Below are 288,358 nucleotides of genomic sequence, written 5' to 3' on the forward strand. Positions count from 1 at the left end.
TTATTTTGGTACAGAGCCTTCTGGAAATAGTTTGTTGTTTGTCCGTCTGTTTGTGTGATAACTCTCATATACAGGTCCTAGAGACTTGAATCGTTACATGATTCCTCTTGGGTATAGGAAAATGTTATTAATTTTGTGGTCAAAAGGTCAAAGGGCTGCCTATCTGTCTGTGTGATAACTTTTTATAGTAAGGTCCTAAAGACTTGAAATTTGGTACATGGTTGGTGGTTCACATTAGGTTGTCAAGCCGATTGAATGATATATGAAAATAACTACAGGATAGTGCTAACTGTCCGTTCCTATCCACTCCATTCTGATACAAGTCGGTCGGTCACATTAGTATGTTAAGCACGTTGTCAAGCCGATTGAATGATGTATGAAAATAACTACAGGATAGTGCTAACTGTCCGTTCCTATCCACTCCATTCTGATACAAGTCGGTCGGTCACATTAATATGTCAAGCACGTTGTCAAGCCGATTGAATGATGTATGAAAATAACTACAGGATAGTGCTAACTGTCCGTTCCTATCCACTCCATTCTGATACAAGTCGGTCGGTCGGTCACATTAGTATGTTCAAGCACGTTGTCAAGCCGATTGAATGATGTATGAAAATAACTACAGGATAGTGCTAACTGTCCGTTCCTATCCACTCCATTCTGATACAAGTCGGTCGGTCACATTAGTATGTCAAGCACGTTGTCAAGCCGATTGAATGATGTATGAAAATAACTACAGGATAGTGCTAACTGTCCGTTCCTATCCACTCCATTCTGATACAAGTCGGTCTGTCACATTAGTATGTCAAGCACGTTGTCAAGCCGGTTGAAAAGCACACCGACTTCGTAGGAAATCCCTCACCTACATTGCACTACATCGCTTATTTTCAGGACCTTATTACAGAACTATTTTAATTTTATACCTGTCTTTTTTTAAGTTTGTTATCAGTTTATTTTAATATTAAAACATGTAATAACAATGTTCCAGTGAAGTTATTTATCAAAAGCTTTGTGACTCCTAAGTCTGTCAATGTTAAATAAATCATATAGCCCATATAAAACAATCCAGCTACAAACGTATTTTATAATAATTAAGTCTTAATTCTAAACATTCACTTTAACAAAAAACTTCATTGATATAATTAAATTCATAAAATTGCTAATGATTCTTACAATTTTAACAAATCAAAGGAAGTTCATAAAAGTAAGTATTGCCAAATACAGAGGTTTAAATATAAAGAAGTTTGTTATTTCTAAATATTTTTAAATTTTATTATTGTTATTAGTATTAATTCTGGTATTAGTTGATATTTCATTTTTGTAAACTAATTACACAATTCTTTATAACTATGCATAACTTTTGGAACCTACCTAATTTTTATTATAGTTCCTTACATTATATTACAATCTACATTATTAACATAAAATATTAAATACAAAATACTTATTACGTATTTTATTAGAACACATTAAAATTATTTTAAATTACATTCAAAATAACTATGTTAAAATTAAAACTAAAAGCTTAATTATTTTCTTATGTCTGTGTATTTATGTACATTATTTAACTTTTTGCAGACTGGAATTATATTGCCTTGATTTAAAAATATAAGAATTCACTTTAAAAATAAACTGTTCTTTTATTAGTGTATATTCAACTCTAAGACTGATTTTTTAGTGTACATGGATTTAATCAAAGATAACTCGTTGTGATCATGTATAAGATAATGACTTCTCAAATTTCCTCCGTGGGTTTGCTTCTCAGCAAAAAATAGTTGTTGTTTACAAGGCTATAATTTTTCATGGTAGTAATTGTAAAGGGCTTACCATATTTTCCCCCCATTAGTTCAATATTTAAATTTTATTAATAATTTTAAATTAGTAGTGGTATACAAGTGTATTACATTTACAGCAACTAAATTATTTGTGTAGTTAGCGCACGTTACTTAGTGAGTATTAGTTCCACTTTTCAAGTTTAGCCCATAGTTAAAGTCAGTTCTGTGAATTTATTATCATTACATACATCTCCATCGAAAGGAGCCCCTTTCTTGTAGATTATTAAGTGTTTAAAATGCTTAGCATCAATTTGGTCTTCATAATATTGTAAATTAATTTATATGCTTGGCTTCTTCACAGATATTGGGTTTAAAATTTAAAAAAATGTATTTTTAACAAAACTTGAATACCAAAATTGCAACACTTCACCTTTTATTAAAAGAATTTTTATTTCTTAACCTTTTTGAATACTATAATAGATTCATTTTTGTATTGCATTTTCTAGTGAAACATAAGTTATAAATAAAATGTTTTATACTCCTAATGCTGGACAGTTTTTATCTCTTGAAAAGTTTAATTTCATTATAATTGGTGTTAGAGTTTAGAAGATTCTATCCAAAATCATTGTTGTTTAATTATTAAATCAAAGTATAATGATTTCACTATTCTGTAATAAGCTTGCTTCATTTACAAACATCAATTTAATTCTTAAGTTGCATAAATGTTCCGTTAAAAAAATAATCTTTTTAATTGTATATCTCTGTCTCATGTTTTTGACCATTTAATATGGTAATAACAATAGAGATATCTAAGAGTTACTTTTTTAGCTTATATGAATCTACATGATTTTAGTTATAATACTAAAAATTTAATCAACTCTGATCACAACGCAATACAGAAAGAAAGAGTGCAGGGGCAAATGTTTGGGTGGTTAAAAAACACTAACACATTATTATGTGTATTATCTTAGTACTGTATTCAGTACTAAGATATCCATCACAGAACAAACAATCACAGCAGAAATATCAGTTTAGAAGTCCAATGAAATAAAATTAGCTAAAAACATATTTTATATAATGAAAGTGGTAACATTTTCGGAAAATTCTTAATTTTATCACATAATAAGCTCCTGACCTGTTATTTCATTTGAATTAACTGTGGATTAATTATGTTTTATCAGATTTTACATTAGGACTTGAGAAAAGGTTAAAAATTTGAACTTAGTATTTTGTATATTCCTTGTTGAAGTAAAATTAATTTAGCTTTAGTGCAAAACTCTTCTTATTGTAATATTTGTATATTTTTCTTGCTTATTGTCAGTTTTGTTGTGAAAAAGTATTTCTACAGATCATTAAAAAATATATACTCTTTTAGGACAGAATGAAATATCTATGTCCACTAAATCTGTGGATTAAAGACCAAGCATCTTGTCTCTTGTTTTTGTTTATTTTTGTGACAGTAAACTCTTAATAAACATGTCTTTAGCACATGAAATATTTATTACTAGTAGTTTGTTATAATAGGGTTTAATATAAACTGGTAATAATGTTTCACAACAAACAATGAAATAATGTTTATTACCCATTGTTTTGCCAGCTTACTAAGTGAGTTTAAAATATTATGAATAAAAATGTCTTTATTTTTTTAGCATTTCCGTATATATTGTTTTCCAGAATAACTTATGTCACATTCATGTATATTTTCAGAAAGAAGATCGCTTTTAAAAATACTAATCGCAATCAATTTTTAATAATCAATTATATATGTACTTTAAAGATTAAGCTTGATTATTAAAATAAAAATTAATAAAAGTAAAATACAAGTAGAGTGTAAATAATTGTCCCCTCATTTTCAGCATTTTTAATCTTCCAATAAAATTAAATGAGCCTCAAACACAATATCTGTAATTTAATAAGGTAAGGTATTTATAATTTAATTAGTACAAAATGTGTACAAATAATGGTGTCATAATATTAGACTAAATTTAAATATTAAATAAAACTTAAAACTTTTTTTATAAATTTATGTTTAACAAGCTGTAGGTTCAACTGTATATGAATGGTTGAAATGCAAAGTAAATCAACGCAACAATTTTCAGTTTGAGATTATTCAATACCTTTTGAAGAAAAAAGGATCTATGTAATAGTAAATAGGACCAACCAGCTATACTTTTTTATATATTTGAAAAACTGTTGGTTCAAAACAGATTATTCATTTCTTTTGTAATAAAGACTGGACCAACCCTATCAATTAAGTGTCAAAATGGAGTAACCCATATATAATATAAAATACAAAGTGGGCCAACTATACTACTTAAACGGACCAGTTGTCATTTATGAAAACAATTTTTTTTTTATTAATATGCAATTTTACAGTGAAAAACTGCAATAACATTTACAAGCAAACTTTATTTGCATATAAAGTTTCTAGCAAAATTTATGATTTTGTAACTTTATCCTTAAATATCTGAAAACTTGGATTTTGGGATTGGTCCACTTTCCATTTCGACCATTCATATTAAACATAACTTTACTATTGTTATTTCTGTTATGAGTCAAACATTAAAATTAATAAAATCAATATTGATATCAACAGTAAGTTAAAGAAATATGTTTAAAAGTATTATTTTACAATTGCTCTATCATTATAATACATTACCAATCAATAAAGACCAACATATTGTTAATATATATATAGTACTTACAATGTTTTCTCAAAATGGTTGTGAAAATTACCATAAACATTTTTAGAACCAGTGTTTTTTTGTTTGAAGTGAAAACTTCTTTAGGCGCGTTGAGCGTTTTGGTAGAGGGTAAAATCCTTGGTTCGCGTCACCGACATGCTAATGATACTAACCTGCATGAAAAAGTCAGTCTCGCTGTGTTTTTTAACCGTAGACTTGGCCGCGGACTACTAACCTGCATGAAAAAGTCAGTCTCGCTGTGTTTAAAACTGTCCCGGCGGAGTATGAAAACAGACTGCGAAAATCAGTGACCTTTACGGCTTCCTCTCGCGATTTAAAAGTGAAGCAAATGTCGTAAAATTCTGTAAGATGCGTCAAATTAAAGCTCTTAATATTGGCAATCTATTGGTTACATTTTTAAATATTAAAAAAATTTCGAAATAATTTTGATTATTGTTTACATTTTACATAGCGTTTACAATGACAAGAAAAAAGTAGTAAGCGAGGATTTTTTTTATTTTTTGGTCAGACAAAAATTTGTCAGCGAGAAAGTTGTGTGAAAATAGATGAATATTTTTTTTGTAATTTATCATTTTTTTATTGGAAGTTTAGTTTAGCCTGTAGTAGCGTATGAAGTGATGAGTGAACGTTTCTGCCGGAACTGTAGTTGGCGCATTGGCTCACTGATACCGTATTAACTCAATAAATTAGTTTATTGTGCAATAAAAATACCTTTACGAAAGAACCAAGTTAATTTAACTAATTTATTAGTTTTTAAAAATATTGTGGGTTTAATTGTTATTGCAATTATATACTTTATCCGTAGCAATAACTGTATTATTTACAACGGTGTTCAACACACTGTTGTTCACTCGGTGTTTACTCACTTGTATTCTATGTTTAAACTAACTATTAATATTGAGCAATTACAACAAGTATAATGATTGCATTGAACTTTTTTTCATTAAAATAATATTCTTTAATACTTACAGTACTTTTTTACAATGGAGCGGCGAGTTCCTCCACATCACTGGCGTCACTATCCTCTTCACTATCGCTGGTCTCAGAAATCACCGATGTTTATTATAAAACTTTCACTAATACATCGACTATTTCTGACTGTATTATGTGCGCGTTGGACGCTTTTTGGATAAGTATAATTTTGTGAGTCACGTCAACAATACGTTATAGTAGCAGTACATCTGTAATTGTAAATGTGACGCGTTTGTACATTAAGTATTAGAGTGTAGAATACATAAGTAAAGTTAAATTGACCACGTGGGAAGTTCAAAAGTGAGTATGAAACATATTAATATTTTTATACAGATAAATGAATAATGAAAACAACGAATATATTTTTAAACATTTTTAATATTTGTACGAATATTTGTATTTAAAATTTAGCATTGTTCATTTTAATTATGTTTTTAATATTTAACCTCTTCATCATGAAATGAGTATTATTACGGTATAAGATTTATCTTACTAGCGTGGTAAAATAGATTTCTAGTTATTTGATAATATTTTTTGGTGGATTTTAAAATTGGAAAATTAAAAACGCGTCACATTTACAATTACAGATGTACTGCTACTATAACGTATTGTTAATTACTCTCAACTTAATAGTTCCGTTTTCACTTCTATCGGTAGTCCCACGACTGCTACTGTTTTTTTTTTTTTTTTTTTTTTGCTGAATTGATGTAGATTGTAGAACATTATTTTTCAATGTATCACATCAAACAAAATTGTTTAAACATCTACTTAAGGTACCAAAATTAGCTTTTTATCGGTCCATTCCAGAAAATCAGGTGATTAGACAATAGTGTAAAGTTTGGGTTTTACCACCAGTCGCGCTGAACAGTTAAGTTCAAGAAAAGCAAATTAATTTTTATGTACATCAAATTCTCTCTATCAACTATTTTGTGATGTCTAAAACACAGATAATACTAAAACATGAGCTAAATCACGACTTGCCCATGGTAACATTAAATGGTAAACTCAGTAAAGTTTTAGGAAAAATTATACATGTGTTTGCAATGTGTGTTTAAATTTCCTTGGTGAGATTTTCCTCCCAGGACACACTTCACAAAATGCAATCACAAATTAATAAAGCCAATATTTAGTAATTATTGTTATATAATATAATTTTAATAGCATAAAACAATTAAGGATATTTTTACTAAGTGGAAAAATAGTATATTTAAGGATTTAAAATAACATTTTGGGATAGAATAACAATCCTCTTTGAACACTGATATATTTCATTAAATTTGTCTGCTCAGAGAAATTTGGTGCCCAAATAAGAAAAGAACCCATGTATTTCCTGCTAGTTTGATCTAGTTTCAATTCATAATTATTTATTATAACATTATTGTGTTATTTGTTTTTATAATATGGTATTACTTAATTGATAATTTATCATAAAATAAAGTGCATTTTTCTCTGTGAGAAAAAAACAAAGCCAGTTTAAAAAGTTTAATTTGAAAAAAGTTAAACAGAAATTTCAATAATTTCATTTTACAATTTTAGTAGACTATATGGGACTAATTTAATATGATAATAAATTATCTAAAAATACAGTAAGATTATCTTTGAAGTTTCACAAACAAATTTCAGTGTAAGTAAAAGTGAAAATCGTTAAAATAATGTAGGAAGTTACTATAGATTATATATTAGTTACAAGTGTTAATTATTTTAATTTTTAACTGACGCATGATTGTGTTATAGTGACTAATTTATGTATTTCCTTGATGTTTTGGCTTATTTACTTCATTGGACAAATGGTTTATGTGCTGCTTACTGTTTATTATAGTGTTCCTTATGTGTATTTTTCTTACCATTATTGTTTAGTGTCATCAACAACTTAAGTTACGAAAATAAAAAGTAAGTGTTATTGTAGTTAACCAAAGGTAGTAGTGTTAAGTTAAATATATGTGATTTTATATTTATTGTCATTGTATGGAGATAAATTATTATTTGAATACAATGCCTAATTATTTCTCCATTTTAGTTATAATTTGTTGTAATACTTGGGAGATGATGATTTTATAATTATCTACAGTGGTGAGATTCTACATGGTGGTATCATGGATTTAGTGGGCCAGTGACTAAGCAAACCTATGAGGATGTGGATAGTTATCAATGTTTCTGGGGCTTTTCCAGAAGATTTTAATATTTTAAATTGGTAACTAACAGTCATTTGATTTCTATTGTGCAGGGCATTCTTTACTTATACAGACCGTCCGCTACCATAGCTCAATCTGTACTGAATCTTTTTAACCCGAAATGACTAATTCTAAGTGTCTGATATTTTTTTAGTAGCCCTCATATTGTCTAAAAAACCATGTCATATCATTTCTTGGGTTATCTATGTACAAGTTTTCATACCTAATGTCCAGAATATTGCTTAAGCAGTTATAAGAAGTTGTTTAAATAAAATAAAGGTATTATTATTTTTATGCAAAGATGTTAGCCATACTGGCTTTTCCTTGGATGTAAGAATATTTGTTGTATTGTTTTGCTTATACATATTATCATTAAGCCTTTTGCTTGGAAAAGTAGGTTAGATGCTAAAATTAGGGTAGGATAATATTGCTTATCAACTTTCAGTTTTTATGGTGGTTTATTTTTGAGGTATTTCCATGGAATAAAAAAAACTAAATTAAATAATATAAATAACTGTTTAACTTTAAACAAAACCAGCAACAATGGAAGTTGCTCTGAGGTCACTAAATAAAGTCAATGGTGAATTACTGAAATGTGATATAAAAAGTGACGAAACATGGGTTTACAAATATGATGTTAAAACTAAGGTTCAGTCACCACAGCGGAGGCATTCTGGATAACTAAAATCAAAAAAGGCTTGACAAGTGCAATCGAACCTGAAGATTATACTCACTGTGTTCTTTAATTTTAATGGCATAGTAGCCTATATCACGAGTTCTTACCACAAGGTCAAACAGTCAATAAGGAGTACTACCTGCAAGTTTAACGCTATTTACGTGAAGCAATTAGACAAAAATGCCCAGATTTGTAACAAAACAATTTATGGCTTTGCACCATGACAATGCACCTCCTCACATTTGATTGCTTGTTTGTGAATTTTTTGTCAAAAACCATAACGATGCCCCAGCCTCCATATTCTCCAGAGATGGCTCTATGTAGCTTTTTTATTTCCAAAAATTAAGGGGATCTTAAAGGGCCGTCATTTTACAAACATAGATGACATTAAAAGTGCATCACTGAAAGAACTAAAGGCTATCCTAAAGATCAAGTTTGAAAAGTGTTCTGAGGATTGGAATAAACGCTGGCACAAGTGCATAATATCTAATGGGAACTATTTTGAAGGTAACAATATTAATGTGGACAATTTTTTTGTCAAAAAATGAAAATTCCCGTTACTTTTTGGACATACCTTGTTCAGCTCTTGACACATCTTATTAATATTACCCCACATTAGTATGTTTAGTAACATTGAACTTTTTCAAAACTGGCTTTTACAGAAAGTTTTACTAATGCAAAGAGATACATTACATTTTAGGAAGAGAACACAATCAAGAATCAATATTTTTATTTTCTATTAAGTAAGCAAGTTACAGTAGGCATTGTCATACATAAAACAAAGTTAGATTACAAGATCCAACATATCACAGTCCATATACCCTTCAATAGTATAATATGCCTTACTCTTAAGCTTCTTAGCTACAGTAGAACTGTTTTTTACTTGGAAGTGATGTAACAGAAATTGGCAGATTATTACACATTAAAACCCATTGATATTTAAAACTATTGAAATATTTATTCAATCTAATTTTTCATTGATTCATTCATTAACACATTCAGCGCCATGTGTATCATAAATGATACACACCAGCACTAACGTTGTGGGCCATGTGTATCATTTATGATACACAAAGCTGTTTAGGCAGGGGCCGAGTTAAAATTTTCATTTTTACCGTCAGGGGCCAAGTGCGATTTAAAATCAATAGTGCTTTTAGAAACACAGTACTATAATTCTTTTTGAAATAAGACGAACGGTATTGGCAGTACGTTAATTTTTCATGTCTGTGCAAAAATGATACACGTGGCCCAGACTGTGACAATCAACTAAATTTTGTTGGTAGGGGCCATGTGTATCATTTTTGCATACTTGATAATTTTTGTATTATTATACTACATATTATATATACTTATATTATATAATTTTACAAAAACAAATTGTACGATATACCACTTGCCAGAAACACAATGAGCAGAAACCGCTTTGAACTACTGTTAAAAATGTGGCATTTTTCTGACAACACATTATTAGCTGGTACAAACCGTCTGTTCAAAACTAAAAACATGTTGAACATGTTTATTGCACACTTCCAGCACGCATATACACCGGATGAAACTATATGCATCGATGAAAGTGTGATCCCATGTAGGGGAAGGTTAGTCTTTCGCCAGTATAACCCACGAAAACGCCACCGTTATGGTATAAAGATGTACAAAGTTTGTGCTAGTAAGGGTTATACGTGGAACTTCTCCGTGTATGTAGGACAAGATCTCTCTCCCGATTGGTGCGCTACTGAAAATGTTGTATACAAAATTTTAGGTGGCTTGATCGACAAAGGACAGTCTGTAGCACCTGGTGGGCTTCTTGGGGAAGGCCGAGTACTGATAACTGACAACTGGTACACAAGTGTGCCCCTAGCACTTGGTCTGTTAGATCATTCGACTCACTTGATTGGGACAATGCGTAACAATAGAAAATACCTCCCACCAGACACAACAACACCTTTGAAAAATTGAGAAATCTTAACCAAAGAAATAGGAGAAGGGGTCACATTCCTGAAATGGAGAGACAAACGTGAGGTTTGTTTACTCTCGACTGTGCACACAAATGAGACAGTGCAGATCACAACCAAAACTAACCGAGTTGTAAAAAAACCTAAAGATGTTGTCCTTTACAACAGCTGAAAATTCTCCATCTACATGAGCGACCAAATGGCCACCTATGGCAAAGCTCTCAGAAGATGTACCAAATGGTACAGAAAACTGGTAATTGAAGTTATTTGGGGCATGGTTCTTGTCAACAATCACTTCCTCTACAATTTGAATTCTGGCAAAGAATTAATGCCAATTAAGATCTTCAGAGAAAAATAATAACCTCTCCTCTTCTAGATGACACTGTACCTGTTACACCTAGAAGGTCAAGAGCAGTGCACCACTTGATTGAAAACATCCAAGGTGATCCACCAAAGAAAAAAAGAGGTCAATGCAAAATTTGCTATCAAGAATGTGGCAAAAGTGGGAAAGCTGAAAACCTGGGTGAAAAAAAGACAGGGAAACAAGTTTACACGGTATGTGACACTTGCGAAGGAAATCCCTACATGTGCCGTACGTGTTTCAACAACAAACACTAGTTTTCTAATTCACGAAAACTTACAGCTTTTATTTTAGCAGCTCAACTAATGATCTTTTATTTTATAGGTACCCATTTTATATTCATTTTATATTTTACTAGTCGTATATAGACATTTGTATAATAAAACATGTTTAGAAATAGAGTGTATGTACTTCATTAGAAACCTGTGATCTAAACAGTAATCTGACGTCCTGGGCCGGAACTGGCCGGGTTCTGTGGTAGGCCTGGGCCATGAGATTCAGTCTATAGTGTTAAAAGCATTGTAGAAGAGCTCAGTTTTGATACATATGGCTCAAACTAGAAACTGACGTATGTATCAGAAATGATACACGCGGCCCACTTGGTAACATGGGGCGTGTATCATTTTTGATACACATAGACAATAGACAATAGACAATAGACAATAGACAATAGACAATAGACTTTATTTACATAATCTTGGAGATTAGCATTAGCGTCAAGTTACAAATCATTAAAAAATGTTACAGATTTTTCTGAAAGTTATCAGTTTTGAGATCGACCTGTTTTATTCAGATATTCTTCTAGTGAGTAGAAAGGATTCTTCAGTAGCCAGTTTGTTAATTGTTTCTTTAGCTTCTGGGGTGGCACATTCTTCAGGTTCTCTGGTAGAAGATTAAAAAGTTTTGCACCAATGTATGATGGTTTCTTGCTGTATAGAGTGCGGTGGTGAGGAGGTAGGGCAAAGTTTTGCGGCATGCCTGGTGTAGTGATGGTGGATATCTCTGTGTCTTTGTTGTTCTGTAGAGACTGTGTGCAGGATGACCTCTTGTATGTATAGTGACACCACTGTGAGAATGTTTTGCTCGACAAATGCCGCTCGGCAGCTCTCTCTTTGCTCGAGCCCTGTCAGAGATCTTATAGCTTTCTTTTGTTGAATGAGGACTCTATCCAGGTTTGTTGCAGATGTTTCCTCCCCAGGTTGCTATGCCGAACCTTAAATGGGTTTCAAGGAAGGCATAGTAGGCGGTCTTTGCTGCCTCTGGCGTGCTTATTTGACGGAGTCCTACGGATCAGAAAAGCTCCTGAGCTGATCTTCCTACATAGTAGATCTATGTGTGTCTTCCATGAGAGGTCGGAGTCGATTGTGACGCCCAGGTACTTTGTGTTGGTTTTATACTCATGTAATCTGCCTACTGATGTTTCTGTGTTTTTTAATCTAGTGTTAAAAATTATTTGTACAGTTTTATCAACATTAAGGACTAGGTTTTTTGGAGCGCAGTACTCTTTGGTCCGGTTTAAGAGCTCTTTCGGTATTTGTGGTGAGTGACTCACTGTCGTTTTCTGCGAGTGTGATAACTGTGTCATCTGCGTACATTACAGTGTGACAGGGCCCTTGTAGGTACGTTGGTAGGTCCATTTGTCAATAGGATGAATAATATTGGCCCCAGGACAGATCCTTGTGGTACTCCTCGTTTTACTTCCAGCAGATCAGATTGGACCTTTTCTGATGAGTTATTAACAGTATGTCGCAGCTCTACGAGTTGTTTTCTATCACTCAGATAGCTAAGAAACCATTTTGCTGATTGTCCATTTATTCCCAGTGCTTTTAATTTTTCTATCAGGCAGGTATGACTTATGCAGTCCGAACGCCTTGCTGAAATCTAGAAAAAGACTGGTGACCATATGGCCTTCCTCTAACATGTCTATAATGTGCTCGACGAGTTTGTATTATGGCCGTGCTGTTTGATTTGCCCTTTAGGAAGCCATGCTGCTGGATTTGTGAGTAGTTTATTTTGGTTCAGATAGTGTAGAAGTTGTTTCCAGTACAACTTTTTCTATGACTTTAGAAAAAGTTGGTATGAGAGAGATAGGGCGGTAGCTATTAGTTTCTGTTCTTGGTCCTTTTTTGTACTTGGGATATATCTTGGAGATTTTTAATTTGTCTGGAAAAATGCCTTGCTGTGTAGGGATTTATTTATAATGTTGGTTAGCGGCATGGTTAGTTCGTTTTTGCAGTCTTTGGTCAGCTTGGCAGATATATCATCAATGCCGGCGGAGGTTTTTGGCTTAAGGGTATCTATAGTTTTTCTGCACCTGTGTTTCTGTTATTTGTTTGAAATTTGAAACTATTGTTCGTTTTATTGGGGTTTTGTAGTTGGTAGTACTATTTGGGTTGATGTTGTTGTTTTCGAGTGTCTTCTCTGCTATGGTTGTGAAGTAGTTGTTAAAACAGTTTGCCACATCCACTGTGTCCTTTATGATATTTCCGTTGACTTGTAGTTCAATGTGATTTTTTGTTTCAGCTGAGGCTTTCTTTGCTGCATTTATTACTTGCCACAAGGCTTTTGATTTGTTGTGGGACTTGCCTATGTGGTTAGAATTTTGTAGCTTCCGTAATGTCTTTTAGCTTGAGGTCATATTCCTTTTTCTTTGCGGCTGTGGATCTTTTATCTTCCTCTTTCCCTGTGCAGAGTTCATGTTCCAGTGCTTTTAATATACTCTCCTTTCAATCTGTTACATTCACCATCCCAGTATGGTCTTGTTGAGCGGCGTTTCTGTACTGATTTGGTGAGAGGACAGGCTGTGTTGAGGTGGGTTTGGATTGCATTTTGAAAAAAGGTTGTAGGTTGAATTGATGTCTTTGGGCCAGGAGAACTTTTTCCCAGTCTTGACTGGCTAACAATGATTTGAAGAGTTCAGTGGTTAGTTGAATTGAATATTCTCTATGGCCCTGACCGTTAATAATACATGGAAAAACCTAATGGCCCGTGCTAAATGGATTGTGTCATATGCCCTGGCGCTGAATGTGTTAATAAGGTTTGTATTTGTCTTATATTTTAGTTATGTATAGCAAGCAGACTTAAATATATCTACCTCCAGTCCCTCTGGAAAATGAAGTGAGAAGTGGTGTACTGGCAGACAAGGAAATTACAGCACAAGCAAAGAAAGAATATGACCTTAGACTGAAGCACTCAAGAAAGGAAGCCACATCTAACTTCATTCAGAATGCAGAAAACAAACAAAAAGCCGTCTGGAGTATAATCAATTATGAGAGATGCAAGAACAGTGAGTCTACAAAACCGATTGAATTGACAGTTGATAACAGGTTGATTAAAGATCCACTCCTGGTGGCCGAGCATCTTAACAATCATTTTAGCACAGTTGCAGAAAAAGCCATTAGTAACCACCAAATGCCTAACCTGGAAAAAGAACCACCTGTACTCGCAAATACACCAGCACTGATACTAAATCCAACCACAGTGTCAGAAATATCAAAAATTATCTCTGACCTTAAGGCGAAGCCATCATCAGGATTAGATGAGATCTCCTCAAAATTACTAAAACATTGCAAAGAGGAGACTATCATCCCTCTAAACATACATAGTTAACCTATCTTTCAAGGAAGGCGTTTTTTTTCCAAATGCCCTGAAAAAATCTAAGGTAATTCCAAAATTCAAAAAAGGGGACACTACATTAGTAGGAAAACTATAGACCAATATCTATTCTATCAACTATATCCAAGGTAATTGAAAAGGCAATGCTTGTCCGACTCATGAGTCATTTGATCAATAACAACATCCTCAGCACTCAACAACACGGCTTTCATAAAAGGGAGATCAACTAACACAGCCCTACTACAAACCTAGTTTGAGCATATCATTGACCAATTAGAGGAAGGGGCATCAGTCCACTGTTTTCCTCTTGGATTATAGCAAAGCTTTTGACACATTAGACCACTCCCTCTTACTGAATAAAAATGAAGACAATGGGAATAAAAGGTAATGCTGCAAAGTGGTTCTCAAGCTATCTGACCGACAGAACACAGATAGTTTGAACTAATGTACACTATGAAAAACACCACCAGCATAGCAAAGATCTTCTTCACTCCCAATCACAAGAGGTGTTTCCTTAAGGCTCGGTAATGGGACCAATTCTTTTTTATCCTGTTTACAAACGACCTGCCAAAATATCTGCATGAATATGGCCAAACAATGATGTACGCAGATGACACGGCACTCCTGGTTTACTGAAAAACAGACAAACAGACTGTAAATCTCATTCCTTCGTAACATTCAACATGGCCAGGCAGTACTGTCATCAAAATTACATGATCCTGAATGAGAACAAAACTCAACAACTAAACTTTTGGAAATAGAACTGCAGAGCTACCTGGGCTTCCAGATCTCGAACTTAAAAGCGAAGCAAAATATCTTGGCGTTAACAATAGACAATACACTCACCTGGACATCACACGTAGACCAGCTTTGCGGAAAGTTAAACACCAGCCTATATGCACTCAAAAGAAATAAAGAGCTCTAGTGATCTAGAAACAGCTAAAATAGCATATTACTCGCTATTTGAGTCGCATATTAGGTATGGGCTGATAGTGTGGGGAAACTCCTCTGCCAGAAACGTCCAAAGAATATTGGTAACTACAAAAGAAAGCAGTAAGAACATTATTAGGTCTTAACCCATATGACACTTGTCGGGGCGCCTTTGAAGAACTAAAAATCCTTACTGTAGTATCACTCTACATCCTAGAAGTGGTCAAACATGCCACAGAGAAATTCCATCAGAAACTAGGAGATAATCACCAATACAACACCAGGAACACCACAAACTTTGCCATGCCAATTCACCACCTGACTCTCTATGAGAAGAAGCCGTGCTATGCAGGAGCAAGGCTGTTCAAAACCTCTTGCCTGAGCAGTTAAAAAAGGATCCACCAAGAGAAAAACTTCAAGAAACATCTCAACAAATGGTTGCTAGAACACTCCTTCTACACCTTAGAAGAGTTTGTCACCTGGAGGAACACCTAACCACATGAACAAAGAAAAATAAAGTCCTTGATTCACATCATGTATAACTGTATGACGCAAAATTCCTGTACTCTAAGTCCAAGAATAAAGATTATTGATTTCTGATTTATGATCATTAAAGTTATCAATATTTTCTTTTACATAGATTAAATTTAAATTAATATAAATACAAGTGAGAGTCATAATATTACGTTGTTGAAAAATAGTTTTACATGAGTTAGATTTGGATAGTCCACTTATTATTCTCTGAGCTTTCTTTTTCCAAATAAAGGCCCTTTTGGCTGAACTGGAATTACCCCAAAGTAATATTTTATATATAATATGGCTGTAAAAATGCCAAAATATACCATAATAAATACTTCCTGGTTCACACGACCCTTCAGTTTTCTTAAAAGATAACATAGTTTGTTATCCAGACGGATACCAAGTAATTTAATAGGTTTAAACTTAGGCTTAATGAAATGGTTCTTCAAATAAATGTTATGTATTCTGTTTTATTTAATTTATTATTAAATCACTTTCTGTAAACCAGTGTATTGCTTGTTCCATTGAACTTTTAAGTTTACCTTTAACGTCCAAGATCTGAGTTAATGATGGTTGTATCATCTGCTTAAAGGACAGATAAAAATGAAACCTTGTGATCAAATTAATTCACAAAACTCAAATGAGAAAGGGTACTGAGCCCTGTGGTACTCCTGCTGTAACGTTTCAAATGACAAATTATAATTTTCTAAACTAACCATTTACTTTTTATCTTTAAAATAACAGATTGAAATTTTGTTTCATCAATCAATTTCCATTTAAAGCTATATCTAAGATGTGACTGAGGAGAGTTTGCCAATAAATCAGAGCAGACTTTATTGTTTGGATTTAAACTAACATTTACAAAAATATTATTTAAGTATCAGGACTAATAGATCTTTCTAGCCTCTAGCTGGTACTGACTACATTTAGTTTTTCCAATCTTCCAAGCAGTTTTAGATAGATTTTTAAAATTTGAAATAAGTTTACTATTTGATTCAATTTTTGTCTCTGTAATAGCTTGGTCGTTTTTTAAATTCTGAAAATGTTCCTTATCCATTAAACTTGAGGTAATCTTCCATCTGCCCTATAAAGCTAAAAGTTGATTTCTTATATTATTCAATACCTTTAGTGTGTTGAAACTACCAACTCATATATTTATGTTTTTTCTGAAACCAAGGGTATATTTGAATTTGAAACCATTAATTAATTTGGTACTTCATCTGGTATGTTTCAACAAAACATTACATTGTTTCATATTTTTATATTTAATATTCCATTTTTCGGGGTTGTTTAGCCACAAATTTAGATTTTTTCCATGAATTCTAGGAGAAATTCATTAAATTCCTTTAACCCTTCAATGGGTAATTGCCTAAAGAAGGTTGATCTAAGCCATGCATGCTTGGACATTTATTATACTGTATTAGAAGTCAACACAACAATCATGATTCATATAACATTGCAACTAGAAAGAGTTGCTGATTTCAATGGTGTATTTTATTTTATTGTAATTAAAATGATGTTGTGTGTTCAAAGAGAAAATTAATGAAAGTGCAACAATTGATTGGACATCTTATTTGTTTTGATCATGTTTTGGTGCTGTTTTGTTTCTAGTGTACAGATAATTATTTGATAAAACAGTGCTTTTTCATCAGTGGTTGTATTTTACATTAAATTTATATTAATTTGTAGGTAGTGTTTTACTAGTAAATTCAATTTTATATAAAAAAGTTGTGTAGTAATCTAGGCTAGGATAGGCTTATAGTTATTTTAGCCAGTTTTAGGCAATAATTATAAGTATACTTTTTATTTACAGTGAACATTTTGTTCTAAATTTTGTTATAACCTGGACAAGTGCAGTATAAAAATAAAGCCCTTGTGAATTTTAAAAACAAATATATCCAAGGTATGAAATTTAGCCTTTTTGTACTAATTTTTACTACTGGTAAGAGTTAAATTTCTCTTACATAAAACATGTGCATTACATATATTCTAAATCTAAATCAAATTTAAAATATTTTGGCTATTAAAAAACCTTACAATTAAAATACATTGTTCTATTATTATTCGTTATCAAATGTAATCCAATCCTACTACTTTTTGTAAAACAAAAAAAATGTTTTAAACGCCTGGATGGGGGAACATTCTTTTTCTTTAAATGCGAATGTTTTTATGCACCATAATTTTGTATAGATTCTCATGGATAGATTCTATTACATATAGCTTACTAGAACATAACTTAAGTATTTGTAAGGTATGGCTTGCCTCTTAAGATATTTCAGTTGCCAGTTGCAGGGTTATTTAAGAAACCCAACCACTTGAATTTTTTAATTTTTAATTTGGCCTAAAGATTTTATGATTGTGGCCACTGTGCGTGTAAATTATGACTTTTAATGTTAGAAACAACATTTTGTGTTTAGTGAGTGGATACTTTTAATATAATATCCTACTATATTTTATATTTCAAAATATTCAATTTTCCAAAAAATTAATACTGATAATTATTTTGGCACAGAGGCCAATTTATAAACTTTTTACATGAGCTCAATAGCGATAATATAAGATTTTATAATTTTAAAACCGAAATGGTCTAAAGAGACAATTCAATTGAATATTTTTGTTATTTCTCTTTTTTTGTCATATATACAATTCTGATCACATTTACATGAAAAATAATTACAAATGATAAATGCTTCTTACAGTCCTATTTCTTAAAACTTACAATTCATATGTAATGGACACACAAACAAAGAATTCAGACTGAAGAATTGATTAATAATTTTGTAAATAACACAAATGTTGAATATTGTGAATCAAGTATTGTGTGACTGAACTGTATCCAGAGCTAATTGGACCATTGGCACTGTGGCGGGCCACAGGGCGCTGCACGCTCGGGTTGCTATCTGGGACCAATTTTGGCCACGAGAGCTGAACCTGTCAAGTGTCAGACAGCTCGCCAACAATGACTCGTAAATAGGCTTAGCTGTGACTCATTCCAAGCCTATCACTCTCGCACTAGTACTTTAGCCTCCTCAAATGCTGCCCTTTACAGCTTGAGGGCAGAAGCTGTTTGGCTCGTGGCTCTCTAGAGAAAGAGCAGGAGTTGTAGGTAATCTCAGAAACCCTGACTATATTTTAATCTGACCCTTTTTGTTGATGTCATGTTAAAAATTGTTGTTTTTTATTAGCACAATTTTGATACTTCTGTACAGATAAAAATTAGGAACTTGTTATATGTTTATGAATAACCACTAAATTATAACAAATAAAATAAATTATTGGTTTTAATTAGAAAGTGGACATGCATTGTAAACATAGATTTAACATTTTATAATCCTCCATTAATTTTCTGTAGATTAACTACAGTTTTAATATAAAGTTTTAGTTTTGTGATATCAAAGAATATCCATTATGAAGAAAACCAAATTAGTAATTTTGAGTGTATTTTAATGCTCTGATAGATTAAAAATATAATAGCATAAAATATATCATAGCAATATAGACAATATCATAGCATAAAAATGTACTCCAAATAACTAAAAATGAAATTTAGTTCCAACCATCGTTGATACTTACAGTAAACATAACATAACACATAAATCTTCTTTCATACTTCTAGTCACAGTTTGAAAAGGTATATTTATTAACCGAAGACCAAGGCCAGTGCTGCACTTCATATTAATTAAATTGATATCAATATTATCACGGCCAGATAATAATATTGATAGGGGAGAGCTGATGGCCGAGTGGTCTAAGACGTCAGACTTTGTGTCTGAGTTAGAGACAGCACAGTTAAAATCCTTTCTGTGATCACAGCACTTTTTATCAGCACCAACAATCTTGTACTGTATCGACTCTCCTCCATATTATGTTTGATAAGATCCTCACACAGGCCAGTGGTCCATAAGGACAGAGAGAATAAGGCTTAATATGAGATCTTCCTCTCATTTTTATTAAAAAAATATCAGAAAGAAGTTTTAAATAGGATTTTTGAAGGAGCATCTATTCTGCATGATTGAGAAAGATATTAAATTTGTCTTTTTGCTGAATCAGGGTTGAGTAAATTTAACACTGCTTAATACACAAAATAATCACATAAAACTGATCTGATTAAACATTTTGGTATTGTGCTGTATTATAATAATATAAATGTTTTCTATTTCGTGGTCATATTCAAATTCAAATGGTTTATTGTCAGAATACAAAATATGTATATAACAACGTCATATTATAAATAATCTATAGCTTACTTTAAATAGCCTTACTTCTTATCACAGTTAAAAATTCATCAACAGTGTACAAACGTGAATCTACTAACATTTTCTTTACAACATTTTTAAAATTTGATCTGTTTAATACCTTAATATGATGGGCAAAGCATTGTAATATTTGATTCCCTGATATCTAAAACTGACTTGAGTGCTAGCAAAGTTACATTTTGGTACAACTACATTATTTCTATTACGAGTACTATAACTATGAACATCACATTGATTAATAAGTAATGATAAATTATCTCTGACATATAACAAAACATTTAATACATAAATAGACGGCAATGTTAATACAACCTAATTTTACAAACAGTGGTTTACAGTGCTCACGACTCTGGACATTACATATAAGCCTGACTGCTCTTTTTTGTAACACAAACAGTTTTATTCGCACTATGAGATTGGCCCCACAAAGTTACTCCATATGTTAAGAAACTATGAATATAGGCATAGTACATAAAAAGCAAGTGTTTAGCAGAAATAGTTCCATTAAGGGATCTTATAAGAAAAATACCTCGGGAAATTCGAGAAGCTACATAATCAATATGAGTTTGCCATTTAAGATTGGGTTGTATAAAAATGCCAAGAAACTTAAGACTTAAGTCCTCATTATCACTAGGCCTATTAGATAAGGTAATATGCAAATCTTGAATTTTTTTATCATTTACACAGAGCTTATTTGCTGCACACGAATCATCTACAATTACGGTCTTAACACTAAGTAGCTCATTACATTCGTTCCTCGTTTTTGCGCAGACCTTGAGACCCAAGTCATCAGCAAACAAATATGTACTAACATAATTGTCATTGAGATTAAAAGGCAAGTCATTTATATACAAAATAAATAGAGTAGGTCCTAAAATGGATCCCTGAGGAACACCTAGCTTAACAGGCCTAGTTTCTGACATAGAGCCATTTAAATATACATATTGACACCTATTTGAGAGATATGAGTTAAAGAACACTGACAGCAAGTTGACTAAAACCATAAGACCTAAGTTTATTTAATAGAATATGATGATTTACAGTATCAAAGGCTCTGGATAAGTCATAAGATCTGAACTTGACAGATTTTTTTAGTTCCAAACCATCAAAGCAATCATTTATTGAAGGACTGGACTGCGCCAACGGTACACCGCTCAGCTCGAAACCCAAATTGACAAGTGCTGAGTAAATTATTGGTTTCGAGATAGCAAACCAACTGCTTATGAACTAGCCGCTCCAACACCTTTGACACTGCTGTAAACAATAGTTATAGGCCTATAATTACAAGTTTGGTCCTTTGGACCCCTCTTATGTACTGGAATCACTTTGTTTATCTTTAGTACATCAGGAAAAAATACCTGTCCTAACACTTTCATTATATAAATAAGTTAGAATTTCACAGATTGAGTTGGCAGCCATTTTCAGAATAGGAGCACTTATACCATAACAATCGAGACATGTGCTATTACTTAACAACTAAGGATAGCTGCATGAACATCTTCCACTTTAAATTCATTCAGGCAAAAGCTTACTGTAGAGTTCCACTGAGCACAGTGCTTACCAAGGTAGAAAGAATAGTCATTATTGCTAGGTGGAATACTTTTGCAAGTCTCCAAAACTGAGCCAACAAAATATGAATTAAAACTATCAGGCTCCAGTACATGAGATGAGTTAGATGATATACTATTAGCCCTGACTGATTTATTAATAATGCTCCAAGCAGCTTTACTTTTGTTAGTTGCTTTATCAAGTAAAGTGTTATTAAAGTCAAGCTTTGCTTTTTTTTATTTCATTTCTGTAAACATTTTTAAGATTTCTATATTTATTTCTAATATCAATATTTTTCTCATTGCTTGTGTTTTTTATAATATAATAAAGTCTATCAAGCTCCTGCTTTGTCTTAATTTAGACCTTCATTGATACCAGGCAACATTTACTTGTTTAGATTTTAGATTTCTTATATTTTTAAAGGCATAGCACAGTTCAGAGCCAATAAGAACTTTTCTAAAAATAACTTAAACTTAAGGTTAACATTTGACTTAATAACATAAATATCATTCCAATTAGTGAGACCTAGGTAAGACGCAAAAAGTGAGGAGCCCAAAGTAGAAATGGGTTTCTAACAATAAACATTTGTGGTATAATCCTAGACATTACATTGTCTAAAGTAGCTTTGAGAAGAGGATGGCCATATGGTCTGAAGCACCAGTGTGAATGACTGAAGATTTTCCCTTATCTTAATGAATAGTCGTCAGCAGATTATCAATACAACTACCCTTTGTTGCATCTCCTCCAAGGGTAGGTCTTGTAACTTCAGCAACAGTAATATTTAGTCCAAAACTGTCCAATGAGGTTGAATAGTACTTTGGCCTCTGAGTCATTTTTGTTAAGAAAATTGACATTGAAGTCACCCACAAAGACTATATTACATTTATTATAATGCAGGAAGAACAGAATGTCATATAACTTATCATAGAATAGTGATAAGTTACCTGCTGGAGATCTATAGAAAGTTACCACTAGAGTTTTCCAAGTTGGCAGCATTATTGCTGCTAATTCACAAACAAGTTCCTCCGAGAAACAAGACAATTTATCATAAGAAACAAATTCAGTTCCTTCCTTAACACAGATAAAGCACACCCCCATGAATATGTTTTTTCTCTTGCGAAAAAAGTCAGTGATAACATAGCCAGGTATCACTAAATTGTTTTTATATCAGTTGAGGACAACCAGTGTTCTGCAATACACAGTACATCTGTCTTATATTGACTATTTAAAATATCGATGAGAGGGAGTTTGTTTGTCATATATGATGCATTGATTTGTCTATTCTACTGTACATATTTCAAAATCAAAACTCATTACAAACCATGTGTGTATCATAAAATATTTATATTTTTAAGGGAGGGGGTATTTGTAGTATACACTGATATCATTTAACTAACGAATATGTGTTTTGAAAAAAAAAATAGACAGTATGAGATGATGAGCAGCAATAAACAATAGTATTGTCAACTTTAATGCTCTGAAAATATAATAATAACAGAAGACTCATAATGCAATGCAAGCTCAGTGTACTTGGTTTTTGTTCTATCTTCAATATTGCAATGTCCTTGAATTACGAATTTAAAAATCACTTACTGATCAGATTTAAATTCCAAGTTTGATGATCACATGAGATAACACTTTAAATAATTCATAGGCTTGTGACAAACAATAAAAATGTGCATGTTTAAAAGTTGTTTGAATAAATATCAATTTTAAAATTCATTTCATTAACTGTAATAGTGATATTTTCAGACACCTTGAAGTTATAACAAATGTAATGATTCCGTCGAGGTGTGTGTAGTAATATGTGTCCTAACTACCTCAAATTAAGTTTCAGAAATTTTCCACCTAATTACTTGTATTCATTAGCTAGTAACAGCTAGGGTTTTCTTGAAATCAATAGAAAACCTTTCTCTAAGAAAGAAATCAATCATCAGATGTCCTAATTTTGGTAGAAGTTGAATATGTGGATATTACTAGGGATAAAAATATCAAACAATAATTTTTCTTCAGTTTATAGTTTTCTTATCTTGCTTGACTTATATAGTTCCTTTATTGACCAGGCTGTGTTATTTTACAATATAAGTTTCCTCTCATCTCCTAGACTATAAAAGATGCCTTCACTCATATCAGTAACCACAAGGAACAGAATTCACTAGTATTGCGCTAGTTCTCATAAATAGCAATTCCTAAATCCGACCAAACTGTGTTCCTGTGATACTTTTGTGTTTTAGTTTTTTCTGTCGTCATACAGGGTATAAATACAGAACTAAACAGACTTTAAAAAGTTTTTAATACTAAAAATAAAATAAAAATCTTATTTTTTACAGGTGTGGTAATTGTTCTTCATATTTGCAAAAGTTGGTTAAAAGTTTTTTATTCTTATTTTGCGTCTTTTTCTAAACTATAGGTGAAGTGTAGGAACAACTCAAAATGGTTAAATGAGAAAATGTAATTGTGTTTTACGATTGCGTCTTGTGTGTAAAGTGTGTGAGATTCAATAATTGTCATATAAATATTTGACAAAAGGCCATTGTGGAAATCCATAATTTCAATCAGTTGCATGTATTTTCAATTATCGTTACAGTTCCACCAATTCTAGTTCTGGAAATCAAGCCCTGTGTACCAATAAAATGATTTTCAAATAAATAATTCAAATTCAAAATATTTTTTATTTTCAGTTTAATCAAGAAATAACGTGTTAAGTAAAAACATAATTTTCAAATTTGATTTAGTTCTAAATTACAAGCATGGGGTAAGATACAGAAGATAGTTAAAAATACATGTTTCAAACTTGCTTATAATATTTAAATACTGTAAAATTTTATAAATTTGATATAATGTATAATTTGTTAAACTTACAAAAACTTCTCTGTACCTTGCATGATCCTTATATATGAGACGACTGCTACAAGAGTGTACTTCTAAACCCCTTGGAGAACTCTAGGTTACATAAGTACTTCTGTTATACTTTCCAGTGATCTGCCCACTCGGGTTCATCTCCCACCAAGCCCCAGCTGGCTGATTCCACTGGTTCCTCATTTGTATCATTGGTATTTATTGGTTTGATTAATTTTTCATGAATTCTCAGTTTTCCAATCGTCACATAGAGAATTTTTTCAACGCTACATAAGGCTTGGGTACGTTCTTCTCAATTATTTGTCTCAACATATTTTGTGACAATTAGATACAATAAAAAGAGCAACTGTCAGAAATAAATTGTGGCCAAATCCAGTTAAGTAACTGATTTATTTATATTTTTTAGGAAATATTGAAACCTACACAAAATCTCATTTTGCTTTGGTTGAATTTTAAGGAAAACTAAACATTAAGCATAAATGATAAAAAAAAATTGCTTGGAAAGTGAGTGTTTAACAAGATTTTAATAGAGAAATCTATTGCACCACAAATTTTATTATGTAAGACTTACATAAGTGTTCACGTAATGTGGAACTCTTAGAATCCAAGTGAAAATAGTGAGCTTATCATCCAACTAATTAAAAATCTACTTGTTTCATTATACTAAGATATAAAAAAAAGTAAATTAGGCTTGAAACATTCCATAGCTTGTATACACAAAGAGGTACCTTAAATGAGCCAAAAACAGCTATTTTGTTTTGGAAAAAATAATGAAGTATTTCAGTAAAACAACAGGTGTAGGGGAGTCTCAGACCATCAAACAAGGAGTGAGAGGTTGGCCAGGTGCCATGCAGCAGAGAGATTAATGGGTCGCCCCGCCACCACAAGGCGGTGTACTATATAAAGTGGACTCTCACAATTAGCAGATTCCCCAACAATGGTGTCAATGGTGAGTAATTTTAAGCAATTTGTCTTGTACCGGAGCTACAATAGGAGGTTTGGCGGTTGCCAACCATTGTCATCTGTTGAACACTGTATGTATAACTTGTTGAATGGAATATAATTGGTCAGAGAGATGAGAGTGATGGTGGTACACAGTAAGATATTGTTATTTCAGAGTTGTCAAGGAAAAATATTGGTTACATGATCCTTACTGTGATATTAAAAATATGATATAGTTCTTAAATAAGGGTAGCTTCATTCCTGACCCGAACGTTTTTTATATTTTAGGAATAGTATTACTACTGGAAATGTGTAAATAATATTTTCAAAATTAAATACATCAATAAAGAATCTTAAAAAAGCTAGTGTTTTTTTTTTCCCAGATAATCCTTACCAAACATGACATTGAAAATAATCTCTAGTAAGCAGAAACAAATTCCTTATATAAAAAAATTTAGATCCTAAGGAGGATTATGTGAAATATTTTTTGTTTGGTATTGCAAAAGAAAATTATACCTAACATTTAATGTACCGTTAAGTAAATGGAAAAGAAACTGTTCCTAAAACTTTTATCAAAAACTCTTTTTTCCTTACAAAGAAGGAAAACAAAACCCAAACATTTTGAAAATGTATACACAAGTAAATTTATATGAAAAACTAAAACAATTTGTATGTTTGTGCACAAAAGTATTAAAAAATTAAAATTAAAATAGTTTTGTTTTTTGACAATGAAAAAAATGTTAATTCACCATCAGCGTATTCTGCTGTTAAGTGGGACTCACACCCACTAAAAGGTCTATCAACCTAGGCATCACTCCCTTTCAGGACTATTCTCTGCATTACTTCGAGAGAGTACCTACTTAAGTTTATGGAGAGAGGCCTATAGGTTAAGTCCATTGGTTGAGCCAACACCTGGTGTGAGTCCCAGCCTATGGTAGTTTCGAGCACCCTTTTTTTGTCATATTTTGCATCCCCATAAGGACACTCTGAGCTTTCAAACTTCACCATCTTGGACAGGTAGGCTCAAGACTTCATGGCTGGTGGGAAACTGGGATAGATAGAAATTTACCTCCCTGTGTTTCTGCTCTATCCATTCTCTCAAGTCTCTGATCAGCCTGTCTATCCAATGTCCTCTACTCTTGACACAGCACCCATCATCATTCCTGCCAGTCCCTCATGATGCACAATTGGTCTTTGGTGCATATTACCGCTCCATTCCCTTGTATACCAGTTTCTTTTCGAAAGTGAGCAGGTCGATAGGAATGGTCCCTGACACCACAAGGCCGGCGGATTTGAAGACAGTTTGGTAAGCACTCGCTATCTGAGGTGCCCCTTTTTTCTGTACTGCCACCATCTTGTACCTTTAGGGCTCTTGAGCATCCACCCATATCTCGCACACATAGAGGAGCATGGAGTCCATGACTGACAAGCAGCCGCTGCTTTATCGCCACAGTTTCGCCGATATTGTTCCATCAGTTGCTGTAACAACCACCGACTCTATTGTTATCCCAGAGTTGATCCCCAGAATGTGAGACTTGATATCAAGTGAAAATCACCACACCAAAAGTGAGTATCACACCAAAATACTTCAAAGCGCTCTACATCTCGATTATCTCCCGGACCTGGACAACAGCGTTTATCCTCCGTCTGGTGAAAGGTATGAACGTCTCCTCCGACTATTTAAAAATTTAAATAGTTTAATATTGTTAAAAAGATTACAATATTATAAATGGAAATTATTTTTTAGAAACCTATTTTAGTAAATATCACCAGTGAAATTAAGTAAAATATTAACAAATTAAAAACTTCAAAATTAAATATATTAAATCAAAATTTACAAAAAGCTAACTACAAAATTAAAGAATGACAGTAACTTTACTATGTGGTAAGTAGTCACATAAGTTTTGTTATTATTTTACTTACAATAATAAATCACCGCTCCATTCCCTTGTATACCAGTTTCTTTTCGAAAGTGAGCAGGTCGATAGGAATGGTCCCTGACACCACAAGGCCGGCGGATTTGAAGACAGTTTGGTAAGCACTTGCTATCTGAGGTGCCCCTTTCTTCTGTACTGCCACCATCTTGTACCTCTAGGGCTCTTGAGCATCCACCCATATCTCGCACACATAGAGGAGCATGGAGTCCATGACTGACAAGCAGCCGCTGCTTTATCGCCACAGTTTCGCCGATATTGTTCCATCAGTTGCTGTAACAACCACCGACTCTATTGTTATCCCAGAGTTGATCCCCAGAATGTGAGACTTGATATCAAGTGAAAATTACCACATCAAAAGTGAGTATCACACCAAAATACTTCAAAGCGCTCTACATCTTGATTATCTCCCGGACCTGGACAACAGCGTTTATCCTCCGTCTGGTGAAAGGTATGAACGTCTCCTCCAACTATTTAAAAATTTAAATAGTTTACTATTGTTAAAAAGATTACAATATTATAAATGGAAATTATTTTTTACAAACCTATTTTAGTAAATATCACCAGTGAAATTAAGTAAAATATTAACAAATTAAAAACTTCAAAATTAAATATATTAAATTAAAATTTACAAAAAGCTAACTACAAAATTAAAGAATGACAGTAACTTTACTATGTGGTAAGTAGTCACATAAGTTTTGTTATTATTTTACTTACAATAATAAATCAATACACTTGTCTAGAATTTTGTTTTGATAAACTCCTAAGAGAGGATGTAATTTCAATGTAATATGTCATATTATTACACTAATAGTCAGTAATTAAGAATAGTGCTCTATTTGTGTTTTTTTTCATTCATAAATTCTTCCTCTGAGTAGAAGGATCCCTTCATCAACCAGTCAGTCCAGTTGTTTTTTGAACTGTTGTGTAAGAAATTTTCTTTGAATTATCTGTCTCCGAAAAAGTATAAGAGAGAGAGTGGATTGGCATGAGATGGCAAAAAAACTACCAGGCCTGATAAAGTCTGAGACAATGTCAGCACACGGAGTGCACACAGTGTTAACAACACCAATGGTTAATGCCTTCATTTGGCAAGGCTTATCTCAGCCAGTTATTTTACTCCTACACATTGGCATTGGAAAGTACATTTATTCCCGAGAAAGCTGCTTCTGAGAAATAATGAAATCTCACAGTTTGCTTCAAAGCCGAGTAGAGTAAAAATATATGAGTATAATTACTTGTATTTTGATAATGATTGCCTCCTAGAAACTCCATCAGTGATTGATGATTTTGCATTTATTTCCCCCTTCTTTGTCTTTATTACTTTACCAGTTTTACTAAAGTAATGTTAGGAAATTAGAAATGATATTTTCGCACTATTACTTCAGCTCTCCTTAGTATAAAAAAGCCTTACTTGTGGAGCCTATAGAACAAATGGTGGTCCAGAGCATTTCATAGTTCAATGGACAGTATTAAACTGAGATGCAGTATGTCACTGCATCGTCTGAATAGATGAACGCTACTTCCCTTAGACTCCTGAATTAAAATTATGCTCAATGTGTACTCAATCATGCTGCCTGACAAGAATACATACAATAAGAGGAAAATCATTTTAGACCTTAAATTTTGGCCAGTTGCTATATATACCAAAGTTGTGATTGAGATCAAGATCGTCACTCATCGAAGTGATGCTATGTGTGACATGGTTGCCGCAGCTCTATATGTTGGCACAGCAATACTGTTAAAGGAAATTGTTAGCCTAATATCATCTATAAAATAATGAACAAACTGTGTGGCACTGAAGTGTCTATGCTAAGTGTGATTTGCATGTTAAGAACATAGCCAAGTATCAAGAGAATCAGTCATTTAGGCTGTTTCTATCTTAAAAGTACAATATTGAGACCAGTAATATTGTCTTCTAGACGTAATAATTGTAGAAGTAGTTGTGGATGTTATCTCTGCTGAGACACTCATGAATTTCAGGAGTTGGAATAAAATGACCACTAGAGCTATGATGGCTGTGTGGGATCAGATAGTTCATACACTTTCTCATGATATGAAATTCAATTAACAGGTGTCGTAGTATGGATATCAACCCCAGCATATAATTCTTTTCGTAAAAGAACGAAAGAAACTCTCTCCCCATAAAATGTGTTGATTAAACAACAAAATCCTGTCCAAGTACAGGTTTAATAACTTCATAAATCTATACAGGTCTAAAAGAGGTTATTAGGAGAGAAAATTCAATATTAGCCAAATTCATATTCAATGTAGCAAAAAGTTTTATACATGCCTATTTTAAAATTTGGAATATGCCTTTCATTTATAGATAACTTTTTCCCCGAAATAACTAAGTAATTGAGATCTCTTGATTTAGCTTTGAAAGCTATGTAAATTTTGGATCCATAAAGTTTGTTTACTACATTTTATTCTTTAATGTTTTGACTATAGAAATTTGTTTGAAACATAAATTATTTCATTAAATATTAAAAGATTTACCCAAGTTTTAAGGTCCACAAATAATAATTTTAATTGTTTTCACTATGTTAATAAATTGTATAAGTCAAGTTTGAATTGTACAAATTTTGAAAAAAATAGTTGGTTCTTAAAAAAAATTTAGTATGTTTAATGTAAATTCTAGTTCACTACTAAAACATGTATAGAATATCAGTGCTCAGCCTCAATTTGCAAAATATCTGATATTCTTAATACAATAATTAAAAACGACTTGGTTTTTTACAATTAACTGTATTTGCATATTGTACTTACATTTTACTATACCAAGAGAAAAAGAACTGTGGGCAATTTAGTAATTTGAAAAAAAGCAACTGAGATATACAAAATCCTATCAAGTGTCATAGAAATTCTCGTTTTTGTATGGTATGAGAACAATACGTTTGAAAAACTCAGCAACGCTTGCTTGCTTATTTCAACTAAGAGACAATCTCTTAATTGATGTTCGTGCTGTTAATATAACATTGTAATAAATATTTGTAAATGTATAGGCCTCGCTGTTTACATTTAAAACAATAATGTATTCTTGTTTTTGTTTTCAACTTTGCTGTTGAGAGAACTCCAAGGGCAATTTCCATTTTATACGTACTCAACCTATTTTTCTCATGAAATTGGATAAAGGAATTTTCCCTAAGAAACCAATTGACTGTCAGTCACATTACTTTTTGGTGGGGTTGAAGTAGAAGGGCATCATCAACAGCGTTAAAAATATCAAACAATAATATTTCTTCAAATCACATTTTTGTTACTTTGACACAGTTCAAACCAACTGTCAGACAAATAAATAATAAACATATCAGTATCAGGCTATGAGGCAAGATACTAAAAGTCACCCCGATGAGTGAAAAAGTTTATCTTTATGGAGTTGTTTGATAAAGCATTCAACCCTTTTGATGCCCCGCCATATCAACCCACCATAGCTAGTGTGACTGACAACTGATTTCTTTCTTAGAGAAAATATATATTTCACAAAAGCGATATTTTGTGTTTATGCAATGAAAATTAGTTCTTAACTCCTTGACAGTAGTTAGAAGTAATAATACCAATGATTTTATATCTTATAAGTCCCAACAACGTTATCAGTTACAGTTAGTTTGTAGCTAATTGGTGGTTTTATAAGTGCTAAAGGTCCTGTTAACTAATAAAAATGCTATGGTTGATTGTCTCTGTTTGATTTTAAGAGTTCATTGGTTTTATTATTATTTTTAACAATAATGTTATTTTGTTTGCATAGTGGTATTGAATAGATGTAAAATAAACTATAGCTCTTACTGTTAGTTATAATCAATTAGCATTGACTAATATGTTCTACTAATTTTAAAACACAATAGCACTTAAGAATCAGAAAGAAAGAGAAGCTCTTAAAGCTCTATATTTTACCCCGCATGCTTTATGTTGTCATTCGACGCAATGTGTGCGACTGAAATATTGCTCTGTCACTGCTTTTAGACTATCCCGGTAAGTGTTTAACTGCTAACAAGACACAAAACATACCTGAATAGATTTAGTGGATGACCTAGAGACTGAAGTGGGCACGCATCACTCCTCCGTCTATATTTAAGTGCCAACTATTGTTGTAACAAGATTGAGCAACCAAGTCCCAAGCCATGTGATTTGCTGGGATGTTCGAATCACTACAGAGTCTGTTTGGCAAGTTCCACTGAACAGTACTTTTGCACAAAGGAATTCTCATTATAAATCGTACAGGCTTTGGATTCACTAAGATGTAACTTGTACAGCTGACTTATCAAAGATCTGCGTTTCAGTAAACTAAACATAAAAGCAACTGCAAGAGCTTGACAAATTAGTATCCTTGAGATGCTGTTTTAGTTTGTTCACCCTCTGTTTTTTTAATTGACTTTTAAATAAAAACAATTAAGTATAACATTCTTTTGTTTTAGTATTTTTGTATATTTATGTTTCATTAAAGAAAATAACAATTTATGACTAAAGAATTGTGTTTAATGGTATTTTAATAAGCGGACTTCCAAAAGAGAAGTATTGAAATTCAAGTGTATTGGAGTTTTATATTATTTTTTTATATTGTAATTTTATTTTGTTTTTATTGTTTATTTTCTCTCAAACAGAGTTAGCAAAAATAGAACTACAGCAAAAACTATAAATCAAATCAAACACATTTATTCTCCATTGAAATTTACATAATGAATTACACAATGTCTTCAGGAATTACTCACTGCATATACCAATTGCATATGTGCAAAGAGGACATACAGATCATATACCGAATTATTTTAGTTGACTTTTTAAGCTTCACTGAAATAAGTATTGTTTGTTTATAATTAAAAATAAACCATTATATGAAATAATATTATATGTAGATAAATTGTAAACTAACTATTAAATATTAGTAAACAAGTGTAAAAGAAGTTAAGAATATGAGCAAAAAAAGTAAACTGTTGTGTTAAAAAATTTAATAAATAATAATAAACATAAGTTAATTAGTAGAAGTGGAGGAATTATAAAGATGTAGAGCTATCATAAAGTTGTAAATTTGTTTACCCAAAAAAATGGAAAAACAGAAAAATCATAAAAAAAGAAATAATATATTGAAGGGAGAACAGTTAAAACAAAAAAATGAATAAGTTAATCTTAATTGTATGGAGATGTGTCATCATCTCTGCAGCAGCAGCACTGATAAGCAACAACCACTCACAGACCCTCCACCTGTACATAGCGATGCTGTCACTCTCTGCTTCAATTATTACTATAGGCTATTTGCGGTACACCTGACGTGCAATGTAAAATGAACTTAAGCTTTCTAAATTGCGGCTTACTCTAGGTAAATGAATATTAATATGTTCTCTGGCTTGCGTGTGATAATGATGAGGAACATTAGAAAATATTTCATTTGACTGTTGTTACAAATGAAAATTAAGAGGGTTTAGCCATTAATATTCATGTCTATAAATTCTAAAAAGAGTACATGCATGGGGTATCTACTATCCTTTTTAATATGGCTTTAATTATGCTTCTTTGCTCAACATATAGTGGCTCTAATACATACGCAGAGAGATAATCCTGTAATGATCCACAGTCAGCAACCGACTGAGCTGCAAAATAGCATGTATAAGGTTTTTAAAGCGATTTTTAAAATATTGAACATGTGGAATCCATGTCAATTTGTTATTGATAACGACACCTAAATATTTATACTGGTCCATGCACTCGACAATGTCACAGACGCATGCATCTGACTGCGGATCGCTGCAGGATTGCCCGGATTATGGTCCCTAGAAGTAAATTTGGGTAAACATTTGGTTTTATCAATGTTTACCGAAAGAATGTTTTTGTCAAACCATCTTTTAAATTGAATTAAATCTTAGGATGCACAGAGGTAAACCTCGTTCCACATGCAGCCCCTAGAAACAAGAGCTGTGTCATCTGCAAATAAAAATAACCTACAACTAATGCCTAACTTTGCAATATTGTTAGTATAAACTAAAAAGAGAAGCGGCCCAAGACAACTGTTTCAACAAGCCCATATCTAAATTAATATAATCACTTTCTACCCTGTTTATTGCGACTTTTTGTAATCTATTTTGAAAGTAACTACGGAACCAACGTAATGCTTTGTTCTTAACACACACAGCACAAGCATAAGCTTTTGCTAAATCCAAGAAGTTTAGTAATATGTGTTCTTTCTTGCTAATGTTTGTAAAGACGAATTTGGTAATAATAGAGAATGCATTTTCCATATTTATCTTTTTTCATAAAGCCATATTGCATTTCAGAAATTTTACTGTTTCTCTGAGGATAGTCTGAAAGCTATAATTTTATGTATTTCTCTAGATTTTAGTCATGGCTGTTAATAAAGATATCGGGCAGAAATTATTTAAAGTATTTTTTGGGCCAGATTTGTGGAGAGGAATTACCTTAGCTATTTTAAAAGCATCAGGAAATTCTCCTGTTCGAATGCTTAAATTGCTTATGTGCAGGAGAGATTCCATCAACACGTGAATATTGTCCTTGATGAACTTAGCTGGCATTCTGTCCCAGCACAGGGCCAAGCATCCCTGCTGTCACACTGGTAACAATTTCAGAATTCCTCTGGAGCTATAGAGCACATCACAAATTCTAAAACTCAACGGCAAAATCTAAAACTACAACTTCTGAGGGTCCATTAGGCCTAATAGCACTTGCTAAGCGCTCACTGACTAAAGCGAAGAATTTATTAAAACTGTTGCTAATTTCTTTAATTTTAACTGGAGAAGCAGCATCACCCTGTTCACAAAACCCCTCTACTGGGAACAATCCTTCGGCCCGGCCAGCGATATCATTTATCACCCTCCAAAATTTCCTATAATCATGACCAGCCTTATTGATTTGTCCTTGATAATAGCTGGGTTTTACACACTTTATACTCAAATGTAATACATTTCTAAATTGAGTATATCTGGTAAGTAAATCTAAGTTAAAGGGCCGGTTTTTTTTTTTTTTTTTTTTTTTTTTTTTTTTGCTGAATTTATCCCAGGTTCTTATGGAATTAACTAAACCAGGGGTGACCCATAGCTTAATTTTGGTATTCTTTGCTGAAATTAGGAAAGAGTGTGAATTAGATTGTAAAATGTGTTGTAATGACTTATTAAAATTAATTGTTAACACTTGAATTTAGGGTTTCTGATTAATTTACATTTTTCCAATCTTGTATGGCTTTAATGTTTGCCTAGTTATGGTTAATAAGTGTTTTACATTTTGGAAAAATGGAACTAATCTCTTTGCTAAAAATTTGCAAACAGGTAGCAAAGTAATCTGTGACAGAAGTCTGCAATATCATGGTATTAACATCCAATGCTGTTGGTAAATTAAAAAATGTCATGATCAATACAAGAGTCACTTGCAAGCTGTATAACCTTATCTATTCAAGAAATAAATGACTTGTATAAAACATCTAAGTACTTCTCTGCTTGCAAATTAGTTCTTGGATTTAAAATATCACAATTCATGTCACCTGAAAATATCCTTAGGCCGAAAACATTAGTACCAATGGAGAAGTATTCTTGAATACCATTTATAAATAAAGATTAGAGTTAGAAATGCGATATACAGCAAGCAAATCGCATGATAGGCCGGCGTAGGTAAAGGTCAGTGAGAAGCTGGTGGCCACACCATTATTTATAAAATATACTATTCATAAATAAACAAAATTCTTAAAACATAGGTTAAAATTATTTACATGTTACAAATAGAACAAGACTAGTTTGTGATTGAAGAAATATTGATGAGTCTTATTTGGATATTTAATCATGGGGTGCAGGTATATTGTGTACAATACATTTAACTCTTCACTACAAAGTTCTTATGTACTTTTGTGTAGGATTAGTTATTGTCTATAAAAAAATCAAAAGGCTCAAATAGCAAGAAAATGCCTTAAAATATTTTCAGGATAGCACACTGCATTGGACCAGAAGAGTGGTAAGTTAAAAGATCCACAAAATCAATTGAGTTAAGAATCTTGAGGATTGAGGAACTAAAAGAGAACCCAGGACAATCTGGGCTCATAAATCTGAAGATCTAGTTAGTATCCAGCGGTCCTGGAACCTCAAAATCTAAGGAGCTAAATTTCGACATTCTGAGGAGCAGAAATTACAGAGAGTTTAAGCTCTCAGATTTGAAGTTTCAGTTTTGTAGAACAGGAATTTAGGAAGGTGAACTCAAACTAATGGAAAACTATGGGTGCAGCAGATGTTGGAGAATCTCAGAGGAAACCACAAATCAAAAAACTTTACAGAAATTTAGAAAACAACACTTCAATATTCAAGCTAAGCAGAATCAAGTAACTATAGCTTGTATGACTGTCTTATTTTTCAATACTAGTTACAATTTTAATTTGATCCTACTATATAAATCAAATGTTTTCCATTTTGTTTTCAACATTCCAAAGGTTACACTCACATCTTGCAGTCCCTGAAAACATATACAAGTAATTTTCCTGTTCAGTTCCTTGAAAACCTTTTTTTAGCAAGAAGAATAAACTTAACTTAATATGGTTTCCTTGGAAACTCATATTTTGTTATTAATATTTTTTTAAATTCATTTTATAACTTTTATCATAAAAAAATCTAATAAAAACTTTGAGCAATGTTGTATTATCTTTTACTATACAGTCCAAATAAGTTATAATAAACTTTACTTACTCTCCTAAGCAATTCACTTTAGCAAATCTATGTTTCGTCTAGTCAGTTATTTATTAAACAGTTTTAACAATTATTTTTAAGAAGTTGAAAGACAAAAATAGCAGATGAGATTTTTGATCAAATGGTGAGTTGATTATCACATGGCAAATACACAATTTTAAAATCTAACAGAAGACTAACACTGGGGAAAAGCATCACAGAATACAGCTGAGTAATATATTTAAAACTTGTGTTACTTGGTATTTCAAAACCTGAAATTACACGTGCCTTCCAGGTGTCGTTTATAATTCTAACAATAGTATAGGCATCCCCTTCTTAAGACCAGAACCATCATAAATTGAATTAATGTTTTGGCAAGCAGCTGACAATGCTCATACCACCACTGAGACCTCATGGACCATAGCTCTATAAATCAACACGATTACCAGGGTTGCCAAATGTGCAGAGCAGGCTCTGAGCATGAGCGTGATACCGTGAGTGTCTGGTTGGCCCCTACTTCTGTCCTTTATGTGCTATTGTTTTGAACATCCTTTAACTCTTTCATTCTACAATTCATGAGAAGTAAACACATTTTATAAATGTTGTTATATTATTACTACTTTATATTATTTTCCACACAAATTTATGAATATACTAGAACATTTCTCATGTCCGATCAAAATTCACTCTTGTGGATTTTTGGTTAAAAATAAAAATTATTTACAAACTTTATTGATATTTAGCCATTAATATTTTAGTTGTAACTGATCACTATACATTAAATAATAAATTTATCATTTAAAAAACTAAAATTTTGATTTAATCAGCTATATTAAGGATGTGTTATGAATTGCTGTTTATATAAAAACAAAACAGAAATCAACAATATATAACTATTTTGTATGGATACAAATATCAAGCAATATTATAAGAATTTCATTAACATATAAAATTATAATTTAAATTTAAATAATTTTATTAACAATAATAATTGGTAAAGTTCAGTATTAACAACTAGAGAAGGAGTCATCTATTTTTTATGTTGAACAAAGGTATTTGAAAAGTCTCAAGCTAAGAAATTAGTATTTTGTTGACAAGCTGCAGTGTTATGAATGATATAAATACAATTGTTTTTATTTCTGTTCTTTTTATGCTGTATAACAGTTTTATACCAATCATTCATTTTATAAAATGAAGAGCTCAAAGCTAAAAGGATGAGGGTCCATTAATTGTCGTTTTGGAGCTAACACTGATTTCTTGTATTTTATTTCTTATAAAATATTGCATGGTATCTAACTAAGCTGAAAAGATGAAGGTGTACAAGCTATAGAGGTTTGAAAAAATACGTGTTCTAGGCTAAAAGGATGAAGGTGCTATAAATGCTGGTTAAAAGGATGAGAGTCCACCTAGTTCAGATTGCTGACCACAGAGGTCTCTGCTCTTAGTGCTGTTGTTTGTTGCCCATCTGCTGATTGTTTGTGTTTTGGAAATTTGCATTCCAGTGTTTATTTACAGCTTCAGGTTAATTGTAGTGTAGATTAGTGTTGTTTTGTGCAGTTTAAAATGTCTGACAACGAAAATTCTGTAACAATTGAAAACTGTGCAAAAACCACCTTGACTTGCAGGTAAAAGAACTTAAAATTTTCTGTGATTCCTTCGCAGGACAAAACAAAAAATGTGTTGTTTTCCGTATGCTTCACTACATTGTACACTATACTAAGAGGCTTGAAAAAATAACAATGATTTTTCCAATCAGGGGCCACTCATACCTGGAGTGTGACAGGAATATGGCATTGATTGATCAAAAATCTGTGGTCGAAACTCCTTCCGAGTGGAACGGAGTTATCGAAAACTCCAGATCCAAAACAACTCCATTTAGAGTGATTTCTTGCGACAACCAGGAAATTTTTAAGTCTTGGACTAAATTTCTTTCTCCTTTATATGCAAAAAGTTGTCCTTTCAAAACACGACCTGTACGGCAACTAAGCATAGTTTCCCATCACCCACGAATGATGTTACATCGTCAGTCTTTTAATGGCATAAATGAAGAAAGTGTTGTTACTAAGTCTAAAAGGAAACACGTTTCCCTGCCAGAAGGCTGTTTTCACCTGCCAGAGCTTGCATATTGTGGACTTTTGCCTTTAAAAAAAAGCAAAATACGATGATATTCAACATTTAAAAAGATTTTGCTCTGTAAAGTCTCAATCATATTTTGACACACTGCCATATGCTTAAACTGTTAAATGTATCCATTACAAACAATCTTGTTATTGAACTTGTAGGTAATCAACATAAGCAGATCTGTAAACAATTTTTGAAAATATAGTCTATCTTATCAGTATTTGTTTGTTTCATTTCAAGACTTGTTAGTGGACCCTCATCCATTTAGCCTAAGATTTAGTGGCATTAAAAAATAAAATTACTATATTTAATTTTAAAATTTATAATTATAACCCAAATACATAACATATACGTTCCCAGTAAGGTACTGCATGAATTAGTAACCAAAATGAAGAGCTCTTTATTTTAATTATTTTTCAATTTAGTTTTAAATCTTAAAGTCTTGATTTCTCAAAACTTGTTATTTTGGATCCTCATCCTTTTAGCTTTGAGCTCTTCAAATATAAATTGAAGGAGAGTTAAGAGTGCTCTCCTATTGAATGTTAACTTACTTAATTATGTAAATTTAAGGGAGTAAATAATTCTGTGATTATGCTTTTTGATTTAAAAATTTTATGTTTTTTATGTGAACAGCCCTAGAAGTAAGCATCATTTGCCATTATTATTAAGAAGAATATCTTTACTCATAAGTGTTATGTACATATTTGTAAAAAAAGTTATAAGAATAAGTGTTTCCATCAATAAATTATGATAGATTCAGAATCACAAAATAAGTTAAATTAGTTTATTAAATGTTTAAAAATGAGATCTTTAATTCAATTTATTCATGATAAAAACAAATATAAGAATTTAATATTTTCAGTGTTATGGAATATCACTATCATTGTAAATTAACGCATATTGTTTGGAATAGTAGCTTTAAATTTCACAATGATTCATATACTTTTAGGAATCAAGCTTCAATCATCTTTGTTCTATACGAATTAAAATTGTTCAGAACATCGTAAGAAATAAAACAACTAAAAAAATTAATTAATTAATGCTTCAGCTTGGAATTATACTGAGTTTTAACTCCTGTGATTAAAGGATATGCTCAAATCAAAATTTAATTTTTGTAAATATATGCACACACACACACATTTATTTAAAAACTCATACACATTAATGAAATAATTAATACAAGAAAAAAAGGAAATAAGCAAGTGAAAAAAACAGTTTCAGCTTGGGAGTAGTTATATAAAACTGTAATTAAAACACTAAGTAGGAGAGACTCAGCTTGTCATTGCTGACTTATTCACAGCCAGGTAGTAATCGGACAATTAAATGAACTAGTCGGTTCAGGCCACAAAGCAGGTACCTCGTCATTGGAGACAACCATCTATATAGTGTGCTTTAGATTTGTTCAATGTATAGTATATTAGATTTTAAAATTGTAAATTTGCTACTTGATACTCACCTTGTCTCAGCTTGGGTTTTGTTTCCATAGTCAAATGTATCATTGATGTTTTCATGTTTTCACCTAAAAATAAAAATTTTGCTAGGAAATAAACCAAAGGATTGATTTTTTTCTTAAAAAGAGGAGATCCGTTGCTCCTTTTTATAAAAAAAATGGACTGGATAAAATTATTGATTTGCTGAAGTTAATATGAGTAGTATTAGAATATAAATCAAACTATTGTGACTTATTTCAACTGCAGCATTATTTAATGATTGGATTAAATTTAGTTTTATTGTCATTACTGTACACTATAAATACAGATTTAAACATAAAAATGATTGCTAAATGGTTGTTCTTACGAGACATGGAGTGACTGATTAGATATATATATATCTAATCTTTTACTTCACAAAAGTATATTACTTTACATACGGTATGTAAAATATATGCTCAAATCAAGTATTATGTTACATATATGTAAAGTAATATACTTTTGTGAAGTAAAAGATTAGACAAGTATATGGTACTTTACCTTGTCAACAGTTCAAAAATTTGCCTTTGCAGAGTTGTCACTACATGTTTTATGATGAAAGTCCCATCTTAGGTGTAAAAAAACCTGGAAGTCAACTAAAGTTAAAAACACATAATAAAATACTCAATTCTATAAATAAAACATATCAACAATAAATAAATAATGAAACACTAGATGGTAGGCCTGCTGCACACACACAAAACCACGGATATATATATTAAAGATGAAATGAAATTGATAACGTTGCATAGCCTTCATCAAGTCAATACGTGGTATTGATGGTCAAATATGTGATTGGATAAGGGCTTTACTCCAGATAAGATGGTTACTACCACTCTTATGGGAGCAAGCATCAGTGCAAGGTCCTATCTCCTCTCCTGTGGAACCTAGTTGCGGATGACCTGGTCGTGTCTTTGCACAGAGGTATGCAGATGACATTGTGATTCCTGTGAGTTGCAAGTTCATCACAACAGTCTCGGAACTGACCAATGCTTTTTGAACATGGTGGGGAACTGGTGTGATGGGAGTCAACTTCACCAAGGCTGCCTTTACTAGGAGGCATCAGTGTTGGTCCATTTTTACTGAAAGGCTCTTTCATTGAGTTAAAGTCCAAGATTAAGTACCAGGGCGTAATCCTTGATAGAGTTCTTAACTGGGGACCCCATCTGGAAAGGGTCATCACCAGAGGGAAATGGACTTTAATGCAGTGCAGACGTGTGATAGGTGGGTCTTGTGGAGGCTAATCCGAGGCTTTTGTATGGTCAGACCTGCACTAATGTTTGGGACTGTTGTCTGGTGGCCAAAAACAGAGGCCAAGATGGCGGTAGCTGGTTTGGCTGGCATCCAAAGAATGTCTTGCCTTGCTATCACTGGGGCTTTTCCATGTGCACCGGGCGCAGTTCTAGACTGTTGCTGCAACCTTGCCCTCATGGATATTGTTATTTGGGGTATGGCCAGGAGGAGTGCCTACTGTCTTCAGCAGGCGTGACTTTGGTCAACTTCAGGCTGCAGCAGGGGGCACTGCAGAATCGGCAACCTGATTCAGGAGAATGCTCTGCACATGATCTCTGATCAGATGCTACATAATTTTTCTTTTGACAAAACCTAGGATTATTATACCTTCTAGAGAGGATTGATCAATGGGAAACAAACCTTTTCCACCAGCGGAGATTGAATGGTTTATAGATGGCTGTTAAACAAAAAGTGGCACAGGTGCTGGAATTGTGGGGGTGGGCTCCTGTAGGGAGCTGGTGGTCCTTAATAAGGCCTATGGGTCCTTATCCCATAGTCTTTCAGGCAAAAGTCGCAGCCATTATGGAATGTGCTTGTGAGAATCTTTGCCTGCAGTATAGGAGTAAGACGATTAGAATTTTCAAAACCACTACTCCAAACATTTAATTTTTAACACAGATTAAATTGAGCAGGTTTTTGAAATTTTCTGTAACCAGCAACTTCTCATCTTAACGTGCAATTCGCCAGGCTGTCCAGGGTGGTGTTGGCTTGTAGTGACAACAAACTAACAATACAGAACTGCTCGGAGCTCGGCAACTCACTCGCTAGTGTTACAATGATCACGTCGGGACTACTGCAATGACGTACCGGGTATTTTTCTGCCCCAAGAATATAAGTAACTGTAAACCAAAAGTACCTAGTTCGAGTATATGTTACTGTTACAGATATTTTACATGTTTACTGCCAATCCTAATACAAAGTATTTGGACTCGTTTAGCATCAACAGTATCTGGAACATTTAACTGTACTATTTTAGGTGTAGTCTGTAATGTATGATTCTAAATCAATACTAGCACATTTTTTACTCGGTTACTGAAAGTACTGGGTACAGTAGGAATTCACAAGAACTAGGCTCACTTTCGTAGATGCTATGTGACGTTGAAGTTCAAGTATTTATTATTGAAACAAATTGAATTAATGTTATTGTAGTGCAGTACAGTGTATTTCATAAATTAAAATATTTATAAAGTTTTATATATATAGATAGATCTTGTTTATCCACCCTCCCTCGTCGGTGCACAGATAACTCCCTCGCAGTGAAGGGATAACTTGATTTATAGGTCTAATTTACTACTGAAGATGATTCTTGGGGTGAGTAATTTCTCATAGTTCTTTTACAAAGTCTAAACATGAAAGAGAACTCTCCCCAGCCCACTTTGATTTATAGGGGTTGGACAGAGCCCTTCTTTTTGGATAACAGGGGAACTTGGCAGGAGAAAGCCCCAGTTCCCATCCTTATCTATCCTTAATATCCTCTCTCTCCGGATGTATGGAAGACTTTATACGTTAAGTGCAGTAGAAGTTTCCTCAGCTTTTCCTAGTGAAAAAAGTATATCTAATTAGTCAGTCTTCATCCCCAGTCCTAGAAACAAAAATAAAAATGTATTGACAAAAATGTACTAGTACAAAATAAAAAAAATTATTACCATAAATGTTGCATTGCAAACTATCTGTTTCGAGAGGGAGTAAAAAGCGTGAAGAGTTGAGTGACGATATGTTTAGCTTGCTCAGGCAGGCAGACGGACAGACAGACAGCTGCTGTCAGAGGTACTGGCAAGACTACAGACATGAGACAATCATGGCTACCTGCTCTCTCCCACTGTACTGGCTACAGACACTATTCTGGCTCCCTATATATAGACACTCTGGCATCCACACCTGTGCAGAAGTGTTACTACTAGATTATCTCCTGTCATGTTAATATAAAAGATTTGATCTTATATGTTTTTATATAGATTTACATTTTTATTTTGTTTAACTTGACCAAGTTTATTTCTGAAAAGTAAATATTTTGAGAGTAATTAAAATATTGTAAATTGTTTTTGCTTTAATGTATTACCTCTTAAAAGCTGACATGTTTTAGTAGAAGATTTCTTTATATTAACAAAGAATAATGATGTAAATCACTGTGGGATAATGAAAATAATAAAAATATTTGAAGTCTTGAAAAACTGGACAACTATAATTAAAATAAAACTCTGAGAAAATACCATACTGAATATTACTTGCTTCATTGAGCTTAATTTATTTATTAATTTCAAAATACTCTTACAACAGATTTTTTATTTGATGACTAAATTTCTTCCAAAAATGATACAAGTATAAAGTGTCTTGATCCTAATGAATTTTATCATTAAAAAAGTTATCATTAGGGACAGAAAAAAAAAACAAATTATATTTCTTACATAAAATGTCCAGTCATTTTTTATCATATCTTCAAAGGTTAAATGACAAAACGTCCTCAAAGTTAAAAGTTTGGTTAACTAAACTGAAAAGAAAATGAAAGGATGGCAAGGCTAGGATAAAGCTACTGTCTACCCATAACTCAAAACATTTTGGATAGGCCTTGGTAAAAGTAATAAAGGTCATTCATTAATTGGTTCTCTTAAGCCGCATTTACACCAGATAATGCAGAGAATTTGTGTGCAATTTTCTGTTTATGACATTTTGTTGACGACTTTATGTTACAGACAAAATACAGCGTTTCTTCTGTGTTTTAAAACTTTTGTTTGCTACACAAACGCGAAACACTTAGTCAAGATAGTGGAAGTGGAGGTTGTTGTGCTTGCAGCAGCATCCTGTGTGAATTTAGCTAAACAACAAGCACCCTGCAGGTACTGGGTAAGGCCGGCTTTAAAAGCAATCTGTATACAGTGGAAGTAATTTATTAAAAGATTTAAAGAAAGATGGCTGGAACCCGTTGGCAGATGAACTGGTTTTAGTTTTTTTAGATACTCCTGAAGCATTTTTTGGTTCCTAATTTCCCTGTACAATTGTTTGGTTATGTTCCGTAATTTGTTTTGTACTTCTGCTTTGTTAATTTTTAACTCCTCACCAATTCCACTCCATGCACTGTTCCTTTTGTTCTTGTCTTTTTACTCAGATATGGTTTGATTCTATAGCACCTGTCTTCCTCGATATTTTTCTAATAACATTATGATTTGCTCTTTCGACCACTTCATATCAGTTGCAAACACAGATCATTCACTGACAAACAGGGTAGTTTGTAAAAACAAGCGATGTGCGTAGCGTAGGGTTGATTCACACACTGGCACCAGGATAGTGAACTGCGTGGCAGCCACGTGGTTCTGTATGAACGGAGAGAACGGGGAGATGTCTGAAACACCGAATCAGCGCAAATGTTGTTGACATAAGTCGAAATTCTTTGTTTGATTTTTACCGACTCTCGTCGGAAAATAAAAATTGTGTTGCAGACATGCCAAATCTGTCTGCAACACATATTGTTGCAGTCAAAATAAAAGTTGTTTAGTGAAAAGTCGTCAAAAACTGTTGTAAACATGTGTCTGCAACTCCCGGTGAAAACACGGCTTTAGGAAACATATCACATAATAAACCACTTGTTTACAGACATATTTGATGTATTATTCAGATTACAATACCTCATACAAAATAGTAGCAATAATTATCATTTTGATCCTTGCATCTTCCTACAATTGATTTGTTTACTTTCTGAGGAGGATGAACCAGTTCTCAGATCATTTACGAAATTAATTTGTTATTTTATCCACTCTTCTTTTTAAAGGCACATAAAGGATGGCGTGCTGTGACGACACAGTTTCTGAGGACGGGAACAATGAGAGGGTAAAGGTGCGAGGCTGCACAGATCTGTTCTGGCTACTTATCTACATCCTCTTTTGGGTTCTGATGATCCTGATAGCAGGTTTTGCACTGGTGTATGGGAACCCTCTGAGACTTATACATGGTTATGACAGTTTTGGCAACACTTGTGGCTCCTCGTACAATGATCAGCTCCTCACCAATGGCAACTTGTCTGGTATCAATACCGTTAACAAAAGGTACCTGTTCTTCATGGATGTCCACAACATCCGCAACTCATTGCAGATCTGTGTGGAGAAGTGTCCAGACAATACATTGGATGAAACAATAGTTTTTATTATTAAAATCAAAAGTTATTTTTCTGGTGTGAAATTGTGTTTTATGAGCATGGCAAATCCAAGCTCTAAGGGACATTTGCTTCATATTATGAACAAAGTTTTTTTTACCATGGTTTGTTCAATATAGTTTCAAGTGACTTAGTGTTAATTAGTGAATAAAGTTGAGAAACAACCACTTTTCAATTGTACTTCAGTTATTGTAATAAGGAACAGTTGGTTTAGAGACCAAAACGATAAATAGAAAGCAGGTTTTTGTGCAGTACCATAATACCAGATACTATCTCACATTTTTCTTACTCAATATTTTTATTTTGTTTCTTTATGATCTTCATGTACAAGCTAAATCAATAAACATCAAATGTTTGAGAAAATATAAAAATGGTTAGAAATTGTAGCAAAAGTTTCTTTTCTACTCAGTTTGTTAAATGAAGAAGCTTAAAATGAACTCTTTACATTGTTTCGACATCAGATATACCTAACCTACAAAATATAGTATAATGTAGGTGTATTTTCATTATCTCACCAAGTACACAAATTAGGCTTCTTCGTTGCTGACTTTTTTTGGATCTCTTCAGTCGAACATGACTCCAGATTCTAGGAGTCAAGTCTGTGACAGTGTCAGATTCCAGATGCTGCATTAAGAAGAAGGTGAACTAGAGTTAAACTTAATATTCACAATATCTAATATATTTAGGAGGAATTGAAGCCTATCATGTTGATTACGGCATGTGTCACTTGCCTACTGTTCTTGTTGTTGATAAGTGATGGGCAACACAGAGCCACAATTCTTGATTTAAAAAAACCTGTGAAGGCAGAGCATTAAATAAAGATGTACATATGATAAATTTATTCTTGTTACTGAATAAGATGCAGGTTGTTTTAATAAAATTTGTTTCTATTAATATAGCTCAAGCAGGAACTCAATACAAATGCAAATTAAAGTCAAAGTGAAGATTAACTAGTTTGGAAAATCAACTGGCACGATAACAAAATGTTTATAGTATATGATATTGTTCTATTGTTTTGATGTTCACAGAAATGTGTAAGGTCATTAACTGCGTAATTTCTCACTCTGTTTAAACTTCCGCGGTTAAAGGGGTTAAGTGAAGGTTGCAAACAAGAATTAGCTGGCCATTATGTCACAAAGGCAGTGAAACAGTGGTGCAGATTGGCCGTATAGTGATGTACAGAGGCCGACATGCCAGCATTGGTTACGGATCTGTAACCTGTGCCAGTATCACTTGCATCGTGCCAACAAAGACGCATTGGTGCAATATCCTTATGGCTAGCACCGCCTAATAACTACGAGAATAGGTTCGATATTGCTAAAGTGTTGCTTTGTCGACAGAAGCAAAAAACCGTAAATTGTTTAATTATGTTCTAAATGTACCATATAAACTGATTTAGCATAAACATTTCTGGTGTCAAATCCCAATTTTGTAGATTTGCTCATTTTCTTCAGTAAAAACTTCACATTCTTTTTGAAGGAATCCTACTTTCTCCAAATATACTCTTGATAACTCTATGGGAAAGTGATTTCTAAAATAAAAAATTATTTTATAGATTATTAATTTCTTTATTCATAACTATTTTTGATACTATGTTGTACTCCTTATTAATGTTATTTATTGTAGCATCAGAAATGTTATTATAATCATAACATATAAGTGGCACTTTACAAATGGAGGCTGTTATGACTGATTTTATAAAATCATCACTGTTCTCTAAAATTCATTGTTATTTGGCACAAATTTCTCCCCAAAATTGTCAGAATTCTAAGGAGGCTCAGGAGGACATAGTTGGCTGGAGTCACTGTAAAGCAGCCACTTTGGCACTTGACGTTAGAACCATTCGACGTCTATATTTAAACAGAATCCCCTACTGACATTGGTATGTACTTTCACAGAGACAAGAGGGCCAAGGATCTGCAATCAAATTTCAGGGATGTCATGGACTTTTATTTTCTAAGAATTGATAACATATTGAGCATAGGTATAAAATAAATTTTACTAGGTTCAAAGTCACATAACTCAAAATATCTGTGAAATTGTTCATATTCTGCATTACTTACCCTTTGTTAATATAATATAAGTAGTATAACAGATTTCTATATTCCCAAAAGCTTTCTTTCTTGAGAGGAACAACTGCTGCCTTGCTCTGCAATCTGCTTATGAGTGGCTGAAGTACTGTTGAAGACTTTCAGCATCATTTTGAAGAGTTTGCCAAATGTAAGTTTGCTCTTGCAGAATGCTGCTGATGTGGTATCACATCCTGTAAAGACTTGGACAGATGAATGCTTGGACTTGGAAGCTTTTATATATATTTACCCACTTAAGAATGAGCTATTACTTACACATTTGAAGGGGAGTACTTCTTTGAGGAAGACTGAATACACATATTTTTTTCAGAAACACTGGCTACAGTAAATAGAAAGAATTTGGCAATACATGGAAATATGAATAAAAAAGTATGAAGAGGGTTTATATCTATAATCATAATCTCTTTTAATTCATCAACCAAAAATGGAGCTATGCGGCCTCAGGTAGTTCCAGCGATTCTGGTGGTTCCTTTATTTCACCTACAGAAAATACAGGTGACTAACCCTAGCCATAACTTACTTATTCCTGAATCAGCCAAAATGTAAAGCTTACCATAAAATAATCGAACATGATTAAAAATCCATGTCATTACATAAACATTTTAATTCTGAGACACAGCTAATCATAATGATGGTTTATTCTTCTTGTTTGAATAGTCACCTCTTGTGAACTATTCAGCACAGATAGGTACTATTCTCACCAATCTGTCAATAACACAATAGCTTTGCCTTTTACTCGGCTTGTAAATAGTCATATGTCTCAAGGTGAGTATCCTGACATCGAAAAAATTATACCCACCAAAACAGGTATAACAGAAAGGTAAAACAGACCAACTATGCTACTAATGGCTAATAGTTATTATTCATGTTCTGTCCAAAATACAGTAAACTATTATTGAAAGTCATATAACTTGAGATGAATGCACTTCTTTAGCTAATATGGATTTAGCGAAGGTAGCACACATAGCTGAGCTGGGTTAGCTGATGTAATAATATTTTTTTTAGTATATGATATTGTTCTATTGTTTTGATGTTCACAGAAATGTGTAAGGTCATTAACTGCGTAATTTCTCACTCTGTTTAAACTTCCGCGGTTAAAGGGGAACAAGAAACATGTTTGGATCACATTCTGCTATCTGAAAGCATTTGAGTCTGATTTCTCATGATACCTTAAAAAAAATGAAAAATAATTTATAGATTATGTTAAATTTCTTAACCTTACATTAAGTGTCCTATATATAACGTAACTGAAGGAGGTGATTTCAAGATGGCTGACTGTGACTAGTAACTTGTTAATTGGTGGTCATTGGAGAGATATTTTAAGTGGTTTGATGATATTTTTAATAAGTTAATTGTACAGAAAATTATTTTATTTTTACATACCTTAGATATTTAGTCATTGGAGTGAAGTATTGTTTTGGTTGAAGGAAAGTATTTAGTGATAAGTAAGGGACAGTCTAAGGTTATCTGCAACTGGTGTTTTAAAACCAGTCCTGCAAATTCTTGTCAAGGTCGAATTCCAAACAAGGAAACATTCTTATTCCAGACAAGCATTCTGAAGCCTATCTTAGCTTAATATGGAATCGCTAGATTGGAAAGAAATAACTAGTTCTCTTACTGATTTCAAAGCTACTATCTTTGGATTGTTATATCCTAAACATTGTTCTACTTTAACTATCCTGCTACAAGTAAATACATTTTAAAGTAAATATTTGTTAGAGAATCTGAAAACCTGACAGTATTCTGTTAGAGTTTATAATGGATATATCTGGGATAAATGACTGTGGAGTATGTGGTAGAAATGCTAGGAGTGCAGCCATATTTTGTACTGGTTCGTATAAGAAATGGATCCATTTTAAATGTGCTGGTTTCGTGAACTCAAAAATAAAAATATTTCAGACAAAGAAATTCAAGTCTGAATATGTGTTTGAAAATTCAAGTCATGCAATGAAAAATATGATGCGAGCTCATTAAACCCTACTTCTGGTAATGAAGGCAATTTCTGTAACCAGTCATTGGCAAAAGAACTAGGCAGTGCCATTCTATGAAAAAATGAAACCTTAAAGTAGGAGTTGTATGAAATGAAAAATCAAAAGTCTGTACTTGAGCTTAAATTGAGGACACAATTCAACAACAAAAAGAAGAGATGGAAATTATGGTAAAGACACATAGCAACAAGGAAAGCCAACTTAATTCAATAATAACCTCTCTTGAGGAAATATTAAAAACTGAAAAACAACTAACAGATGAAATAATAACTGAAGTGGAACAAGAAAGTAACACTGACCTTGTGAATAATATAGACTCTGAGCATTGAAGGTTTTTTTAATTCTAAACACAACACGAAAGTGCAGGACACCCTTAATGCAGCCCCACATAGTGACTTTCAAACAAATATTATCCTTGGGAGCTGAGGTCCTGTAAAGAGGAAATAAAGAACTTGAACCTGTCGTAACAGTACTGGAACAAGACAAAGAAACTTTACAATACAACGTAGCTGATTTACAAGCTCAAAGTTCCAGATGCTTAAACTGTTATCCAGTCTTAAAAAATATTGCAGGTAACAAATGGCAGAAAGTGCCTAAAACCCAATATCATAAGTCAAGCAATGTACAATAGGGTGGAACGAAAAATATAGTTTTTTATTTCGATATATAATAGTGATAAAAAGTTGCCTGTTGCTATTATTTAATCAAATATAAAGTTTAAAGATGATTGGAGTAGGGTAAGAGGTGCCGCAAAGGGTTAGAAATTGTGATTTTTTCATGACATTTATCGAATTTAAATACATTTTTATCTGTAAAAATTATTGTTGTATTTTTCCATTTCTGCATAAGAAAGGCAATATGAATTTGTTATAGGTGAATATGATACACTAGATAACACATGACCACAGTTGGTGACATAGCATGTACGGTTAGAGTGGAAGGGGAGGTGTGATACTGCTTGTCTGTAGGAAGTTGATGGGAGAGGGCTAGAGCTAGAGCCAGTAATTGAAAAAAGGCAATTGCAACCACTGTCAACAATAAAGCTGGAGAGTACAAAGGTTTGTTTTTTTATGGCAGAAAGGATTGTTAAAGAGAAAAAGAGGAACAAATCTTACATGAATACTGTCGTTAAAGAACACATTTCGTTAGTTGAAGAACCTGGTTCTTTATTTCTGGCACATGTTACTCCTTGCCTACGGTACAGGTGAGGGCATCAAAGACAGTATTATTGAGTATATGATTAGTAATCTGTGATTTGAACTTGCACCGTGTAACTTCAATTGGATGTGATGGCACTGCTACAATCACTGGAGCTAATAATGGTGTTATCGCTCTATTAGAAAAAAACATTCATAAGTTTTTGCAGTGGCTAATATGTTTGTTTCATTGCAACGAATTTGTATTGCGCTACCTGTTTTGTGCATTAGAGGGAAAAACAAAAGGATCTAATGAGTTCATGAGCTTCCAGTAGTTACGGACTCACCAATTGAGGACAACCTTCCGGACCTAGAAGTGAAACAAGATCCAAGTACCGATCAAAAGTATGTACTTGAAATGTGTAAATCAATCTCAAGTGGAATCTGCCTCCCTGATCTAGCTATGAAGAAACCAGGAAAGTTAGCACATTAACGATGGCTGACGTTGGCTAGTCGCATTCTCCAGTTGTACTGTCACATTAAGCCCTGTTTTGTAAATGGAGCCAAACACTTATGGAGACTGATTTCGTTTTCACGTTACCTTTCTGTCCAGCACCTCAAAGTAATCGAGCCAGATATTCAAAGAAACGGCTACTATGTTCACCCTGAAAACATGCTGCTCTGCATGTTAAGTGATGAGAGAAAACACATTAGAGAGTTAGGCTTCCGGTGACTTTTGAAGGCAAAGTCAGAACAGAGAATGAGGTACGGAAGTTTGTGATACCTAAACTAAACTTCAAAGCTGAAGATTACATCGACATTATCAATTGGGCTGACTTAACAATCCCAGAACCACCAATGACAAAGCACGTGACTGATGAGGACTTAGCCAAGTACATAAGCGAATCAAGAGAAGATGGCCTGATGCATTCTATTTATTTTCCACGTTTTCCCTGCCATACTCAAGCTGTGGACAGAGTAATCAAGCTTGTAACAGGATCATCAATCTGCGTTTCAAGGAATTGCTCTGAAAGTCATCCCTCTGCCGTCTCGATGAAAGAAATGGATTTGTCAAAGCCAGAATTGCTTCATACAAGATGATACCAAAATTTGAAACAAAGAGACACTTTACCTAAAATGTATAATTGAGAACATTGAATATTGATTTAGCTTTGTTACAGTGTTTCATTAGTCTATTATTTGTATTATATAGATATAAGCGTGTTTAATGAATAGAATGCGACTTTATTGCATAGGTTAATCCTTTTTCTACTCTTTCATTTGGTTTAATACTATCACTGTACTATAAAAAGAAATGGAGAAATTCTTTTATGAATGTTAGGCAAAGACAAATCATCACAATAATATATCTATCAATATCTTACTACAGTAAAGCCAAAACAGTAAAATCTTTAAAAAAAACCTTTGTTTTTTCAAGTTTTAATACATACTAAGTGGGCCTATAAAAGGATGATGGCAACAAATTAAATTTAAGGTTTACTTTTAATTAAATTTATATAATAAACTTAAAATACCATCAAAAAATAAATAAATAAAATTTAAGAAAATTTGAAAATTTATAAAAAAAAAAATTTCTAGGCTTTTGCGGCACCTCAAGATGTGTTTCTAGCAAAATAAGACTTTGAAGAATTACTTTTCACATAAAAAGACAAATTAATTTCACTATTAGAATGTGACAAACAGAAAACTATTTTTTGCACTGTACCAACGTTCCACCCTAATGTACAAATAATAGACAAGGTAATAAGAGAACCTGATCTCATCTCTGAGAATTGTTACAAGCTGTTGCAAAATGACTCTGTACCTGACGACTCTGAAATAGAGGATCTTATTGTTAAACCTACTACCCCACTTAACTCTAAATTGAGACAAGCTTCCAACTTAGGGAAGCAAAAAACTAAAAAAATCACTGAACAAAAGGAAAAAACAGTCTTTAGTGATAAAAGGACATACACTAAAAAAACCAAAATGCTCATATGCGCTGACAGTCATGGTCATGACTTAGCTTTTCATTTGAGCAAATGTCAAAATTCATTTAAAGCAGTCGGTTTTGTGAGGCCTGGAGGTTAAGCTGGGCAAGTATTAAACTTCAAAAACATTGACGGAGAAGACCTGGGTTCTGAGGATGTTCTTGTTATTGTATGTGGGTCTAACAACATAGCTCATAATGAAGCTGAGAATTCAATAACTTTGATCAATAATACTTGAAATAAATATAATAAAAAAAAACAGTCTTAATTGATTTTCTTATTAAATATGACTTAATAGATTGGTCATGCATACATCAGGATATTAGATCATCTAACGAATCACTAGAGGCTTTGAGTAAAAAATGTTCTAATGTGTCTTTGGTGAAAATTACTACAGCTAACACACTTATACTCTTAGCACGGTTTAAATTTAAATTACAAGGGGGAAACAATGGCTTACTAGAAGTATTTACACAATACTACATTAAAGCACTGAGCCTCAAGTCCTGTTGACCAGACGTGCAACACAACACCTTGGTGATAGAATTAACTTCAATACAAAATGAAGATAAAGGTTATGTAGAGCATCCGCTACTGCACAATGTTTCTGACTCCACAGAGATGCCCTGCATCACTGTCCTTACTCCAAGCTCAGAGTCATTGGCAGGTGTAGTGGTGAAACAAAAATCTCAGAGAGAATTTTCCAGTGTTGATATTGATGGTGAATCCAATTCTTTAAACCCGGAGATTTAGATCCCTTTGATCCAGAAGTGACTCAACAGGTTAGTTTTGTAGCTGTTGATAATGTAGCTCCAGCCAGTACAAACACAATTAGAGATCAAATTCAACACAATCTACCTAGCTTACCTAGTAACATTACAAATTACAAGCCTAATTTTAAACTATTATTTGGAATGTTTGCTATATTTCCAACAAGCTTCCTTTTAATGACATTATAAATAACCAATGCAGGACTGAAGTAATTTGTATTACGGAACACTGGTTATCCTCATCGGACATGAAGAACTTGGTGTTAATATGTAAGTGCTGATTTCTTTGCCACGGAGAAACGTTCTTACAATGGAGTTTTTTGTATGTTAAAAGTGGTACTGAAATTTGACAACTGTCAAATTTGGCAAATTATCTCGTTTCTCAGAAGAACCTACTTGTGAGTTAGCAGGGATTGTCTTGCCTACTTTCAACACAATAGTGGTAGCTTTTTATAGATCTCCAGCAAGTAACTTTTGTCATTTTTAGGATAAACTCCATGATATTTTATCCTTTCTGAATGAATGAACCTAATTACTGCTGGTGATTTTAATGTAAACTTTCTCAGTAACCATGTGGAAACCAGAGAACTCCTCAACTTGATCAATAGCTTTGAACTTAATATTACTGTCTCAGAAGTAACTAGACCTTGGAACTATTGCAACCATGGGTAGCTGTATTGACAATCTACTGACTACTGTTCACCCAGACAGAGTACACTCTTCAGTAATTCACACGGGTATTTCCGATCATCTAGCCATCCTCTTCGAAGCGTTTTTGGAGTATAAAATACCACAGACTGTCTCAGAAAAGTCAATAGTTAGACCCATTTGTTATTTTAATCACAAACCTCAAAAAGTGCAGTTATCAAATTCAGCAATAGTTTTTTTAGTCTGATTGGGAAGTAAGCCATACAGGATGCCCCCTCAAGGCTCAATACTTGGCCCTTTAATGTTTCTTGTGTTTTTAGCCGACTTACCTAAAAGTATTAATGCTGATAACATAAGAACCATTCAATGTGCTGATGACACATCAGTGATTGCCAGGGAGAGGGATTCTCAATTGCTGAACACCAAAATTACAAATTTGGGTGAAACAACCTTAGTAAGTTTTAATACAATATTCTTAATACAAAAAAGAGCTGTAAGAATTATTAATAAAAAACCCACTGATCCTTGCAGGAAGCTTTTTCAGGATTAAAAAATCATGACTTTATAGAGTTTATAATTGTGAGTCATGTAAATATTACACAAAACATAAAAATAATTTTTCTTTGATACAAACACCAATAAACATAATACCAGATATAATTTTATACAGATAAAACAACATAGCTCTTCCAAATTTGAAAAATCCATAAATTGTATAATTTGTAAAATTTAATAATAAAAAAAATATTGAAATGCAACAAAGAATTAATGTCCAGCAAAAGGTTTTTAAAGGAAATAAAAATAGTTAATGAAAGTATACTATTCAGTAAATGCATTTTTTATGACTCTTTCATATAAAATAGGGTTTTTTAATATTTTAAATTGTAATAATAGTTTTAGATTATGATAGTTTATAATCAACAATGTTTCAAATTTCTTACTGAATCTTTATATTAAGAACTGGTTAATTTTGTATTATTTAAACAAATTTTTAGTAATGACCTTATTAATTTATATTGAACTCTATGACACTATATACACTATGTATTGCCTGAGAAATAAAAATCTATTGTCTATTTGGTACCTCCCTTTTTTGTATCATATCTTAAACCTTATACATTGGAATGACGTATACAGTTTAAAATCTTATATAAATTGTAAGTTAAAGCTATTTCTGGATCTGTTTATGTGGGCACTAAACTGTTCTATGCCTCTTAAGGCTCAAAAACTTAAAATTATGAATGTTAATGTTTCCTGGTATCATGATGGCCTTGCTAAAATAAAATCTGGATTAGATAAGCTACATTATATAACTAAAAACACCAACTCTGAGAGTAACACTGAATTCAAAATTAGGTACAATAAACTTAAAATAGTGTATAAGAATGTAACTCGAAAGGCTAAACTTAACTTAAATAATGGTGTAATTGACAAAGCTGTAAATAAGAGCAAAGCTACTTGGGGTTTAATAAATCAAGCAGCCAGACCTAATAGTAAATCAGTAAATTCTTCTGTGACACTGGAACCCGATAGTTTTAATGAATATTTTGTTTGTTCAGTTGAAGATACGTATAATAATATCCACGGTACTAATAATATATATTTTCTTTTTATCTTAACAGGTTTTCCAACCTGATCCTCCTGTCTGTTGACTTTAATTTTATTGAGTTTAAAGTCGAAGATGTCTATGCAGCTATGATTACTTTAAATAACAGTACATACTTACACTGTTTTGGTGTCAATGCTCCAATCTTGAAATTATGTGCTGGCTATATTTGTGAAGTGTTAACTTACGGTACCTATTTAATGTATTAAGTCTGGCATTTTCCCTGATGTATTGAAATTTAATAAAGTTATTCCTGTACACTAGAAGGGACCTAGAGATCAAATCTGTAACTATAGATCAATATTGATAATTCTAGTTGTGTCAAAGGTTTTGTAACGTTTAGTTCACAAGTAGATAGTTTATTATCTGGACTTTAATGAGTTAATTAATAAGTGTTAGTTTGGCTTTCGGGCCAAACGGAGTACTACTGATGCAGTTCAGTCTTTTGTAAATGATTGTTTTGAGGGTTTAGAACTGAAGAATGCTGTTAATTGTAGATCATATGACCTTTCCAAGGCCATTGGCATGGTCGGCCATAGGATCCTAATAAGTAAGTTGAGCTATTCTGATTTCAGTTAACTTGCTGTAAATTTCTTCAAGTCATACCTTTCCAATAGGAGTCAATATGTTTATTTAAATGTTTCTATTTCTGAAACTCACACTGTTAATTATGGAGTTCCACAAGGCTCCATTTTAGGTCCAACTCTATATATTACATATATAAATGATTTACCTTCTAATCTAAGAGCGGTGTAAGCACATATTTATTTGCTGATGACCTGGGGATCATAGTCAGCTCTAAATCAGACATTGAATGTAAAAGTACTGTTGGTTCTAAGACCTTGATTATAAACAATTGGTGTGCAGCTAACAACAATTATGTGTTAATAACGAGAAATTCAGGATATACAAATAACACTAGCTTAGTGGCCCAGTGAAATGATTTCATCTCAAGTTTCTTGGAGTATACAAAATTCAATCTAATCTTAAATGGCAAGCTCACATAGATTATGCTGCTTCTAAGATTGCTCGGGCATTCTCTTAATTACATCTCTAAAGAGTGTTATTTCCTTGGACCTTCTGCTGCATATGTACTATGCTTATGTCCACAGTTTTCTAACCTATGGGATTGTTTTGTGGGGTTACTCACAAGCTGCAAGCAAGCTATTCATTCTACAAAAAAGACAGTTTGGCTGCTATATAATGTTCCTAACCGTGAACACTGTAAACCTCTTTTACTAAAACTTAATATTTTAACACTGCCTTCTATTTATGTATTATAATGTGCTCTTGCAAGTAAAGGATGATTTGAAAAACCTCTCTAACTAAAGTAATAGTCATAGTTACTACACAGTAACAGAAATAATCTAATATTAACAAAATGTAATTTTTCAAGTAACCAATCCAGTTTAAAATATCTAAGCTAAGGAATTAAGCTGTACAATGAATTGCCTTCAGATATAAAATAATTAAGTAGAACTAATTTTAAGAACTGTGAAAAAAACGTATTACAGTGGAACTTGGATAATTCGAATCTCAAGGGACCAATAATAAAATTCGAACTATCCAAAAATTCGAATTAAAAAAAGTTAAGAATTAAAGGCTTAAAATAATGACACTTCACATCTTTGCTGAAAACCTTTATTGAAAATAACAATGTGTGGTTGTAAATTTTGGTTTTCTGTGCAATTCTACTAAGCAAAGTATGGTAAAACAATGCAAAATTGAACCATGAATTATCTAAAAAAATACACACAATTACAGTATATGTTTATCAATAAAAGAAAATAAGTTGAATGGTGATAAGGAACATTATACAGTACAATATTATTTTTTCGAAAGAAGTCGGAAATCTTTACTTGTTTTCTAAAGTTAAGTCTTTCAAAGATTCTGCCATATTCAATTATTGAAAATAGACTCATTTACGTCATTTTTACTTTAAAAAAAGTGCTCAGTTCCATGATGTGATGTGGTGCTCCGGCCCGCACTCGGAACGTTTATTTCCACCCCAACTGATGAGTCGCCTTCTTCGTCACCCGAATGCCATGTCGCCATCATGTTTGTTGTTGAGCACTTCAGCGATGATCTCCGCGTCTGTTATCTCACCACATACTGCAACATCTTCATCCACGTTGACAAAATCTTCAAAACGAGATGGCAGGGTCACTAATGACGTCCTCCCAGCCGTCAACTGAAGGTACCGCTTCCGCTATAATGTTCGTTGGCTTTTTCAGCGTCGTCCTCCTTTTTTACAAAACCAGCTTTTTTTAAAGCAATGTTTGATCGTTTCGGGCGCTACTTTGTCCAAGCTTTCTTGCACATGCGAGAGGCTTGAAGAATGTCTAACTTGATTTTTTATGGCGTCACAATCTTCAGTCAGTATGTACTCAACCAATAAACGTCTGTAAAACGGTTTTAGATTTTTTATGATCCCCTGGTCCATAGGGCTGGACAACCGAAGTCCATATTGGCAGGGAAAAATCACTTTAACATTTTCCATTACTGGAATAGTGTTGTGCGCAGTACAGTTGTCTATAAACAAGATAACTTTTCGTTTTTCTTTTATGAACTTTTTGTCTAAGTTCAACAACCATTTCTCAAAAAGGTGACGGGTCATCCCAGCTCTTGCGCTGTTCACATACTCCACAGGTTTTGATTTGACGTTCCTTCAAACAACGGGGACTAGCCGACTTGCAATCATTAGTAAAGGCAGCTTTTCTGATCCATCCATGTTTGCACCAACCAGGAGAGTAATTCTCTTTACTCAGTTTTTCCTCCGTGTGCATTTTTTTCTTTAAATGCGAGTGTTTTGTCAGGGGTGCATTAAAAACAAAGTCCTGTTTCATCAACATATGAAGATGTCCCTTTCGTCATGATCCTGAAGCATCTCCTCCAAATCTGTTTTCCATTGGTTGGCTTCTTGTTGATTAACGCTTCCACTTTCACCACCACAAAATTTTGTTGCGATCTTTGAAGCCGTCAAGCCACCCTAAACTAGCCTTAAAATCTTGTTTCCCCAATTCAGTAGCAAATTGTTCAGCTTTGTTTCTTACGAGAGGACCACTCACTGGAATCTTGTGATCCCTAGTTTGTTTTTGAACCACTTTAAAACAAACACAATTGTCCAAATCTGGATTTTCTGGCTCCCTTTAACCTTTTCCGGTCTTTAATGTTCTCACTTTCACTCCCGAGAATTTTTTATTTATTGACGTGACAACGTCTTAAATTAGGTTTGCGGCTCGGAGTCACTCATGAAAAAGTGTAACGCCCGGTAAACGTTACGATGCCCGTCCAGTGGGTCCGCCCGCACGGGATAAAGCAGATAACTGTGGGTGCGCCGCACGGGATAAAGCAGATAACTATGTTTTATTCGTGAAAATGTGGAGTGCTTAGATTCGTCATTTACAACAACTACAACAATAAAGGTAAATAATTGTACACTGATATTTCATTATCGTAAACTATGATTGATTGATTAATTGTTAGATTGACACAAAAGTTGAGAAACTGAGTTTATAGGTTATGTCATACTATTGACAAATGTTGATAGTGTTAAGTAAATTATTAGTTTAAATCACTCTGCCAATCAAATCGTAATTCCAGTCGATGAGAAGAAACAGCGCGTATTGCTGGTCGAACATTTAAAATAACAAATTTAATAACCTCTAACCTGTCATAACAGTGCGACCAAACAAACGAACTAAACCGACCAATCACCACGCGCGGAGTTAGAATTTAACTGTGTTTAGCAAGAATTTCAAATTCCAATTTTTAGTAAATGTTTTATTCAACTTTACCATTTACAATAACAAATTTTAATTAATTTCAAATTATGTACAATGTTTTAGTAAACAAAATATATTTCTATAGTTAAAATTTGTGCATTTCTTATTTTCATTCAATTCCTTGTTCCTATTGTGCAATTTAATAATATTCATATCAATAAATATTTCTACCGAGAAAAAGACGTTGTCACGTAAAATCTTCGCCGTAAAACCGACTTTACAGGCAACCATAATTTTTTTTTAAGTAGGTTGATTGCTGCTATTTTCTGAGCCAAAGACAGTTTTGTATGTTCGAGGATTACGAGGCGACGACATGGGAGTGGAGTGGTCTTGCAGGCAGCGCAGCTTGTGTCAATCGTGATGAGTCACGTCTACAAAACAATAGAGGCGCAGAAGCATAGGGCCGAGCCGGCCGGCCGGGCGGGAGTGTGGCTAGATCTGTGTCCAATGCCCCCTTGAAGCAAGTGCCTTGTGATTAGAAAGAGTGCAGCGTCTTTTCCCCCCCCGCGAATCTTTCCACTTTTAAATCGGCATCGGGTTCGAATAAAAAGTTCGAATTATCCAAAATAAACTTCGAATTAACCAACGATATTTTTGCATTATTTATATAGAAAATGCTAGGGCCAATATAAATATTCGAAATTAAAGAAGATTTCGAATTATAGAAGTTCGAATTAGCCAGGTTCCACTGTACTTAAATCTTGCCTGTACAGTGTTAATGATTTTTATACTATATTAAGAGATAATGTGGAATGGGCTATTTTAGTCTACTAGTTATTTAGTTGTTATATGCATGTACATTACATATTGACAATAAATGATTTGATAAAATATACTTATTAAAATATGAAAAAATTAATTTTTTGAAGATGAATATATTATCAGACTCCAATAGAAAACTCCAATAGAACTGACAGGTCAATTTCAAACTTTGAAACCACGGCGGATTCAGTGGAGGAGCCATGGCCCTCTCCGTAATTTAAAAAGTATAAAAAATTGTAACTATAAAAAATAAAATTAACTTAATGAAGTAATCTTGGGGTATGATTAAATTTCTTTCTAAACTTTTATTTTGTTATATATAAATGCAAAATCACCCATTACAGTAAAAGAGAATAGTAACATAAAGCTCCCTCAGAAAATCTGTGCTGGATCCCCTCTAGCTTTGAAACAATTCAGCTGATAATTTTTCTCAGTATTACAGTGTTTATTTCCAAACTTGACCTTGACAGCCAGTTCTATTTAAATTTACTATACCATACTAACAATAATTAGAATAGAAAATATAAATAATTTAATCACAGTTTATGAGATTTTTATGTGTGTAAATAATGATTTTTAAACTGAACATCTCAGGACTAAAACTATGGAAGTAGGTAATGTGGTTTTAGCAAGAAGATGGCTGCTAGCTGAACCTTTATAAACAACTGCCACAGATTCAAGGAGGATGTCATATGATACAATATGCTTGCAGCATAGTGAATGCAGCTTTATCTGCTTGAGTTGTTGCACATATGGAGTTGTTTAATACTGACATTGGAACATCATAAGCTGATAATGATCTCTAAAGTGTGATTGAATTATACCATAAATGTTACATACTCATTCAACTAGCAGCTGTTTATTTTTTACCCATAAACTTACCCATAATCAATCCAATTTTAAGAGAAAGTCTCAGTAGTGATGTGTTTATCCCCTTTTAAGTTTGTTTTATTTTTAAACTTCACAAAATGTTGCAGTGGATAGTTGTTGTGGTATGGTGAGCAGTCTACTATGGCACACAAGCATATGTAAAATATTAAAATTATCATAATTTTTACAAGGTAAAAGAGTCAAATTGACTGGTTTATTAAATATTCTATTAAATCAGTTTGACAATTCACTTTCTCGCTTCACCTTTTCATCAACCTTCACTCTCCCCTGGAACTTCAGATGTTGCATCAGGAGTACTGGGAAAATCATCTTTATTTCAGTTTATTGCTCATAATCCGTATACCAAAACAATGAAGTCAAGCTCTGCACCATCTTAATTAATTTGACTTGTACCAAAGCAAATCGCTAAAGACAGACACGTTTGTTGGCACAGTAGGGCTACAACCACATTCCACAGCCAATCTGAATCACTAGTGACATTGTAGGCAGTGCCGCATTTCCCTATAGGCCCACTAGGCCCAGGCCTAGGGCGCAAAATTTTAGGGGGCGCATAAATTTTATAGTACACAAAAGAAAAAAGTTGCGGCGGCGGGTGGTGTTGGCGCTCGGCGGGGCGGGTGGCCAAGGACAACTAGGTCCGGGGTGCGACGTTGACTCATTCATTGGTTCTATATATATATATATATATATATATATATATATATATATATATATATATATATATATATATATATATATATATATATATATATATATATATATACTATTGTAATTATCTTTCATCAAAATTACGTAATTAAGAAATTTACTGGATTTCTACGTCAGTGTAATCAGAGTCCTCTGGGGGGGGGGGGGGGGCGCTCTTTGGTCTGTAGGCCTAGGGGCGCCAAATTTGTAAATGCGGCCCTGATTGTAGGTTATGATTTAACGACTTCACACTAGTAATTAAGTAAACAGGACATGCACTTTATCACAGTAGCCAAAACATTAACATTTCTATTAACAACTTCACTATTTCAAAACTGACAAGAAAATCATTTGTGCTACTTGTCAAAACCTTTGCCAGAACGGTAGTAACATATTCTAGACAGACAGTTAATTTCATAACAGTGTTTAATAATTCCTTAATGATATTTAAACCAAACCACATAATCTTTCTGGTTTCAGCATAAGTTATACTGTCTTAGTACACTAACAGTTCTATTTTGTTTCACATGTATTAATATTCCAATTGCATTTATCCATTCTAAAAATAATTCAAAGTTTATAATTTTTTTAGTTTACTTGTTTTTTTAAACAATTTTTCATACAAAAAAGTACAATAAAATTGTAATTATTTGAAGTTTATTTTTGACAATAGAGGGTTTGTGTAGCTAACAATTTTTTCAAACATTTGCCATCATAAGGTGTAAAAAAGCCTGTAACAACACTATGTTATTACTTTTTTTGATACTTATACTGTACAATCTGATCTTTTCATGAGGTGGAAAATTTAACTAACTCATAGACTACAATAGAGTAAAATGAATAAATCATACTAATGTGTTATACACCGGATGGATTAAGGTACCATTTGGGGGGGAAGAGTGGCTTGATGTACCGGGGAAGGGTTTAGAAAGTATATGTCGAACAGGGAATTGGAGAGACTTCCCCAGGAAAACTTTGAAATTTATATTTCAAAACAGAGGGTTTTAAAGACTTTAAACTATGATTTCAGAAAATGTATTAGTTTATTTTTGCTGCTTCAATGTATAGCCTATACATGTATTTATTAATAAATTAAACCTTTATCCTTATTAAATTATTACTTTACCGAGATGTAGCTTGCTGACATTATATAAGATCAACCAAACTATACATTAAAAGAAAGTTGTTCAAAGTGTGACAGCTGCATGAGTAGGCTTAATAGGAACACAACATGTAGTAACATTCTTATCTACTGTTTATCATTCCAAAAGTTTTTGGGTAAGGGAAAATATATCTATGTTTACCCATCTACCAACATAGATATATTATATCTCAAAATTTGTTTGTATATATTTCAATATCTCTGTTGTATGTACTCCAATGTACATAAGAAATCATTTTTAAATGGTTGAAATCACTAACTCTATAACTATTTCAAAAGCCTGAGATGTGGAAGGCCCAATTAAGAGAGAAGACGTATAGGCTTAAGTCACTACACAGGGTAGCCACACGACTAACATAATTACACATAGTTGGCTCCTTCAAAAAAGTTCTAAATTTTACATAAAAAACTTACAGTGAAATAAAATACAAGCGTAATGTGTTGTTATTGATTCACAAAAACAAGTACATTCGTTATTTAAAGATTTCCATATTTAATAAATATGACAGTATTATACAATAAAGTAAAAGAAAACAAAAGCCCATCATTTTTTTATAAAAACAGCATTCATGGCCATTATTAACTAAATTTCTTATTTTATATGGGTTATACAGTGTGATTCTGAAACTCAGATATGGATTAGACCTATCACAGACTAAAGATCATGGATCAAAGAATAAGTTTGCAGCTAACAATAATACATTACACAAAAGGCTTGTAAAATAAACTGTGACATAAAGTGAAGCTGGAAAAGAAACTTTGTTCAACTTAATCTTAGAATTAATTGAACCTCAAAGACAAAATAAACGGGTATGAAAAGTAAAACTACTGCTTATGTAATCAAAACAACACTCCTATTACATAACTCTGTAGTCTGTACAGTTGTAATGTATTTTTGAAGAAGTTGAATGGGAGGGAGGAAACGCTCTGTCACTTGTAGGGTTGCCAACAGCTTTTTCAGAGCCAAATAGGCCCTTTACTGGCTTAGTGTCATGTTGGCGCTACCAGGATAAATAAGTCAACTTTCAGATTGAAGAACATTATTACATAACGTAAAGATGCAGACTCTTAAGACTATAAGGAATCATTTCTTTTGCATTTACAGAATTTGCTGTTAATTTAATTATTATTAAACAAAACTATGTTTCAAAAACTCTATTATTTGGTAGTTCATGATTTCAGACAAAACATTGACAGTAAATCATTCTTGATAACTTTGCACTTGAATCAAATTGAGATATGTATCAGCATGAGCCCAAGCATTGATATTGTGAGAATTAAATATACCACCTTACGTAAAATATAATTTGTTAAAAAATAAAGCATTTTCTAAACTTTATTGAAAGACAATTGAGAAAATTCTACTCTCCGTGGGTAATCCTGCTTGTGGTATACACAGAAATTTTGAAAGTGATACGGTTACAGACCATGATCACTACTACCACTCTTCATACAAATGAAACATTCATGCCATTTCACTAGCCTCGGAGTAAATGCTAAGTCTAGGGTTATTTTCAAACATATGCAGAAATTATCTCTACAGAAACTTTTTTTAAAATTATTATACTTGAATTTGATACCAACGCAAATTTAGTGTAAACAAAAAAAAATACATTCCAAATACTTTGTTAGCTGTTATTAGTTTGATTGTCAAACTGTTGTGTTATTGTGAAGAAGCAGAACATATATGATGGGACTAAACTTCCAATACGTTAGTTATTTGTTTTGAAACTAAAAATACTATTAGATTTGTTAGAAGATTTCTACAAAAAGGTATTGTTGTATCCGTTATGTAACAATAATATAGCCTATATATTAAATATTTACTTTGAATATTTACAAATTTTCTCCTCCTCCTTTTTAAAATTGTATTGGCAAATTTGACCAAACTTTGTTTAATAGTAAATCCTATCTATGTAAAGAAACTATCAAAGTTTGGTTTGAAGTCGGTTGATTGGTTTTAAGACTATGATTTCTTTATTAAGAAACAGATGGAAAGACTATAAAAGCAACATTTAATATACAATTTTTTTCAGCTCCTTTTCGAACAATAATGTCTTGTTTTGAAGAGAGAGTTCTGAAACACCCATTATAAGGGCCATTTTCAAATTGAGAGCAAGTATTATGTAGTAAAAAATAAAAAAATAAGTGAACTAAAACTGTTTTAAAACACACCGGCAGTGTTCCTTAGTCATAGTGGTAACAGCTCCTGGAGTTGCAGAGCTTAATGTATACAGTTTATAATTATTTTCATATTTGAAGTTGAAGACGTCTGAAATTAAGTCCCCTCACTGACAGCATTGTAGACATTTATTTTATGGTTTAATTACAAAGTTAAACCTCCAAATGTGTATTATTTTATTAGTCACCATCATTAATAAGATGAACATGCAAGGAAAACTTCATAATTTGTAAGAATTAAAGGTATTTTATTTGAAAACGTATACTCAAACGGGAAAAATAAAAATAAAACCAGAAAGATTTGAAAAAATAATAAAATAAAATATAGGCCTAAGCAATAATAAAAATTACGTAACTTTGTTTATTAGATATGTTGTATCATCAAAATGAAAAACACGATTCTTTGTCTCCATTATTTACGTTTCAATGTGCAAAAAAGTAATCGTCTGTGAAGAGACAAGTGTCGGCGAGGAGACCATTGCCATATGCGAAAAGATGAAAATCGTCAACAATCACTGACAATATGATGGCTTTCTTCAATCTAAATTACAGTTTATAAATAAAAGTATACTAACAGCTGTTCCTAATCGTGTGTTAACTTTTCGTGCATTATTATAAAAATATAACAATGTATATAACAGTGTGGTATTGACAAAATGTGTGTCCACACTGAGCGGCGCGACCAACAAGAGTGACGGACGCTGCTGTCGGCGGCGAAACTTGTGTCCACACTGAGCGGCGCGACCAACAACAGCGACGGACGCTGCTGTCGGCGGCGGCGAAACGTGTGTCCACACTGAGCGGTGCGACCAACAAGAGTGACGGACGCTGCTGTCGGCGGCGAAATGTGTGTTCACACTGTGCGGTGCGACCAACAACAGCGACGGACGCTGCTGACGGCGGCGAATCGTGTGTCTACAATGAGCGGCGAGTCAACACGGTGCATCATGAGCTCCATATTACTTTTAATATACGGAAGCTTTGTGGAGCCGCAAACTCATATCCTGGATCCAGGTCTACCCAACTTCGAACCGGAAGGAAACCCTTCAGATTGTTGCATCCATAGAAAAGAAAATCCAAACCCAGACCTCTCACTAATACTAATAATCCTTAGGATAGGTCAGCTGAATTCACCAGAGAGATGTAATGCAGTGGCTTAGCTACCTTGGGTGGCACCCGGTGCGGAAGTTGGTGGTGTTACCCTATCGAAAGTAAAAAGCAATAATTTTTATATGATAAAGGTCATGGATATAATATATTTTTTTTCTCTTTTATTATCTATCACTATAGAATAATACATGTTTAACAATTCACGCCAACCAAAAACAACACACTTCACGAAACAAATGAGAAATGTTGCACCTGAAATGTCAAAGATCGCGAGTATGGGACGGGGAATCCCCCACGACAGCGTCAAGCTATTTTGCGGGAATCCCCGAATTATTCATATAGCTGAGCTAGTGCTAGTGGAGAAATCCCCGAAAACGGAATTTTTGTGCTAGGGTTTTTTTTTAATTCTTCTTAAAGATGAGAGACCGGGTAAGTGTCACCCCCAAAAAGGTGACACCCGATGCGGCCCGCCTCCGCCGCCCCCCTTTGCTACGCCACTTTTTTACCTGCTTATAATAAAATAAGTACTCAAAGTTTTGACTCCAAATTAAAGTACACTAAGAGGATTTTTAAAAATTTGTAATTCTTACCATATTAAGACCACACAGTCATGACACAGTACACTTCATTCAGTCTTATATAGCCAGTCATTCGTGACGTTTAATATAAAGTGCAACGAAATATACTAACAAATACAACTAAAATAAACAAATATTTATTGAAACTCCTTAATGGTAAATAATTGTTATGTTTAATTTATACCTTCGTACTTTTTAATATCAGTTAAAAAACAAAATCTTTAAATTTAATAATATAATTAAAGCTGGCACTTCTATAAATCTAAAATAGTTTATTTTAAATAAGATTTGTTTTTACTTGTACTTTGTACCTGAGGCTAGTATACCGAGATTGTTAGCTCTGTGACATAGAATATCCATACATCAAGGGCTCTCAGAGATCAGTTCTTGGTCTATGTAATTTAACTTAGAACATTGACTCCAGATGGAAAGATTACAAAAAACACAATCCTATAACAAAGACAGCGTTAGAAATGAAAACCTAAATTGAGTGAAGTGTGTGTACGCTGTAGCATATTTTTCAAACACGAATCTTCAGACAAATATGAAAAAATTTAGGTACTGTATATTACATTAATATTTTACTTTGACAAAAACAAAAATGAGTCCGACATTTGTTGTGTATGTAATGCGTAGTGTTTTTAAGCAATAAAATATAATTATTTATTATTATCAATACCTCATCATCAAATAAACTTCACTTCTGAATTTTTCATCCTCTTAATCTCTATGCTCACTTTTCACTTTACACCCATGGCTTCTACCCATTTGGAGTTTCATTCTTCATATCGTATTGACAGAGCATAGATACATAATTACTCCTGCAGCTGACAGTTGTGGAAGTCTCATTTTAATTCCACACTTTATTTGTGTAAATTAATACAAATGCTTACAATTTTTCAATTAGAGATAGGTAATACGTTTTATGCTATTTGTGAAAAGTGTTTTTTTTTTTTGAAAAAATTCAGAATCATAGATTAACGCTTTTAACCAACACGGCTATCAAATGTTCAACAGAATAGTACAAAGTAACTGAAGGACCATTGATCAGTATCTCCTCTTTGGTCGCTCTCAAAGGGCGAGTTCAGTAATAGCCGCAATAAGGTAAACAGAGGTATGTATGAGGTGGAAGCGCTCTGGGAGGTTGCTAAATTTAGAGTGCACGAGGAGGGAGAGGCGTCGGTCGTCACGTGAGGGATCCCGTGATATTCCCGACGCGACGCTACGACCACATGATTAGTTACGTAACTGGCCGCAGCGCTAGTAACGCGCTATCCTATGTTAGAAATTTTGGCGCCAAGAGCCGTCTGTGTTAGTACCTCCGCATTCATGTGACTCAACGAATCATATGGTCGGCAACATTACGTAAAGTGGAATGATGCAAACCGCACCAGGTTTGGATCAGAACACTGTGCACCTATTATGACATGACGTTTGCACGTGAATTGCGTGTTTTATAGATTTAATTTCCATATTTAGAACTTAGGTTTTATGAACATCCTTTAGATATGTAAGTAAAAATAGGAGGGGTAATAGTTCCCAGTTTTCTTAGGACAGAAATGAGCACGAGCAGTCAGCTGTTGGGTCACAATAATAACTTTTCAGATATAAATGTTGGAAAATGTGTTAAAAACAAAATTATATGCTAAAAGTTAGTATTTGTAAAAACGCTAGTTTATTATCTATAATCCTTGTGAAGTATTAGTTAGTGACTAAAACTAATGCATTACTGGAGCCCTACGTTAGCATATTATCAGCTGTTTTTATCTCGGGTCTTCTATTATATTCTGAGGTCATTGTTTACGCTCTTTCGGCCTTTATCATTCTAACCTCGACCTTGCCCCCCCTCCCCTTTAAGTCTCTGCTCTTCACAACGTCTATACTCTACTGATAACATTATTTCCCGTTTGATCCTAGTTCCTCACAGTACTATAACATCCGGACATTTTATGAAATAATTTCTAAACAACCAGACAATTTCAAACAACATTCATGTTAAAGTTTCAATTTGTTTGACGGAAATATAATTATCACTCCTTATATGGTAAGAGATGGAGTTTGACGCAGACAGAGTAATCAGGTACATATCTCGAGTACAAGTGTACACACCCACCATCATATCTCACGTCAAGATAAATATCCATCTGATAAACCTTACTTCAAGTTTGTTCTGTTGAGATTTATTTCATCATACCGTAGGTAATTAAAACATTCGAGTGTTTTTAGTTCTTTACAAGACGTGGATAGCCTCGTGATCAATTCATTGTGTCGACTGACAGTGGATAGTTACGTAATAGGGATTTTACATAACCTGTTAGGTTCAACATTTTATCTAAATCCAAAGTCACCATTGTTTAAGAACCAACATGCACTTATAAATTTCTCCATTAAAACAAAGGTTGAAGTAATTGCATAAAGGTAAATGATTAGTTTGTATGTCGTTCAATATTTAGATTTGTGTGTCAGAACAACCTCTTCATATCTTAAATTATAAATCCTGTATTGTCCGTTCCATCCCGCTGATTTGCAATAAAACTCCCAAGATTTGTCTATTTAAATGGTAAAACTTTAGTAACATAATACTCATATTATTACGATAGTGATTAAAACAATATTTAACTATAAAAAAGAGTAAATGAACACACACAGTTAAAAATAGCCACGGGAGGAGCCGATAGAAAACTACACATCCTCTTTTCTCAGACAGAGTTAGATAAGTCAAGGTACGCTAAATGTATAACGAACAATTAGAATAAAGAAACAAAATGAATCCCAGTTTGGTGTCATGTTTTCGATATTACACCCATCCTTAAATAATCACTTACTGTTTTGGAACAAGCACTGCGACAATGTTGGGAAACTCGCCTTCAAAACTCTGAAAATCCTCTAGTGAAATAATACTAGATTGAATTATACCGATATAAAGTTATCTAAATGAAAAAAGTTGAGTAATTTATCCTTTCCAGCAGGGCATTTGGAATTTGGAGTAAGGTGTTGGTGGTACTTACAAAAGACAACAATGTTTCCCGAAAACGTTTTACTGAGAGTTTCTTAGAAATGCAATATATGTCAACTTTTCGGGAAAAGTACTTCGCTGAATAAAGAAAAGTTAACTAATTCGGACACCTTTTCCTAGAACAAATAGTTCAAGTTTCTTAGTAACAATTTTGAAAAATCAATATAAAAACTGTCTTATAATATGCATACTCTGCAAGGCTAGACATTGATAACTGTCATCTTATCGGTATCGTTTATATCTCAATGTCGTCACTCATTCATCTTCTTCGTGGCCTTGCTCTGTATCACTCACTGATAACAACAATCTTCTAGTTGTGCCGTCGCTATGTTGTTCACACAAAGTCATACTTGTTATCTTGTTCAAACAAGTCTCATTGCTTTCCTTGCCTTGCTCATTTCTCGCTGTACCAACATGACCTTTGAAATGATCACTCAAACAACACGACGGCTGCAGCAGTTCCAATAATCCTGTGACGTTAGACTTAAGAAATCAGTAGAGGAAACTATTTATATAATCTGATAAGTATGAAACAAAGTAATCGGATAAGTGATTATTTTTAGCGTTGATGTAAGAATTCAGTATCATTACAAAAACAGAGGTCCATACTATATCCCGTATAAAACTTCGCAGCATTTTAATGTTTAGAATTTGCTAGTATTCTGAATCCTTGAATCAGGGCCACGAATTTTGTAAACCGTCTCCAAATACATAAAAAAGGAGTACAATATTTGGCACTATATTCGTTACTTTCCGCGCAAATTTCTTTTCAACGTATTTCTTAAAGTATCACATTTTAGTTTCGTCACAGTAAATCCATAAAACCAATAATTTATAGATTGCTTTTGCGTCTGCAGATTGAGAACATGGTACATTTCACATATCTCAAAATGTTTCAGTGAAACTCAAATGTCTAATGAATCCAACATAATGATGCTTATAGCGTATATAAATAGCTTATTAAAATAACATAATGCATGTGTAATTTATTACCACGCCATATTGCATGCGACAATTATTGCGAGCGTTCAGGGTAATCAAATTTTTTGTTTGTTGTTTCAATAACTTAAAATCCATTACTATCTAATAAGTGTAAAAAAGATAGCGTATTTAAAAAACAAAGCTATATGCTTTCGTATGGGTTAGGGAGATTTGTTAAAAATTAAATTGTTTAAGGAAAAGTACATAAATACAAGCAACGGGCACAGACAGTTCTGTTTCCAATGCAGATTTTTTCAACACAATTGAATGAAATGAAATCTGCAAGGTAGGTTGCGTAAGAGGATAAGTAAGAAAATAAGGATGTAAATGTATTATATTCAGCAGCTGAGAATGGTGTTGAAAGAGCGCGCCAATATCTGAGAGTTCCGAAATTTCTCTCAGTAATGTTACGATGTTAAATTTTCTCTCTCTTCAATATACCTCATTCTCGTGGGAAATTTACTCATAGAAATCTTTTCCTGTTACGTAATTGTTTTATTTTTTCAATATAGTAATTTTATTTATAATTTTTAGTTTTTAAAGCATAGGCTACAAGTTTTAAAGTTCGCATTTTACACAAATCAAAGTATTCAAATTAGTCTCAGTAAAGACAGGAACCCAACAATATATGAATTTATTCTGCTTGGATACGGTGATTAAACAGTTATTAAAAAAGAAATATGTCACAGTGAAACAGTAAGTTGGTGTCAAATTACGGCTGCAGCAGTTCCAATAATCCTGTGACGTTAGACTTAAGAAATCAGTAGAGGACGAGTATATCATTCATCTCAAGAACATTAGAAATAGTCTATTTTAAGTTTTATGATTTTTTTTCTATCGAATGCCATTTAATGTACACTAGGCTAGAAGAGTAAACTTTTATATACAAGAATTGAGAAAAAGGTATTCACTCTCTTCTCGATCTAAAAAATACTATTCGGAGTCGATTGATTATTTTAATTTTCAAGTTTCTTTCTGTTTCCACTCATTGGATATACAATTACAATAAACTCACAAGCCAAATTTGTATGGTGTTGTTTTCTGGGTTACCGGTTCAGTAAGTATTTTACTAGTATGGGAATTTCTTGGACTATAAGTATATGTTTTTATGTTCCGCGTAAACACTAGTCTATTGCTCAATATGTTTACCAAAACAGCACATTAGTCTTTTTGTTTACTTTTTTTAAACGTCTCTAGTATATATGGAAACAAATGGAAAAGGCATAATACCAAGGTTACACTCACGTCAGACTTCAGATCAGCGCGAAAGCTTCGCATTCGCCCCACAATGGAGAACATCCTGGCCTGGAGAGCGACTCCCGATAGACTGATGTTTACCAATTTCAATTTTTATATAAAGCTATTAGATGTAGAGTTTTCACATAAAATTACAGACAAAACTATGAATCAAATTTAGTTTTTAACTGGCGAGAGACAATTTGCTGGACGCTCGGTCAATAATAGGAGAGGAAAGAATTGATAGGAAGGACGCTGGTATCGTTCTTAATACTGATTACTGTCAATATAACCACCACTCCTCCCCCACCAAACACGGATAGACCACCTCACTCCTTCAAACACCCACAATTGTGGTGAACATCTTGTACCACCTGAAAATGCACACAGCTTCACCCGAGGAGGCTTCACGACGATCGTGCGTCATGGAATCGAGAACGACAAAATTACGATGCTATTGGTATATAGATGTCAAGGCTGTAACACACTGCGATTTACTACAGGGATACAATAACAGTGAAAAACACTTTGGGTCGTGGACTTGTTCAGTGCATTTGCATATCAAAATTATACTGTTTGCTATTATTGATATTAGTAACATGGCTAATCTTAGTTAGAGAAACATCCACCAATCAGCAAATTCAACATGATTCAATTGGATTGACTTATACTCTTGTTCTTAAATGGCAAAATTATTATGAAAGTAGTAATTTAAACTCTCAAAAAATTAATGAATGCGGTCTCTTTTCTCTAACAAATTCTATACAGTTAATACAAAGAAACGGGTGACATAAATTATCACAATACTGTACTTTTTTCTATTAGAACTGTTTTAGAACTATACACTGTAAATATATTAAATAGTACATACATAAATCATTATTATATTCAAAAAGCTACCAAGCTGCCTTATATAAAATATTATATAAATTTCATTAAAACATCTTCTACTGTACAATAACCACTTCCTGAAACTCCAATTCTCGTAACAGTATATGTAAATGCTCTATGCATAAAAGAAGAAAGTCTGAAGGTAATTTTCTATGCTAAATATTAGAAAAAACAATGTTATTCCATCAACAATCTTTTTGAATCAATTTCTTCTAAAAATGACCAATTTTAAAATAAGCGACACGAACTATCTTCAATTTTTTGTACAGCTATAGGCTCCAGGGTACCTTCAAATGCTAATCTATTAGGTGAATTCGAGCAGACATTTGTAGTCTTATAAAATCCATAACCACTTAAATGGGTAATTTGCATCACTGAAATATTTTTCGTACGGAAAAAAGTGGATACAATTTTTGCAAAAGTTTACCAGTGTTTCTCCTGCTAAATTTACATACAATATTCTGATGTAATGGTGACTTTTCAGGTTAGACGTTTAACCGAATCAGGATACATAAAAACAAAACATAAAAGCGATACAATGTAATATTCTTTATCGGTTTACTATCAGTACTAATAGAATATTACTAAAATATAACAATTTGATTTTTAAAATGAAAACAAGTTACGGAAGGATGTTATATAATAGATCAATTGGAAAAATAAAGCAGGTATGATTTAACCAATAAGGGGTGACGTAGTGAGTCGCCTTGTACCAGCGCCAGGAGTATTAGAATAGCTTGTAGAAGACAATTTTAAATCAAGGCTCAGGGTGGACGACCGACCAGTGAACTTTGCAGGATGGGGACGCAGCCTAATAGTAGTAAAGTATAGCAGCTACATCTACAGTGGCCTATTGCTACTATCAACGCTAGAACGACACTGTCACTACTAACGTTGGTCACGGAAAAGTAGTTAACTGAAGTTGTAGGAACAGTACAATAACTAATAATGCCAGGTAAAATTCAGAAGTAAGATTTTAAAGTAGAAACCTTTTTGGCAATATGGCTGATAGGTCTGAACAATTCATTCAATTCTCCAGGTTATTGCAATATTTTAAATATATATTATTTTTTACAAAAAGTTCTTTTGTATGTATACTTGATTATACACAAGTTTTCGTAACCCCTGAGAATTCTATTGGTGGCTACAGATATGTACAGATAAACGTGTTCACAAGACAACTGTCTATGCCCTACAACACCAGAAATTGACATTTTCACCAAAAAAAAGTCTATGCATGAATTTTCACATCACTATCAATAATACTATTTCCAGAAAAGTTACAATTGAAAATACTATAGCCCGTCAGAACAACAAAAAGCGCCACTCGCAATAAACTGTAATTTAAGCAAACACAAATCTTTACAAACAATCAAATGTATAGACATTGTGAACAATACATGAAATGTAACTAAACCCGATTCTGGAACCATCAGATAATTTTAATTCCAAAGAAGTTATGGTTGTGAAAAAATGTATGCAATAAAAATATAACAAGAATCAACTTTTCGTTTCAACTTCTTGTTACAACTCATATTAAAGGATTATATTGCGTCAGGATAATACGTCAGTGCATAAATGTCAACGGTTTAAAAGTTTTAAAAATCAAATTACCCAAAACTACGTCAATTAATTACTTAACGCAAAGATTTATTAAAACAATCCAAGACGTAATTTTAGCGATTTAATCTATATTACAAAGATTTGTAGATTCCAAATTTTGAGTACTTTTTAGGGAGTCTGCACTTTTTAAACAATTATCAATAGTACCTCATTTATTTCACATGCCATTTGAAATCTTTAAAATGGTGCTTTGACTGAAAACTCCAAGATGGATATTTCTAATTTCTCTGTTAATACAATTTAAAGTTCTGTTAAAGTCCAATTAACTGAGTGCAAATCTGCATGGAAAGTATAGATAATTAGGTCATTGCCCTACCGTTAAAATATTCAGGCTGTGAAATATCTGAGTTGCAATATTTCTGCTCTAATTTTGTAATTGGAAGCTTCACAATCTGGCAACACTCATGAGCGACATTTTTCATAAAAGAAAGTGCTCAACAAATAATAAACCAGAGGTATTGCGAACTGGCAGCCGTTCCTTAATCATAGAAGAATACTGTCACTAAGTAATAACATACACTTAGGCCTAATGTGGTAGGAAATCTGTGAAGCCAATTTTTGAAACCGTTCCATAAATCACAAAATAGTTAGTTTTTGATTTATTAAAATAGAGAACTGTACGTGCGTATTAATGCTTAAATTATAGGACTATATTCATTGATATATTTGTTACATTAGCTAACCTATTCACATTTTCAGCAACATTATGGGGACTTTTCAGGAAAAGGCCTTTTTCAATCCGAGATCTGCGACGCCCATTGTCGTGCCAATTCAAACTGAATGTGCTTGTGGATGAATACAGTGTATCATCTTCCCACCTATTTTTCGTAGTTGCATCAGGTAACATAGACTGCGATTCGTCCACCCAAGTCCTCCCAGATGACCGTTCTGCGAGCACCCAAGACGTCCGTGGAAGTCCATGTATGTCAGTGTAAATATGCCCATCATTACACATTTTAAACAATGTTTCCATTTCTATACAGTTGTAAACCTAGGTTTATTATTATTTATTAATAATTTATACTACTTAATTAGTTTGATTGTATTAATTAGTTGTACACTTGTTCAATTGATTTTAGTTAAATTCTCAGATTTAATTTAAACATGATTATTACTAGATGTCAAGCTTGATTAATAACAAGCTTAAAAATCCTTTTTAAAACATCAATATTTTTGTTGTATAGGAATTCTATTATATATTTTAAAGATGAATGGATATTTTGCCACATTTCCCATTGTCGAGTCTCAAACTGCTTAAAAAATAATGTGCACAACTTTGTACTTTCTCTACAGAAAGTGGCAAAAACTAAATATGTTTTAGAAAGTATTTTTAAAAGTTACAATCAGTCAGGCTGTATGTACCAGTCAGGTTGATCACTCAAACCAAGATTTGTTATCATCATATCTTTTGAAGTTTAGACATAAAAATGTTGTAAAACTTTGTACTCCCTCATATTTTCAGGTCTTCTTTTCATTATCGGCCGGATTTTGAACCCCTAAATTAACTAACTACACCAATTTAAATAAGCTGCAATTTTGTACTGGCTTGAGGTATAAAGCTCTAGTTTCCACCTTTCAAATGAGGTGTAACTTAATGGGTCTTTACATTTAAACATTTTGAACCCATTCAAAATCCCATTTTGGGGAAATTTGTAAAGTGTAACAGTTACTAAAAAGCTCACTTCTATTTCGTAAAAAGCTATCTCGAGTACCATATATATATATATATATATATATATATCTGTGCCTTGGTGCAAAAAAGGCCGAAGTCCAAAAACCTGATTTTTCACTGCGGGCTTGCACAAAATTTCTTCATTTGTTGAAACATTTACTGTGAAGTCAAATTTAAATATATTTCAATGAAATGTTTCTACCTTAATATTAGTTTTATAACTGATATTTTTGATAATAACTAAATCCTTGTAATATTTTTTAAAACATTTTTTGTTTTAGGACATTGGCCTTTTTTCTTAATTTTGGTAATTATAAATGTTTACAAAATTTGTGGAGATTGGCCCTGTAATTTTATATGGTGTTTAAATTTAGTTACTCAATAACAGTAGTTTCTGATGAAAATTAACTATTTTGTTATTAGCACAAAGGAAATTAATTCAGGCATATAAAAAAATCAATGATCTATTCATGTCATATTTATTGTTTTTCACACATATTGTTTGAACATTTTTAATATAGGCTAAGCGTGTCTTAGAATATGAAATGAATCTTATCTACAGTATAAACAATGTTATTCAATATGGTTTCATACACCTTCACTATTATAGTTTTCTTCCCCAACATCGTCAGAAAAAGTCTTCAAATGGATTTATATCTTCAACCTCGGAACAGTACAGTTTGCTATTAGTACTAATATATGGCATTAAAGATGTAAGATCTTCTACTTTTTCTTTTGACAAAGTAACTGGCGTATTATTGCGATGGGGACAACCATACACCTTTGGGTATGGCCGTAGCGTTTTTTTTTTCTGCTTATGTCCAACACCTTGAACTCTTCAGATTCCTTAAACGATAAATTGTACAAAATTTGGGGAAGATTTTTCTTTGTTGTACTCATATTTTAACCAATGAATAGAGTTCCAGTACACACCCTTTCATTCACCATCAATTTTTAGTTTCTGTGCACAAATTCAGTTTTAAACAATGACTTGAAATTTAAAAATTCAGTTTGTTCCATCTGAAATACTTCAATCTTTGGGGTGCATTCAATACATCTTATGAAATTGGACCAGTCCCTTGTATCTCTATACAAGTTACTGTTCTTTTCCTAGATATTTCAATGAGCGCATGCACACCGTCAGCTTCCATGTGTTGTATGTGGCCCGGTACAAGAAACTTATGGTGGATCACAAGAGGATTGTTTTCGTGCTTGTCGTTCCCTAACCAGAAGCAAAAATATTGAGCTCATAATGGTTTCTAGTTTGGCCAGGGCAACAATCACTGTAAAAGATTATCTTTTTTACGTCATCTCCTAAAATCTCTTTTACATATTTGTAAATGCACGATCCAAGTTCCTGCTGCCACGCATTGCTACAGTTTCATCCCACAAAAAACACATAGGTCTGGAAGGATTCGGGTGTCCTATTTCTGGTCTCATATAAAGTCAAATTATAGGTCCATAGTTGTCTTTTATAAAACGATACACCATTGACAAGACAAAGTGTCGGTAAACATTGTTCTAAGTCAAAAGATACCACTACAGTGTCAGAGTTTGTCTTTGATCTGTCTTTATCAATCTTCTTTTGGTTATAAGCAGAATCAGCCATTTCTAAATGTTCATCTTTTAACTTCCTGTGTATTTATGCTTTCTTCCTCTATGACCGATGATTTTATAATCGTGTCATATTTGTCACATTTCGCACAAGTATCATTTTTTGGGATTTAAAAATGCAAATTAAAATTCTTTAACGAAAATATTTCTGTACGTATGATCTTTTTCTGGTATAATATTATTGTCTGTACAATATTTTAAACCATTCTGTACATTTTTGATATAGAAAGGTCTGGAGAGATATTTCTTTTGTGTATGTGAGCGAGAGTAATGAGACTCATATGCTGGGAACAATTTAATGTGGTCCCGAATCACATTTTTTAGCATCTTCAGATATTTTTGGATGGTTTTCCGTGCTTTCCTCTTTTGTGTTCTAGACAAAGACCTGATGTTGAAGATCTTTTCTTCTCCACAATAACTCTCACCACCTTTTTCAGAGTCAAATCAAGAGTTTTGCAAGTACATCTTTTGACATACCTCAATTCTTTTTCCATCTAGAGGAAGAAAGTAGTGGCGAGTAAACTGACGCCTACTGCTACGCCCATCTTCTTCTCTTAATCTCTCTCATTGCTTTTTTACTTCGTCAATAGAGCCAGCAATGAAAAGGGATTTTTGCTTCACTTGGCAATGTATAGTAATCAGAGAAGATGACATTTCTTTCAATGTCTGAAAACTGTTCAAAACATTTACGACTGTAACCACTTTACCCTTTTCAGTATTGTCTTGCAGTCCTTCATTTTTAATTTTCTTTTTTACATTGCGAATCCCAAGAACTCAGGGTTTCTTATCCGCTTTCTGGTCCCACATCCTTCGACTTTTTTTCGGCCTCTACTTTTACGCCCAGAAGTGCTAGAAACATCAATTGCTTCATTGATGACATTCAAACAGTCATTATTTGACCTGGGAGTATTATCACTACTTATCATACTTACAGGTGGTTGAATCTCTACAACACTTGATTTCTTGTGTCGTTTTTTTCCTTTTAACTAATGTCTCGTCTTCACTACTAGAACAATCATCTTCGTCTGGTGGTTGATATTCATCTGATGATGGATCAAAAGGGTCGCCAAAGTCAAGTCTTACTGGACTCTCATCTCCAACATAGTCGTTTCTATGTTCCAACTGAGTAGACTGGCTCTTGCACTTGTCTTCATTTGAAGATCCAGGGACAGGTCCATTGATCTCATCTGAAATTAAAACAAAATTTAGTATTACAAAAATTAATCTGTACAAATGCTGTACAATATTAATTAAACTCATCGGTGCAGTTTAGTGTAGCCTATAAGGTTAAGTTAAATTAAATGAATTGAAATTGTTAAGATCCATCAATATGTAAACACAAGATACAACACAAGATACAACAATAATATATTACAGGTTAGCAATAAGGTAGGCTATAGAGTTGAGGGAAGACCCAACTCTGCATTTTAAAATATATCCTTTCATTTCACCTGAAAAGCACAAAGAAACCAATAAAGTTTATATCTATTAATAATCTTTAAACATAATATTTATCAGGTGTTTTTTTATGGCTAAGTTGATTATAGCCTAACATTTCATAACCTCACTAACCTGAAAGAAACCAAAACATAATTAATGTATAATAGATATAAAATGCATTCTTACCTTGAGAGTTTGTACTTCCAACAATGCTATGTTTACTAATTTTCTTCCTCTTGAATTCATTTTAAAACTCAATAACAATAATAAAGAGAGCAGTGGTTACTATGATTATATTTGTGGAAAGAAAGCATGAATGAAATTGGAAACACTGTAATGTATCAGCTGTAATAAGGCCAATGTCCATTCCATTGAGTATTAAGAGTTATTACCTTGAAAGAGAAGTAAAAGGGCCAATGTTGACTTTGGCCTTTCTAGCATCAAGATTCGGTAACCATGCTTGGGCCAATGTATACTTTGGCCTTTTCTTTAATAAAAATGACTGGAAGAAACTATTATGGGACATTGGACCACATAGAGTCTGAATCTTCTTTATTTTTGTAATTGGACATTGGCCGTTTTGGCACTAGGTAGAACAGGTCAGTAAATGTTATATGGCACCTTAACCTGAAAATAGCACATTTTGGACATTGGCCCTTTTTTCAGCCACCAAGCCACAGATATATATATATATATATATATATATATATATATATATTATATATATATATATATATATAATTTAAATAAGATAGAGAAACCGAAAATTTAGCGTTCAGTAAGATTTTGTACTGATTGCAATATTTTTCTCCGACCAAACTATTCCGTAAAATTTTTAGGATTCTGTCTTTTTTTTAAATTACTTTATTTATAGTAAGTAACTGGGGTTACATAAAGGATTTGCTGAATTTTAGATACCAGCACTATGTAAATAAAACTATATGAAAATAATTCAGAAAGATTTGAGTAGAGATCGGCATAGTCGGTGTCTTATAACTCTGTTATTCTTAAGCTACAGTAAACAGAAATGTTGTTTGAATTTTTTGAGTACCATGGTTTTTAAAATACTATATACCTATTTGGCGTAAATACAAACATTTCTTTCTATTTTAGTTATGACAAAATTGTAAAGGCATATGCTTAGACAACTAATTTATTCGAACCTCCTGGTCACTGTATAAATAATTATTGTATACAATATGTATTTAATTCTTACAAAAAAGAGATTTATATGGTCCAGTAGAAACACCTCACACTTTTAAAAACAAAATAATACTAATAAAAGAATCAGCTGTTCATTTATTAACTGCGTTCTTGTTGTTTGCTGAATAGCTTTTTACCGTGATAATTTAACTGTGTTTAAGATGTACACAAATACATCAATTGTTTTATTCAATTTGCAATTTTCCCTTGTTCGTTCGAAATATCTGTCTACTCAATGTTGCATTAACAAAAGATTGAATTGTAAAGCGTTAATAATATCCATTGAAACATTCGGTATAAGCTAGGTTATAAAGACAGAGTGAGAAGTTAGTGTCTATTGGCAGTAAAAGAGTGCAAGTGCTCAGTAGTTCCAGCGGTGCCCCATAGAGAGCTCTAGTGTCGTATATATCGCGCGCTGCCGCGGCTCGTCTTCAGTCAGATCCAGATGTTGTATGGTGTGCGATCCGTAAGTGTCCGTGTGTGCGCATGACTCTGACTCGGCCGCCCTTCCATTCATAGATGGGGAAGAAGGGCAAGAAAACACGATGGAGGCGATTACCGATCGGGGGTAAGTTTATCAATAAAATTATATTTTATTTATGCAATATTGATTATAGTACCTTTATTATAAAATGTGTAATGTTCAGATTAAATTAGAGATGCAGTTTTAAATGTATTTAGAGGGTGACATGTAGTAACTGGAATTTCATTAAGCTAATTCGTTTTGCCAAAATAATTCATTTACGCAATTCCTGTAAAAGTTTCAAATTTTTAGTTATTATATATTACTAAATATTTACTATCATTTAGATTTTGACATATTATTGTTACTGAGTAAGTTCAGATTCATTCAATCATTTTTAAGTTAAATTAAAGGTTAAATAGGCTATTACTTCCACGTACCACGAAGTAAGTTGCTTTAATACTTTTGCCAGATAACTTTATTCAGGATTAGGCAGTTTATAAGATTGGTCAAGACTACAAGTTATTTTATTTGTGCCTATTTTAAAGAGTTTGGTGGTATTAATAACCCAGAAAATAGTAGCCTATAGTTAATAGTAATTAACTGCCTATAATTGTATATTATATATAAAATTAAATTACTTCTATTGTACAGAAATGTTATCAGGGAGCATGATACTATCATTATACAATTTTATAAATTTGTGAAAGATTAGTTTACATGGTAGAGTTGCATTGGTGTTCGATTTAAAACAACATAAAATAAACACACTTTACCCTCTATAGGTAGGCTACTGAATGTTGAGTAAGCCTACAATTAATGAAATATACTAGGAAAGGTACAACTTAGTTACTATATACAAAATGTATAGGAACAAAACAAAATGTATCTTTCTATACAAGGCCAATATTATGGTTAATAATCATTCAGGCCAATATTGTGGCAATAATCATTCATCTTATTCCTAAAATAAGAATTCTGAACGCCCAAACCCATGAAAGAACTAATTGCTGAGACCAGATCACATAATATTGTTTATTGGCACACTTTTAGGCCATTACACTGATGTAAGTTTAAATTAAGCCCCATGAAAGAGGCCGATAGTTGAACGACTGTATCGGCCAACAGTTTGACTTATCTCAATTACAGCCCGATAACCCCCCAGGCTGCTTGGCTAGGGTGACATCGGAGAGCGCCATTAAATCTAATTTAAGTGAAGTGCAACGCAACCATGTTCATGCGATCAAATAGCGGTGTAACTTAGAAGGCCGCTACAGCGACAAGTATCTTACTAAGCTAAGAGGGCTGACTGGAGAGTCGGTTGCTAAACCTCTCTACCCGGACCCGGCAGCGCCGCCCGGGGCAGAATACCGCACCGGCCTGAACACGCGCGGCACCTCTCTACTTGATTGTCTTGTTATATCAATAATTACTAATTAATTCATTTATCGTGACAATTATTGTGGGAATTCTTCTACACCAACCATCTGATAGGGTGAACATAGATGGAAATAATTGTGAGGCCTATTGAATGTCCGTTCACATCAATTCCATAACGAAAAACAAAGCAATAAATTAGTACCTGTACATAAATAATAAGGATAAATCTAATAAAAAATAACAGTAAAATTGTTCTGGTAGTTTTATCGTGAACCATTTAATAAATATGATAGATTTTAAAATTACTTACTACAGGAGAATATAAATTAAAACTTTACAATATATGTTACCCGTTTACTAACGGTTGAATATTTATCTAATTATAGAATCAAAAAAGCACACTCAATATTAAATCATTTATACTGAATTAATGAATACCGAACGTGTTATTTATTTTAACGTCAAATGCTAAATATGTAGGCTATTTAAAATTATAAAATTCTTTTTGATTATTAGGCCTATTCGAAAGAGGTTGAAAAACGCACGTGATGTATATCATAGAAAAGGGTTCTTGGTAAATTTGTTCAATTGTTAATTACTATCCAAATAAGAAAAATTGGCAGCAGTATTATTATTAGCAGCCACCACGACAGTCGAATCATAGATATTTCTGATTATCTAAATTACCGAACAATAAAGAACTAATATCGAACCGAGTTACGTCATAAGTATTTCAAATTCTATTATAGTTAGCTATGATTTTATATCTGAAAAAGTTATAATGTAATGATGAATTAAAAACTACCCATGTCTATTTATTAAATGTAACAAACAAAGCAGCGTAAAACTTTGTTACTTCTGTCTATTCTGAAGGATAAACATGTCTGCAGCTTGTGACTCAGATGACTCGTTCGTCGACATAGTACTTGCCGCCATTACTTACTTCTGTCTATTCTGAAGGATAAACATGTCTGGCAGCTTGTGACTCAGATGACGCGTTCATTGACATAGTACTTGCCGCCATTACTTACTTCTGTCTATTCTGAAGGATAAACATGTCTGGCAGCTTGTGACTCAGATGACGTGTTCATCGACATAGTACTTGCCGCCATTACTTACTTCTGTCTATTCTGAAGGATAAACATGTCTGGCAGCTTGTGACTCAGATGACGCGTTCATCGACATAGTACTTGCCGCCATTACTTACTTCTGTCTATTCTGAAGGATAAACATGTCTGGCAGCTTGTGACTCAGATGACGCGTTCATCGACATAGTACTTGCCGCCATTACTTACTTCTGTCTATTCTGAAGGATAAACATGTCTGGCAGCTTGTGACTCAGATGACGCGTTCATCGACATAGTACTTGCCGCCATTACTTACTTCTGTCTATTCTGAAGGATAAACATGTCTGGCAGCTTGTGACTCAGATGACGCGTTCATCGACATAGTACTTGCCGCCATTACTTACTTCTGTCTATTCTGAAGGATAAACATGTCTGTCAGCTTGTGACTCAGATGACGCGTTCATCGACATAGTACTTGCCGCCATTACTTACTTCTGTCTATTCTGAAGGATAAACATGTCTGTCAGCTTGTGACTCAGATGACGCGTTCATCGACATAGTACTTGCCGCCATTACTTACTTCTGTCTATTCTGAAGGATAAACATGTCTGGCAGCTTGTGACTCAGATGACGCGTTCATCGACATAGTACTTGCCGCCATTACTTACTTCTGTCTATTCTGAAGGATAAACATGTCTGGCAGCTTGTGACTCAGATGACGTGTTCATCGACATAGTACTTGCCGCCATTACTTACTTCTGTCTATTCTGAAGGATAAACATATCTGGCAGCTTGTGACTCAGATGACGCGTTCATCGACATAGTACTTGCCGCCATTACTTACTTCAGTCTATTCCGAAGGATAAACATGTCTGGCAGCTTGTGACTCAGATGACGCGTTCATTGACATAGTACTTGCCGCCATTACTTACTTCTGTCTATTCTGGAGGATTTACCATAACAACGATTTTACTTCCTTTGAATTAATTTTAAGTAAATGTACAAAACCAAACCACTGGTAATAAAAAAATGCAAATAAAATCTCCTCATAGCGTATATTATTCTATATTACTACTTTATATTCCTCATCGAACTAATAAGTGGCATCTTTTCCGTATCTGTCTACCCATATTGGAGTGGTTATAATATCTTCTTGAACTTCTAGATTGTTTCTTAAGGTAATTGTAATAGCGATACCTGTCTAGTTGTGAAGGCTTCGATTTATTAGGAATAACAATAACTTATTATCTTTAGCCGTATTCGAATAACACTTACACTACACCACAATTAACGATGTAAAGATTAAGTTTCGTATGCAATTTTAAGTCTCTATAGAGTCTAGATAATTGTATTCTCTAACTATTGTGCTGAAAGATAAATCACATTTAGCCAGTACACATGTGACAAGCTGAGCGTTAAGAGTTTTTAAAAACTATTACCAGAACGCCTATTGTAAACTGTGCTTTCCAATAGCAGAATAACTCATAATAGAGTAGTTTACAGTTATTTTAAACGCATTTCTTATGGCAATTTTGGGAAGTTTCAACCCAATCCCTCCTCACGCCAAGAACTAACCTCCAATTTTGTATATCTACAATGCCTAGACTACAATGCCTAGACTACAATACCTATAGTACTACAATATTTAGTTTATTTTGAAATGTCGATAGCCGATTTTGGTTTAATTTCTAGGGCACTGGATTGTTCACAGAAATTGCCTTCATGTATTATAATCATTATAACTATATTATCACGCCTTACCTTTGCTAATATCGATGTCAATTGGATTAAATGTAAATACTTTTTGAATTAATTAAGAAATTAAAATAATCTTAACATTTAACCTGGCTATTTATTTTCGTTATGTAGTAAGGAATAAGAAATACTAGGGATACTATGTGCTAATAGGGTTATTAATACAATTCCTAATAGACCACTTAGTAATATGTATCACACATCACACTGCAAATCAGTTAATAGTACGGTACTGTTTAATTTAATTTAATAGGATATATAAGTAATTATTATTTCACGTAATGAGTAAACCCAGTAGCTAGTAGCCATTTCTAATAAACAAGAATTTAAAATTTAACGGTATAGGTCAAAATTTTACTGCCTTTCGTCAAAACCCGAATTAAAATACCGGATGATTTATTTTATATCTTAAGGTGCGAAATTAATAAAATAAAAAGTTTGGAATAACCTAAAATTTATAGTTATATGTAGCCAAAATAGAGACTAACATAATTAGGAGTGTACGCGCACATGTATACAGATACAGCACATGTATTCCCTTGAAAGTTCTAGCAGTTATATTTTCGGTGCCGAAGTTTATAGCGATAAAATAATTTGCAGCACGTAACAATACAGTCCGGTTACCACTCGACTGTGAGACCGCGAGTGATTGCACTGCCTCAACTATTGCGTCATGCCGTACTTCATTGATTGTTCCGCACAACACCTCTGATTGCAGCGTGCATCTTTTTTGTATCACACTGTCTTGCACGAGTACTTTTCCTGTTGTGTGTTTTCACGCTATTGACAATTACTGTATTGTGCCAGCATATACTATTTTACTGACCAATTACGTAGGCCTAATAATAATATTAATAAATCTTTGTTGTTTATAAATACTGCACTGATATACAACATTAGACCTATTATATCATATCAATTAAAATAAACTTAAATCTACCTAAAAACGTTTTGTGACGTCTTCTATGTACGTAAGAGAGAGTACGTAATAGTAAATAGGGACAGAGTGGCATCCTTTTCGCCGAAGTCGCTTCCTTTTGGGAGGAAAAACAAAAGAACCGACTCTCATAACGACATGTAATTTTCAAAGTAAATAAGATAAAGTGTGTTCTTTCTAATAATGTAGTTTTACGTCTCCGGCAAAAAACTCTTCCTAAAATAGTGGTCTTCAGATAATACAAAAGTACCCAGACTGTATTGAATTTTTAATATGAGATTTTGTACTACTAGGTGCATTATGTGTTTTTAGGAGTTATAATTGGTATAGCCAAGATAAACATGATGCGAGTAAATCACAAGTCTAGGATAAAATCAGGAGACCCTAACGTGTTGTCTAGTCCTGAGCCGAAAGCCAGTTTGCCTTTTATAATCAAACGTACAAACACGCTTTTCGTGAAATGTGCTTTTCAGTCGAAGAATGTCCATCAAGGAAGAAATCGATTGTCAGCAGTCTAAACAGTTAATAATATGAAACAAACAATTTTTGTCGATGATTTATTTACTTTAACAGAATTAAAACCAACCGTAGATATGTTAATAATCAGCGTCAGCCAAGATGAAGAGTGTATATTTGGACAATAGAAGCGGTTTTAAGTTTATGTCATGGAATGACGATAATGTAACTTTTATTAAGTTTTCTCTCAGTTTATTTTTGGCCCTACAGGTAGGCCTACTTCATTTCGATCCCCATCAAACTAGCGGCTGACGATCAGTTGCTTTCAAAGGGGAACTTCCTCTATCGCTTTCATGAAAACTAGTTTGTGTCCCTACAGCATGCAAACTGGCTCTCGTCTGGCGGCAGAGTGGGAAACTGGTGACGCCTGGGCGAAGACGTTGGCCCATCTGACGACAGTCGAGATGCTGATAGCGAGATAACACGCCAGTTCGCCTTGTTAACAAAGGGTTATCAGGTTGCAGTGACTGTGGGCAAACAGCGGTCACGTTTACAAAACGCGATTATCCGTATCATTATTGTTTTGGGTGTGACCTGACCTATATTTTTACAATCGCAACGGATTCTAACCTAAAGTGATCCTTTCATTGGAGGAAATATGTACATTTATTTGATTTGGACATTAAAGGTTAATTGTGGACGTCAATGCAATTATAATTTGGTTTATTGAGAGGTTTAATTGGACCCCTCGGTTATTATCAAATGTTTTGTGGGTCGCCGGTTCAACGTCTAACTTAGACGCACTTTGTCTTCCAACGAGTTTGGACCAACGATTCGTTATTTTTCTTTAGTTACAGTTATTAATATTAAACACTCAAATATTTTCTAGACATTCGTCGTCTGTTTGCTAACTCATTGAAATGTCGTACAATCTGCAATCATTAAATAGTACTAAAGTTGTGCGTTTAGTCGAAAAACTGTTCAAATTATTATGATGTTTACTAGTTATTGTAAAAAATATGGTCAGTTTTAATTTCATGGATAAACAAATACCATTAAACTTTTATTATTGTAGTAACAACATTTGGTAAACTACATTATAATAAATAGAAAAATAAAAATTTTAAAGACATGAGTCGTAGTACAGTACGGTCGATTCAGTAATAAAAGTGAATTATATAGATGGATTTGAACAAAACCAAAGTTTTAAAGAGTCAAGGAGTCAGCTGGCCTAGCTCGAGAGTATATTTAAACTTGTTTCTATCATTCTGACAATATTGAATCCCTCCATTCTTTGCGCCACTAGTTTCGACAATATTGTCTTGTCTTAGTCATTGTACCACTTCTAACCTCAATTCGGATCAAAATTATTTAAATAATTTTAATTGCTTTATTCTGTGACTGTAGGATCGCTTATTGGACCAAAGCATTGTAATTGTATTTATATCAAATTACCAATCACAATTTTATAAAACTAGTAAGTTGTAATTATTGGAAGTAATACTTTGAAGATGTCATTTTGTAAACCGATTACAGTTCTTTACTAACACAAAGAGTTCGTACATTGTCATATCCATATAGTCCCGTCTAAAAATGTTTTTGGAAATATATAGATGTGTTAACAATCAGCTAATCATGTTAGAATGATTATCTAATTATGAATAACTTTGAAAAAATACATTTTTCCTTCTTCTAGACCATTCCTGTACATATATGTTCTTATGTTAAATTAATTATCATGTATTGCAATAATATCCAATATGGTGTTCAATTATTTTCAATATTCAAATTGTATTTTTTTATATGATTTTTTAATAGATTGCAAAATTACTTTCCTATCTAAAGGTACAGGATGTTATCGAACAGGGTGTTATCGAAAGGAGGTAGAGGGGCAAAAGGGCAAAGGCTAAGGGGACTATTCCGGGTCCCATGCCCCACTCTCAACGGCACAATCTAAGATTTCCTCAATATCAATGGACTGACTAAATCAGGATCCCTTAGTTTCCTAGGTACTATAGTATTGGTTCGTGTGAGTCAGTCAAGATCGTGTGTTGCAGCGTATATGCAAATCTGTCATAATGTTGTGAGTAAGGGTCAAACAATAATAATCACGCGTTAAAGAGATAGGGTGTAAGGAAATTTAGTGTCCTATATTACACATTATAAAGGATTGTCGAGATATTCTTCTCACTGGAAAAGGTGGAAAAACGGGTTTAGAGTTTTTATTCGTTGATTAATCAAAGTTCATGTTTGATGCGTGTATTCAAATAAAAAATACAATTCTAAATGCTAAAAACATTAGTTTAGAGACATAATATTGACAACATTACAGTGGGCTGCAGTATAAAGTTCTCATATAGCTGTAATCTGTAATAACCTGCTCACAAGACTTCAACTACTACCTTACACGTATCACGAGTCCAATTTAATATAGGAATGCAATTTTGAGAACCATTGCAAATAAACTCAGATATAGAAATATGCTTCTATAAAATAGTGTTTTCAGTTTATAATAGGAAATAGAAAAAGACAAATAAAAAAAATATATTTATTTTTGAGTAGTGTAAAAAGCTTTGAGTCTGACATTTTCAAACTGTAATACAAGTGTGATGCAATAAAATAAACAAATACAACAACGTAAAATAAAGTATTAAGTTGGCAAAAATAATGAAATAAAAGCTCACCAAGCTTGGTGCTTGTAATTAGAGTAACGAAAGAAGAAACATTAATGTTTTCCAATAGCTGTAACGTAGCAGCCATGTAACTGTATAGACACGAAAACTGCCAGCTCCCTTCTCGTGTATTGATCACCTCCGCTTCTACCTTACAATCTCTTGGGGCTGCAACCGCCTCCCTGGAGCTACCACTTACAGCAGACTAACAGTACGCATTGGGTCTTGAGAGTTTATTTATTGTTTTAGAAATGTATCCAACCATTGGACACTTTGACGCTCACCTGTCGAATAGGTTGAAATACCGGAAGGACGTCGTAGTTTGATTGCCGGGCAGACATTACAGATGTGTGTATAACGTTTCTTTAACGTTCTTCTTTGGACTAATTTTACCTAAAATTAAAATGCCTATAACGTGTAAAGAACTCAATACTTACAATAGAAATAGGTCTTGCCTAAGAATTGTCAAAATTATTTTCAGCAAAAGTTAAATGAATTATTTTTGCCATCTTGAATAGATTTTCTAGGTACAAAATTAGTCAAAGAAACATGATTTTAAAATGTTACACTGCTTACAATCAATTACAAATTCGATAACGGGAATTAAACGGGTTATTATATTTAGGAAATTAGTGGTTTTTATTACGAAGTTTGGATTATTTACAAGAACACGAGTATATTTGCTGTTTGGACTTAAATTTCTAGATTTCGGCATTTGATGTAAATTGTTTGTATATGGTTTAATATGGGAACTTTTTTTTCTAATTCCAAATTTTTCAGATTTTTCATTTTCATTTGAGCTTGAGCTTGTAAAAATACTGTTTACATTTATCGTTGTTTGGTTGAGTTACTTTATTAGAACCTTTGGAACAAAGTATTCATATTACACTTTTAATGGAGGGAAGTACTCAACATCAAAAAGTCGTTAAATCTACTTCTTGAATAACTAGGCATGAGCAGATTTTTGTATTATTGGGAGACATCAATAGTTCTACCAATTCAGGGGAAATTAGTTTAAAAGGCAGCATTTTTCCAGTGACGTAAATGCACAAAATGTACAAACAACGTACGACGAGCCCCCAATTATATTCTTAGAAGATGTCAAAACAGCAGTCGTTATCAGAAGGATATATGATCATTAAAAGTCGAATGTCTTTTGGGGGCGGGGAGGGAGAGCAATATCCAAGCGCCAAAGATGTGTGTTAACGTTAGCATGCATTTATACGAGAATGGAAGATAAACATTTTTAAAGTTACGATATCATACTATTAGACGCGCTTCAAATGTTATATTTCTTCACTTCCGAATCGTAGTTACTATTAATTATGACTCTTGTGCTCCTAAGCATGGTAATACTTGAATGTTTATGTTGGGAAGTAAGTGACTTGTGGCTTCTCATATTTGATTCCCTAGTTTATTTTAGAGATGTTTATTCAGCTCGTCAGCATCAAGCCGGTGGAACAAAGTGGACCACGGCTACTAATCGTAGTTACTATTAATTATGACTCTTGTGCTCCTAAGCATGGTAATACTTGAATGTTTATGTTGGGAAGTAAGTGACTTGTGGCTGCTCATATTTGATTCCCTAGTTTATTTTAGAGATGTTTATTCAGCTCGTCAGCATCAAGCCGGTGGAACAAAGTGGACCACGGCTACTAATCGTAGTTACTATTAATTATGACTCTTGTGCTCCTAAGCATGGTAATACTTGAATGTTTATGTTGGGAAGTAAGTGACTTGTGGCTTCTCATATTTGATTCCCTAGTTTATTTTAGAGATGTTTATTCAGCTCGTCAGCATCAAGCCGGTGGAACAAAGTGGACCACGGCTACTAATCGTAGTTACTATTAATTATGACTCTTGTGCTCCTAAGCATGGTAATACTTGAATGTTTATGTTGGGAAGTAAGTGACTTGTGGCTGCTCATATTTGATTCCCTAGTTTATTTTAGAGATGTTTATTCAGCTCGTCAGCATCAAGCCGGTGGAACAAAGTGGACCACGGCTACTAATCGTAGTTACTATTAATTATGACTCTTGTGCTCCTAAGCATGGTAATACTTGAATGTTTATGTTGGGAAGTAAGTGACTTGTGGCTGCTCATATTTGATTCCCTAGTTTATTTTAGAGATGTTTATTCAGCTCGTCAGCATCAAGCCGGTGGAACAAAGTGGACCACGGCTACTAATCGTAGTTACTATTAATTATGACTCTTGTGCTCCTAAGCATGGTAATACTTGTAATACTTGAATGTTTATGGGAAGTGAGTGATTGATGTGCTGCTCATATTTGATTCCCTAGTTTATTTTAGAGATGTTTATTCAGCTCGTCAGCATCAAGCCGGTGGAACAAAGTGGACCACGGCTACTAATCGTGGCTTACACCGTGCTTGTACGCTAGAGTGACCGGGGTGGGGAGCGGAGAGCTAATTGACGTCCTGTCTGAATGTGTACCCGCCGCCCTGCTGTGTGAGTAAACAGCCGCTCGGCCACCTCGATAACTTGATCCGAGGCGACAGATACGTCGGCACTAACAAATTACTAAACGTATATTTTCTTTCCTAGTAACTGCATACGACATGTTGTGGAACTGACGATTATTGCCATCTCATTTATTAAGGACCCGACATGTCGTTGTCTCTCTGTCTGTCTGTCTGTCCGTGCGATAGACAGTTCCTAGATATTTGAAACTTGGGACATAGCTTCCTCTTAGTTTAAATAAAATCTCTATTCACTTTAGGGTGAAAAGTAAAAATAAAATTCTAACATATTTAGCATAATTGATTTTATGGGTAACTATGATGGAGCATGGGGGGTTCGACCCGTTCTTAGAGTTGCCAAGGTCCAGTTACATATAAATATGCATTATTTATTGATACTTGGCATGTAGTACTTTATGCCACACATTATTAATCATTTATGAGATTTTTGAGTGAAAAATAATTTTACCAAATGTACTGGCCCTGCATCGACTGTACGTTTCAAGTGGCCGCAGGAAACTTACATATATAAAATTGGTAGTTACGTCTAGTATCAGTGATTACGTGATTTATCAATCACCAGCTGAACGGGAGCTATTGCGTGGTAAGGAAGAGTGTGAGTTTACAAACAGAAAATGTGTAGCATAAATAAATACTGGGATAGCCTGTTCTGTCCGGCATTATAACATGCTAAATTTTAACTTCGAACCGTCAAACCTTTTAAACTTTTTTCAAGTGTCCTCATTTTTATGATTTGAATTTAAATAAAAAGGAAAAATTTTAACTCGTTATATATAGAGTGTACTAGGTAGAAAATGTTTACCAGTGTTGTGTAATGTACAGTATTTATAATTACTCTCTCTGTAGTTCGCCGGCAGATAGTGCGCCGCGCCGCCAAGACGTTACCGAGTGACAACAGATTTCAGCATTGTGTGGCTTATCTGCTCGTAGAATCCTATATTATATACAGCCGCATGTGAAACTGACTCACTGACTGACAGATCATACAAATTCTAACATAGTTCTAGAAGTGCTGGAAACTTGAGATTTGGCACGCGGGTACCTTTTGCCGTGTAACCGACAGGAAAAGTCTGAAAACCGGAATTTTTTACTTTTAAACCCCTCAAAAAAAATTCCCAAAAAATCGCGCATTCTTCACCCCTGCAGGCATTTTTTGTAAGCCTGATAGCGGGCGAACCGTTGGAGCTAGCTCGGATCTGATGAAAAAATTCATGGTCAGAAATGAAGTGAACTACAAAAAAGGTCAAGTGACTTTTTGCTGTATCTTCCATGGTTAAGCGACAAAACGCTCGAACATTTGAAATTCCAGAGATTTTTTCGATAAAAATAATGTTTCGAGCCCGATAGCGGCCGAAACGTTGGTCGTAGCTCAAATCTGATTGACCCATCAAATTAGCAAATTGCGCGATCTACAGAAAAGGTCCAGTGACCTTTTGCCCTATCTCCATTGGTTTGGCCGAAAAACGTGAATATGTGCAATTTTTTTGTAATATTTACGTGAAAAGTTTGTTTTTTTTGAGGTCGATAGCGGCGAAACCATTGGTCGGAGGTCAAAATAAATCAAAGGTTAGATTTAGGAAATAATGTGATCTAAAAAAAAGGTCTAATAACATTTTACTCTATCTCCATTGGTTTGTCCGCAAAATGCTATTAAGTGAAAATATTTGGAAATTAATTTCGCCTACAAATTTACATTCCGGGCTTGATAACGGCTAAACGGTTGGTCGTAGCTCAAAACAAATCTTCATCGGGAATTAGAAAATGACGTGATCTACAAAAAAGGTTCAGTAACATTTTGCCCTATCCTCAACGGTCTGGCCGCATAACGCGTTTTAAAGTTTTGATTTTTTGAGTTTTACCTGAGATTTTGTATTCTGGGCTATATTTTTAGATAAAATCTTAGTTAGTTATAGGCCAGATAAAACATATGATTTGAATACAAAATAATGCAGTCTACACAAAAGGTTCAGTGACTTTTTACTCTTATCTTCCATGGTTTAGCCGTAAAAACGTGATTATATTTAAAATTTCACTTAAAAACTTACTTTTCGTGCTCGATAGTGGCCGAACCGTTGGCCCTAGCTTATATGTTAAACTTTTTGTAAGTAGCTATTAATAGGATCTACAAAAAAGGTCCAGCAGCTTTCTGTCGTTTAGCTTTCCGTAAGCCTGATAAATGCTCTAAATGGCTAATTCTTTGTCGTCACTTTTAGGTGTTTTAAATTTTGCAACTATAATTGGTGCGATTCATGCTGGTTCCAGATTGACCTTGTATTACTAAGTTAACGAGTGAATAAAACCCCCCTCCACATCGGGAGTTGGCTGAGCGTTATTGAAGCTTCAATAGTAGATAGGGACAGAGTGTTTTTCTATTTAATTTTATGAAATATTAGTTCATTGTCAAAACTCTGGCGTGGGAATTATAATTTCCGAAGTAATTTAAACCCTCTGATCAACGTTAATTTTGATAAAAATTCCTCGTGCCCAGACACAAATTTACTAGAAAAGTACCACGCCTTCTTTAACAACCCCCTCCCGGGAATTTCCTGGTTGATGAACTCCTGATTAAATTAAACCCCCCTGATCAACTTAATAATCTGATAAAGGTAGTTTTAAATTGATTTACACTATATCTGTTTACACAACAACTGACCTGTGCAGACTTTTATCCTAAGCGTTGTACCGACTAAACCAGAGATCGTAGCTCAAATCCGAGGGTAAAATCGAAAGACAAAATTAAATTTCCGACAAGAAAGGTCCAGTCACTTTTTTTCACGTATCTCTAACGGTTAAGCCGCAAAAACGCCCTCAAAGTCAAAAGTTTTGGGTAAATCCGGAAAATTAAACTATGGTATACATACGTCCTCTGACTTTTGGTTAAAACCAAAATTCTTCTTGTCTCCAAATTTCACGAACACATAACTTAACTCTTCTACCACATCAATTGATTAATATTATACACCACACATCTTTTGGCTGAGCGTTAGCGAAGCATTACGACCCGTAAGATTCTCGAGAACGGATACATAAAATTTGGAAACTTCACGTCTGAATTTAACCAATCACCGAACTACGCGCTTATCCCCGAATTTAGCCAACACCCAAATGGGGGCCTGGGGGCGTAGCCCCCAGCGAGCCGAAGGCGAGTCCTATATTATATACAGCCGCATGTGAAACCACTCTCACTCACTCACTCACTCACTGATGGATGTATACAAATTCTAACATAGTTCTAGAAGTGCTGGAAACTTGAAATTTGGCACGCGGGTACCTTTTGTCGTGTCACCAACAGGAAAAGTCTGAAAACCGGACTTTTTTACTTTTTAAACCCCTCAAAAAAATTCGAGAAAATTTGCGCATTTTTTCGCCCCTGCAGGCCTTTTTTTGTAAGTCCGATAGCGGGCGAACCGTTTGAGCTAGCTCGGATCTGACGAAAAATTCATGGTCAGGAATGAAGTGAACTACAAAAAAAGTCCAGTGACTTTTTGCTGTATCTTCCATGGTTAAGCGACAAAACGCTCGAACATTTGAAATTCCAGAGATTTTTTCGATAAAATTAATGTTTCGAGCCCGATAGCGGCCGAACCGTTGGTCGTAGCTCAAATCTGATTGACCCATCAAATTAGCAAATTGCGCGATCTACAGAAAAGGTCTAGTGACCTTTTGCCCTATCTCCATTGGTTTGGCCGAAAAACGTGATTATGTGCAATTTTTTTTGTAATATTTACGTGAAAAGTTTGTTTTTTGAGGTCGATAGCGGCGAAACCATTGGTCGGAGGTCAAAATAAATCAAAGGTTGGATTTAGGAAATAATGTGATCTACAAAAAAGGTCAAGTGACATTTTACTCTATCTCCATTGGTTTGTCCACAAAACGCTAGTAAGTGAAAATATTTGGAAATTTTCGTCTACAAATTTACATTCCGGGCTTGATAGCGGCTAAACGGTTTGGTCGTAGCTCAAAACATGTCCATTTAATAAGTTTTAGTAAACGATGTGTTCTACAAAAAACGTCCAGTAACTTTTGGCCCTATCCTAAATGGTCTGGCCAAAAAACCTGTTTAAAAGGAAATATTTTATACTTTTTAGGTGAAAACTATTGTTTTCTGGAGGCGGTAGCAACCGAACCATTGGTCATAACTTAAATCCAATAACTAGACAATCTAGAGATCTAAAAAAAGGTTCAGTAGCATTCTGTCGTTTTATCTATCCGTAAAGCCTGATAAATGCACTAAATGACAAATTCTTTGTCATCATTTTTAGGTGTTTTAGATGTATGCAACTATAATTAGTGCGATTCATGTTGGTTTAGAGATTGACCTTGTATTTCTACGTTAACGAGTGACTAAAAACCCCCTTCCACATCGGCAGTTGGCTGAGCGTTAGTGAAGCTTCAATAATAGATAGGGACAGAGTGTATTTTTTATTATGTTCACATACACAACACTCTCTAAAATAGGCCCACGTGTGTCATTAACCCCTTGTAACATTAACCCCTCCCCCGGGAATTTATTCATATGACCAGAAAATATCCTGACTAAATTAAACCCCCTGATATCTTAACCCCCTTTAACATTAATCTCCCCCCCCGGGAATTTCCTGGCATGACAAGATAAACCTCTGAGCAAATTAAACCCCCTAAACAACTTAAAAATAATGACTCAGGGTTGGGTTTTTTGTTATATTTACACTAAACAATTCACAAAAGCCCACCAGTGCAGTCCTTTCTCCACAGCTCCGTACTGGCTAAACCAGACGTCGTAGCTAAAATCGGACACCAGAATCGAAAGAGAAAATTAAATTTCCGACAAGAAAGGTCCAATCACTTTTTGTCGTATCTCTAACGGTTAAGCCGCAAAACACCCTCAAAGTCAAAAGTTTGGACGAATCCAGAAAAAAATCAATGAAAAAGGTCAATTTTTAAATCCCTTGTCCTTTACCTAATGTCCGGACTTAACCAATCACCGAATTCCGCTTATCCCCGAATTTGCAAGCGTACATCATGGGGGCCTGGGGGCGTAGCCCCCAGCGAGCCGAAGGCGAGTCTAATATATATACAACCGCATGTGTAACTGACTGACTGACTCACGTATACTAATTCTAACCTACTTCCAGATGAGTTAGAGACTTGAAATTTGGTACACAGATAGCTTTCCACGTGTAACCACCAGGAAAATCCCGAAAAGTGAGAATTTTTCATTTTCAACCCCTCAAAAAAATTCCCAAAAAATCGCGCATTCTTCACACCCTGCAGGCAATTTTTGTAAGCCCGATAGCGGGCGAACCGTTGGAGCTAGCTCGGATCTGACGGAAAATTCATGGTCAGGAATGAAGTGAACTCCAAAAAAGGTCTAATGACTTTTTGCTCTATCTTCCATGGTTTAAGCGACAAAACGCTCGAACATTTGAAATTCCAGAGATTTTTTCGATAAAAATAATGTTTCAAGCCCGATAGCGGCCGAACCGTTGGTCGTAGCTCAAATCTGATTGACCCATCAAATTAGCAAATTGCGCGATCTACAGAAAAGGTCCAGTAATCTTTTGCCCTATCTCGATTGGTTTGGCCGAAAAACGTGATTATGTACAATTTTGTTGTAACTTTTACGCGAAACTTTTGTTTTTGGGGTCGATAGCGGCGAAACCATTGGGTCGAGGTCAAAATAAGACTAACGTTTTTATTTAGGAAATAAGATGACCTACAAAAAAGGTCCAGTGACTTTTTACTATATTTCCCTTAGTTTGACCGCAAAACGCGATTAAGTGAAAATATTGGACATTTTCGCCTAAAAATTTACATTCCGGGCTTGATAGCGGCTAAACGGTTTGGTCCGTAACTCAAAACAAATTTTAAACGGGATTTAGGAAATCACGTGATCTACAGAAAAGGTTCAGTGACTTCGGGAGTTGGCTGAGCGTTAGCTAAGCGTCAATAGTAGATAGGGACAGAGGAATATTTATTATGTTCACAGACACAATACCCTCTAAAAAAGTGCCCAAGTGTGTCATTAACCCCCGGTAATATTAACCCCCCCCGGGGATTTCCTGGTATGACCTGATAACCTCCTGTACATTCAACCCCCTGATGTGTTAACCCCCCTGGTAACATTAAACCCCCCCAGGGAATTTCCTGCCATGACCTCATGTCCGAATTTTACCAGTCACCAAATCTCTTAACCCCCCCCCCTGGGAAGATCCTGGTATGACCAGATAACCCCCTGGAGACTTATCCCCCGTAACGTTAACCCCCCCTGGGAATTTGTTCATATGACCAGACAATATCCTGACGAAATTAAACCCCCTCTTGTCTTAACCTCCTTAACATTAATCACCCACCCAGGGAATTTCTCGCCTTGACTAGATAGTCTCCTGGTGATATTAAACCCCCTGTTCGACTTAAAATACTGCCTTGAGGTCGGTTTTTATTATGTTTATAACTAAACAATTCAAGATAGCTGACCCGTGCAGACTTTTCTCCCGAGCTCATTTCTGGCTAAACCATAGGTCGTAGATCAGATCTGAGGGCACAATCGAAAGACAAAATTAAATTTCCAACAAGAAAGGTCCAGTCACTTTTTGTCGTATCTCTAACGGTTTTAACCGCAAAATGGCCCTCAAAGTCAAAAGTTTTTACGAATCCGGAAAAAAATCTATGAAAAAGGTCAATTTTTAAATCCCTTGTCATTTACTTAATGTCCGGACTTAACCAGTCACCGAATTCCGCTTATCCCCGAATTTGCAAGCGTTTACTTTGGGGCCTGGGGCGTAGCCCCCAGCGAGCCGAAGGCGAGTATCACCTATAGAGCTGAAGGCCGCACGGTGGCCGAGTCGACACCACCCACTCCACTCTCTAAAGTGGCCGCTGTCATCGCGTAGTGAACACGTGTGTGCTCGCGTCATTCATTATGTTGTCCAGAACATGTAATAGCTTTCGCCGGACCAAAACGGGTTAATAGATTCAAAATTTGCGGTTCTTGAAGTGTGAGTAATGCGATTACCGTGTATTTATCTTACTTGCCACTTAACCGTGAAACTTAACAATAATTAATTACCGAACGCTAAAAACAGGAAGCGGTGACTAGGAGTTTGCTTCAATGAAACAACCTTTAGGTTCTCTCTGTAAGAAGATTGTTAAACGTCAATCACCTTCTTTTTGTCCTATTATTATCATTAATAATAGTAAGTCATTAACATATAATTATTATATGATTTATACGACTCAATTCATTATCGCGCGTGATTTTTTATAACGAGACAGTTCAAAAACTTTTATAATTTTTATTCTGTTACCAGCAATGATATAAACAATAAATCATTAAAAGCGTACAGCTGGCTCTTAAAAATGTATTAGGTGAATTTAGTAATAGGATTTTTTCCGTACCCACAAGCTACCGAACGTCTTAAAAAACATGTTTTGCGTTCAGAACAACATTGGTAACTCTTTTGAAAGTTCATGTAATAGTTATAGTCTCTGATATTCTTGTTTATATACTCGTACTTCTCTTAAGTTTAAACCTAAAATTATCGGAATTCACATTGGTGACGAAATTGTGACATGACGGGTATAAACCAGATGTCTTAAATATTGATATTTCATAGATAACTAATCTTTCGTTTATTAGAACCAATAAGTCTTAAATACTGATTTCAAAATATTTTACCCAATACATTTGCACAAAAGAAAATTTTGTCTTAAAAACATATTAAAGGGCACAACAAGGCAAAGAGAAAAGATTGGAAAGATTCGCGAGAGACGTATGTCGGCGAGAGAGATCGGAAGGTGACAATATTGCAGTGTGCTAGTTCTACAAAGATAGATTATTGACTTTGGAATTCCGGAACGATGGTTCATCCTACATTGATGTTACTTTAGTCCTGACAGCTGTAGACCTAGTTTTCTGAATGCATTCAATGTAATTGGGTTTAAGATATTGTTTTCATAACAGGTAAGTGTTGGCTACTATCTATACTTAACAAAACATTTACGTGCATTTAATAAACAATTTGTGTTGTATACACATAGGCTAATATTAAACTAAAAGTGTTCAAATTTGTGTAGTAATGTAGGTAGATTTAAAACTGTAAGTATTTTAATATCCTGAATTAATATTTTAAATGTTTTAAACACCATCTCGCTATGCAATGTTCAAGAGAAAATTACATACATGTTAATTTAAAATTGCATTGAAAAATATAATCATTTTCGTACTGGTCGGAAACTGTACACCCTTGGTATGATAGTATTTGTATGGTGACGTTTCATAATGAATTGTTTGCAGTATAATTAAGTAGTGGAGTATCATTGAAATAAAGAAGAGCGAAAGTTTTACTATTTAATTGTCTAATACACGAGGGATCCTGAAAAACATTTAGCCTAGTATATTCCATTTACAACGTAAATAGCAAAATAAAGTCTCTTTTTTTCCTGATTGCAGTAGTCGAATATTCTTCTTATTTCAACTGTATGATAAGAATTGGTTAGGATTCCACATCCACATTTACCTTGTAAGTAGATACATAAAGATTATTTCTTTAGTGGTTCAGAACATATTGTGAACGTTGACACTTTATCTTCTGAAAACGGTCTTCCCCCGTTCCGTACTCAATATATTAATTGCATCTTAAACCGTGGGCCATACTGATGTCATCTTATGTTACTATCCTATAACAATGCAAACATCACCTTCTTCCCATATTAGGCCTAATTTCAGAGAGGCATCTCAATTCTGTGCTCGCTAAATCTTGTCATGGTAGTGAAAAATTTGTCCTCGCTGGTAGAGGGCTGTTAGCATTATCGAAACCAAACTGGGACGAAACCACCAAAATTGTATAGTAGTATATACAGTAATAGGAACGGCTACTTTCCTTACATCTTTTTTTTTAAAGTTATTTTCACAATCAAGTGCAAAATTGATCAAAACTCTTTCAATTTTCAACGAGTCTGACATTATTAAACTAGCATAATCGGTAACAACAAATTAAGCCTGTTAGGAAATTGTCAGGCAAGTTACAGGTCAAGAGTCCACTGATATCTTATCATCATGAGGTTTTTCCCCGGCGATTACGAGTAAGTCTGGCTGGGAGCATGTCAGAAGAGCCCCTCTGTAAAGTTCTATTCATACAAACATGTATTTTATTGTGTCGCCAAATTCTTCTTTGTATCAAAACTTGAAAATCATTTATTAAGCACTTTACTACTTGTTTTCATAAGAGGCATTTAACAAAAAGGGCCGGGGATCTGTAGTCTATTGATCTGATGGTTTTAAGCGATTGATGGTTGTTGTTGTCAATGATTGACAGTTGATGTCAGCAGATGGTGTAAAACATCAAAGTTGGACATGAGGTTTCAATCGACGGACCGCCAGTGTTGCCACTATTACAACATTGATAATTGATTGAATACGATCCCACCCGGTCAATGCCACGGGGTTTGAATATTAATGGCTCAGTTTCTTCCCATTTGATTATCATATTAAAATATAGAGAGTTTAGTTTAAATCGCTCAAACGCACATCGAAATAGCACAACTCAGTTGTGCTAACTGTCCAGACGCGAATTTTGTTAAAACCAATTCAGAAAATTTAATTGCAATACAATCTGAATTGTTATATTAATGCACATGAAAATTATTCGAGGAAGTACAAAAAATCAATGTGCACTGGGCGTCTACCCTTTCCCCTTTATCTTTGACGTGAGCAGAGAGAAATGCTAATGCTGCATAGGGCGTGATCAATAGCTGGCCATCGCCTGATCGTGCTGATACTGTCGTTCAGACTGCATCTTGAGCTGCACGTCTACAGTGCAGGACACCTATGTGGGTGTCTTTTAGCATATTACTTAAATAATCTATTTTATTGTTTGGTCGCATTAAAATAGTATAAAAAACTAAATATGGACTTTAGTTTTTTGTACTATTATTTACTTTAAAATAAAAGAGCCCTGGAGATTGACGGATGAGTTTTAGATAGGTTATGTTTATGAGGTATATACAGTGCTAAACTACTTTGTTAACTTGTGAACTATTCGAAAGACGGGAGCCACAAGCTCGTATGGAAATTGGCCAGAGGTAATAGAATTACAAGTGGTGTGGCGCTACAGTAGAGTTTACAAAGTGCCGCAGTAGTCTGCCACTGTGAGGATCATCAAACAAATTACACGAAGGCAGACGAAATCCCTTCTTGTGTAATGATAGTCCAGAGTTAGGTGATTATAACAAACTCGATGGCCGAAGATGGCCGTCTGCTGCATAGGGAACTTTAATTTCTCTCTTTACGTGCCATTAAGCTGTAAAGTTTTCTTAAACAACAAATTTGAATAAATTGACGGCATTTTATAAAAAAAGTTGTTGGTTCAAACATGCCACTAATGTTATAAGCCGATTAGAACTATCAGTGACTATAGATTATTGTTATTAAACAGACTGGTCACAATAACCAAACATTTCAGCATGTTTACTCTTGCGTATCTTTTGAGATTCCTTGCTTTGTTTTCACAAGACGCAAATGGTACAGGGCCCCATCGAAGTATCAAATGGTAAAGCAATAGTCATCTTTTTGTTCCTTAAAAAGTTAATATTTCCATTCGAAGTGTAAATGCCATTGATGGTCTTGGAAGTTTATCAGTCTAAACCAATAGCTTAGGATGGGAATGCGTGTGTTCACTGCGAACCACTAGGAATGTAACCCCTTCCAAATTATAACACTGCCTTTCACACAATAATTGAGAAATACAAACAGCGTCACTGTTCGACACTAACTTTGGCATGATCGACCAGGCAATCAAGAGCTGAAATTGACAGGAAAACTTGTAATTAATTACGTTCGGAATGAGGAAGAATCGGCTGCGAGTTGAGCACACGTCTCTGTGCTTCACACATCGTGTTGGTGAGGCAATCAAGAGCTGAAATTGACAGGAAAACTTGTAATTAATTACGTTCGGAATGAGGAAGGATCGGCTGCGAGTTGAGCACACGTCTCTGTGCTTCACACATCGTGTTGGTGAGGCAATCAAGAGCTGAAATTGACAGGAAAACTTGTAATTAATTACGTTCGGAATGAGGAAGGATCGGCTGCGAGTTGAGCACACGTCTCTGTGCTTCACACATCGTGTTGGTGAGGCAATCAAGAGCTGAAATTGACAGGAAAACTTGTAATTAATTACGTTCGGAATGAGGAAGGATCGGCCTGCGAGTTGAGCACACGTCTCTGTGCTTCACACATCGTGTTGGTGAGGCAATCAAGAGCTGAAATTGACAGGAAAACTTGTAATTAATTACGTTCGGAATGAGGAAGGATCGGCTGCGAGTTGAGCACACGTCTCTGTGCTTCACACATCGTGTTGGTGAGGCAATCAAGAGCTGAAATTGACAGGAAAACTTGTAATTAATTACGTTCGGAATGAGGAAGGATCGGCTGCGAGTTGAGCACACGTCTCTGTGCTTCACACATCGTGTTGGTGAGGCAATCAAGAGCTGAAATTGACAGGAAAACTTGTAATTAATTACGTTCGGAATGAGGAAGGATCGGCTGCGAGTTGAGCACACGTCTCTGTGCTTCACACATCGTGTTGGTGCCGCGCCGTCGGTTTAATGCTTTAAAATTGACAGGAAAACTTGTAATTAATTACGTTCGGAATGAGGAAGGATCGGCTGCGAGTTGAGCACACGTCTCTGTGCTTCACACATCGTGTTGGTGCTTTACTGGGAAGCTTTAACAGCTCTTTAAACATTTCATAAATTTTGCTTAGTCTTGACGAGTACTTTATAATAACAGTACTGATAAATTCGTTCACTTGTTAAAATGTATGTGTAAAACAACGTTGGTTTTCAGTGGTTATATAAGAAATGAAGTATGTTTATGTGTATTTTCAATTAATTAACGCTTTGTACAGAGGATGTCTTGAAAACATACAATTTTTGCGCTGATAAATACAAAACAAAGAACCAATGTCCATTTAGAAAAATTTTACAGCTATAAAAGTTGTATTGATATTATCTGATAAATCATCAATTTTAACTGTCGAACACAAAATGTAAACTTCCTCTAGGTATCTTCAAAACTCAAACCTTTTTCTACAAAATACATTAATGTATATTAGTTTATAATATTTTATAGCTCTCGTAGCCATTACTGATCCAACCCTTTAGAATGTTATTCTGTTACGCACAATCTCGGGATGTTAATTGTTCGTCGCCTTGGGTACAGGGCAGACCGTATGCGCTGTCAAAGCCCGAAAAAATTTTGAAAGTTTAAATATCTTTTAACCTTGTTATCAGAAATACTGTTTTATAGGTACGTATTATTATTTCCGTTGTTAAGGTATCGTATGAAAAAATGTTTTTTGTTTTTTGTGGGCTACTAATTAATGTGACCATACAAAGATATATTTTACAGTATTTGATGTTTTCAACAGATAGTGTGAGGATAGGGTGCACGAGTAGACAGAGAGAAACGGTAACAGCACAGTTGAGAGGAAGAGAGAGAGAGAGAGATGTAAGGAATCAAGAGTAAAATTAATCTGTGGCGTAACTACGAGACTATAGCTTTTTAGAATAAAGAGTCGGAAAGAGTTGTAAAATTGTACCCGCGGCTACATGATGAACGTACTTGCGGCTATAGAATGGACCTAACAGCGGCCTACATGGACGTAGAGATACAAAGTACGATGGTCTTGCCCGCGACAACGAATCAAACTCTTAGGAAGGCGCTTGAGAGGCTCATCTTAGTGTGCATCGCAATCATCTCATTGTTTGTTATTCTAATGAGCGACAATCAGTGACATTAGTGAGATGTCGACACCGGCTCGGCACGGCGCGGCACTTACCCGTGCTTATTATCTCACGATTAATAAACGTTGACAATTGTCTCTCTTAAACCCCTTTCAGGCAGAGCAAGCGCTATCAGGGGTCGCGTCCATACAATCCTTACATGTGAGATGCTCCCTTGTAGCAGTCATCCTGATGAGTTCTGAGTCCAGAGGTGGGTGATAAGTCGCACGGCTATAGTAAACATATGTTTTTAAATATATCATCAATTAAACATTGATGTTTGTTAAACTAAGGATCAACACCGTTATAATAATGATGCTATAAACCTTCTGGACCGCACACTGGAGTGTCCTCACAGTCAGCACAAGGTGCAATGACAGCACGCGGCCAGGAGGGTGCTCACTGCTCAGATCGACACTTGTCTTTGCGTAGTTCTGTCACGTTCCGTGCGGTACATTTTGTCCTAAACCACGTTTGTTGATTCAGGGCTATTTTATTGAGATCGTGTGCTGGGCGAGAATCCACACAGCTGGGTACAGATTTGCTGTGTTGTTATAATGTTACAATACCATTGTTTATTCTCTGAACACCAGTTAACGCCGAAGAACATTTTTAGCCATCTCTAGCATTTCTCGTCACTCTCTTATGTCGTCACTCATGAAATTATGGAACCTATTTCGTTTTGTAATGATGCCAAGTATAAAGTAATTAATCCTTGTTAATTATACTAATTTTTATTCGTGGAGTAATGCATTCCATCAGTAACTAATTTAAAACTAGCAAAAACTAGTTTTTATTTTCCACGGTTTTTTAATTAATATAGGCTAGTAACTAACGTTAATATCACGATTCGAGAAGAGGCAAACTAAAATCGTGGATGGCTCCTATTCTTAAGAGAAAGAAAATTCTTATGTACGAGTATACGAAAGTACTGTGGATATGTAAATTCAGTGCACTACGAAGTTTCTATATTATCCCACTTTAGAATTCGGCAAGAGTTGAAAACGTCTTGCACAAGTATGCCATTAATATTTTGACATTTCAATGGAAGCTGGCAAGAGGCCCATTAATACAGCGGCGGCAGTCGAGGCTGCAGCCCCAAGCTTGAGATTACCGACAGATATGTGGTTATATAAAGCCGGTACTGGCACTGTCACTGGCTCTGGCTCGGCTTAATCGATACAGAAGGCTGAGTCTGTCCGAGACCGACGCGGTAATAAGTTTAACAGTCTCTGTTGTGGGGTTTCCGCTGAGGCCTAACTGTTGAATAGGTAAATGTTGGCGATTTTAGTAAACCTTGAGGCCGTTTTTTTCACTGAGTGCACACTAAATTTTTAATTTATTTATAAACCAACACAAAGAAAAATACAGTTAAAGTGGCGAAATGACAGAAGTACTAGGATGAGCAAAATTCCCACAACACTGATGACTGAAATTCACAAATACAAACGAGAAGTTGACGGAGGACCTGTTTCTGTACAGTCCCTGCTGCCTCTTGTACAATTTTAAAAATAGGCATAGCCTATAGTTGATTTAGACAACTATTGTGATTTCCTGTGCATCCAAGATTGATGTGAAACACAGGCGTTATCGTTCGAAGGTGATCAGATCCTACGATTAACGTGCCGATTACTGACGTTAATGGTGTCCTTTTGAAACAGCGACTTTCTCTATGCTTGTTTCGTAGAATATGAACCACATAACACAAGTATTTCACTTGTGACTATGACATAAATCTCATCGTTTTTCATATAATATACATCGTGCTTGCGTCGTTCGTCGTGCTTGGTATTAACGCCATTGTTCATACTCAGCCAAGTTCTCTCCATTTAGTTTGTTGGGTGTTTTTTTTTATCAAAGTCCTGCTGTTGATATTGTTTTCTTTTGGGAGATTTTACTCGCGCAATCAGTTGCTGTATATAATAGATTGTTGCATATAATGATCAACAAACACTAGAGATAAATCGTGGAATGACATTTGTGTTCTTGCCCGGGCTGCGCGATATTTTACGGTTACCATAAATACTAATGGTCGCTCGCGCTGCTGTCTGGGAGACACTGTTGGCTGGCACGGACACTGCCTTGTTAGTAGGCCTACTAATTTGATTGGTACTGTTTGTTTTACGCTTTAGTCAAAATTTATAGGACACCTTCTTTAACGCGTTTGCCTATCAGTAGTTGCAATATATTGTGAAGGTTGCATCGGATATTTCTCCTTTACGATTACTATTCAACCTAGAGCTTACCAAAAGAATCTATTTATATACATATTTATTCGTATAAAGGTTTAATGAATAAATAATTTAAGAAACTTTATGTTTATTGAGTTTTGATTAATGACGTTTTTCAGCAATGCCTCAAATTGTTCAATATGTATAAAATTAAAACTAGTTTTGTATGTACAAAAGTAACAAGTGCAGTGAAAGTAGTATAAATTTATAATTGGTTAGAAACATACATTGTTTGAAACTTAGAGAGAAGTCTTTTTAGACTGCCCGCCGTTCAATATGTGCATTTTACAAACAGACATTTTTGCATGAAGTGAATTCTATTCTTCCTCAGGAAAACTTGTAATTTGTATCTTAATACAATAGATACATGAGTTAATTTGTTTGTCAAGGTATATAGTCTATCTTAAAATTTCCTTAATCCTATTCGTAACTTTTGTTAAATTAATTTTTAATTACATTTACCGACATGCTTTAAAGGTTCACTTATCCCAACTATAAGGAGTCGTAACTACTTTACAGTAATAAGTTATCTATCATTCGTAAAGCCCAAAATCATCGTGGAAATTCAAATGAAGAGGAGTTACTATAAAATAACAATACTGAATGTTGGGCGCAGGCCAGGAAGCTGTAGATGTCATCAGAAAAGACTGTCTCTGAGAAAATAGAAAAAGTAACAAATATGATCGCCAAATGAGCAGTCATAGAAGAATAGTCTAGACTGGAACGTCACACAAGATTATGTGACATATTGTTGCCTATTAGTAGCGTAGGCGCGGACGCGGTCGCGGCGAGTAGATAATGATTATTGCTAACAGCGGCTGGTTGTGAAACTCTTCTAGAATGTCAATTAGGGCAAGAGTGATACACCTTACACCGCTGCCTTGTGTACCGAGAATATCTCGGCTTGGCTTACCTTGGCTGTGCACCAGGCCCACTGGGTTATACGAATTGTACGTTTTTACTTTTATATATCCAAAATTGTTACACTTTAGTTAATAAAAAAATGTAATATTATGATTATTTTTTGCCACAACGAAATTGCAAATCTATAGGCTACACGTTGTAATGAAGTGGGTGTAGCGGACATGTCAATGTTTAGTCATAAATAAATTTACTATTGAAATTGACTTAGTAGGTACTAACCACTTTAGGATTCCGATATGCCGCTACAAATTTATATACTAGGAACGTTTTCAAGGTGAAAATGAATGATGAAGTCTGTGAGTGTGAATGGGGTTGTAAGATTTAGCGTAATTACTGGTTATACTGTTTTAGCAAGTACCATTAATTATTGTACCAATAAATGAACACAACGAATTATCGAAGAATCCAACAGAACGTAGTGTGTTACTAAAATAATAAAATAAATAAAATTTCATATGATTTGTACTCAGTTTTTTAATGGTTTATTCCGCAATTTTCGGGTTTGATTTTTGTTTAGCTTGATTTTAGGAGTCAATAGAATCCTTTTGGGATTAATATAAATCTATATACTAAGTTTGTCTGTAGGTACCTTTCTTTCAAGAGTTTTCGCAAAGATGGACAGAAATCGACACAATTTTAAGAAAACGCTACCGGTTACTTAATTACCAATGGTGTTCTAATGTTTCACGTGGAGATCGAACGTAACTATTCTCAAAATTTACATTGAGGTCGGACCCGCACAGTCCCAGGGGAACCGCTGCCTAAGCCTCTGGTAAATTATTCCCCAGTTCAGTGTCGGCGACTTGTTGTCACGGGTTGACTGCCAGTTCACTAGAAACTGTAAAACGCCCCGTTAACCAGGTAATGGTATGTTTAGCTATCGGGCGCCTTGAGTTGTGCTAATTTCTCGCTTCATTATCAACGTTGAAACAAATATGTCGACACACATTGCTTGGGACATAACCCCGTTGTGCTGTCGCTATAGCTATATCTCGTACAATCTGTTCACAAAACTAGTAATGATTGAAAGGAAAACTCTTTTCCTCGGAATTATAAAAATTGATGATCGATACCTCAAAATGTTTTAGTCGTGCTTCTTAATCGTGAAAAATTTCAGGTTGTTCCCATGAAAGGAACAAAAAGGTTTTGAGGCTGACTTGCTGTGTCAGTTACATGTTAATCTTTGACCTTTTGACCCTCAAACCATTAAAATTCTTCTTTGAACCAAGATAAACCTATGTACCAAGTTTCAGGATTCTAGGATCTCCCTGTAAAGAGTTATCTCACAGGAAGACAGAGAATGACATGATTTTTAGGACCTGCTGGGTAATAATAACTTCTATCGTTATAATAATCTATATTACATGATAGCTGAAATTGAATTATATGGGCTAAAAGTTAAAATAACTTTGGAAGATCGGAAAGAAACCTTTTCTTTGAACTGCAAGAAAAGGTAGTAAACTATATTTGTCAGAAGGATGTCTAGGATTTCTTGAGTAATGTTTCTGTATAATTTTTTGGGGACTTATCAGATCAGTTCCATATTTGATTTAAAATCATTCTGCCTACACATGATATGAATGGTATTGTAAACGTTGTAAATTCAAAACAGGTGAATGGCTAACAGACAATCCTGTGCAGGTAATGAAGAAAATTCTCAATGAATTTGTCTAATGTTTGCTATATTTATTCAAGATTTTGTGCCTGCGGTCTCAGCTTAAAGAGATGTTGCGGTATGGCGTAAACATATTGAGCAAACAATAAATATTCTTTGTTAAATCCGAGCCCACTTAAATGGTACCATTCTGCTGGTACTCAAACAGTTTAGACGATTATTATTTAGCCGAGAGTCAGTGGAGTGACCCGTGACGCTGATGGATGAGACCCGAACGATAAAGCAGGTGACGCCGCCAACACTCGACCGTCGCTCGTGTTCTAGCTCGAGTGTTGATACTGCTGACGTAGGCAGACTTTCCCTGAACACTTGATGTCCAATAAACAACGAACGTGACGAGGATTTAATAATTTGTTAATATTCGATAAGTAACTTGGGATCTATTCTGCAAAGCCAGAACAATTGCTCTTAACCGAATCAAACTGTCATTCCGTCAAATTATTTGGCAGTAACACTGATAGTGTCAGATATGAAGTGACCAGACTAAAAACTGAAGTAAACACAGTTTGTTTTATTGAAGTCCGTCAATCTTTTGCTCGTTAGTTTGATTGACCGTGTTGCCTCTCATTACTTCTTCAGTCTTCCAATTGTTTGTCGTTTTTATAAAAGACTGTATAAAAAAATTACAAAGTGTCGAATTTACGATTTGGAATCGTGGAAATTGTTTATTTTGTGCTAAGCAACTAAGTATAAAATTTAATAAATCACTTCTTATTTATTTCTCTTTGAGGTTGCAACAATATTCAAAACTGATTGCACAGAACTCGAAAAGACAGATTGTCATTCTCAGTAACGACATTCACATTGATCGTACACTACACGGAGTTCTAACCTCGGCAAGCAAGATGATGATCTACAATATCCAGTATCTGCACTGGTCTTCAGTGTTAACTAGTGCACGTGTGTACAAATTCGGCTGTTTCCCGAATAATGAGACTGAACAAAATTTTGGGGCGTTAACTTAATGTTCCCTTTCGTGCGATAAATAGAGAGTATCCATTAGGTTCACAGCTGTAAACCTATTTAACGGAGGACTATTTAACGTAACGTAATTTTTCCCTGGATTACTGTAACTTTCCTTACTTTGACCTTTTGACCCTAAAATCAAATATAGGCTATTTCTTCCTTGGGACAAGAGGAAAGACACTATGAACTCAATTTCAAGTCTCTACGATCTTCCATCAAGAGTTGTCGTACAAACAAAGACACGGTTGTAAGAGACTTGGCGAGTCCTTAAAGTGGTTTTTAGATTGTGTGGATAAACATACAGTAATTTTACTTAATCTTCTTTAACTAGTGCAATGTAGAGTTTATAAACTGTCAAGGTTAGATTTTACTGTATAATCACGAAATTCCCTTGACAACATTGATTGCTGCGAAATACTAGTAGATACAACAATTTCTCTTTGTTGTAATATCCAAAATCATTGTATTTTATCTTGTGCTCTGACGTTGTACTACATCTATACACACAAGTGACATCGCAGTAAGTAAATGTTTGTTTATACACATACAGCTGCTGCACAAGCGATATGTGACGTTCGCAGTTGGCAAATACAAACAGATTGATAACAGATCGGGCACAGAGCGTTTCTTTGCTTGTATAGAGTATCGTCATAAAGTAATATTATATATATAATACGTTACTCTATGATATTGTGACTGATATTGTGTTAAAACTTCCCTCAAATGTCCGCCATAAAATCGATTTACGGAAGATTATACGTATGTAGCATTTGGTAATATGTACTTGCTGTAACATGACTTTTTGTTACAGTATGAACTCTAATCCCATAGATTAATTACGTCACTGACTTTGTATCTCATCTTAAAAACACTATAGTAGGGCGCGGTGTTCCTCCTGTTTTAACAATAAAAACCTCGGAATTATTTATTTTTAAAGACGAATTAACAAAACTTTATTACTTTCAAATTAATTAAACGCAATTAAATGCAAAGAGGTTTGCATGTATACAATTTTGAAAATAGTACTTATTTTTTAAATATATTTATCCAATCCAAATTAGTTACCTCTTTCTTGTATTTATTGTACTCGTTCATCCATTGTATAAAGTGTAAGATGGAAGTTTGGAAGTAAGCATAGCGGGTAACCTAGTATTTCAGAGAAATCAGGGAGAGTTCCCAACATTTGGAGCAAATCCCGGCCTACCGTTAGTAATGTTCGTCAATGAAGACATGTACCAAGATACTCGGACCCCACCTGGCCTGTTGGAGCCTGACCAAACATGCCGCAGACCCGGTCATCTGCGACTGAGGCCGGCACGCGACGTTGGAAGCGTATTGCGCGAAACGTACCGTCACTGCGCGGCGCAGACGTACATTGTGTACTTGGGGGGACGATAAGTGCTGAGCATCATTTAAGCATTATAAACCTTGAGTATCAGCGGCATTGCAGTATTTACTGTAATAAATCGCACTAGACTACAATTTATTGTGCGCTAGGTAAACTTACAACAGAAATTAGACGACAGTAATTTTATCGTTACTGGTGGAGTGTTGCTAATTGGAGGTCAGTGGTTTGAGCCAAGAGTTTGTTGCCTATGACCGCTTAACTCTATGGATAGGTTGGTCTCTTGTAAGCGTGTCCAGGTTTCTCCTCAAGCGGTTGAAGAGAAGGAATCTGAGGCTGAAACTGCGTTACTAGCTTGATAAGTGACATTTGTTGCCGGGATTTTAATCAGTGACACATGTTAGACAGTCAACCTCAGTGTACTCTACAGTCTGCACTCATGTTCCATTCATGTTCGGCCGAATTAACATTAATAATTCGGTTTAGTACGATATTATTCAGGTATTTAGAAATGTAAATGATTAGATTGTATCTGGTATGTACATAATGGGATACTTTGTCTATGTGGGATCATTGTGGTATACTATTAATACAATTATCCAAACATGTATTAATAGACAAAGTTATTGTAATAAAATGTAAGGACATATACAAAATTGAATAGCTGTTCGGTTGTTTGGTAACTTCATTGAATCATAAACAAAAATAAGACGAACTTTCAGAATGCGATGAAAATAGTCAAGAATAGCATACGTAGTCGTCAATTTGCGTGTTCACAGTATAAGTTTTTAGTTTAAATGTGAAACACACGTACAAATCCTTTGTAACACATGTCAAGAAAAGACAAAGCAATTATTTTAAAATTCTTGAATTGATTAACACTTTCATTGCGACTCTGTGCTGGGTGAGACCAAACTACTCGTACTGTGAGTGTGCGTCATAAGGTGTCTGCCGCAGTCAACGTGTTAGAGCACCTGTTGCATTTAATTACACAATGGAACAAAAAGCTAATTGTTCTCCACTAGTGAGAACGTCATATCCACTAGCAGTATACACGTTAAGGAAACATGTAATATCCTGGTAGCAAACCTTTCATATTCTTGCTAGAGTGTGATAAACATATAATCAGTTAACTAGTTTAAAGTCAAATAGTAAGATGAAAATAAGGCGAGTTTTACGAGTTACACTAACGTGCTGATATAACAATTCATACGATCGCGTGTTATAGTATCAATTATGATTTGTATATATTTTGAACAATATTTTAAAGAGTTATGTTCCATTTTTTTACACATCTAACAAGTTGTTATTAATATGATTAGAAAACGGTACATTTTGAATAAAAATACTGGATTCTGATTTTATTTTTTTTATTTGTTAATAAGGATTATTGTTTTATGTTTTTTTAATTTAACACACACACACATATATATACATGCATATATAAATATATGTAATATTATATATATATATATATATATATATGTAATATATTATATATATTATTTTTAAGAATTCAATAACAATCACCATTTTATCAGTACTATACAAATCTTTAGGGATCACATTTAGACGTTCATTTTAATTTGAGTTTGTCTAGTACTTGATTAGTTAAAGTATTTAATACGTGTTTAAGTATAAGAGTTTTTGCAGTTGATACTCTGCTCGAAGGTATAGGAACACTATTCACACAAGACTAGAGAAAGTAGACACTGAGCTAGCCTACAATATTCATCTCAATGCCACTCTAGTTAGTGCCGACCCACTGCCTTCAAACACATTACTAAGTAGATGATGAGATGTACTATGATTAACGAACTTGTTTGTTTACTCGAATACATTTAACTACTCCTCGACGACTAGGCCCATAATTTCCACACACTCTGTACTAAAATATGTAACATTGAAAGTACGGCCGTTATCCTCCTAGAGACAAATCGAGAACATGTCAGTACAAGGCGTGGAAGTGATTACGAAACGTATGACAGCGGCGGCGCGGCGCTACGATCCTACTGTGCTGTGCATGTTAAGCGTATATAAAATAACCGCTTGTTTAACCAGCGCGATAAGACGGTCGGAGGTGACATTATTTGTCTAGCCGGGCCGAGGACCGAGCGTAACTAGCTTAGATAAGTACGACGTTATCACCGGTTTCACAAGTGTTTCACAAGGCGATAACCCCGGCCCCGGCCCCGGCTGGAGCGGGTACCGACTACAGCACGCCTGTTTTTGCACATTAGACGGTCTTTGTTCTTATCACGGCGTGTTAGTGGTGTGTACCGAGTCTTATCTGGCTGCGTTTTTGTTTCTTGCAGTTAAACACAGGAAGAGTCGTACAAATTCAAACTGTTGGTTGCTCATAGAGCGAAAATTGAAGAATGTTTGACGTTATCTTGTGTGTAAATAAAGTACTGCTTCCCCCCAGTTTTATTTTTATTTTTTTTTAGTTAATTCATCACATATTTTTGTACTTGGCGGTTTTTTTTAAGTATCTTGTATTGTTAGCCTCTTTTTCTCCGAAAATAGAGAAGTTTCCAATAGTTTGGATGTCGTGTAAATTATAAATAATTATTTTAATTACAAAAACATATTTAAATGTCTTGACGCGGAAACATAAATGAAGCAACAATATCGGTGTAGCAAAGGAGGAGCTCGCATAAGGCGAGTGAAAAATCACGTGAATGTTTTGTACGGGTCAAGTTTCTTTTTGGAGGAAGGCCAGGTTAAAAGCAGCTGTCTGGAATTGTCTGTGGTTGCGGTGGGGGAGGCACGCCGGGGGGCGATGTAGAGCTGCGGCGAGCAGAAGGTCTAGATAAGACTGATAACCAAGACCTGACGGGCGGGCGTGGCCCGCTGACCCGGTGCCCACGTGAGCGGACTCGTGTCACTGGTGTCAAGATCGAGTAACTTAAGTTATCAAGTTGGCATTGGTCGATTCTGGTAGCTATCGTCAGATAAGGTGTCGTGAAGTAATCAATAAAATACTATCAAATTGTTCAAGGCAGTTCAAAGGTTTAGTTTGGATTGTAGTTTAAATAGCTGTTTGGGTAGTTTATAGATCGATGGGATCAGTTACGCAAATCGCAAGTAATACCTAGAAAAAATAAGTCATTTCATTCCTGCAAAGGTAAAAATTCAGTGGTGCTGAATTAGTAAAACCTGGTGACAGTCTTAGAGGAGATCTGCTGTATTTCGTTAGAGATTCGTGTAAGTTTAAATAAAGAAAATATTCTGCGAAAGCAAGTTCAGTTTAGACTTGTGTCCATGAGTCCTATTGTATGCTAAATATTATTATCACTGTTATACATGCTTATTCGAAAGCAAGTTCAGTTTAGACTTGTGTCCATGAGTCCTATTTTATGCTAAATATTATTATCACTGTTATACGTCCTTATTCGAAAGCAAGTTCAGTTTAGACTTGTGTCCATGAGTCCTATTGTATGCTAAATATTATTATCACTGTTATACATCCTTATTCGAAAGCAAGTTCAGTTTAGACTTGTGTCCATGAGTCCTATTGTATGCTAAATATTATTATCACTGTTATACATGCTTATTCGAAAGCAAGTTCAGTTTAGACTTGTGTCCATGAGTCCTATTTTATGCTAAATATTATTATCACTGTTATACATGCTTATTCGAAAGCAAGTTCAGTTTAGACTTGTGTCCATGAGTCCTATTTTATGCTAAATATTATTATCACTGTTATACATGCTTATTCGAAAGCAAGTTCAGTTTAGACTTGTGTCCATGAGTCCTATTGTATGCTAAATATTATTATCACTGTTATACATGCTTATTCGAAAGCAAGTTCAGTTTAGACTTGTGTCCATGAGTCCTATTTTATGCTAAATATTATTATCACTGTTATACATGCTTATTCGAAAGCAAGTTCAGTTTAGACTTGTGTCCATGAGTCCTATTTTATGCTAAATATTATTATCACTGTTATACATGCTTATTCGAAAGCAAGTTCAGTTTAGACTTGTGTCCATGAGTCCTATTGTATGCTAAATATTATTATCACTGTTATACATGCTTATTCGAAAGCAAGTTCAGTTTAGACTTGTGTCCATGAGTCCTATTGTATGCTAAATATTATTATCACTGTTATTATTCGAAAGCAAGTTCAGTTTAGACTTGTGTCCATGAGTCCTATTTTATGCTAAATATTATTATCACTGTTATACATGCTTATTCGAAAGCAAGTTCAGTTTAGACTTGTGTCCATGAGTCCTATTTTATGCTTAATATTATTATCACTGTTATACATCCTTATTGTTCAGTTTAGACTTGTGTCCATGAGTCCTATTGTATGCTAAATATTATTATCACTGTTATACATCCTTATTGTTCATTTCTGTTCGAAAGCAAGTTCAGTTTAGACTTGTGTCCATGAGTCCTATTTTATGCTAAATATTATTATCACTGTTATACGTCCTTATTCGAAAGCAAGTTCAGTTTAGACTTGTGTCCATGAGTCCTATTGTATGCTAAATATTATTATCACTGTTATACATCCTTATTCGAAAGCAAGGTCAGTTTAGACTTGTGTCCTTGAGTCCTATTTTATGCTAAATATTATTATCACTGTTATATATCGTTATTCGAAAGCAAGTTAAAACATACCATAGTTAATTATAGAGAATGTGTGTTGTGATAATGTGATAATGTAATTACATAATGTTGTTTTTTTTCGTAGAATATAATTAGATTCGCGTTATTTTACACTCGGGTCGATTCGCAGATTATAGGATATCACTTACAACAAGTAGTTTGATATGGATTTTGGTCATTCTCATATTAAAGTGTGTCATTTAAAATTTAAATTGTTTACGTTTTGCACGCATAGATATTTTGTTATATAAACTGTGCCGTATTTAAATCATTTGATACATTCGCCCACAACTAGAGGCGGTCGGTGTGAGTGCATATTGTTTACACGAGTACGCAGTTCATCCTTATAGAGCTTTGACTACCGGCTCTAATAGAGTGTACTGACTGTGTTATACTCGTATGTGTATAATATGTCTTCTATGATGTATAAATAATCAATTATCACTTCTAACTTCAATATTCTATCAAATAATTAGTTAGTGTCATGCACGACTTGGATGATCCAAGTGTGTAGTGGTTGGTTTAAACCTGCGGCCACTCTGGACAAACATTCGCGACAAACATGCTCACTAAACATATTTTTTGCAAAACAGTTTGCCGAACATTTAGTTATACATGTGTCAAACAAATTATGGTGTTCGCTTGTGAATTCGGTGTTTGTTGGAGTGTTTATAGCAAAGAACCTTCTTTAGCTTTAATAAAATCCCATGGGTGAAAACCTGTGATACGTTACGTTGTCCCTTTAGTTTTCGTCGTGTGAGGTTGGCTTTCATTCTACTAGTAGTGGAGTACAGCGATAACTTACTTCTCTCATGGGTAGGAGAACGAAGAAAACCATCGTCTATTCTCTTATAGGAGTAGTCACAATCCCCGGTGGCAGTTATTACTACATGCACTTCGTAAAGTACTCGTGGGAAGATTAACTACTAGTGATCATTAAATTAGAACTATATTCCATTGTGTCTAGAACTCTCCGGACTTTCAAGTGTACAGACTGAAAGGTGTTTTCTTACTTCCCAGTTCGTTAAAAAATGTTAACGTAATTTTCGTCTGAGTTTTAATCATAAAAAGTGGAAGAGATTATCTGCTTGCCACTTGGCCTGCGTCTAGCACAGCGCCGTGAAGTTGTGATGACCTGATTACATTATCTGAAAGTCAGGTCAATGGTGCGTGTTCGCTGCTCTCAGATACAGGCCCGCGTGTCGACGCACACTGACAGCCGCGTCGGGTTATCCGTTATCAGAGGGTAATACGGGAGAGCGCCACACGAGCAGCCCTGCAGGCCCGGCTCGTGTTCCTATTGTAACCACTTTCGTGTTAAAAGAGTGCTCCGAATTCTTCTCCAGACCGCATCCGTCTCGGTTCTCATACGTATTTATAGAGCACCCTGCCGGCGCCTTTTATGGGGCTGGGTATAACTCGTTATAAATTATTGTTCAACATTCTTCCGCATTTGAGAACAGAAGAGGAGGCTAGAGACATTGCGTGCAATTCTTTCCTTCATGGACTACTTCTCTTCATCTTCACTCATAGAGACATATTATAAGGACAAACTTAATTAAAATGCCAGTACTATAATCTTTGTATTGCAGAACTATAACTATATAGTTCGTCTGCAGCTACCCTCCCATGAGGCTCTAGGCGGAAATGTAGATTGGAAAGGGATGTTTTTATTCCCCCACCCCCTCCCCTTGTAATGGCCTCGGGGACTTTGTTATGTTGTGGGGTTTATTCCTACACGTGTTACTGACGGCTAGCATTTTCCATGCACAATTAATGTTTTAATGATTTTTTAAGGTTAACATATATCCACTGTTTTTATCCTCGTCTTTCATTGTTGATGTGGTACCGGTGATGCAGAAGAAAATATCTAGCATCTAATAATAAATGATTGAAAATTTGATTTTATTTTAAATAACATTCTACGTTGTCTTTTGAGAACTCGCCAAACCCGTGCTGCTGCTGTTATTACAGATTATTGTTTAACAGTAATTGAGATTAATTTGAAAAGTTAGTCGCACACATTCAGTACGAGGTCCATAGACTGTTTATCTGAATAGGATACAATATTGATTCTTGTTATCAGTTGAATTTAGAAATAACCTCAATTAAGTCATGTATTGTCAATAATATTGGTTTAACAGACTCAATTAATTCAATTGAGAGGAGTTCAGAATTGACCGAAACAGACGTTCAAACAGCGTCATAACTTTAATAGTTGGATTAACGATAACGTTCTTGCTCTCTGGACGAGAAAATGATTCTTTATAACACGTGTTTATAACAATTTCAGGTTATTTTTTAATTTACGCTTCAAGATACATGATTGGATTAGACTAAATTTTAATCAAAATATTATTTTCTCTTTTAGTATGAATGAGACAATTGTAATATAGAACCTAAAACTCACAGTACTGACCTCTTGTACTGTCATGTGACGGATACAGATAGTTGACGACTGACGACTGAAGTGATACACCCAACCTTTAGTGCTGTGAGTGCGCAGATACTGCAGCTCTGCTGGTTGTCTTGTTCTATAAGTTCATATAGCTGTCTCAGAGAACCCATGTGATATCTAACCTCAGAGCTCTACAACGAAATCACTTACGATATTTACATTAAAACTACTTCCAGGATAAAAAACATCAGAATTATTTTCAAAAGATCCATTTTTATTTGATTGATTGTGTGTGCCGAGATCACTACCGCCCTCGCCTATTGTACTGGCACTAATCGTCTATTGACCCCCTCGCTAGTCACAGCTGCTGGCTAGTTTGTTACTGATTGGCCCGAACTTGCCTCCACTTATTGTCGTTCAAACTGATCCTGGATTGTAACATAGATACTCCAAGTTTTATTTCATATTTCAAAACGTTTGTAACATATACCAAAACAGCTGTTTCCTTTACAATAAAGTAATATTTCAAACAAAATCTCTTTATTTCGCTTTTTCATTGGAATACAAATTTAATTTAAGATTTGCCTCTTGGAAGATTGTGTAGAGTTGGAGAGAGATAGAGCTGTCTTTCTTCACTTAAATAGGCAAAAGTTAAATGATTCCCCTCGGAGTGAATGGCATTATCCGAAGTAGTGATAAAAGTTGAAGTGTAAGCGGCGACAGTAATCTCCTTCACATCGCTGGCTCAGTTGGGACTCAAGTTTATTAAGGCTTCGTTTTTATTTGGTGCATATTAAACTTGTGTTCTTCTCAATTCATTTTTGTGGTGTTCATTAAATTAGCAATTTGGGTACGCTGAATACGAACCGCAGTTACGTGTTGTTTTCGGCCACTCCACCAGTGCTGGACTTCTTTTTAACTTTCGAGCGTACCACTTGAACTAAGCTTCTACTGTGAGTTTTTTTTTTTTAATTATAAGCCGACTTTACTGTGCAACCATCTCGATCGTAGTCCTTTAAAGATTAGTATAAACCTCATTCAATTTTACGACCTATTTTAGTTGTAGAATTAAGGGGAAATGTCTAATTTTAAAATAATTAGTACGTCTCCAAACGCTTTGTACCCTCTGACATTTCATGAAAGTGTACCCAAGCACGCTCGCGTTTAAGCCATTGAATAATTCAGTGTTTACCCAACTTGTCGTAGTCGTGGTATGCCTGACATCAGAGTTGGTTGGATGGCATCGACCAGCTAAACACTAAACGATGTTTCATATGATATTAATGAACGTGTACCCAAGCACGCTCGCGTTTAAGCCATTGAATAATTGGGGTTGTTTACCCAACTTGTCGTAGTCGTGGTATGCCTGACATCAGAGTTGGTTGGATGGCATCGACCAGCTAAACACTAAACGATGTTTCATATGATATTAATGAACGTGTACCCAAGCACGCTCGCGTTTAAGCCATTGAATAATTAGGGTTGTTTTACCCAACTTGTCGTAGTCGTGGTATGCCTGACATCAGAGTTGGTTGGATGGCATCGACCAGCTAAACACTAAACGATGTTTCATATGATATTAATGAACGTGTACCCAAGCACGCTCGCGTTTAAGCCATTGAATAATTAGGGTTGTTTACCCAACTTGTCGTAGTCGTGGTATGCCTGACATCAGAGTTGGTTGGATGGCATCGACCAGCTAAACACTAAACGATGTTTCATATGATATTAATGAACGTGTACCCAAGCACGCTCGCGTTTAAGCCATTGAATAATTAGGGTTGTTTGTCCAACTTGTCGTAGCGTTTCATGTCGAGGCAGAATTAAACCTTGTTGATTTTGTTATACATGTCCTGGCTGGTAGATCTTTGTCGACATAAATCTCTAGAAATACAACATAATTATTCGTTGCGTGACATTTTAGTTTTGGCTAGAGAAATTGTCCAAGTTGTCTTTCGATGTAAATGCGAAACAAAACGCGTGTGCCGACATATTTCCCGTAAAGTAGTTTAATGGATTTATTTACAATAACGTACGCGGATAATTGTGCAGTCTAGAAGCTATGATTAGAACCAGGCCAGAGTTTCAAAATATACAAATCGGACTGTGTACGCTCTCCATCGTCAGCAAGTCTGTTTTTACAGACGGTTAAAAAACACACTCGGTGAAATGTAAATTTGTATAATATTTCGAGATACAACCTAATTCGCTTCACTTTCTCTTTAAATAAATCTTGTATAAAATAAGAGATGTGGCTTACATTAAAATCAAGTAAAAAAATTATTTGTAATTGTGTTGGTTGGTGAAATCAGTTACGTAGATTATTTCTTAACGAATTTCTTGCCAGAAACCTTTCTACGTCATTTCCTGTTGGACTTAGTTATCCTGTATATACAGTTTGTTACTGTGTTAATAAAATAATGTAACAACGAAACGACCTCCAGACCTATTTTTAAATTACGTATATTTTTATTAGAACAAATAGGGGAGGTGAACAGCAAACCCGGCCGACCATTTATGGAAATCAGGGTTGAAGCATCGGACTCTGGGTCAAGTTAAGAGATAACGCGGTTCATATCTTATCTATGGTGGGAGCATATCTTATCACTGATAAGATCCTTACACTATAAGGCTAGTAAGGCGTCAAGCTCTGGGCTAATTGATGTCCCGACAGTTTTTCTCAGTGCTACTGATCTTGATTACCATGGCCCGCTCGTGCTGAGGTGGGGGCGGCGAGTCCTCTGTAGTCTCAGCACCCTTCGCCCACACATCGATTACACTTTCACAATCTCGCCTCCCCCTCCCAATTAGTAGAAGGACAGACTCTTTAATTGCCGCTCTTTTCTCGCCTCTATTATGTTCAAGCCGTTACCTCGATGATCCTAATTAGATTGTGATGGTTTTATTGTAATAAACAGTATGTTATATCAAGATATCACTTTACTTACTGGGGAGAGTGTACATTTTAGAGTTCACAATTTCGATTGATAAATGGAAATTGTTAGAGACGAGGACTAACCCAAATGCTCAGATAAACCGATTACATAAATAATACAATTGTTTCTTATTCGTGTTTTTAAAACATGTTTTATTCAACGATACCATCCTGGTAAAGTAAATAAATCGATCTGCGATAGTAAACAAGTTTATTTTTCAGTAAAACTAAATGGCCCGTTAGAGAATCAAGGAATCTCCCACACTGAGTAACAAGTTTTATGCGTGCTTAATAGGTTTTACGAGTTCAGCAAGCCACGTACAACTAAATGTAACTGAATTAAAAGTCTAACCATTAGTGTTAATGGCTCTTAAAACCCCCAAAGTTTGTGTTTTAATTTATAAAAACGACTGTGTGTACTATCTGAGATAGATGTTCTTATAAAGTGACATGCATTACGTTTCCTTGAATTTTGTATTATTGGTCCACACTAAAGTTTCCCAATGTACAGACGTTGGTGCCAAGACAACGTTGTTTACAAGTCGCCAGGACTTTTAACACGAATCACTCGCTCCCAACTGGGCGATGACCTTTTGTGCGAGAGAGCATAAACGTATTGTAGTAGTAAAGGAGAATAATGCAAATGTGTTGGACAGAACAACGGTTGCCAAGTTATTGAGAGGTTGCTAATGGCCCATTGACCCTCTTAGTGGCCCAACGATGTGGGGTTACTCAAACCGCCGGCTTGATGAGGACTCAGTTTTGATTTTATTTAGTCGGAGTACATGTAATGCTAAGTACCGATATTATTATCAACTATGGGTATTTATTTCACCTATACATTATAGGAAAGATAAATTAATTACCGTATGTGGAAAAATTAGGAATTGAATTAATCCACCACTCCCCCAATACAGCAGGGGCATTTATAAATATGAGATGCCAGAAAAATCACTGGCTGATTTTTCTGCAATATATTTTCAGTTCAGAATAAGCTCCAGATTGCGAAATGTAATATGAATAATAGTGCTTGGTAGTTGTATGTATGGCCTCTGTACTGGAAATAAGAATTGTATAACATATTGTACATTGTATAACACGCATATTCTCAACACCTGATAAAAAAAGGAAATGATTACAACAAAAAGTTTGGCTACTAAATAACCTCAATATCCCGCAGTGAAGTGGCGGGTCGATTGAAGACATGATCAATGAAGTTCAAGAGTGACAAGAGGTCTGAAGGGTAGGAAGAAGGGAGGGGAGTGGCGATAATTACGAATCTACAAAGGGCGAACTTAATAAAAACCGCTATCCTCCATCCTTCTGGCGCCACCCAATGTATCAACGGTGGGCTGAGTAAAAGAGATATATTTTGTTCAGCGCACATCTTTCAGAATATTCTAATATGTATTTAAAACACAAATGTAGGCAACCTTTCTACCGCCACATATTCACAGTTAAATAGTTAGTACAACCTCTGAGCAATCACAAGAAACAGTAACGTTAGTCCGTGTTCTCGGAAAGTTAGGGGATCGCACGAAGTCCACTATTGTACCTAACTTATTAAATATGATTCAAATGGTAAGATGTACAATAATTAATAATAATTGTACTTAACCCTTTCACTACCACGTAGTAATCACACGTGCTCTACCTATTATAGGCCACATAAGTCGTACTTGATTTTTAAACCAGTAATAAAACCTTAGCAAATTAATTCAATGCGAGGTTTTATGTACAAAGTAATCTTAACCCTTTGTGTATAGAAATTCACAAATTATTTGCTTAACTTTGTGTTCAAAATAAATCTAATGTTGTACCGACAAATTTTATTCGGAACAGTAGGTTGTACATTCCTTTACAACCTTTCTACCGCCACACACTCACAGTTAAATAGAGTTAGTACAACCTCTGAGAAGTAACAAGAAACAGTAACGTTAGTCCATGTTCTCGGAAAGTTTTACATTCCTTTATAACCTTTCTACCGCCTCATACTCACAGTTAAATAGAGTTAGTACAACCTCTGAGAAGTAACAAGAAACAGTAACGTTAGTCCATGTTCTCGGAAAGTTTTACATTCCTTTACAACCTTTCTACCGCCACACACTCACAGTTAAATAGAGTTAGTACAACCTCTGAGAAGTAACAAGAAACAGTAACGTTAGTCCATGTTCTCGGAAAGTTTTACATTCCTTTACAACCTTTCTACCGCCACATACTCACAGTTAAATAGAGTTAGTACAACCTCTGAGAAGTAACAAGAAACAGTAACGTTAGTCCATGTTCTCGGAAAGTTTTACATTCCTTTATAACCTTTCTACCGCCTCATACTCACAGTTAAATAGAATTAGTACAACCACTGAGAAGTAACAAGAAACAGTAACGTTAGTCCATGTTCTCGGAAAGTTTTACATTCCTTTACAACCTTTCTACCGCCACACACTCACTGTTAAATAGAAGTTAGTACAACCACTGAGAAGTAACAAGAAACAGTAACGTTAGTCCATGTTCTCGGAAAGTTTTACATTCCTTTATAACCTTTCTACCGCCACACACTCACAGTTAAATAGAGTTAGTACAACCACTGAGAAGTAACAAGAAACAGTAACGTTAGTCCATGTTCTCGGAAAGTTTTACATTCCGTTATAACCTTTCTACCGCCACACACTCACAGTTAAATAGAGTTAGTACAACCACTGAGAAGTAACAAGAAACAGTAACGTTAGTCCATGTTCTCGGAAAGTTTTACATTCCTTTATAACCTTTCTACCGCCACACACTCACAGTTAAATAGAGTTAGTACAACCACTGAGAAGTAACAAGAAACAGTAACGTTAGTCCATGTTCTCGGAAAGTTTTACATTCCTTTATAACCTTTCTACCGCCACATACTCACAGTTAAATAGAAGTTAGTACAACCACTGAGAAGTAACAAGAAACAGTAACGTTAGTCCATGTTCTCGGAAAGTTTTACATTCCTTTATAACCTTTATACCGCCACATACTCACAGTTAAATAGAAGTAGTACAACCACTGAGAAGTAACAAGAAACAGTAACGTTAGTCATGTTCTCGGAAAGTTTTACATTCCGTTATAACCTTTCTACCGCCACACACTCACAGTTAAATAGAGTTAGTACAACCACTGAGAAGTAACAAGAAACAGTAACGTTAGTCCATGTTCTCGGAAAGTTTTACATTCCGTTATAACCTTTCTACCGCCACATACTCACAGTTAAATAGAGTTAGTACAACCACTGAGAAGTAACAAGAAACAGTAACGTTAGTCCATGTTCTCGGAAAGTTTTACATTCCGTTATAACCTTTCTACCGCCACACACTCACAGTTAAATAGAGTTAGTACAACCACTGAGAAGTAACAAGAAACAGTAACGTTAGTCCATGTTCTCGGAAAGTTTTACATTCCGTTATAACCTTTCTACCGCCACATACTCACAGTTAAATAGAAGTAGTACAACCGCTGAGAAGTAACAAGAAACAGTAACGTTAGTCCATGTTCTCGGAAAGTTTTACATTCCTTTACAACCTTTCTACCGCCACACACTCACAGTTAAATAGAGTTAGTACAACCTCTGAGCAATTACAAGAAACAGTAACGTTAGTCCGTGTTCTCGGAAAGTTTTACATTCCTTTACAACCTTTCTACCGCCACACACTCACAGTTAAATAGAGTTAGTACAATCTCTGAGCAATCACAAGAAACAGTAACGTTAGTCCGTGTTCTCGGAAAGTTTTACATTCCTTTACAACCTTTCTACCGCCACACACTCACAGTTAAATAGAGTTAGTACAACCTCTGAGCAATTACAAGAAACAGTAACGTTAGTCCGTGTTCTCGGAAAGTTAGGGGATCGCACGAAGTCCACTATTGTACCTAACTTATTAAATATGATTCAAATGGTAAGATGTACAATAATTAATAATAATTGTACTTAACCCTTTCACTACCACGTAGTAATCACACGTGCTCTACCTATTATAGGCCACATAAGTCGTACTTGATTTTTAAACCAGTAATAAAACCTTAGCAAATTAATTCAATGCGAGGTTTTATGTACAAAGTAATCTTAACCCTTTGTGTATAGAAATTCACAAATTATTTGCTTAACTTTGTGTTCAAAATAAATCTAATGTTGTACCGACAAATTTTATTCGGAACAGTAGTGTGTTATCTAAAGTGTCTGGAGTTGATTGATGTTGTGTTATCTCTAGTAAAAGAAACATATCCACGGCTAAGCCCGTTCTTAAGATAACATATATTTGTTCATGTTACAGTGACAAAGTTGATTAATAGCTCTCTAAGTATTCAGTACTGGACAAATTAAACAAGTAGGTAAAAACTACGTACGTTTCATATCTCCTTGGTGTATATGAATATTACGGGACGAACATATATTTTGAAAATCTGTTCATATAATAAGAGATTGCCGTATGAAACATTGGTTTTATGATTTACAATCTAAACATCAGTTTCCATTCCGTCGCCTGCCTGTACAATTTATTCACGACATTCATCCATGATTTAGGTTAGGGCTATTGAGTAATGTTTTCTTCGTGTTATTCCGAACTCAGGCTAAAACAAGTAATTTTTTCTATAATTAACTCTTGTAAACATGTGATGACAGTTTTACACATTGTAAAGTATTAATAAAGTAATTGCTTTAAGTTACTAAGATATTCGACAAATTTTCAAAGAATTTGCATGGAAAGTAATTTAAAAGATTAAGCAAATGTACTGTTCAATAATGTTTTCACCCCATCCTTATTTGTAAGAAACTCATATATTTCCGTTTTTATATTTCTTGAGTATTTTCTATGTTGTGTCGGTCTTTGTAGTATTTGGTATACAAGTGAAATGGCAACTATTTAAAATAGCTTGAAATATTCTTGTTGCAGCCATATTGTTTTTCGCAATGTAGAATTAGAAACGTGCTTTACATGGGTTGTGAGTGTTTAATTAAGCCCCTTTAGCGGGCCAATCCCAGCTACATGTGCCCGCTGTATTGGCGGTCTCTGCACCCAGAACGTATATTACTTGTCAGTCTAATACAGCCAATATCGTGTTCCTGTTTTATGGGTTATTTCTCTTGTTTCATGAGTTTTAGCATTAGAAATGTGCCCGTGGCACTGTGATGCACTATTGAACGTTTACTGGTACATTCTGATTCACGTAGAAAATCTTTAATTTAAGATAAAAACGCGTATGTTTTAACATATAAAGTTCCCCAAAATATTATAAAAAAATAATAGATTAAATTTGTAGTTTATTTTTATAGTAAGAGAGGGGCTTAAATTGGGATTTTAATTTCAAAACTCAGTGAGTTCTATTAAATGTAGAAATTATGTTATCAAAACAAGTTGCACTCGTAATACAGTTTTCGTCAAACTTTGAACTATATTTATGCTTTTTTGTCAAGTTGAAGTACACTTTTTAACTTTAAACAATTTTCTAGATCTATTTACAAAGTGTGATGTCTTTAATAATTAAATACTTAATAATTATTAAATTATATTAAATTATTTAATACTTAATTTAAGTTTTTTAAGTATGCGGTTTTTTAAACGCTAATATTTTTCGGTATTTAAGGGTTGGAAAAACTAGAGCCACAAAAAAAAATTACTTCAATTTTAAACCCGTACTGGATTAAGTTTTGAAACAATTAATGTTTTCATAACTGTGGGTATGAGTATTCATTTTGAGTCCTGGTTATACACAAAATCCTGGGTTATATTCGGATTGAGCAGTAAAATACCTTTTATTATAATCAAACCAATATCAACAATTCTTATTTTTTAAATGTTTCTCTTATAACTCTAGCTGTATCAAATCTATTACTTGAGGTCCCCAAAATCAAGGAATTGTGGCCATGCCTGCCGTAACCGACAGGAAAGTCTGCTGCACACGGCGAGTGATGGGCGTTCTATTTAATTATGCTTGGCGCAATCCTCTACAGGATCATACTAACTGTATTTCTTGCCGTGTTCCAAAATTCGCAATAAAAAAGTGGATAATGTAGAATCCTCTTGGTGATTAGAGCCTCTGACCAACTTACATATTTTAAAACATTCAAGTTTTTAGCTTGTATTTGAACCAATCAAATAAAATAGCCTAATAGATTTCCAAATCTTACAGAACACTGTGCATTAACTTTCTGTGTCCTTTCTTTTTAAATTAAGTCTCATTCCTTTCCTTTTTTATTAACGCAATTTGAAATACTAGTTAACTCATATAATTTGCATTTTTCATACATACAATTTAATGTTACATTCATCAGTATGCCTAGCACTTTCGCAATGGTATTATTATCACGAAATGTTACACAGCGCCCTCTATGTACGAGTATTTTTGTAGCATCACTGTACAATATAGAGATGAGGCCGGAGCTGTTTATCGCGGCTTACTGGACCGCCTTTATCCAAAAGAACGAAAGCCCTGATTGAAACCGTGATCGTTGGGGTGACTTTATTCCTTCTCTCCCCACCACGTGATCCGGAGTGGAATCCACTTTCATCTCTCTCAATTCCAGGCGTCCCCTACCCTCAACCCATTCTACCAACTCCATCATCCCTTCAGGCAGTTGTGCTGTTTGTGAAAGTGCCATTGCTGGCTGCTATTTATGTGATTGGATTGTATAGTGTTAACTCAATGTACATATATTCATTATCCTAAGTCACTGTTACTATCACAATATGCAATCCTCAGTTCAAACAGCGATAGAAATATATGTAGAACTAATAATATTTTACATTTGCAATCTCACAATATTCTTATTTAATGTTTATTAACGAAAACTAACGACTTATTAAACTGAAAAGGTGACGTAAAGAAATATTATAATAATAACTAAAACTTAGTAGGTGAACACTGTAAAATTAATGCATTCTTTGGGTTAAATGAATGTTATGATGTTATCCTGATTAAACCACACGGACACATTGTTAGTATGTGATACAGTGATTGTGATGGTATCAAGTACTGAAATAAAAATATATACCTAATATCCCAAACAAAAACTGTACTACCATCTTAAATTAAAGTCTTATCGTGATTCGAGTTTAACATGTAAAGTTTAAAATTCGAATAAATAAATAGCCTACACATCTACAAAAATCGCCAGCCTGGAGTCCAGTGGACGTGAGGAGAATACATTGCCTTATCGCGGCTTGCTCAGGCAGTTGATAATAATTAGCGATAGAGCGTAAATTACTGATCTAGCTTGTAGTGTTTCCGAGGATAGGTGGGCAGGTTTATGGTTGTGGTCGTAGATTCTTCACCTTTACTCGAGGTGCAACTGGGGGTATTGGACGTCCAAGGATTCGTCGATGAATTTACTCGTTCATGATAAGTTTATCAATGTGAGTTATTTAAAAGTTTTGAACAATTATCCTAGGAGAATCAGAAATTATAATTGTACGGCGGTAGGTCCACCCTCTTGAGGTTTATTTGTGAGGGATGTGTAAGTGGTAACACAGCAAGATAAAATCGTTTAATTAAATTGACTGTGTCTGAAACAAAGTGTTTAGATGAGGCACATGGGATCATGCTTGATGCCTTGACATGAGATTTTATCACATCAAAGTGAGAAGTTCTTAGACTCTGATCTCGGTTACTCAGGGGATTGACGACTGGGATTCTCTTAGACAGCCATCTAACTTTATTAGATGGGAGTGGATGACTGCTAGAACTGCTAACATAAGGAGTCGGAGTTGTAGAGAGTAATACAAGTTACTAGTTCACTATCCGTATGACTGGTGATTTGTAAAAGTGTATATTGACGTGTTTTTGTTAAGCCACGGATGAAATTAAACCAGCAAAATAGAGTTTCGGAAGAACATACAGAACGTAATTAAAATGCGTCTTTTGTCGTTCAGCTTACTACGGAGGTGACATTGCATGTTAAGTTTAAATGTTCCACCTTTCTGTGGCTTCATCCCAAGTGTTGGTAATTTACTAAAAAATGTAATATGATTAACTGTCATATTGTACTCAGTTTGTTTGCAAATTCGTTTATTCTGCTTACCATCATGATTACACATAAGACTAAACGTTAGTTACTTGCAACTCTGCCAACTTTTGACCCAAAGTCAATGGATTTATTCTTTAAACCAAGAGAAATCTATGTACCATGCCCTCAACAACACGATTTAAGAAGAACCTTTCGGGTGCTTAATAAAAGTAGATCAACTCATATTTATTATACTACAGTATAATTTAGTTTGACTGTGAACATCTATTAAAAGTAATTATTATATTAGACCTACACCAATGTGGTTTTACTCTTTTCTTTAAACGGTATCTTGCATATGTCTTTAGTAAATAAATGTCTGATATTGTTTTTCGGAAGCTTCATTATCTTTTAATAGTTCTCGTATACTTTCTTCTCTTAAGTATGTTTTAACATATTTCTAGAACCAACGGGAATTCGCTAAATATTGTGATAAGTAATAAGGAATGTCATATCTGTAACGCACAGAGTACAGTTGGATAAGTGGATTAGATCTGGTTAAGTTGAAGACATCCACTCTCGTCTGACTCCAGAACCAACGGGAATTCACTAAATATTGTGATAAGTAATAAGGAATGTCATATCTGTAACGCACAGAGTACAGTTGGATAAGTGGATTAGATCTGGTTAAGTTGAAGACATCCACTCTCGTCTGACTCCAGAACCAACGGGAATTCACTAAATATTGTGATAAGTAATAAGGAATGTCATATCTGTAACGCACAGAGTACAGTTGGATAAGTGGATTAGATCTGGTTAAGTTGAAGACATCCACTCTCGTCTGACTCCAGAACCAACGGGAATTCACTAAATATTGTGATAAGTAATAAGGAATGTCATATCTGTAACGCACAGAGTACAGTTGGATAAGTGGATTAGATCTGGTTAAGTTGAAGACATCCACTCTCGTCTGACTCCAGAACCAACGGGAATTCACTAAATATTGTGATAAGTAATAAGGAATGTCATATCTGTAACGCACAGAGTACAGTTGGATAAGTGGATTAGATCTGGTTAAGTTGAAGACATCCACTCTCGTCTGACTCCAGAACCAACGGGAATTCACTAAATATTGTGATAAGTAATAAGGAATGTCATATCTGTAACGCACAGAGTACAGTTGGATAAGTGGATTAGATCTGGTTAAGTTGAAGACATCCACTCTCGTCTGACTCCAGAACCAACGGGAATTCACTAAATATTGTGATAAGTAATAAGGAATGTCATATCTGTAACGCACAGAGTACAGTTGGATAAGTGGATTAGATCTGGTTAAGTTGAAGACATCCACTCTCGTCTGACTCCAGAACCAACGGGAATTCACTAAATATTGTGATAAGTAATAAGGAATGTCATATCTGTAACGCACAGAGTACAGTCGGATAAGTGGATTAGATCTGGTTAAGTTGAAGACATCCACTCTTGTCTGACTCCAGAACCAACGGGAATTCACTAAATATTGTGATAAGTAATAAGGAATGTCATATCTGTAACGCACAGAGTACAGTTCGGATAAGTGGATTAGATCTGGTTAAGTTGAAGACATCCACTCTCGTCTGACTCCAGAACCATCGGGAATTCACTAAATATTGTGATAAGTAATAAGGAATGTCATATCTGTAACGCACAGAGTACAGTCGGATAAGTGGATTAGATCTGGTTAAGTTGAAGACATCCACTCTTGTCTGACTCCAGAACCAACGGGAATTCACTAAATATTGTGATAAGTAATAAGGAATGTCATATCTGTAACGCACAGAGTACAGTTGGATAAGTGGATTAGATCTGGTTAAGTTGAAGACATCCACTCTTGTCTGACTCCAGAACCAACGGGAATTCACTAAATATTGTGATAAGTAATAAGGAATGTCATATCTGTAACGCACAGAGTACAGTTGGATAAGTGGATTAGATCTGGTTAAGTTGAAGACATCCACTCTTGTCTGACTCCAGAACCAACGGGAATTCACTAAATATTGTGATAAGTAATAAGGAATGTCATATCTGTAACGCACAGAGTACAGTTGGATAAGTGGATTAGATCTGGTTAAGTTGAAGACATCCACTCTCGTCTGACTCCAGAACCATCGGGAATTCACTAAATATTGTGATAAGTAATAAGGAATGTCATATCTGTAACGCACAGAGTACAGTCGGATAAGTGGATTAGATCTGGTTAAGTTGAAGACATCCACTCTCGTCTGACTCCAGAACCATCGGGAATTCACTAAATATTGTGATAAGTAATAAGGAATGTCATATCTGTAACGCACAGAGTACAGTTGGATAAGTGGATTAGATCTGGTTAAGTTGAAGACATCCACTCTCGTCTGACTCCAGAACCAGATCAATTACCGGCATTGTTCTGTTTAGCTGTCGCTCCACTCTCTACAGTCTGTGAGCCTGGCAGGCTTGATGAGGAGACAGCACTTGGTTCCTTTGTAGATCCACAGTTATTATTACCCTCCCTTTCCACCGACTCCTCACACCGCCCTCCCCGCCCACCGTCTACTCTTGTTCTGCATTGATTATGATTGCCCCAACTTCCCAATTAATTATGAACAGCTCTTCAACTCTGTAATTGTCGCCGACACCTCTGTTAAGTGCTCTCATCGAATGTACTCGTTTCCAAGCTTCTCTATTAATTGTGTGTATTTTTTAGCCGAGTTGAGTAATCTTGTTTTTTACAATGCATGGTGCAAAATGAGTGTAGTAGTAGTAATAGTAGTACCTTCTAATTTGTTATCAATATGGAAGAATCTTTTTTATGATGAGTGAGTGTATGTATCTTCATCTTCGAAATGTATCCAAGAATATATAAGGAAATTATCTTCAATGTGAACATTTTTTTGCATTCTTGCAAACGTTAAATGTTCATTAGATCTTCAAATATCATTTTAATAGGAGAAAACAATGTATGACTAACATCTTTAGATGACACAAAAATCTGTGATTATTTGCGTAGCTTTGATCAAAATACGGATTCAACAAGTATGTTTAAATCTGTAAAAACTGTTTATTGAAATAAGGATAATAAATATTTTGTTCGTTTTATTAGTGCATCTTAAGCATTCGAATGTAACAAAAAGATGTAGGAAATTAGAGAATCCTACTTGTAAAACATGATATTGTATGTTGAATAAATGGTTTGATATATTTTCCATAAATTCTATGCACGGTATTGTACAGTTTATTCAGTTACCATATAGAGGTATAATTAACGCTGTTGTAAGTAAAGGTCGTTCTGATGCTATTTTGAAATGATGTAAATTGACCTACATTTACATTCAATACTTTAACCGGCATCCTGGCGTGACACTTTGTGGGTTAGTCAGAAACCTATGAATATTATGAAATTTTCTCACACGTATTGCAAAAGTTGAATAATCATGGTAATGAGCTTGTAAGTTGCAAGCAAACATACGTATCTGGTAAATTTTAATTTTGTGTAAAACTTTAAGCCATAGGTATTTTAGTTAGCTATCGGAATGCACTGTTGTTATTAATATAGTGCCACAGGGTATGGTGTGCTACGAAATATATGTTGCCTGCTCAACTCCTTCCAGTGTGCAGTCCATCACAGTAATTTATAACTAGTGGTTCAATATTTTCCATTTCGTCCTGGGGGAGCTGGATACACTACACTATTGGCTCCTACGCTAGTCGAGTCTAGTTATGTTAACAGACTGACAGTTTATATTACGTATAAGTTACCTGGCTTTGGAGTTATTAGACATTTTTGGAAAGCAACGTCGCCTATTTTGGAAGCGATTGAATGAATAAATGTTTCGAAAGACAGTGTCTTCAATGTGTCTTATTAAATAAATACAATAGTACGTTGCTTACCGTGCTGGTCTTAATTCTCAGTTGAGTGATTGCGTTTATTGTGAATGTGTTTGTCAAATGACCCGGCTCAGTCGCCCAAGGGAAGGAGACGGGGCAAGCGAGCAGGATAACCCCGAGTTTAGAGGCCCGGCGACCCTGTGTTCTAGGGCCACGCTCACTCGTTTATCAGATTTATGTGACCAGTGGCTTCCTTGCCGGTCAGCGCTATGTCGGTCATATCAAGTCCTTTTTACAACATTTACTATTACACTGACATGGCCGAATTTTAATATGGAATTAATTAATGATTACTTTTAGTTTTCAAAATACGACAATCGCGTAATGTTGACAGGCAAGACTTTACAGACAACACGAGAGATGTCAGTTTCTATACACTACAGGCATCAATCTAGCTTCATTAGTTGATCTCTAGTTAGAACAAACACACTAATATATACTCAAATTGTACTAAAAAATTTGAATAATTTTATAATTTAAATCTAGACTTTTAAGATTTAAATTTGAAATTGTTGTTAGAGATACTAGATCACATTTAACTCGCAAGAGTGATGGGGTAGTTAGTATGGGATTCTAATGTAAAACTAATAGTGTTAAAATGAGCGTAAATATTTGTTTATAGGTTTAAAAATATGTATCCATGCAACTTAAATTGTTATTTTTTCCAACACTAAAGTGGACAGATGTATATTTTACAACAATATTAATGATAGAAACTCAGATAGCCGATGTTTTTACAATCCCCAGAATGTATTGTTTGTTTAATATGAGGGGACATATTGTGTAGTAGCGGGTAGTGGACTGACATGGAAAGCGGGTCGAGGGTTGACGAGTCGGGGTTAGTTTTCAGTTCACTCAAGATTTGTATACAATTCAAAAGACAAATGTAATTTTTAGAGATTTTTAAGCAATATTATCGAGAGTCAGCAAACTGTGAGACATTAATTTACCACATTTGGTAAAACCCTGATGGCAACTATAGTGACAAACGTATTATTTTGATGAAGTTCGGCACAGGCGTGTAATTTAGGAATACATCGAAATAAAAGTTTATTTTGTAAGCTTTGGAGATTTTTTAAAACTTAATAAGTATTATAATTTCATCCCATCCATCTTGATTTTGGTCCAAATGAAGTTTTTTTTACTAACTATTGCAATTAAATGTTCAATCTATTTATAACACGTGTATAATGATAATAAAACGGCATAACCCACATTTACCTTAGAGTTTTTTTTTTATTGAAGAACGATTTTTCTCTAATTTTGTAAAACGCCATAATTTATACTATCTGTTGTGAACTAAGGACATATCGAAGTACATTTTTTTAGAAAATATGGTGGTATAGAAACGACGGAATACAACGTATATAATATAAAGAAAAAAGTGTGTGCTGTGTTTTCAAGGTTAGTTTTGATTAACCTAAGCATTTAATTTGCATATGTACTTGGTACGAATGCTTTGTGTATTACAAAATAAATATGTTTAAGTGAATAAATAACTTTAAGCAAATGTAATAGAGCGGTAAATCGATATTATCGAATCTGCCTGTACATGGCTAAAACATGTATTCGTTCTTATTTATTCGAGAAAAATTATGTAATTCATCTGTGGGTGAAAGAAAATGATCTGATAAAATAAATTAACGCGAACAATTTGATATCGCAAAGAAAGGGAGTCATCAGCGGATGACTTGCAGTTAATTAAACGGCTGTCACTGTAGAGAGTGGCGAGCTGCAGATATTAATAGCGGCTCAGGCTCAGACAGAATGCGGGCGGACAGGTGCAGCTGACGGACTGAGGAGGCCCTCTCCCGCATAGGATGTACAGCTCACAATCGTTACACGTGTATATTTGATCTTTTGTGAGCTGTGTTCGACTGACATACGAGAAAATATGTTGTAATGTCAAGGAAAAAAATACGTTCCCAAGCTTTTTCATATGGATTACATTGGCTCACTTTACTCAAGAAAACTAGAGATAAGAACGAGTTAACGAGGGAGAAGGGAGTGTTTGTCATAGTTATACCGCAGATAACAGACCAACATTCCGGGCAAGCAGTTGTGACTTGACATGTCTCAAGCTTCAGAGCTCTCGAGTACTGCGAGATTAATAATTGTGGGAGAGCGAATTACAAAGTTTGACATTGGATTATCGTGAGTTGATTGTTTCAAATGGTACGCTCTTAGTTTAACCATGGGTTTTAATTCCTTTTAAACTTGATAGCGACGAAATTATGAAACAATCTATTAGTTAATTAATAGTATTGCAATATTTAATATAAAATCGAAACACCGCCGTATTATGTTATTGCAAATTACTAAATAAGTTAGTTCCCTAATTAACCATTGGTGGATTCAGGATTGCATAAGGAAATAACAACCGTAGAAGCTCGACCGGCCCTAGTGATATAATATGACCAAAGTACTTACTGCGCAAAACGCATAAAATAAGCGTAAGCATGGTTATGTAAAGATTATTTTAACGTATAATAAATAGTATTATTAACTATGGAAGAACCTAATTACGTGACTCTATTAAGATTTCGACATGAAAGTTACTCTGACAATATGAACTACGACTTCAGGTTTTCCAAATACATTAAATAGCATGTGACAGATGCCTGAAGTGTGACCGCAGAAGAGCACAATCTCTACCACCGCCGCGCCGGTGCTTTATAATTTAGTAGTCGCTATCAGGAACTTTACAGAAGCCATAAATGCAGCATTATTGTCAAGCTGGTGCTACCGCCACTTGTGCAATATTATCTACCCACGGTAAGAATTTAATTAACGGAACCCAATTTGTATGTGTTTGTTTTATAATTACTCATACATTAGAACTTTCGTCTGTCAAATATGATAGTTACACGTGTATTATTTATTAATGTAACAAAATACATCATTAACATTGTTTCTTGCGAAAGATCTCATTTTAGAAGATAATATAAGAGTGTTTGTTTACACATGTGTGTAGTATAACTATTAATTAATAAAGAGCATACGCCTTCACAACATACGAGAGCTTAATTATGTTTATTCATTATATGTTCAGTAAAATTTTAGAAAGTAAGGCTGGACTAATAAAACACGCAAATAATTTTGAACAGTTTTATACTTGAGCTGGTTGTCAAAATCGATGTCGTATGCAGATATTTCTCATTTAATGATTATAAGAATTATCTTGCAATATTGAAATTGATCCGATAATCAATAAAATAAGTATCCGAAAAATGTTAATGGACTACATATTTTTGATAGATCATTACCGTGTGCGTTTCCAGAACATTTATCTATACATCGACGTTGTTGTTTGTCGTGGCTCGACATAAACCCACCAACATTAAGCCGTACAACACAAAGCCTGCCCGTTTGGTCGTAACATTTTTCCACGTTATCAGTCGTCCATCTTGGGTCACGAAGAATTTGACAGCCAACGTGGGTCTGAAATATATGTCCGTATCGGTTGAGTGATACAAGTGTGACGGGCCACCTGCGACTCTGGGGCCGAGTGAGGGGAGTTCGGGGTCAAATGACACTCCAGCTTGACTGTCTAATTATATATATTTGTAGTTGTATATAATTATTGAGTATACTCATATGTTAAGGTAGGCCGAATAAAATTAACAAATTTGAAAATCACAAAAATATCTAAAATTCAAAATTACCTTGGAAGTTACAGATGTGAGCGGTAAATGTTTTCTCATTTCACTTACTTTGGTAACATTTTGAAAATTACATGACCAGCACCTAAAGTTACAAAGTAATGTTTAAGGTATTTGAGTCTTATTTGAGCAGCCGGAAACGGCTGTTCAGAAGTTACGTGTAAAATATGCCTCGCCGTGGTCTAGAAATTATTTGGGCTCCTCTAAATTGTCGAGCAATCAGTGAACGTGTGTGCCTTGCCATTGGTCAGTGTAATATTGTAATTGGTTGGATTCTTCAAAATTTCCGAATGTGCTGGTGTCAAGTCGGTACTACTGGGCATGCATGTATTGCTAATGTTTGGCGGAACATGATTATATGTGAAGGAGAAGTCGAGTGACACGTGTGAGCCCAGGAGAAGATCGTGCCAGAATTGCCGTAGTTCAGGTCGACCTCGATGGCCAGTAGCTAACGAGCCAAACCATGTTTCCAGCAGTTGTAGCGGCCCGGCTAACTGATACCGTCACGTGGTCTCCTGTTCCATTCACACCTTACACCTACAGTCACACGGCGCGCGTCATTAGCGCTTACAGCTTTCAATATTTGTACAGAGCCACGGTTCTTGGTTACTCCGGACAATGATCGCAGGATCACCTAGTCAATATAGAATCAGTAGTTTCCAGCAGTTGTAGCGGCCCGGCTAACTGATACCGTCACGTGGTCTCCTGTTCCATTCACACCTTACACCTACAGTCACACGGCGCGCGTCATTAGCGCTTACAGCTTTCAATATTTGTACAGAGCCACGGTTCTTGGTTACTCCGGACAATGATCGCAGGATCACCTAGTCAATATAGAATCAGTAGTTTCCAGCAGTTGTAGCGGCCCGGCTAACTGATACCGTCACGTGGTCTCCTGTTCCATTCACACCTTACACCTACAGTCACACGGCGCGCGTCATTAGCGCTTACAGCTTTCAATATTTGTACAGAGCCACGGTTCTTGGTTACTCCGGACAATGATCGCAGGATCACCTAGTCAATATAGAATCAGTAGTTTCCAGCAGTTGTAGCGGCCCGGCTAACTGATACCGTCACGTGGTCTCCTGTTCCATTCACACCTTACACCTACAGTCACACGGCGCGCGTCATTAGCGCTTACAGCTTTCAATATTTGTACAGAGCCACGGTTCTTGGTTACTCCGGACAATGATCGCAGGATCACCTAGTCAATATAGAATCAGTAGTTTCCAGCAGTTGTAGCGGCCCGGCTAACTGATACCGTCACGTGGTCTCCTGTTCCATTCACACCTTACACCTACAGTCACACGGCGCGCGTCATTAGCGCTTACAGCTTTCAATATTTGTACAGAGCCACGGTTCTTGGTTACTCCGGACAATGATCGCAGGATCACCTAGTCAATATAGAATCAGTAGTTTCCAGCAGTTGTAGCGGCCCGGCTAACTGATACCGTCACGTGGTCTCCTGTTCCATTCACACCTTACACCTACAGTCACACGGCGCGCGTCATTAGCGCTTACAGCTTTCAATATTTGTACAGAGCCACGGTTCTTGGTTACTCCGGACAATGATCGCAGGATCACCTAGTCAATATAGAATCAGTAGTTTTCAGCAGTAAATGTTCTGTTATCTGGTCGCATCGTAGATAAATTACCTTGTGACTGAATCGGTATAAAAGATTTGACAATCCAACAATACAATGATGACTTCTTCCTATCTCTACTTCGAGAGGTGGGTTGGAATTGGAAGAGTGACGTGTCACACGAATAGGTTAAAATAAGATAATCGATTACTATGAACTCAAACGTGGTTATTTATGTTACCTTCCAATTTATACGTTTCAAAGTAGTGGCTACAATTTTTGCACATGAAGTATGATGGGAGCTTGGTGAAATACCAAAGTGCAAGAGTGGCCGGCGCCGGCGCGGCAGCGTCTCGGCGCCGCTGTGTCTAGCCCAGCTCCACGCTAGCGTGCACACGCTAGTTTGTAGTTGCATCATCGTGCTCCCACACCGCTCTTTCATTAGGTTATTGTTCTGCCACGCGATCTTCTTCCCCCCCTCCCTCACCAGTCCTTCATTGACCACTTATGTATGATCCCCACTAGTGACCAAAACACTCATCTTGAATTTAAATGTTATTGTATTGTAAAACCCGCTCTTTCGGTGACACTTAGAACATGAATACTTAAGGTGAGATTACAGCGTCAATTAGCAAAAAAAGCCGGGAATTAAGCATTTTTCAGTTCACTTGTTAAAAATGTACAACTTGAAATCAAATCTTATTTTTTATGTAACATATGGATTTATATACAAGGTTTTAAAAAAAGTCCCGCACGGGCTTGATAGTTACCGATAGATTACAGACAAAGCAATAACACTTGGTAGGTAATTACTGCACATATAAATCTACTTTTTGAAGTTACTACCATTTTTTTGTCATGCCAGGAAGATGGTCCGCAAGGAGTGTGAAGGAAATCTTAAAATAGAGCTTATGTCGAGTAGTACATAAAATGAAAGGTCTCTTTTAGTAGAGTATAATGCCACAAATCCTACCTGAAAAGGTTCACTCTTTAATTTGATGTACTACTCGACATATGCTCTAATTTAAGATTTCCTTTTAACTCCTTGCAGGCCATCCCTATGACATGACAAAAAAGTGGTAGTAACTTCAAAAAGTAGATTATATGAATAATAAGTGCAGTTAACTTTTCAGGAGGTGTAAAAGGCAATGAAAAAAACAAACTTTAATAAGAAATATTGGCGTAGTAAAAAATAATATGAAGTCAAACTTGCAACAAATTTAAAGCTTCCAAATACAAAGTTAATTAGTTGATTTTTCCGTGGTTTATCAAGTCTTGGGTCCTTATCATGGCAATTATTAAAGTATAAACTGTTTCCTGCTGTACAATATCAAGTGTTAACATTATGTTTCTTATGTTGTACTTTATTTCTACTGGCATCAAGTACAGGTGTAGTATGATGAAAAAGATTTAAGCTACATATATTTCTTAAATTATAATTTGCAAATGGCGAATTACTGTAGCCTCCTAACGTTTCGATCAGTTACTCTGTAACTCTGTGAGCATTAGATTAAGAATCGGTAACTATTTAAAATTTATTGCAAGAGGGAAACAACTTCCTTAAACACTCGTTTTACACTACTTTTCGGCAAGTTACATCGTAAACACATCTTAAAAGTCAAATTTGAACTATATTCACCTCCTTTCAATATCTCGTGATTGTGTAAGAGCTACAAATATTAACAGTTATAACAGCAAGTACAGTTTACAGGGAATATTTCCGTATTGTCCGCTGTGAAGTGGAATGACGACCACAATTCCGGACAGATTTGAACTATATTCACCTCCTTTCAATATCTCGTGATTGTGTAAGAGCTCTTCATTGCTCTACAAATATTAACAGTTATAACAGCAAGTACAGTTTACAGGGAATATTTCCGTATTGTCCGCTGTGAAGTGGAATGACGACCACAATTCCAGACAGATTTGAACTATATTCACCTCCTTTCAATATCTCGTGATTGTGTAAGAGCTCTTCATTGCTCTACAAATATTAACAGTTATAACAGCAAGTACAGTTTACAGGGAATATTTCCGTATTGTCCGCTGTGAAGTGGAATGACGACCACAATTCCAGACAGATTTGAGGGTCGTGGCCCATCGTGTTCGACCGCTGATCTTGTTTGTCGACAATAAACCGTGGTTGGCTTCTGTCGTTGTAACTGGCTGACTGAGCTTTACTTCTGTCACGTTGTAATCGCTAGAGTAACATTAATGTTGTGATAGTGAGTGTTAAAACACATTTAGTGTAACAAAGAGGTGACAATTAAGAGAGACAGATTCAGCTGTGAAAGGGCTGACGCAGTAATTGCACTTGGTTTAACAAAGTTTGCTCGCCTTTGTCTACACTGGTGCTACCAAAGAATATGGACATTTTTCTATTGCGCGCTAACTGATAATTACGAACTCCAGATGTCTTCATATCAATCGTGTTTCAATGTGGTGTGATCGGTTTTTGTTTGGTCCTTATAAACAACCCTTTCAAGTAACTTCGCTGAATGGAGAGACATATGTGTGGTTCATCATTCCGTGTGAAACTTCAAGCTTATAATCTACTAATGTGTGGCAATTTTTTGGCTACGACCGATGACAAAACTGCTAAAGATAATTTTTTACAGTATGGATATTAGTTTTAATTTCAGCGAATAGCATATTTTTGAATGGGAAATGAATGAAAGAAATTGAATTATTGAAATGAAATATGACTTAATAATTAAATGATATATTTAATAATATAAATTTCTTATATGCAAAAATAGTTTGTTTACTTTAGTCTCATTTCATGTACATACTGCAAAAAATCCATGTCTTAAGTCGTCTTTTCTTAGCTTTGATATTAAATATATATCTAATAAAAAAAATTATGATGCCTTATTAAGATAAATAAATATGATATTTTTTTGGAGTTATTATTTTTTCTGGGGCTCAAACATTAACCAAAAACTAATTGTTGCGCTTGCGTAAGGTGAATGCGAAGGAAAGATGAGGTGTATATAACTATCTTTTATTGATTATAATAGTGTATGTCAATCGTTGTATCCCATGCACTTTGAGTTTACACTTATTATTGTGATCAGTATCAGAGCTTTCCCCTGTCGTCTGAGCTCGTGAACTGCACACAGCAGCAATGAACAACAAATCCCGCAAGACCCAACAATCGAGCTGTTAACGAGTCACTAAACGTCTGAGCTCGTGAACTGCACACAGCAGCACTGACTAAAAAATCCCGCAAGACCCAACAATCGAGCTGTTAACGAGTCACTAAACGTCTGAGCTCGTGAACTGCACACAGCAGCAATAAACTAAAAAATCCCGCAAGACCCGACAATCGAGCTGTTAACGAGTCACTAAACGTCTGAGCTCGTGAACTGCACACATCAGCACTGACTAAAAAAATCCCGCAAGACCCGACAATCGAGCTGTTAACGAGTCACTAAACGTCTGAGCTCGTGAACTGCACACAGCAGCACTGACTAAAAAATCCCGCAAGACCCGACAATCGAGCTGTTAACGAGTCACTAAACGTCTGAGCTCGTGAACTGCACACATCAGCACTGACTAACAAATCCCGCAAGACCCGACAATCGAGCTGTTAACGAGTCACTAAACGTCTGAGCTTGTGAACTGCACACAGCAGCACTGACTAAAAAATCCCGCAAGACCCGACAATCGAGCTGTTAACGAGTCACTAAACGTCTGAGCTTGTGAACTGCACACAGCAGCACTGACTAACAAATCCCGCAAGACCCGACAATCGAGCTGTTAACGAGTCACTAAACGAAGTCGTGAAGCAATGAAGGAGTTTCCAATTAAGTGTGAACTCTGCGCCCAAAACCGAACATAAAGGAATCCCGGTGGTCTGATCTGAATCGCAAATATCTCCCGCTCACCCTTTAACCTCAGTGTAAGAATGGTTTTTACATTCTTCCTCGGAACATGCATTTAAAAGTAATTACAATTCTTTCTAATATAGACCTACGATGACTATTGAGTTGAAGTTGTTACACGTATATTACTTTAATGGTTAATTCTAAATCCACAGGTAGGAAGTGTATTTAGCCCAATTTATATTTATAGGATTCAGTATTATGTTGGGAACAGTTTCGTCTCAGTCATTGTGTAAACATGTTTGTGTATAAAAGGGCCTAAAAATAACTTAAAATACCAGTATACAATATTTTATACACTATTATATTTTAAATAACACGATAAATATAAAGATTCGAGGTTATTATTTGAAGATGATAGTTTTGATTTTCATGCAGCGTAAGTACTTGATTAGATATGAATTGTAACTTGTAGCTAGATATACCTAATCTAAAAATACGATCCCCTCAATTGTTGAGAACTCTCAAAACAGTTTTTTATCAAATTTTAATTTGAGTATATCTCTGGAAGTGGTAGGAGGTGGAGCGCCAGGAGTGTAACGAATTGTGACACTGACAACGACAGGTGTTCGCTCTCGACTGGAAAGAGGCCTTGTCTTATCAGACAAGATTCTTATAAATCAAACATGAGGAGCTCTTATCAGCTGGGAGCCAAGCCGTTAAGCGTCTTATCAGCCGAGATAGCTCCGAGGTAACTACAGAGTTATCTCGTCTTCGCCCGAGCCAAGGCGCTGCTACTGCGAGGTGAAGATTTACTAGGCCAGGCGTTGTTGGGCCCGTCCAGAATTAGTCAGGAGCCGGAGGGTGCAATAATATGTGTGTTATATGGGAGGGAGTTGGGAGTTATGTGTAGAGGCCATAAAACGTCGGGCATCGAGACTGCCAATGAGCCCCGACTATAGATAGTGAAGTTGGAAACAGTAAGGTAGCTGACTCTCTCAGTTCCTGGGTATTAATTAACGCGTTAAACAACTAGATAAGTGGATTATTTCTGTACAACACTTGTCGGTGAAACATTGTAAACGTACAGGAGAACCAGTTTCCGCACGGTCCGAGATTCTAAGTAAGAGATAAAGTGACCGGACCACCAGTCTATCACTATCGATGTTTCTGCTTATTCGGTTTGAGAAAACAGATATTTTTCAGTCATATCTTTGAGCAATGGGCACGGCTAGAATAAGTATCGAATATCAAGGTCTGGTAGACTATTAAGAATGATATATGTAATCGAACGTAATAATATTATAGCAAGAATAGTTTAACCATGACAATTGAAGAAGAAGATATTAATAATTATACTTTTTTAATTAATAGGACTAAAAATGGTCTATTTTATTGTTCCTAATATGATAGTTAGTATTGAATTGCTGTACACTTAAACACATTTCGTTAGGAAGATACGAAATCCAATGCATTTTTTATCAATTCTAATGTTCTATACGTCTAATACTAGCAGTTCAATTCCTGTTCGGAATTGCGCCAGTCCAATGCTCTATACCTCATGACTCATGACTACTCTAACCTTGCTGGGGTTGTAAATACAAGGAAGACAAGATCAGATGCTTGGGCAAAAGTGATACTTGATCCAAACTTCAGAAACAAATATACTTCCATCTATGCCGCCATTAAATAATGATGGAGTCTATCACGAATTCAATTTACTTTCCATTATATTTGGTACAATTAAAATCGTCTTCAAAACGAAGGCTTAATATTTGTCTAGCAAGTTGGACTTGATGGAAAGTAATGGTTTTTTAAATTAAATACGTTGAGACAAATGGGGAGAACATAAATATCAGATTATGAAGTTTTGTAACCATTTAATTGTGGATGAAAACATTTTATAAATGCCACATTAAGTGTATTGTATTCTAATGTCGGGTGCTAACAGTCAGTAAACTTTTATCTCGACAGTAAAAAGAAATATTGACGAGAATCAACTGCAATACCTTTACGTTTTCAATAACCACGAGCTAAGGATCTTGGCGTCCCGTCGCTTCAATACACTATTGTATAAACGTCCATTCCTTAACATATCTCAAATAACCTTTTCCCCATTGAAGCCTTATACAGCGAAATAATTATATTGTATGCTTGTTGTCGTCTTAAATAGATTAAAATAAATTGTATTCCGCAACATCTCCTGTACACTTTAGCAGAGAATAAAGTTCTTAAGTTGTTGAACTGTTTGATTGAACTATGTTTATGTTCATGACGTTATTCTGTTTTGTATGTACTTCAGTTCGTCTCTCACAAATTCACTTGTCCAAATTGTTTTGTCACATGAGAAAAGCGACTTTCGATACATAATCAGGTTATTAGTCATGTAACATTGTGTCTTAGTAGGTTCATTCACGCAGGATTAAGTATAAGTGCGACTTATGATTTAGTGAGCATTTTATTGATAATACATTTTTAATATAATATGATTTAATATTAAATATGAAGTTGAAAAAGTATTAGAGTAGGTAAGCTTAGTAGTAATGGCAGGGCAGACATGCCAAACCTCTTTTGTATGTTCCACTTCCTCTCGTCGCTCAACGCCGTGTATTATTTTAGAATAATAATGAGATAAACATTTGAGTAAAATTATTATTTACTTGTGCATACCAGCGGCTTCGCCCGCAATTACTATGCATGTGTACTTGTTTGAATAGCTTCCATGATTTTAGTAACAATTAAACTGTTTGGATTAATATAGAAGAACTCCAAAGTCGAAGTTCATACTTTTCTTAGTGAAAGCAGTTATGATATAATATGAAGGGTCCTATGATAATTTTAAAGTGGAATTAGTCATATATCGTGCACCAGGTACCCTTTTTATAGTGTTCATGATTAAGAGGACTAGGCCTAGAAGTTAAGCAGAAGTGTGAGTAGTTCTTATTTCCGGTTTTGCACATCTAACTCAAATGAACTATACTTCCAACACATAATTGGAGTTTGGTATTTTAACCCGAGAAACAATCTAAATAGACCTATATTTAATTTTATAATGAGGTTCGATTCAAAACAGTATAGTTTTCTAAATTGTATGGATATAGATATTGTTATTGAACATATCAATGTAAATGAACATCAATATTACTAACACGTTTCAATACTTACATTAAGACAGTTGTCATACATATGTAAAGATAATACATGATACAGTTAAGATCTTGCTTCCCAATCCATATTCGCTATATCTACTATTAATTTTCTTCGGTCCAGCAGTTGTACTGTTGTAATACAGTTAAGATGTTGCTTCCCAATCCATATTCGCTATATCTACTATTAATTTTCTTCGGTCCAGCAGTTGTACTGTTGTAATACAGTTAAGATGTTGCTTCCCAATCCATATTCGCTATATCTACTATTAATTTTCTTCGGTCCAGCAGTTGTACTGTTGTAATACAGTTAAGATGTTGCTTCCCAATCCATATTCGCTATATCTACTATTAATTTTCTTCGGTCCAGCAGTTGTACTGTTGTAATACAGTTAAGATGTTGCTTCCAATCCATATTCGCTATATCTACTATTAATTTTCTTCGGTCCAGCAGTTGTACTGTTGTAATACAGTTAAGATGTTGCTTCCCAATCCATATTCGCTATATCTACTATTAATTTTCTTCGGTCCAGCAGTTGTACTGTTGTAATACAGTTAAGATGTTGCTTCCCAATCCATATTCGCTATATCTACTATTAATTTTCTTCGGTCCAGCAGTTGTACTGTTGTAATACAGTTAAGATGTTGCTTCCCAATCCATATTCGCTATATCTACTATTAATTTTCTTCGGTCCAGCAGTTGTACTGTTGTAATACAGTTAAGATGTTGCTTCCCAATCCATATTCGCTATATCTACTATTAATTTTCTTCGGTCCAGCAGTTGTACTGTTGTAATACAATGTTTACACATAAAAGTTGAATACATTTTACTAGCTCTTTGAATAAGCATTACACAACTTTAGAGACCAAGATGGGATTTTTTGCTTCTGTAAAGATGGTTCGTCCTAGGGACCCTAGGAATGTTCATGTAAAATTTCAGTACAATCGGTTAAATAGTTTATACGTGAAACAAAAACAAACAAACTAAAGTACTTTGGTAATATTATTAGGATTTTTCTACTAGCAGATAACAACAAATATTTCAACCGTTGTAACAAACCATTGTTCTTCTCTATTCTAGTATAGTTCGTTTATTTATTTCCATTTCTTGTACAGTTATCTCCTTAAAAGTTGCGTGCCATTAAATTTTTATGTTTTGGAAGTTGGCACTTCTACTCTGCGAGTAGACGTTACAAATTCCAAAGACAACCCCAAGCCGGGGTTCGCGCGTTGGCGGGAGTATCAGTGGTGTGTGAAACCGGGAGTTCACTGCGCATGTGCGGCCGCCACTCGGATCTATTCCGGCACGTGACGTCACAGACATCGCGATCGGCCTGCAGTCTCGCGGAGAAAACTACAACAACCTTACCTACACTGTATTACTGTTATATTGTTTTTAAAGTTTCTTTTTTGTGGTGTTTGTGTTTTTTCTAGTTTTGCTCAGTGTTCGGAAAAAATTCGGAACAGTGGTTTGTCGGTGTACCTCAACTCGGTTGGTGTCAGTGTACAGGTTCTCACTCCTCTATGCGTACTTCGCCGGTCGGCGAGTTGTGCTGTGGTGCGGTCAATTCTCGCCCGATTGTTTATTTTCGTTCTCCCCGTTGTGTTTAATTCGGTACCGCTTCGGATGGCTAACAAGCAGATTTAGAAGACATTCGGTGTTCTGTTGTAGGTGTAATCGTCCCTGCCCGCGCTTCCCAGCCCCCTCGCTTGCCAACAGGAGCTTCCTTCATCTGCCCCCCCCACCCCTTCTCATCATCACGAATAGCGCGCCAGTTTGAATATTCTTGAAAGTCGTAAAGATAGTATTGATGTCGTGACCATAAGTTTTTATTTCATTATGTAAATTAAGCCCATATATGTATGTATTGTTACTGTGGTAAGAAATCGTTTTTAACAATATAAATGCAATGTTTATAACAAATGTGCCCTAAAACTTGTGGATACTTTGGTTGTTGAAAATGGTATATTTGACCCTTTAGTTTCTCTTCGAATATACTGTCGGAACAGTAAAATTATGTTTATCCCAGTGGTCACCAAACAAAATAAATATACAATTGTTAGCAAGTCAATAAGTAGCCTAAACTACTAAAAAGTTGTAAAACTATAGCAACCAACAAGTTTTCTATTCAATTTGGTGCACTTTATCAGGGTTGCAATAAGAATAATAATACATCGCTCATTGATTATGGCTTTATATGAAGAGTATATAATTAGTTTATTTGATTAAATATTTGAAAGAAATATTTGATTAGAACACTCACTCTACCTAAAACGTTAATAAGATAGTTCCGAACTTTTGCGTCTGAAAATAATTTTTTTAAATTGTATTCAACCATGTTTGTTTTTTCAGCTGGACATATAAGAAGCTAATTTCCTAAAAACATTTGATCAAATAATAACCTTATGGTTATGCATTTTTGGGATTTTAATTTTTTTATTTGAGTAATTGAAGACGTGCTGACTAGACGCAATTATCTTAGCTTCTGCTTATAAGTTTTACCTTTGAATCAAATTCAGACATAGCTTGTCAAAATTGTATGAAAAAAATCAACACTAAAATCAATTCAGGGGGCAGGTATACCGGAAACATGAAATCTTTTCATTACTTTATTTTTGTTTATTACTGTATTGTTGTTTATATCGTTTCTGTTTTTAGGTAAAACGATACCAAATACATAAATTTTAATGTAAATAGTTTTCCAGTACAATTCAAGCAAGTGTGGTTCAGAGTATCATTAGAACATAATAACCGTATTTGTAATAATTGTTATTACTGCTTTAATTTCTTCTGTCTTACCTGGGTAAAAGATGGATTAGCTAATTATATTTAATTGTAATTTAATAGATATATCTGTTCTATGAAGTGAGTAAAGAATTATTAGTTATGGACTTTGGTGCACTCTTCTTCACAACTACTAGGGTAAATCCAATTAAATCTGTACTGTATGTTTCAAAAATGACACTACATAATAATGATATTTTATATAAAAAATAAATAGAAAATTGCATTATTATAAAAATAACATGAGAATAATTTAACATGTCGAATGAAAATATAATTAAAACCACAAACTAATAATTTAAAAACTTATTTTTGCTACGCACACATAAAAATAAAATCCTCAAGTTTGCCCAGTATTCTCTTAATTGACGGTACCGGAGAGTGGCTTTCACAATTACACATGGATATGTGCATAGAATACTCTTATACTTAATCAATACAAATTGATCGACCACATAATCAATACAATTATGTGGTGTAGATATTATGTGCTTTAAACTATTCTGTCTATTCTCTAAAATTACATTCGTGTGTGCATTGTGTATATACCCCAGCCATAGTCGCAGATTAATAATCACTCCTGTTCCTAATTTCGTGTTGTCGACTCATATCGTATTTAATTATTTGACAGATTTGATCGATTGTATACGACAGTAAAGTAAGTCGGCCCAGTAAAGGATCCTTAAACACGTGGTCTGTGTGACATACAACGGCTTACAATGAAGCGGTGACCTTGTGTGATATCGAGTGACCTTGACCTTTAAATGCCACCCCGCCCTCTCGTGACGTCACAGTCCAGGGTCTTGCGTCAGCCAGTTTCCTCCCCGTACCCCCGCAGACCTGGCCAACTTGTCTGCCATGTCGTATACGCTAATCAAATGGAAGCAACTTTCAGATGATGTAAGAATTGTACAGCTTTCAAATACGGACTCAATTATTTGAAACAATGTCGAAGCTGTTATTTCAGTTACACTTTAAAATGAATTTCAATAAAGTTAAATGATTATTTAAATCGCCAGTATTTAAATTTGTGCTCAGTTTGTTTCTCTAAAGGGTTTACACATTTTTTATAATATTATTCCTCGATGTAAATGAGTCACAGATTAAATGTTTTAATAATAAAAAAGGATATTGTGAACATAATTAAAAATAATATAGACTGAACCGTAAACATCTGCCCTTGAAGTGATTTTACTCAAAATAATAAAATATTGTTTTTGGCTACATGCGTTCTGTTTGAAGCGTAAGATAATATTTCAATAACAGTTTATTACTATTATCCCCAAGTCTATGAAAAATAGATTTTTAATCTAATATCCAATCGTACCTGAGCTTAATATGTTACATTTATCATTTTTAATCAATGTTTGCCTTAATTGTTAGGTTTAAGCACCCGGTGTCATAAAAATCGTGTAAGTTAACATTTCTTAAACCGAAATTAACAGCAGGGTAACACGGCAATCTTTGATGTCAAACGTTTATCGTGTTAACTTGACGGCTTTATTTAATTTATGAATTAACCGATCTGACTGTACGATGGACTCAGGATTATTATATTTGTTACTTTTATTATTCTATTCCGACATACCTGACAGCAATCGTTGTGGATAATTAATTGTTTGTATTACACTCAAAGGCGATTGTAGATATATTGTGCGTTTTAGCCAGAGATATTTTAACTCGTATAATTTCTGTACCCGACGCAGTAGAGGAGTGAGCCTCGACACCGGTGGGTTTATTTACCAGAGGAGAGAGAGACAGAATGCAGTGGAGACGGAAGCGACGAGTCCTGTGTGTGATCGGATCCGCCAACCACGCTCTGTTGGTGCGGCACATTACCCTGATATTACCCTACAGTGATGGTGGTGGTCTGTTGACAGGGACGGACGAGGAGAGTGGCCTGAGCCTGGAGCCGGCGCCCCCCTCCACGGACTCCTCCAGGATCACGTTCAACGAGGGTGAGTACTCCTACAGATTTTATAATCTTTGGATTTATATTCTTGATCTATAAAAAGACGTGGTTAAGAGGGTTTGAAGTGGGATGCGGCCCATTCGACGGCCGGGGCTGTTCAATACATCATACGTCAACAGTTTGTATCCTAATGACCAACATCGTGTTTAAAGTGGTACTGTAGTTTTGTTTTGGTACGTCTGATACATATAGAGTGACGTAGTTTTAACAATATTTATTTACTCATAATACCGCACATAAAATTGTAAATAAATGTTATTTCCCACATACTGGTATGTTTACACTGACAAGAAGTTGAACAGGTTTTGTGTCCGACATATAAAAAACTGTTGCGAGCGGTGTCGCGACTACGGTGTTCCGCAGCGATCAGCGATGCAGCGGGTATAATTGCGTAAGTTCACATTATGAGGCAGTAGTTGCACAAGTTATTTCGCACTTCCTTGTAACTGTAAACGCAGCTTAAGATAACCGCAGATCTTACAAACCCTAAGATACAATTAAAAATTTTGAAAACACTTGTTTTTCGAATTAACACAATTTTAAATATTCCTATAAAAGCAAAGGATCGTGATGACAGAAACCCGCCGTAATAACGACTATAAATTCCTGAAAGCCGCTGTGTGAGCTTGTTAGTGAGCCAACCGATTTTATGTGGTACGCAATAAAATGCGGAACCTAGCTGACTTCCGTCACCTGTTACGTTATATCATTCTAATTGCGGTAGCGTAACACTCAAAATCGTTTCTGTGTAATATTTAATAGTACCAGTTAAAGATTTTAACGATAATTCCTGGACAAGACTACTTTTCAGTTGTTTCAAAACTAAATTCATTTTGTAAACCTAGGACTTCCTTGTATTATAATGGATTACATATACCAACCGAGTAGTCTTGTCTCATATGTCTAAAAGTCCTAATAGGAAACTGGAAAGGCCTAAAAGCATCAAATAAATCTGAATCTGTACTCGTATGAGACAAATCACATAATTCTGGATACGAACGATCTGAACACTTACGCTTGTTGTTTAGTTCATCCGATTTGTTCCTTGTCTGATACTTCACATGTCATGTCACCTTGGAAGATTGAGAGGCTAGTTATGTTCCAACCTCAGTGTAAGCGGTTAGAGGACCTCATGTTTAGGCTAGCAACTAGCAACAGCCTTTAACACTAAGGGAGCTCCAACCATTTCAGCAGTAGACTAGGCCAATTAATCAATCATTTTACACCAATATCTCGACATATGGCGTTGATGATACAACGCTCCTGAAAATCCATGGGGTTGCGATTCCTATGCGCTGTACCCAGTGTAGGTTTAATTGGAAAATGTAAACTCATATTTTTGAAGGTATGAATATATAATTAAATATTCTGTTAATTAGACCAAAAAATATTTACGAGATATGTATCTATACATATATACATACACATATAACTTGTTTATAATAAGTTATTTACAGAGTAAGGTATGTTACTGTGGTTTGATCTTGCATTCAGTTTGTCTTTACATAGTAAATATTTACTATATATGATGTATCTATACATATATACATACACATATAACTTGTTTATAATAAGTTATTTACAGAGTAAGGTATGTTACTGTGGTTTGATCTTGCATTCAGTTTGTCTTTACATAGTAAATATTTACTATATATGATGTATCTATACATATATACATACACATATAACTTGTTTATAATAAGTTATTTACAGAGTAAGGTATGTTACTGTGGTTTGATCTTGCATTCAGTTTGTCTTTACATAGTAAATATTTACTATATATGATGTATCTATACATATATACATACACATATAACTTGTTTATAATAAGTTATTTACAGAGTAAGGTATGTTACTGTGGTTTGATCTTGCATTCAGTTTGTCTTTACATAGTAAATATTTACTATATATGATGTATCTATACATATATACATACACATATAACTTGTTTATAATAAGTTATTTACAGAGTAAGGTATGTTACTGTGGTTTGATCTTGCATTCAGTTTGTCTTTACATAGTAAATATTTACTATATATGATGTATCTATACATATATACATACACATATAACTTGTTTATAATAAGTTATTTACAGAGTAAGGTATGTTACTGTGGTTTGATCTTGCATTCAGTTTGTCTTTACATAGTAAATATTTACTATATATGATGTATCTATACATATACACATACACATATAACTTGTTTATAATAAGTTATTTACAGAGTAAGGTATGTTACTGTGGTTTGATCTTGCATTCAGTTTGTCTTTACATAGTAAATAACTTACTATATATGATGTATCTATACATATATACATACACATATAACTTGTTTATAATAAGTTATTTACAGAGTAAGGTATGTTACTGTGGTTTGATCTTGCATTCAGTTTGTCTTTACATAGTAAATATTTACTATATATGATGTATCTATACATATACACATACACATATAACTTGTTTATAATAAGTTATTTACAGAGTAAGGTATGTTACTGTGGTTTGATCTTGCATTCAGTTTGTCTTTACATAGTAAATAACTTACTATATATGATGTATCTATACATATACATATATATACATATACATACAAGATATATACATACACATATAACTTGTTTATAATAAGTTATTTACAGAGTAAGGTATGTTACTGTGGTTTGATCTTGCATTCAGTTTGTCTTTACATAGTAAATATTTACTATATATGATGTATCTATACATATATACATACACATATAACTTGTTTATAATAAGTTATTTACAGAGTAAGGTATGTTACTGTGGTTTGATCTTGCATTCAGTTTGTCTTTACATAGTAAATATTTACTATATATGATGTATCTATACATATATACATACACATATAACTTGTTTATAATAAGTTATTTACAGAGTAAGGTATGTTACTGTGGTTTGATCTTGCATTCAGTTTGTCTTTACATAGTAAATATTTACTATATATGATGTATCTATACATATATACATACACATATAACTTGTTTATAATAAGTTATTTACAGAGTAAGGTATGTTACTGTGGTTTGATCTTGCATTCAGTTTGTCTTTACATAGTAAATACTTGGGATTCGTATATCCAGAAACATTTTCAAAGTTTGGATGCAAAATAAGACCGAGCTCATCTATTTGGGTGTGTGCAGGCTCTTGAAATGAATGGATGGGACAAAAACATATAAATTTGTACGGAGACAAACAGAGAACAGTTCTAGGAGATTTGCCGGTAACAGATTGGGCGGGTAACAGAGAGGCCGCCCCAGAGCGTGTCGCTGGGCCGCGCCGCGTGGTCAGGCCATAGTGACACATGGCATTGGAGAGGTTCAACATTTTTTTGGCAACTCGCGCCGTTCCTGTCCCACTCTGCCCCTCGTGTTGGAGCATTAATCACTTTTCTTGTTACGTACTAAAGCTCCACGACGGCAAGAAATCACCGTCACACCGCCACAAGCGTCCACTTGTCACAACTGTACGCGCGCAGACGACCTCCACGGCCGGCGCGGCGTGGCAACATGTCATGTTAACTGATGAGCAGAACCATCTGAAATAACTACGATGTTTAACATCATATTAAATGCGTCAGTTTCAAAACAACAATCTATCAAACTCTTCACTGAGAAATGTACACAATTCTTTCATAGATTCATATTTACGTGTGCAGAACATCCTTTCTGTAATTAATAGTGGTTTTATGTATAATTCCAATATTTTGTATTAATTTCATATAAGTTTTATTATATTGTTCAATTTGATAAATATATTGGTTACGGTATTGGAAAAGCAAACGAAGCAAACATTCTAAAGATCACGTGGGCTCAGAACATCTAAGATGTATGACTGAAGTGATTCCGATGAGTGAGGTTCACTTGTATCGACCATTATCACATCACTTTTTATCACTCTATGAGGAATTAACTGGAGGCTTTAAAGTAGTCATTAAGAAAATGTTAAAATTATATACTCGGGAAACTGCTTAAAATAATAAGGCAAATGTTGCAGTATCTATATTAAATATGTTTAAAGAAAAGGAATGAACTGTTGCCACGTGTAAAAAGACATTTTGATTAAGTTAATTCATATTGATTCAAACTTGTCATTCACTTTAATGACTATAAACAAATTGTATCCTCATCTTGAACAGTTATTCCTTGAGCGAAATTACTAATGTTCCTATCATAACTCCATGTGAAGTAATAAACATGTTTTTTTTTAATCTTTGGAACATGATTGTAATTATGTAATTTCTTAAACTCAACCGGATTGAAGCGGTAAAAATAACCTAGCGCTGTGTTACTAACAAAATTTTGTTCTTGAGGGACATTCGTCCCTGTCGACATCAGATGTTCGTGCTAGTGTTAACCCCCCCCCCCTTTATCACCACCAAACCACTCACCTCAGCTATCGAAGTTTGGTCGATCGCGCTGTTGTTAGTTCATAATATAACTTATATTAGCACCAATAACAGTTTTAGTCTTGTTTTATAACTTGTTCAGCGAAATCATGTCTTTCCCACTTAGTCTTGAAGGTACTGTAGCACAATCTGCGAAACGGAAATAGGATGATATCATGGAAAAATGGTACAGGGTTTCTTTAAAATTTTTATAGAATTAAATTTTCCCAATCTAGTTTTCCAAACAGAAACATTTCAATGTTATATTAATAATGCTTTAATTATTTCTTTCAACTTTAAAATAAATGTGGGAGACGGTACGCCCCCAACCTTAAAGGTACCGATTTCGATAGTATACAGAAACTGCGAGGATTAAAATGCTGCTTGTGATAACTGTACATTTAGTTGTCTTTCTCTGCTTGCTCAGCTTTCCCCAAATATCACAAGTAATAATAAAAAAAGTAAAAAGTAGTCTAACAAAACGCCAACGGCGAGGTTGAATAAGCAAACCGTCTCCCCGTGTTTATCAAACTGCGCGCATTAATAAATATTTTCAAGTAATTACCTCTGTCAAGCACAAAGGGTGTTCAACAGTCTGTTATCTCCACCGTTCAGCAAAACACGTCGTCTACACTGCCTCGAGTGTACAATAACAGGGTAGGCAGGATTGTGATAACTCCTGTGACAAATTCTCTTGAATCCGACGTTGTAATAGACTTGAATCTTGAATCTGGAGTCGTGTTCATCAGAAGAGATAAAATAACGATGAGGAAGAAGCTCAAAATAATCATTTTACATAGTTTCGACATCAGAGACACCTAGACTACAAAATATAGTGTAATGCAGATGAAAAGGTACCGACATTGTCTCAGGTGCACAATTAAGTACACTACGATGTTTTACACACGATTCGAAATCACTGTGGAGCAACCTAGTTTTATATACAAAAAGTTTATTTGATGGTGATATAAATATAGTGCAATGCAGATGAAAAGGTACCGACATTGTCTCAGGTGCACAATTAAGTACACTACGATGTTTTACACACGATTCGAAATCACTGTGGAGCAACCTAGTTTTATATACAAAAAGTTTATTTGATGGTGATATAAATATAGTGCAATGCAGATGAAAAGGTACCGACATTGTCTCAGGTGCACAATTAAGTACACTACGATGTTTTAAACAAGATTCGAAATCACTGTGGAGCAACCTAGCTTTATATACAAAAAGTTTATTTGAAGGTGATATAAATATAGTGCAATGCAGATGAAAAGGTACCGACATTGTCTCAGGTGCACAATTAAGTACACTACGATGTTTTACACACGATTCGAAATCACTGTGGAACAACCTAGTTTTATATACAAAAAGTTTATTTGAAAGTGATATAAATATAGTGCAATGCAGATGAAAAGGTACCGACATTGTCTCAGGTGCACAATTAAGTACACTACGATGTTTTACACACGATTCGAAATCACTGTGGAGCAACCTAGTTTTATATACAAAAAGTTATTTGATGGTGATATAAATATAGTGTAATGCAGATGAAAAGGTACCGACATTGTCTCAGGTGCACAATTAAGTACACTACGATGTTTTACACACGATTCGAAATCACTGTGGAGCAACCTAGTTTTATATACAAAAAGTTATTTGATGGTGATATAAATATAGTGTAATGCAGATGAAAAGGTACCGACATTGTCTCAGGTGCACAATTAAGTACACTACGATGTTTTAAACACGATTCGAAATCACTGTGGAGCAACCTAGTTTTATATACAAAAAGTTTATTTGAAGGTGATATAAATATAGTGCAATGCAGATGAAAAGGTACCGACATTGTCTCAGGTGCACAATTAAGTACACTACGATGTTTTACACACGATTCGAAATCACTGTGGAGCAACCTAGTTTTATATACAAAAAGTTATTTGATGGTGAACGCACGTTAAGAAATGTAATTGCTATATATTTTAAATTCTTTACATACCCTCCCATTACTTCCTTCACCAATAGTAGCGTGCCTGACGATAAAAACTTTCTTTCTATGAAGCAATGTGTCCATCGATCTCAAGACAAACCAGGTTGTATGCTCATATTAATGCATACTGGTTCTCTCATATCCTAGGCTATGAACCATTTTGCGTTCAAAACAAACATTGAATAAATCATAAATTTTCAATCTTTATAAAATATAAAAAATCTCGTAATAGTTCAAGAATTTGTGTATATGTACTCTCTCGGGTGGTCTTTCTATTAGATATAACGGCGCAGGATAGGCAATCCAGATACACGGACGTACAGTCCCCCTGTCAAGCCATTTCTCGTGTACACTGTACAGGCAGGGCTCGCTTGAACCATTTGCTAGTATATGCTCGTGTTTATTGGACTCTCATCGTATATCACATCTATCAAGAGTTTGTTGCTGTACTTTCCGCATTTCTCACACAGTTGCTAATCTCCTGACTTGTGCTCATTGTAGTAACAGTAGTGCCTGTAACTAAGTGGGAATGTGCCAAACTTGCAGTGCAGCAGTTCTGTACACATGTATGGGAACAGAATGTGTAGGAATAGACTGTTGAGATCCACGATATCACTAATTGCTGACACGTTGAGTAATTTGCTGTCGGTCGTTGATTTTAACAATTTTCGTTGATTAAACGTAAAATTTAAGGACACGTATCGGTCCGTTCAGGATTGAAAGTTGTTACAGGACTGCTCTTATCAAAACAAAAGAGAATGTCACTTCAGTTTTGTTCCGATCAAGGTTGAAAGGCGATACCGATGAATGAATTGAGTTAATAATTTAAATCCAATTGAATAATGACAAAAATGCCTTCAGAGGAGCATGGTCAATGTATAGTATATACTCGGTACATTATTATTTCGATCATGAGGGTGAGTTGATACAGTACTTGGAAAATGTACAGACTCGGTATATAATTATTGTTTCAGTCATGAGATGAGTGTAGATACAGTACTGCTCTAGTCAATGTATAGACTCGGTAGATGATTGTTTTGATCATGTGGGAGATTTGATACACTACTGCTCTATACAATGTATAGACTCGATACATGATTGTTTTGATCATGTAGGAGAGTCTGTTGTACTCGGTCAAGAGAGAATATCGTTAATGTATCAATGTTATCTGAAATCTAGACAAAATAATTCAATTTTGAAAGGGCTTCGTTGCGTACTAGATCAAACAAAGAATATATTTATATCTTCAAAATGTTTATTTACCTAGGAGGTCATAACCTCCTAAAGGTTAATTTAAACCTCCGCTGAGGATTGAATTAAGGGTAGACTTAATTTTGATAAACCTCCAGGTGAGCAGACCTGTAGAGGTAGGGGAGGGTATTACAGGGTAAGATGCTGATAGCGGCTGAATAATGTATCAGCACTGGACTGTAGCGTGTAGCGTGTCGGACCGTAGTCCAGCACCCGTGTTGTGGGAGAGGAAGTGACCATCTGACCCTCCTCCTATACCACTCAAGTCCAGATTTCCCACACGGGCTAGCCGTAGACAATTACCACCTAGTTAGTAGGGTACATCAATACAGAATTATAATGATTATCCACGTTTCATTCCGTTTGGTTAAAATATGAAACTATGAAAGTGATTGCATTATTGGTATTGTTTTAATAAAGTAACAGTTTGAAAGAATGGCCTACTTGAAGTTGCACGCTAAACTGTTCCAGGGTAGTGTTGAGAAGTATGTTTGAAGTTCTTGAAGGTACATATAACTGCAATATGTCTGTGTATGTATTGGCTGCCATCTTGATTTTAGTCTCATCAGAATTACTGAACTTTAAATTAGTTTATGATTTAGTTTTTTAGTCATATGATTATGGATATAAATTTACATGCATCAACTAGCTTTTTATTTTTTAAATATTTTTATCGATTAATCGAAAATATTTGGTATTTTATAATTCAAATACGCATAGTATATACTAAAATTAAAATTAAAATCAGTATTAGTCGTATCACTAAAATAAGACACCTCCCATAACTCTACGACCAAAATAAGATAGTAAAACTCTTTATAGAGTGACTTGAGTTACATTGTAATATTTACCAAAGATACCGCCAATTTGCTCAAAGTGAAGTACACAATGGGCGTACTATAAAAATATTCCTAGTTATCCAGTTCTTCCACTTTTCGACATCTTAGTGCTACCGACTTCAGAAATAGTACTCAGAATATTCTTTATATCTTGTGTATTTTAATGTGGTTTTAACATTTATTCAAAAACATTTTAATTTAGTATGTTAAGTTGTTATCGTTGTATTTTATTAACTGAGATCGTATATACCTTGTGTCAGTGTCTATGTTTTAGGTAAAATATGTGTAAACCCATGCAAAGACAAATCCTATTTCATTTGCACCCTTGAGATACCTAACAAGTAAAACATAAAAAGTAATCATTTAAATCCTGACACGAACGTAAGTACTTTTAATGGTAATATATATATATATGGTAATACAATTGTTCACGTGTTGAGACTGTTTCACTGTCAGCAATTGGATGTTGGTAATACCGAGTATTATGTAATATTAAATAAATATTAGCATTATATTAGTATAATATATATAAAAGTATATTAGTATAAATATTAGAATTATGTAATAAATACTAAAGCATCTTTAAAAAAATCGTAAGAATCGGTTAAGAATTACGGCAGTTTTGTTAAAATAAATAAAAATACATTTAAAAAATGTTCATTGGTGTTAGCAGTCTTCATTTAATCAATATCTTCTTAGTCGTTTTAAAAATAAGTTTATTAAATATATTTTCTGTTCAGACATGTTCTGTAAAATTAATATCTGACTAAACGTCAGTGTTGCGCAGTCATTTCTGTTGAAACGCTGGATAATTATTCAAAATTTCAAGTAAAAGAAAAATTCCAAACTTATTATGTTTTGAAGTTTTAATACGGACATACTGTTGCCACCATGTAAACTAGTTGGAAGTGACACAACTTTATTGGACATTTGCAGTAGTGATTTGTTAGGTCTTATCTCTGAACTGATAGCTTCATAACAGTTGCATTTGGTATTTTAATGACAAAACACATTAACGCTGAGTATTTTAATCGAGATCAAGTGATATAAGAGGCTGGGAGGGGGGCGAAGTTAATGTTAATGAGTGCCGAGCTGGGCTGGCACGTTAATGGCGTGAGTGTGTTGGAGTCTGTAGCCGAGTTGGGCAGTCTCCAAGCTCCTAGCCACAGTTGTCCACATTTGTCACAGACATCCAGAAGTCTTCTGCTAAAATTTCAGCTCGCCTTGTATTGTTGCCTATTATAGAGTACAACTGTCCTAAATAAGAAGCTGGGACTTGCCGTGGAGGGTGAAGTTAATGTTAATGAGTGCCGAGCTGGGCCGGCACGTTAATGGCGTGAATATGATGAGAGCCGGTAGCCGAGTTGGGCAGTCTCCAAGCGCCTGGCCACAGTTGTCCACATTTGTCACATACCTCCAGAAGAAGTGTAAAGTATAACTGTCCTAAATGTCTGCACGGAGAAAAAATGTTCCAATATTGCATATTCTCCTGAAATCCTACCTATATACCTGGTACCTTCATAGGTACAATTTATACTGTTTATAGAAACCTTACGGCGAGTGGGTGGTAAGCTTTTAGGGAATTTACTTTAAATATCTGAATATTTGACAGTCTAAGAAACGAGTCTCATAAACGTTATGACCACCAAAACTTTTCAATGTAAAAATTACGACAGTAGGTACCGTAGTAATTATTCATCAGACTAAAAAATTTAAAATCTGTTTGTATATAATGAAAAATGTTAAACATTCTCACATTCAAAGAACCAAAGGGAATTCTCGCGGAATGCGTATTATGTACTGACTTCAAAGAACATTTTAGTTTAAAGTTATGTTCATCTTTTATGGCATGAGTGTTTTTACTTTCATGTCACAAACTTTGAAATATAGAGCTCTCTTGATTGTTTTCCCTAATACATTTTTATCTGGCAAGTTTGACACGATTTTACCTGTATTGTGTACACAATGTATTCGTTGCGAAAGAAATTAGATAGAGGTTTATTGTCTCTAGAGATACTGCAAATGTAAAAAAACATATATAATCTTTAAACAATACGATAACCGCTCGTCAAGGTATTGCTAGAAGAGAAAGCATGCACACAAGCCATTGGCGGAAGCAATATCTTTAATCAATATTGTGTATGAAAAAAAAATGCCACAAGCAGAATTGAAACAATACTTGCACTAAGCTGTGAAAACGTCGAAACAAATTAGTGCATAATTTAGGTTGGGAGATGCGTAAGATCTTCAGCGTAACATATTAAAAGCACAAGTCAAAATTGAAGATCGTTTTTTGAAGTGTAAAGCGAACAAGGCATCAAAACTCCAAATTGTTATTCTTACTTAAATTATTATGTAGCATGTTGTACAAAACATACAATAATGTCAAATAAAGATATGAATCGAGGAAACTGTTGACAACAGAGCTGTAAAGGGAATCAATAGTGTACTTGGCGCTCTGCCAAGGTGCTGTCACCAGCTCGCGGAGAATTGGTGAAGTGATTCGTGTGGTCATGTCTAATGACGAGTCTAGCCAGCTAGACGTTTAACATAAGTACAACTAATTAAATTGTCAGCGCTTTATTTAAAGGATATCAAAATATAAATGGGGAAACGTCGAGATAGTACAAATTATATTTTTGCAAAGTAAGTTTATTTTAAGAGAAATTTCGGGTTCTAACACTTCTAAAACAGGCTGAATTTTTGAGTAGTTTTTAGTTTGTTTGTGAGGTGATACTGAAAATGTTTATAGTCTGTTTAGAAGTATAAAAGCAAGTGGAATGGCTTCGAAATGCTCTCGTATTTGAATCGTCATCGAATAACTGTTCCAGTTGGCTCGTGCCATCGTACATGTTTGGGTGCAGTCCTGTAATATGTGCTGTGTAGTTCGAACACGTAATGTCGTGTTGTGGGTTAGCTGTAATATTTATTTTCGGATCTCCAATGGTACAAAACAAAGAATTTGTGGCTACATATTACGTATTCCGAAGCAGATTGTTACTTGAGGATCGTTACGAGAAGGCGGTGAGCCGGCGGCGGCCTCACTCTGAGGAACGGTAGGGCTCGTAAAGAGGGGAAATTAAACGAACTGTGTAACGCGGACGGGCGAACGTGTATAAATCATGTAATACAAAATTGCGATGAGAGCTTCTAGGCCGCCAGGCGGTACCTCTCCCCGAGTATTGATTCTGGCACAGTGCCCCGGGCGTGGCCTACTGTGTACCGTGTACCTGTAACTACTTACTGTACATTGTACATGATCACAGGGTGACGTAACCCGGGCCGTACTTGTGATGGGACCCACGATCCGTTTCACAATATATTGAAAGTTATGAACAAGAAAAACATTCAAAATGTGAGTGCCATAATGCATTTGGAGTTCGACGTGACAACTGACAAATGATAATTAGTTTCGGGGTTCTTGTACTTTATCGTGTACGTGGATTTTCAGCCAACAGAAGAACACTGAGGATTGTCTAAAGGCAAGGGCAACGGGCTCACACTGGCTAGCTCCTTTTTACCACACAATTATTATTGCTTTCAGAAATGTTCCACAAACATTTTAAATTCTAACCACGTGTACCACACCAGACACAAGAATGGTATTATGGTGGACAAATTCAGGTTGTCTCTGTTTAAAAATTGTATTCTTTACTTTAGACCAATAGTGTTCAATTGACTTCCTCGCAATATAAAAGCCACTATCAGGTTAAAACCGAGTTGAAATTTATTTAGAGACCCATTTGATTGGGAAGGATGTCTCTAGCATTTATGAAGTTCTGGATGGGCCATTTTGAAGCCAAAGGTTAATTGGTCTTTTCTGATGTCCATAAAACGTTTCTCGTACGCGTATGTTTCTTGTCTTACACAAAACATTATAATTGTTCAATCGTGTCAATGTTTTCCAGTTCATGTGTATACTTTATAATGTTTTACTCGTATTATTTTAGTTTCTATTTATTATGGTGTTGTTTGTCATGTAAATTGTATTTCACACCCAGGACTCGTGGGAAACAAAGTTCGACAGTTGCTGCTCCACGTGTCGAGCTAGACCACTCCCTCCCTTTCGCACTACCGTAGAGCCCTCGTACATGTAGTCGAAAGGGTGAATTACAATTTGTGTCTGGGTCGAACGTTAGCTGTATGGTTGGTATTGCGTGATGGCGAGGGAGGAGGAGGGGGGGCGTAAAACGAGCCCGGCAGATGAGAGAGGGGCGATATTTTGACATGCCGTCAGAGCTGTCCGTATGTCCGCTCTCAGGAATAGCTCCCACATTTAGTGTACAACAAAGGGCGGTAACTTGAGCTAGGGAGCATATTACGTGCTTGACACTAGTTTTAGGTGACAATAACTAGCATACCGGTTGCAATAAGCCCCTAAGATTGTGTTAGGTACTTCTTAAACACACTCAACATTCTAAAGTTTTCGATACGGTTAAACTGCAGGACAGTGATGTATTCAAATCGTTTTTGGAACACTGTAAATTATACGGTCGTAGGTAAAGTGATATACTCAAGTACACGTGATGACGCAATGTGTTGACGTTTACGACTCAAGTCTTGACGAGTAAATCAACTCAACTTCTTCATAACTCAACTATTGCGTAAACTTAAGTATGTTCTTTCTTGTTTACTGTTTAAAATAACAAATCGCCAACACACTTTACATGTGATGGTTATGCGTATTACTCTTCTTGTTTTCCTTTGGATACGAAAAGAACACTAGTTTGATGCACTCATGGCATTTAACAAACCTTTTAAACACATATTGTGTAATATGGGAAGAGATGAAAATCAATACCAGTTATCTTCAATTACGGCTTATTCTTAGTTAAGTATGCGTATAATTAATAAGGGGTTTTCGTCCATTTATTCAAAAATTTTGAAACCATATATATGTTCTATTTCATGAAGTGAAAATAGAAAAATTCTGTGAAACAATCTAAATTAAGTTCATTACCAAAATTACTGTTCTTGCATGAACAAGTCTCGATGATGCACGCCTCTGCCTGCCTGTCTATATTATGCATTCTTGTAGCGGAGCCCCCCCCCTCCACCCAAATCATCGGGATGAATATGACTGTCGAGAATACGTAATGTGATAGCTCCAAAAGTAAAAGTAAAGTGTGACCAACTTTCTACCCTGAACTTTGGTACAAACCGGTACTCCCGTGCTCTCCGTATTGCGAATGTCAACTGCTTCAGCGGAATAGTCGGTGTTCAAACGTTCGGATTTTATTCTTATTAATTCCGTTAGTTCTAGAACCAGTTTCAATCACGTTACTAATTTAATATTAGGGATAGCATTAATGTGGACAGTTTCTGTGAAATTTCAAAGTACAGTACAGTACCATTAAAACCTCCCTTGCCAATCTTTCTTTTTATCATCAATTTAAATTTTGTTGTTGTTTGTTTATTTTTGTTTTTTATTTTAGATTTTGTATTTTATTTTATTATATTACTATAATATGATTTGTTTAAAGGGTTTTATCACATAGATTGCACATGTGTTTTCCACTTTAAGTAATTCCAGGTATGTAATTCCATCCAATAAATACACAATTATTTTTTATTCCAAACTTGTTTAAACGTTATCAGAATAATCGCGTTAAATTCAGCTGTTTATACACGGTTACTGCTATTTATCTATTTATCGTAATAATTGTTCGTTTGATTCGTTTCTACTTGTGTTTCTGCATGATTAACGATGTTGTCATAAGGTCAACGAGTGCAAACGATTTAGTCTCCTGAACGACACAAACATGATCATGTACAGGGCGAATATATTATCCTGCATGGCATTATGATCGTATAATAGTAGCCGAGAGATATAAAACTTCTCAAAAAATGTTGTAATGTAAGGATTCAATTGGTTGTCATATTTACTTGTTGGCAACTCAGAGGAACGCCCGTGACATGTCAAGCAACATGTCCGTTTGTAATGACCTCAAGCCGTGTTATACGATATCATAAATCCACAACACACATGATTACAATAATGACATAGAATGTTTATGAGTGAGTACAACAGTGATCTGCCCACTGTTATTTTTCAACACCCATTAAGTGCAATTCTACTAAATTGTTACGGTACATTAGAGTAACTGGGAAACCACTATAATTTCTGTATTGTTGCACAGTTGTAATAGATCTATTAGATATTATTGTCTGAGTAAGTTTTTTCTAATCTAATGATTGCTATTGGTATTTTCCAACACCTATGTTGCTCAACCCACATTGTCGTCCTTCCAGCCATTACCTATTCATTATTAGTACGGTGTATTTCTGAAGAAAAAAAACAACAATAATTGTAACGTTTTTCATTGTATTTAGGCGTAATAGTTTTGACGAATTGAATCTTCCAATAGTTTTTGCTTTCAGTTTGACAGTTTCTTTTCCAGATTTACCAAGCAATAAATTTTCTTGGGCAGCCCAAACAAGAAATCTGTACCAAACTTAAGGGCGTATCTTGTAACGAAATCCCCGTGGAACCATACACTACGAGCCGGGGCCACTGAACTGTGGGGTGGGCGACACATGATGAGCTAGGGGTTGTATGGTGGGGTGGGGGGTGGGAGTTAAGCTAAATCTTCGATCCGGCCTCCTCGCGCGCGCACACGGAAGCGAGCTGACAGCAATGCACGGCCGCCCCGCTAACTCGTTTGTCTATGATTAGCTTTACACTGTTTGACCACGGCAAACAACAAACAAATGAGTGCGGGGAGAAAATTCCACCCGCTGGCAAACAAACACGTTCGTCCTCGTCTACTCGTTAATCTCTCTAATAGTAATTTACCGACTAACATTCCAATAGTCGGTGTCAACTGATCTACGAGTAGTTCAGGATCATCAACTAGCAGTTCAGTGGTGTATAATGTATTATTCATTCAAGATTTCTCATTAGTTTCTATTAGCCTATACCACTAGTTTCTAAATTGATGTATATGATTGACAATTCTTTTTTAATTATCGTAAAAATAGCCTTACAGTTGAAATTGAAATAATCTAGAAACGTTCACATATTCCTGGGAAGACAGTAATTGGCAATTCCAACAACGTGTTTCAACTGAGATAAATACTGTACTCATCATGTACTTACCTCGTGAATCTAAATTTCCGTAAATTTTCAGATAAAATTTAAAAACATACTGTAACGTCAATAAATGTACATTTTTGTCTAAGGACTGTGCTCACTCACAGTTCTCCTTCCGCTTGTGCAGCTTCTGGATACACCCAGAGTACGTAACGTAGGTGAAGGTGCACTGAACAATAGAGCTGGACTGAAACAACTCCCATTCAATTCGCATTGAAACAACTCTTCCCACAATAGAAGTTAAAGTGTGATGTCAATCTTATAAAAAAACATGCAAACAGTCGACTCGTCTTTATTGAGATTTAACTAGTTCGTAGAGTTAAAAAAGTTGTAACAAGGAATTAAGCCACCGTAGAGGGAGAAGATTTTTCTGGGTCGTAAAGTTTTTATGCAGGAGTCAGATATTACTCCATTTGAGGCAGCATTGATAGACCTCCCCCACATGATTCTTATCACTGTATATATAAGTTTGGGAACCTGATAAAATTACTATGTAGGATCAGATATAATAGTTAAGGAGTTGAAAGCCAATTTGCACAGTCGTCAGCCGCACAAGAATAAGGGGATCAAATGGACGGTATCGAATGGGTTATAAGTGTCAAAAGATAACTTTTTCTCACATCACATATTTTTTCTGTTTGATTATTAAGGGGAGTCGGATTACCCTATCTTTCCCATGTTAAATAGTACAACTTTATCTACCATTTTCTAAGAAACCGTTACAGATAAAAACTTAAACCTTTTTTTATTTTATTATGCATATATTGTTGTACATTTAAGGCACAGCATTTTAAGGTATCATATATTTAAGTATTTTTTTTAATTTTTATATTTTAGCATAAAAAATTTAAAAAAGTTACTGTTTGAACATATGTAACTTGGAATTGAAAATAATAAATGTAATTTCCTGTGCCTTAAATCTGTATTTATATATGGCAATTAAAACAAAAAAAGTAGGGCAATATTCTTTTTGGTTGAGGAGATAAATGTACATTTGTGTAAAAAAACACCGTTTTCCGGAAAACGCATTTAAATTCAAAACGCAGGTTATCATATGACAATAACTCACCCTAGTGCATTCCAGCTCCATATGCAGGGTTGTCAGGGTCTGTCTTCCTGCTGTTCATAATGGTCCTCTAGTTTCCTTTTAGCTGAGGTCAATTCCCGACGACACTTTTTCTCTATGTCTTCTATTGCTTTATCGGCTTTCCAAATCCTAGTATTGTCCAATCGCGTCATCACTTTCACACAGTTTCTCTCTGGTCTAATGTTTAGCTTACTCAAAATTCTACACTTAGCAATGTTTCCATCGTTATAACAAGCTACAGCATCATAAACTCCAAATTCTAAAGTGGTTTTCATTATAAATGTAGTTTTGGGGAGCCTTGACCAGATAATGCTGTTCAGTGATTCGCACAGGTTTTGAGTGCCCCCTTGTAAACATTTAGATAGGAGACTTGTTTGGCATAAGTCTCTGAAAATTGATTTTATGGACTCCATGACAATTGGATTTACATGGTTATGTTCATTGTGATTGTATACTTCTTTAGCCTGAACAGACTTTTGGTATTTTTTTGTTCAAACAGCTGGTGACTATCGACCGACCCCACTAAAAGTTGAGTGCGCGCATTTATAAAAATGCCAATAAAAACTGTTCTAGATGTCAGAACTGTGTACTTACGATACAAATTGGCTTTCGGTTTTTAGAGTTGAAGGAAATTCAGCTTCAGTTCCCAGTTTTAGTTGTCTTCTTAAAATGTTTCGTGAGATTCACCTTTAACACATCAGTGGGCAGACATATCAATAAAACTTATAATTAGTTTAAATGATGATACTCTGAGAGAATTTGTTTAGTTTTTAAATCTTTTGTAGTATGGTGGCATCTCTTTAAATATGATAATAAATGATTTGATTAGTATGGTTTCATTTGACATAGTTCAGTTTGGTAGGACAAGTACAATGTACAACTTTTTTAGCATCGAACGTAATATTTACAGTCTCTGTATGGTTACCTAAAAATAAATGATTGCGTTATAAGCTAATTTGTTACAACAGTATTTTCCGACAGAATTAACGCAACACAAAAACAAATAATATTTTAATATATATATATATATATATATATATATATATATATATATATATATATATATATACAACATCAGCGTCAAATAAGGATAAACATATTCTATAGCATCTATAATAAATTAGGTTCTGTGAACGTTTCAGACATTGTTCGTAGTCCAGACACACGTACTGCAGACGTTATAAAATGGGCGCATCACTGCGTCAGACTGACACATATGTCATACTAGACGTTTGTATAATGCAAATGTTGTCAATGTTTCACAAAACGTTACATTAAAATAGTTCCATCGGATATGTGCCACATTGTGACGTCAAGATCAGCTGCCCAGACAGTGTTGGAAGCCCATAGCAGTTACCATTCGGATTCAGCCTAGGACGTTCTGGGCCAGTGGCAATGTTGATAGCGACAAATGGGCAAGGCGCAGGTGATCAGACAGTGTTGGAAGCCCATAGCAGTTACCATTCAGATTCAGCCTAGGACGTTCTGGGCCAGTGGCAATGTTGATAGCGACAAATGGGCAAGGCGCAGGTGATCAGACAGTGTTGGAAGCCCATAGCAGTTACCATTCAGATTCAGCCTAGGACGTTCTGGGCCAGTGGCAATGTTGATAGCGACAAATGGGCAAGGCGCAGGTGATCAGACAGCACCGCTCGCTGCGCTGCGTATTTATTTATAGCTATTGTATTAGTGGGGGGCAGAGTTGGCAAGCCTGACCCGTGTCGTTTCTTGGACTGCGTAGATCATGAGTAATGCATTGCTTTACCGTGGATCCTACTCGGGAATTAAGATTCCTCTTCTGTTTTCTGCTTGCAAACTGGAGGCTTTCCTATCAGAGATCAATGTACAATACGAAAGTGCAGTGCAGTGCTAATGTTTAACACTATTTCCGTCTATGTTGGGCACCCACGATGTCGTATATACTTGTATAAAGTATGAGATATGACGGGTCACTCAGTGTATTTCCCTCGACCTATGTTGAACCCGTTTTTCAGTGTAGGCAGTTTCCTCCAAATCTGAGAATATATAATACAGTACTGCGAGATACGGAAACTGCATGTTTTATTGTGCGCGTACCTGAAAGTGAACGCATTGCTGTATATGTTATGTGTAACCCTCAATGGTCAGTGCGGGTGGATAAGGGTGTTGCATAATTTAAAACACGCTGATCCACACTGATTTCACACTGGCGCTATTCGCTGAAAGGGTAGGGAAACTAATATTTGCTCGGCAATGGACGGCTACTCCCTGATTTGGTTCGGATCGAAAGCCTCCCCCCTCCCACTACCCCACCCACACCCCTCTTTCCGTGTTAGTTGTGACATTTTGCCTAACGGGTTATTTTGTAATGTCCTATATCTCCGTGTAGAATCGCTTTTTTTATTTTTCAAATTGTAATTCAAATTCTTCAATACGATAACAGACGTCATTCTAAAAAGATTTGAGAACGTTCCTTGGAATTGAAAGTATCGTATTTGATCATGTTAGTTTCATCGTATTGACGTACGGGGTAAAATTGAATATAACGAGAGAAAAATTAAATTTGTTATAGTTAGTCTGAAGTTTGAGTTGATATAATAAGTCATACGAAAAAATTATTGTACATTTGATAGGAACAAATTATAGATTTAAAAATGCTAACACTGTCCTTCGAATATTTCTACCTGTTTATATATATTTATTGGTTGTAACTAAAAAAATGTGATTATTGCGTTATATTATTTATATGCGAGGAGAAATCGACGCTAAATGCATAATAATTACATAATATAAATTTGCTTGTTGCTTTTCTATAAAAATACTTCCTTAATTACAACCTATTAAGGACAGGTCCTTCGTAAAATCCGTAAGATTCGTTGTCCATCCGTTTGTCCACCTGTGCACTCTGTGGATGAAAGGTCCTGGACACTTAAACACGGTATATAGGTTCCTCTTCGCCCTAGGAAGAATGATCAGAGAGCAGTCCAGTAGCGATCGTGTTTTCGTTACATTTTGGTGGGTCCTTCGGTACTTCGTTGTGTGGACTGAATTCAGATGTTCTTCTGGGTCGCATTCAAATATCTACAAGAGCGCCTTATTACGAGTTCCTGAAGAATACGGTTGACTTGAGCGGATACACTGGGCTTTGTTTTTCTGTTGGTTGACATAACAGAAGAGTGGTGTCAAACTTCACCTTGAAGAGCGCGCAACTGTGCGGGGGTCGCGTGAGGTGTGACAGAGGCGAGATCGACAGACTGACAAATGACACCTCGTCAGCCGGGAATAGCGCTGTCACAGCAGTAGTCTTTGGTTAGTGGGAGGGCGGGGGATGGCGCACAGCCAGAGTCTGTCTGTACCAACAATAAACCATTAACAGATGTCGTAGTTATCCCAGTTCGATGAACACGTCAGTCGGTTCGTCGACCACGGTAAACTCGCACAATGGCCCACTGTCCGGGGCATAGTTGTCCGCGGGGCACTCGTAAATCTCCATACAGCCGCTCTGTGTGGTGAGGTATCAATGAGCAAGTAGTTCATTGAATCGATTCACAATAAACCCTTAAATGTGTCGGCTGTTATACACGCCTTTCATGTCTTTATTATACACGGGCGTGGAGTAATGCCACCTCTAGCTGTTGGTACGGGAAAGTAAAGTGCTGATGAACCTCTACTTTAAAAATCTCGCAAACATTACTACGTTCGCGGATTGGACCAAAAGAACATATGAGCAAGAAAAATACGCTATTTATTATGTTTAAAACCATATAGAAAATTAGAAAATGCTCCGAAGTTATTGTTTATCACAACTTAAGGGTAAAGCGAAGATTTGTATATTTCAATAGTCAGTGTGTAGATGTACAGTAATAGCAGTTTTAAAACGGATATGGAGCAGATCTGAGTTGCCTGAATTAGCCTTATCAAAGCGGTTCTACTCGTATCTCAAGAGTGGTCGATTTATCATTGTTATAAAACTCTCAAAACATTATTAGTTAACAACACAAGTTAGCGAGAGCTCTTCCCTCGTGTTAATTAGAATTAAAGAGCCCATTGTGATCCTGTCAACACCGCTTGTCCCGCTAAATTGAGTGTAAGGCAATTATTATTTATTTAAGTCCGCATCTCCCAATTATGAGGAGTTAGAAAAATCGGAGAGGCAGATGTTGTACGATAATTGGCGATCAGTTACCTGCGTGTTCCGTGAGACAGAGGCCAGGAGTTGACGGCAGAGACGTACCTGCCAGCCAACAGCAGGACAATGGCTTTTGAAAGATCGCAATTGGCCGTGTTGTTGTCGGGGGCTCCCCTTTAACTCTTGACGTCAATTGTGGGCTTTATCTGTCCCGAGGCCGCGGAACCAGGTGAAAATGAGGTCGTGCTGTAAGGAGTGAGGCCGCCCTTCGCGTAGCGTGCCAGCGTAGACAGACAGACAGCCGTTGGTCACTTTAAGATAACAATACGTGTACAATAAATAGATTCGTCGCCCTTCAAATTACCTTATAAAATTTGGGAATTCGTTTTATTCCTCAATTCTCACTGAAATCACCTATACGAGTATACGAGTATAAGTCGCGCACGGGCTTGATAATTCGCGAATGAATACAGGTACAGCTATAAAACTTGCCACATCATTACTGCACCTATACATAAACTTTTTCAAGTAATTACAATTTTATGTCAGGGAAATGGCAAGGAGTCAGAAGGTAATCTTTAATGAGAGCATAGGTCGAGTAGTACATCAAATTAAAGATCTTTATTAGTAGAGTACAATGCTCCAAATCTGACCTCAAAAGGTTCACTCTTTAAAGTTTTAAACATTTACAATGTAGGCCCTGTTCTAGATAATTTTTTATATTTTTATATTAGCTCAAATTAAAAGTTAGTAAATGAATAATGAACTTTTAAGGTAGTTACTGACTCTTCACGTCTAATGGAGGATGGTCTACAAGGAGTTCGGAAAAAGAAAATAACGTAAGCATAGCTTAAGATGATTTCATTGATGAGATCATTTTAAAGTGTAATGTAAGACGTATATCAAGTAAAGACCGGACTAAAAATAAAAATTTTCTATTGCAATAACCGATACAAGGATTTCCTTTTTCATCTCTGCTAAACATCCCTTTTGTAATCATGTACTACCCGTCCGCAATGTACTCGTATATCTACTGTATCGAGAAACCTACCTTCTTCGTTTTAACGATAACCTCCATATTTCAACCCCCCTTTTAGGCGCCATTTTTCAACCAAGATAAATTCAAACGTTAATTACAACAGATTTTAGTGTTTAAGACATTGATAGTTGTAATGAAGGACATACTTTGATATTTGAATGTTTTATGAGTTTGAAATATCCTTAATTGAACTCGTATTTTAAAACAATGTGCTGAAAAGTGGCCTGTAAGTTTTCCAAATAAAGTAAATGTTATAATTATGCAAATATTAATCGGAAAATAAATATTTTATTCATAGTAACATATTTTTAGAAAAAGTATTTCTTTGGTAACATGTCATAAAAATTTGAATTTGCTTAAATTTTTAACGAGGTAACAGTAAAAACACTGTACAATCGTACAACTTTGACATTTTGGACCACATTGTATACAAACAAGCGAAATAAGTTAAACACTTTTTCAAAATTATCAGGAATACCTTCGAATACCATTCGAAACTTCCATACCATTCAAAAATGACCCCTACTTTCACCTCCCATTGTACCATTTTTGAGTAATTTTGACCGTTAAAAATTATTTTCCAGAATTATTTGGGATCAAAATTTGGGGGTTTTTGTTAAAATGAAGAAGGTTGATTTCCTGGTTCAGCCTTCATACATCGCGGACAGTTCTGCCTCACCCTGTATTGTATGTACAACTCGTCCGTTGTTCTGGATGCTTACAACATTGTCAGTAGTATCTATTTGTATTTAAGGTACTTAGGCTATTTTACATTAAAAGTGGTAATTTGGGAACTACGGACTTAAATTACGGTACTAGAAGTATAGACCAGAGAATGTTTCGACTACCAAAAGTCAATAAATCAATACTAAAGCAGTCTTTTATGTACAATGGGCCGAAACTATTTAATAAATTACCATATGAGTTGAAAATTGCCGTTAACGATAAGTTTTTTTATAGGAAATTAAAAGAATTTTTACTGACAATAGAGGATTGTTTGTTCTTTTTCAAATAAAATTACTTGTACAAATAAAGACTGAATAAAAAAAATAAAATAAAAACCATGCAAATAAACGAGGATTAATTTTAAGTTTGTTTGTAATGTAATGTAATCTATTATATTATTATTATTTTATTATTGAATTTGAATTATTTTTGTGTACAAAGTGTATTTTAATTTCATTTAAACTGCTAACCAAGTTTTATTTTTATTTCATGCAGTTCATTTTCAACAGAGAAACTTATTTTTATGATATATAAAGGAAAAGTAGTGTGTAAATAAATAAAACTATTTTAGAGTAAAAGGTACAAGTTGTATTTCAGGAAGATTTTAGTTCAGTTTTATATTTAGTTCTGAGTTTAAGTTGGTAGTGTTTTATAGATCAATAGTAGTGATAAGACTTATGTGGACGCCACAGAGAGCAGCCCGGCTGAAACAATTGAACTTTTATCTGGACGCAGATAAGATACTTGTAATTTAAGTACTCGCACTGGCCACACTACTTGTAAAAGTGGTCAGTCTTTCCAAAGATTGTATTTTGTTAATGACTGTACATATTTGCTGTTGGAAATAAATCCAATTCTTCAATTCTTCTTCTAGTATCGTCAGCGTTTGTCTGTTATTCTTGACTGCCACCGTGTGTGTAGTATTATTGATTAGCGCGGAGTCTCGTTGTCATGGTTAGTTTAGAGTTCACATTCCGGTTACAAGCTTTGGAATATCTCAGTTATAGACAGTCGGAGTAAACTTATTTTAGATGGTAGTTTGGTAGTTCAAATTTGTTGTCGTTCAGTCGGTACAATAATATAAGCACAAGGGCTGAAGGTGCCGCTCGATATTTTACAACCACCCCATCCCACTTTCGTTTCTTTTTAATCAAAAATATTATATTTTAATAACATGCTGTAATAATTTATGAAGTTAAAAGCCTTGACGATAGCTTGCCTGAATAAATTGGCGGGACCAGTAAAGTTCTAGTGTAAAAACATCTTGAACAACAACAATTACTTTTGTACTGCTTACTCCCATAAATTACATATTGTAAGAGAAGTGACCATCGAGCTTCTTATTGTGAAACACATTTCTATTGATAAATATTTGTATCGTTGTTTTGTATTGGTAGGTACTGTTTCTTGTCTATAGAAACTACATTTTTTGTGTGAAATTATAATATGTCACTATTGGTAACTACGGACCACACTCTCTTTTTTACAGTCGATTACAAGAACTGTCTTTAGAAATGACTCTGTTTGATTTCTGGAGCAGACAGGATTATTTCTCCGCGTTTTAACAGAGCACACATTAACTGAATGTGATAAAAAAAATATGATAAACATTATAAAACAGCTAAGTGATATATGTTATATGGGAAAAATGTAAGCTCTTGTTGAAGTATTCATTTTTGTTTTAAGTGGGTTTTATTCTAATTGTAAAAGAACAGAGATATCTCAGAGGCAAATATGAGTGCTGTAAGCGTGCAAAGGTTTTTAATACCATAAAGAGGCAATGTGCTTTGAACTGAGTGGTTTGTTTGTAAACAGGAATTTTTGTTAATTAAAAGAGAAATACCTCCACATGCACATGGGAGCTATCAATAACTTGATGACACGTTTTTGTTATCTCACTGTCAAAAATAAATTATATATAAATGTGATTTGATGTGTTTAAAAAAAATAAGTCCAGTGTTTTTTGCACGTACAGGTTTAATGAAATGTTATAATTATGAAATTGTTTCAACGTGAAAACTAAAAACTGTTGTTATATTTTATTATTTTTAAATTCGTGTAACTTTATTCATTAAAAACAGTATTTAAAATAAATCCATTATTTACAGCCCGCTCCTCGACGGTCGCGAGTGTAGTTCCATATATCCAATGTTAATTTTACACGATCCATTGACGCATCTAAATAGGATAACTTGAAGAAACAAAAAATATTTTCAAGCTTATGTACGTGATAAAGGAATCCAGTGATCAACATAGTACGTAATATATTTTAATTTACTCATCCTACAATGAGAACGGTATAATTTTTTGTAATAGTAAAACCAGTTTCTGTGTTGGATATTGGTCACATAAATATAGTTGGCAATGTTTTGAAGATATTTTATTCAATACGGAGATTACTAGATGGGAAAATTCTATGTTTACCCTCTTTTCGTTTGGAAAGGAAAGGCAATGTAGAGGAATATTCAAACAAAACTCTCCAGCAAAGTAATAAAAGTCTTCGATAAAACTTATTTGAAAAACAGCCGTCTTTAAAAGAAGTTGGTGGGATAACTCCTATATATATGAATGGCATTCTACTGAAAGTAGGAAGCTGAAAGTTATCAGCTTTGCTAACAGATAAATATGACAGGAAAGGACTTATTTTGAAGTCGTACAAAGAATTGATTGTTACGTGTTTATTATACTTAACATAATTTAAAAAACAACCAATAACATAAATTCTTGTGATTGTAAGGTGAAGCACAATCTTAGAATACAAAAGTTGTGAAATATTGCGAGTACCATATACAAATAATAAACATGCGTAGGAACACAATAAGGAGTTCTTTGAAACATATAACAGGTATTAGAAATTAGTACCTCAACAACGCAATCCTAGAAATGCAAAAGTGTCTGAAATGTCGTAAGTACCATGTACAAATAATAAACATGCGCACGGAAACAATAAAGAGTTCCGGGAAACGAAGGCTACAACTGGTATTAGGAACTAATAACTAAACATGTCGGGTCCACATGTTTGCATCATTTGCTACGCACGCATAGAAACTCATTTTGGTACAGAGCTGTTGACTTGTGAAGTGTTCCAGTAATTTAATTGCTTTGGGCAATTTTTCCGTAACCTAACCGGGATGAGTACGAATTCAATCTCCTTTCTGTAAATAATAACGAATCGTTAGGTGCGTTTTGTGATACGGTCTGGTTCATAGCATTACTTTTAAAATCGTAGCGTGAACGAGTTTATGGCGTCTAACTATAACAATCAGAAGACTTACTCCTGAATTGAGTGAGTGTCAAAATGTATGAATAAATGAGAGTTCGGTGTGACATATGTATCAACATTATTAGATACTTGACGTTTGCTATAGAAATTTACTTTTTGGCTCCGCAATAAATATTTGACTATTGACTATAATATATTTTTTGGTTAAGTAAACACGCGAAATATTTCTTTGAAATTAGGTTTAATTTGGGTCTAGGTATCCTGCTTCTAATTTTCTGCCTTCTCTTCTCCATCCGATAATTGAAGAAGTAGAACTGTTTACAATCCTACCTTTTCCTCTTCCTCATGTAACACTTCAGAAAGTAGAACCGTGAATAAACCTTGATTGAATGCTCTAGAATCAAGGTAACAAGTTAGGCAAAGTTCTTTTTTTCCTGTCGTTGCAACAAGGTCAGGATGAGTTTGCGATTTGAAACCATTTTAAAAGTCTATCGCAACAGGGGATTTGTGATGGTATTATCGCGTGAAGTATTTTATGGCAGTGTTAAAGCAAGTCACAGTGAGTGACTAGGCCGCGAGTCATGGGGCCCGAGCCCGGGCCCAATTATCGCCAAGGCCGGACAGCGCAGCGCTAGAGCGTGCTAGCGTGTTCCATTATTGCGCAACTGGACCAATTTGCCCTGACCGGAAGTTCTTGTTCGAGCACTCGGCGTTTCCGTCAACAATTAATTTTCGCATGCACCTGCGAATGGAAGGTGAGGTAGGACAAATTTTTCACGCTTTTTGCAATGCACATTGATTGTCCAGATGAATAAGGAAAAGATTTCCAATGGTGTATTTCTTTGAAAGATGACTTTGGCATAAACTTTAATGTTTTTATGAATCCACTTATCAACATCTTTGAAAGGATCAATTACACTCAAATAACTTTTTAAAATTAATAGGGAGCTCAATTTCTTTATTTCATTTCCTCTTAGAGATGCTCAATATTTGTAAAGCTGATTGTCAAATGTTATGTATTGTATTCTACGTTTTCATTCGTGCAACGACATCTGAACATTAGTAAACCTGAAATGGTAAAGTGAAAAGGAAAATGGATGACTCGTATCATCTGCATTCAAACCTCTTCTTCTTCTATTGAGTAGATGCAGATATCTAGTCGATTTCAAGTAATTCATGGTGTAGAAAATAAAAAAAAAAACAACATTTGTTTAAGATCTTTACAATTAAAAATAAAATTCAATGGTATTTAAATTATTGAGATGTAACTCATCTGTTGACATGAAAATCTAACAGGGAAACTGGAGGATTGGTGAATATGATCTTTTTGTGTGTTTTAAAAATAGTTTGAGCTAAGTGTTATAATAATTGCAACTCCAGAACATGAAAGCTTTAGGAAATGTTTTGAGTAAATCGAAGCGGTTGCCACATCACACGTTCAGTCGGCCGGGAAATGGGACGAGGCGAACAGTCTAACAAACGGCTCAATTATCTGCGAATAGAGCTTTGCCGGCCCGCGGTCGTTGTTCTGCCAAACCCGTGCGGTTCGGCTGTAACCGGTCATGTACGAGCATTGTGGTGTAGTAGACTGACTGACTGGTCCGCTACTATCCGGATGGGTCTACTCAGACACTTAGCTCGGTATCGAACCAACACTCAGTAGCCTGGTCGTGACTCACACCCTTGCACCGTGCAGACATAACACTACGTCGCGGCGTCGTGGGCAATGCATGGTTTAGAACTGGGATCAAACGTGGTTCACTGATTCTGACGCAATGACTGATGCGCTACTAACCGTATGGGTCTACTCAGACACTCTAGCTCGGTATCGAACCAACACTCAGTAGCCTGGTCGTGACTCACACCCTTGCACCGTGCAGACATAACACTACACGTCGTATCGTGTCGTCGTGGGCAATGCGTGGTTTAGAACTGGGATCAAACGTGGTTCACTGATTCTGACGCAATGACTGATCCGCTACTAACCGCATGGGTCCACTCAGACACTCTAGCTCGGTATCGAACCAACACTCAGTAACCTTATCGTGACTCACGCCCTTGCACCGTCCAGACATAACACTACGTCGCGGCGTCGTGGGCAATGCATGGTTTAGAATTGGGATCAAACGTGGTTTACTGATTCTGACGCAATGACTGATGCGCTACTTACCGCATGGGTCTACTCAGACACTCTAGCTCGGTATCGAACCAACACTCAGTAGCCTGGTCGTGACTCACACCCTTGCACCGTGCAGACATAACACTACACTTTGTATCGTGTCGTCGTGGGCAATAAGTGGTTTAGAACTGGGATCAAACGTGGTTCACTGATACTGACGCAATGACTGATCCGTTACTATCTAGATGGCTATTGGTCGGTTCCGGGAAGTAGTCCCTGTGACCTTGGCCGCTGGAGGAAAATTAGAGTCCGACTGCTGCTATATGGCGTTGTGACTGGACAACTCTGGTTACGAGCCTGACAACTGAACTATGCAGAACCGCAAGGACCAAGATATGCTCGCTGTTGTATCTCGCGGCGATTGGTCGGTTCCGGGAAGTGGTCCCTGTGACCTTGGCCGCTGGAGGAAAATTAGAGTCCTAGTGCTGCGCGGTTGAGTCGTGACTGGATAACTCTGGTTGTTGAAATATTTGCAAACGATTATATTGAGGTATGTCTCATAAGATTTGTTGATCACTTTCTTACGTTTTTGGAAAGATCAACCGACTAGATCTGTAAGCTTAGTATCTTCGTGGTGAATTCTTGAGATTAATGTTCGGCAAAATGATAACATGGTGTTCTAAATTTAGAATTGATCAATGTGTTTGTCTCCAAAGCAAACGGCGAAAATATTCTTTAGGTAATTAGGTATTGAGGTCTTCCAATATCTAATTTTAATGAGTTGGGATTAAAGGACTTTCGTACTTTGAGCGTAAGTAACTACGAGTTAAGATCGGTTTTGTTCCGTGGGAGTATCGGACCGGAAGGCGTTTTCTCTACCATTAAATTGTGTCAAATCGTATATTATTACAGAGTTTTAACGCTATTCACCATTTTAGATGTGAGTTTCAACCTTAGTGGTGTATTATCTAAACCACACTACGGTTCAGACACTGGCCAGTCGTGGTCCTTGTTGGAGAATGTGGAGCGACAGCGGCACGTACGGTGGTGTCACACATGTAACTTAATTTGTGATAAATTAGTACTGCCGGGCCGGCGACGCCACCGGTTAGCGAGGAGATGGTAATGACAGGTTACTACAGGGCCGTACACTTGCTGTCTAGGTAGGGGGAAGGGTGACCGCTACGGTCTGTGCATGGTTTGGGGGATCTAGTTTGGACGGTGTTGCATCGATCTGTAACAGATATCTTCACACAACTTTTATTCCTTATATTATTTTGATTGTTAAAGTGTGTAGAAAATGAATACCCACCATACATGAATTATCATACGAGTGCTGATCCACTTTCAATTTGATATTTCAACTTTGGCGATTCTATGGATACAGTATGGGTATTTTTTTCACTTTCTGCAATACACTTTCTGTGTTCCTATATCTATTTAAAATGTATAAAAAATCATTTCTCCTACAATTACAGTTTATTCTGACCTATATGTGTTGTATAGTTATACCTTACTATTTCAGACTTTTAGTTTATATAATTTTTGTATTTTAATAAATGAAAATTTCACTGGTAGGATGGTTCTTTACGAAATCCTGGTAGGTATCCTTTCAAACTTTCCATCGTCAATTACAAACTTAAAACAATGAATTTCAACATTTATTACAATGTGTGATGTACATATCAAATATATCAAAGCAGACCATAAAATTTAAAGGTCCATAAAAAATCCATTGGATAAAATATGAGTATAAAAATTCAGAGGTATAATGATAAAATAATAAATAATTTACGTTATCAAATGCAAATAATAAATTTGATATATTGGACTAGATTGCAAAATGTATTTCACCTTAGGCTCATGCAACTTCCGTGAAATAAAACTCGAACTAAAACTCGAACGTTCAGAGGTAATGAGATATATTTTTGGAATCGAAAGTGCGGTATTGAAAGCGAAATACGAGATCAAAGGATGTATTTACACAGGAATGCATTACTGGATTTATATTACATAATATTTTTTACTTAATGTAATGCCGGCTCTACATGTGGTAAGAGTTACCGAGTGATATAAGTGTAAAGTATATGTATCTGTTTGTTGCAGACGAGTACACGAAAATAACGACGCCGAGACAAGACGTGCTGTTCAAGAAGGGTTACTTTGGGCGCAAGCGAACTCCCAACCCCTCTCCCTCGGATACTCAAGAGGCCCACAGCGGGGGTGAGTATACATTGTACAACACTTTTCCTGTTTCTTAGCAAATTATGCTTTTAACACGTAGATATAATCAGACTTCATCTGAATATTATGAAAAATATTAGATGTATGTTTTTCAGAGCACTTGATTTTCTACATAATAATTTGGATGGGTTAATTTGGCAGTTAAATTAGTAAACAAACTAATGGTGGGTGGGCGAGTGTATTTTTAACAAAAGTTAATTTGGAAATGAAGAGTTGGGGAAAGTAGAACTATATTTTCTCAGGTGAAAAGATTAAAGAAGAATAACATGTTCTATGTCAGTAATATATAAATACACTTGACTAATTGTGTATTGGGTTTCAGATTCAGTGGAAAGTGAGTCCTACGTGAGTGAGGACCCTCAGTATGTGTACCCGACTGGTTACATGGACCCCACAGGAGTCTACTACGTCAATGGTACAGTGTTTTCTGGGCTAAATACACTTAAACCTCAAATATATAAATCTCTAAAGATTAGTAAAAATTTGTTTAATTTAAAAGTTGGGTATGGTGGGTTTTGCATTATTGATGCTAAAAGCATTTCTTCTCAAAAAATGATTGCATTGTATTTTCAAAATCTCTTTATTTTGTCCTCTTGGTGAGCTATAAAATATATTTTTTGGGTTTCAGACATGCATAAAATTATGATTTTAAGACAGTAGTTCAAAAGCAGTTTGTTTTAGTTAAGCCAGATTTTCAGAAATGTTCACTAAAGTTTATTCAATTGAAGGGTGTATTCAAACAACTATTAAAAATGATTCTGATGAAGTGACAGACCCACAGAAGTGCTACATGTGAGTGTTTCAAGCAATCCATACTTCCACAACACTTGCAGACCACCGACTGCTATTAAGGCTATGTTCCATTGAAATCAAAATCACTTTATTGTCGTATAAATCTCAAGATCATTGACGAAGTCATAAATACAGCACATTCTGGTAGCCAAGTCCAACATAGATAGTTAAAAGTTAAAAGTTTCAACACAGTTACATCAACAATATCAGCATTAATGCACTTAATGTAATTTAATAATAATTTACATTATTTGGCAATGCAAAGAACTATACAGTAAATGTAATGTTGTGAAGAGTCACAGAAGTGGTAGATGTGAGTGTTGCAAGCAATCCACACTCCCACTACACTTGCAGACCACCGACTGCTATTAAGGCTATGTTCCATTGATAGTTGTAAAGAGTCACAGAAGAGCTAGATGTGAGTGTTACAAGCAATCCATACTCCCACTACACTTGCAGACCACCGACTGCTATTAAGGCTATGTTCCATTGATAGTTGTGAAAAGTCACAGAAGTGCTAGATGTGAGTGTTGCAAGCAATCCATACTCCCACTACACTTGCACACCACCGACTGCTATTAAGGCTATGTTCCATTGATAGTTGTGAAAACTCACAGAAGTGCTAGATGTGAGTGTTGCAAGCAATCCATACTCCCACTACACTTGCAGACCACCGACTGCTATTAAGGCTATGTTCCATTGATAGTTGTGAAAGACTCACAGAAATGCTAGATGTGAGTGTTGCTAGCAATCCTTACTCCCACTACACTTGCAGACCACCGACTGCTATTAAGGCTATGTTCCATTGATAGTTGTGAAGAACTCACAGAAGTGCTAGATGTGAGTGTTGCAAGCAATCCTTACTCCCACTACACTTGCAGACCACCGACTGCTATTAAGGCTATGTTCCATTGATAGTTGTGAAAACTCACAGAAATGCTAGATGTGAGTGTTGCAAGCAATCCATACTCCCACTACACTTGCACACCACCGACTGCTATTAAGGCTATGTTCCATTGATAGTTGTGAAAACTCACAGAAATGCTAGATGTGAGTGTTGCTAGCAATCCTTACTCCCACTACACTTGCAGACCACCAAGTGCTATTAAGGCTATGTTCCATTGATAGTTGTGAAAACTCACAGAAATGCTAGATGTGAGTGTTGCAAGCAATCCATACTCCCACTACACTTGCAGACCACCAAGTGCTATTAAGGCTATGTTCCAATAATGGTGAAGACCCACAGAAGGCTAGATGTTTTAAGCATCTAAATGGTTTAAGAAAAGAATTGATTAACCAAAGAATGCAAATAATTTCTTTTCTTATTTTTTCAAATGATTTGTCTAAAACTTGTTCTGAATTTAGTAGTTAGTTCTGTATAAACTTGACTGGTCAATAACTCCAGTCAAGCATCATTGCTTCAAGCTTTTATTTGAGTTTTAGTTAACTTTGGGCTTGGATAAAGACAAATTTTTTATCAGAATGCTAAAAACCCCTTAGATGGTTTGGAGTTGCTGTTAATAGTCGATATTAACTTCATTGCATAAGGTTTTATAGGGAACTGATAAGTTGTGAGGTGTGTATAAAAGTATAAGATTATTAAATATACACTTGAAAGATGTACTTTATGCAGTTTTAATAAATACATGTGAATTTTGTATGAGAAGTTGTAAAACTTTTAAAAACAGCAAATGCATTATTGTAAATTTGAGTAGTATTTTGTAAAATTAACTTAACCAATTAAGAGATTACAAATAAAAATTGTCATTAAAAATTCATTTTCCTGTTTTCATCATTAATATTACAATCTTTTATGATTTAGTAGAGTAGCTTTAATTAATATTATCAGTTTGAGATATTCATAAATGTACCACAAAATATCAGAACAGGTCAAATTTTCTGATATTATATCAATAATATTGTTTGCAAGATTGTTTCTCTAATTGATGAGTATAGTTCAAAGTACACGGCCCTGGACTATATGTTTGGTTTTAAAATATACCCATATAAATCTTAAAAAACCATCTAAAAACTTAATTAGTTTAAAAATAGCTCATTAATGTTTTGTAGGACCAGTTGATTTCTGTATTGTCAGACTGATAAGAGAGGCTTGGAGAACTAACCAATATTCTCTAAATGTAGTTTTTATTGGTTCAAAGTAGTAAATTTTATTTATTTATCCATGTTATACTTAGTAAAATGTCTTTATATACAGTTTTATTAATTAAGAATCAGATTAAAAGTGAATAGAATTTCTGAAGCATCTATTAGTTAACATGTTCTGTACTTATACTATATACAGTTTTTATTCTTACAACACTTTTTACAAATTGAATCGTTTAGAATAATAAAAGAAGAAAAAACTTGGATAACACATATGAATTATGCACAGTAAATTAGTAAATTATTGTGCACAGTTCTGAAGATTTTTACAGATTCAGGATCCTTCATAAAGTTGGTTTTTGAATATATGTATATAAAGATAGTAAGTTTTTGTTATTTAACCCCCATTTAAGTACCTGAAAACACATTATTAGCAAAGTTGTACCTAGAGATTCAGGGTCCCGAACTTTTTATGGAAAATATCTGGGGTCTCCCTAGCTAATATTGTAGTATACTAGTACATGGACATAAGAATTGTTACTTTCTGTAGGTGGCACATTTGAGACGTTCGACCCTTACACAGGCATGGTGACAGTGGTGGTTGGGCCACCCCCCCAGTACCCCGGTGGAGCCCCTGTCCTGGCAGCATTGCCATGCCAACCTGTGCCACTACAACCAGTCGAGTGGTTCAACCCACCGGCCCCCTGGTGCTACTCCTACAATCGGAGAAAGCGGTACTCCACTGATTCACAGGTAATTGAAGGAAAGAAAATAATCAACATTTATTATACATCATATTCATTGAAAAGTTTTTGAATCAATCAAAACTGGTTGATTTAATTTGGTAGTGGAGGATTTATTTAAAGCTGACTCATTTATTGGTAGTTCAGCATTTGTGTTTACTGATGAAAGTGGACAGTTTGTTTAAAATTGACTGATGGCAGTTAAAGATGTACAGTCGACTGTTGAGAGTTTATTTCAAGTTAAGTTTTGGCAGTTCAAGATTTGTTTAGTGTTCACTGATGAAAGTGGAAGATTTGTTTAATTTTAACTAATAAAAGTGGTTATAAATAACAACAAACCTATTGGATTTTAAAGACAGTATTATATATGTCCCAAATTTGTATTTACATTTAATTACAAACAGTTGTTATACAGGGTGTACATAAAGTCCTGCACGGGTATAATATTTTCTGAACGATAACAGATAAATAAACAAGATTTGGTACATCAATACTACACCTAAAAATCTACTTTTTGAAGGAACTATCAGTTTTCAGTAATATCATGGGGACGTCCCGAAAGGAGTTAGAAGGAAATCTTAAATAGGAGCATAGGTCAATATGGACATCATTTTAAAGGGCTTATCTAGCAGAGTTTAATGCCGCAAACCGCACTCAAAAAGATTGATCCAGTACAAAATGGCGGCTGTTCAAAGATTTTACTTGGTTACATTTTATTAGTAGCCATAACCCCAGTAAAGCAAAACTGCAACCAAACGAATACTGCAGCTAACTACTACATTATGCTTGTCAGTTGTATAGAAGTGAATTATGACATTAATTATCCTCAAGGGTTACAAATTTGGTCCTAATATATTGATAACGGGGAAAACCTGATAACAGTAACAATTAGAAATCTCTTATCTTTTGGTTGCAGTTAGGACTTTCCTATTAGCCAGTCTATTCATAATAGGCTATTCTAGTTTTCTTGTTTTAGTAGTGCTGTCCATCCATTTTATCAGTGCGCTTTAGTACAAAAGAGTTTGTCGTATTGCTTGTAGTTCTTCAACTACACTATGTCGCTTGACGAACGTGAATGTATAACACTTCTTATGATGGTTGGTTGGGGAAATAACAGACGATCACACGATGAAGCATGCCATTTATTTAATGACTACTTTCACGAGAGGCAGCCAATTTCTAGAACAACTGTAGGGAGAACTGTTCAACACTTTATGGAAACAGGAAGTGTTTCCGATCGTCATAGGTCGCTGAGATTTCTAATTGTTACTGTTATCAGGTTTTCCCCGTTATCAATATAATATTAGGACCAAATTTGTAACCCTTGAGGATAACTAATGTCATAATTCACTTCTGTACAACTGAGAAGCATAATGTAGTAGTTAGCTGCAATATTTGTTTGGTTGCAGTTTTGCTTTACTGGGGTTATGGCTACTAATAAAATGTAACCAAGTAAAATCTTTGAACAGCCGCCATTTTGTACTGGATCAATCTTTTTTAGTGAGGTTTACGGCATTAAACTCTGCTAGATAAGCCCTTTAAAATGATGTCCATATTGACCTATGCTCCTATTTAAGATTTCCTCCTGACTCCTTGCGGGACGTCCCCATAATATTACAGAAAACTGATAGTTCCCTCAAAAAGTAGATTTTTAGGTGTAGTATTGATGTACCAAATCTTGTTTATTTATCTGTTATCGTTCAGAAAATATTATACCCGTGTAGGACTTTATGTACACCCTTTATAATATACAGTAATATATAAAATGTAAAAAAATCTTTAACTTGTGAAAAAGTCTTTGATTGATTTTTGCGTTAACCTCTTTCCTCTTTTGGTTGCCGCAATGTAGCGCAACTGCTGCAGTGTTAGGAAGTCAAGTGGCATGGACACTACTTGCTGTTCGATCTAAGCAATGGCACGTTGATCGCCTTCAGTCCATCGGAATAAGACATTTTAGGGATGATATTGTCTGTATCAGGTTCTTGCGGATTGCTAACAATGTGCACAATTGCGTCATCACTCCATTTCAATATCATTCATTGCACCATATATGTTGATGTGTTTAAAGGCCCTGGATTTGTGGGTCTTTCCAATCAGTAGAGGTCTCAGTTTCAATTTTCCTGATGAATTGGTGCATGCTAAGATTGCTAAGTCAGAAGCATACGAAAATTGAGTCCAGTCTCATCGCAGTTAAATATTTGATCAGATGTTAGATCAGACTCCAAAAGAACTTATGCCAATTTATTTTGAAATTTTTTAATTTCTGAAGAATTTGCAGATAGTTTTTCACTAACAATATTAAGCTGTCTAGTAGTGTGCTGCTTTTTCCACCTATCTAACCATAAATCGCTGGCTGTAAAACTGTCATCACTATCCTTAAACTTTTTATGAAATTCCTTGTAGTATTACGCCAGTTATAGGGCTGCCCAAACTCTGCATTTGAGTAAACCATAAAAACAAGGCTTCTGATATCAGCTCATACTCGCCTTTCTTCATTGTTTTCCACAATAAACCACTACCCCCACTCACACATTTATTAACAAATTTCTCAATGTTTTGTCGGTTCCATCTCCAATCACCAACAGTTACTTCACCAACTTCTAGATCTGCAGCCACCATTTTAATTGTCTCGCCATTGTCTAAACGTTTTGAAGGTTTCATTTTTCTTCCAGAGTAATCAGAACCTTTGTTCGTTTTCCAATCATTCTGTAACACTAACACTATACACTCTCCACAGCTAAAGACATGGGTAGACCACAGTAACAAAATAACATACGAAATGAACACGTCCAAATAACTTGTGCCACTGACTAGTAAAATCGGCTGTGGTGTTCCAGAAATATGGCAATGTTGCAGTGTCCCTCAGTTCATTCCTATTGGCTACGCTCAGACGGGCCTCCTTCAAACAAACGTTGGGCAACCTATCATAAATCAGCAACTGTGACATCAGCAAGAGTATGCGTATTCACTACTCGACCTAGCAACAAACCAGAGTACACGCATCACAAATTGATATAGCCGCTAGTCACACACACACACATTATCTTATTATTGTACTTGCAGTGCTTGGTCTATAAAAAAACATTTTTTATCTTCGAAGGCCCCGGTTAACCCGGAGCTTCAGTTAATCGGGACTCGGATAAATGGGAGTCTACTGTAGTTACTTAGAAATAAATCACAATTTATAAATTTTAATATTCAATGTATACAACCTTTACTTACATAGAATTCATAGCCCTCACTAACTTTATAAGAGACTTAAAAGAAATAAAGATAAATGCGTTGTAAAACAAAACAAAAGATGTGGATAATGGATATATATATATATATATATATATATATATATATATATATATATATATATATATCAATATGTATTCTCTTCATGTAGAAATAAAAAAACCAAATATTGGTAAACTCTTTTTATAAGTATATATATATATATAGTGTCAACGATTGATTTCTTGGTTGCTTTCAAAACTGCAATCACCTGGGCTATGGAAAATGGTGCTTCAACACTTGAAATTCATACACTTAAGAGATTCTAGGAAAAGTTGTTGAAACATTCTTTTGTGTGCCAAAAAAAAGCAAAATTCTATTACAAACTTTTTTTATACTGACATTAATTTAGCACATCCTTCATTTTATTTTCAATTTATGTGTGTTTTTAATACAATTGTGTATTATATAGTACTCCTTAATATATTTATATATTTTTACTAAAATATAATACATATTCAAAATTTGTTTAACTATACAAGAATTAACATTTTTAGAGTGTGTTTCTTTTTATACAGATTCAGATTCAGATTCATCTTTATTTGTCATCATTAAGATTACAGATAGTGTCATACAATTGAAAGATAGATATAAGATAGATGCCAGTCTAGAGTCGTCTTTGTAGGAATTCCTCCAGGCTGTAGTAGGGCCGTTCCAAGAGCCACCTCTGCAGCGAAGTCCTCAGCGCAGTATATACAAGTAATAGTATAATTTTTTTAATATAATATTTATTTGGATTTTACAGAACTGTAGTGCTCAAAGTTCGGAGTCAACAGGGCCCCCTGGCAGTCCCCAGGAACCTGTGGAGGAGGGGGCTTGTGCCCCCCCACTCTATCCACAACAATACGTCTACCCCGGCTATATGTTTGGACCACCTGTCTATAATATGAATGGTAAAAACATTTTCCTTACAGAAAAAATACTCATTAAGAAAAAATAGTGTGCATAGCCTTGTAGTAAATCCACTTACTTCAGCTATTAGCATATAAATTTAATTATTAGTATCTATTTTGTAAATTAATTTAGTAAATGGATATCAATCATAGGTTAATATAGATGTGCTTGCTACATGCAACATACTTATATTAGGTTTAACCACCTTATAATATTTTTTTAACATTTAAGATTTAAATTAAAGTTTTTTGTTAAGTTCAGTTAGAGTACCTCAGAAATGTGGCCTTGCATTGTGCGATACAATTTTTTTCAATCAAATCCTAAGTAAAGTATATAAGAATAATTTTCAACATGTAATTTATTCTTATCCATTGCTTGGTTCAACATATAAGTTTTTTCAACTAAAAAGTATTTGTCAATGAAGTTTGCTTGATCATTTGAATAAAATGAAACTTAAACAAGAAACATGATAATTAATATAGTATGAAATCAGAAACCCATACATGATACAATTGCCTTAATGACATTTAGCCCTGTGTTTAGGACAGGTGGCAATGTGTTACCACAGTGTTCTCTTTTAGGTTTTAACGCATTTCCATCTTACAATATTAACATTGGGTAGTTGATAAATTGATTACTGTATTTTCAACATATAACAACAAACAATGGCATCTAGTACATCTGATTGTACTTGTTGTTAGATAATACACCTTTCATAATTTGAAATTGAAGTTAAAGGTGTCCGATCTGGTACATTTGAAGGCAAAGATTATAAAATATCTAAAAGAGATTTTTTATAATTGTTTTCAAACAGTTAAAGGTCTGCTCAAAGTGCAATGGAGGTCGCCATGTAATGTGCATGGTAAATATCATTTTTGCTGTTTTTAAACTTATTATAAGTCGATAACCATTGCAACTTTTTATAAATAAAGTAATTTTTTTAATTAGTTACCACAATCTTCAATGTGAGTATATTTTAAATTTTAGTTGTTGACTTGCCTATTCTTGTCAAATGTGTAAAATAACTATATAGTTACTCATGGCAACATTTCATGTTTTTAGAAAACTTAAAAAAATAAACATTTATCATTGTATAGTTTTCAAATTTGGTATGATGCAAAATAAGATTACAAATGTAAAATAATGTTTTCAGAAATACATAAAATAATCTATGTAGTATAAAATAGTAAAAATACATAGTTAAAACAATAAAAAAATACATTTTACTATAAAAGTTGATTTTTAATAAAAGTGTATTTGTAACTAAGCAAATGGGTGTAGCTCTGATTATAAAATATTACGCAAAGCAGTGTATTCTATAAGTATGGTGCACTTCGGTATCTGTAGAATGAGGAAGAGCAACGGCCGGGGCTGGCAGCAGGTGCAGCACATACTTGGCAGGCCACATGGACGTTGCAGCAGACTTCACTCGGTAGCCAAGACGAACATGAGCGGAGGAAGTGATCTCTCAAGAAATCCATGTTTCTTCATGAATAATCTAATCGAGAATATACAAATGTATTAAGCATTAATCGAATATTTGCCTTTTATTCTTAAAAAATTAATATGGCTCCAGTCTGAAGATGATGAAAAGGCTTTTTAAAAATAATAAAGTCAATATGTATTTATTATTTTTTTTAAATTTTCTGTTTTCAACACTAAGGACTTTTGTTTGCAATGTTTTATGTATTGCACTGGAACTGTACTGTATAAAGCAAAATAAGGTAGTAAATTGCCTTTTAGAATTTATTATATTTAAGCTTATTTTATTTACAATGAACAATATTTTACAAAGAATTATTCAATTTTATGGAAAATTTCTAAAGTTTTAATTCAAGAGTATTGTGAACAGAATCAGAAATCGGTACAGACTTAACATATTAACATTTTTCTGTTTTAAGATAGTTTAATTACAATTTTCTAAAATTAAGTTATCTAAGAATAAGTATGGAACTATTCTTTCAATTAGTTTGAGTGTAAAATAATGAAATTTTAAAGATGAATAATTTTAATGCCGATGTAAATAGGGGGTTTACTTCAGCCTTATAACTGACAGTTTATTTCACTGTTTATTTGGAGTCAAAGATTAAAAGATGAGTTCAAAGGTTTGATGATAATACATGGTAGACATGTGTTTGTATTGGCAGGAGAGACGCTCAAGTCGACATTTGTATTGAGAGTGAAAGCATGTCTGGCAAAATATTACTCAGTGGCGGCAGGAAGTTCATTAGGCATTTGGAGCCTGTCATAAGTGACACCTCTGCCAGAAATAGTGCAGCAACCAGAATCGACAGAGAGATGGCTGCTGTTAGGCTTTCAGGTGGCCATTGTTTTTATATTTAGAACTTCAATGTGGTTCTGTGGAAGTCCTATATCCTTTACCTTATTGTAAAACAAAAAGAATACTATAGTTCCTGTTGTTCTCTAATATATTATTTTATAAATACTATAGAAAGTATTTTAGTTCTGACCCTTACTATACTGGCGTGTTGATGTGAACCATTTAGCAACTTCTTCTATGGTCAAAGATGGGTTACTGCCAAACATCCACCAGTTATTTTCATGGATCATCTTTACTTTTGTTTCCAAGTTTTTAAGTCCTATACCGATTAAAATTATATTGATTTTGAATTTGGCTGTACTGTGAAATTCCTTACCTTCTTTTATTGATTATTGGCAGATTGTTTAAATTTTGTTGTAAATATTGTTATTATACTCTACCTTTTGATCCTGAACTATCACTCAAGGAGCACTACAGATTATTTCAACACATATTTTTGGCTTCAACGGAAAGTGAGAGTATCTGTTAGAAACCCAGAATCATGCAAAGTAGAACAAGCCTACTTAACCTGCCCAACTTGGTGATGGGTGCTTGGTATTGATAATATTCCTCCTCTCCCGTGGATGATGGGTACAATAACCATTCCACCTCCAGTGGTGGACTGCATGTAAAGTAGCTGGTCCGAATTTTTAAGGACTAATTCAACCAGTAAGGATACTATTTAAACTACCTGAATACTAAAAGTTCTAAAAATACAGCTTTCAATATGTGGGAGGATTCTTTCTATACTATAAGTTGCTCCTCTCTCTGGTATTACCAGACTTTTGTTTACGTTTCGATTGGTTTTATTATTATTATGATTATGCACTAATAAGTTGTTATTTCAAATTGTTCTACTGCTATAATAGTTGTGGATTTGCACTCAAAATTTTATTTATTGCAATATATAATAAAATGTTATAATGCTAATATTTGTGAGAGATGTTGTGTTTAATTTGATTTCACTGTTGAATATTTCAATAATTTAAATTTATTTCTTTATTGAAATAAAAGAGGCACCAGGTTATAGGCACATTGTTAGAAAAGTCTGGTTTTAGCTATAAAATATGACCATCCTTAAAATGTTAAATCTAAAAGAATGTTCCAATCATCTATTATACCAAATGTGAGCAAAGTAACTTAATTAATCCTTCAATGCCAAGTTTTCAATGATGCTGTTACCTGGTACTGCTGGGTTCATTTGCCGTGCACAAAGCAGCTACTCTATAATCAACATACATGTAGGGTGTTTATCATCCAACATGATCAACTTCAGCAACATTTTCATTTACCAAACTACCACCTAAATCTCTGATTGGTCATGTCAGATTGTGGTTAGTAAATTGAATCCACATCCCGATTGCCATCATTCTCAGAAAAGTTATATATTGCTCAATGCCTAACTCACAACAATACTTCTGGACAAATCTAAAGTTAATAAAACATCCTTATCTTAATTGCAAATGATTTCTGCCTTATTGACTAAGCCACAATCAAAATAGAATGTTAAAAAAGAATTACAGAAGCAACTTAAAAAATGCAATTTATAAAAATAGAAAACAATAATTGTTTCAACAACCAGGAAACTTCACTGTGTCCTTTTGTGATAGTTCCTTGTTAACCGTCAGAGTGTAATGACAGCTCTACTGTAGATTTGTAGTAGTTTAAATAAACACTACTAAGGCCCAATTTGCGTCATCTTTCAGCTGCCAGGTCATGTAGCAAAGCAGCTGTTTGGCTCATGATAACACAAAACTTCACAGCCGTGACTAGTTCTGTGCTGTGGCAGTTAAATGGAAAGTGGGATCGGCCGGCATGGTAGTTAAATGTTAAAGTGTTTGTGTTTGAGAAAGAGAGAGAGAGAGTGTGCGAGTGAGAGAGGGGGTGGAGGGGGAGGGTTAGATTTGTTACCACTAGAGCTTTCATTGCAGCCTCATACTTGACGCATGGATTTTGGTAAGCAACAAACATTGAAAGAAAATTCGGTTCGTTTTGATGATTGTAGATTATAATCACACAAAATTCCTGTATCTAATATTTAACGTGACTGTCATTGATTGCAGGTGTAACAATGCAGGGAATGGTCCCGCAGCCCGTTCCCCTCACTCAGGACCTGTCGGCCAGCAAGCGCCGTAAGAAGCGCAGGAGGAGAAGGAGAGGCGGAGTAAGTATATTAGATTTGTATGATTTCTGAATTTATAATATAATTTTCGGATTAGCTGTAAAATTATTATAATTTTTATTGCCTTTAATTATTGTTATGCCAGATTTTCTGTAGGTTTTTTTAGGACACAGTTTTTAGTGTTTTCTGTATCATCTTGCAGACATAGGTTTCTTAATAAAATGGATTTAATCTTTATGTAAGTTTACCAAAAGTTAAGTAAATAACAAAAAGAAAGAACCAATTGACTTTCTATAGTAATTGTCAACATCAAGGTTAAAGACATTTGCTTTATCATAAAAGAAATTTTTATTTCTTCTACAATTTAATTTATTATTGAAAGCGCTTTTACCGGTTTAGGCATCATATAAAACCTGGTGACTTCCATCAAGTATACAACGCAGAAAACATTGGCTTTAGTCTTAAGATTAACAACTTCACAATTAAACATTACTTTTGGTCAGTTATAGTGCTCAAGAAACTCTACTTACATATGTTTGTTGTCTGCAGGTAACAGAGGATGGTTCAGAGTCAAGCTGTTGTGAAGAGCCTCTGACATGTGATGTGACCGGCTGTCAGTCGGAGACAGGGAGTGATGCAGTTTGTCAATCTGGGGCCAGCAGTGATGGTGGTGTCAGTTCAAAGGCCAACTCTGATTCAGGCATCAACACTGACCCGACCCCCAACAGTGGCTCAAACTCCCCTCCTCTTCTCTCTCAAGTCCCTTATCATCCACCTGAAGAGCAGTTGAGTGCGGACTGTGTGACTTACCAGAACCAAGGCCTTCCTTTGAGCACCAGTGGTGAGAATATCCAAGAGGACTCCAGTTTGACTGAGGTCACCACACCAGAGGAAGTGACAGAGGAACTGTCAACAGCTGAGGATGATGTTACACCGAACTTATGTGCAGCCGCTCCAGAATTCTCATCACAAGAGTCTACCTTGAGTTGTCTGTCCACTCCGAGTGCCACAAAAGAGTTTATTGTCAATGAATCGGAAGTATCAAATGCTGAGATATCTCATGAAGTTTTTGAGAGCTGTCAGTCCATAACAGAACCACTTGCTGGTGAAGATATATCTCTTTCTGAAGATATATTCTGTAAGGATTTAGAAGGACAGTCTTCAACAGCTTTAGTTTCCAACTCTGATATAACTGATGGTGATCTCAAAACAACTCTTAAAAAGAATACTGAAAATGATGAAAATAAAGTTGTGAATCCTGAAAGTAATGGAATAAATGTTGGGGATGAAATTAAAGAGATTTGTTATGAAGAAGTTAAGATTAGTGAGGTTTCTGAGTTGCAAACAAATATCAGCCTTGAGTTAATTCAACCTATAGAAATAATTGAAACATTTGTGAGCTCTGAAGAGGAGAAAGAAACAGAGTTATTAAATAATTGTGAGATAGATGTGAGAAATGAAGCCATGGAACCTCAATGTATAGCATCAACAAGTACAAATAATGATACAGCAATTATCTCTGAATGTGAACAATCCTTCTCAAGGTTTTCATCTTGCAGAGAATCAATAGCTCCAGTGCCTCCCCCCAGAAGAAAAAGATCTATGAGCCGAGCGGCAGACAAGCTAGCCTCTCGTATAGTTGAAGAAGCGATCAATGAAGGTATCGAGGAGGCTTGTGAGAGATTGAGGAGTCCTATGAGTATCACAGAGGCAGTAACTCGATGGCTCAACAGTCAAGGCAGCTCTCCGCTCACATGTCCTATCACAGACAGCGAGTCAGGATCAGACGACGAGGGTATCGAAGTGGAGGATGGATTGACCGATCAAAAAAACGTGCGAGGCAACCCTTTCCTTGTGTCATCTCATAGTGGCACGGGGCAAAGGGTTGCTAAAGACTGTGAAAGCCTAGAGTCGAGTGCGGGTGAATGGGACATGTGGGACCATAGCCACACTCGTGACATGTGTGATCCGACACGTTCTGTGGACAGGTACTATCGCCTGGGTGCGGATGATTCCCCCCCCAGAGGGGACAGGGACAAGGTGCCTCCTTCCGTTTATAAGACTGCGATGCACATCCGCCACACCGGGCCCTTCCCTTGTGGTGTGTGCTGCATCATCCAATGAACTGATTAACTTTTTACCTTGCACTCAATTCCTCAGTTTCCTCGTTTAACTTGTATTTAATTGATCTAGTTTTACGATCCAAGCTGTTAATTGTAACTAATTTTAATTGTAACAGAACATTACAAGACTGAATCATCGTGCCAATTAAGTTCTGTTGAGAATTCAAAGCCTTATTTTCTTAATTTCTCCTTTGGGTGTATGTGTGTACAGTCAAAAATACTTTGACATTTTAAAACGCTACTGGTTTGTGTACGTCAATTTCTACACAATTTGTTGCGAGGTCGTACGCTAAGGTGAGGAGAAGTAAGGCTGACGTTCTTAATAAATTAAAAACTAACAACTATTTTCATCAACGTTGGGATGAGAGATTTTTAATTGTTAACTGATGCAGTATAAAATTGTTTGTAGTTGTTATAATGCAAGAAAAGAACTGTTAAAGTGAACTTTTGTGGTGTAATTGGGTTAATTCAGTTAAGTATTTCGCCTCATTGATGTGTTGCAGGCGTAGTTCATTTCCACGTTCCTACAACTTCACAAGTGTTATTCCAAATATTGAATAAAAGACATTTGAGCAGTTGGGAGCTAAATAATGACCAAGGATATCAAGGGAAGACATTTTATAGCAAAAACACATACGATATGTTTAAATCCCATTATTTTGTATTGTTTAAAAAGTGCAGTTGCTGCTGATTTAGTTTAAGTGTTATGATATCCTAATTCAATTTATCACTAACATTTTATGATTAGTTTGGAATTAATTTAGTTCTGTTTCAGGTTGCTTTATTTTATGTGATTTGATAAGAAACCAAATATGTTATTGTTTTTAATATAAGGATGTAATGTATTTTGTTTGTTTTTTTTCTCTATTGGTCAGTCATCGCTCTCATAGTGGTATGTCCGTTATTGTATTGCTTGCTTATTTGGAATATCCATTGAACATATTTTGACAATGCATAAGATGCCGAATTGATTAACGTTAAAATGTTCACATTTGAAGCCCAAATTATTATTTTAAAAATTACATCAGTACTAAAAAATTTTGTATTATTGGTTCTGTATTCTTAAATCTTATGGAAAACAATTATTATTTACCTTGAACTATATGTATTGTCATATAACTTTGAGTCGATGGCAATAATTATCTTGTTCATGATAATCAAATCGAAGAAACTGTGATGCTTGTAATGTTTGTAAACAGCTTATTGGAATTCATTGTGCTGAAATGATGACTTAATAAATTGTTACCAATCTTTGTTATCAGTTATAAGCATTTATCTGTAAGCTACAAATAAAATAATTATGTTTTTCCAATATGTTTAGTTTGACTTTATTGTTCTTACTGCCAACAAAAAGGTGCACAATACGACAATTGAATGTTTTGCATATGTTTCTGTCAAAAAGGTTGTATTTGAAATGTGTTCATTATCACAATGTTATAGACCTAGTTAGGGACTTGTGCAATACCTCACAGCTGACCATGTGTAGATGTAGCCCCACCAAATCTGGCCGGATGCTATCCATATTGTACTCTTTTCTTTCAATTTTGGTGTAGGGTGTTCTAAAATTAAGTGTTTTTATCATGCCTTTTTTTTAGATAACTACCCGAACGTACTGTTCTAGGCGTATATTGTATGTAGTCGTGGGTGTGTGTCGCTAAGCTCGTGATAAGTCGGCCTATGCGTTGTTGTCTTGTATAGTTGGCTATACTGCTTCATTTGATAGCATGTGCCTTAGATCCTATGTCATCACAGGGCTAGGTCCGTGTTACGGGCCGAGTCGTATTGTTACCTGTTATCATGTTATTCTTGATGACTTCCTGTCTATATGTCTATTTTTACGGCTGTTACAGTTGTTATCCAGCTGTTTTGTGATTTGAATAAAAACTGGTTAAGTGTGTTTTGAAGTAACGTATGTACTGTTGATACACGTATATGTTAAAAAATTACACGCAGGTGTTTGTGTGTATTCAATAAAATGTCTAAAGCTGAAAGATAATAATAGCCTATTACATTACATTGTATGTATGTTGTGGTAATAATATAAAACTGAGTCTGCCTCATCTAGCAATATTCAAGGTTGTCATTCGTTAATGAGTGTTTGGCTGTGTTAAAGATCGGATATGGAACAGTGATTGATGGAGTGGATAGTGACATAACAGTTCATTTGATGGGTTTTGATGTATGTATACCACTTGGATAACTAATAAATTTGTAAAGTGTTGTTGCATGCATGTTGGAAAATTATACCATATTGAAATTGACAACATGAGGTACAAATAATGTATGTGTACCTAAAATTGTTTAAACCATGACGTCTTTCAATTGGTCCTCACTGTTTCAATTAAGTTAAGAGGCCTAAGGTGCTATGAAATACATTACTATACTAACTATTGTTTTATTTTTGTTTTAAAATTTCCGATCATTCTGCAATGATTTATGTCTTGAGTGTTTTTACAAACATGAATTCCTTTATGTGTTACCAAAATTATTTGAGAACAGATTAGAAGGTCAGGAGAAACATTCAGTAAGCTATATTAATCAAAATAATTTATTCATTTATCAACATAATTTCAGTGAATTGCTGTTTTGCCATTCCAAAACAGTTTCAGCTTAAAATGCTCTGCTTTAAATTTAACGCCATTATTTCATTATTTTGTTTCTTTTGTATGAAATTTAACTTCCAAATTTTAATCGTACAATTAGAATGAATGTTTTTATCTGTAAGTTAAAGTATAAATTATACAGTGAATTTTACAGATATAAAATCCTAATGTATCTTAATCGGAAAACATCTTGGGTGTTTTATTATTATTAATAGGTATGAGGCATGGACACATAATATAAAAACATCATATTTCAAATGATGTTTTGTAGGAAAAGTGTCATTAGGTAAAAGTAAGAAAAATGTTTTTTTTAACATATTGGATCTGTACATACAAATATATATGTACTATAAATATCAGGCACATATGATTAAACCCTTAAAAGTGCAGCATATGGATATGTTTTTACCATCAGAATCACAGCATACTGTAATATCCATGTTCTGTTAATTTATGTTATTGCCTATGTTACAACTCATGAAAGTGTAGGAATGTAATCCAACATTATTTCTCCAAAAATAATCCAAAACCAGTGATATTCTTATATTGTTATTTCATCTGATGATGCATGTGGACATATAAATAACCGCACCATATTTGTATAATTTGGCTGCCAATACTGGTAGAGCTTTAAAAAAATGTTTTTTTATCATTATTTTTTTCTTCCAAGAAAGAAAAAATAATATGCTAATCATATCTAGGCCAAATTTTCTTCATTACTTTAAAGGTTAAAATATAATATTAGAATCGTACAAATGGTTATCGGCCTCCATGTATAATATAATAATCATAAAATAATTAAATAATAATGAAATGAAATGATAATAATAATGAAAATCACAACTGAAGTGTAATTGCAATAAAAGCAAATGTAAATTGTTATAATTTTTTAAATCTGTGTTAAAATGATTATTTTATTATTATCTTATTGTCAAAAACATGGATTGTGAAGGTTTATGTTGGATCTCTATTTTCCACAATCAATATACGGTTTGCAAGTGAGTAGCATAATGTGAATGTGAATCTGATCACTAACCTTTCTCTCATCAGGACTGGATGAGAAAGATAAACCTCAGATATAATATGATGTCTTCTGAATGAATAGTATTTAGATACTCTGTTAGATATTCAATGACCTGAATGTAACATTGTTCAGGCAGTAAGCAATGTTTAGTTGCTTGATTTATCAGCCATATTAATCAATACGTATTCTCAAAAGAACAAATTCATTTCTATTTTTAAAATTCAACAATGTTAGAGATATTTTAATGAAGGGAAGTATTTTGTAATAGTTTTATCATATGCCTCCAACAATATGTCAATATTGTGTAATTAAACTTGTTTAAATTAAAAATATCCTGTCACTTACAATTTATTTAATTTCTAGAGAAAGTGATTGGGACTCAGAATATGAGAAACAAATCAAAACACAAGCAAATCATTCAAATTAATAATGTGTTTTTATCCTGTAAACATAATATTTAATTTTCATAATTTCTTCTATTGATTTTCCCGTAAACTAAACAACAGGTAATATAACACTGCAGCAACAAGTCTCAGTTTACACAGATGCTGGCAAGTGAGAATGTAGCAGTGATGCGGACCTGCAATGTGGCCAATGAATTTCGGAACTTGCTTTACCCTCCGACAACCTTTGTTTAGTTTTAAAAACCAATTTGTTTTATCTTTTGAGTCAAGAGAATCTACATAATTTGTGAAATTCCATTGAATTTAATACCCACTTCTCTAACAATGACATTATAATTGTGTTAAATATCACTCATCTAAAATATTACAAACTTATTTTTTGTTTTGTATAAAGACAAACATATTAACTCATGGGACCCAAGTTTAGCAGAATCATGTCATGCAGTGCCTATGACCAAGGGTGATCATGTCATATAAACAAATAATATGTCTAAGCAAGACGTTTTAAAATTAAAAAATGAAATTTTAACTTTATGTGGAATTTTTTAAAGTACAAGTAATAAAAACCTGTCTATTAATTTAGTTACACCTGGATATGAAGTAGTTCAAACAACTGCCTCAAGAATTTGTTGGTGCTACCTGTTGTGAGTCTTTTTTATGAGTTTGATCACTCAGATCTCTTTTTACAGCACAATAGATGGCATATAGCTCTATTAATATTATTTTTTTAATTAAATAATTTTCGTGGAGTGATTTAAATGTTAACTTCCTTTGTTTAAACATATTTAAAGGTTAGTCAGTGCTCCATATCTATTGAGACTAGACTGTAATACAAAAACATTTTATCTTTGTGCTGTTTTTGTTTTTACTTAAACATTTAACTTTAACAGTTCTGGGTTTTTATAATTATTAGTCTATAAATAATCCATTTTCTAACTAACTCTCCTCTTCATCCACAATTTTAATTGAAATAGTTTAATATTTTGCTCCACAACACCAAAGTGGCTCATTTGTTACTATTCCACAAAATCTTATTAAAGATTTTCAATAAGTTCAGTTTAAATAAGCAATAGTTTTCAAAATGTTTTTTTTATGTGACAATACCATATTCTTTTTGTTTCTTGGGTAGTTTGTTGTAGCTGTTCTGGTTCCTCTATTTTTATTCACAATATAATCCAGATTTCCCAATGAATTATTGTCATTATTGTGTTATTTTAGGAATGTCTCTCATTTATTATCTTCTTATTATTTATTATTATCTCACGCAACAAATAACAGTCATGTACATGAGTTGTACACTTGTTGCATTGAAACCAGTGATACAAGTATTTTTATAGCTTTTTGTTTTTGATGTGGTTATCTGGTAAGGTGCCATTGGCGGCTCAAGCCCTCTCAAAATTTTGAAAGGCAATCCTTACAATTGCACCCAGTTGTTTGTTTTAAGCTAGGACACTTTTCTGAAGTCTTAAACCTCAACAATTTCTCAGAGTAAGATTCCCAAGTCCCTGTTTTTTAGGGTATTCTATACCCCCTAAACCACCCAATGGATCAACACCCCCTGAAATAATGTTCTATATATGCCACTATAAGGGGCTGTAATAAGAAGAAATAATAATACAAAACTATGATTGAATTTAGTTGCCTTTTTAAGCAGAACATAACATTTTTTTATAAAGAAGATGCTATTGAATATTATGTATATGTTGCTGTACAACAACAGTGCTGTGATAGTGCACTGTATGGTTCATGAGATAGGAGTACAGACAGAGTATTAACAGTTTAGTGGGAGTGCAATGCCCTTTTAACTGTGTGATTAAATTTGTTTTATTACTCGATGGTGGCAGTCGGAGAAGGCATTACAAAAACTGTGTCTGTAACTGAACTACTCCAGTGGACTGCCTACTGTTGCTTTTTGGACTTCAAGTGGAACAAGAAGCTTAAATGAATCGTTTTTACCAAAAACTCTCCTTTTTCATAAATATGAATGTGGATTAAGTGAATAGAATACTACTGAATCAACAAATAAATAAAACTTTTAAATCAGTTTGTTATTATTAATGTGGATTTATTTTAAAAGTCAATGTACTGTTAGATCAATATTATAATCCCTTACACTCTTGAGCATAAAACATACTCCACACTGGTAACAATCAGAATCTTGACTTAAACAATAAATTTCTTTCAACATCCCGAGTTGTTCATTTAAAAACTTTAAAAGAAATTAATAGAGCATATCAGATAATTATTTGTAGTATTTGTAATAAAAATTGCTATTAGTGATCAGCTCTGTAATGCTGATCTAACCACACTAGTAAGAAGTAATATGAGAAGTGTGATCCCTCACATTCGTGTTCTTCTCTCTCTTCTGGTGTCCCAGCAGTAATATTAACTTTGTGTTAAACCCAGCACAAATAATTATTTTCTTGCAAAGATTTATCTGACAGTCCCACCTTATAGTAACTAATTTATTTTTAATAATTGGTATTAGGGGAAGCTGGCCACAGATGCCGGACTTCAATTTGGGTCATACATAGATAGTGCAGGTTGAAATCTTAGCTTCAAAATCACTTTTTACCATTTCAGTCCATCTCTTGTACAATGATTCTTCCTCTTATTCTCTTTGGCATGGCCCTCACACAGTTGTGTAGCGCATGAGGATAGGTAGAGTAAAACTGAATACGAAACTAGTTACAAGTCTCTCTGGGGTTAGTAACTAAGACCACCCAACGGAACTCACTTGAACTGTGCTCTGTCTAGGAAATGACAGTGCGAGGAGTGGCTAAAAAGAGTCGTAAAAAAGTGTGCTGAAACAAATGACCAAAATACCTATTGTTTTCATGTAATGAATATGGCCTATTTGTACAGTATGTAAAAGAGCAGGATATACTGACTCTATTTTGATTTTAGCCCCTTAAGAACAATGTTAAACCTCACAAACACTTTTACGTTATTATTTTTTGTCATAAAGTTAACGGGAGATATTTCATTTTAAAGATGTATTTAATACGCACCCAAAACCTTTTTTGTTTTTTTTTTTTAGATTTCTATAGATTATTTAAGAAAAATCCTCAAACTTTTTTAATTTTACTATTTTAATACTCAACGAAATGTGCACTTTAATGGTATCTTTAAAATGGTATATCTTCCGCAGTCCCAAAACCAAAAAATAGGGGCTTAAAAGTGTTTTGAGGTTTTAACATTATTCTTATGGAGTAAAATTCAAGATTGATTTACTTCAGCCGGCACAAGTTTGTGAACTTTTACTCATAAAGTCTTGTATCACTCTTTTGTTGTAAATTTCATGATATTAACTGTGACATATAAACATACTCTCGTTGAATTAAAAGCGTTCAAGATTACATAAAAATTATACTCTCAGGAAGTATTTGCAATTAATTTTTTAGGACAGCTAAATTTTACATTTTGTGTGCTTTAAATAAGTTTTAACACATTAATTATAAATAAAACAATTCTACTTGATTATTTTATAAGGTGAAAACAATGATTTTCTTTTAACATCTGTTGACTGAAATAGATACAGGGGGACCAAAATATATCAACATTTTAATTTTGTTAGCAACGTTTTGACGTGGTACGAACCAGAAAATTTAGACGATGTCTTGATTTTTTTTACAAAGAAAAACTGAATTAGCTAATGAACTATTTTTAAAACTTTGATTTTTCGTAAATGTTGATTAACCACTTCCAACTTGCTGAAAAATATTTAAATTAATTATAGCGTGGAATATCACTTGCTGTAGATTGCACCATGGTATATTAAAAACAGTGGATTTAATGTTTTATAGGAGTAAAAGTAACAGCATTTTTTCAGATACTTGCCATTGCTTAATGATACAAGAAACTATTAAAACCTTTTTTTGGAAATACCAAAAAAAATCCTGTTACCTTCACAATCATTTTGTGATCAAAAATGAACTCTAAAAAAATGTGTAGGAGAGTTTAATTCCAGATGACAGAAGATCTCCTCATCTGTTCTCTGCTTACACATTTTCATCTCTTGTATTTTTCTCTGTTTGAAGCACTCAAGATATTAATTTGGGGAACCACTCTTTTGATGATGACCAAAGAATGAAATCACTTGTGTACAACTGACTAATCGGTAAGAGATACAGCCAACTTGAACAAATATCTCTGATCTAGTTCTCTGAAGATTTAAAATTAATACTATGCAGTGAAACAAGAAAATTAATTATTTACTGCAATTATAGTCAAACAAAAACTGTAGATTTATGTTCAATTTACCTCCATATAATATTTACTAATGTTTAAAAATATTATTTGGTCCAAGACAAGATAAAACTGATGCTAATGTGTCAACATAAATTGAATATAAATTTAATTTTTATTTGCCTTAGCTTTGAATACATCTTCATTTTTGTGAACAGAATGAATAGAGCATATCACAATTGTATGGTTTTAATTGGTGTTTGTTAAGAAGATGGACAACGGAATTGGAACTTTACCATTCATAGTACTAAAGTACAAATTGTTTAGAATAAAGAAATTCTAGATTTTTCAAAAATACCTTAGAGAATTTGAATAGAATAATTATAAGCAATATTTTCTGTCTGTATCTTATTTATATTTTTAATAGTTTACTCATATATTACCAAATATAATGAGCATTTTATAGTTACATTATATAGTTTACATTAAAGAAAACTAAATTTAAGAATTTCTAACTCTGCCTTGAAATTAAATTAATAATAACATTAATGTAGTTCTGTCTTTTATAAGCTATCACTTTCAGTTTTAAGGTATCTAAATTGCATATAAAACCTACAAACTTATCTATCACTCTTCATGAAAGGAGAAACGCTTTATTTGTTATATTAATTTGTTGTACCATTTTAACTTCTCTGTATTCAGTAATGCTGTATGTACAAAAACAGCATTTAAAGATTTCTAATGTTTAGTTATTAAATCTTAAAATAGAAAAATATTGTAAAAGCTATGAATCATTTTTCAAACAGAAGTATTTTTTTAAAAAGAAACATTTACATTATTTTTAAAAAGATAAAAGTGTTATTTTGTCCTAATTGATGTTCAAGATGTATTTACATTTATAACATTACCATAGTATTGTATAACACTTCTTAAAAAGTCTATAATAATGTTCCTAGTTACATCTATGACTAATTATAAATGATTTAAAATGAAGTTGTTTGTACCAATATCATTGTTGTTAAGTTTCAGTGCTTAAATTTTAAGCTTTTGTTGTTAGTTAACACATTCACTGCTGATCTAAAGTCAGTGGTGATATGTTGAAAATGATAAACAAGCATTATTTACTTAATAAAAACACTATACAAAATGATCGGAAAAGTCTTCCTACGAGTAAATATAAGGAGTAAAGATAAGAGTGTCAGTTGTGTACAAGATAGTATGGGCACGACAGATATCGTCCGCAGTGAATGTGTTATAGACAAGAGAAAATTAATCAGAACGGTCAGTAACAGTTTCCTAAAAATGATATAAAGACAGGAAATCTAGAATAAAATTTGAACAGTACACAGACCAGTTGAACAGAACTAGATTTGACTGTTGATTATTTTAAGCACAATAAATTGTTGCAGAATGTACTTATTCTGAGCCTCTCCTTTCTCCTCTTTACCTCTCTCTCTGTCGTAGGGCAGAGGACATGAGCTCTCTGATTTTGAAATCATTTTCATATGACAAGTTTGAATGTACATGTTAATTTTCAATTTCTGGGTTGATTTTTATTTCTTGTTTCTATTTATAGAAAACTTAATTCTGAAATTAAAGCTGGATGCAAAGTGCAACATTTAATTCTGACTATACGTTACATTAATTATAATTCCTTTCTGTAGGAATTTGATTGGTATGGAAAACATTGGAAACAAAAGTTTGAAAAGTACAGAAATATAATTCTGTTGTAGGAAAAGCCAATTCTATCTTTATGTACTTCCATCAACTTGGGTGAATAAAATTGCATAGGTTCTGTAACATATTAGTTTGCATAAAATCTATAATTCTTAGAAAAGTTCATTTTACACCTACCTTCGTTAATTTTATTTGTTCAATCCCAGGAGAAAGGAGAGAGCACTTGGAGTCAATTATTTAACTATAACTGAACATTTTGCTGAAAATAGGTTTTTTTGGTACCATTTGAATTTAAATAGTATAAAGCAATGACTCAGCTATAGGTTTTAACACATCAGACAACAATCCAATTTATTTGAATTTATTAAAATCAGTTTGTATGAGTTGATATTGATTGTAATGGATCATGCCATGGTCAAATGTAAAACTGTGAAAGTATGAGATATTAAGAGAAGGAAATAGAATAGATTTGTAGGATATCTTGAAGCCAATGCCTGCCTCAGCTTCATGTCTTGTTAACTGAAATGCCATATAGTAATGGAAAAATGTAGTTAGTTTAAAATGCATTTCTGTTTTTTTTGAAATTTGCTGTATCATTTAATTCCACTAGGTAAACCTGTCCCCACATTAGGTGCGATATGTCATAGAAATCACTTTACATTTGCTACTTTAGTGTGCTGTTTTTTTAATGAAATCATGTTTCATTACTGTATTAATACTGTCAGTTGTGCATTAGGATGTAATGTTACTGATTGGTATTCGTAGTAGTTTATTTTATTTGCAACATGAATTTTAAACAATTTTAGAAATACACAGTGTTTTATATTTTACTGTATTTTTGTCCATGCTACAGAAACAACATTTACATCATACTAACATGGTACTGTGTTAGCAGTTAATAGTAGAATTTGAGCATAATTAATTTCAAGAATTGTATTATCAACAAATCTTTGGGGTTATTGAATCCAATATTTTTGTGTGGCAAATGAATGGAAAATATCAGAAATAATTTTTTTTTAACTACAGAGGAATACTTTGAAACATATCAGTGTGATATTTCCACAACGTTAATACGTAGCAGCTTGGAGCAGTTACAGAGTTTGGAATTGTGAGCAATATTTAAGTAAGCTCATCATCTGAATTTTTGAAAAAACTTAATACAAATTTAAACAGCAAAATAATTTAAATGAATGTAAGAAATTGCAAATAGACTAGCAAAGGAAATTGTTACTTCCAAATCTTTCTTGTTCAACAAAAAGAATTTCCTCTGCAGTGAATTTATATAAAGATTTTTTTCAACATGAGTTATAACAAATATAAAAAAGATTATCAGTTTACAAATTTCAACATGTGAAAAATTTTAAGATTTGGGTATTGGTATTTAAAAAAGAAATGTGTGATGTCAAGCTAATAAATGCATTTGTTAGCCCAGTTTTGAGAAACTTGGAGCACGCAATCAAGTATGTTTGTCTGCCAAACTTCCACCAAGTGAAAGAGAGTATCTGCTCTGACTCTGAATAAGTCACACAATCATAATCCCTCTAGTTAGCAACAATATAAAAATTTAAATTACCTCACATATTAATTTAACAGCAAAGGTTCGTGTCATTTAAATAAGTTACTTTTATTATTACAATTTCTTTGTGGATAATACATATGAATCCTAAACATATTCACTGTCTACGTTGAGTGAACAAACCAATTCCACTTTAAAACTGTTATTTGGCTTCAAGTATTTGAAAAATTTTCATTAATATTGGTTTTGTTTTCATCACGCTACAAATTATTTATCAGACAAAATCTAAATTTACAATTCTCCATTTTTATAATGCTTGTGTCTCTTAATTCTGGATTGTCTTGTTTGTGGCGATTTTGCTGTGGTTTCTCTTTAAGAAGTAACAGTATACAAGAAAATAATTTTCCCTTTTGAAAAATTATGTAAATTCACATAACTAAAGACAAGGGTAATGAAGCAAAGTGATATTTCTACATTTTAGCTTCCCCTATCTGAGTGTGGCTTTGTTGGCACATTTTACTTTAATTAAACAGTAATCATGGAGTGACAACAGTCGCTCATTGAGACCGTTAAGACAAAGTTGAGTGAGTTCAGTACCTTGGATCATCGGAAGGAGTGTTGATGCAACAGCAGAGAATGGCAGATGAACATACTTGGCACGTAACTGTATCGATGACTTTGTAGTAAGTAGTCCAGTGTGCTGCATACTACTGTTGTACCACCTTGTTGTTAAATGGTATGATATAACAGCTTTACCTTTTTTGAAGTTTATATTTTCATTTATAGAATCTAATTTAATATTGTAAAACGTTGAATAATACATACTGTGATTGTTAAAACATAATTTTGTACTATTTTTTTAACCCTTGGTCTTCTAATTTCACTGTTTTTATTAGCTATTTCCTAATGAAAAAAAAAATTATGGTTGCCTGTAAAGTCGGTTTTACGGGCGAAGATTTTACGTGACAACGTCTTTTTCTCGGTAGAATATATTTATTGATATGAATATTATTAAATTGCACAATAGGAACAAGGAATTGAATGAAAATAAGAATTGCACAAATTTTAAATATAGAAATATATTTTTTTTTACTAAAACATTGTACATAATTTGAAATTAATTAAAATTTTTTATTGTAAATGGTAAAGTTGAATAAAACATTTACTAAAATTGGAATTTGAAATTCTTGCTAAACACAGTTAAATTCTAACTCCGCGCGTGGTGATTGGACCGGTTTAGTTCGTTTGTTTGGTCGCACTGTTATGACAGGTTAGAGGTTATAATTTGTTATTTTAAATGTTTGACTAGCAATACGCGCTGTTTCTTCTCAATCGACTGAATTACGATTGATTGCAGAGTGATTTAAACTAATAATTTACTTAACACTATCAACATTTGTCAATAGTATGACATAACCTATAAACTCAGTTTCTCAACTTTTGTGTCAATCTAACAATTAATCAATCAATCATAGTTTACGATAATGAAATATCAGTGTACAATTATTTACCTTTATTGTTGTAGTTGTTGTAAATGACGAATCTAAGCACTCCACATTTTCACGAATAAACATAGTTATCTGCTTTATCCCGTGCGGCGGACCCACAGTTATCTGCTTTATCCCGTGCGGAGGACCCACTGGACGGGCATCGTAACGTTACCGGGCATTACACTTTTTCATGAGTGACTCCGAGCCGCAACCTAATTTAAGACGTTGTCACGTCAAAAAGTTTCAAGGACAATTTCATACTACTGTATGTCTAAAGGTGTTTTAGGAACTCACGAGGTTGTAACAACATGGAATAATTTATAATGGTCTCTGAGGACAGTGAGTGCAGTAAAAAACCAAGGGTTGTTCATAATACAGATAATGTGAATTCACAAATGTAGAACAAATATTTCATCACACTTCACACTCAGCTATTGTCAATCTGTAGCTATGGTATAGTCCTATTACTCATGGGAACCTCTCTCCATTTTCTTAGGTACACATCCATTGATCTTCTCTCATATCATGGCTAGTAAATCTACAAGACAATTACATTTCTCACTGAACACCTAAAAAAAGGCCATAGAAAAAAAATTCTTCTAAACTTTTGAGAAAATAAATTAATACATCTAAACAATATCTATGAAGTGTATATTCCTAGTACAGATATGTTTTGTATTATCCAGAACTCATTGTGAGCAATGCAGTATCTTAACTCTGATATTAATTTAATATAAGCAAAATATACTAACTCGTGTGATTTTAGAACATTTTGTCTCTCCCATGTAGACTGGGCCACAATTAAGCGGAATTTTGTAGATTCCTGACATACACAGTTGAATCAAAATCACATTCTTCACTGGTGTTATACAGCTCTTCAATGTTTGAGCTGGATTGAATACAGTGTTGACGTTGTGTCTCCTTAATAAAACCCTCTCTATTTCATTAGTTAAGTGATAGGACAGTTAACATTTAGATGTTTATAAAGCATGTTCTTCCCAAGCTCACTGACATAAAAATTTGTGGAGTAAATGACCACCATAAATTATTACAAAGTAATTCACTATAATTTAATTATATCTCCTTGCATTTAATTAACATTAGTCAGGTCAAAAACTAATATCTGAGTATTGTTATTTTAAAATCTCCCAGAAGATTGAGATTAAGTTATTATTTAATCAAACGTACTATAAATACATTACATTGAATGCATGTATATTAAAAATAAATTATAATGGCTATCCAATGAATTCAAATTTTAATTATTCTATAAGCACTTAAAATTATTAAAAACTTTAATGACCCCTAAGTGATGAGAAAAACTTACATAGTGCTCTGAAATGACCAGATTCTGTGCCAGGTGGTAAACACAATAAAAAAGGTGAATGATACTGTATGAAAGACTTTGGAAAGGATCACCCAGATTTTAAGAACATCATCCTTGTATTAGCCCAATATAATTTTGTACAAACCAATTAACACAGAAATATACCTTTGATACCTGACAACAGGCAGGGCACTGCATATTTGAATGCCGTCTTCTAATTGAAGTCAACATTTTCAAGAGGAGACAGTATGTGGAAACTGTCTCCGAGTTCAAATTATCAGTTTTAAGACTGTACCGTAGAGTAAACTTTTAGTGACAATTGGCCCATGATTAGGTCGCTTTCTTAGAACTAGGCAACGTCTCGTGTCTAGTGTTTGTAAGCGGACCGTTAGCTGGATCAGTACCGTGGCCAATAACCAGCTATAGACTTTTTGAGAGTACATTGTAAATATGAACATCTAGCCTTGCGAGTAAAGGTATTGGTGAAGTTTTACAAATGGGACAGCTCTTTTGCAACCTTAATTTTAAATATGCAAGCCAGCTTGGATGATTTTAAGGTAAACACCCAAGGACTCGTTGATAAAGACAAAGCTTCACTTGAGCAAAGTTTGTTGAATACTAATGTGAACGAAGAAGCCTCCGAGGTTGAAGTTGCAAATAAATCTTCAACCAGAGTACATGAACTAGTTATGGAGTCAGGTGGTCAAATGATTCCCCCTGTAAGTGATATGTCAAGTTTTGCGAAGTTGCCGAACCCAGTAGAATGGTACCTGAAATTGTTCAGGCTTATGGATGGAATGAAGGTAGGTGAATTGTTGGAGGCTATTTAGAAGTCACGATAAAAATGATGGATGAGACTGCATTTAGCTTTGATAGAATTGCAAATTTTAGCCTTGGATATGCAAACGGACCTCTATACAATAAATTGTTGCAAAAGGTGAGTTGTAAAAGTCAATTCTGGACTACTTTATACCTATTGGACATCGAGAGAAGTTGAAGCAGGACTTATTAACCAGGTCAGAGAGGAGCAATGACAGGTTACGTTGCTACATTCATAGTACAAGGCAAAATGCTAGGCTGTTACTATGTCGTTATTTCAAGGAGGAGCTAACAGAAATTATTAAATTAGGAATTTATCCACAAATGAGAACTAGACTTGTATTCTGTTTTCCAGCACAGTATAAATGTAAACATCTCAGATCACAGGGAATAGAGGAGTTTGTTTCGGACTTATCCCAGGGTGTAAGCAATGATAAATATGTCAGTGGAAAGGGATTGTTACGTATCTGTTTTGGCCACGAGAAATGTAAACATGGCTCAATCTAAGCAGGTAAGATTGCCAGTCTTTGCTACTACAATTAATAATACTCAGCACTCTGTATCATTGGACACCGGAAGTTCACTGTCATTAATAAGTAATTATATGTATGAGTTATGTACGATACGAAAACAAGAGAGGTTTTCAAGCTATTGTCCACTAGTATTGAATGTGCTATGGCCAAAATGTGAAATTATTATTTTGGGAAAATAAAGATAGTAGAATTGTCTTGGAAGATAATATTTACTGCCACTGAGAAGTTGTGCTGGCCTGATATGTTGGGAACCAATTTTATAAAGGCGACTGGCATGATTATTAACAAACAAGATGACCTGTGTGTTATTTCAAATTCAGTCCAGATCAAAGGATTGAGTTTTTACAATGTATTAACATGCAACATAAATCAGGAAATTGTTTGGAAATGTTTAAAATTGTGAATGAGTATCCAGAGGTTCTTACCAATAAAATTGGCAAAGCAATAGACTTGGAGATACTTTCTAACAAATGGGGCTGAGTGAGAAGAGTAAGCACCAGGGTTTGTTCCATATGGCTTACACATGGCGTCATTGCTACTTAATAAGGTATTAAAGAACATAACATTTAATTATGCAATAAATTACAGTAATTGAAAATAAGGACAGAAACAAATAGCTGTTGTGTTTGGAGGAGCTTAAAGATGGGAGTGTCTGAAGTAAAAAATAGTAGCAATAAGAATTACAGTGCAGATAAGGAGTGTGACGGTCAGGACCGTCACAATGAACAAGATCCCCCGAATAGTGCAATAGTATATCAAGTAAACTATTTAAAATTTCTCGCTGGCTTTTGAAGAGTTTAAAATCCACCAAAGTAAGGACAGAATTAAGAAACATTTATGATAGCATCAAAAGTGGTGTGAACTCAGAAAAATTGTACATTAACAAAGGAGTTGTAATGTTTGAAAATAAGATGAATAGTGCAGCCAAGGTATGTGTGCCTTCACACCTAATAGACTTAGTGTTCGAATATTTTCATATGTTACCAATTGGTGGACATATTGGATAACTGAAGACAGTAAGCAAGAAGGACAAAAGTACTCTCTGTGTTGGGAGTGTAGTATACTTAAAAACTAATTTTTTAAGAAAAAAGGCCAAAAAGTGTAAGGCAAAATTGTGTAATACACTTTGTGGTCCTTACAAGATTATTTACAAACTAACTGAAGTGACATATATAATTCAATATGTAAATGATTTGGATGTCATTAAAAAAGCTCATGTGTCACAATTAAAACTGCAAAAGTGAAAAGGGACTTCATGAACAATATATCCCTTTTTTGGTTTGAATTTCTTTTACAGATAATAATTATATTATCAGAAGATATCTAAGAGAGATAAAAAGTAAAAATACCACTTTAAACAATAAGGTGACAATATAATAATTTCAAAATTAACCTCAAGCCATGAATTAAAATTCATACTATATTGGAAGTTAAGTAAATTACACTTAAGTAAATATAGTTATAACCAAGACATGTCACTGATTGTTGTTTATAGCTGTTATGGTAGAAGGGCCAATAATTAAATAATAAAGTATATCTTTATGAAGATAGCATAATGTTTAAATTATCTTGTTTGTTATGCCTTGCGTGCAGCTAAACATTGGGCAAAGAAGATAAATGTTTTTTTAATGTCAATAACAACTAATTATACCATCAATAACAACTACTCATACCAGTCTGAATATTCTCACTCCCCACCTACGGAGCATGTGCCGTTATAAAATACGCACTGACACTAATACACAGAAACAAGGGTATGTAAATATTGGAATTTGGTCACAGGTCAGTTTATAAAATCCCATGCTGGCTGCAATTGTTAAATAGAGAGAATGTCAGAATGAGACAGAGAGATATGAGAGGTAAATGACAGCAGAAAACTCTTCCCCTCTTCTAGCTGCACCAGCGAGGGAGAAGGCAATGCCTGCGGCTCCGTGCAGCACCTACTGCTCTGATCTGGATGTGTGGTGGAGCCTCCATGGCATTTCATGGAGAGACTTCCTTCAGTATCAAATAAGAATATGTAAAGTAAAAAGTGTAAGTAAATATTTTGTATTTTATATATGTGTGTGTTTAAATGTTTTAGGAAGCCATGACGCCATTGCCACTTTCTGTGGTGGAGAATTATGTACCATAGAGTATAATTTTTAGCAACAATTGGCCCGTGCTCCCTTGTTGGAGTCAGGCAACGACTTATGTGTAGTGTATGTTCAGCAGACCGTTGGCTGGATTGGACCCGCTGTCAATAATTAACTGTAAACTTTTTGAGAGTAGAGTGTAAATATGAACATCTAGCCATGCGCGTAAAGGTATTGTATGTCTGTTTAATGTTAGCCAATGTGTAACATAACTGTTTGCAATTAAATATATAAGATATAATATAAATATGTTTTAACCTACATTTCTGTATTTCTTTTAAACCCCAAATTTTTTTACAACATGTTAAAAATTTGAAAAAGTATGTTAAAAATAACATTTAATGAATTTTTTTAAGATTAAATTTTGTTATAGAGTGGCATAATATTTTTCAAACATGTACAAGATCTTGTGTTGTAGATATGGATATCTTTTCTATGACTTACTTGGTCCAAATTGGTTTTAAGGTAAAACAAAGACTGCTGAATAAACAAAGAAAATAAGGTTAAACTTTTGAGATGTGGGAAAATGTCTCTACAACTATGAAACTTGTCTACTCTTACTATTATTCTGATAGCCCTCTTTTGTATAATAAAAACTTCTTTTGCATGGGAAGATGACCCCCAAGCGATTGATCCATAGCTTAAATGGCAATGGAAGAGCCCATAACATACTTGTATGAGAGAAGCATGTTCTAATTCACCACATAAACGTTTTATTGCAAATACACTTGAACTGAGTTTTCTTTTAACTATAACTACACGTTGGTGCCAGTTTAACAGTGCATCAAAAGTTAAGCCTAAAAATTTAGGATACAGTTCTGTCTTTTGCAAATTAGGAGCTTCTCTAAGATGCAAGCCAGTCCTCACATTCTAGTTTAACTTACAGTCTTCTAAAAGCTGTTCGTAATTTGTATTCCTAGTAATCATAGTGGTCTCATCAGCACAAAGAACAATATTGAGTGCAGGAACATTTGCACTCAAATCATTGACCGCCACTAAAAACAACAAAGTTCCCAAAAGAGAACCTTGAGGCACTCCACAAGTTACAGGCTTACAGCAAGATAATTCTTTTCATAAACTACATACTGAGACCTATTTTGCAGATGCAGTGCACAAGTTAAGGAAGATTTGAACATATCCAACACCATTGGTACCAGACAAAACTTATTGAAATTTTGTCTGATATTTGGGTTTGAAAAGAGTGGTTATGAAATTCATCCAAAAATTGGTTACTGAACGTCAAAAGGAGCAACATGATCAGAGAGATATCAACTTACATATACAATCTCAAAATAAAAGCCAATCATAAGTCTGGATGAAACCTGAAACCCATCATCTAAGCTCAGCAAGTTTGAAGGAAGATCAAGACCATTATATCAGAGTTTTTTAACCACAAAAACATAGTGCACTACTAATATGATCCAAAGGGCTGCACTATCACCAAGGAGTACTACCTTTAAGACATCTAAGGGATATTATGAGGCGAAAATGTCCTAAATTGTGTGCCAGTTGAGAATGGACGCTTTACAACGTTAATGCACTGGTTCATTACTCTCACATGATTCAAAAGTTTTGACTAAGCCCCACACAAGCCCTGTGTTCAGTCCTGACACGTGACTTCATGTGACTTCTAGTAGTTCCGGTAATGATATCCCTGCTCAAAGACAGTTGAAGAGGTCAAACTGAATGTAATGGTGGAGCTAGTGGCAATCCCGAAGGCAGAGCTTACAACTTCTTTTTTAAAATGGGAGGATTATTTTAACAAGGGTATCATATTCAATTGAGAGTATGTGAAGGAGACTAAAGTTTGGTTGCAATTGGTAAATTAGTTTTCAATAATAACAAAATATCCGATATATTCTGGACAATATATAGCGTACACAAACAAGTTAAACAACATTAAATCATAAGCCTGTCAGGTTAAGGATTAAACGACATTGTTTTGTAAAATATTTTATTTTTCTTATGGAATCATTGGAGCTTACAATTACACAACACAATTCACAAATCATTTCATAATCTACATTATTAAAATACATGAAGACATTTGGTGAGGTTTACTTCATCAGGAACTTTGAATCAACATTTTTTTTCATATTTTCCCGCAGTTAAGTATATTTAAGAAATCCAAAATATCAATGAATAATCACAAAATGGTGAGACAATCATAAAACGTAAAAACATTAAACAATTAAACCGTACAAATAAGGAGCATAACTATGTAAATATGTCAAATTACAACATTATTTGCTTATCTATTTAAATGCAACAGTAGTCTATGTAGCTAAATTGTTGTTTACTATTGAACATTACAAATGTATTAATTAAATTTATTTTATAATTAAAAATTACATGAAAATTATGGTAACCTAACACTACAGTCAATATTATGTAACAAATTATAAAAACATACTGTGCATATATATAATGTAACTCATTAGAATATAGACAGAGTATGATGTGTAGGTTGATATGATTTAAGAAAAAGGTGAGTTTATCTCTAAAGTGTAAACAATTTTACCTCAAAATAAGGCAATCTTAGATAAGCAAGTTTCAATGATGATAGTAAAATCAAACTTTTACCTCAATAATTCTTACAGAAACCTATCAAAATAAACGACTAGTTCCAAATAATCACTCATGTGCCTCCCTCTATATGAACTCTACAGAAATATATATATTTGATTAAATCTCATAACACTCACTGGAAGAAATACTCCTGAGAAGTGAATCAAATTAACTCTAAAAAATCTTTACACTCGCAATTTTCCATATAACAATTTACAAGCAAATAGACCTTAAAAATATCAATCACAACACATTGACTCGAGTACTTAGAGACTAATTTCTTTAATACTATATTATTAACAACAGTATTCAATTACAAGTTAATTTTCGTTTATCACAAAATAATAAAAAAAATATCAAAATTGTTTTTGACACATTTGTTATTAATGTATCAGTGAAACTGTATTATTAGTTAATGTCCTCTTTGAAAATTAAAACACCAAATTACAAATTCAATCTTGTAATAGCTTTAAAAATATTGTACAATAAGGTAACAGTATTAACTTTTTAAATGTAAGACTGACATAATACAAAGTGAGTTAGCAGACAAATAAGAGGCATTGTAAAAACACAGATACCACCCTCGAGGTGTTTAGCTTTGTAAGTCACCAACGTACAACCTACAGTCTGTTAAACCTCCAAGTGCTACTATCGCACTGTGCGATATGTTCATTTTTGTTAAATTGCCGTAAAACAGTTTATTTAATTTGATTTTTATAGTACAAGTAGGAGAGATACGCACTGGCTCTAATTTGTAAGCCTTTAAGTAGAATCAAAAATAACAGTCAGCTGATTTTGTCAGCTGTTGCTGCGCTCGCCGCGCAGTACTTTGTTGTAGTTTTCGTCTAGGTTAGTTATTGTTCGGCCGCGACATATTGTTTTGATTAGTATTATTATTCACTGTGCGATAGATTCTTGCTTCTTGTGTGTGTATTTTCTATTTTATTATGAGTTGCTTCAGTGCTTTAGAGCACTTCAGAAGGTAGGGGGAGGCAGAAGAAAGAGGTTAGCGCAGCAATCAGAATCTGACTAAGTTATTTTAGTCAAATGTAAATATGTATATGAACAAAAGGACCATAATAGGATTTTTTTTACTATTCATAATTATTATAACAGACATTTAGCTTTTTTGAAGGTTATGTGTACATCCAAACCAATATTTTTTTAGAAGTGATTACTTTTTGAATGTGAACATTGTGCAAATTCTGGTGTGCAGAACATTTTTTAGTTTTTATATTTTGTGTGTGTGGTTTTTGTTCAAAAGGCTTTGAAGTGACATTTTTATTGTTCACAATGAAATTTGAAACAATTTGTATATTTTGAAATATTTATAACCATGTTTTAAAACGAATTTACAACCTCACCATTTAAAAAAACAAAAAGAAAAAATTTTTACTATTCATAAAGACTTTTTTTTAGAGAAAGGTAGTAATTGTTTTGAATTATCTTTATTTCCTAAAGCATCTTTTTTCTGAAAAGAATGATATATATAACACATGATCTTTGAATGTATATTTGTATCTGAAAAGTGGCTTTTAAAACCATGAGTTTTGCTTCAAAACAGCCCAGCACTTTAAAGTGATTTAATTACCACTTGGAGGGTTAAGTTGGCTAACCTTGGGATAATCTGAATAATCAACTAGGGAGTCTGATGTATGTTTCACTAATATGCAAAATATAATTTATTTTATAGCTGTAACAAAAAATTGTTATAATATAATATGTAAAGTAAATCAGAGCTCTTCAATCTGTAAAGCAATAAAGACCTTGATTTCAGTAAAAAATGAAATACACAATGAAGTGAAAATTGTTAACACAAAACTATAGATGTGTTTAGAATATTACATAAAACTGCCTTAAGTCTACACAAGAGTATGAAAGATTATGATTATTTGCACACATTGCTGAGTAACTGGAGAAAACAATGTAAAGAAAGCGTTTAAAATCACATTGTGTACGGTTAGGTACCGGACACAGGAAAGTCACAATTATATCACAGATATTCTGTTATGACACACAACTTCACTATTCAGTAGCCCTTGATGAAAGTGGCGAGGTGCTTCCGTTCTTCCTCTGATAGGCCATTCCTTAAAGTCCGCCGAACTGCAGAACAATTAGCCATATTAGTATAAATTGTTTGTAATGCAAATTAAAGAACATTAGCATTCATTCTAGTAGTGGCAGATTATAAATGGCATCTGTTGTGTATGTAACTCTGGGAGTGCCATTCTTTTGTTATAGTATTCAGAGGTGGTTTAGGCACTATTGGAAACTTCAGATGCTAAGCAGTCCCTTGATGTAATTTTTGCTTCATGCAAAATGTATAAATGAATAAACCCTCTGCTTCCAGCCATACTCATTTTCAACTTAGCCGTTTTAGTCCAATGACAGATTTCATATCTGCTAGTTGTTGATTTTCTGATCTTTTATGTGCGTTCTGATGATTAATTAGTATCGTATTTTATTTAATATAGTATATAATGTTGGGTGTTTTGTTGAATGTGTAGAAAAATAATTGTAGCAAATATAAATAATTATTGTTCTAAAGTATTAAATACTGTATGTAGTAAAAAAAATGTTAGATGTGATTTTTATTGGCAATTATTACCATGTGATGATCAAACAAAGAATATTACTATTTATTACAACCCTATAATCAGATTTTACTCTTAATCTCATAATAATGTGTATTAGTGTATCTCATGATAGGTGTAACCATGGACAACCTAGGTCTGTATGCACCTTTACATTTTCAGCCATATGTTCAGTTTACTTTCAAATAGTGCTATAACCTAAATATTTTGAAAAAATAAATAATATTTAGAAAATTTTGACTACTTTAGTTCTTAAATATTTTAATTTGCAAACCTATATAATTTTTTTATTTAATCTATTTCGGATATTTTATAAAAAAACTCACAGAAAATTTGATCTTTATTACCTTTTTAACTCTACTATCTTTAGTGTTAGGATTTATAGTAACACCTGCCTGTAAATGAACTGTCTTTTTAGCAAATACAGAGATTGATTTGATTGGATTTACACCTAATGCATACGGAAATCATGTTGTCATACTATTATTTTCTATGCAATGCTAGATAACATTTATGTATAACCCATAATAGTTTCCATGGCATATTTACTTTTTTTAAGCCTTTATAGAACATCTCAAAACAGCATGGCACTTAAAAGTAAAATGACTGCCACTACTAGGCTTAAAACTATGTAAATATACTGTGAGTTCTATTTATATTCATAATAATTAGTAATTATAAAAAAGAACAAACTGCCCATTAAATTTCAATAACTAAACTATAGAAAAACTTTAGCATTATATTTTGTATTTACTATATAAATAACAACAAGTAATATTTTCTGACAGCAAATACTTAAATTTAAACAAGCAATCATAAAAAATTAAAATTTAAACACCCATCATGTAAATTTTATGATAGATAGTAAAATTTCAATTTCATAAAAATTTACAAAACTACATTAAATATCTAAAAAGCACATTATATAACAATTTAATTTATTAGTTGTATGAAACACTCTAATCTATTTAATTTTAAAATAAAATGTTTAGTAACAAACATAACAAGATTAAAGCACAATGTACAGCATTGAATACATAACCACATCAGATATATACAGTATAGTGAAACAAACAACATATATATAGCATAATATGTGCATTTGAATAGAAATATTATGATCATGCAGTATTAATTTGTAAAATTGTATTATAATGCAAAAATACATTGGTAGACATTAATACTTTACTAGACATCATATTGAACTAAAGCAGCAATCTGTGGTGCACAAACTGACACGATTCAACTGATTGAACAAATACTTTGTTAGTCAAAAAAGTGAGTAAAAATACATTGTTGTTAAATTTTATGAAAAAGATGCGCACACAAATCTGCATTCCAAATGAAGCACAGAAAACGGCTCAATCCGTGATGTCCCCACCTGAAAACAGCGTCGCTATTAGCTTAGTTAGAGTGAATGCGAGAAGGCGGGTTAGGGAGGTGTTTACCGTAGCGTGCCGCGTCATGACTGACTCTCTGTGCCCTCGCCTGGCACGTTGTCGCGCGTTCGTGACCGCTTGACGACTGCACCAACAGAAGGCGTTAACACAACGAAACAACTGCAACAACCACACGGTCTAGTGGGGTCCTTCACCCTGGCTAGGCCACTTGCAGTCACACAAACACACTTATGTAAAAATACACTAAATTAATCAATTCCACATTACTTTTCACTTAGTTCAGATATAAAAATATTTAACAGAATCTGATGTCTACCAAGCGGTCTATATGATTTAATTGGAATTTTAAGAACGTTGTTTCGGAATATAAAAAGACATTGTAAGATTAATGTTTATTTTCATGCACTAAAAAGGAAAATCCGTTACAGTTAAATTTCTTATAGATATGGTGGAAGGTATTGGGAATTGTTATTGTCATATTTTGAGAACAATATAAAGATGTTCTAAGTGATAAATCCATATCACTCTATTGGTTATAAATTGAGATAAATTTTGCATTATAGCTGTATTCAGAGATTTAAACTTTTCAATTGATGATATCTGCCTTCTCCAACAGTCCCTTTTTCTACTCTTGTATAAAATTACTGACGGGAAAATTGTCGGAGGGGTGAATTTGCTGTCACAGTACTACTTGTACACCTTGAATACGTTTCTAACACAGTTTAACTGGCAGCTTTTTAATTGCATTATCATTTTATTGACAACTTTTTATCTTGTAAGCTTTTTAATAAACACTATTGTGGGAAACAATTAAAGGAAATGGTAAAGTGTACTATTTTTAGTCTACAATTATAATAAGAGACCCATCATTGCAAGCCAGACAGCCACTTTCCCTCTCACCTAATGGCTTTGCCACCTTGACATATCAGCTGATTCTCAGTATGAGTCAACGTGACGTTGTCTTGCTTCGTTCCAGATGTTTACGTTCCGTTTTTTTCTTCAGCGTTTGATTATTCTGCATATTATTATTATTTTTAGCTCACGTCCTATCACAGTGTAAACACATATTTATTTTGTAGTATCACTAGATAAAGGAATACAACATTTTCCAATATATAATTTTTTATTTTGTGCAAGGCCTTTCTGAATCAGATTCAGAAAGGCCTTGCACAAAATAAAAAATTATATATTGGAAAATGTTGTATTCCTTTATCTAGTGATACTACAATTACTCGTTTTTTCCAATGCTCCAAGATTCTACATATTTATTTGATTGTGAAAGCAAAGGATTGAGGAAGATAGATGAGATGTAAAGATCACTCGATTGTTGAATTAAATCAATAATCCCATCACTAGTTATTCTTTCATTACAGCTGGCAACACCGTGCCACAACCCAGGCTTACATTGATAATATGTCTTGTACTATAAAAATTTAACTGGCAGCTTTTTTATTTTCATTATTATTTATTTCATTGACAAAATTATCCTGTAAGCTTTCTGATCTACACAACTCTCGGAAAAAGGAAATCATTAAGTGTACTATTTTTCACTTTACAATTAACAATTGAAATTAAACACAAGATACTTAAAAAAATTACTTAGCAGTTCAATTACTTTAAATTAAGGTTCCAGGCTTTATACATAGCCTTATTGTAGGCTTAAAATGTCTTGGTGCAGGCTTAAAAGTAATGTTAATTATGTAATGATTAATTTGTAAAAAAAATAGCCAAATTCAGACGAGTTTATAATTTATTGTGGACATCTGAATATTACAAAAAGACCCAAATATAAAATCAACAATATAATAAAATGTACCATATAACTGATAATGTAAATATGTGAAATAGTGGCATCAGCCTGATGTTTGTAAATTATAGTAGCAGTGTGATGCTTGTGTGCGATTTTGTGGTACCACAACAGACAGAAGATCCTAATCTAAATGTAGTTCTCCTTTATGATCAGTGTGCCAAATGTTTAGTTATTTAAAACTTCTTTTTTCTAAGCATTTTAATATCAATTCAATATGTATTTATTATCACAATTTGTTTGATTTTCAAAATTGATTGTAATTTTGTATTTACTCTGTTGTTTATGTATTTAAATGAAACACAAAATAGTTTATACTTAGTGGATTGAAAACAGTTTTTCCTAATGTCTTATTATATTTTAAAATACCATTAAATTTAAAATTGTTGAATCTGATTGAAGAGCACACTATCCAAGTATAAAATAAATCTGAATGAATAATAATTTTAATAAATTAGATAGGCCTAATTCAAAGTAAAACATTTAAGTGTTATATCCAAAACAAGTTGAATTGCTGTTATAGACATTTTGTTTGTATTTTTAGAGGTCTTGGTGGGAGGGGGGGTTCTCTTCACCTCATCTTGCCCTTCCAGTTACCCCACTGGTCTAAAAAAACCAGAGGAACTGAAGATGGGTAAGTGCACACAGTTGTGCTATTTGTTTTATGCTTCAGCATTTTCATACATAGAAAATCTTGAAATGTTTGATTTAAATTGTGGTGAGCAATGAGTTTTAAGTACCTTATCTAATTAACATGTGACTAAAATGAAACAGTTCAACAACAGATTTTCAACAAGTTAAACATTTCACACTATATCTCAGATATATACAAATTAAAAGTACCTTGGTATTATCACGGTGTGTGACAGTAAGCCACACTTTTTTTCTTTAAAAAACAAAAAAGGAATGGATTTAAAAAAAATTAATTGGGTATCTAGCAGAAAGCCTAGATAAAAGGAAAAGAATAAAATACAAAATTTTCTCTTTGAAGCTTAACCCTTTGAACCCCAGGCGACGAAATATCGTCGCCGAGAAGATATGCGAAGATCCCCGCGGCGACGATGTATCGTCGCCAATGAAGTTGCGAGAATCCCCGGGCGACGTAATATCGTCGCCATGGTATATGCGTTTAATACATATTTATTTGAAATCGTAAAATACTAATTTTATGAGTTTTAATACATATTTATATGTATTTTATTAAAATACAAAATCGTAAGTACCAACAATTTTGACTATTTATTTATTTAGGTAATATCAGTGATTTTTGTGTTGTACGCCTAGAGGTTTTTACAAGTCGCATACTTTTATATAAAAATTCAAAAAAAGTTTATTTTTAGAGATATCAATATAATTTTTTTTGTACATACACAAAACTAAATTTAGAAAAATAAAATGTGGGTGCCCATGGTAAAAATATTTCTTATTTTTTAATTAAAAAATCTTAAAATCAATTTTTTTGCCTAAAAATCTATATACATATATTTTAAAATTATTTTAATGCTGTTAAACATTTTTTTATACTTCAGACTAATCTTTTTCTGTGTATACAATTTCATTCTGGACATTTTGGTGTGTAATACAAGACAACAGCATAAAAAATAGCAAAAGTATTAATTTTTTACAAACAGTATGCAAAACAGCTGTTTCTGCTCCGGGGATTCTCGGTAGTTCTTAGGTCAAATGATTTTGGTACGTTTTTTCCACCATCAATATTTTGGTCTGGGGTTCAAAGGGTTAAAGATATCATAATTACAGTTAATAACCATAATTTTATATATACCATTTTATTTCTTTCTTTTCTAAAGAGATCAATTATCTCTGTAAAATTCTGTTATTATCAAATGCTTTTTTATTTTATATTATCCGGTATTGCATACAAACACAACAGAACTGTATACCTAAAACATGCTCTAAATCCCTATTAATCACTTTGTAAATACTGGTTAAAAACGTTATATTTTCAAGCCAGTTTTAATAACATTTTCATTCAAAGGTGTATTTTAATTTTAGAATAGTTAGCATGAATTTGTTTTGTTTCTGAATACCAAAATCAAAATATGATTTAACTTAAATAAGGTAGAACTAAATGTAAATTTTTGTGTAAATTAGTAAATATTGCTGAAAAAGTATTTACTGCAATTCAGAAATCACTATAATCATAGTAAAATCATGTGAAGTGTGAAAAAACTGAATTGAGAAAACCAAGTGAGCTGCTGAACTCTAAACATGAAGCTATTCAAGGTCAACATAGCAATATTGCTCACTTTCCCATGCTGAGCACTCCTTCTATTTTATAATCAATGTAAACTATAGTCATGCTGCCCATGTCTGTCTTTTTCTCACTGATCTCACTTTGAACCATTGTGGCCCAACAAAAGTTTACAATGAAAACTATTTGTAACTTGCCACACCCGTTTCTCAGATTGAGTAGTAATACTTGGATCTATCACTTATTAACAAATTTAAAAAGTCATTAGGTTTCAAATATAGGGATCCAGATTTCAATATTGCTTTTCCTTGAACCAGAACCAGAACTAACCAACTGACATTCTTTTCTTGGTTCTCAGTTCACATTATTTTCCTAACAACGAATAAAACCGGCTTTAGGAACCAACATATCACTAGTTAGTTAGTACCAAGTTTGCTAGTGATTCAACTCAAAGGAAAATTTGAAAAATAGTAATGAAGTTATTTTAACCCATCACCTTAAAATGGAAAATCCACATGAACCATTATCATATTCTTGAATGCACAGTCATAGAAACAGAATTACTCACGTGACTTACGATCGGCGTGTCTTGTCCTCTTTCTTTCTCTCGGTGCTGTTCTTGTAGAGGGAATTTTGGTTGCTGTTTTAACAAGTGACTCAAGTATTTCATCATCAGCATCAGTGAGGTTGCCATTGGTTCCATCGTTCCTGACGTTACCAAGTGACACCCGCCCTGTAACAGTTGAACAACTCATATAAACACATAACATTTTTATCTTAGGTATTATTGGTTGTCATTTACTTTATTTTTATTAGTCAATAACATGCATCCACAGTTTCAAGTATTTAATCTAACTATGTTAATTTGTGATATGCAGTCAACTTGAGGTAATTTTTTCACAAAACAACCACACACATAAAAGCAACAAAACGCTGCTGTTTTTTTTTTCTTTGTTACATAGTGCAGCAATAAAAAATATGTAACAAAAATTCAACTGCTGTTATACATTTAGTTATTTTTTGTTTTAATTACTCTTGTGTCCCCTATACAGTAATTTACATTAATGCGTGTTTCTCTACTAAGTAGGCTAGTATGTAAAAGTTCTGTTTTGAGAACTGTACCAAATGACAGATTTACACAATTTGAACTTGCACCTCGGTGATCTAGTGGTTTAAGGCACAGTTTATTTGATAATCAGCCTCAGAAGAAGATGGAAGAGACCACCTTAGATTAATGGTGGGTAGTGTGGATAATAGTTGATGTTATTGGTGTATTCTTACACACTTCCTGTACCACACAATTCCATTTGTGAAAATATATAAATACAATATACTGATTCAACCAAAAATAAAGTCCATCCATGATGCCTAACATTCAGGAAGCTGGAACAATAATATCGAGACATGAAATTTTTGCATGAAACATGCATGTTCCTCCATGAGATGTCTCTCATATGGCTAGGATGCCGTCAAGGATACATCCATGGCCTCTAAATCTATACAGCCAAGCACCACACTAGTTCTTTTAATTTGGTTGTTTTGAAAGTCTGATTGTATTAGTTTGCAGATTTAATTACTTAAAACAAGAACGTAGCAAAAGGAAATGTTTGTTTTAAATCTAATTAGTAATGTATTAATATTTTTGGCAAGTGTTATATTTTCTCAACTTTAAATGTGTATTTTGGAAGGTTGCTGTTCTATGATGTTGGCTGAATAACTGAACATATTGAAACTGGGCCTATTTTAGAAGACTAATGTAGGCATTTGTGCTAAACATGATTTTCAAACTGTACTATTCCTCTAATTCCAGATTTATTTCCTATTTTTAAGAAATAATTTTTGAAGTAAATTAATAACCCTGACATATCTTAAATAACAATTTATTTCATTGCTGTTTTTATACACTGAAAATTTATTTTTTCTTTGTTAACACGTTGCTTCAATACCCAAACCACTCACCATAAATGTATTTTGTGAAAGTATACTAGTAGTGCAATAATATCTAGGACTATTTGTCTTTTGTATTTCTATTTTCTGGATAAATGTCATAAATATGAATTGTACACTACAATTTCTTACAGTAGTTTGTCGATAAACTCACTAATGAAACTGATATTTGAATGACAAATTTCTTTCATAATCATAACACTGTATTATAACTTATAAAGTTACTAAATAGAGCTATGTACCATTCAAAGATAAAACAATGTATTTGTAATCATACACTGGTAATAATATTGTATATAAGAATAAATAATAGTTATAAATAAGTAATAAATAATTAACAAATCAACACTAACCAATGTCTTTCCGTTGCCGTCTCCACGGCAGTGACCCAGTTAGTGATGTCTCATTGTCTGCAGAGTCATTGCCAAGCAACTGTCGCAATTCTGCATCTGCTCGGTCATCCTGACTTCGAAACTTTCCTACCTAAAACATGTGTGGAATCAGTTTATACTCCTTAGTTTGTTTATTTTATTATCGGATACACTATTTTATTTAAATGGAAATCGTCAATAATTTTTTAGTTTAAATTTACCATTGCCCAAAGTCTATATTGTGTGAGCAAGCAAGGTAAGAGGAGTAGGTACTTTGAAAATACAAATTTTGATTCTGTATAGCAGATAAAACGATTTGTAAGATTACCATTTCAGTATTTTATATTAATATTCCTCTGGATTGTAATGCTACATTATTATATATGTAACACTTTTTGGAACAGCAATTTACAATAACACGCAAACAACAGAAATGTAAACAAATAATAGATGAATTATCACCAAACAACAATAAATAGTATATATTATTTCTCAAAAGAAATTATATCCTGTTAAAACAAATTATTGCTGAACCACTTCTAGACATGGGTTGCACAAACCCACAAATCACACGAGTGTTTGTAGGTGCCAACATCTCTGCATTGGTCATTGTAGTTTTTCTTTAATTTCACGTCAAAGTTAGGCCTATTTCACTCACAAGCCTTCCACCACAGAAGCAGATTGTTACTCCCAAACGTGTTCGGAATATGAACTTGCATAGTGTATAAAAGCAGAGGTCAACAAGTAGTATTTCACTTGGATTTTGAATAATTTTGGATTTAAGTATTTCATGTATACAGGTATGGGATCATTAATTTATATATCCTTTTTTACAACATCATGAATGTGTATTTAAAAATATTTTTGGATTAGATTAGAATGCTGTTTTGTGCACAAACATTTTGTGTAAACTCTCCAAGCTAACTCCTTATCTAGGTGTATTCTTGAGAATTTAGCTGAATCAGCCTCCAGGATAATATCATCCATCAGAATGAGATTCATTAGAATTCCACCAACTCAGGTATAAATTGATGTGGCTTGTCCGTTGATGATTAGTTTTGATACTACGAGGCATGTTTTTAAAGTAAGTACCGTTTTTAAATTACGCCACCGCAGTACTGCAGTTGCCGTTTAGCGCATGCACGTAGTGTAGCTAAATCAGTTGGGAAGCCACAGACGCCATTACGACGCCGTTTGATTGAGTCTTCGATTGTTTACGTGATTTCAAAATGCCGCCGACTATTGAGAATCCCGCAGACTGTGAAGTGCGTGGTGTGATTCGTTTTCTCTGTGCTAAAGGCTTAAAAGCAATTGACATTCATCGTCAAATCAGTGAAGTTTATGGTAAAAACATTATGAGTGAAGGAATGGTGCGGAAATGGGTTAGGGCCTTCATAGATGGCCGCACAGACGTTCATGATGAGGAACGAAGTGGGCGACCTTCAGTCATTACCGGATGATCTTATTCAAAAAGTGGACTGTAAAGTGAAAGAGAACAGACGGTTCACAATTTCGTCCTTAGCTGAAAAATTTCCTGCTGTATCAAGAAGTGTTCTCTACGAAATTGTGTCCGAACGTTTAAATTATCGGAAACTGTGTTCATGGTGGGTACCGAAAATGTTGAATGATGAGCACAAAACCAAACGATTGGGCAATGCGTTGAGCTTTCTTGAGCGTTACAGTAACGAGGGCAATGATTTTTTAAGCCATATCGTTACAGGCGATGAAACGTGGGTAGCCTACGTTACACCAGAATCAAAACAACAGTCAATGGAATGGCGGCATTCAACATCCCCTAGGAAAGTCTAATTCAAGCAAACAAATTCTGCCCAGAAAATCATGTGCATTGTCTTTTGGGACAGACAGGGTGTGTTGTTGGTCAAATTTCTGCCTCGCGGTGAAACTATTAATGCAGCTGCGTACTGCGAAACTTAAAAAAAAACTGTGCTGCGCAATTCAAAACAAAAGGCGTGGCATGCTGAGTGCAGGCGTCGTTTTGCTCCACGATAATGCTCATCCACATTCAGCAAATCGAATGCAAGAGCTCATCACTTCATTTGGCTGGGAACAATTGGACCATCCTCCAAACAGTCCCGATCTAGCGCCTAGTGACTGCCATTTGTTTCTGCACTTGAAGCCGCATTTGGCGGGGAAGCGTCATTCCAATGATGAAGAAGTAAAAAGTCTGTGCAACAGTGGTTGTCCAGTCTGGCGGCAAGCTTCTTTGACGACGGCATACAGAAGCTGGTCCCAAGATACGACAAGTGCCTTAATAATAATGGAAATTATGTAGAGAAGTAGAGGAAAGAATGCTCTTTCAGGTAAATAAAGTTTTGTTTGAAAATTTACTTGTTGATTTTTTTATATCTAAACGGTAATTACTTTAAAAACATGCCTCGTATTAACCAGGAAATGATGAATTCAGCAACAAATATTGAAAAATGTTCAAATCTTCAGGAAGTTTAGAGATTATATAAAAAAACAGAGCCTTGTTATTTGTGTATTGAATCATTATCCTATCTGAGAGTGAGTGTATAAATAATGAATTAAGTTATAAATGTTCATGTACAATTTAACTTGTGCAGCAATACATCAAAATTCATGTCAAAAGAAACATTTTATGTTTTTTTCTATCTTAAAGCAATATAAATTAAAACATCCAAGTTTGCAATTGTTCTCTCACAGTTGTTTTTTTAGTATAAAACTAAACTGGACAGAATTGTAAGTTGTTATAAAAACTATAACGAAGTTGATTCAATAGCATTATGCGCCTTCTATTTAAATGTTTTCATCAATTATCAATGTTAGACCAATGTTTGTAGAGTTGTTTGTGTAGTACTAGATATTAGATTCTAAATTAAGTAATAAAACTTAGAAGTATTACTTGAAATTTTTAAAATTATTACTTGACTGTTCAACGTAATCTAAAATCATATTTGACTTAATGGCAGAACAGTAAATATTGCAGGAGTCAGTATTTCTTCCAATGATCATCAGTCATCTCAGATATACTGTTTAGAGTGATAATGCAGGCAAAGAAGTATATAATGGCTTGTAGAAAATATTTCAAAATTATGTATTAAATGTGCGAGGGTTATCCAGCAAGTAAACTCAGTTTAAAAATAAAACGTAATAAAGATACAAAAATGATATTTTATACATCTGAAAATTATAAATTTTCTCTATTTTTCTAAGTAGTCGCCAATATTGTTGAAGCACTTATCATATTCTTGAACAGTCTTTGAAATACCGAATGCATAAAAATCTGCTTCCTGTGAATGTAGTCAACACTCAACATGCCATGAAACTCTTTGTCATTGGCAAACTGCTAAAAAAGCCATGACTTTCCCTGCTGACATAGTTTGACAGACTTTCTTTGGCTTGTTTGGAGAAGTGGTATGTTCCCATTGCACTGATTTCTGTTTTGTTTCAGGATTCATATAGGCAACACGTTTCATTGCCAGTAACAATCTTGTTCAAAAAAGTTCACCTTCACGAAAAAGAAAGTCTATGGAAGAACTCTTAGTTTTGTGGTTGTCAGTGATCAGTTTTGGTACCCAACAAGCACGAAATGTGTGGTAGCTGAGATTTTCTGCCATTATCTTGCATAAGTACAAGAAATTTCAGAAAAATGATTAAAAAGTTTTGAAACTGTGAAGCGACAGTTTATACTAACTTTTTAATCACTTTATTTAGTAGATAAGTAATTAGTATAGATAAGTATTTAGTAGATAATTTTACTGAAGAATGCCTACCATCCTTTCTTCAACATGAATCTTTGTTCTCCCTTTTAAAAATATTGTAACCTTTGAAGAACTACACTTTCACTCATAATGTTTGGGCCATAGACCATGGGCACACAATTCCTTATGAATCTCAGCTGTTGTGTGATTTTTCGCCCAAAGAAATCTTATAACACAATGCACTTTACACTTAGTATGATTTTCTATTAATGCACTCATGTTTCGAGGTTATAAATGGACAACATGTGAATGTATGACGCTCCGCCTTCCACAGTTAGAAGCCAACTGAGCTACTGTCCACATTGATGTCCACATGACAACGCTAACCCCACTACTTACTTGTCTTGCTATGTATGAATGGCAGTTAATTTTTTGATAACCCTTGTAATTAGATAACATTAACAGATTATTTCTATGTCCTAAATCTAAACATGACATAACTAACCTCAGTAATCATTTTGCCTCTAGTTTTGTTTCTCTCACGGTGGCTTGCTTTCTTCTCTAACTGCTGCATAACTCGCTCTCTGGTCGTTCGGTATTCAAGAGCGAATTCGGACACAATACGGCAGAGCTCATTGGGCTTGGTGGCCTGCACTCGATGGTATGGGATACCGAGCCACAAGCAGAACTTGAAATAGCGGTTCATTACTCGTCGGTGGACCTTGCCAAGCACAATTATGTGTTCAGCACAATCGGCTAAGAAGTCTGACATTCTGGACAAAAACAGGAGTAATCACGTGTTTTTTACTGTACAAATCTCACAAAATATAAATATATCTAAAATATGTAGTCAAATCATATTATCTTACTTGACTTTCATGTTATTGCAGGAACCATCATGTTTGGAGATCACTTTGAGGTGGTCGAAGGAAGCCTTACATTCAGTCTCTAGCCTGACAATGTTGCCACTCAATTCGTCAAAATCTACTTTTGATGCTCTGGTAACAGCTCCAATCTAAAATTCACAAATACAAAAATGAAATATTTTAAAATCTGAATAACTTTTAGACATTACATGAATGGATAAAATAATAGAAAAAATAACTTCAGAAACAAAAAGTCTCAATGTTATAAATGCAACATTTCTTAATTAAATTAAATAAGAAGCATGATATATGCATACCCAATTTCAAATGAGAGTGGGAGACTTTGATACTATAGATGTATACAGACTTATGTATGCCTCGCACTTATAGTCACCTTATCTGCTGTATATACAGTTTTCTGCTTGGTAAATTACTGTAGCTAACTCAAAAAGCATTGATCTACCTTTGTAAAAACTCTACTGACACATTACATGGGGGAACAGTAGTAGTGCAGTAAGAATATTGAAATGGCAAAAAAATGCATTACGTGTTATGAAAAATGTTTCAAAAAGAGAGACTTGTGTTCCGATTTTTAAGGAATTAAAAATAATGACTATTCCTAATATGTATATATTCTACTGTTTTATAATGAACAACTTGAAACATTTACAACTAGGCAGGATATTCATGATTATCCTACTAGAACAAAACATTTGTTACAACTCTTACTAGTTAAATTAACCAAAACAAAATGCAGTCATCTTTTTATGAAAATTAAATTGTTTAATAAGTTACCATTAAATGCTAGATCTGTATCTTTAGTCAAATTTAAAACAGTTTTGAAGTGCTGGTTAAAAGTTAATATATTTTATTGTGTTGATGATTTCTTAAATTGTGATACCACAACAACAATTTTTTAAATTTTGTCTCTCAATGTATTTATTTATTCAGTTTTAATATTGTTGAGTTTTAAAATTTTATCCATGTTAAATGTGTTAATAGTTATTCATTATTGTTAATTTATATAGATCTGTTGGTTGTTTGGTTATTGTTGTTATTAATTATACAGGGTGTGCATAAAGTCCTGCACGGGTATAATATTTTCTGAACGATACCAGAAAAATAAATAAGATTTGGTACATCAATACTACACCAAAAAATCTACTTTTTGAAGGAACTATCAGTTTTCTGTAATATTATGGGGACGTCCCGCAAGGAGTCAGAAGGAAATCTTAAATAGGAAGCATAGGTCAATATGGACATCATTTTAAAGGGCTTGTCTAGCAGAGTTTAATGCCGCAAACCGCACTCAAAAAGATTGATCCAGTACAAAATGGCGGCTGTTCAAAGATTTTACTTGGTTACATTTTATTAGTAGTCATAACCCCAGTAAAGCAAAACTGCAACCAAACAAATACTGCAGCTAACTACTACATTATGCTGGTCAGTTGTACAGAAGTGAATTATGACATTAGTTATCCTCAAGGGTTACAAATTTGGTCCTAATATATTGATAACGGGGGAAAAACCTGATAACAGTAACAATTAGAAATCTCAGCGACCTATAACGATCGGAAACACTTCCTGTTTTCATAAAGTGTTGAACAGTTCTCCCTTCAGTTGTTCTAGAAATTGGCTGCCTCTCGTGAAAGTAGTTATTAAATAAATGGCATGCTTCTTCGTGTGATCGTCTGTTATTTCCCCAACCAACCATCATAAGAAGTGTTATACGTTCACGTTCGTCAAGCGACATAGTGTAGTTGAAGAACTACAAGCAATACGACAAACTCTTTTGTACTAAAGCTGTACCAACGCCGAGCGTGGCTGCTGCTTGGACAGGTGACCGCTGAGCGATCCTGTCCTTGCAAGCGGCCCGCCTGCCCGGCCATTGGTGGTGGTTCGGAAGTCACCTTTAAGCCGTTGGTCCCCAGGTTAAGTGTTAGAGAGGGCTTCTTAGCCCTAACTTCGCCTGGTAAAATAAGACATTCTTTACTTTACTGATAAAATGGATGGACAGCACTACTAAAACAAGAAAACTAGAATAGCCTACTATGAATAGACTGGCTAATAGGAAAGTCCTAACTGCGACCCAAAGATAAGAGATTTCTAATTGTTACTGTTATCAGGTTTTCCCCGTTATCAATATATTAGGACCAAATTTATAACCCTTGAGGATAACTAATGTCATAATTCACTTCTGTACAACTGACCAGCATAATGTAGTGGTTAGCTGCAGTATTTGTTTGGTTGCAGTTTTGCTTTACTGGGGTTATGGCTACTAATAAAATGTAACCAAGTAAAATCTTTGAACAGCCACCATTTTGTACTGGATCAATCTTTTTGAGTGCGGTTTGCGGCATTAAACTCTGCTAGACAAGCCCTTTAAAATGATGTCCATATTGACCTATGCTCCTATTTAAGATTTCCTTCTGACTCCTTGCGGGACGTCCCCATGATATTACAGAAAACTGATAGTTCCTTCAAAAAGTAGATTTTTAGGTTTAGTATTGATGTACCAAATCTTGTTTATTTATCTGTTATCATTCAGAAAATATTATACCCGTGCAGGACTTTATGTACACCCTGTATAGATCTATATATTTACTGGTAGGCTGGATTGAGTAGGTAGAATCTGAATTGTTTGTTTTAGTTTTAGTTTAGAATATTTTAATAACTTGACGAAGTCTATTGCACTATTGAATGTGTTTAAAGACCAATAAAGATCTTGAATCTTACATCCATGTTCAGCTCAACCCTCAGCAGCTCTTGTCCCACTTTTTCTCTGTACATGGGTACTAGATGTATCTTCTAATTTAGCAGTAGACTTGTTTGCTCTTTATTTCAAGAACCTTTCTCAATCATTTTGCAGTGATTCAAAAATTATTCTAAAAATAGGATTGTTATCTTTTGACTGCTTACCTCAGAGTAGAGATCTGTCGATTCTGGAAATTTCTCCATGACCATGTGGCAAAGATGGTGCAGCAAGGAGTGTTTATGTACAGTGTCTTTCACCTCGGGTACCTTCGCCAGATACTCGATTTGAAACCCTTTCACCTGCAATGTCATGTATGATATTATTAGGTTTATATCCATATCTCAATACAACCTTTTGAACAATTTTTTTCTAAAGAAAATTATAAATTTTTAACACCCAGTTTTTATGGCATTATAAAACAATATTTTAATAAAAGTCCTAATTTTATTTGGATGTGCATATTGTTCTTACCTCATTTCCATTAAGAAATATTCCGATGGAAAGGAGGGTGCCGAGAACACCTCGAAAAGTGTTATTTGATTTTAAAGTTTCAACACCTTGCTTTAGGTCCATCAGTGGTTCAGCAATTTCCTGAAATATACATAACTAAATTAAAACATAAATTTGGAGATATATATATATATAAATAAATAATATAAAATTTTAAATAGTAATGAATTCAATAATTTTTTATTAATAATATTTTTGTGTATTTAAGAAATAGGTACATATTTTGAGATTAAATTTAAAAGTACCTCTCTTTACCTTGAAGAGTTGTAGTTTGTTTTGATGTCATATTATTACAAAACAGTTTTAGCCCACTCGTGACCAGTTGTTAATTTATAATCAACCAAAAAAATTAATATTTCCTGATAATATAGAAATCTTAAAATCATACCAACACCAGATGATTTTGATTTAATTACTTTCTGTTGTTAAAAATACAGAATATACATAGGCGCTTTTTAATCTTAATTACCCATAAATATAGTTCCAACTCCTTGACTAATGAAATATATTACAAAATAATCAAAAATCCATAGGAAGATTATTTTGTCAATTTCAATCTAAGCATTCTAGCAAAAAGAGTCAGTTTACAAATAATCTTATTTTGAAAATTTAACCCTTTGTGCTCGAAAGGCCAGCACAGAACTGGCCACACCAAGGTTGCAGACAGCTCGCGTTAGTTTTACCGTAGTTTGTCCTCACAACTCGTATGGCCAGTACAGATGGCCGTACTACTTTCATTGGCAGCTCGGCGGCCATATTTGTTGTTTGTCTCCTCAGGTTGGAATTATTTTACAATTTCCTCCGCGTTATTTGCATAGTAATTTAAATGTTTAAAGAAGAAATGAAAAATAATCAAAAATTGATTTTTAATGATTCTTTCTAATACGCAGATAAACATACATTTTTGGGAAATTAACGCATACATATATTGTTAACAAAGATATGTAATAAAATGTTATTAAGTAGGTTTTTAAAGTTATTTTACACTTAGACATGAACTGTTTTACATTTTTCTCAGTCTTTACATTTTTGTATGAAATAAAACTTTAAAAAATGCATACCTATGTGTAGTCAAGAATAGTTAGCACATGTCTACTACCATAGCAAAATTTTCTAGGTTTCTATAACTTAATTGTATAGGCCCACTACACGTCATTCGTCTTATTCGCACAGTCAATGTTTAGAGAAGAATTATAAGCTAATTTAAAATTTACTGCTTTACTTAAAAATTACTTTACAATAAAGCTGTTCGATAAATTTCAGTACTCACATTTCATTATAAAACAAAGAGAATATTAGAATGCAGTTATGCTATGTTAGTGGCCAGTGGTGCTAGCCTTACGAGCTATGGACATATTATATCTTGGTCAGTACAGCTGGACATACGAGTTGAGATAACATTACAGCAAAAATTAATCCGTGCTTCCGAAAAATTGCGGTGGCCAGTGGAGCTGGCTGGCCCTATGAGCTCTAATGACAAATTATAAATACTGTCTTCGAGTACATAGGGTTAAGATTAGTACTGCAGGTTTGTTATATTAAAAGGTCACTAACAGTTGGATTTAGCTGCTACTTTTATATAGTGAAAACCAGAAACTTTTATAAATGTTGGAACTGAAATATTTGTATGGATTTGAGATTTAATAAGACAGCTAGCTATCCTTATAGGATGAGAAAAACTTTTACGATACATCTAACTTTTAGTAAAAAAAATAAAGTAATATAAACAAGGTTCAATCCGAATAAGTTCAAACTTTGTGGAAAATACTGTACTTGTTTTCTTTTTGTTGATTTATAACCTCTCATATCAGTATCATACATAAACTATAAAAATACTAATTTAACCCTTCAACATGGTTTCACAAATGGCTGACTCGGTTGGCAAACCTACCACACAGTGACGGTTTCATGTAAAAACATGATTTTGTGTGCAAAATATGCAATCTATATTCCAACACAATCTGTCAGTGGCAGTTGGAATTATTTCAAAAAGTTAATTTTCTCACTAAGTGAAAGACAAGTCATTTTATCTTTTTGTCATTACTATAATTTTTCATTTGTTTTACTCAGATGTATCTTTACAAATATAAGTTTATTTGTCCATCAGTTGATTATTTCAACACCATAGAATGTGTTCACTGCTGTCTAGAATGACTTAGGTTTACATTGTCCTTATTATTTTGTATTAAAATATCACTGTTTTCATCAAAACAGATAATAAGTCTAAATATTTTATTTAATATTCAATAGTGCAAAAATAGTATTTCACAAGTGTGTAGTTTGTTTGGTGGGTATTGTAGGCATAGCCTATGAAAATTTGTTTTTATTTTATATAGGCCTAGTGTGAACAGTTATAAAAGAACAGTAATATAATAAGAGTTCCTATAACATTATACATTTGATTCTTTTACTATATTTTTAAAAGTAACCTAAAACATAGCAAATAACAATGGTTGGGTGGTTGAATTACAATGTCAATCATGGTATGCTGAATAAATCCACAGCTGAGAGTAGACAGATCCATGTAATGTCCCATGTTAGAATGTTAATATAACTACTAGAAAAATTTAAAACACATGAATAAACTTAGCCATTATTAGGAAAATCTATAAAGTGACACACTTTTTCACTGTTCTCAAAATCCAGTTTGAAGGCCCAGAGTTTAAGACGGGCTGGCAACTCTGAGATAGAAGCTAGAGTCAGCAGGAACTGCTCAGCACTGCCCAGAGGCAAGTCTGGATTGGCTGCTTGTGCCTCCTGTATCTTGGAACACTCCTCCTCAGTCGGTAGCATTGTCAGCAGTTTCTGTAACATCAATCAGCAGTTAGACAAGAGATTATGGTGAGATGGTAGTTCTCAGCCTAGAGGAAGATCAGTCAGCAGGAACTACCACCAGCACAACCTAAAGGCAGATGAGGGTTAGCTGTAGGTTTAGTAGTTGTCTCATTCATTTACTCTACTAGTTTTTGACTGGACCAGATGAAAAGGCCAGTAAAATGTAAAACCAGGATATTCCTCTTCTTTCTTTTGTACTGCCCTCAAAAATATTGGTAAAAACAGAACAGATTTTTGTTCAACAGTATTTGCTGTCCTTTTATAGAACGCACAGCAATATAATATTATCATATGAATTTGTGTACATACAAGGTAATATCAAATTTAAATGACATGCAAACAAAAATACTGGTCTAAGTCCTAACATAACCTTTTAAAAACTTTTATCAGATTAAGTATATAAAAAATAGCATAATTTTAATCCTAAAAAAGTGAACTAAAACATGGCCAAATGCTAAAATATTCAAAAAATTAATTTCTATTTTTCATTTATTGGAATATTAGTAAAAGAAAAAATGGTATATAACTTTTGTAAAGTGGTATGCAACATAAAAATGAATTAAAATTGCATTGCAGAAATTGTTTGCAGAAAAATAATGAATAAAAACTAAGCTGTGTATATCCTACTTGTACATAATGAATAAATTGAAACTAACTAAATAATAGTCAAACATTCATACACAAAAATTAACTTAAAAATTTGTTTCTAAAAATATGTGAAATTTACAAAAGTTGGATTGAAAAATATATATTCAGAAACATAAACATTAAAAACTTACACCTTGGTCATTTTAGAACCAATGAATTGGAACTGTGTAAATAATTATTTTGAAAAAAATTGTTTGATGATGAATTGTTTGAACAGTTCATCAATACTAAAGTCAATCCAGCAGCTTACCAAATATAAAGCATTGGAGGAATGATCAATACAACCAGTATAAACAAGTAATTTTTATTTCAACTCTTATTTTATTTTATATTTATATTAAACTAATAAATAATTTATATATTATATTCTGTTATTCAAGACAAAAATGAATTTTTTTATAACAAATAATTTATATGATATATTCTGTCATTCAAGTAAAAAAAATTAAAAAATAATTTTTAATGCTTTTTTAATCTGTACATTTTTTAAAACTTTCTGGTTTTTGCATACATTGTAAAATATATTTATGCACTCTTTAACTAGGCTCCAAAAAGGTTTTCATACCATTATCATGATTGGTTTGAAACATATGTCACTACTAGCTGTTTCCCGCGGCTTCGCATGCGTCTCTTAAGCTTTGCCCGTATATTTCTTTGTCTTCAAATAGTGTTTGGCTATTTAATATACGTAACTGTGTCGTAATTGCAGTTTATAATGTGCAGGCCCTTTGATAACTTTTATATCTTGCAGTACAGCCTGGTGGTGAGTTACATCAATGGGCATTGCATATAAACCTTCTACATAGAAAAATACAAATAAATACAAATTTTCATAGTGATCGGTCCAATAGTTTCTGAGTCTATAAAGGACAAACACACAAACATTCATTTTTATATATTATTATTGATCATTGGTGCAATCTGAATTTAAAATTAGGCAATGACGTCTTCTATGCAACCTGCATTACACTACTGATCAAGCACTTTACAATAAAAATTTTCTAAATTTTAATTGTAAACAAATGTTTCTGCCTCTTTGATGAACTTCAGCTGAAAGTATTAACAGCTGTTAAGTATCAGTTTGCTTTGTATTATGTGTCGTAGCGCAGTCTGTCGGATCCAATATAAAACACTCTAACATCAACAACGATTTATAATTAAAAAATTAATTAAATAAACTATTTAAATTGGACCAAATTTACTCTAGTATGTATGCCTATGTTACTTCCAGGAATGTGTAGAATCACTGTACAAAATTTCACGATGTTTCGTGCATTGGTTCCAGAGTTATAACGGAACATACAAACAAACATTCGCATTTATATATATAGATAATTGTATCACATACACAAATAAATATTCATAAAAATTAGTTAAGTTTGTACAATTTTTATTAATATAAAAAATAGCTCACTGATCATAACTCATCACTGGGCGAGTTCACTTATCCTGGAAGTTCACATCAATGGCAGTTACGGATCTTCTCAAAGATGTCTTAAAGAAAATTGAAGAACATAAGACAGTGTCAGTGTCATTGAGCTTATTTGACCTGTCTAAAACTGTTGACCTCGTCCCTCATGACTTGCTGCTTAATAAGCTGGAGTACTATGGATTCCAAAATATCTTGCTGTTGTAGAACCAGGACTACCTCAAGGGTTGGACACATGTGGTGGAATATTATGGAATAATATCTAAATCTGTCTGTATAACAAGAGGTGTAAAGCAAGGCTCAGTTCTGAGGCCCATTTTGTTTCTCATGTTCATCAATGACCTTCCAAATTACCTTGAACAAAATAACATGGCATTTTATGTGTTTGCTGACTTTATAACCATTCGCACAGAAACTAACCGTGCTATCCAGCAAAACATCATCAATCTGGCAATTGAAACTGTAACTGACTGATGTACTAATAATGGCCTTAATCTAAACTGTGACAAGACCCAAAACCTGATGTTTAATCTGGCTGCAATTGTTGACCATAAAGTAAATTTCCTGGGAGTTTGCATTAACAACAAGCTATCTTGGAGGAGCCACATTTAAGAACTAGCCAAGAAACTTTATACCACAAACTTCCTTCTTCTAGATTATCACTTTCTACCACTTACAACATCTTGAGAATGGTTTACTTTGTATGTTTCTTCAGCAGAATGTCCTTCTGTATACTGAGATAGGGATCATCTCCTCATCTTGAAACTATATTCAAGATACAGAAGACTGTCATCCGTATAATCTGTGGGTTGGGTTACAGGGACTCATGCAGAGGCTACTTCAAGAATGTTGCAACCCTGACCTTATATATACTACGGTTCAATGTAAAGGATCGACTGGATTCCCTTCCTACCAGAAGCAATGTACACAGCTACAACATTGAAAGGCGACAAGATCTGGACATTGGTCGCTGCCATCTCTTGAAAACTCAATCTTCTGATCCTGATCAGATTGGCATCCAGCTCTTAAACCATCTACCATCAGAGTTAAGGGAACTGCCATCAAACCATTTTAGAATAATTTTGAAGAGGACTTCGAAAAAGAAAAACTCTATACTATTCTATTCTAACAATGTTTAACAAAGTTGAATAACAGCAAACTCAAGGACTTAAGTACAAAACTGATTAGTGTTTTTTACTGTAAAAATTTGGATATGTAGATAAGCTTTCAACCTTACCTCAATTCCCTCTCGGTTCATGATTGTGGCATCCATCTTGAGGATGGCAGTCTTAATGGACCGAGGTGGTGGCAGCTTGGTCATGCCGATGTTGATGGCATTGGAGCGTTTCGGGTCCAGTACAATCACCTCCTTGTTCTTGTTCATCTCTTGCTGTTTCTGCCAACACCAGCCAAACACAACTTTCTCATCATCCAGAAAATTACCCAACAATTCTTCATTTTGCATCAAATAATGTAATGAAAAAATGTATCCGACTATCTCATTTGAGTGATTATTTTTGGTATGTAATGAAAACTAGTATTTATTTTATTAATTTTAAACATAAATTAAGTTTCTCAAATTTTTAACTTTAGTGCATGTAAACAATTAATTTAATTTAATACATGGTTAAAAAATAATGGAGACTAACAACCAATTATCCTCGATTAAATACTAACATGATCATCAACAGGAATATTAAATTATCAATATACTTATTAGACACAACATTTAATCCTAACTGAGTTGTGACAGTGTTAATTTTGGAAGTTAAGCCTGGAAATGATATTACTTCTATCTTATAATTTAAATGTAAAAAGTATTTTTACACATCGTTTTCCAACCTTTTGTACTAAAGAAAAGTTAAGATCCATCCAAAAAGCCTCAGGGCAATATACAGTATATTGTCGTTGGTGAGATTAAGAAAATTCCAAGGAAAACTTTTTAGGTATTTGTTACTTTCACAAATATTTCTTCAGAATAGTAAATTTTGTTGAAGCTCAAAGATATTTATGAAAATCTATACCAATGTTTCATTTTAACAACATTGTTTGCTTCCTATTTTTTTTAAGCAGAGCGTATTTTTATTACTGATAATAACCAATATAATATCATTACTTTTTGCACAGGAAACAAACCTTGAGTGATTTAATTATCAGCCTCAACACGGTTAAAGTTTAAAGACACAAATACGTTTTGATGCATTTAAAAAACTATTTAATAATACAAAATTACTTATTAGTAAACCTTTATAGTATTCAATTTATTCTAAACATTACGGTAGCTCAAATAAGACAATGGCATAGCAGCAAAAATACAAACACCTTATTTGAAGTTTTTTTTTCTTTAACAAAAATTTTGTGAGCATCAATATTATTATTGTATTATTATAATATATTAAAGTATTAAAAAGAAAAAACTAAAATTTTAAACTTTTATTTCAATAAATATTTAATCAGAGAGGCTACATTGCTCTATCCTTTAAAAATCATTTAGGTTCCTTGCCTATGCCTAAAAGTTTACTTAAGTAACAATTTCTATTTGCTCATTTAAAAAGGAGTACAGGCAAGCCACCTGCTGTGCTTTGTGCCATTTGCCACATCTAACATTACTTTGCTGTGAATTTCTGTATGCCACCTTTTGGTGTTCCACTATCAGCCAGGAACACCATTTATCAATAATTAATTTGATTGAATAAAAAGATAAAAGAATGTTATTGATTAAAGAGCACTATTTTTTTTTTATTTTTTGGAATAAAATGTTGTGTGGATATATATTATACATAATCTGATAATTGTTTCTTTATCCAATCAACTACATCAAGAATTTAATCACAGTTTTATTAAGGTGAAAGGTGAAAAGGTGAAAGAAAGAGGAAATATGGGGAAAAGAGGAGGGAGAAAAAGGGAAGAGGAAGGGAGAGAACAAAAGTTGAACAGAGGAAGGCTTTGCTCTTTGCTGTTTATATTATGTATAGACAACTTAGAACAACATTGTGTTCAAAGATAAGAACTATTATCTGTGTAACTCATGTGCCACACTATTGCGCACGTAGCATTTCTATGACAACCCATTTCTATGACAACCGCATGTTGTGCAAGTAGTTCTGATATTTTCTACTAGATGTCAGTGCTTCCTTGTTCTCTGTCATGAGAGTTTGCACTTTGGTGAGTTTGCTGTAGGTGCACAGTGCACACAGCTATTGTGTGTTGTTGTTTGACACCCGTCCTGGAGTATTTTATGGGGGTTAAACTATCTTTTTAAATAAAAGACAATTACATAAAGTTTAAAATAATTTACCTTGAATTTTCCATCCACTTACATTTAAAAATATTAACATTGCTTTTCTCATCATTATATTCCTATACCAATTAGACCCATAAATCTCAAACATTGTATATTTCTCTCCAACAAAACATTTTTTTTTTAAATCATGTACTTTTTACAATGCAGTAAAACATTGAAACACGCTTCCAAACACATAAAACAAGAAAATAAGTGTTTTACTATTTAGAGAAAAGTTGAAAAGTTTCGTACTAGAAAATTTTTTTAAACACCTAAAACTGTATTAACTTGATTAGTATTTCTTAAAATTTCAATTCATGTTAGTTTCATTAATTCTGTTGTAGGTTTATAATCCTTGATCTTGTGTTGACAGCTTCCAAAGTAATTATCCTGTACATGTGTAGATTTCAAACATATGTACTGTGATAACAATTGAAGTGTAACATGGTAATAGTAAATAATTTCAGTTCACATGTTTATGTCATGCAGTGATCCATGCGTGCAGTGATGATGCTTGTTGTAAGCAGATTGTGAGGTGTCGTCAAGCAAAGCTCTGTTATATCCTGCACCAGCACCCAGGCATGCCATTTATCCCAACCACCAATTCCCAATTATCTCTCGTCCACTATCATGTATTCTTAACTGTATTAAACCTTGTAGCCCCTTATAGAGCCAAATAAAAATAATGTTTTCTGAAAAAAGACTTAATATTCTATGTAGTCCACTTATAGCATACAAAGAGTTAAGTGAAAATATCACATTAACTGCAATATATAGAATTAAGAGTCCGGTATAATTTGTCCAACACAGTTTAATACTTTTACAATTCATGGCACTATATATGTCGTGGAAGAATTCAAGTGCATAACTTCTTAACTTTGAACCTTTGTGAACATTACACAATATTAATAATACAAAACTAAGCATGTGTAGCTTATTAACTATTGTTAACATCTAATTGAAACATTCTAAACTATTTACACTAATTCTTTATAGTTACTAATTTTAAATGAGAAGTTAATATATAATGGTAATTAACTGTGGATAACTTCTATGAAAATATAAAGCTTATTACTTAAGAGTGTTTGTTCACAAAATACATTACGGTATTATCTTTTTTGTGAAATCTCTTTAGTGCCCTTCTGATACTAAAAACAAATATAAAAAAATAACTAATTTTTTAAGTTTTTATTTACCGAAGTGTTTAAATTTATGCATACTTTAGATGTGAGTGTGGGCACTCATAATTCAGGGTGAACAAGTCCTATCAAAGTTAAAAATGTAAATATTTTATTTTTACTTTGGATAATTAAAATAAACGATATTACTTCATTTTTTAAATGATAGGACTAGTTGATAAATTCTATATATTGTCCTTTTAGTGAATATTTACAGATCATTTGTCTGAAATAATTGAAAATGTATTTGACCTAGCTACCTAATATTGTTAACAAAGATAATAATTTTTTAGGGATGTATAGAATTGATATAATTTTCTTTCTTTTTTAATCTGAAGTGTATAAGGAGGGCAAAATAGATGGGTTTTGACAAAACAATAAATGAAATAAATATTTAGTGAACAAACAACCTTAATGTGTAATTTAAAATTATCAAATTTACCAAACTGCAGCAGCCATAATACCAGTTCTCATGGTTTAAATATGATAGCAATTATGTGGTTAGGAATTCTATAAGAATAACTTTAAAAATCGTAAATCTTGAATGTGTTTGGAAACTAATATAAGCAATATTTTATATCTAATTAGCTAATATTTACAAGCTATTTTATTAGCTAATGTTTACTAGCTTTACAACCATCATAGAGAAATAAGTTTAAATATATCTTTAAATATTTCTTTTAGAAAAGCATTTTCAATCTTAAACCATATTAAAATGTCACGCATGATTTTTAAACATTTAAAATAAACATAAGAACCAAATTTCATCAAAATGTATGTTGAATAATTTTAGTAGATATGAAATCAAAACAATAGTAAAAGCATAAATAATAAATGCTTTTATTAAAAGCATAAATAATAACTGCTTTTATTAAAAGAATAATATTTTAAATGCTTTTATTAAAAGCATAAATAATAAATGCTTTTATTAAAAGCATAAATAATAAATGCTTTTATTAAAAGCATTAATAATAAATGCTTTTATTAAAAGCATCAATAGTAAATGAATCAAAGATGTAAAAGCATCAATATAATTCTATTACGCCACATTGTAAATTACAGTTTAAATTGGCAAATTACATAAAAAATAATTTAACTAAGAATAATCTTTGAAAATGTTTTAAATTGTTTCATTACAAAATTTACCCAACTAAAATCCTTTTGAGCAACTCTGAGCTAGCTAGATCTTAACTGTACTCAATTATGTTGTACAAGATTAAACATTAAATCAATTTTGCTCATGTGTAGATTAGTCTTTATTTATTTTCTATACAATTATTTATTTTCCTCAGAAAATAACAAAAAAATACAGAAATAGGTTCCAATTAATTTTAGAATTTATACGAACTTTTCTCCTTAGAACGAATATCCATGTAACAGACATGTAGCAGGAGTTTATTTAGGGGGTTTCCAAATGCAAACACATTTTACACTGTAATAGTAATTGAAATCCCCCTTAAATAAACTCTTTCTTCTTGAGGTATTAATGCCTTGCAATTATTTTTGGAACTTTTATTCCTCCTTTTAATAATTACAAATTCTAGCCTACACAAATACTATCCTTTTTTACATAAAAAGACATCATTGTTGTTTGTAAACATATAAGCATTAATTGTACATACTTCCTATAAAATATTTCTTGAGAAAATAAATAATATAACAAATAGAATGATATAGTTATAATTTGTTCTGTCTTGTCACAAATAATTAAAATTCAGGAACTAAAAAGAAGGTTTTAAAGTAAAAAATTACAGTTGCTTCCCGTGTTTAATAATTTAGTGTTACACTTTCAAAATATAACTAAAAATCGTTCCGACACACATAACAGTATTACTGAAAGGGGCTTGATAATTACAAAATTACGATAATGCTGTTGATAGGGTTGATCCGTATTACAGACATCAAAATTATTTGGATTAAGTACCAGTGTCCGATAATACTAATATTCACAAATTATTTGTTTTAAAATATATTAATGAAATGTAACAAAATTGTCACTTCCACTATACCAAAATGGCCACAAAGAATCTATCTCTGTAATAAAGTTGTGAACTAAATTGTATACTGTATTTTACAATATATAGCTATAGAATTTGTCTTCTGTGGCACTGCTAGTTGCTACAGTTCAACAGTATATAAATAAATCAGCTTTAAATGAAAACAAGTTATGCAATTTATTGCTGAGTGAGCACTTACTGCATTCTTATTTCACTGTATTACTAAGTTAGTTTTAGTATTTTTTAATATTTTAATTTCCATCACTGTTTTTTTATGTAAGTCCTATTTAGTTTGACCTTCACTCGTAATGCTGAGTAAACAAACTAATTATAAATTAATGAAATTTTGTGTGGTTGCCAATTTGTACTGTACACTTTTATAAAGTGATCTTGTAAGAGATTACTATTTCTCATAAGTACAAAGTCAAAACTCTTTGAAGCATTTTGTTAGGCAAGTTACTTATAGTATAAAACATTACAATAATAAATATTTTCCATAGTTATTAGGCTATATTTTATTATATTTCTTGGCAAATATAAAAAGCTTATCTTTAAATAAGAAAAAAATTTATTTTTGAAAGAGAAATGAAATAATGGGCAATTAAAGCTGGGTTTTTAGCAGATATTACGCTGTAATTAGATCCAAAGGGTTAAATGATGAGAGCACTAGAGTAGTAATCGTTTTTTGTGTGTTCCTCTACTACGTCCAACAAAATTGTAAAAATATCTGCAATAAAGTAGATTTTAATTTTAACTTGAATGCTACAGTCAGGATGCACGCTGATAATTCTAAATTTCTCGCCTAAATTCTGTTTCTAATGCTAGTGTGTGATGCACGTAAATAACACTGGCTAGGAAAATCTATAGAACAAACTTTCATGTAGCTGTTTTAGTTGTAATGGCTTTTTAATAAAAAGAATTCATTATTTACAGCCATGTGCTTTCAATTTGCAACCACTTTACTCAGTTTCAATTTATTAGTTAAAGTAATAATTTTCAATAGTAAATACATAATACCTATATACAATAGTAATAATTTTTAGATATTGTAATACAATAAAAATAACGATAGCATGCTTGCATATGTGCCAGCAATATAACAATAATCATCACACTGCACAGTAATAATTTAACTATTTTTATGATTAACTATTATGCTTACATAAACATACACAGTGAATGAAGCTGATTTATATATATATATATATATATATATATATATATATATATATATATATATATATATATATATATATATATATATTTAAATATTTCTTTCTAATTAAAAAGTAGAGTAATTATTTAACTAGTCATTTGAAGTATTGTTCTTAAATTTTCAAGAGATGCTGAATAAGGTTAAGGAAGAATAAATGCTTTATAATTTAACAACTTGAGAGAGTCAGGTGGGATTTGAATAAAAGTTTGTACTACAGTCTTAATTTAAATACTTTATACTTTTCCAATTATAAAATTTAACAACAACAATCTCAGAAAATTGTAATATGATAACCATTGGTCATTTATATAAAATTTTACAGTAGAAGGAAAGCCCTATTAATTGCATTCCTGTCAGCTCACATTGTAATTGTACACTTTTGTATCAATCAGAGTTTTATTAAAAAATCAAAGATTATTACGTACTACTCAAATAATCGTACTAATGGCAACGACAATTACAGAGCATGGAACTTGACAGCATTGTGCATATTACGTAACAGGAACTCTATGATGGTTGGAAAGCTGCAGCTAATCTAGGAACTCACCTCCTACACGGGCCAAGGCGTCGCCGCAACAAATCAAAGACACAAGATTAGTAATTATGAGAAGCAGTACAAGCCTGAAATGTACAAACCATATTTACAATGTTCTTTAGCTCTTATAGGGCACCCTTCTATTACACGGATAAAAAATGAAGAGGTACTTATTTTCAATTTAGGAAATTTGTTTAAATTAAATTTAAAATTATCAAAGAAAGGATAATTTTACAAAACATTAAACAAAACTGATATCATGAAAAAAATATATAGTAATCTTAAAGCCCAAAACACTGTTTGCCTTTGCAATGGTTTAATTTCAGCTTATAACTACAAATAGCTCATTAAGTTTGCATTACAGTAAGTTTAAATTAAAAATATACAGAAAAGTCTGATAACTATTATTAAAAATATTTAAAGATGCAATCGGTAGAAGTTCAGTACACAATATTATGCAAATACATGAACAAGTTTACATGATTAATAAATGAATTAATATTTATTTAATATATTTAAATGGATTTACCATGTGCAAATCATAAAATATTTTAAGCTTATGTAGGACAAGACTTTATTTCTCGAGTATTTATTTTGTAAACCAAACTAAATTAAATTCAGGTAATAATTCTCTGAAGATCTAGAATATACTAGAGTTGATTCTTTCAAGCACTTTGTTCTAGTGTTCATTAGATATCTTAGCAAGCTGAAGATGCAGGTTTTGCAAGTAGGGAATGTTTTCTTCTTCAAGAGAAAACAATTAATTGACTATATAAAAATGACTATTTTAAATAAATCTGTATTTTTGGTTTTACAATCAGATATCATACAATACATTTGATTAATTACTTTTCAAATCATATAGTATAATAATCACCATATTTAAACCAAAATATTTTCAAAACTTTTTATAATAACTAATTATTTTGATCATGGTTTGGGTTTAAATAAAAGTAAACATTTTTTTTAGGGCAATTAAAAGATACTGCGGTGTATCAATTTGCAGTGAGTCTTTAGTACAGCAATTAACTTTAGTTCAGAAGTAATAAATTGCTCAAAAGGATACTGTCTCTTTAAAAAGACAATGTTACAATTATTTTATAAAAAATTTAATTGACTTATATTTAAGTAAAGTTTTAAAAATATATTAGAAATTCTGTGATGATTTATAGTGCCATAATTATTTTTATTTCTTCCAAATTTTTCAAATTATGTGGTAAATAATGAGTTTTCAATTTTTAAAATTTCATATTGTATCAATGCTTAGTACCAAAATTAAGGGAATTTAGAATTTGTAGGAATACTTGATTTTTTAATCTTTGAATAATTTATTTATTTCTAAAATTACCTTTACAAACTGAGTTAAAATGGAGTTAATTTTATTTCTCTATACAAAGGGCCCAAAAAGTAAATCAGATGCATTCTATAAAAACAAACAAGAACATTTTCAAACTGAGAGTGTATTATAATTTAAATGGATAGTAAAAAATAAAATAATATTTGAAATCTTTAGATAACTTTAAAATGCTCCCAAAATATACGACAATTAAAGAGGTCTTATAGTTACTATCAATATTCTTGAAGCTTATCAGCTGATAAGAATATAATTAAAGCTTGAATTGATACAACCTATTATAGGATAATTAAAACATGCAAGACAACCAATACATGAAGTAACTACTAGCTTGTGTTCAAGAAATAAAGCTTTCCATGCAGTTTTACTATATTGATAGGTTCTAACAGTGACATAAAGAGTAACATTAAGGCATATCAAAATGTATTTACAGCCAAAACAGGTCTATTGAATGGTACTCTAAGATTGTTGTTAACTATACAGGATAGTTATTAAAAATATAAACTCAATAATGCTTTGTACTGTACCATGATTTTAAGTTTACAATATTGAAATTGATTTAAGTACTCAAAAATGATTAATTATTAATTTTATCTTAATTTTACAATATATGAACATTGAAATACAAACACATTGGATTTAAAGAATTGTTCTTTTACATTGGTGGAACAGTAGGCTACTTTAGAGCATTGTATTTATATAACAAGTTATAATGCATTATGGCATATTATTCCTTGGACAGCACGACTTTTGTTAGGGAATATACAATTAGTCCACTTGTTATACTTTGATCTGAAGGAATCAAATAAATTGAATTTTACCTGATAAATGTAAGATAGTTGAATAGATTTTTCTTTCAAATATAATTAAACAATGCAAGTGGTGCAGCCTACTAAAAGAGAACATTCTGAGAGGATTCTCCCAAGACTATGCCTCTCAATAATCTATTTTCAAGTTGTGTCGTCTGGTACATGTATCTTGTATTCACACGTCAGACACAATTTTTAAAGATAATACCATGAACATGAAAGAGTATAAATCAAGTAAAACATACTACATTTTTGTATGCTTCTGTCTTTAAAAATAATGTTAAAAATACAAGAACTTAGGGACATGTTAGCCTATTCCAGCAATGAGAATAGGTCAGAGGAAATCCTCTTGAATATATTATTAATAAAAGATAATTAGCAATATTTGCTTTTTACTCAGAAATATCCATTGGAATGATATTTTATGTAATTTACACTATAAAAAGCGTTTACAAAATCAAAATGCAGCATTCCACGTCACATAGTATGCAAACTATAAAATGACAATTAATTGTAACTAATAGTTCCACTACTCAACAACACAGTACTGCACTATCAACCAACAAATAATTAGTTACAGAAATAAAAAATAAACTCACATGTTTCTAATAGTTTTGTCTTAAAATTGGATAGAATTCCAATACGATTTGATGAAAAATCTGTCCGTTTAATTGATGTAACAAAAGTTATCAGAATTTTATCTATAATGACTATGTCAATAACTTCACTTGTAAATTTGGAAAATACGACAAAGATTCATAAAATGAAGTACCTCCTCTCACTCAATTAATATGAAATTAAAAGTAATCCACTATGGATATCTACTGTTTTCAGTTGTGGTGTTTTAAAAGTGCTACAAACTTGACACCAGCAAATGTGAGGTATGCAGCATGATTTGCTTCAAATTTTATCCTCATGAAGGCCTCAGCTCTGAATCCTGACCTGCTCCAACTAATCCATCTAGTACCAAACATGACAAAAATATAACACCTTATAGTGTACACACACCATCCTTGGTATTTCAATTTTATGAAATTGATTTCGCCTGTTATAAAGTTTTATCGACTTACTTCAAAACATTGACATGCATTGTTAGATAAATTATCTTATTATACATGTGCATAAATTTGGATTAATGTAAAGCATAAGTGAGCATGCAATGGTAATTTTATAATCATGCACAATCAAAAATAATAAGTGAGAAATTATGGAGATAATAATCGTACAGCTAGAAAAAGAAAAAAATATACTTGTTCTAATTTATTACAAATAATTAAATAATAATATTAATATGAATGAGCGATGTCATAGAGATAGTGTTTTTATATTATAGAAGATTAACAGTCTGTCCCTTACACAGCTCTTTTTTTAATGTAGAGGTGACCTATTTTCTGATTTGTTCAAAATGTTAAGGAAATGTCACCAAAGGGAGGTTGTCATTTTAAAGTTTTGAGTTGGATGACACCAAACCTTTTTTAGATACATCTTGTTAAGTTTTTTTTAATACACCATAAAATATTACTTTTGGGGCTTAAACAAAACCGCCACATGTTAAGTATACAGTGTGTTTAATTTCAAATGACATTTTTCTGTAGTTAAAAAAGTAACAGTGCAAAAATGATTAAAAACACTCCCTTTTTTAGTAACTCAAAAATATTTTGATCTGTATTCATTCTAATTTATCCTCTTAAAAAAATTGTCAATTAAATACAGTTTAAAAATTCAGTGAGAACCCCCCCAAGTACTCTAGTGAATTTACTGGTACAAATTTGAGAATATAGATAATTGATGTGTGATGAAGTGTTTGCTTTTGTTGTGTTGCGTACCTTGGTAATGAGATCTTTGGCTCTGGACTCAAACAAGTGTTCCAGCTTCTGAGTATCCACAGACACGGGAGAGATCTCGTCCCAGATCAGAGCATTGGTGTTGAGCCGAGCAAATACCACTGGGTCATCTCGCACCTCCTGCAAACAAGCAATATTGAATGAATACACTTTTAACAGCTCTAGTTTCAGTATTTGTAAAAAATAGTATACAAACAAATACAAATGGCTAGTGAGAAAAAAACACACACATAAAAGCGTATATATTGTTGTAACACCATCTACAATTCAATTATTGTTAAAATATCCGTCTTTTGAGCTTATAGCACAACAGCATAACATATTTAAACAAGATTGCAAACATTTTAATGACATTCATTACTTTATTTAACGCTATCTTTGAAAATGAAAAATGTTTTTAAAATATCACACTGGATTGGCCTGTGTTTTATCAAATACAACGGCAAAAAATTATCTTTATTACTACTAGAAATTTCAAAAAATTATGTTAATATTTCACAATTTTGACTCTTAAAATTATATAAAATTTAATATTTAAGTTTATTGTTTTGAATGTTTACAAAAAAAGTAATAATAAATCATTATATCCTCAAATTTTAGATATACCTATAATTTTACATGGGTGGATGAATTTTCAGTACAATTAATACTGTAGAATTTTTGAAATGACTATTTTTTTTTCTTTTGGCAGGCTATGGATGTATGTTTTGCATAGGGTAAAACTTTCTTTCGTGCCACATCACGCTTTTTTACTCTGTAGCCGTATTTGGATCAGTTTATTCATATTATTATTGACCTAAATGTTGTCTGAAATATTGCATTGTCTGTATCTGTCTAATTTGCAACGAAGAAAACCTGCTCAAGAAGTTGCTCAAGCTTTTGTAGGCCAGTCTCGGTAAATCGACTCTTAAGGCATCTGCTGAACTAGAAATATCAAGAAGAAGTGTGCAAAGAATGTTAAAGCAATTAAAATTTAAGCCATACCATCCATCTTTACTCAAGCGCTTCACGAGAATGATTCCTATAAGCAATTGGATTACTGTGAGACAGTAATTATCCGCTCAGAGGCTGATCCAAATTTCTTGTGATCAATTTTGTAGTGTGATGAGACATGTTTCAAACTAAATGGACGCATTAATCAGCATAACTACGTGTAAATGTAAATCCTCATAACGTAATCAAAGCAGAACTCAATGTGCCTGGTGTTATGGTATGGAGAGGTATTTCGAGTACTGCACTGATTGGTCCTTATTTTCTTCAAGGAAATGTTAACGGAGAAAGTTACTTACGGTTGCTGCAAGAAGTAGTAGTTCCCGAGCTCAGAAACAACTCTGTTTTCAATATTCTTTCACTCATCTGGCAACAATATTGGTGCCCCAGCACATTTCGGTATCCAAGTTTGAGATGTTTTAAATAACACATTTAATGAATAGATTGGTCGCCATGGTACAATCGATTGGCCTGTACACTCGTCAGACTGACCCCAAATGATTTTTCACTGTAGGATATTATAAAGGAGACTGTGTATACTTTTGTGTATACTTAAAAACCACAAAATCTTGATGAACTCAGAAACGTAATTAGAAATGCACTTGAACTTATAATAATATAAAATTAATACAAGATAGAATTTTAAAACTGAATATCCAGACCTTCCAAAACAGTTTGACAGTCTTCTTGTTCTTGCGTACAGGGGAGGAGAGTCGACTAGGTACCATGTTGTTAAGAGGTGGCGGAGCAGCAGGGGCCGGAATTGGTGGGGGCATGCCGCAGGGTGGGGGTGGTGGAGGGATTCCAGGAGCACAACTGGTAGGGGCGAACACGCTCTGCTCATCGTCACTTAGCAGATCGGTGAAGTCCAGGTCGCAGAGAGAAAGGTCTCGAGAGCAATTACTGACTAGCTCCTCCCAGTGTAGCTCTGTCTCGGACTTCTTAACCTCAGGTGGCTTCAGTGGTGGAGGTGGCGTCTCTGTTGTAGGGCTCTTCAACACATCAGCTCTTGACTGAGACTTTGCCAAGCCTGCAAAAAACTTTTTTTACTATCCAAGCAAGTAAATAAAACTTCAGCCAATTTCGTCTGCTACTTTGAAAACTAACAAAGACTATTCCTCTTCTAGAATCATTGGTTTTCTAAATGAAAAAATGTCTTCTAATGGTCTTTTAATAAAAAATGGTTTTTGAAATACATAAATGTAGACAAAACGCAAACTGGCCTGGAGTTTTGGCAGTTTGTAAGATTGGAGTTCAATTGATGAGCATACAAAAATTATGAAATAGCATTTTTTTATTCAGAAACAAACCTTCTTTTGCTTTTGAGATGATTCCTTTCATATCTCCTACCCTTGAGACAGGTTTACCTTCTGCGTCGAGCACTGGGCTACCAAGAGTAGATGCCAACTTCTGTGTCAGGTCTTTCACAGTGTTCTCTCTTCTAGCATGGTTCGAATCACCATTGCAGATCCCATTGCGTACACCACCTGTCATCAAGACATTCAATTTTGAACAATATCAAATATTAGATAGTTTTCTTACTTTGAGTTCCTGCACAAGTGTTATTTACATTGACGAATTCACAACATCTCAGAGGAAAAAGTAAAAATTAATATTATTAATATTTAATGAATTTTAATAGATCCACAAACTTATAAGTATAGTGATGTATATTTATGTAAACAACCAAATTCTATATCAATATAATGAGTAATTATCAAAGCTCCTTTTAGAAATAGCAATATTAATTAATAATGGCAATTGTTGATAGTAAAGGTCCTAACGATTTAATTTGTCTCTTTTCATACATTTTTTTCAAGTATTCCAAATTTTATCCACATAATAGACCGAAATTAATGTTTAGTTTCTATAGAAAAGAATACATTCATCCAATAAGTAAACACGTGTTAAAGCAATAAATTCATATTAAATGTAACTATAAAATTGCACAAAATCTTAATGTACTTTGACAACTTTATCAACCTCAAAAAATCGTTCAAAGGAACAAATAAAATGGATCATAAGTTGACCTTTATTAAATATGATTATTAATAATAATACTGATACCAAATATAAATCTAACGATCGAGTAAAAAGAGGTAAATATTGTACAAAAACAAAAGCCATTTTTATAAACTTGACACTCTTAAAAAGTCTCCATAAATAGAGGCTCATTGTTTTTACTATTCTGTTTGCCAAGTAATTTTCATAATCTTTGCCGAACTGTTTTGTACAGTTAATTTGCTGGCAGCATTGTTTATGTGGTAGATATTCCATTCAAACAAAAATGCATTATTTTAAAGAAAGAAATTATTTACTTTCATGACTTTGTTGATAAGCAAAATTGACTCAAAAATATATATGTGACTCGCAACATGTAACGTCTCACTCATTCACTGTCAAACATCATTACTTCACTAGCTACAACTTGCAACATAATATTGATTTTTTTTAACTCTCAAAAGTTAGACAACAGGAATAAAAAAAGTAATGACTACAACACAGAAGTAAAAATTAAAATCTACCTACGTGAGTCTAGCAGGTGGGAAAGAATTGTTTGAGTCCATAATCTGACATCTACCAAATAGTCAGCTTTCAGAACTAGAGAATAACATACATTCCAACCTAGTTTTATTTACTTCACCATTGTTTTGTTCAATATATTTTTGAAAGTTTCCATACTGGTTGTAAAATATTAGGTATAGAATGAGTATGCATATGCATATGTGCATGCATATCAGTATGTTAAGGTACGATTCTCATGTCTGTGAACAGAGAAACAAAGAGATCTACTAGTTCAGTAGCCGAGAGTAAATTTGCGTTGTATGAGCGTAAAATCTGGTTTTTCTTGAAATCAATAGAGGAATATCTCCAAAGAAAGAAATTGATCATTAGCCATGCAGTTTAGGAGGAGGTAGAAAACGGAAGAGTATTAAAAGGGTTAAAAATATGAAATGATACTTTTTTTCATATATTTCCTAGACTGGCAAATTCAAAACCAACCGTAAAACACACAAATAAATGTTAAAACCATGTGTATATTGTGGAATTTACCATTTTAAGTCTCTTTTTTATAGTTGTCTGGAAGTAATATAACTATTATTTATATGTGAAATGGTAGATTGAGAAACAAATAACTATACTTGTAATAGGTGTGAACTTCTCGATGAGATAAATTATAATACCAATGTAAGTTTTAGATGGAAAAAAATTACACCAAAAGATGTTCTGACTGTTGTTGAGAAAACTGAAAAGATCCGAAAGTATTTATGTTTATAACATGTCAAATAATCTATTGATAAGCATAGCCCTAAGCCTAGCTGATCCTCTTGCAAAATGTATTAATAATCTACTAAATAAAGACAATTTTCCAGAAATACTTAGTTTCTCAAGTGTGCCCGGTCTACAAAAAAGGCCCTAAAAACCAGGCACAAAGCTACTGACCTATTTCAATAACTACCTTGTTAGGCAAACTAAAAGAATCTATTATATGAACAAATAAGCACTTTTTTGGAATCAAATAATTTCTTAAATCCTATTTAGTATGGCTTTAGAAAAGAAAAATCAACTGTTTGTGTATTAGATCACTTAGTCAGACAAATTGATCTAACTTTCGAAGATAAAACATATGCCCAGGCTACACTGTGTGACCCCCCTCTGTGTGTGAAAGCCTTTGACTGTGTTGACAGCAAAACTGATAAAAACTACGGTTTTCCAGGACTTGTGACTACATGTTTTTTAATCTTACCTTGAAAATCGCTGACAAAGGGTATAAATTAATGGTAAATGGTCAGATGAGGTTATTGTGAAATGGGGTGTTCCTCAATGCTCAGTCCTTGGTCTTCTGTTATTTATAATTCATATAAATGATTTACCATTAGCAGTCAAATGTAAAAACCATTCTTTATGCAGATGACACTACCTTTTATTAATGTCGGTAAGAGTTTCTTTGAGCTTGAGAAGTTGGTTGATAAGACATTGGGGATGCAGTCACCTGGTTTAATTAGAATGGACTTATTGAACAATGGAAAAGAAAAAAAATATAAAATTTTATTTAAGATGAAAACCACTAACCTCAATAAACAATAACTGTAAATCTGCAAAATTTTTGGGAATTTATATAAACAGTCAGGTATCTTAGGGTCCACATACAGTGTACATAAGTTCTAGATTGTCCCGAGTTATATTTATAATTAGACGTTTGAATGATGTAAGTACCTCAAACCTACATGAAGACAGCTTACTTTGCTTATTTCCAATCTGTTTATAAATATGGTTTAATTCTCAACATGATACCAGGAAATAAATGATGCAGTTATAGGATATAACCGCTTAAGTGAGACCTTAAATATCCACATGTTTGGTCTCTCAAAATATTCAATGTGCTGAAATTTATGAATACTATGGACACTGAAATTACTAAATTAAAAAGTAAGTTTTATTCGTGGCTCTTAAAAACCCATTTTATAGCATGGAAGGATGTTTTAGTGTAATTAAAATTACCTTTTAAACATAGATTTTTATTCAATATTTACATTCTTGTCTCAAATTGTTTAGATGTTTTTACCTTCAGATGTTGCTCTTAGTAGTAAGTAGTAATTAAGACGTTATGTGACCTGGCAGAGTGCTTAATTTCTGACATTGTTAATGATTTGTAAAAACTGAAATGGCATACAAAAATTATTATTATTATTATTATTATTACTGAATCATGCCAAGCAATAAAAAATATGATCAGAGAAAAATATAATCCCATATTTTAACTTTTTTGATACCCTCCTATTTGGACCTCCACCAAAACTAGCATGACTGCCAATTGATTTCTTTCTTAGAAAAAATTCCTTCAATTGTAAGTAAATACCAGATTGTGCACTTATACAATGCAAATTGGCTCTCAACTCATAGACTGTACAGTCTAATAACGGCTCTGAATCATTACCTAATTTGTAATAATACCTAAGGTAAGAAGAACCCCAAACATGTTGGCTACTATCCAATTTAATTATGCTAGACATGTCTATGGGTGGTCATCCAGCCCCTAAGAGATCTATCTGATATTGTGGAATCTAATTGAATAAAAATTAAATTTAGCATAAACATAAACATATCTGGATTACTACACTGCACTAAACATGCTAGTATTAGGAGTTGATGGGTTGTGTGGGGGTTCAGAAATGATTGTGTAGGAAGTAATGTGGTGAAGGAAAGCAGCAATACCGTCTTCGCTGCCTGACTGGTCGGTGCTGCTCAGAGAGGCACGCAGTGTTGCCTCACGCTGTTCTCGCAGGAAACTCCTCTGTCGGTCGGCTCGCTCTCTGCGTCTGCGCAGTGCTGGAGTCACGCTCAGATCGTCTGGCACTGCACTCTCAGGTTAGTTCACGCCACTCACACTACAGTCCTAGCTTAGCTTTGTTGTAAAGGAATTAATGAAGCTCATTGTCAAGTAAGCAACTTTTTAAAAGCCACTCCAATCAACGATTACAAACAGCTAAACCACAATAGAAAAATGTGTATTAAATGCTTCTTTAAATTTAACAAATATCTCTTGAAATCACTGAATTTTTTATTCACTCTAGTTGTCCTTCAGAGTGAATTAATAATATTAATGTATCTAAATTTGTATTTTTTGTTTAACAGTAAAAGTTATGTAAAAGTGACATACACATACTTCAAATTTATATTGAAATATTTACAATATCAGAAAAAAATGTAATTAGGCTTCTCATTTAATGTAATCTTTAAGGACTGAATCATTGCTACATATAATGAATTACTGTAGTCAAATTTAAAACTTCTGTGGATGTATGAAAAACAACACATGAAAATGTTTAATAAACTGAAAGTAATTTGGGTTTGACATTCTATTTAAGGTTTTTAAAAGCTTAAGCATAATATGTCTATTTACATTTAACATTGAATTAATAGCTTATAAAGCAAAAACCATTACCTAATGCTATAAAAATATTTCATATTTAATTCACAAAAAGAAACCACAAAAATCAATCAATTTCTGAAAGACAATTTTTAAGTTTGAACTGTGTTGAAAATACAACCAGAGTAAGTTGGCGATAGAACATACCATTGTGATATTCGTCAGTCTGAGAGTCAGGGTCGAGATCGACAGCTCGAGACAAGTTGAGGGTAAGATGGAGGGGGGAAGTGCCTGTGGAGTGACGGCGAGACTTGCGTCTCTCAATAGGGTTCAGAGTCGTAGTCAGGCACTTCCGGTGACGTAATGTCTTCCTGTATGAAACATTAAGTTAGATATTAACCAGTTCCATTATATTACCTAATAACATTTTAAATAGAAACATCTAAAATACATATGCAACCTTCTGTAAATGTCAATACAAAATAAGTGAAAACAAAAAATCAGATCTTACAACGCAACTCCAATCACCTCTTGCTTGAGAGAACGCAAGTGAGCACTGGTGAAGTTAAGATTTAGTTCAATCATCTTTACAAAAGATTGTTATGAAAATAACAAGATAGGAGTACCCCACACAATGTGTAGCTTAACAGGCTTTGTTGATGTTGCTTGCACAATTTCAGATCTCAAGATGCTTGCTCATTTTATTTCTCAAGATGTTCTATGGACATACAATCAAACAGAAAAGAAATTTTAACACCCCTATGGCAGACAGAAGAGAAACTGTGTTGCCTACTGTGCGATAGGCCTCAATGATGTTCTGCCAAATTCCATAGTTGGGCATTGCACTATTATAGAACTCATTTTTGTCCATGTAGAAATTAAGTTTCCAACAAAATTTAAAGCCTATAGATGAAATTTTTCTCAAGATGTCTTGCCACTTGATACATTTCCAGTTTTGTTCATTAAGTTTCATAGCAATGTTCAGCTAATAAAGTTCCATTGAGCAAGAGAGAGTACTACAACGCAAGAGTGTGCGGAAATAAAATCTTGTCACTTTTAACATTTATTTTTCCACTTCATTATTTTTATTTTACTTGTTATTTTGTTGCCATCATGGTTGCTATCGCTCAGCCAAATCTCATGGGGCAACAAGCACCATCATCTGTGCTTGTGTTGCCCATTTAGAAATGAAATTTTATGCTAAACTTCAAGTCTATAGGTCAATTCATTTCTGAAATATCGTGCAGACAGACAAATAGAAATGAAATTTTGTCAGTCCCTGGAGTGATAGGCTTTGCTGACACACAGGCAACAAACAATTACAATTAAGACTTAAATCAAATTTCAAATTTCTCATAATGTGATAGTAACAAGTACAATCAATGTAAAAGTGGACCCGCTTGTACTTTTTATGTTATGTTAATGGTATTTTTATTTAAATATATTTATTTGTAAATATTTGAATGTGTAGATTTACATGTAGATCTTGATACTGATGTCAATAAAACATGACTAGAAAGAATATGGTCTGATGAATCCCAAAGGGATAAAACTGATCACTGATATAAAACATTTGGACTGGTAATGTAAACTTAAGATATCAAATACACTAAGGCCAGGGTCATATAGGAATTCTATTGCAGTTTCATACCTGAGTCTGTTGTTGTTTATAATCTGTGAAACAATGTCAATAAATCTCACAAGTGCTGGGGAGAACTCCATTTTCATGGAGTTTACAGGTAAAATAAAGAAGTATTACAGGTTCAGTGGATAGTTGTGGCACTGAGCATAATGAACTGACCAAGCAAAAGTGTGAAAGTGACAGACAGTCTTGCACCACGTACTTTGATACAGTACAATCAGAGATAAGCCAACAGAGCTTTGATCTTGTGCTGGGTAAATATGAACATTAATAATGATAAAATAACTGTAATTATTGTTTCAAGGGTATCATTATAGTTTAATTAGGCCATGGAGACCACTTTAAAAGCTTAACCACTCTTGTATTGTAACAATAAAAAATTAAATTACTTTTATCAGCTACACATTGATAACTTTCTTTTTAAACATTCAATTTTTTTTAATTAAAATGCAACATTTTCTGTCACAGTAAACTAAAATTCAGGTTGTTGTATCTCAATTGTTTAACTTTCCACTTCATTTAATGTAAAAATAATTCCTGGAATATTTTTAACATAATACATTTGACACTTTACAAGATGCCTTGAATGCATTTCAGGATTGTTGGCTAGCACATTAACCCTTTCACTGGTGTGTTTTATTTAGTAAGAATACCCTAAAAAGTGAGTTTTTTATTTTAGTTTTTTTTAGGTGATTTGGGTTTACTGCAGTAAATGTGTTATGAAAACCACTCAATTAAACGTTTTTGAAGTTTTTTTGTATTTATACAGATATTAATCTAATTATGCACAAAAGTTATTATATTTACAAAAAAACAAAATATTCAGCATTATATTATAAACATACTAAGGTACTGTACAGGTTAGGTTACAAGTTAGTAACAGTCCCTCAGAAATCTTTGATGGTATGAAAGGCCAGAAAACAGTCAGATACACAAAGCAGAATGTTGCAATTGTGTCCAGGTGCGGTGCCACTGCTCGCCGATGCTGGTTTATCTGCACACGTGACATGCTCTCTTAGGCTTGTCCTTCTTATCTGCAGGAGGGATGGTAGTGGAAAAATGCCGAGCAGTAAGTCTCAGGGGAGCATCTTAGCCAAAAATTCGTCTGTAAGTCTTTCTCATGCTACTTTACGTTATCAGTAATTACACAAACAGCCATGTTTATTTACCACGGTAAACACAACAAAATGTTTACAACCAAAGCAACCGGTAATGGAAAAGTAAGGTTACAATCTGAATTCACTACACAAATAGAATAGAATCAGCTAATTACTTGGAACAACTGATTGAATACCGTCCTATGGCCTGAATACTGTCAATTGGGTCTGAAAGAAAGAAATAAAAAATCAACTGCAATCTAATGGGACGGAGAAAACTACTTCGTATTCAAGCGAGAGATTATTCATGATGAAACATTATTATGATAACTTTTTAGTGTCATAGTGCTTCCCGCACGGCTATCGGGATTACCGTAGGAGGCACGTAGAGCGCTCCCGAATCCGTAACTGGATTACTAGTCAAAGAGTTAATGTTGTTTCCATAGTGTTGTAATCCATTTGAACCTTCTAGTAAGGACCTCATTTTGATGAATTGATTGTTTGTATTTGGTACTTTTTGTTATTGTCAGATTTTAAATAATGTCACAAGTTAATTACTTTTCTGTTGTATATTCAATTACTGTTCTTATTATTTGCCAATATATAGTGTGCCAGAACTTTTCATTCAGCAACAGATTTTAGAATTGGATCTTCTCATATTATATAATCAAAGGCAATACAAAACTTATAACCTGAGTTTGGATATTATAATGGTGATTGGTTAATTCTACCAGCACAGTGTCTCACCTGATGGTCTCATCCAACTGTTTGAGAGGTGCTCCCTTCTGCTCTCCATCCTCATGTTGCAACACCGCCTCATAGATCTGGAACTGTCTCAACAGGTCCAGATCTGTTCCTTGCTTTGACATGTACCTATGACGAGTTACAAGTGGTTATGAATTGAATAACCATAAAGTAAGAACTTTTTCAATATTGACAACTTGCCTTCTAAACATATCCCAGTAATAAGTGTGCTCAATTAAATCTGTATTAAAAAAATCAAACGTTTTAAATGGTGGTTTATAAAACTAAATATCCAGGATAAGGACTTTAAGAGCTCCAAAATGTGACTAATGTGGAACTTCCAATCTTCATAAAGTTCTAATATTACTTGCTCCAAAATAGTACTCTTTATAAAATAGTACATCTTTCATAAAAATGTCAAAAGTGTTCAAGTTATGAATTTTCAAAGATTAAAGGGCATAAAAAAATAAATAATTTTTTCATTGTTGTTGACATAAAAACTGAAAATGAATTTTAAAACTTAACGTTATCATTTGTACACTATTTGCTTTATATAAATTAAATTGTAATGTAACTCCTGTTATTTTAGGACTACTAGTTAGTATATCTGGTAAACGTGCTATATGTTTTTATCCAAAAGTAGTATAACTTTTATTTATTTGTTAACTATTTACAATAAGACTCTGAAACATTAAAATTTAGAGAACAGAACATTTTTAATATAAAGAAATAATGTCAGTGTTCCAGAAATAGAAACAATCTGGGAAATTGAAATACTATAGTTTTGTTGTAGAAGAGACTCAAAGAAACACACAGACAAAAATAAATTACAGATTTTCAGACATTTTAGATTATTTTGTGTTACTGATAAATATCTTTTCATCCTTTAAAATTATCAATGTCAATATTAAACTTTAAATATATAATTATATTTTATATTTAAACATTATGATACTTAAAAATGCTGGTTTCAATAAAAAAAAAAAAAATAATAAATATGCACATTTAAAGTTCAACTTGGAAAGAATAATGGATGAACAAACCTTCTGATGATGTTCTCGAACCCTTGCTCTTCCAAGGCGTCCACCTGGTCATAGTAGGTGTCCTGGTCAGGGAGGCCGTTGAGGGTCTTGTTGATGAGGGATGTGGCATAGATCAGCAGCTCTGTATCAGCCGCATCGTACTCCTTCATCAGCCGCATGACATTGCTCCACAGAGCATTGCCTGCAAAACATTGATTTCATCGAGGAGAAGCTTTACATCAAGTGTAGAAATATGAACTTACAAACTTATAGTGGGAATTATATATTAATTGTGAAGGAAACAGGATTTTTCCGGACATTTGCCATCGTTCAGTGAAACAATAAATCAGTAACACTACGTTTCGAGATCTGCAATCTGATCTCTTCTTCAGGTAAAGAACTAACCTAATACATAATATTACAAATTAGGTTAAAATAAACAAATCTTACCAAAGCGTTGTGGCACGCCTAAGTCAGGAATCACAACCTACATGTTGTTTGTCAACTTCACTAACTCTATAAACGGAAATGTCCGGAAAAATCCTGTTTCCAAATTAGAGAAAAATACTGGTAGTGAATGAAAAAAATTGATTACTTGTTTTTAAATTTTATCAAATTATGAATAATAGTTTCATGCAGAGTATATAATTACTAGACAATAACGCTTAGGTCAATATTTTAAGTGCCGATTGTTGATTTCCTTATTTTAATCTCTGTTTAAGTTTCACGACTTCTAGAAGTTGATGAAATCTACATCTAAAAGATTATGTAGTGATACATCACTGAGAAAATATGTTAAAAAGCACCAACACAATAAACATACTATTTTCTATTATATGTTTAAATTTAAAAATTATTGAAAGTAGGTTAGTAGGTTAACTTACCAAACTCTTCTGAGATCAGTATTATGCATAAACCATTCCCTATTCTCTTTCAATAAATTCATCAGATAATCCAAACTTGTATTTCATATTGTGCATAAATAAGTAACGAATACCTTGAGTAGAATCCACTGACTGAATGGCCTTGACCAGAAGCACACTGTTGGTCTCTACATATTCCACAAACACCAGGAGCAGTTTCAGAGCTGTCTTGACCACCAGCCGGAACTTGGAGGCCACTAGTGTGTAGAGCCACTGGACTGTTGGGCTGTGCTCCATCACACCGTTCATTCCATCCACATATAGCATCACCTGACCAAGGGCTGAAACATATCGAGATCTATATTGTTGGGGAACTTAGATATGCTGCAAGTCAGGAGCAGTTTCAGAGATGTCTTTGCCATCAGTTGAAATTTGGAGACCACTAAAGAGTAAAGCTACATCATTCATCCCATCCATATATAGAATCAACTGGCCAAGGGCTGAAACATATAAAGATGTTTATAATTTTGGGGACTATAGATATGCTGCAAGTCAGGAGCAGTTTCAGAGCGGTGTTGACCACCAGCCAGAACTTGGAAGCCAAGACAGGCCAATCTATCTGCAACTAATCTGCAAGTTAGTGTGGAACTTCAGTTCTCCATGAAAAGTTTAGATCACGATTTGATAAAAAAATAAAACAGATTTTAAGGAGAAAACCTGTTTGAAGTCATATAAGGATGTAATTCCAATTATATTTTAATCAAGTCAAGAATTAAACCTTGATTTAGGACAAGCAACTAGACACTAATTCTAGTAAAGTCTGGATTAGGGTGAGAAGTTTCATCATACATTACTGAATTAGTTTTGATTAAGATCTTATCCTACTTTGTTTTGAGACGGGGCAATAGAGGAGTACTAAAATAAAAGGTTTTCTGACTGTAAATCATTGTTATATCTGTTTCTAGTTAAGAAATAAAGTATGTATTTATTTAAGGTCTGTAAAAGCATTGTATGATCTAACTCTTATTTTGTGTCTGAATTATTTATTTCCTCAAAGTTGTATTCAATCTCTTATGGAAAGATTCAGAATAATTTTAATTATATTTTACATAGTAGAGTTATGAAGACAGGATATAATTTCCTTTTCTTCAACAACATTAAAAAATAGCCACTTTTTAGAAGTGTCCAAACAAACAAAAAGACTGAAAATAATTTTTTTTAATATAAAGAAGAAATTTGCTAGTCTAGATGTACCTTAACATTTTTTAAATACAAGGTGAAGTAAAGATTCTGGGATCATTGAATTACAATTTATCCAGTAATTTTGTCTTAGTTTCCTTAATTAATGCTGCAATCACAGATTTACCTCTTAATTCACTTAACTTTAAACAAATATTGAATTCTCTTTTGGATAACAGGATCACTTTCAAGCAAAAAAACCTTTTTTTTATTTGTTTAAGCGGTCATTCAAATTTGATGTAGATAATATATATGACTTCATGAGAAAACAGACCTTTAATCTTTATGTACATTGCATGGCAGAAATATGTGATGATGAGTAGTACTATGTGGTTATACAAAAATAACAACACTTCTCTAAGCTCTTGCTTAAAATTGTAGGCTGAATTACATTTTCAATTTTCATGTTTAATAATTTTGATGAATTTAACTTAAATATAATGTATATTTTAGTTACTATAGTCAGAGTGGATTTAATAGAAAAAATGTATTACTAATCTTGCGTTATATATAATTACTGCTTGCCTTGTTTGTCATCATATAGAACATAGACAGAATGTTTCAAAGTGGCAACAGATTTTAGCATTGGATGACATTGTTCATACAGAATATAGATAAAACAACAGAAATGTAATAAAAAAATACTGCAGTACTTTTTTAGTAAAAGCCTATTACTAGTAAAAAGGCTTTCTAGTAATAGGCTTGTTGATGTCCATAACAAGGAGGATTGGGAGTACTGAATCCTCTTTCCGCCATGTCCAACAAAATAAATTTGATAGGGAGTTTCTATCATCTCTTAGTTATGCAACTGATATAAAATATATATACTAAGAAGGAATGGACTTCAACAAGCAAAACAATCAAGGACACTGAGAAGACGCAAATTGAAAGTGACATTAAGAGAAAGATAGATCCGTATCATCATGAAGAGGTCAGTAGAAGAGATAAATGTACATCACAAACATTACTGTACTGATGACTCAGACCATCTGAGTGTCAAGCTCGGATCATTGAACGCTTGTCTCTGTGCAATCCGCAACCATTGAGAGAGCCAGGGTTACATCAGGCCGTGTGAGCCAATGTCACTACACCCATTAACAGTCTACAATCTGCTGTGATGTATGCTGACCCAGTGATCTCATCTGTACTGACACAACCTTCTTCCACTTGTCTGTGCTGTGACCTGGTATTTTTTGGGGTGTGGGATGATTGCACACTACAAAAAGCAAATGTTAGTTACATACCCTAGAGAGAGAGAAAGAAAGATTGGATAATGATACTGACATTCTCAACAGATCGAGGTTTAATTAATTAGTATAAAAAGTTGTCATACCTCAAGAATATAAACTGTCTTGTTCTGTTATTTTTTTAAATTTTAGTGAGATAAAAATAACTTTATAATCTGAAAAAATGTATATTTAGTCATTAAATAGGCCTGTAATATTTGCACCTTGAAGTTTTTTTGGACCTTGGTGAGGTTCCTCCTATGTTGCTGCAGCTGGTCATATCATATGTTGGTTCTTGGAAGCTACCCACCTGTTCTGGAAGTTTCTATATGTTCTTAGCTGATTTCCACTTCATTTTTTCCAGTTTAACTAGCATGTTATAATTTTTAGATCTCTCTTTTTTGTCCCAAGTCTTGTCCTAATAACTTCATAGGTGTTTTTCTGGATTCATTTACTTATGTGCGTAAGATTTTCTAATGTTCAAAAAGCTGCTGAACTACACTTTATTATCTTGGAAATTTGTGGCCTAGACTCTTCATTATCAGTAGAATAATTACAGTACTATGGAGACCTTTCTTTAGACACTCTTGGTATCTTTTGTTTTAAAAGTAATTAAAACAAACACTGATCACAAACCTCTAAGGATGTAGTTTTGGTAGTTCTGGTCCGCATCAGAGCCCACCTTGATGAGACATGCAAGTCCATCGTTCTGAACAAACTCGTGCACCAAGTCTTTGTCTTCCTGTTGAAACATATTTCATTGTTATATTCATTTAACAAAGACATCCAATCCAATCCTAATATTATATAGTATTTGTATTGTATAGTATGATAATTTTGTAAGGCTTTGAGCCTTATTTAAGAGTAATAAGAGTTTGAGCTAAGAAACAAAAATGTAAAACCTACATTACATTGGACCTACGCTAACACTTACTATTTTGTATTGTACAGTTAAATTAAACACCAATCTATATATATATATATATTTATATATATATATATATATATATATATATGAATATATATATATATATATATGAATGTTTGTGTGTTTGTCCTTTATGGAATCGCAAAATATTAGACAGACCATTATGAAAATTTGTATGTATACGTATTTTTCCACGGAGAAGGTTTATAAGCTATGCCCATTGATGTAACTCACCACCAACCGGTGCTGCAAAAGATAAAAGGTTTAAAAGCGCCTGCACACTATAAACTGCAACTACGAGACAATTACGTATATTACATAGCCAAACACTATTTGAAGGCGCTAAGTTTATTATGTCTTTAAGATACATTTCTGATTGAACTTAAAGTTTGAGTGTTTGACCACTTTACAATAAAGTACATGTACGTGCACAATGGCTATAAACATAAACAGATTTTCTTGATCGTGGCAACAAGGCAAACTCTACATCGGCGTTGCAAATATAATTAAATTAAACCAGAAGTTCACATACACGGGCAAAGCTTACGAAAAGCGTGCAAAGCCGCGGGAAACAGCTAGTACAATATAAATACTGGATAAACATAAACAAATACCAAACTAAACCCTACTAGCCTATGTAGCAGGATAAATTTATTTCTATAATAACTGTGCCGCTATAAGTTCTACAAGGGAGATAATTTATAAAATGTGTCAAATATTAATTACTTATTTGTTTACTTATTAAAATTTTTTATATATTTTGAAAATTTGTTACTCATGGAGATAATTTAATAGCCATGGGACAGTTTTACTTTAACTTATAAAGTACATTTCTTTCACAATGTTGTTATATGTTCTGTTTCTTTTTTACTATAGAGTACTTCTCATATCCTAATAACACATCCTATTCAGAGTTGGTGGAAAAAATGAAGCCTAGGTCTAAGTTGGATATTATTTTAAAGATATTGAAATAAGTACCAATGGCATAAACATTTAAAGCTGTGAAGAGAATTAAAGTCTTTTTTTAAGTTTTTCATCTCCAGCTGGCAACCTCCAACTTTTTTATACCAACTGAAAAAAGTAAAGCTAATTTTTGAGGACTTCCCCCCGTGACACACCTTTTGTTTTACTTCTATTTTCCCAAACTCGTTTCTTAGTACATTGTTCATCATCCCAATAAGACTTTAATATTATATTAAATTATATCTATGCTGCTAATTAATATTTTCAATTGACTGTTCATGGGATGCCCTTTAAGATTTAAAAACTAACCAATTAAAACATGTTTACATTTACCTGAAATATTTGCTTCAGAGAAAACAATGCTCTTCTCAGTTCTCTTCCTTCAGATGACATCAGCTTTTCTAAAAAAAGAAACTTTGGTAAATTTTACAAAAATCTATAGTACAACAAATCACAAAAATTAGTTCCAAGTTTTTGAAGTGACGAGTTCCTGTATCTCCCAAATGTCATAAAAATAAATGACTTTTATACCAAAAAGTTTTTAAATTTGAAAAATGTCATTATTGGAATTAAATACCACGTATTTACTCATTTGTATTATATTTCAGTAACAAACAATATAAATAATATATTGATTGTGATTATTGTTATAATTTCTTAACGGGTTATAAGTATGATTATTTACTTTCTTTGTGTATCACATGTTGGTAACAATGTTTAGATAAGTACTTAACATTGTTATTTTGAGAATGGGATTAGAGAATAATTTTGTATCTAATATTTTAAATTTATTTAAAGTTTAAATATTGCTTTAAGAGTAAAAGTTTAAGAATTAAAAAACACTTAATACTTATAAGGTCCTTTGATAAAAATCTAGGTCATCTCAAAATATAAGTAAGTCTAGTTAAGATAAACATACTGTAACTTAATGTCACATGATAATCGTAACTCAAATTTCAACACATAAACCAAATAATTACTTACAACCCAGTATACTATTCACAGATAACATTAAATATTTACTTCAAAATTATGCATGTTAATTTATTTTTTACAATGTTAATGAACGTGAGACCTTGTGTCCACAATGTAACCTAAAAGAAATAATGCACCAATAAAATCTACGTTTATGATAATACTTTTGTAAATGTAAATTTAATTCTTTTTATGTCTATATTAATCATTAAAAGTTTATGCAACTGTTGAATTTAGAAATTAGTCATTTAACTACAATCTCATACTGATATTTTATGTCACAAAACCTAATTATTGTTGGTCGTTTGTTTTTGAACATGAATTGAAAAAGAGTTGCCGTGATGTTGCCAAAAATGACATGAGAGATTTATTTTATTTAACAACTTTTAAAACATTAGTAAATATTTAGCTATGATAGGAAGGTTGGATTCAATGCAATGTTCGGTTCAGTTCAATTTCACCTTCCACTTAGTGCAGGATCTGAAATCTGATGATGTCACAGATTTGGTTCCTGTCTGAAATGTCTACATCCTGCTGAAATGATAAAACAAGTTGATGACAGAGAAACTCAAAACGAACTCTTGAATCATTTCGACATCAGGGACACCCAGACTACAAAATGAAGTGGAGTGTACATTGTTTCATCAGATATTCAGAAGCTACACTAGGCAGAAAGTGAAATGGAGATGAACTGAACATTCACAATAAATATGTCTTGGACTTGAAAGTGAATTATCACATGAGGAAATTTGAAAAGTTTTAATACTTACTGCCAGTACTGTCACTTTAAAATCGAAATAAGTTAAAAGTAGTTTTAGATTTTCACTGATTTTTTCTTAATAATCAAGATGAAAACTGATTATTTTTTATTTGGACACATATTGATCTTATTTTTTAAATGAGACATTTCACATAGTTTTTAAACAAAAAATAAGGGTGCAAAAGTATTTGAAGTTTAACACTGTTCTTTTAGAACTAGAATCAATATGGTTGCCACAAGAGCCCTGCTCTTGAGAATGGTTTTTAATGCTCCGATTTGATTACATATTTATGAGACAGCTTTGCAACAAAGCATTGTAAGTATATTGGTATCAAAAGAAATAGTTGGCAACATTTTGGCAAAATTGAGATCCAGCTTTAGGGAATTATTAAAGACGTTTTTAGAGAGCTCAGGTTAATGACTAAAATTCAAACTATCATTAAGTAATGAAATAAGAGACTATTGTACAGGGAAACAAAACATTCAAGTTCCCTTCCCTAAGGGAGTGAGTGACTATTGTTGAGTCTCTCTAGCAAACTGCTCTCTTGTCATGAATAGCCCAGAGCAAAATACCGATGGCTGATTGATTGTTGGATCTCAGCTGTGCCAATAAACAAGAAACAAACCAGCTGAGACTAGCTATCATGCTGAATAGCAAAACGTTACAACAGTAATTTCTCTTAAATTGTATAGTCATTTATACTGTCTAGGCCTTGCTTAGTCCCCTTAAACTATCTAGTCCTATTTTCCCTGGGATAGCAATTAAATTGTGGAGATCCTTTCAAATTTGTAAGAGTGCGCTTTCAGGTCAAAGGGAAATATGAAATCAACAATGCAATGAATAATGGGAGTTTTAAATGAATTTAAATTGTAGTTAAGATGTCATTGTTGTGAAAAAGATAATAGAAAAATATTCCTATGTGCCAAGTTTCTTGCCCTCTCCTGATGTTTGAAGAGTTAGGGGTTTCAAACATGAGTGGGTTGGTTCTGGGCAAGCCGGATATTTCTTCTTTTTGGTTTTAAGGAATTGGTACTGAGGATGCCCAAAATTCCAAAAATCTTGGTTAAGGCAGCAGTGTAGGAATCATGTTTCGTAAAAGAAAATTACGTTGGACGACAATTTTCTACTTTGAAACACACCTCTTACTTTGTTTAGTGGTTTGCAATACATGTCTGCTGTAAGTGTTGTCTCACCCATGTCCATGGAATCAACAAAAGTGACACTACCATTATCCTTAAAATGACGGCTATAATTTTTTAATCAAAGTACACAGCTTTTCCAGATTGGGTGAAGTAAAATGATGCCACTGCATTGAACATTAAACTCATAGTATGGGGAGGGGCTTGCGCATTTATTTTATATCCATTAATGACTGTACAAACCTTAGTTATTAAGGTGTTTAAAGTAACACTAAAGATATCCGACAATCTTGCTTTATAAAGAAAAATAATTGTTACCTCTGTCACACATAGATTTCTACCAATAAATACTGTCATTGGATGCCTGCAGGCCCCTAGAGTATTAAAATCTCATAATTATACAAATCCCTATTATGTGGCAAATTTATTAATCAGAAATAATCCACAACAGACAAAGGATCTAAAGGCTCGCTGGCCGCATGCCAAACCCTAACCTCTGTCTCACTGCTTTACTGTTTACCTATTAGCCAATGGTGCTGGTGCCGGTGTCAACTTCCTTCTCCAGATTAGTATTAATACCATAAATATAACCCAAATATAGCATTTATTAACACACTCGATTCCATATTAATAACCAATATTATCTATTGTAAGTAATATATTTTATGTTTGTTACCCTGAGAGTGTTTGATAAAAATATAAATACATTATACTAAATGGTTTGTGACATACATTCATATAGTCCGTGGCCAGACAATACCAGTGAAGGTTCAGGTGGCGCGCCCACACCTCGCCTCACCACGCAAGTGAGACTCTTATAAGATACTGTCCACTGCTGTCTGGATTCACGTGCAGACAATACCAGTGAAGGTTCAGGTGACGCGCCCACACCTCGCCTCACCACGCAAGTGAGACTCTTCTAAGATACTGTCCACTGCTGTCTGGATTCACGTGCAGACAATACCAGTGAAGGTTCAGGTGACGCGCCCACACACCTCGCCTCACCACGCAAGTGAGACTTTTATAAGATACTGTCCAATGCTGTCTGGATTCGCGTGCAGACAATACCAGTGAAGGTTCAGGTGACGCGTCCACACCTCGCCTCGCCATGCAAGTGAGACTCTTCTAAGGTACTGTCCACTGCTGTCTGGATTCACGTGCAGACAATACCAGTGAAGGTTCAGGTGACGCGCCCACACCTCGGCTCGCCATGCAAGTGAGACTCTTATAAGATACTGTCCAATGCTGTCTGGATTCACGTGCAGACAATACCAGTGAAGGTTCAGGTGACGCGCCCACACCTCGCCTCGCCATGCAAGTGAGACTCTTCTAAGATACTGTCCACTGCTGTCTGGATTCACGTGCAGACAATACCAGTGAAGGTTCAGGTGACGCGCCCACACCTCGGCTCGCCATGCAAGTGAGACTCTTATAAGATACTGTCCAATGCTGTCTGGATTCACGTGCAGACAATACCAGTGAAGGTTCAGGTGACGCGCCCACACCTCGGCTCGCCATGCAAGTGAGACTCTTATAATATACTGTCCAATGCAGTCTGGATTCACGTGCAGACAATACCAGTGAAGGTTCAGGTGACGCGCCCACACCTCGCCTCGCCATGCAAGTGAGACTCTTCTAAGATACTGTCCACTGCTGTCTGGATTCACGTGCAGACAATACCAGTGAAGGTTCAGGTGACGCGCCCACACTTCGCCTCGCCATGCAAGTGAGACTCTTATAAGATAATGTCCAATGCTGTCTGGATTCACGTGCAGACAATACCAGTGAAGGTTCAGGTGACGCGCCCACACCTCGCCTCACCACGCAAGTGAGACTCTTATAAGATACTGTCCAATGCTGTCTGGATTCACGTGCAGACAATACCAGTGAAGGTTCAGGTGACGCGCCCACACCTCGCCTCGCCACGCAAGTGAGACTCTTATAAGATACTGTCCAATGCTGTCTGGATTCACGTGCAGACAATACCAGTAAAGGTTCAGGTGACGCGCCTACACCCCGCCTCACCACGCAAGTGAGACTCTTATAAGATACTGTCTAATGCTGTCTCAGTCCATCTCAGTTCAATCGTGTTGTAAATCATCACCACATGAATCATTCTGGCTGTCTCTGTTCAGCATAGAGACGCGGCAACGGCCTGGCCACTCCTGTGGAATGTCTAGCCGGCTCTCGTTTGTAAATGTTGACCGACGAAAGAAGCGAATAATTACACCCTAGCGATAAAGCTGCTTAAAAATCATATTTCCAACTATGCGCGGATACTGTGCGGGGCGTGAGCGTATGATTCTGGCACAGGGAATTATCAAAATTATAATAAATTCTTTGATCACAAATATTTTAAATAATCAAGGCTCCTCATTGTTTGAACAACTCTAATTAATGCAACCAGCTAATGTTGTTAGAGTTGATAGTTTAGCTTTCCATGGAGGTATTGTAAATTCTTCTTATGTTAAAAAATGAATGAGTGATGTATAGCAATAAATGAAGATTGCAGTCTTAGATTCCAACAGGCGCAAACTGGATCGATCGCGTAGAGGCAGTCGGTGGGACAGACAGAATTAGTGTGACGTTTTGTGTCAGGGGAGGATTTACATGCGGTTGCGTGGCTTCACTTACGTCTAGGTGGCTTACGTGGAGCTGTATCTCTTACACAAGGCCTGCCGCAATAGTCCACCCATTGTCTCGCCGTATGTGTCAGTGCTCCATTCATGCGGTGACAATGCCGTCATTGATATTTCGGCACTCGTATTCTATTCGGTTTCTACGAAGTCCCCAATAATGATGGGTTTGACACTTCTGCAAAACATGCTTGTTTTACTAATTGGACACGGGGAACTGAAGTCGAGATGACCACTAAAATACTTACTACGGTCAGTAAATAAACATATGGGAAGATAGAAGTAAATAAACATGTGGAAGCATAGACTAGAACAATTTCGATCTGAGAGAGTGAAAGGAAGGCTGCGGTCAATCGGATTTCAAATCCGAGTCAGTTGCGGCAATCTTGTCCTGTCCAGAATTGATCGGAATCAGCATTGTACAGAACAAACACAAAGGTTCGCACTGTGAATAGACAGTTGGGAGACGAAATTTTCAGTTTTAGAATAGTTCAACGAACTCTGAAATTCTAAATAAGAAATTTCAAGAAAGAAAACGCAACACTACATTTCGAACATTGAAATCCACCCTATTCTTCAGGTGCAAAACCCTAATACAATTAAAAAAACTAAAAATTGTAGCAATGGACTGCCACTGAGACTGGAGAGAATGATGTCACTGCAACACGTCACACCCGAACTAACGAAGGTGGAGCACGAGGAAGCTCACCACGAAACTTAGTGTTATACTGTTATACTACTGGGAGAAAGAACTTCAACCAGACACGCCAAAGATCGTGCTACTGATAATTCATCTCGGGTCTTATCATAGTTACCCCTAATTTCATTCTACGTATAGCGCGTGTGTCTTGGTCGTTGCTTCTTTATAAATGAGATTGTATAACTAATGTACAACGGCAATACCCTACAACCGCGATAACTAATGGTGATATGGCCAAATCTCCTCTACTCACCCTTAAAAAACTACACACTGCAAGTAGTGTGTGTCTTGCCGTGGCTTCTTGCTTTATCAAATCAGATTGTACACACTGACGGAGAACGGCCACACGCTACACCCGCGATCCTACCACCGCTAGACAGCCATTTACTCCAAGAACGATTTTTTTAAACCATGCGAAAACACCACACGCACTCCATCAGTCAAACATGGAAATCCCTACATTACTTCCTTGTTTGTTGTTGTTTTAAATGGGATTGTTTCGGGTAAATATGTTTCTTATTGTATATTACTAATTACTCTCTGTCAAGAATTGCCTATCAGTTGATACTGCCAATTAATTAAATGTTTCTTGGTATATAACGAAAACTCGTGTCCGATTATTAAGTAAAAGCTGGTTCGTTGTACTCGTCTGTGTCTAAATCATCAACATTGAAAATTTGTTTGTCATAAAAGCATGCGGAAAAATTTTATTGTGATGTGCAATAGCATCTGAGACAAGAATACTGAATTCAATGAATTAATTCCATTCACATATAGGCAAGTTAACAGTGGTTTGATCGAATGCCCTAAAATATCAGTTTTTAAATAAACTCACTTAAATAAAAGTGGAAAACCACGTTTAGGGGTTACATTTTTTTGGCAATCGTAAGTTACAACAAACGTAGCGTAATGCGTCATATTAAAGTTCTATAATTTACTACCTCAGAATCAATTTTATATTTAATAAGGGATTGTATATTTAATTAAAAAACAATAAAAAATTAGCATCTTAAAATATGAACCTTAGATCTTTCGTTTCTGACGTTGACCTCGTGCAAGTGTAATATCCACCCAAATTTGAAAATCTCCCTTACTTTTTCAATATAACCAATTTTTTTTGCCGACAACGAATAATCTACAACAATATCAAGTCATTATTCCTACAACTTCTGTTGGAGCCACCAAACAAATGTGATTCTCACTTCTCTGTTGAAAGGTTTGCCCGTACTCCACGGAGCCAGAACCGAACTGACAGTGTCAATCCGTCACGGGACACAGAGTCCACTTTATAGCGAGTCATCAACTCGAAGATTCAGTGAATAGAGACCAAACATTTCTAAATGTAGGCGAGTGCCCAGAAGGCTTGTTAGCTCGATGCCGTGTCGTGCTGCTGGAAATAGGCCTCACTTTCACGTGCCGTACTGCGGCACTGTCGTCGCCGTGCCGACAGGAGAAGCCCGGTCGTGATGGCGACAATCAACTCGCCGGAAATGGCTCAGAACGAATCACCGTGCTCCGATAGTGGCTTCCATCTCGACTCTTTACTTGCGTGAATCTTGTGATTCATTGAGTCAAGAAACCGGCGGGGTTTCCTCAACGCTAACGACGAGTAGTTCCGCTAAGGAATTGGAGATTTGCTTGATCAAAGTTTGATCTTTTGTAATTTTTTGGAAAGGGGAAAACTCGACAGAGGTTTAATTATAATTATTGAGCTCTCTGTTACAGAAATAGTACCATGTGTCTAGGAATCAATCAATACATTAAAATACTCCAATGAGATAACTGTGCGAACTTATATGTCCCCCGTGCTAGTAAAATTGTCATTACCGTGTTCTGAAACGAATATATGGACCACTCTGTAATAATATTTTGAGTTTCTTTGTGAATAATACCAAGTTATTAAGCTCTGGGGGTTTTGAAACAACCAATCAATATTCTCTGGCATTTAAATTCTAAGAGTTCAGTGTAATGAATATTTACTGTGCACTGGTTGGCTTTATTAGATTAGATATTGCAAGCTCTTCTTAATACAATGCAAGATTACCCTACACCACGTATCGCGTAAACAGGCTTCGCTGAGTTTGCATGAACAATCTCAAGTAAACAGCTCAGTCTATGTGTATTACAGGTACAACAGTTAGGCTGTATGTACTATAAGTATTATGGATGCATTATACGGTTGCCGTGTATGTGACTATAAGTAAGTTTACAAATCCATTAAATTTACTATTATTTCCTCGTTATCGAGCAAAAAAGATTCACATTTCAAAAGAGTAAAATGAGATGCAACTACCAACCATCCTATACCGTGAGACAATAAATGTTTGTTTAGGCCCCCTCATAAACTTCTACCGCATGATATTTACCAGCCGCAGTATTTGAGTAGGTTATCATGTCAACCCCAGTCCTAGAGGCCGCAGAGTCGGTGATATGTGGAGCTATAACTGGCCCGGACCTGTTCTGCTCATGAGGACATTACTGTAGCAGTGTTCCTAGAAAGGCGAGCCGCGACTGCATTTCCATTATTTCATTGTTGCTTGTGACAGTGACGCTGTACCCGGATGTTGCGGCACGTGAGTACATAGCTCTTTGGAGCAGTATGACACTTACTGGAATAACTATATCATCCGATGTACAACAGATATTCCCGAGTCCGTTATCAAATGATCAACTTTTAAATTGACAGTTTTGACCCAGACAGAGATTGCACTGGTCTGAATACAGAACCAGAACGAGTGATGAGGTCAAGAAGGATGGAGGCGCCCCCTGGTGTCCTTGTCCAGCGGAGACAATAGCAAGGTCCCGCGCGATCCAGGCTCCAGCAGAAGGCGACAGTGTCAAGAGTGAGTCAGAATAGTATTCTCCTCTTTTGATAACCATGTTACTCTTACGAAGATTATAGTGAAATATACATCAAAAGTAAAAGGTCACAAATTTGGTATCATTACACTAACAGACGAACAAGTAGCTCGTCTTTTTGTTTCATAACATACGTGTTTTTTTTATAAAAAAAAAATCAATTAAAATTTTGCTTATCTATCTATCTCTCTATATATAGATTGTGGTGTAATGGTAGCACATTCACCCGGCAAGTGAGAGATCCGGGTTCGAGTCCCGGTGGAGCAAGTACTTTTTGCGATTCAATGTTTATTGAAATAAATTAAATTCGGCTATTGCCATTTATACAAATTTAATGAATGTAAATAGAAGTCATTTGACACGTATTCGGTCTTCCGATCATATGTTAGTTTGGTTATTTAAACACATATGTGAAAGAAACGGCCAAATACAAAATAATTGAATCGTAAAAAGTGAGGGCTCTGTGGTGTAATGGTAGCACATTCACCCGGCAAGTGAGAGATCCGGGTTCGAGTCCCGGCGGAGCAAGTACTTTTTGCGATTCAATGTTTATTGAAATAAATTATATATATATATATATATATATATATATATATATATATATATATATATATATATACATGTATATTTCTCACAATCTCTCTATTTCAATAAAAGTCCGCATTCAATAAAAGAACGCATTCTTCAGTGATCGTAAGAAAATATAAACATTTTAGCTACTTACCAATATTTCGAAAGGTTTAAAATACATTTTTAAACTTCTGATGAAGTGGGAGTATTGAATATAAATTCGAAGAAGCGAGAGTATCTTCCTTGTTTAAAACTTTAAGGAGATCCTCCGAATCACAAACATATGAGAAACACATTTCTTTACTCTCAATATGACAAATAGACAAGAGTGCTGCAGCCATGCACACACTGAAAGTACATATTTTTGGTCACAACTACTATCGGTGAAACCCGTATGTTTCCCACGTAAAGAAACGCGTATTTTCTTAAAAGTCCTCATCTTTTCACCATATGCTTCCACCTGTGTATCTTCATTAAAATCATTAAAAAGGACGACATTATTTGTCTTTATGGTGATGTACTAATTTTATTTTATTCCTAAAATGTTCCTCTTTTAATACCAGTATTTTGTAAATGGCGCAGGTTAAGGAATAAAATACATTAAAAATAAAACAGGTGGAGTACGTATTTTTGTAACTAAAATCATATATTTTGTATTTTGGTAGTATTGGTGGCATGTTGGTGGTGAGGCGGTAATGCTGTGAAACTGGCAGGACAATGTCCCACACGACTTTCACCAAATATACCGCATATTTCAGCCCTGTACCTGACAGGGAACTCTGATTTTGGGAATTACCCTAAGAAAATACTCAGCAGGTATGTCAGAAAGAGTTTTCAACATAGTCGGGTCTTCAGCTATGACGTCATTAATATGGCAGGCGTTCACACAGGTATGTTAGCTGTCAAATTCCTTTTTAGACGGATTCTGAGAATGTCACGTTTTCGACACCTATCACATGGATGTATCACAGAAAACGTGCTGGTAATAACCACTCGTAAAAATAAACATATCACACAATATATTCGGTAATACTTGGAATTTAATAATCTACGAAGTGTTTTTATAGATTTGTCAGCGTTTCATGTTTGATATACATTTTCATTTAAATAATCTAAAATCCATGTCAATATACTTATTGTTGTTCGTTCTGTGTAGCTTAACATTTACATAACCTTGCAACTGTGCCGATAGATACAAACAGTTCCAATCGAAAAATATGTACAAGCTAAATTACGATTGAAACCTGAACAATCTGTCATTAATCATTTTTCTTTTGAAAGCTTCATAATTCGATTTTGATTCTTGTATAAATACTGCAAGAGAAAATAAATCAAAACTGATTATTTTAGAACAATAAAATAAACGTAAAACTGCACTCACCAATGATTGTGTGAACACGCACTGATAGTTGTGTTCGCAGTACGATAGAGTTCTTCCGACTGAAACAGAATTACACATTTTTATTAAGTACAAATCACTGCAAAATATCCATAAACAGATTAACAATCCTAAAATTAATGTTTTGTTTGATTTTACATAAAGAATTTGCTGTAGGAGTTTTTTAATTTTCAAATAAAAGACCAATAATTAAGAATCTTACAACATGTGCTCTGTAAAAATGTGCGGATACTTTTTACTCTTGTAAAAGTGACGCAAAAGTGGGCAAAGTGAACAATAACAATCTGTTGCTAACAAGCTTTTATCATTATACCAACTGATAAGGATTACCGAAACCAAAACAAACAAAAGAACGTAAATTTACAAAGCGGTGAAGAAACTACTCGTGGAACAAAATGAGGCAATACCAAAGAGTAATATTTCCACACTGCCATAACACCTGTTTAGCCTACTTCCATTTGCATAATCAATATCATGTTGGATGGAAAGTAACTTTAAAATAATACGTCCCCGTCAAGTGTTTATTCTAATTGGTATTTTAGGCAGGTAAATTATGACATCCGCTATAGCACAGAATATACTGCACGCGAGATATATTAGTAGGCATACAGCTGTGGTTTGGCGGCCTTGACTAGCACTTCATTATACGTATTATCACATCTGCATACCAAAACCAAACGCGGCTCTAAATGAAACTGCTTCGGCCCATTTTTTTTCTCGTTTACACCGTGGAGTACTTAGAATTCTGTAAGACACCATAGAGAAGTTTCATGACCACGTAGTTTAGTGGGCACCATACGTATGAATGAATACTAAGCCTAAATATGCCAGTGACAAGTCCGCATTTACATAAACTCGATAGATTAATGACAACTGTGTTATTTTAAAATTTATTAATTTATAAATGCACATGTTGTGGCAAGATATACGTGTACATTGTACTTACTTATAAGTTTCAAATTATCGTCTTTTGTATAATAAACAACAAAAATTAGATCAACCAATTCCTCGCCTACCACTTTGTTTCTTACATCTTGTTTCCAATTAATTTCGATGGAAACAAACCAATTTACCTATTCGAGGAAAACACAATATTCTATAAGCCAAAAGGCAATTTGCATTAAGTAAGCACACAAGTTGCTGTGTCTTGAAATCGACAGAGGAATTTCCTATAAGAAATCGACCGTCAGCCGCGATAATTTTTGTGGAGATCGAAATTTAATGTGAGTGTTTCGAAAGAGTTAAAACATGTCGAAACGATATCGGAATCAAGAGAACATTCTTCCATCGATTTAAAGAACCAGGTTGTGTGCTTATACAAGGCAAACTGATTCTTGGTTCTTTAAAGATAAATGTTCAAATACGAGTTTCCTAAGAAGAAATCTTTCACCCTTATTTTATACCTCAGCGATGAGGTAAAATATGTGGGACCGATAACTATCTTGCAGTGGTATAAAACACTTCTCAAAATTTTGAATAATTCGATTTCTCGGGGAAAGTACAGTGAATAACAGTGTGATTGATCTTTTTGCGCTTATTAAGTCTATTGAAATCTACAAATAACCGGCACGAAGAATTACTGAAGTAATTAAGTCATGAACAATAAAAATACAATTTCTTTCAAAGAATAAACAAGTCTTTGTCCGTTCAATTTGATCCGTTAGACATCTGGAGGTATCTATCTAAAAGTAAAAGGTTTGTAAACCTCACCTTTGATGTGACATTAATATATAAATTCCAAATTTGTAATTACTATAAAAGGAAATAATTATCCTCGATTTGAAAATTGTTATCTTCATAGTCACAATATGAAAAAAGGCAAAATACTGGAATGTTAAATTTGTATTTTGTATACCTAATTGTAAATGTCAAGTTTTTCTACTTAAAATGTTTAAATTTTCTAGAAATTGGATTTGATTCGTTCTTTAAATTTGAATTTAGAATATTTAGAGAATCTTGACTTTATAGTTATCTTAAGAAAATTTCTAATTCTTCTTTTGCATTTAATTTTTCTCATTTTCATTAAATTTGTAGAAAAAACTTCATTATTTTGTGTACTTATGGTTAATTTGTAATAGGTATTTAGCGCACATGAATTTTTATTGTAAACATGTTATTATTTTACTAGTTATGACAATATCGTTTTGACTCTGCTCACGTTATGATTAACGATGTTAAGATACATACACCACTATTTTGAATCGCTTCAAATATATATTATTATTTCTATACCAGTTCCAATAGGGTGGTTACATTTTTTAACTCACTTTATAAAGTAGGTACTCGCACATTATAATGTTGTTAGATAGGTTAAATAATGTAACTATCCGTGTATTTGTTGAAATTACTTTCTCAGCTAGGGACTGGAAATCAACATTATTAACATCTGTTAGTGAAATGGTGATAGTTTTGATAATTTGAGCTTATAATTTATTTGATTTCAACTGAACACTGCCAGGCATGTATTGTAACTCATGTAACATCCAGGGTTAATTCAGGATAATTAATGCCCCGCCCCACATGGGCCCAGACACCACGTCGAGATTGTTCATGAGCAGCCTTCATGCACAGAACATTCTATGGTAATACTGGCATTGGATAAGATTTATAGGACTCAATAAAACATTATAACCTTCCTTTTCCTTTTCAATAGTGAAGAGGATCTCCAGAGATTGTATAAAACTCATAACGCTATCCAACGGCCAAACCCAGAAACCATCGTTGGTGTGGCATAGCTCGTGCCTAATGGATTCTGCTGACTGGTCTTAGTTCTACTGCAATCAAACGGCAGGGTTTTTATTGTCTTTGATTGGAACTGTCCAAATAGCCACACACTTGAGCATGAAATAAGATTGGCTGTGACTTTATTTACAAATAAATGAAAATATTTCATAGTTTTCTGTTCAACCAAACTCCTGATAATAAACAGCTATTTTAAAAGTTTAGAATGATAAAAAGTAATGGATCAAAGGGTATATAACCTATAGTTTTCTTTTGTAACTCTTTGACAAATTATATGAACAATAGACCAATGGAAAAAATGTTTTATCTTTTTCTGAAAACAGGCCAATTTGTCCGTTGTTTTCAACAGATCCAAATTACTTTAGATACACATTATTTTGGTTAAATATTATTCGCAGTGTCTTGGGATGACAGTGAATGATCTCTTTCCAGTTTTAGGTAGGTTTCATAAAAGCCCTGTATTTCACTTTTTTGCATTTCTCGTTTGACCCCAGTGGGTTGGCGGTCCCATCCTTAGAGGAGCGATCAATCAAGACGCTCTTTTTGAAGGGGTTTTCCTTCTCCTCAGAACGTTTATTTGCACAATACATAACATTTTACCATCGCTTAGCACGACAAGGAACAGATCGGATTAACCGGGAACGGGTACCTCGGGTACAAAACGTCTTAACTCATTTCTCTGAGGCTGGTCTCTGTTTCCCCTCCCTGTCCGACCTCTGCGTCCATTTCGCACTCCGACTGATCAAGCGGCTGACTCCTGACCGCCAAAGCGACCCATCGGCAGAACGAATTCACAGAGCCCACCGCCAGGAGAGGTCTGTTTCCCCCTGGACGTTGGGCACTCCCAAGACCATACTCGCGGTGCCGATCAATTTTCAGACACCCTCTCTTAGGAGGGGGGGGGTGAAGAGTTAAATAGATATTGATAGAGTGGCCAGTAAAGTAAAAAGATGTGGGGTCTCATTTTGAAAGGGAATAAAATAAGATCCCATGACAGGAGCATGTCACAGGTAAGTAGGAGTAACGACATACTCAGCCCAGTTAACCCCGTGGTCAATGTCCATGTACCATAACATACGAGATATGAGCCCTGGGGGAAGACTACTGTATAATTGGATACAACACGTCAGCGTTAGTTAGTAAGCTGTCGAATTGTTACAGTAAACATTCAGTCAACTTATTCCAATGAGATGACTTTAATGTGGTTTGAATTAGCAAGAGGGCGCTAAAGTAAACTCAGTTCTTCGAATGTGTTAATCATTATGTTAATTCATCACAATATATACCCCCTTGGTGCCCTGTGGTTTCCTGTCCTCGCCCTATTGGCGCTACGACTACGTAAAAAGTAATTTTACATACAAGTCTGTATTGTCATCTGGTTTTAAGAACAAAAACGACTGTACGAATATTCTCGTGTTGTGTTAATAAATGTATGTATATTTTTTAAATATAATTTTGAGGTAACGTTCACAACAGTAAAAACATCATCGGTAAAAGGGTATTTGATATAATGATAATTCAGCAGAATATTGGATCTCCAAGAACTGCTCTACAACACAACTCAGTCTAAAGTCAGTTCGGATCAGCCCCTTGCCATAAACAGAGAAGTGATCAAGTCTACTAAAGTAACATAAACATGTATTAATGACGGAGTGACACAGAGCAGTTCTCCAGAAAGATTGCCCGTACTCGCTCTGTCATTATCTCTTAATTCGCACTCTCCCACACCACCCGAGCGTACTTAATGATCCTGCTAACATACGATTTGCACTCGTTGATTACAGGCAAGGGACAGGTCGTTTATTGAAGATTTAGTCCGTGCTTCAGAATCATGGGGCAACACATTTCTCAAAGAGTAATAAAAGGGCACACCATGAAACGTTAAATTCAATTTTTAATGAGATAAGAGACAACTGGAACCTAACTGGGAGACAAGTACATTTTGTAAGTAATTTTCACACTATCACTTCCAGCTCTAGAACTACTGTAACAATTTATAAAACAGAAGTAACAAATCTGTATTGTTATCCAAGGACGATAAGGCGATTTATATTGGAATAATGAAGCTAGTAAGATCTCTTTCTTTAGCTACTATTCCAGGGGTGAAGGGGTTTGATATAAATTACCCAAAGGGTTAGGTAACCCATACCCATTATCTTTATTCTTTATCAAATATACTTCATTGATAATGATTCAAAGAGATCACTAAATAGTATGAAGTTGGACTTCACCTCAGTGTTTTGGTCGTGTCTGATTTTTGCCTTTCTTATTTAGACGCTTTTCGCACAAGTTGTCTGTAACCAATTCTCAGCTGGTTCTCCAAGTACTTTGAGAAAATGACTTCTTAATAAACATGCTTAGCCGAACCAAGTCAAGTTCAATTTTATGATTGAACTTTGTACACCTGAGTGTTCCACGGAGAACCAATCTTGGATTTTTCTGCCTTCCTTTTTCTTTTCTTTTTGAGGCACTTTTTAATTCTAACGTAGCAAACCTTCGGATTAAAGTAGGTATTTACTCTTCCCAGAGGACAATTTGCCAACTTTCTAAGTCTCTTCAACATTCCACCATAAGAAATCTAAAATCAATGATGTTAAAGATTAAATGCAAATTGATTTCAGGACAAACTTAATTCCTCAGTTCTTCATAGCTTCCTTTTAAGGGTCACTGCTAATTACGCCTGAAGACATTTCTCAGAAAACAACGCAATTTTCTGAAAATGGCGTACACCTTTATTATGAGTTAGTTAAAGTTTCTCCCAAATAAAGTTTAATTTTTGTTATTTTAGGAAATTCCAAACTTCTGAAATCCTTTCGGTTACCCCATAAGGGAGTTGTTCTTTTGCATATTGAAATATCTTTGCCCTATCTAATGTTAAAATATGGAATGAATGTACCGAACATAAAACGGAGATGCAGTTGAGCTCCAGTCTCCAGGTCCAGGTCCAGTAGACAATCGCTGTATTACATCAGGCGAGGTTAATTATTACAGAACCGGTCGCGGTCGTGTGGCAGCGCGGCCTGGCCTGTACTTCGCCTCGCTGAGCTGCTCTCTGGAGTTGGAGGGCTGCTCACTTTTAGAACGGAAAGTTTTATTATTCAATATTTCCGATGAAGAAACAGGGATTGTACAAATCTTCCAACTCTATCTCGGAAGGAACGCCGTACTAGTGTCCCTTGAGGAAACAATTAAACAGTATAGAGTGCGTGTTCTTGTCAACAGTCTTTCAATTTGAGGTCCACACCAAAAGCAGAGTTAAGGAAAGCAGATAAAAATGTTTGAATAAAACTTTGGAACCGTTGTGTTGCTTTAAAAATCAAGTGAAAACGTGACTGCTTGTATTACCTCAAAGAAATCCCATAAGAGCTCACTTCTGTCTGATTTATACCTTCCAGTTGAATCTACTATGAATACAAAGAACAATCGACATGTCACTTACATCTGGACAATTCAATGGATGTACAGGATATCGAGATATTGGGTATAAATAGGGTTTTTTCAATTTATATGTACTGCTGTTGACACATGTTAACAATGCATATATCAAGCGTAATTTATATCGCAATTACCTGTCTTTGACATTTTATCTATTCCACACATCCATTGTTCATTCATTATTCATTCTTACTTGCACTTGCCATCCGACTACGATTTTCTAATTGCTGCTAACTCCCTAGGAGGATGATACCCAGCAGGGGCTGGAAATCCCATGAGAGTTTACGTCTGGCTGGTTTATATCTCCCATTAGAACCCACAAAGCAGAGAAAACACTGATGTGTCATTTAACTCTGGGCAACCTTATGGATGTTCAGGAGCGACACATCACTATCCGCAAATGTCGAGGTATTGACCCTTCTGGGGTGCAAGGGTAATTCGATAGATCCAGTCTACTGCGGGAGATGACTAGAGATGGGGGAGTTGGTGGTGTTAGTTCCCTAGATGTCAAAGGTTTCTGCTAGCCTAGACATACGGGTGTGCTACCCCCTGCCTGCATTGACTGGAGAAGCTGGTTCAGAGCTTGATTCCCATTCTTCTGAGAGGACATGACAAGATTAATGCTATAAATGTTTCCTCGTGGATCTCGACAGGAGGCGACCCTTACCCCAACCTTACCCATCCAGAATATCTTGTCACTCAGGAAGCAGCACAAAGTTTCTTATATGACTAGGTGCAATTTCAAAGTTTCTTGTCCTAAGAGAACGCAAAACTACCCTAGGACTTTCCACGTTGATCGATAGGTTAGTTTGCTGCGGAGAATGCGTTGGAGTGGGTGGAGCACCTATACAGCACTCAGCCTTAACATGAGAGAGTACTGTCCCCTACCCACGTTTACTGTAAGAGGATGGAACAAAGCTAACCTCTACTTCCAATACGACGACTTAGATTACTCTGCCTGCTATCCCTTCTCATGGGTTCTTGACAGGAGGCAACCCCTACCCTCAATCTTACTCATCCTCAATATCCTGTCATTATGGAAGGCTAGTGCAAAGCACGGTACTTTTAGGACCAAGTGCAATGAGTGATTTCTCAGCTTCTTATCCGTAGTGATAAAATTACCTCAAAGATAATATATTTTGTATAACAATATTATATTCGTTTTTAATGTATGTTTGTTATGTCGCAGGTATATTGCCAATTGCGCAGTGTAGCGGGTTCGGAAGTCACCTTTAAGCCTTTGGCCCCCAGGTTGTGTTAGAGAGGGCTTATTAAATTAGCTCTAAGTTTGTCTGGTAAAAAAGACATTATATGAGTATAACTATGACTCTAAAAGAGACGAAACACACTTCTGGACTTTTCATGTTTATTTTAGAAATATATTTAGTTCGAACTCGAAACACTAGTTTTTCAAAGCATCCCATTGAAAACGCTGAAGTGACAAAACAAAACAAAGAAAATAAAGAGACGTCACGGAAGAAAGGTCGGAGGACAAAGAAGTGGCAGGAGCACAACTCGCGTTACGGTGGCAGTAATTAGCGTCTAGAGTCAGAGCAAAGTCGGGCTGGTTCCCGTGAGAGAACGCGTGACCCGTGACAGCTGAGCAGTTGGCAGGTCGGATTACATCAACAGAACAGCTGAGCCGAGCGGCTCATCGAGCGGGAAACAGCTGACAGACCTATGAGTAAAGTGGACGTTGAGGTTAGGCTAAATGTGTCATCATCAATCACTCGACAGTCGCAGTCGTATTAGTGACTTCAAATCATTTACTACGTTTGGCAATTAGTTAGGATTGTATCGATTCTGTACCATCAGTACATATACAATGATGAATAAATGATAGTTATATCCGTCATTACCTCACAAAAATTACAATAACTGCGAAATAACAATGGCCCTGACCGATTCGTTGCATTTCTGGTAGACCTAATACTGGAAGTCCCATAAGGTGATTCTGGAGTTGTTGAATACCTAAGTAGACACTGAGTTGAATTGGAAAATTTCAAAACATGCTAAATATTACTGTGGTATCTTTGACTGTGCAAAAGTTTATTGGAAAATATTAAATCCAGTTCTAAAACCTGTAGCCAATTAAAACATTGCGCGCTATCTAGCGACGAACGAAAAAAACAATGATTCGCAGTATAAATATATTTCAGAATATATCAAACATTGAGTAAAGAAAAGCAAATAATATACCTAACATGTTACATTTAATTCATCCAATGGTATTTAATAGAAGATTCAATCTTAAACAAAAGACTAAGTTCGTACGGTAGCGCTCTCTAGGAATCGCCGCCCAGAACTATAGCCGCACGCACAATATTTCTGCCCCACAATTTTCATAATGATGCAAAGTTTCTTCTCTTAGTCAAAGACAGTACTTTCTATGAAATTCAGTAAATCCTAGAAATTTCTAGAAAAAAAATGAAAGATCGGCCGACAAGCCTGGCACGGAGGTTAGTTTCAGTCAGATGCACATAGCAACCTGATCTGTCTCGCTGCTGTGCCGGTCGCTGAGCTTCTTCCGCCCGGAAATCGGATGTCATTACACGCTGTCTAGCCTACTTGTATTCTGTGTTGTTATATCTTAACACTGACAAAGTAGACGCAGCAGCCTTGAGATGTCCATTGTAGAGTTTATTAAAACTCTTGAGAAAAGTTTGTTCATAGCATTCGAAAACATTGGAAATGTAAATTATGATCCCACACTACACATTCAAATTATTAATTTATTTCGTTGGATTTTTCCTACCATCAACAATTACCGGTACTCGAAAATCTACTGTTATAATTTTAATTAAAACAAGGAATTTTTTAATGATCCTCCAATATTAAGAGCCGCAATGAGAAATGACACTTTTTTGCCAATTCAGTAAAGATTTCAGTATAATTTCTTGGAGAGTTTTGCCAATACAACATGGATACAGCTGTGGAGTCCATACGATCCAAGATCTAAATTTTTATACTCCTCGTTATTGCAATCATTGTTTGGTCTTAAACTTGGCATAACAATTAACAACCTTAACCTCCTAAACTTCCCAGGGCTATTTGGATATAACGATATAATCTTACATACTGTATAATGCAGCTTTTGTGTCTTCTAAAAAATAACTCCAACAACAGAAAGACTGCATTAGATTTCTCTGTGTAAGAATTTTCAAACATTTTCCTATATAAATATATATATATATATATATATATATATATATATATATATATATAATAAAATAGATTTGCAATTTTAAATTTTTTCAAACTAGCATGCACTGGTTCCTCTTCTCTCGGTTAACCTCATCCTAGAACTTAACACAGACAACATATACGAGTAGTCTACTTACTTCGCCTGGAAGTTCTCGAACTCCTCCTGCTGCTCGTTGATAGAAGCATCCAAATCGAGATAGGAACCATAATCGCCCTCCTTGTACAGCTGAAGCGCCGTGTCATCCAGCTGAAACAAAACTTTCCATCAGACATTTCGATGAATCTGGTTCATTTTCACAACCTTTCTTACATATGGCAAGTATAATTCAAAGATTCGTTGCTTTCAATGATAGATAACCCAAAATATGATAAATAATACAACTAAACATCGGCTTCACTTTGCAAACTTTAAAATTCCTAATTTATTAGATGTTTACAAAATCTTGGGGAAGATGTGTTATATGTTTTGTACATCGTCTATTTCCACCCAAGTTTTCACAAAAACACAAAATATTAGCGAGGTAAAATTTATCTCATGTTTCGAGCCGTCACAGGTACGAAGGAAATAAAAAGTAAGAAACAGGAATAACTCTGGTTCAGTTCCAGACCAGTGGCAAAAACGACGCTAAGACTCTTACTCACTCAGATTTACGCGTTTGGCAACTATAACGAGGCAAAAAGATGACCGGAAGATAAAAGAGGTATGAATAAGTATTAATATATTAGTACAACACAAGATCACGTGGTGGATAAACAGTATACTATTTGTGATCTGTGGTGTCTTATCCCGGTGCCAACTTAGAACTTGTTTTATCTACTCATTTATTAAATTCAATGCACTTGTTTGGTACAATTACTTATTTACTTGAACTACTCATTAAGAAACTATAAAAATATTGTAAAGTTTTCAACTTCAATAGTACTATAGTCCAAGTCTTCTATACTGAACGTTAAGAGACCGCAGTTTATATAGTCGAAATTTTTTATAGTTCTGCAGCACAAAACCCGTGATCAGATCTAATTGTTTATCCAAAGATGCAGTTTCTAGTTTACATATTCCTTAAGCCACTTATCATCTATTACACCACTACAATGATGTAGTACACTAAGGGACGTAGGTGCCGATGAGAGCGAAAAATATAAATTAATAATGTGATGAATCGTCAATCATATCCACTACAGAGTGATGGAAAGACTTAAAGCAACCTCCTCCTTCTCATAATAAAATTTCCGAACAATTCTAACTGTTGAGAGTTAAATAATTACAATAGGGTAATTTGGAGAAGATCAGTGTGCTCCAAGGTAATCCGCCTATTGTATATCAAGGATTAAGTGACAATACTTTATTGGCTATAGTACACGATAACAACTTATAGTACTTCTATTGCTATAATATACGGTGATAACTGACAGTAC

General features: G+C 34.1%; 2 protein-coding genes and 1 long non-coding RNA gene across 14 annotated transcripts in view; 1 reads left to right on the forward strand and 2 right to left on the reverse strand.

The window, feature by feature from the left end:
* Positions 1-46,476: 46,476 nt before the first annotated feature.
* LOC124364953 lies at positions 46,477-48,447 on the reverse strand. The gene is made up of 3 exons (XR_006922684.1): positions 48,364-48,447; positions 46,954-47,153; positions 46,477-46,807 (listed from the first exon to the last, which is right to left on the reverse strand). It is a non-coding gene; the product is annotated as an uncharacterized LOC124364953 (long non-coding RNA).
* A 31,846-nt stretch (positions 48,448-80,293) lies between these two features.
* LOC124361663 lies at positions 80,294-206,635 on the forward strand. The gene is made up of 8 exons (XM_046815628.1): positions 80,294-80,519; positions 149,787-149,864; positions 179,866-179,982; positions 180,326-180,418; positions 183,449-183,651; positions 187,666-187,813; positions 192,198-192,298; positions 192,806-206,635. The coding sequence occupies exons 1-8, from the start codon at positions 80,471-80,473 to the stop codon at positions 194,378-194,380; spliced, it is 2,364 nt and encodes a 787-aa protein (XP_046671584.1). The 5' UTR covers positions 80,294-80,470; the 3' UTR covers positions 194,381-206,635.
* A 7,397-nt stretch (positions 206,636-214,032) lies between these two features.
* The window catches only part of LOC124361680 (FH1/FH2 domain-containing protein 3), a 178,396-nt gene continuing 104,070 nt past the window's right edge, over positions 214,033-288,358 (reverse strand). For 2 of the 12 annotated variants that reach the window (XM_046815629.1, XM_046815689.1), the window contains 21 exons: positions 287,080-287,189; positions 277,544-277,602; positions 266,856-266,923; positions 265,268-265,373; positions 262,301-262,507; positions 261,325-261,505; positions 260,285-260,410; positions 257,006-257,169; positions 256,144-256,284; positions 252,237-252,413; positions 251,589-251,956; positions 249,919-250,056; positions 238,958-239,116; positions 235,431-235,613; positions 232,770-232,889; positions 232,463-232,597; positions 229,547-229,692; positions 229,183-229,450; positions 224,977-225,106; positions 223,245-223,409; positions 214,033-216,766 (listed from right to left, as the gene is read on the reverse strand). In XM_046815629.1, the coding sequence (XP_046671585.1) occupies positions 216,693-216,766; positions 223,245-223,409; positions 224,977-225,106; positions 229,183-229,450; positions 229,547-229,692; positions 232,463-232,597; positions 232,770-232,889; positions 235,431-235,613; positions 238,958-239,116; positions 249,919-250,056; positions 251,589-251,956; positions 252,237-252,413; positions 256,144-256,284; positions 257,006-257,169; positions 260,285-260,410; positions 261,325-261,505; positions 262,301-262,507; positions 265,268-265,373; positions 266,856-266,923; positions 277,544-277,602; positions 287,080-287,189 (3,225 nt within the window). In that variant the 3' untranslated portion in view covers positions 214,033-216,692. Of the gene's footprint in view, positions 216,767-218,638; positions 218,817-223,244; positions 223,410-224,976; positions 225,107-229,182; positions 229,451-229,546; positions 229,693-232,462; positions 232,598-232,769; positions 232,890-235,430; positions 235,614-238,957; positions 239,119-249,917; positions 250,057-251,588; positions 251,957-252,236; positions 252,414-256,143; positions 256,285-257,005; positions 257,170-260,284; positions 260,411-261,324; positions 261,506-262,300; positions 262,508-265,267; positions 265,374-266,855; positions 266,924-277,543; positions 277,603-287,079; positions 287,190-288,358 lie in introns of those variants that run through there. The other 10 variants (XR_006922390.1, XR_006922389.1, XM_046815639.1 and 7 more) reach the window with 10 other exon arrangements.

The sequence above is a fragment of the Homalodisca vitripennis genome, chromosome 1 (genome assembly GCF_021130785.1).
Source record: "Homalodisca vitripennis isolate AUS2020 chromosome 1, UT_GWSS_2.1, whole genome shotgun sequence".
In the NCBI taxonomy this organism is placed as follows: Eukaryota; Metazoa; Arthropoda; class Insecta; order Hemiptera; family Cicadellidae; genus Homalodisca; species Homalodisca vitripennis.

What these genes read in the sequence shown, in the direction of transcription:
- LOC124361663 (XM_046815628.1), top strand. Translation starts at nt 80,471, where the DNA reads ATGGGGAAGAAGGGCAAGAAAACACGATGGAGGCGATTACCGATCGGG. An exon ending in CAGGATCACGTTCAACGAGG is followed by an intron (nt 149,865 to 179,865) that starts GTGAGTACTCCT and finishes TGTTTGTTGCAG; the next exon opens with ACGAGTACACGAAAATAACG. An exon ending in ACCTGTCTATAATATGAATG is followed by an intron (nt 187,814 to 192,197) that starts GTAAAAACATTT and finishes CATTGATTGCAG; the next exon opens with GTGTAACAATGCAGGGAATG.